This window comes from Jaculus jaculus, chromosome 1 (assembly GCF_020740685.1).
Source record: "Jaculus jaculus isolate mJacJac1 chromosome 1, mJacJac1.mat.Y.cur, whole genome shotgun sequence".
Taxonomy (NCBI): domain Eukaryota; kingdom Metazoa; phylum Chordata; class Mammalia; order Rodentia; family Dipodidae; genus Jaculus; species Jaculus jaculus.
In genome coordinates, this window is record NC_059102.1 from 296,968,815 (window position 1) to 297,257,172 (window position 288,358).

The 288,358-nt window shown below is 40.2% G+C and overlaps 1 protein-coding gene and 2 pseudogenes across 1 annotated transcript; 1 reads left to right on the plus strand and 2 right to left on the minus strand.

The window, feature by feature from the left end:
- Positions 1 to 2,097: 2,097 nt before the first annotated feature.
- Positions 2,098 to 201,196, minus strand: Xpr1 (xenotropic and polytropic retrovirus receptor 1). The gene is made up of 15 exons (XM_004658737.3): positions 201,008 to 201,196; positions 158,012 to 158,063; positions 92,690 to 92,791; positions 72,040 to 72,263; positions 69,049 to 69,198; positions 68,723 to 68,806; positions 63,710 to 63,791; positions 51,468 to 51,658; positions 51,081 to 51,260; positions 41,126 to 41,297; positions 39,270 to 39,464; positions 19,611 to 19,777; positions 14,759 to 14,898; positions 8,870 to 9,091; positions 2,098 to 7,750 (listed from the first exon to the last, which is right to left on the minus strand). Exons 1-15 carry the CDS (start codon positions 201,074 to 201,076, stop codon positions 7,690 to 7,692), a joined length of 2,091 nt encoding a protein of 696 aa, XP_004658794.1. The 5' UTR covers positions 201,077 to 201,196; the 3' UTR covers positions 2,098 to 7,689.
- On the plus strand, positions 51,759 to 56,054 carry LOC105944016 (annotated as a pseudogene).
- Positions 201,197 to 204,421: 3,225 nt separating the features above from the next.
- LOC105944035 lies at positions 204,422 to 204,931 on the minus strand (annotated as a pseudogene).
- Positions 204,932 to 288,358: the final 83,427 nt, after the last annotated feature.

Genomic DNA, 288,358 nt, shown 5'->3' on the forward strand with positions numbered 1-288,358 from the left:
GATACCCTGTTCACAACTATCCCTGTGTTCAAGCACTTTGAGATTCTGATACTCTGGGCAATTACCATGGATGAACCAACCTTAGATTCCTATGGCCACTAATGCTATCAAGTTGGGCCCACAGCCTGCCAAGGCCAATACCAATACCACGCTGGGATAGGACCAATAGCCACAGTGCTTCCAGGTGCCTTTTGCTAAGGTGAACCTGTGGCCCAAGACCCCTGCAACAAGTAATGCTAGGGGCTGCATGTAGTCCCCTGGCACTGGGGCTATTCCTGAGGCTCTGGCTACAGGAAGGCCTGGGGGATTTCTCCAGCTCAGCACTGGTTTGTTTTTACTCCTCCCATTCTGCTGGTGGTGCCTGGGGTCTCAAAGCTCACTGCTGTTCAATACTGGGTAGTGCTGGTGAAGGCAGTCGTTTGGCCACCTAGGCTGATGCAGGCTGGGTCATGACTGAACTATATAATCTCAAGGACCTGCACTGTGCACCAAAGCCCACATCAGAGCTGGTAGTGATGCTGGCCAAGAGTCTACCCTACTGGGGTGCAGGACTACAGTCTCATCTGTCAACCCCAGGCTGGTAATAACTACTGCCTGAGATTGGAGGATGGGTGTGGGGACAGTCCCTTGCTGACACAGTTTGTCCTTGGATGCCCCCATGGCAAGCACAGTACTGAGTTTCAAGTCTATAACCTAGACTTGGTAGGGCATTCACTAAGGAGGGGTCTCCTTTCCATGAGTGGGTTGCTTGGAATTGGGATGGGGCATGGTGAGAAGGACCTCTGTTTCCTTACTGCCTTCAATGTCTTTTCACATAGTTTCACTAAAAAGCATCCCCGTGGTCTTGCATATGATTTTCTTAGGCCTTGTGAAGGGAAGTTGGTGCCTAAGCAGCTGCTCCAGGGGATGCGTCTGCAAGACGGTGACCAGAGGACCTCAGGTGCCACTGTTCTGCCCTACACCTTGCAGTTTTCAAAGGATGGATAGGAAACCAGAAGAGGCTTTAACATCTGCTTAGGAGGGCTTGAAGATTCATCTCTAACATGACATACAAAATTCAATGTGTCCTGGGGTGTTTGTTCCTAGAAGAGTCTGGCTTGTCAGTATTTTCATAAAATTAGCCTATCAGTAATTTGAATATCATCTTGTCTACATAAAATTCATGAGGGCTGGGAATGTAGCTCAGTTGGTAGAGTGCTTGCCTAGCATGCAGAAAGTTCAAACCCCAGCATCACATAAAACTGGACATGATAGTACACAACTGTAATCCCATCCCTGGGGTGAGAGAGGCATAGGAATCAGAAGCTCATGGCCATCTGGGCTACAATAGAGAATTCGAAGCCAGCCTGGGCTACATGCCTTCTGTCTCACCCCCACAAAATACTAATGAAACTAATTTTAATTAAAACTAAATAATGATGAACACAACTCAATCAATAGTAAATTAACCTTTAAAAATATAAAAAGTCCACAACTCCCTTACAGAAAAAGTGAGAAATCAGAAAAAGAAGTGAATCATAAAGTCTAAGATTGACTAGTAGTCTCATAAAACTTTGAAATAGATTAAATAATATAGATCAGTTGGCAGGGTGCCTGACTAGCATGCATGAGGCCCAGGGTTTGATCCCCAGCACTACATAAAATGAAGCATGGCAGCCAGTGTCCAGCTCTCCAATGTGCACTTACAATGTTTCACCTACTAGTTGACATTCTTTGTGTAGAGGGGGAAAAAAAAAGACTTGCTACATCAATCCCAAGTAGAAAGACCATTTAAGACTTGTTTCCTGTAGGTAGAGTCTCACTCAGTAGCGCAGGCTGGCCTGGAACTCACTGTGTGGCTCAGATTTGCCTCAAATTCACAGTAGTTCTCCTGCCTCCACCTTCTTAGTCTGGTATTAGAAACATAAGCCATTGTGCCTAGCTCATTTATTCTTTTCAGTAAATAATTGTGTTTTTCAAATTCACCACTGTAGTCTGTTTGTGCTAGACTCACACATAAATTAGTACTAAGGAGAACCACGTTCAGGAATCCCAGAAGCCTGGAGAGAAAGACACCATGACACCAATCATTCACCAGTGACAAAGGAGGCAGCAAACTGTTGAAAAACAGAGAGCTTGTAATAATGAAAAAAGGACAGAATTTTGTAACCAATCACTTGTTTTCTTTTAAAAACACATAACCACATTAACTTTTTGCTTTTTACAACCACCTAGAAACTATAGAACAGTACCACATTGTGCATTTAACCTACGAATCCAGAAGGGAACTCCACATGGCTTAAGAATTCTACCCATAGAAGAAGGAAAGGAGATAGCTAGTAGCATTGTCACAGGTACAACATGGGTCCAAGCAAGCATCGATTCTTTGACATCACCTTTTCCATTTACCAGAGTGGAGAAGGAAAGAAAGCAAGGGAGAAAAAAGAGAGAGAATCACCCACAGAGGACTAATCACTTTGACAACTATAAGTCAGGGCTTCATAGAGAAGTATCATTTGATTGACAGTGTGGAGAGGGGTGTGTGTGAAGGAAACACAAGTAGAGGGAGAGGGCTTGAAAAGAAAAATAATGTCTCACCCTACTCCCCTCCTAAATACTCTTCGTCGATCCAAGCTTCAGCGCTAATCCAGGAAACAGCACGATATTAATCTTCACACTGTAATAAAGCTTAGTTTTGTTCTTTTTGCAACCAAAATATGAGTGGCTCACAATTTTACCTTAACAGTTCAAAAGAATAACAACATCACAAACAATTACTCTTTAGGGATTTTCACAATCTTTCTCCCTATCCACACACCATGCTGTGTTGCTATGGACAATTGGGGAAGTGCAGGCAGGGACTTCAGAGATAACCATCAAAAGGCAGTGAAGTGAACCGGGATCCTTGCTCTTTCTTAGAAGTCCACATTCTTCTAGAAGTTCCATGGTCTGTCCTCTTACTTGTGGTGGTGCAGATGAAAAGACTATGGTGGGAGTGCAGTTGAAAGGTATACAAGATGAGACTGTAGGAGCAGACACACTGATTCCAAGGCAAACAAGAAGCTATTTGATTGTCCTCCTGATGTAGATGGCCCCATACAAAAAGAAGGTGGCATTATTTGAATAATAAAGTAGACCAAAGGTTTGCTGTAAGGAAATGTGTATGCTTCAGTTGGAAGTTAGTATGCTGTGCCTCCTTGTCAGGGAAACTCTCATCTCTACCATCACTTCCGGGGGGTTGTTTCTAAGTGGCAACTATCAGGTCTGTCAACTATCTAAGAAAGCCATCACGAGTCAGTCCGGTCAGCCGGCTGACCTGTGCTGTTCAACTCAATCTCTCCAAGCCTAATGAGACGCTTTTACTCTCCAGGTTTGGTGAGGAGGTGTGGTAATGCTGTGGAGTTGATTTGTAACACTGAAGAGGTCAAATTCTCACTGAAATCCACTGAACTCCATCCCACATCACTATGTATTCTAATGTTGTAGAAACTTAAAATATGATAAAGTTCAGAGCTTTCAAGATTTACTACCAAGGCTGGTATGTGAAATGGAGAAATGTATGTATACATAACTTAGAAATCCTAAATTTCTCTTTGCCATTTAGCAGGTGACAAATAACCCTCCCCAAAACATTGAGACCAATCAGAAAAAAGATGAACCTTTTACAAAAGGTCAACTATAACCTCTATTGTTTAATCAGTGGTGACACTGACTTAGTAGATTTGGGAAAAACATGATTTTTGTAGTTGCAAGAACCATAAATTTAACATAATCATTTTTTAGCCTAAGAAACTATGTCGATTTTTGTCTGAAAGCTTGACAAATTTTATTAAACTGTTAAAAGAACAAAAATATGAAATAGTGTAATCACTTCAGAGAATCAAAGGGTTTTGAATGACATAGATAGCAAAGTGAGAAATGTTTGTAGTTATTGATTAGAGAATTGAATTTTGGAATGCAAAGTAATGGGGAAAAAAAGGCAGCACTTTATTAGTGCCATGATGACCCCTGGGAAAGGGACGGGAAGGCCTCACCTGCATGTCCCCAAGCTCACTCATCTGCTTCAGCTCCTGCAGCTGAGGTCTCCTCTCTGCTATCTTCAAAATTATTTTATTGTTCAACTAAATGTCTTAATCTGTTGCCTGAATGACTTAGCACCATTCTTACACCTTGTTTTAGCTCACCTGTTTAGAAATGAGGCCCAATGGTTGAAAGACACCATATATTAACAAGGTAAAATAGCACAAATCTCACATTGAGAATATTCAAGTCATGGGTCCTTGGGGCTTGGGCCTCACTCTCCTTCTCTAAAGGATCATACATGTTTCTGCTGAGCTACTAGCACGTTCACACTCCTCCTCCTGAATCTGAAATCAAGCAGTTTGCTAAGTAGTCTACTGAGGTACTAAGAAAAGCTGCAAATTTACAACTTGTTTCTAATCTTACAGTGACCACAGAACCCAACCAATGATCACTTAACCTTTGATCCTGTTATTCTCTCTGTATGACAGGAAGTCACTCCTATCCACTGTTATGGTGTAGGCAGCTTAAAGTATAGGCCATCTGTGCACAGCAAATACTCTAACAACTCTATGTATACCAATGCTTTCCATACTATTATAGGATAAAAAATGAGGGCTCTTCATTCTTTTGGGGAATTTATTAACTGATATTAAAAACTGCGGTTCTCAAATAAAAATAAAACTGGAGTTTCTAAAGCTAAAATCAAATGAAGTTTTATTTTTGGCTAGACTCTAAAAATGTTATTTATTTCTAAGAGCTCTATTGAGCATTTTCAGTGTGTAGAATTCTCTAATAAAATTTTAGGTAGGACATTTTATTCAAAATGACTGGGGCACATAACACTAAGGAGAGAAAAATGCACACTGCCTTAATTTGTATTTTGTTTCCCAAATTCTTTGGATTAAAAAAAAATCTCTTTTTAGTGCTGAAAGAAAAGAAAAACTTTACTGTTTAAATACATATTTGGGCTTCTGTCATGGTAAGCTGACAATATTTAACTCTTATTTTTGAGCAGTCATGCCCATAGAACAAACACAACTGAAAAGGAATACATTCTATCAGTGCATTATCTATTTATATATATATATATATATAGCTAATACTGATTGGGGCCTAGAATCCCATAGGTGGAGACAGACTACACTGGCCACATGATATATGGAAGTGACATCACTGGAGGCTGGCTGTACGATGTGGTGTCATCACGTAGATTTCCTAGCAGGATGAAGCTGACAATTTAAGTAGCTCTAGGTACACAGTACTACCAGGTTTATTTGTGTAAGACATGGCTGGTCACTGGACTTCTCCATATACTCAGTCATAACTATTGCTATCACTTGACAGGCCAGTGAACTTCCCCCACAGTTTGCAAAGTACAAAAGACAGAACAGCTAGGGAAAAATTCCTAAAGTAGAAATAATTCATCCTTTAATTTGCCAAGGCTCACTAGATTGTTACCACTGATTACTATAAGTGACAGAATTTATTTAAGTTTTTTTTTTTTAAGAAAATATTTTCTCTTTAGTTTTGGGACCAGGGACTTGAGGGACATGCCTGGCAAAATACAAAAAGGAACAGAAGCTACAACACTGAATGCCCATTCAGAATAATAATAATTAAAAAAAATTGATTCAGAAAGGGAAAACTGGAAACTTGTCAAAATAAAGATGAAAGAAGCTCCTTTTGGTAGAATTTTGGTAGTGACAGTAACTTTAATGAGCAAAGGTTGTGATATACTAGAAAAGATCCAGTGACAAGAGGGTAAATTAAGAGGAGAATCATATTTTTATGACAAAGTAAGTGTTAACAGCTGCCTTTTTAGCTGCTCTTTTGTCTAAAATTGAGCTAAAATGACAGAAGTGAATTTACTTTTCATGAATCTGATGGTACTGACTCTGCAGCTTCCATCAAAATTTCTTGGGGGGGGGGACTGAACAACTTTAACTCTTTTTTCTTGGTATTTACATTAATTTTGTTAGTGCTGGACACTAAACCCAGAGTCATGAGAATGCTAGGCAAACACTACTTCCACTGAGCACACCCTCGCCCTGAAATGCTTGAGTGAATGTCAGCCATATTCATAAAAGTTAAATGCTGTATGTATGGTTTTTAGGCTTGTCTAGAGAACTTAGAAGAAAAGGAATGAGACAAAGAAGTGAAATGGACATTGTCTATATACCGTAACAGCCTGGGACTTCTAAGAAAAATATTTTTGATGTATGACCAGACTTAAAGGCCTCAACCCCCACCAATTTAAAATCAGGTGTCTATTATGAGAGAGCACAAGAGACAGTGTTCATTTTCTAATACTGGTTTAGAAATGGCTGCCAAGGTCTTTGGGGCAATGTAATATGGAGGGGAAAGGATTTGTTCTACATGCCCCAAAATATGGTTCCTCATATTGGACTTTTTTTTTTTTTGAGGTAGGGTTTCACTCTCACCCAGGCTGACCTGGAATTCACCATGTAGTCTGTAGTCTCAGGGTGGCCTCAAACTCAAGGCAATCCTCCTACCTCTGCCTCCTGAGTGCTGGGATTAAAGGCATGCACCACCACGCCCGGCTTACAATGGTCTTTTAATTTGATCAAATTCTGGCTAAAAAGGAAAAACTACTAGTCTAAGTGTGAAGTATCTCTAAAATAGCTCTTTCAATTCAGAGTTAGTTAGGATTATACTACAATTTCCCGACATGTTGAAGCATAAGGCAGAGCTTTAGCTGTGAATGGAGTATGGAGAAATAAACTCCACATCTGTCCCTAAAAATGAGAAAAAGAAATATTAAACCCTCATATGTGAACTTCAATTGGTGGTTCAGGGTATGTGGGTTATGTTGTATTTTGAGAGAGATGCTGAGGTCTCTAAAGCAGCAGCAATTTCAAATTTAGCAATAAAACTTTGGCATAAAATTAAAAGAAAGAGGAGGAAAGGTCAAACTGAAATAAGTTGCCTCCTAAAACAGGTACATGGGACTGACCCTCAGAAATGCCATACAACATTGGTTTCTCCTATCTTCTTTCACTGTTACCACCTTCATTATATAGGAGTAATATTCTTTGATGGTTAAATTTCATAAATAATGAGAAAACTATATGTAACAAATACATCGTATCTCCCACCCACCCGGAAACCCTCCCCAAAATAAGAAAAGTTACATCAAATTAAAAAGCAGCTTCATGAATGAAGGTACTGCTCTAAGTTGCACTTTTCCTGCAAGTGCTGCCAGTGCCTTTGCGCTGGGCATGAAGGAAAAAAATTCTCCACATAAGCTGACAAAAAATTTAAAAAACAATGTCCGGTTTCAACCAGTCAAAACCGGGCCAAGCGGAAGCTGAGTCATATACCGTCCCATCAGAGGTCCTTTCAGCGCTTGCTTTTCATTCTGATAGGTGTCTGTGTCTTTGTGATTGTAAACAATCCTTTAGATATTATGTTTTTGTTCTTTAAAATATCCTCTGATTGGCAAAATGAAGTATTTGTTTTAAAAATAGAAAATTAAGATTAAACCAGAAGAAAAGAAAAGAAACACAGTGAGCTTGTTTGGAGTCCATAGGATCCGATCTGGAAGAGCTCGGAAATGTGTTATGTGTTTTCTCCTGTTTTCAGCTGGAAAAGGTACTGGAGGTTGCGTTGGTCGAGGAAAGAATCGCAGAGTAGGAAACCAAGGATGTTAATCTAGACTTCAGGGAATCAAGTGTTAGCTTCATCATCCGTGTCTTCTATAAGTACCTTAGTGTCACGAGCCTTGGATCTATAGCAGTCACAGGAAACAAACACATAGCTGATTAATAAAACACACACACTCTCCCAGGACTAGGCACATTTCCAATGTTAGCACCATCATTGTAAACAAGCACTACCTACTACAGAAGACAAACTTGTTCTGGAACATCACATTCAGTGTTAGGTGTCAGGAGAAGGGAGAAAGGCAAAGCAGTGGGTCATATTTGGACAGAGACAGCAGTAATACAGGATAAGAAGATCCGGGTTTCAGTGCTGATGACCCAACAATAAGATCAGGAGCCTTATGTGGTTATAAGCTTCATTATCACTACAGACTCAGCACAAAATGATCAGTAATTCAGTATGCTACAAAGGAGATTCCCACCGCATAGTCCCTTCTCTCTTCACAGCATATAACCTGATCCACCCTAAACATTTTCCTCTGGTTTCAATCAGGTTTCCTAGTGTTTTTCCACTAAATACCTGAAGTTGAACATATTCTAGTGCCAGAACTTGCTTGTTTCTTAAACACTTGTGTTTAGACTGCCCTCTGCTGGTCACTAGTGCATCCAGCATTTTCTACAGGCTCTGTGGTTCATAAAAGCACTATAGTTGGTTCTGATGTACTGACTTCTCATTCATTCCTGCCATTTTTATTTATTCTTGTCACTCTGGTTTAAGAGCTAGTTCCTTGCTCTATGCTTTTCTATTCCCCAACTTTTCATAAAACTTCCAGATCTCTATTGAACTCTTCCTGTGAAGAAACTAGGTAAGTTCTATGTGATGTCAACATCAATCCCAACTTACAGAACAGGAATATGATATACAGAAATTAAGAAATTTGGCCAAGGTTACATAGATGACAGGAATTCTGAAGTTTGTAACTTGAAGGGTATTTTTGTATACAAAACACACTTAGTAAACTTTCCTGTGTAGCTATGCATTCCCAATTAGCAGGAAATGTATTAATGACATCCACTTTATGTATTCACTAAGACATTTTAGAAGCTGGATCATATGAAGCTTATTACTACTGTTTGTAGAGGAAAAATGGTCAATTGGTAATTTCATTTGGCTCAATCCAATAGCTACTTAGCTTAAATGTCACCCAACAGAAAAGACCACAGGAAGGAGAAGCTATACATACTGAGAAGCAACACGAGGCCGGCGCAAGGATATGCTATGGTTGTACTTCCATGACCGATTCTTCTGGCGGTTTCGTACCCCATCTTCCTGGTCCATCATCTGTTCTAGGAGTGTCTGGTCATCTGCATTTAGGGGAGCCACAGAGATGTCCCGCACAGCACGGAATTCACCACAGTTATTTAGATGTTCATTCTCCAGCCGGAAGAAGTTCCACACAAATCGCCTTAGCAAAATGAGATAAATACACTTAAATTCGAATATACTATTACTACCTGTAAACCTCCCAGAACATCAAGTTTACACTCATGGAAACAAGCAATTAGGGGCTAGAATATTCAATAAAAGAAAGATGGTATAGGGAAGGGGACAGGAAACAAGAGTAGACTCTTGAAATACACTCTTTCCCTTTGCCCAGCATGTAGTTACTAAATGCTTACTATGAGGGGGAAGAGGTATTGAATACCATACACAAAGTCTCTGCTCTTCTTCTAGGGGTAAAAACAGCTAAGTAAACTATCTGTTGAAAAGTGCTCTGAAGCCTTTATTGCTGAAGACTACACATGCTTGGGCTGAAAGGTCACAAAGAAATCAGCTGGAGTTGAGCTGAAAACCTCCTCTATGTAAACCAGCTGACAGAAAGCTGGAAAAAATTATGCTGCATGCAGCTCCATGGGAGAGAGTGAATTAATCAGTGGAGATAAACAACAGTGGACCCTGCAAGTCTTAAATTTGGCCAGTCAGGCCAAATGAGTCAATGGGTGCAATAGTGGCATGTCTGTTATGGGGGAAACCGACCACTCTATAATTGGACTAGAGGCCCACTCCATGTGAGGGAATGCATGCCAGATACTGAAAACCTATGACAGGGGAAGTCATGAACTCTAGGGATGTAATGTCTGCTGGTGTCTGCCTAAATGTGCATATTATACTCACCAAACTGCCTGGTAAGCACTTCTTGTAATGTTCATTAATGCTACTCTCACTTTTGGTTAGAGAAGCTTCTCTTTTCAGATGGCAGAGATGCTGGGATGACTCAGAAGGCACCATAGTGCTGAGAAGAAGTGACAGAGGAGTGCTCAACACTGAAACAATTCTATTACACCTTCCAAGGCTCAGGGTCCATTGTAGAAGAGGTGGTAGAAAGAATGTAAGAGCCAAAAGAAGGGTAGGACTCTTTACAACATGCTCTTCCAGACACAAAATTGCCTGAATATTCATGACCTCACAATGGCTGACACTACCTACACAAGACCATTATAATTAAGGAGGAAAAGATGATGGCATCAAAGATAAAAGAGAGACTGATTGAGAGGGGAAGGAGATATGATAGAGAGTGGAGTTGTGAAGAGGAAAGTGGCTCAGTGGTTAAAATGCTTGCTGTGCAAGCTAAGGACCTAAGTTCAGATCCTCAACACCCATGTAAACGCCAGGCATAATTGTACATGCCTGTAATCCTAGCACTGGAGAGGCAGGGACAAAGATCCCAGGACCTGGTGACTAGTTTAGTAAAAGACTATCTAAAAATAATAATACTAATAAGGTAGTGAGCAACTGAGGAAGGCACTTGATATTGATCTCTCGCCTCCACAAGCACATGCACTTGTGTACACATACTTACCCAAATACATAACCTCCCCAACCCAAATATAAAGCAGTAAAAAGAAAGACTTATGCTGTCATAAGACTACAGTTAAGGAAAGCCAGTCATGTACCAAAATTCTGAATACAAGAAAGTAAGTGATATAAAAGTCCAGGAGAAAAGCCTAAGAAGACAATGTTTCTGGCATACTGAAACAGCAGTCTGTGGGGCCAGAGGACACAGTAGGTTAAAATGGCAGGAAATGAAGATGGGGAGGTAGAAGGGCCCATTCACAGAGGACCTTATAAACCATGGTAAGGAACTTACATTTAAGAGTGACGCAACATGCTGAGTTCTGAGAAGAAAGAAGTGATTTGTTCTAAAAGAACCATTCTGCTGACTGAATAGCTAAAGGCCAATTAGCAGGCTGATGCAGTAGTTCAAAAAAGATGGTGACTTTGCTAACAGGGTTACAACAGAGGTGACAGGAAGCACAAAATTCGAATCCATATAGGAGGCTGAAGCTGATAAACTTACTGACAGGGGATGGGAATGATCTTCAGGTTTCTGGTTTGAGTGAAGGGGAACATCACTGACTAAGACTGGAAGTGCAATCTTGTTCCTGATGGGCTAGAACTAGCTATCATTAGATATCCATGTGCAGAATCCAGTAAGTAGGCAGACAGGATAAGCCTGCAGTTCAGGGTAGAGGTTGGGGTTGGAGATGGCCTAAGTGCAACATTCCTACTCATGGGCTATAGGAATAAAATAACTAGAAGAGAGAAAAGGGTAGAGGATTAAACCCTGGACAGCCCAACACTTACAGGTAGACAAGAGCAGGAAAAGAGCTGAGGAGAAAAGCTGTGAGACAGAAGGATGTAGATCCTGATAAAGCCCAGTGAAGATAAAGTAAGATAAGTATAGAGAACTGACTAGTAGCAGACTGGATTCAAATCATGGCTACAACACTTACCAGCTGTAAAAATGTTGGATGAGTTATTTAGCCTATGCTTTTATGTCACCAATAAAATGGGGCAATAATGGAGTCTACCTTCTAACGTTGAAGGGCTCAGGACAGTGCCAGATAGAACGTGTACTACAGAGTGTTCAATAATCATTATTATAGCTTATGAACAAAATGGCATAGTAGTTTGAATATGGGGAATAATGAAGTACAAAGAGAATGGAGAATAATGAGAGTGAAGACAGCAAGTGTAGCCACATCTTCCGTTTTTCTTTTTTTTGGAGAGTCAAAAGGGGGCAAACAGAAAGGCAAAGCAGATTTAAAGATTTTCTAGTTTTGTTGTGAATGGATGATCTGACAACTGATTCTAACTGTGTGTGTGTGTGCACACGCACGCACATGTGGCATGGCATACACATGGAGGTCAGAGGACAACCTCAGGTGTTAGTTCTCACTTGCACCTTGTCTGAGGCAGGGTTCCTCATTGTTCACAGCTGTGCTCACTAGGCTTGCTGGCATACAAGCTTCCATGAGGTTCTACAGCCTCTACCCCCCCATCTCTTTATAGGCACACTGGGATTACAGATCCTGCTATAGCATGCAGCTTTCTATGTGAGTTCTGAGGATTCAAACTCAGGCACTTATACTTGCATGGTGTGGTAGTTTGAATGTGATAGCGTAAATGTATAGCCCCATAAATGTAGGGGTTTTATTAAAATTAAACTTGTAGCTTGGGTCTCCAGATGTCTGGCTGGAGGAAGTGTCACTGGGGGGCAGATCCTAGAGCCCAGCCCAAAGGTAGAGAGAGCAGTGTGAGCTCTGGCAGTTGCTGGTGGTGCTGGCTGTTGGTGATTTCTCTCTGCAAGGATCTATGAAAGGGAGCCAGTTTCTTCTACCATTGATGAAACATCCCCCAGATCTATAACCCTGCAACAAACCCCTTCCTCCATAAACTGTGTCTGATTGTAAGTCTATCCTAGCAGCATGGAGCTGTCTACAATGGCAAGCACATTATCCACTAAGCCATCTCCCCTGCCTGCAAATGAAAAAGGTTATCAATTATCAAGAATAAAAAAGTAATTAAACTTTTTCACAAAGTCTCTCTGTCCCTCCCTTCCTCCTCTGCCTACATTTATGAAGTGGCATGCATGAAAGAAAAAGAAGCGGGTAGGGAGGTGGTGATTACCATGGTACAGGTCCTAGACTAGATACTTGGAGAAGTGGACAGCTGACAAATGGTGTGGAGAGAGCGACAGCAGCAGCACGTGCTGTTTCCAGAGTCATTCTTTACTTCAGAGGCTTCGCTTCATGTCTCTACTTCTATCACACAAGTTAGGCGGTGCTGGCTCACCCTGCCTCATACAAACACTACACATCTATCTGAAGATACCTATATATCATCTTATTTATTGAAGATATTCTCACTGAGTAAAGTATTCTAAGTGGATCTTCTTTATTATTCCCCAGCACACTTAGGCAATCATTTTATTGAGTTCTGACAAAGACATGTGCCACTGTGTTCAATAATTTCTTTGTGATTTATAAAATCATTTTTATTTTGAGAAAGAAAGAGGCAGACAGAGAGATAGAGATAGAGAGAGAGAATGGGTATGCCAGGACCTTCAGCCTGCTGTGAATAAACTCCATACATGTGTGCCCCCTTGTGCACATGTGTGACATTGCACATTCGTGTCACTGTGCATCTGGCTATATGGGATCTGGAGATTAGAACATGAGTTCTTAGGCTTCACAGGCAAATGCCTTAGCTGCTAAATCATCTTTCTAGTCCTCTTTGTGATTGTTTTTTATTTTGGTTTTGCAAGGTAGGGTGTCAATCTAGGTCAGGCTGACTTGGAACTTACTTTGTATTCTCAGGGTGGCCTCGAACTCAGGGCAATCCTCCTACCTCTGCCTCCCAAGTGCTGGGATTAAAGGCATGCACCACCATGCCTGGCTTCTCTTTGTGATTTTTAAAAATATATTTTGTTTAATTTTATTTATTTATTTGATAGTGACAGAGAGAGAAAGAGGCAGACAGGGAGAGAAGAGAGAGAATGGGCACACCAGGGCCTCCAGCCACTGCAAACAAACTCCAGATACGTGCGCCCCCTTGTGCATCTGGCTAACGTGGGTCCTGGGGAATTGAGCCTCGAACCAGGGTTCTTAGGCTTCACAGGCAAGTGCTTAACCGCTAAGCCATCTCTCCAGCCCATCTTTGTGATTTTTTTTTTTTTTTTTTTTGGTTTTTCGAGGTAGGGTCTCACTCTGGCCCAGGCTGACCTGGAATTCACTATGGAGTCTCAGGGTGGCCTCGAACTCACGGCAATCCTCCTACCTCTGCCTCCCGAGTGCTGGGATTAAAGGTGTGCACCACCACGCCCGGCGGCTATCTTTGTGATTTTTAACCCACTGCAATTTGTTGAAGCTTCTTTTATGGCCCAATATATGGTTAATTTTGATGTGCTCTATCTGCATTTGAAAGAATGTATGTATTATAGTTTATGGATACAATATTTTATATATATGTAAATTAGGTCAAATTGGTTAACTACTGATTTATTACTAAAGGAAATATGTTAAAACCTTCTACTGAAAGTATTAAATCTGCTTTTTAGCAATGTCAACATTTGCTTTACACATTTTCAAGGTATGTCACTAGGTGTGACAAATCTGAATCAAATCAGTAACCACTATTGCATCTCAACATCTGCAAGCTTTTCTGTGGCAGAAGTGTACTGTTCACTGTGGGGAATTTGCTGTCACTTAGATTTTGTACCATTTTGTCAGGTAGCTGATACTTTTAGGAAGACCTAGAAAACACTTTTACCCCCAAGGTCAGGTCTCACTCTAGCCCAGGCTGACGTGGCACTCACTCTGTAGTCCCAGGCTGGTCTCGAACTCATGGTAATCCTCCTACCTCTGCCCCTCAGTGTTGGGATTAAAGGTGTGTACCAACATGTCTGGCATCTAAAAACCATTTTATTCAGCATTTTTATGGCTTCCAGTGAGATGGCTGAACTCTGAATACTCAGACCACCAAACTGAAAAAGTCATTTTCATAAACTTTTAATCTCGTTATGATCTTTGTACTTCCTAATTTCCATATAATTTCTCCCAACTGAGCTCAATTCTTAAAAAAAAAAAAAAACTTGCAAGTTACCATCAACAGTTGTTTTAACTTCATAAAAAACAATCTAAGTCACTTAAGTATAATTTTCTACCTCTGAAACAGATGAGAAGTTTGAGAAAAGTTGGAAGTTTTAACTTTCCAAACATAATAAATTCTAACTTTTAGGCATCTTCTAGTTGAAAAGAAACCTTTATAAAACTGTCAATGGTTTGCTTACCGGAAAACCTCAAGGGGAGCAAGGACAGTAGAAATGATGTCCCCAACATGAGGCAAGGAAGTGGTAGAGGTAACTGAGATCTGGATGGTCCAAGCAAAGCGCAGTATCACATCTTCGATGATGGCACAGTAGTAGTAGGCCTAAGGAAGACAAGCAGAAAGGGTTCTCCGTGTCATCACAAGCTGCTAAGATTCACATATGTGCCCCCCTCCAACAGATTCAAAAGGAAAAAGGTTTTATGTATTTCCTCAATTTAAGTTTTTTCATAAATGTTATAGTATTCATAATACGTTTTCCTAAGTTTCCTTTTTTTTTTAAAGTTTTTTTTTGTTTATTTTTATTTATTTATTTGAGAGTGACAGACAGAGAAAGAGGCAGAGAGAGAGAGAGAGAGAGAATGGGCGTGCCGGGGCCTCCAGCCACTGCAGACGAACTCCAGATGCATGCGCCCCCTTGTGCATCTGGCTAACGTGGGTCCTGGGGAATCAAGCCTCGAACCAGGGTCCTTAGGCCTCACAGGCAAGCGCTTAACTGCTAAACCATCTCTCCAGCCCCTAAGTTTCCTTTAATAAATATATTTCCTTTCCATATTGTATAATAACATTATTTTAGGCCCTCAAAATATAAGCTAAAAAAAGAACCTTAAAAAAACCAGAAGTAGGATGATCACCTTGATTTCAAGGCCACCCTGAGGATACATAGTGAATTCCAGGTCAGACTGGGCCAGAGTGAAACCCTTCCTCATAAAAACAAAACTGGCTGGGAATGGTGGTGCACACCTTTAATCACGGTACTTGGGAAGCAGAGATAGGAGTATCACCACGAGTTTGAGGCCACCTTGAGACCAAGACTACATGGTAAATTCCAGGCCAGCCTGAGCTAGAGCGATACCCTACCTTGAAAAACCAAAAAAAGGGCTGGAGAGATGGCTTAGCGGTTAAGCGCTTGCCTGTGAAGCCTAAGGACCCCGGTTCAAGGCTCAGTTCCCCAGGTCCCACGTTAGCCAGATGCACAAGGGGGTGCACGCGTCTGGAGTTCGTTTGCAGAGGCTGGAAGCCCTGGCGCGCCCATTCTCTCTCTCTCCCTTTATCTGTCTTTCTCTCTGTGTCTGTCGCTCTCAAATAAATAAAAAAAACTAAAAATAAAAAAAAGAGAGAGAGAAGAAAAGAAAAAACAGGGCTACAGGGCTGGAGAGATGGCTTAGTGGTTGAGGCATTTGCCTGCAAAGCCAAAGGTCCCAGCTCGACTTTCCAGGATCCATGTAAACCAGATGCACAAGGAGGCACACATTTGGAGTTCATTTGCAGTGGCTGGAGGCCCTGGCATGTCCATTCTCTCTCTCTCTCTCTCTCTCTCTCTCTCTCTCTCTCTCTCAAGTAAATAAATAAAGTAAAATATAAACCAAAACAACAACAACAAAAAACTTCATTTATTGGGCTGGAGAGATGGCTTAGTGGTTAAGCGCTTGCCTGTGAAGCCTAAGGACCCCGGTTCAAGGCTCGGTTCCCCAGGTCCCACGTTAGCCAGATGCACAAGGGGGCGCACGCGTCTGGAGTTCGTTTGCAGAGGCTGGAAGCCCTGGCGCGCCCATTCTCTCTCTCTCCCCCTCTATCTGTCTTTCTCTCTGTGTCTGTCGCTCTCAAATAAATAAATAAAAAATGAACAAAAAAATTAAAAAAATAATAAAAAAACTTCATTTATTTATTAGAGAGAAAGATAAGAGATATATGGGGGGGGGGCATGAATGGTTGAGCCAAGTCCTCTTGCTACTGCAAATAAACTCCAGAAATACGTACCACTTTGTGCATCTGGCTGTACATGGGTACTGAGGAACTGAACCCAGATTGTCAGGCTTTGTAAGCAAGTGCGTTTTTAAACCACTAAGCCATCTCTCTAGCCCTAAATGATCAACTGAGATTACAACTAGGAGAAGCATGATATGCCCATGACTAAGCAGCTAATATTAAAGAACATTAACAGATTAACTCTACTATTTGTATCTGAATCTTCAAATTTCCTTACACTGTATATGAAGAAAGTTTTCCTTTTTTAAAAGTATTATTTTATTTTTATTTATTTGAGAGAGAAAGAAAGAGGCAGAGAGAGAGATTGAGAATGGGCATGCCAGGGCCTCTAGCCATTGTAAACAAATTCCAGGTGCATGGCCACCTTGCACATATTGGTCCTGGGGAACTGAACCTGGGTCCTTTGGCTTTGCAAGCAAGTATCTTAACTGCTAAGCCATCTCTACAGCCTTGCTTTGCATACACACACACACACACACATCAATAGGTAATATTAAGCTTGAATTTCACAAATTGATTGAACATAAAAAATGTTCACTTTTATGTAAGGAAGACAATGCTCAATAACTCAGTTCAGCTACCCAAAATTCTGAAAGCACATGAACTGCCAGCAGATCCAAATATTCATGGATCATTCACTATGAATTAAATTGTCTCTTTAGCATGTGTCCAAGACTGAAATATTTCTGGAACTAGAATTGTTATATATGAAGCCATATTTTATTTTAACAAATATTAGTCATTTTTAGAAGACTATTAACAACAACAAAATCAACAATCTCTTTGTACTACCCTAGAGACATTTGAAAACTTTGCAATTATGTCTATATACCCTCCATATTTAAAAAGTATTTTATTTTTCTTTATTTGAGAGAGAGAAATAGGCAGAGGAAGAGAGAGAGAGAGAAAGAGAAAGAGAATGGGTGTGCCAGGGCCTCCAGCTACTGCTAACAAACACCAGATGCATGCGCCCCTTGTGCATCTGGCTTACATGGGTACAGGGGCATCAAACCTGGATCCTTTGGCTTTGCAGGCAAGCACCTTAACCACTAAGTCATCTAATGTATATGCATTGGCCATATACCTTAGAGCTTCCCTTCAAGATTACTGCTATACTGAAGGTTTGAAATGTCAGTGAATATCTTCCTTTTTTCCCTCACTTGTTCATCTAAAGTTACATAATAATCATTCTTTATGCTTACCCTTCTATCATTGTCCTACTGTTATCACACTTGAAAACTGTCTTTTCTACTCAACAACTGAATATTATACAATCATATAGTTTTCAAAATACAATTGAGGCACTGGTAGCATTCTGTTAATAGTATAAAAATTATGGGGCTGGAGAGGTGGCTTAGCAGTTAAGGCACCTGCCTGCAAAGCCAAATGACCCATGTTTAATTCCCCAGGACCCATGTAAGCCAGATGTACAAGGTGGAACATGTGTCTGGAGTTCATTTGCAGTGACTGGAGGCTCTGGCATGCCCATTCTCTCTTTCTGTGTCTCCTTCTTTCTCAAATAAATAAAAATTAAAAAAATTATGGACCAAATTTGATTCCCAGCTCATTTTAAAATTTCTTTCACAGTCTAATGCCTCTACTACAGCATCTGTGTAAAGAATTTTTCCTTTCTTTCTTTTTTTTTATTTTTTATTAACATTTTCCATGATTATAAAATATATCCCATGGTAATTCCCTCCCTCCCCACCCCCACACTTTCCCATTTGAAATTCCATTCTCCATCATATTACCTCCCCATTACAATCATTGTAATTACATATATACAATATCAACTTATCTTTTTTGGATTTTTGAGCTGGAACTCACTATGTAATCTCAAGGTGCCCTCGAACTCACAGTGCTCCTCCAACCTCTGCCTCCTGAGTGCTGGGATTAAAAGGTGTGTGCCACCATCCTGATTTTTAAAAAAATTTTTAAATTCAGCTTCCTTTTATTCATATGCAAATAAAATAATTCCTACAGAATCTATATTTTTCTAATTGAATTAGCACTGGATTTTAACTAAAGGGAAAAACCTCATGGATCCAAGCGGAATTCAGCACTCCTTTTCCTTTGGATGCTCATATGACAGCTCCTTCAATCACATTTGTATGTACTCAGTCATATACATTAAGTTTACCACATACCAGGAAGTAGGCTGGGCAGTAAGGAATACATACAGATATCTACACAGGCCACTATAACAATATATGTAGCAAGCTGGGCATAGCACATGCCTTTAATTCCAGCACTGGGGAGGCAGAGGTAGAAGGATTGCTGTGAGTTCAAGACCAGCCTGGGCTACAGCAAGGTCCTACCTTGACAAAACAAACAAATAAAACAAAAAAAAAGCAATACAGGTAATGACTGCAATAATATAATTGCAACAATGGAAGATCATAAAGGCTTAGATCAAACATGATGGTGCATTTCTTTAATCCTAGCACTCAGGAGGCAGAGGTAGAAGGATTGCTGTGAGTTCCAGGCCAGCCTGAGACTACATAGTGAATTCCAAGTTGTCTGGGCTAGAGCAAGACTCTACTACAAAAAACCAAAAGTAAAAAGGTTTAGATCATATTAGTAGATAGGCTTAAAAAAAAAAAAAAGACTTCTTAGAATAAGTCACTCTTCTGGTTATTACACTGCACTGCAATTTATCTCTTTAGGATACAGTATATGATCTCTTACTTATACTTCCCAGAATGTCCATCAGAAAACATATGGTACAGTTTTGCTGACTGGATTAGTAGTTTGAGTGATTCTTTTTCTGATTATAGTAGGTTGTTATAATTAGGGTCTAGATCTGTATTACAATAAGACTTAACTAAAGATACACCTAAGTTTTTTTTTTTTTTTCTTTAAAACACAAACAAACTGAGCATGGTGGCACACGCCTTTAATCCCAGCACTTGGGAGGCAGAGGTAGGAGGATCACAGTGAGTTCAAGGCCAGCCTGAGACTACATAGTAAATTCCAGGTCAGCCTGAGCTAGACTGAGACCCTACCTCGAAAAACAAAACAAAAAAACACAAACACTTTACACATACTTTTTGAGGGTATACAATTTCTTCCCGAAGGAAAGTGTTTTCTCCTGCATTCTTGTCAAAGAGACCCCAGTCCATCTTTAGGTCCCAAATGAGGGTGTAACAGGAGCTGATGACACTGAAGACAATCCACAAGTAAAAGAACACCATTGTATCAGAGTGCGCTCGTTCTGAAGAGAGAGACAGAGAAGGAAATGATAAAATTGCTAGATTTAACTAAAAGTTATCATAAATAAAACTAATTAAAAATTAGATTCTTTGTAGGGTTCCATAAATTCTTTAGTCTTTGTCTAACAAAAATTAAAAGATTCCCATGAAGGACAAAGTCATCATAAAGCTTACAGAATATACAATATTTTACATTGAATATATAAAAATCCAAGACATTTCAATCGATGCATGAGTATTCTAAGTGTAATTTCAATTTTGGCCGCAAAGTGGCAGCCTAAGGTAAAGATGAAAAAAAATACAGAAACTAACAAAGAATGGGCTGCATATGTTTCATGAAATCCTTCTTGTTGCTTGTTTGCTTAAATTTGACGATATTTCCTTCACATACTTTGTGATTGTCAGTATTTGCTGTGCAAACAGTTCCAGATAAAATGGCAAAAGCCAAGAAACTGATGAGGAATTTATCTTTAAGGGCATATATGAAAGCAAGTTTCTTTCAAGTCACAAAGCAAAGCAATATATTTTTGCTTTTCTTAGACAGCGTTTAGTGATACAAAGGCTTAATTTGACTTGTGCTGGGAACACTACTTTTGACTTATTCTGAGAACACTACAAAGTATATTACATCAGAATAAAAAATAATTTGCACATGTAGTAGTAGTAGTACAACTTAATCTTTTTTGGTCTTAAGTGTCTCATATGGTCTCTGAAATTTTTCCTTTCTAAGTTACAGAGTCACAATAATGTTTTAAATGTTCTCTAGATGGAAGAAATGGATACAGTTGCTAATTTGGTTCTAAATTATCAGGGAAAAATGGTGTACAAGATCAAACAGAAAAAGGTTTAGATTGTGATCAGTATCACATACATCCTGAAAGAAAAGGTTGAATCATTCACTACCCACAATTTGTCCTACTAAATGAATGTTTATTAAGCTCTTTAAAGCTATTAACATTTGAAATACAATATAACTCAAAGGTGTAAGAAGTCTGCAATATGAGTGACATAAACATTTATTACTAATGCTAAATCTGAACTGAAAATGAAATATAAACAAAGTACAATGAGAACATCAAGGAGAATGGGAGTTCCCAAAGTAAAAAACAAGAGGAAGTAGCATTTGAGTTATTTCTAGAAAAAGAAATAAACAGTATTGCAAAAACCAGGCAGATGAGGTGAGGTTATTCAACGCTGAAGGAAGATAATGAAAAGGCGTGGAGTAGGAAAGTATAAGGTATTTGAAAAGTAACAAGTAATCTACATCTATGCTAGGTGACAAAGAATGTAGGAGAATATGTATCATTTGAAATGAGGTTGGAAAAGACATTTTGGGGATAATTATAAAATGCCCTCTTAGGCCGTAGATCAGATGTGTATTTAAAAAAATAATGGGTTGGCAGTTTACTGGTATCAGAATCACTTAGGGGATAGGAATATAGTTCAGTGGTAGAATGCTTGCCTGGCATGCATGAAGCTCAAAGTTCAATTTCTAGCACAAGGAAAAAATGCTAAGTTGGCTTAAAAAAAATATAACTCAGAGCTCTAGTATTGTACTAAAGTTAATCTGTATCAGCTAATGAAGGCCTAGTTTTCAGAAACTTTGAAAGCTAACACAATCATTATTAAATATTACATCATAATAATGTATAATCAGCTACATTAAAGTAACAAATTCTCAAAATTCATAATTTTCTATTATACTATTTTTTATTTTCTATCCCTTTGAGGTTATATTAATCCCATTATATTATGGAAATACTATATTATACTAGGCTACTATGCATATTTTCCCAATTCTACATTTAATTTATCTTAGTAGCCTAAAACTGGATGGGATAGAAATATTTATACCATGGAAAATAAGCACTACAAATCAGTTCTTCCTATCTCCAATACCATCCAAGAGCTGGTTTATTAAATAAACATACCAACATATCATTATTAGCTTCTTTTAGAAAGTCAGTGGGAAGGAAAGGCAACTGGTATTTAAAACACAAAATCCAAAACAAAACAAATAACAACAAAAAAAGGTCCAGGGCTGGAGAAATGGCTCAGTGGTTAAGTGAGCTTCCTACACAAGCATGATGCCTGAGGGGCCTAAACTCACTGGAGTTTGAATTTCCAGATCCCACATAAACAGCTGAATGTGGCCACATATACCAGTAACCCTAGTCCCACACAGGGGAGCAGAGAACAAAGACTCCCCCAAGCTCTCTAAAAAACAGCAAGCTCCATGATGTTAGGAAACTCAAAATGAGAATGGGCAGAAGAGTGATAGAGCAGGATACCCAGTGTTCTGCTCTGGCCACCGTAGGCAAGAGCATGGGGTTCTGCAAGAGCATATATGCATGCATATACCATACACCCCCCCACACACAAACCAAACAACAACAAAACCAAGACGGTTTACAAGTGATTCTGACAAATAACCCAGTTTGTATGTAAGCATATTTTCAGGTTAAAATCATATTCACAAAACTTTTCTTCATCAAAAGCATATTAGATAGCTGAAGAGATGGCTTAGTGGTTAAAGGTGCTCACTTCACACCCAGTACTCATGTAAAGCCAGATGTACAAAAGTAAGACATGCATCTGGAGTTCATTTGCAGTGGTAACAGGCCCTGGGGAGCCCATATACACTCTTTTTCTCTCTTCCCTCAAAAATAAATACTCTTGGGCTGGAGAGATGGCTTAGCGGTTAAGCGCTTGCCTGTGAAGCCTAAGGACCCCGGTTCGAGGCTCGGTTCCCCAGGTCCCACGTTAGCCAGATGCACAAGGGGGCGCACGCGTCTGGAGTTCGTTTGCAGAGGCTGGAAGCCCTGGTGCGCCCATTCTCTCTCTCTCCCTCTATCTGTCTTTCTCTCTGTGTCTGTCTCTCTCAAATAAATAAATAAATAATTAATTAAAAAAAATAAATACTCTACAATATGTATTTTTAAGGCATATTGGAGCAGGGCATGATGGCACATGCCTTTAGTCCCAGCACTCCAGAGGCTGAGGTAGGATCACAGTAAATTAAAGGCTAGCCTGGGCTAGAGTGAGACCCTACTTCAATAATAATAATAATAATAATAATAATAATATAGTAATAAGATTAAAAATAAACAAAACAGCATATTGGGCCAAATATTTATATATTACATATATGCATTACTAATTTTAATGTCTAGCAAATATTTATTATATTGGTGTACTTTGACAGGTTCTGCAGATACAGAGACTGACTAATATGCTTTTTATTTATTTTATGTTTTTACTAGTTAAAATTTTTGCTGTATGGACAAATGATGTGTTGGTCCCATTCCCCTGGTATAATCCTATTTTATCCACTCTCCCCTGCCTCATTGCACTGAGGGCCCTCCCCAATGGGGTCACTGGTCTTCCCCATGGGGTCATGGGTTATAAATCCGCCAACACATTAAAGGAGATGCTCAGAATTCACCTAGAAAGCTTTGAAAAGAATAAAGCAAAGCTTATCAAATTCACTCCTCACATCTCCAAAAAGATGAATACAAAGAGTGAAAAACCAGCAACTCAGCGGTAAATTACATTAGCAATAACTGTTGAAAATACTTATTTTCTGTTTGCCACAGCACACATATGGAGGTCAGAGGATAACCTTGCCACAACTGCAAGTTCTGGAATGCCTCTGGCTTTCTGTGGGCACTGGGCAACTGAACACAGATCAGCAAGCTTTGCAAGCAAGTTCCCCAGTCCCACATTAACAACTTTAAAAACTGAATGCTTATGATGTGTCATGCACTTTACATATAGTACTTTAACTTTTCCCACAATAGGCTGTTAGCTAGTTTGCTAGTAAATGTAAAGACTTGTGAAGGGCATACTAGATACATTCAGTAGGAAGTAACAAAACTAGTACTTCTCCAGTAGTACAATAGTATTTGGGTTTATTACTAAAGGATGAGGCTCTTTCCTTCTTTACTAATTACTGAAGGAACAGTTTAATGTAAATAATAATCATAAGAGGATATTGTAAACATGGTTAAAAAAGAATTAATAATGAAACTAAAAACAATGGGTTTTCTAGTATTCCCAGATTTTAAGCCTTATCTTGAAGTGTAATTCTTAAGATGGTACAATGTTTCCCTCCTTTCTAAGCCTATATTAGTCTATAAAATTTCTATGAAACATACATGAAGACTTACTAACTTTTAAATGAACAAATATTCTCATAGAATATTTCAGAGTAAGTGGTACGGTATCTTATGGACTTCAATGATTAATACACATCTGCTATGTGTGCTACATTTTTGTTTCATTTAAATACTACTCTCATTTGACTTTCCCCATTACCCAAATAAAGAATTCTTCCTGAAATCATCTGCTTTCATTGATATTCAGAGATACACTGGACAGATATTTTCACTTTAGGCAAGCAATTACATCTTATTCTCTTTTGGCTAACTCTGATAGCCCACTTTAGTAATATCAGACTACAGAAAATCAAGTCATGGCTATTTCACTCTAAGCTTCTATCACATTAAAAGCATAATTCACATTAAACATATGTGTGGTAATGACATCTACTGAATTCAAAACAAAATAAATTTCTTAATGTTAGCAAAAATAAAAGGAGAGAAACCAGAAAAATGACACATAGAGCCTCCTTTACCATGCTTCTTTTGGAAAGGATATCAAAAACATGACAAATGTATACATGTGAAGGAAGAAAGTGAGCAGGTTCCTTTACACAAAAACATTCTTACAGTGGTAATTGTTTACAATTTAAAATGAATAAAATATTTATTTAAATAATTGCAGGGCAGAGGTCCAGAGGCGAGAGGAAGGTTTATGGCACTAAAATGATATAATGGAGAAGAACAACTTCAAAATAGAATGGAACACCTCTTCCAAAACATGTCGTCTACCATAAACTAACAAATATGTAGATTACAAATAGTCCCATTATTATTCAGAAAATAAAATTTGTAACTTAAGACTCCCAACAAGTTAAGCACTATAGTACATGCCTCTGATCCCTGAGCAATGCTAACAAGGTCAAAGCCAGCATTGATTACATGTAGAAAGAATTGTTTTAACTATGTCCCCCAAGAAAGGAGGCCCTGGAGTAAGCATATTCTCTTTTTCTGCTCATAAATAAATAAATATTTAAAAATTCTACCTGTGATCAAGTGGAATTTATTTCATTGATATAAAACTAATTCAATGTTTTAACTTTTTTGCCTTTTTTTTTTTTTGGTTTTTCAAGGTAGGGTCTCACTCTGGCCCAGGCTGACCTGGAATTCACTATGTAGTCTCAGGGTGGCCTCAAACTCACCGCGATCCTCCTACCTCAACCTCCCGAGTGCTGGGATTAAAGGCGTGTGTCACCACACCCGGCTTGAAAAAAATTTTTTGAAATTGGCCTCAAACTCATGGTGATCTTCCTACCTCAGTTTCCCGAGTGCTGGAATTATATGCGTGAACCATCATGGCTGGCCTCAATGTTTGAATATTAATCAATGTAATATATACCATTTTAACATGCTAAATAAGAAACATATAATTATATCAATTGATGCACAAAATCACTTGATAAATTCAACATCCATTTATAGTATAGGACACTCAAGAAGATCAATAGGAGAGAACTTTCAGATCTTAATATTATACTTAAAATAGATCAAATGCTTTTCCTAGTTCAGGAACAGAGCAAGAATATCTACCTTTACCACTCCAATCAACATAGTTCTTAAGTTCTTCGTCAGCTCAATATGAAATATGAAATATAAAATAGGAAACACACAAGGCATACGTATCAAAAGGGAGGACACAACATTTTTTTGTAGAGACATGACATGATTATATAGAAATCATAAAACATAAAAAATGCCAAACATGCAAGTTCAACTAGGTCTCAGAATGTTAATTTGTATCTCTATGAACATATTGCTAGCTGTAAAATGGAAGGATCTTTGTAAATAGAAATATTCTCTATCTCCACTATTTAATTTTCCCAAATGTGATACTGTATAAGTTTGGTAAGATATGACCACTGGAGAAAAATGGGTAAAAAAAATTATTATATATAAGGCTGGGGAGATCACTCAGTTGGTAAAGTGTTTGCCTCACAAGCATAAGGACTTGAATTTGAGTCCCAATACCCATATAAAGTGTTTAGCATGGCAGCCCACACCTGTAACCCCAGTGTTGGGGGCAGAGATTGGTGGGACCCCTGTGACTAGTCTAGCCTAATGATGAGCCCCAGGACAATGAAAGACCTTTTCTCAAAGGAGGTGGACAATGTACCTAAGGATTAACACCTGAGGTTGACTGATTGCCTCTACATACACGTGCACCCAAGATACTCACGTATACCCACATATGAACATACAAATACACAGGTGTGCACACAATACACAATAAAAATCCTACATAAATATACACTTAAAATATGAGTATATACTTAAAACTGAAATGTAAAGCTATAATTATCTCACAAAAATGTAAAGTACTTTTAAAACCTTCAAAAACCCAAAACATAGCCAGGCATGGTGGCGCATGCCTTTAATCCCAGCATTCAGGAGGCAGAGGTAGGAGGATTGCCACGAGTTCACGGCCACCCTGAGATGACAGAGTTAATTCCAGGTCAGCCTGGACCAGACTGAGACCCTACCTCGAAAAACCAACCAAACAAACAAACAAAAAAACCCAAAACATGGCATTACATTCAATTCCGACAAAAACCAAAACCAGAAATAGTTATTTAAATATATATATGTGATATTATAGAGAAAACCACAAAATACTGTTGAAAAAAATCAACAAATAGAAATTAATGTACAGTGGTAATACGTTCATGGACTGAAGATTCAATACAATGAAGATATTAGTTCTCTTTAAATATTTTATTTATTTATTTGACAGAGAAAGAGGGAGAAAGAATGAGAGAAGCACCAGGGCTTCTAGCCACTGCAAACGAACTCTAGACCCCTTGTGCATCTGGCTAATGTGGGCTCTGGGGAATCGAACCTGGGTCATTTGGCCTTGCAGGTAAATGCCTTAACCGCTAAGCCATCCCTCCACCCTATTAGTTCTCTTTAAACTGATAACCAGGTTCAACATAATTCTCAAAGGCAAAGGAATTAAAACAGTTAAAACAATCTATATAAACAATGGTAAGGTAGGAGGAACAAGTCTTCAATTTTAAGACTTACTACACAGTTATAGTAATCAAGATTGTGTGGTAGTAGCAGAAGCAGAAAACCATCGACTGATCACAACAGAGAACCTAGAAACAGACCAACAAAAATATGCCTAATGAATTTCTGACAAAGCTGCACAGGTAATTCAATACAACAAGGATGGCCCTTTTCAACAAAAAGTGCTACTAATACTGAATAACAACAGGCAAAAAATACTCTGGCCTGTTTGACACTGCAGACACAAAATTTAGGTCAAAAGGGACTATGGACTTACCGGCAAAACATAAAAATATGACAGTAATAAATAAAAACCTAAGGCTGAGCTACGAACTTCAAGATTGAGGGCAAAGGGTAGTCTTGAAACTAACAGCGTGATCCATACCAGAAACACTGACAGATGAAGCCATAAACTCTGGAACCTGTCCTGTGAAAGATGAGGAATGAAAACAAGCTGCAGATGGGGAATATTTTGCAAATACCCTCTGATGACTTCCATCCAAAATATATAAAGAATTAAACAAATTCAACAGTAATAACAAATTCATTCCAAAAAGGCAAAAGTTAAGAACTAGTACCTCATCGGAAAAAAAAGTACAGATTGCTCAGCAGTTAAAGGCACTTGCCTGTAAAGCATGGCAGCCTGGGTTCAGTTCCCAGTACCCATGCAAAGCCAGATGTACAAAGTGGTGCACCCATATGGAATTTGTTTGCAGTGACAGGGGGCCCTGATGTGCCTACTTTCTCCTTCTCTCTCTCAAATAAATAAAATATTTAAAAAATATACAGATTCCAACTGAAATAAGGTCTACCGTACTTGCAAATAGTGCCGTAAGAAAAACAGAAATGGAAAGACTGCAAGGACCTCAGATCTAGGTTAACCCCTTTTTCATTTTTAAAAAATGAAATAACTGTATTTTCCCATTTATTCTAAGTGGACAAAGAAAGTGAATATATCCAACAACTATCAAATCACCTATAAATTGTTGAGATCTAATAGTATGGTAAAATTTACATTGTAAGGTTTCTTAATATTGAGATTTCTTATTACTTGAGACAGACAGTGATAGAGAGAGAGAGAGAATAGGCACACCAGGGCCTCTAGCCACTGCAAACGAACTCAAACTCCATACACATACCCACCATGTACATCTGGCTTACATGGGACCTGGAGAATCAAATCTGGGTCCTTAGGTTTTGCAGGCATATGTCTTAAGTGCTAAGCCATCTCTCCAGCCCAGCTTCTTAATATTGAATGGTCTTTGCATTTCTAAAGTACCTCAGACAATGGCATATTAATTTTTCATGTACAGCTCCATTCTTTATATTCTTTATATATGTGTGTGTGTGTGTGTGCGCGCACACACACACACACACACACACACATATTCATACACATACATACAGTTTTTTTTTTTTTTGAGGTAGAGTCTTGCTCTAGCCCAGGCTGACCTAGAATTCACTATGTAGTCTTGGCGAGCCTTGAACTCACGGAGATCCTCCTTCCTTTGCCTCCTGAGTGCTGGGATTAAAGGCATGCACCACCATGCCCAGCTCCTTATATTTTATTGAGAAGTGTTCTGGGATAGGGAGACAGCTCAGTGAGTAATGTGCTGTGCAAGCCTAATTACCGAAATCTGGACTAACAGAACCCATATAAAATTGGGTATGTAGCAAGAGTATTTGTAACAGTAATATATAAAACAGAGAAAATGGAGGTGGAGATAAGAGAATCTCACAGCTCATAGGCCAGCTGCTTTGGCAAATGCAGTTATGAACAAGAGATTCTGTCTTAAATCAAAGTAGAAGATGAAGACTGAAACCTGAGGTTGTCCTCTGACCTCCACATGCACATTATGACATGTACACAACCATATGCACACACATGAACACATATCAAACATACACAAAATATCAAAACATAATTTTTCTTTCTTTTTTCTTTTTTTGGTTTTTCAATTTTTCGAGGTAGGGTCTCACTCTGGCTCAGGCTGACCTGGAATTCACTATGTAGTCTCAGGGTGGCCTCGAACTCTCAGCGATCCTCCTACCTCTGCCTCCCGAGTGCTGGGATTAAAGGCGTGTGCCACCACGCCTGGCTAATTTTTCTTTTTTTTTTTTTCAAACAATCTTTCACTCTAGCCCAGGCTGGCCTTGAACTTCATGGCGATCATCCTAGCTCAGCCTCTTGAGTGCCGGGATTAAAGGCATGTACCACCAAGCCTGGCAAAAAGAATTGTTCTATGAACATTAATAAGTAACATTAGAAACAGTATGACTGAATGTGACCTTTTCCAGAATTATGCTGTTGACTAGCCCTATAAAGAAATAAGATGTTTTCCTCCTGTATAGTTTTCAACAGTTTAACACAGTACTCTGAACATCTGAAAGCACTCACAAATTTTAACTTGTGAACACATTTTTAAAGATTTGTTTATATTTATTTATTTGAGACGGGGGACGGAGGGAGAATGGGCATGCCAGGGCCTCTAGCCACTGCAAACAAACTCCAGACACATGTGCATCTGGCTTACATGGGACCTGGAGAGTTGAACCTGGGTCTTTAGGCTTTGCAGTCATGCTCCTTAACCACTAAGCCATCTCTCCAGCCCTTGTGAGCATATTTTTAAAGGAAATATTTCATATCTTTTCTGTACTTGCTAGTCTATGATTCCGATTTTCTAACTTCATTTATTTCAATTTGTAATTTTCTAAAATAAACTATTTTATCTAGAAACAACTCATGATTTCCCAGTATCCACTTAAACCAGGTGCACAAAATGGCACATGCATCTGGAGTTTTTAATTTCTTTCTTTCTTTCTTTTAATTCTTGAGGGAGGATCTTGCTCTAGCCCAGGCTGACTTGGAATTCACTATGTAGTCTCAGGGTGACTTTGAATTCACAGCGATCCTCCTACCTCTGCCTCCAGAGAGCTGGGATTAAAGGCACGTTTGCAGGGTAGGAGGCTCTGGTATGCCCATACTTACCCTGTGTCTGCCTCTTTCTCTCTCTCAAATAAATAAATAACTTTTCTTAATATTTTACATGCATTTCCTTTTTTTATTTTTCTTGTATGTATGTGTTCTCATGTACATGAATATATACATGCATGTATGTGTGTATGTGTGTGTGTACATGTAAGGCCAGAGGTTGACACTCGGTGTCTACTTCAATAGCTCTCTACCTGATTTTTGAGACAGGGTCTCTCACTGAATTTGGAGCTCATCAATTTGGCTAGATTAGCTGGCTAGCAGCCCAGGAATCCTACTTTCTCTGCCTCCTCAGGACTTGGATTTCAGGAATGCATGAATGAATTTTTTTTTTTTTTTTGTTAGGGTTCCCCTCTAGCTCAGGCTGATCTGGAATTCAGTCTCAGCATGGCCTCAAACTCACAGTGATCCTTCTACCTTTGCCTTCTGAGTGCTGGAATTAAAGGCAGCGCCACTATGCCAGGCTGAAACATGGGTGCTGTGGATCTGAACTCAGGTCCTCTTGCTTGTATGTCACATACTTTAACTGAACCATCTCTTTGGGCTCATGACTCTCCTTTAAACTTTGATCCAGGGACTGGAGAGATAGCTTAGTGGTTAAACACTTACCTGTGAAGCCTAAAGGCCCTCACTGGAGGCTCGATTCTCCGAGACCCACATAAGCCAGATGCACAAGATGGCACATGCATCTGGAGTTCGTTTGCAGTGGCTGGAGGCCCTGATGTGCCCATTCTCTCTCTCTCTATCTGCCTCTTTCTCTCTCTGTCTGTAGCTCTTAAATAAATAAATAAAAATTAAAAAAAATTAAACTTTGATCAATCATAGAGAAAATATCAATAGCTAATTACCACCAGTTACCTTGCTCATGTAAGAGGTAGGAGTTGTTATTTCAACTTCATGAGCATTTAATCTAGAGAAGCCTAGTCACTTTATCACCATAACACAGTTAATAATAAGCTAACCCAGTCTTATTCTGTCCAAACTCCAAAGCCCATGTTCTTGCTCCCAACACACACACACAAAATGCCTTTCAGTGCATCCTAGACAGTGCTTTAAAAATTCTTGTTGGAAGAGGCCTTGATTAAATTGAGATGAGGGAGGTAATGAAACCTATCCATATAATATGTTAACTGGAATATTCAAAAAACTGATTACAGCGCTGGGTATCGAGATAGCTCAGTGGGTTAAGCACTTGCTACTCAAGAGTGAATATCTGAGTTTAGATCCTCTGGCCCATGTAAAAAAGCTAGACACTGTGGTGGGCTTCTGTAATCTCAGTACACTGACCTACATGGACATGTGTGTGCATGAATATACATATATAAACACACACACACACAAACTGATTACCAATACAAAACAAAATTGGGGGGAGGGGAAAATGTTTCTGAGACAGAGTCTTGCTATGTAGCCCAGGCTGGCCTCAAACTCAAAATCTTCCTAACTCAGTCTCCCAAGTACTACGATTACTGGGATATGCCAGTACAATAAGCTTTAAAGTTCTTGAGGAAGGAAATAATATGTTCATAAATGGCAAGGACAACTGTGCACAGACTCTAGACTTACTCAACTTTTTAGGGTGGTTAAGTCTCTCTAAACTATACTTTTTGATTCTAGCTATAACAAAATTCTTAGCAGAAATTTAAGGCCTTAGAATACATGTGCATGCTCATTTTTGCTTGCTTTCCTTTTTTTTTTTTTTTTTTTGGCTAAAATTATCTAGACACAATAGCATTTATTGCTTTTGACCAATAGTTTTCTAGTATAAAATTATATATAATAGACATTTAGGGCTGGAAGGATGTCTTAGTGCTTCAGGCATTTGCCTCCAAAGCCAAAGGACCCAGGTTCAATTCACTAGGACCCACATTAGCCGATACACAAGGGGTGCATATGACTGGAATTCGTTTGTAGCAGCTGGAAGCCCTGATGTGCCCATTCTCTCTCTCTCTCCCTCTTTCTCCAATCAATCAATCAATAAAATATTTAAATTTAAAAACTTAAAATTCTATTATCAAGCTATATTCCCATTTTTTTTTTCTTTTTTGGTTTTTTGAGGTAGGGTCTCACTCTAGCCCAGGCTGACCTGGAATTCACTATGTAGTCTCAGGGTGGCCTCAAACTCATGGTGATCCTCCTACCTCTGCCTCCCAAGTGCTGGGATTAAAGGCGTGTGCCACCACGCCCGGCTTATATTCCCATTTCTAATCAAAGTGTTCCATAAGTTAAATTCAAATAATTTTCAAGTTTGGTTCTTTTAAATATCATAAAGCTTTAAATTTTAAGTAATAAAATATAACAGACTTATTAAAAAGCTTAAAATTTTGTCCATCGAGTGTTACAAAAGGAGCATAATTTATATAAAAACCCTATTTGTATCAGTTGTGAGCAGCATGAAGAAAACAAAGGTGACAGAGGAAAGACAACTAATAAGGTGCCAAGGAATGAACACAGCCTTGTATAAAGGACAGAGAGGAAGTTTAATTCATTCAAAGCTACAACCAATATTTTAAAAGGAACTTCACATTAGGTACAATTATAACTACTTAAAACTGCATGATGACAAGAATATAAAGGCCACTTAAGGGCTGGAGATGGCTTAGCATTAAGGCACTTGCCTGCAAAGCCTAAGGTCCCAGGTTTGATTCGCCAGTATCCATGTAAGCCAGATGCACAAGGTAGCACATGTGTCTTGGAGTTCATTTGCAGTGGCCAGAGGCCCTGGTGTGCCTGTTCTCCCTCTATCTGCCTCTCTCTCTCTCAAATAAATAAATGCTTTTTTTTTTTTTTAATAAAAAGGGCCACACAAAAGTATTTGTTGAAGTTAAATTATTACCCAGAAGAAAGCAATATCTTATTTTTGGCTGTATGGTATTAGTAGGTCTTTGGCCAATATTGTCAAAATGATGTTTTTTTGTTTGTTTTGTTTTTTTGAGGTAGTGTTTCACTCTAACCCAGGCTGAGCTAGAATTCTCAGGGTGACCTCAAACTCACAGTGATTCTCCTGCCTCTGCCTTCTGAATGCTAGGATTAAAGGTGTGCGCCATCCTACCTGGCTTTAAAATAATCATGTTGAGCTGGGCGTGGTGGCGCACGCCTTTAATCCCAGCACTTGGGAGGCAGAGGTAGGAGGATCACATGAGTTCGAGGCCACCCTGAGACTCCAGGTGAGCCTGGGCTAGAGTGAGACCCTACCCTGAAAAAACAAAACAAAACAAAAAAAACAAAATAAATAAATAAATAAAATAATCATGTTTTTGCATTTTAATAAGGTTATGAAAAGTACAGCTGAATATGTCAAGAGCAAAAGGGTTAAAGTTTTGAGCTACTTTCAACAGTAAGACAAAAATGAGAACATTAATCCAAATGATTTTTTTAATTGAACATATGTCTTTTAAAGTTAATGGAATAAAAATTTCCTTAGAGAATTAAAAATACAAATACTATGTCTATTATAAGAAGGCTAAAATTTGGACTATAACCCTATTATTCAGGGTAGAAAGAGAGTAACAAGTTGGCCATACCCCAAAGAAGACGCACTGTAGGACTAGTTCACTGATGCTCTGGCTACTGCGAGGAGTCCTCCTTATGGCCTGCCTGGTACCCTCAGTACAATTTTCAAAAGATCTCGATGGGACCTGGGCACTACCATTAACATGGACATAAACAAGCTCCAAGTGTGCAGAGGCAATCTCTTTTTCTAAGTATTTAAAAAACTTCAATAGCAAATGCCACCCTCAAAAACAACAACAACAACAAAAAGCCTAAAGGATAATATGAAGTATTTTCTAAAGACATTCTTCCCTGGCCACACATTTGAGGGTAGTACAATGCTAAGTCCACTAAGAACTTATGAATATTTTAGAAATGACAAATGAAATATAGACAATCTAATGAAGTACTCTCCCTTAACAACTGGTTAGAAATACTAGCATACTGGGTTTTCTGTGACTGTACCCCCCCCATAGGTTTGTCCTTGTTAAGGACAAGAAAACTCAAGAAATCCAAAAACCCATATCAAATACTTTCTTGCCTCCTTCGATCTCAATTTCAATAAAACCTTTACAGGAGTTAGCTTCAAATTTAGCCATGTAATGAAATACAAATTCTTAAACACTGCTAGCTAAATTCCTTTGTTTCCAGAAATCAATGATAGAAAATAAAATATATTGAACTATTTCCAATGTGCTTCCTTTCTAATACAACAAATGAAGGCTAGTTACAATATTATCATACTTAGTTTTCCTAAATAACTGCCTAAACTCTCACCTAAAAATTGATACTAGGTGCAGAGTTAACTCTCATACCTCCATTTTTCAAACCATGTAGCATAACATGAAAAACAACCTTTGAAACAGTTGTGAAAATGCCTTAATATGCTGTTGCTATGGTAACCCTTACAGGCTTGTTCTGTGAAGACTCAGCTCTCTGAGTCTGATTAAGGTAACCTTCCAGGCTTTTACTCTTTCATAAGATTTATCCTTAGCAATAGCATAATACCACACATATTTTCAACAGAAAAGTAATTACCTAATTAATTGTTATGAATTTCTTCTGGCTTATTGATTATTTTAAAAATTTATTTATTCATTTATTTGAGAGAGAGGAGAAGAGGAAAGGAGGAAGGGAGAGAGGGAGGGAGGGAGGGAGAGAGAACAGGCCACTAGGGCTGCCAATGACTACAAATGAACTCCAAATGCATAAGCCACCTTGTGATCTGGCTTACATGGGTACTGGGGAATTGAACCTGGATCTTTAGGCTTCTCAGGCAAGTGCCTTAATCTCTAAGTCATCTCTCCAGGCCATTAATGGTTATTTTTAATGTCTATATATCTGGCTGCTTTTTCTTTTGGAATACTGTTCAAGAAAAATAACAGAAATTGTGCCATGGGCTGTCCTGGCACTCTGCTTATTCTCTGTGCTCATTTTAAAACTTACTAAAAATGTAATTAAAAAATATAAAAATTATCATTTTAACTTTTCTAAGTTCAATAATGTCAAGTACATTCATATTATCATAAAACCACTGAATATCTTTTTGCTTGTCTATTTCTCCACCAAATTACAAGTACTTAAAGACAATAACTGTGTCTTTGTTAAATATGATTACATATGTATCCCAAACTGGCCTCAAGCTCACTATGTAGCCAAGGATGGACCTTGAACTTCTGATACTCCTGTATCTATCTCCTAGTGCTAGATTTATAGGCATGAGGTACCATATAAGGTTCATATAATGCAGAAGATAGGTCCCTGGGCTTTGTGAATGCTAAGTGAGCATTCTACCAACTGAGCTACATCCCTAGTCCAAGAACGCTATTTCTGTTGATATGTATAAAGATGCCATGATAAAAACCTATTACTTCACATGATAACTTAAAAATTATTTAGCTGCCAGCATGGTGGCTCCTATCTAGCACTCAAGAGGCTGAAACAGAGGCCAGTAAGCTAGACAGGAGATATAAAGGGAATAGAAAGGGAAGGAGGGGGGATTTAATAGATGGTATTGTAAGTAAGTAGAAGAACAGATTAATGGGGGTGAAAAGGCCTAAGTGAGGGCAGGGGAAGAGATTGAGTAAAGAAAAGGTAGAGGGAGGGTTGATCAAAATCTAAGAGGATATAAATAAATCATATGGAAACCTACTTTTTTGGACAATGGGAACACTCAGGAGCCATAGATTGTGACTAAAAAATTTTCAGTGCCAGGGATGGGATATCTTCCAGTGAGTTCTTGGCCAGGAAGGTCCCTGATGCCCCCAAAACATTATAGGACATTGTAGAGGCCCTTGGTTTCCCACCAGGAATAGATGGTAAGACCCTATTGTTGAAGACGCCACATACTTGGGCTGCAAGGCCACTAAGAAATCCTGCTGAAGCTGAGCTGAAAACTTCCTTCATGTAGACCAGGTGACAGAAAGCTGGAAAAAGCCATTCTACATGCAGTTCAATGGGAGAGAGAGAAATCACCAGTGAAGATACTCAACAGTGGACACTGCAAGCCTTATATTTGGCCAGCCAAGCCCAACTGGTGTAATAGTGGCACATCTGTTATGGGGAAAACCAACTGCCCTCTAATTGGACTGGAGGTCTGCTCCATGAGACCAGATACTGAAAATCTACAACAGGGGTAGTCATGAGCCTTAGGGGTGTAATGTCTGCTGCTGTCTGGCTAAATGTATATACTATGCTCACCAAACTGCCCAGCAAGCACTTCTCTTAACTTTCATATTTATATATTAATGCTACTCTCACTTTTAGTTAGAGAAGCTTCTCTTTTCAGATGGCAGTGACCTTGGGATGACTCAGAAGGCATCATGTTGCTAAGAAGTGACAGAGGAGTGCTCAGAACTGAAATATCTCTATCACACCTTCCATGGCTCAGGGTCCATTGCAGAAGAGGTGGCAGAAAGAAATGTAAGAGCCAAAGGAAGGGTAGGACTCCTTACAATGTGCTCCTCCAGACACAAAATGGCCTGGATATTCATGACCTCACAGTGCCTGACACTACCTACACAAGACCATCACAATAGGAGAAAAAGATCATGACATCAAAACAAAAGAGTGACTGTTTGAGAGAGGGAGGGGAATATGATGGAAAGTGGAGTTTCAAGGGGGAAAGTGGGGGGAGAGAGGGAATTACCATGGGATATTGCTTGTAATTATGGAAGTTGTCAATAATTTTTTTTAAAGAGGCTGAGATAGGAGAACTGCTATGAGTTTGTGGCTACTGTGGGCTACAGAGTGAGTTCCCAATCAACTTCATCTACAGTGAGACCCTATCTCAAAAAAAAAAAAAAAAACAAAATTGTGTCTTGTTGCTGTACTTTTAGCACCTAGCTTGCTCTGTTACTTAGAATAGCCAAAATAAAAATTTTCTGAATACATGACTGTTCTGAAAGTTTGTCTCTACCTTTACCTACCTGTCTACTTAGTTCAGAATAGAGCTAATAAATATATGTAAGTATGTTACTCTGAAGTCAAAATATTTCCTGTAAACCTGGCAGGGTGGTTCATGCCTATAATCCCAGCACTCAGGAGGAGGCCAATGTGGGCCACACAGAGAGTTTGACACCAGCCTAGGCTACATGAGACTCTGCACAAAGAAACAAAGTTTCCTGTTTGGCTGACTGGTTTCCTGATTAGAGTGTGAAGAGGATCAGATTATGCCACCCCAAAATACACCATGCTGGCATGAAGGTTACTATGAGCTTAAGATAATTGAGAAATACTGGACACAAGGAATCTGCTTTCTTTTTGATTAAATGCAGGGCATAAATCCTTTTTAAAAGGTAACAACTGTCCATTTTCACTAAGAGGACTGAAATAGGAAAAGTGACATTAATTGATCTTATTAAGCAATATTTACGTGTAAGTACTATAAAAATCAACTGTAAAATTAAAAATGCCCAGTGTGTGAATGGGTCCTGAGGCCAAAAACATACTTGGCAGCCAATGGCTCTATGGTACCAACCTTTGGCATTGGCTACACTCAGGAGAGATTATAAGGTACACTCTGGGATTTCCTTGGATACAAGGGTAACAAAAAACAAACAAACAAAAACAAAAAGAAACAAAAAAACCCCTTAGAGTACCCAGATAATTTACCAGTTTTAAAGTACCAATAGACTAAGTGTTTTTCAGGGGTATGATCATTTAGTCTGCTTTTATTCCATCTGTTGGCTTAGAAGGTGTCATATGACACACAGAACCAAAAGGCTTTAAATGGCACAGCTAAGGAAATCTCCCTCCTTAGTTCTGAGGTTCAAAGAATGTCTCATCTGCTGCATAAGACATACAAGAACAGATTTTGACCATGTCAGACACTACTGTGCCAATTGGTGAATAGTTCTGGGAGTGGATCTCAGGTTTTTAATGGTGAAAAAGATTATACCTATCATGACCCTTGTAGGTATTAATTTTTGGAGCTGTATACTCAATTACTGTTTTTGCTTTATCTGTGCTCATTTACAGTCAGCTCACACTCAGATGATCCTGAGACAATCTAACTTCATCTAGCTGGTTTCTCTCGAATGCTCTTCAAGGCCTAGAAGTCTACAAGAATGGAAACTCAGAAGGCGTCCAGTTTGGTTTGTGCCCATTTCCCCTTAACTCCTTTCTTTTATCCTTTCTTCTCAACATTTTCTTCCAGGACTGTCTTCCTGCACTCCACCAATGCCCTTTTGGGGTCTGTTAGGTAGTCTCACTGGAGAATTTTCCCAACTGTCACACCCAAGGACTCCGTTCAGTCTGAAGAAGGCAGACTGGTCTCTGTCCTAATTCTGTAAAGGCAGTTAGGGCTACTTCAAATCAGTACTGGTTAATTGCATTCCTCAACAAGAACCTTAGGAATGTATTTCCTTCACTGAGGTAATTAGTTAAATTCTATCATTTAACAAAAGTGTCTTCACAGTGGCAGAATTATTGATCACATTTATCATAAACACAGACTCTGTAGCCAAAGCGAAAGCATATTAGAATGTGTTCCACAGGAGCAAATCTCAAGACTTACTAAAATAGTGTTCTGATATTTTATGACCATCTTTATATAAGTAGTAATTCTGTCCAACCGATAAAGACTCCTAAAATACAGCCTCTCAAAAAAATTCCTGAAAAAAATTTAACAAAGTATTTAAACATCACTATAATTTCAATTAGTAACATTTCTTTGCCACCTACAGATGAGAAAGTGCAGAGTCTAAGGTGTGGGCTGATATTGTCTATTAGGTAGACAAAAAAGGAATGCATTTTAGTAAAAGGAAGTAAAATCATTGATTGACAGTTCTTAGAAAAAGGTTAAAAATTCAAAAGGAGTGACTGCATGTGGCTCAGAACTTAAAAGCTTTTTTCTCTTCTCAATAGAAGAGCAGTAGCAAGTAATAACAGGTTGCCATGGATACAAGAAACTAGGGGGATCAGAGAACTCAATTTGCAGTTAAATGGGCTGGAAACAATTCTACTAGTTGGTGAAGGAAAATGATTAAAAATATACGTGGTTGCCAGAGGGAATCTTGTTCACCTAGACATTTTCCAACCTCATTAATGAACAAGTTAGTCTAAGAAAGCAAATGAAAACCCAAGACATCTATACGTTGAGACCCGTGAACATAATTCAGGGTCTCAACCATCATCACAATTCTTCCTATCTGAGTAATGGTGTTTCTTTTCAATGATATTTATTAGTAAATACAGACAGACTAAAATTCTGTTCAAAGATAAAATGACATAACCCAGTAGGGCTGGAATTTCAGTGGAAAAGGACACAACAAATGGAAAAGTAACACATTCAAGTAGTAAAAATTCAGGTACTGCAAATCTCTTCAGTCAATCATAGAATACCTTTGTGAGTGCTGTACAAGGCTGAAAATGTCACCGTGAAGAAAGTTGTGGAGTATTTGCCAGCATTTACCAAGTGAGGAAAGGCCCTTCTTGTGTCGCGGTATCGGCGCAGGCACTGGATAAAACGAAGCCAAGCAGGAATGCACTGCACAACTGCTCGGACACCGTATGAGTAACTGTGGCAAAGTTCTCCTTCTGTGCAGATTACAAAGAAGAAAAAAACATCACAATGAAGAAGAATTGCTTGTTCACACCATTTAGCCACACAGTATAACTAACCTTTAGTAAGTCCATAGAGGCAAAAGACCTGAGTTTCAGAATCATTTTTTTTTTCCTTGAAACTGTTATATTCTCAAGCTTCTTAGTGGTGGACAAGCCAAGAAGGGAAGGAAAAACCGCAGAGGGGACTCAAGGGCGAATCTGTCCTTTCACACTTCAGAATATCTGTCCTAGAATCACTTTCTATTGAATGTGATGAAACTATAAGAAATTTAGAGAATGAGTATACTAATCAAAGGAGGGAAAAAACTGGTTTGTCCCTGATTTTAGAGATCTAGACGACGTACAAATATCACAAGTGACCACACATGGACTCCAACCACTATAACAATACACCCAAGAGAACATGCTCCTGTGATCCTTTTGTCTTTTTTAAAAAAATCTATGAACAGTAGCAAGTGTATTTTTTTTTTTTTTTGGTATTTTTTGAATGGGAGGTGGGGAGAGACTGAGAGAGAATTGGTGTGCCAGGGCTTCCAGTCACTGCAAGTGAACTCCAGACACATATGCTACCTTATGCACATGTATGACTTTGTGAGCTTGTGTCATCTTGTACGTCTGGCTTACGTGGGACCTGCAGAGTCAAACATGGGTCTTTAGGCCTTATAGGCAAGCACCTTAACTGCTAAGCCATCTCTCCATCCCAGTAACAAGTGTATTTTAATGAGAAAAATGAAGATAGCAAGTTAAGTTCTCTTTTAACTCTGGTTATATAAGATAGTGTGCTCCACTGGCAAGTGCAAAAGTGTGTCAGCACAGACCTAAGCATTAACTTTTGCTATTGCCTCTTTTTTTTTGAGACAAGGTCTCAAGCTAGCCTAGACTGTCCTGGAACTCACTGCAGTCTCACAGTGATCCTCCTACCTCTGCTTCCTGAGTGCTGGGATTAAAGGCGTGTACCACCATGCCCGGCCTCATTTTTTTTTTGAGGGTCTCACTATGTAGCCCAACCCAAACTAGAACTCAACATCCTCCTTCGCCAGCTCTGGCAGTGCTGGGATTACAGTTGTACAGTACAACACCATGTCCAGCTGCTCATTACCTTTGTTGGTCAGATGTTATAGAATCTATCTAGATTAGCTCTCTATTATAGACATAAAAGTCTAACTATATGAACTCCTGGCATAAACTAAGAGTGAAGCAAAGAGCCAGAAAAAAAAGAAGATCCCAAATAGGAATTTATAATCTACCATGACTTTCTCAAATCACTTAACTAGATTCAATACATCATTATTGCTGATCACTGGCATCTACACAGTCTTCTACCGCAACACCAATATGGCAAATTGTGGGCACTGTGGCATCTGTGACATAACTACCAATATGCTGAACATTGACAAATAATTTTGAATTCTTTAAATTGTAAATCTCTTGGCAAAGGGATGACTAAAACCACAATACAATTTAAAAGCCAAAATATTTCAGATAAAGAAGTTGCTAAGACTGCCAAATACATTTAATTAAGCTTGTCATTCTACTGGATGAGTTTTCACCATGACCTTAACTTTCTTAATTATCATTCCCAATACTTCTTAGTTCTGGCAATTTAGTACTGTGAATGCGAATTCATACCCTACCTTTTGGGTCATTTGGCAACAGGCCCTTACTTTCATTCCATTTGTGCTCAAAAATGTAGAAGCAGATCATATATTCCAGGTCCATTAGTATCACTGACAGGCTGTTTAGCTGATCGGCCAGCCAGAAGTCAGCAAAGCCTACCTTATGGAAGGGAGCCGTAAATACTCGAAACTGAGAGAAAGAAAAAATAAATCAGAAAACACAGAAACAGAAAACTCATTAAATGTCTCCACTTCATGTCTGACTATTCAAATATGGAAGCCAATAGCCAATAAACTAATCATAGACAAACATAAGGGCCAGGCAACAGTGGCTGGGTGAAGAATTCACAGTAAAGGGAATGAGCTGAATACATAATCAAAAGGAAATAATATGTGGGGGGGGGCATGGAGGATGGGGCAGGAATATCTAGTTTAAAAACAGAAAGCAAAGCCAGGTGTGGTGGTGCACACCTTTAATCCCAGCACTTGGAAGGCAGAGGTAGGAGGATCGCCTTGAGTTTGAGGATACCTGGAGAATACATAGTGAATTCCAGATCAGCCTGAGCTACAGTGAAACCTCTACCTCAAAAAAGAAAGAAAACAAGCCAGGCGTGGTGGCGCACACCTTTAATCCCAGCACTCGGGAGGCAGAGGTAGGAGGATTGATGTACGAGGCTACCCTGAGACTCCATAGTGAATTCCAGGTCAGCCTGGTCTACAGTAAGACCTTACCTCGAAACCCCCCCCAAAAAAACCACCACCACCACCACCAACAAAAAATCCAGAAAGCAAAGACTAGGGAAGAGCTAAAGTCCAAAGCAGGGAGTGAGTGCTAGGTGTGGTGGCTCATGCCTATAATCTCAGCACTTGGGAGGCTGAGGAAGGAGGATTGTCACAAATTTGAAGCCAGTGTATTTCAGGTGAGACCTTTCTTTAAAATGTGTAAAAAAAAAAAAAAAAAAAAAAAGCACAGGACTGGAAAGACAGCTCAGTGGTTAATGGCACTCTTTCCAAGCCTGTTGGCTCAGTTCAGTACGCCAGCACTCACATAAAACTAGACACAAAGTGACTCATGCATATGTGATACCCATGGGAGGCAGAGTCAAGACTCCAGCTTGATACTCATACAGCATAAAAAACAAGGGAGATCTTCTCTCTCAAGCAAAGTGGAAGGAGAAGACAAACACCCTGAAGTTTTCCTTGTTTTTCCACACACCTGCAGGAGCGAGTGTGTGCCTATACACACAATATACACATACAAAATTTTAAAGCAAAAGCAGAAAGTGGTCAAAGGAAATCTAACATTAGGTTCTAAAGTAAGCTTTGCCAGACAAGGGGATGCTAATGATCATTTCTAGTTGTTTTCCCATCTTGGATGGCGCATCACTTGAGGCATGTCAATTTCTCTAACAAAAATGGCTTTCTTACAACACTTGGGGGTGGGGAGGAGTCAAACTCAGAGCCATGAGTATGTAAGAAAAGTGGTCTACCACAGCTCCATTCTCAGACAATGTGATTTTCTTTGCACTATGTCATGGTAATGATTGTACTCATCTTGAAGTTCCACCACAAAAATGTGTTCTGAAAACAATTATAAATCTTAAATATATGGAACATTGATTCATGAAATATGTTTTCTTTAGAGCTTGTATAATGTTTTAATTCAATCCTCCTAACAATTTTTTGTTTTAGGAGGTTGGGTTCAGAAAAGATCTCTCTATGTAGCTTGGACTGGCCTTGAAGTTGAGATCTTCCTGCCTCTGCCTGAGTGATGGGATTACAGGTGTGCATGACTACATCCAGCTTCCTCCTAACAACTGTGAAGCTAGGTACTATTTATACTCCCATTATACACAAACTCATTTGTACCTATTCTGATGAAGCCTGTTATCACTGCAAAGGGAAATCTTGGCACTGCAGAGGACGGAAGAATTAGAAACTAATGAAATCACCAGAATGAAGCATAATTGTACAGGTTGCCTTGATAAGCCTGTGTGAAGAAGTAAAGATGGAACAAAAGTAGCTTTTCTTTTCATTTTGCCTGACTTTGATATTATCATATAAAGGAAAATGTATGATATATTAAACTCTTAAGAGAAGAAAATTTAAGTAGCAGTTTTAAGAAATGAATTTAAATTCCTAGCTCTCTGAACATCTAGCTACATTCATTTAGTACAAAGTCAACCTGGGAGTCTATGGTAACTCTTCTCAGATTCAGCTGGTTTCTCTATAAAAATTTCTCTTTCTTATTCCAGAGAGATATAGGACTACAATATGACTTGATCCTAGGAGTCATCTATGACAGATACTACCTTAGAGTTTTGGAAGCAAGATCAGGACAAGTGTGATGGTTAAGTTTTGTTGTCAACTTGATCCGTTGAGGAATCCACAGACATTCCTTTTGAGTAGGTCTCTGAGGTTGCTTCCAGGACGGACTGACTGAAGGAGGAAGTCCTTCACCCAGGGTGAGCCCTTCCCCAAGAGTGGGCGTTACCTAATGAAACTCTAGGAAAAAAGAATCTCATTCTCCCACCAGGCTGCCAGTGCTGCTTGCTGCCTTCCAGTGTGGACTTTGAAGACCAGAGTAGACTGAAGACCAGCAGCTCTCCAGGAAGCCTCCAGGCCTTCAGTGCTGAATTGGGACTGTTGAGCCATCTAGCCTCGTGGACTGAGCAGCTACCTGGTTCCTTGAGTCTTGGGCCTGTAAACTGCCATTGTTGGACTGCTGCAAACTAATTCCATAAATTCCTCTTTAAAACAATTCACTCTATCAGTTCTGATTCTTTAGCGAACCCTGACTAATACAATATGGGTTTTGAGGGACTAGTTTCTGGTGCTGTTTTTGGTTCCATGACTCAGAGTCTTGATAACTCCCTGACTCTTCTGATAGTCCAGTAAGCCAGAGAGATAAGGCATACCATATGCAACCAGAAGTTCCAAATGCAATGAACTATTCTGGGGGGTAGGAAGTAGAACTTACAGAGTCAAGTGGGATGTTAGCTATCTAGGCATAAAGAAGTAAGTTCTAGTACCACTTCTGAAATATTTAGAGGAATTCTAGGTGGCAAAATAGACTTAAAAATTTTCAAAAAAACCCAAAACCCTATAAAAGAATAATTTTGGATAACATACCAAAGAATTAGAAATCTAACTAAATATTTAACAATGGACTCCTGTAAAACTGGCAGCCTATGGAAAATTTCTTTTTTCTGACAGAAGATATACTTCCAATACTACAATAATCTGCCAACCCTATCTTCAAAAATTGGCTAATACAGAATATTTCCATAAGAACAGCAGATGAAAGTAATGTATTAAACAATAAGTAAGGGATGGAGGGATGAGAGTAAAAAAGAAAAGAAGAAACTGGACTGGAGAGATGGTTTAGCGGTTAAGGTGCTTGCCTATAAAGCCCAAGGACCCAAGTTCTACTCTCCAGATACCACATTAGCCAGATGCACAAAGGTGAGGCAAGCACAAGGTCACACATGCCCACCAGTTGGCATAAGGGTCTGGAGTTCAGTGGCTGAGGCCTTGGCATGCCAATTCTTTTTGTTATTTTTTTTTTCTCTCTCTCTTAAAAAAAAAGAGAAGAAGAAGAAACTGATATGAAAATAAAGAAATAGGAGCAAAGTTTTTAGGAAAGAGAAAGAAGATGAAAAAATGGAGGAGGTACCAGGCGTGGTGGTGTACACCTTGAATCCTAGCACTCAAGAGGCAGAGGTAGGAGGATCGCTATGAGTTCAAGGCCACCCTGAGACTACATAGTGAATTCCAGGTCAGCCTGGGCTACAGCAAGACCCTATCTTGAAAAGCAAAAAAAAAAAAAAAAAAATCCTTAGAAAACTATAGAAGGGGATAAGTAGCTCTGTTAAAGGTAGATGATAAAATGACAAAGATTTCTAAAGCAACAGCATGATGTTTTATCAAAATACAAAACCACCACTATTAAGTTGTCACGGGCTGAATATCCTTTATGTAAAATGCTTAGGGCCTAAAAGGGCTTCAAATTTTAGAATATTTGCAAATATATGAAAAAGATATCTTAAAGATAAGACCTAAGATACACATGAAATTCATTTACATTTCACATATACCTAATATAGCCTAAAGGAAATTTAATACAGTATTTGTAGTGTGCCTGCATTCTGACTAGGATCTGCCATGGAAGAGAACTTTCTAATACTGGTGTAATATGCTGTAAATGCTCAAAAAATTTTGGATTTGAAGCATTTCAGATATTCAGATTAAAGATGGTAAACTTGTGCAAATAATATGTTAACATGATCGACTAAGTTATATAGAACATGAAGAATAATTAGTACTTTAAAATTTTTAAAAATATTTTATTTTTACTTATTTGAAAGAGGCAGAGAGAAAGGAGAGAGAGAATTGGCACACCAGGGCGTAAATGAACACTACATGCACCACCTTGCGCATCTGGCTTACATGGGTTCTGAGTAGTGGAACCAAGGTCCTTTGGATTTGTAGGCAAGTGCCTTAACCACTAAGTTATCTCTCCAGCCCTATACTACTTTTTTTCTTTTTATTTTTTCAAGGTAGGGTTCTCACTCTAGCTTAGGCTAACCTGGAATTCACTATGTATTCACTCAGAGTAGCCTTGAACTCTTGGCAATCCTCCTATCTTTGCCTCCTGAGGACTAGGATTAAAGGCGTGTGTCACCACACCTGGCTTTAATTACTAGTTTTTAAAAGAGGTTTGTGATTGAGTATATCCTTTGCAAATTTGATTTTTATGAGCTGGAGAGATGACTTAACCATTAAGGTACTTGCCAGCAAAGCCTAAGGATCCAGGTTTGATTTCCAAGTACCCACATAAGCTACATGCACAAGGTGGTATATGAATCTGGAGTATTTGCAGTGACTAGAGGCCTTGGTGTGCCCATTCTCTCCCCACTTCTCTCTCTCTTAAGTAAATAAATAAATATATTTAAAAAAAAATTTTATATTCTAGTAGTTTGATCCACTAGGATCAAAGTTAATTATTATCATTATTTTTTTTTTTCCAAGATAGAGTCTCACTCTAGCCCAGGCTGACCTGGAAGTCACTATGGAGGAGTCTCAGGGTGGCCTCAAACTCACGGTAATCCTCCTACCTCTGCCTCCTGAGTGCTGGGATTAAAGGCATGTGCCACCACGCCCAGCTCAAAGTTAATTATTTTAGATAAATGACTAATGTGTCCATCTTATATCTGCTACTGTTAAAGAACACAGTTTATGAAGCCAGACTATGCAGGTTCATATCCCATCTCCAGTACTCACTGGCTGACAGACCTTAAGCAAGTTAAATTCTCTTAACATACAAAAAATGGGAATTAATAATAGCAACTGATTCAAAGCCGGGTGTGGTGGTACACGCCTTTAATCCCAGCACTCGGGAGGCAGAGGTAGGAGGATTGCCATGAGTTCAAGGCCACCCTGAGACTCCATAGTGAATTCCAGGTCAGCCTGGACTAAAGTGAGACCCTACCTCAAAAAACAAGAAAAAAAAAAGCAACTTCAGCCCCATGTCTTATTAAAAGATTAAATATATTAATACACATAAAATGAGCTACTAATTAATATCCCTCTTCCCTTGGTGGTAGGGAGCAAACTCAAGGCCTTGAGCATGATAGGCAAGTGCTCTACCATTAATCTGCATCTCCAGCCATCTATTATTATTCTTTTGTTGTTGCTGTTTTGAAGTAAGGTCTTGCTCTGGCCCAGGCTGACCTAGGATTAAGTATGTAGTCTCAAGGCTGTTCTCTAACTCACAGTGATCCTCCTACCTCTGCCTCCCAAATACTGGAATTAAAGGTGTGTACCACCAAGCCCGATTCCAGCCATCCATTCTTATAAAAGAGACATGTAAAATTTTTCTATAGAACTAAAGAAAACAATGGTAAAAACCAATTCCCAAATTATATAATTAAGGACTCTAATTTTGAAACTTTAGTTAGCTTACTGTAAGTCTAAGTTGATGTTTTTGTTTTAAAAAGTCTAGAGAATTATTTATGCTTTTTAAATAGTACATATGGTCCCTGACTTAAAATGATTTTATTTAAAAATTTTTATTTATTTATTTGCAAGCAGAGAGAGACAAGAGGACAGGGAGAGGGAGGAAGAATGGGTACACCAGGGCTTTTAGCTGCTACAAACTCCAAATGCATGTGCCATGTTGTGCAATTGGCTTTATGTGGGTACTAGAGAACTGAACCTGGGTCCTTAGGCTTTGCAAGCAAGTACCTTACCCACTAAGCCATCTCTCCAGCCCTATTTATGCTTTCTAATTGAATTTCTAGTTGGGTCAACACAGGTTTAGTACGTAAGACCTAATGGGTATAAATAAACCAGTAAATTTGACATGTAATAGTAATAGCACAATTGGTAACAGTATTTAAAAAATTTTAAAGCCTTTTAGGGGAAGCATATATCAATTTCAAAGATTCCAAAATAAATATAAATATAAATGGCAAGCATTATATACTATTACAACAGAGTGACATGTGTTTTTCCAACTAAAAATTAAAGGAAAAAAAGGAAATAAAATTATATTTTAGAATAAGGCTTTAAAAAGCAATTTTTTCCCCCGTTTTTCAAGGTAGGGCCTCACTCTAGCCCAGGCTAACCTGGAATTCACTATGGAGTCTCAGGGTGGCCTCAAACTCATGGTGATCCTCCTACCTTTGCCTCCCAAGTGCTGGGATTAAAGGCATGTGCTACCATGCCTGGCTTTTTAAAAAGCAATTTTAAGAGAAACTACAGTGAAAACATTCTTGTTAACTTGTTAGAATTCATATGATGATGTGTTTTATCAGTGAGGGTTGAACTAAAATAAGTCAATAGGGTCAATTCACATTAAATGACCTATACATGGTAACATTTTCTTTTAAAGCAGTAACAATATTACAAATATAACAGACTACGATGTTTCTTCCTTTCGTTTACTACTTCTGAGAGAGCTTGTCATAATACTATTACCCCTTCTTCTTATTATTGCCAACCTAAAGTCTGTATTTATTAACATACACGTAGCAGACACACAGATAAATTTCTAGTTGATGGAGATCATTCTTGCTAATCAAAGTAAATGGTCATGCATGAACCATGGCTTGCTAATAAACAAAGGATGTCCTAGGGAAATGTGCACTTAGCACATAGTATATACAACTCTGTTACCCTGATACTGAAATGATATAATCATAGTAACACTATCTAGAAATAACTCTTACAAAGATTTCCCATTGATAGATAATCTAAAGCAGCATTTTGAGTATACTTGAGATAAATAATGGTGCAAATTTTTCTTCCATCTTAAAAAAAAAAAAAACTCTGAAAAGCATGCTTCTACTGAGCATGATGGTGCATACCTGTAGCCCCAGCATTCAGGAGGCTAAAACAGGAAGACTACAAGTTCAAGGCCAGTATAGGCTATAAAGTGAGTTCCAGGCAGCCATTTTCACAACCATGAGACCTTGTCTCAGGAAACATACAATAGAAAACATGTTCCTGGTGACAACAAAGCATTTCTGTTGTGGTTTGCATATAAAATCCCTCCCAACTCCCCATAGGCTCAGGTGTTTAAACACTTGGTCTCCTACTGGTGACACTATTTGGGAAGATTGTGGAACATTTGGGATATGGAGCCTTGCTGGAAGAACTGGGTCACTGGGAGGCCAGCCTTAAGATTTTGCGGCCTGGTCCTATTTCCATTCATTCTGTTTCTTGCATACTGATGTCACTAATGGTTCCCTCCACCATGGAACTACAACTGTAAGCCAAAATAACTTTCCTTCCCTAAGCTGCTTCTGGTAAGGTATTTTGTCCCAGCTATGAGAAAGTACTTGATACAGTAACAAGGTGATGGTTTCCCTATGACTATGCAACATATTCTTACATCTAAGTTTTACATTCAAGTCAGATGGTGCTAGACTTCAGCTTTTTGTTCAAATGAAATTGGAGGAAAGGAAGAATACTAATTTGTATCAAAAGTCTCTGGTGAGCTGGGTGTGGTGGCGAACACCTTTAATTCCAGCATTTGGGAGGCAGAGGTAGGAAGACTGCTGTGAGTTTGAGGCTACCCTAAGACTACAGAGTGAATTCCAGGTCAGCCTGAGCTAGAGTGAAACCTTACCTCAAAAAAACAAAAACAAAACAAAACAAAAGTCTTGGTGAAAGGTAAAAAAAATTTTTAATAAAAATAAAATTTAATCAATTTTGGAAAAGTGAAGACAATTTCGGACATGTTATTTTCCTAATAGTAACAAATGTTTTCCTTCATTAAAAAAACAACAACAGCAAACGGAGCCATAATTTAATTCTTCAGTTTTTTTTTTCTTTTTTTAGAGGGGTGGTTGAGACAGAGTCTCACTCTAACCCAAGCTGGTATGGAACACACTATATAGACCAAGCTGGCCTTGAGCTCATGGTAATCCTACTATCTCAAGCCTCCCTAGTGCTGAGATTATAGACATGAGCTACTATGTCCAGCATATCTTTAGTTTTTTAAATCATGTATTACTAAGAACAAAAAACTCTTTATTTCTGAGGAGCATACAAAAAACAAAAGTAATAAATACTACATTTTCCAAGAAGGTGTTAAAAAGGAAAGAGAAAATAATTATGGCAATCCTGAAAACTTGTACAGAGATTAGTCATTTTATAACTAACCTTCCTTCTATCATTAGTTATAATTCATAATCTAAGAAACAGTCACATGAAAACTTTCTTAACTGATTTGTAAAGTAAAGCTGGCTTGATGTAGGAGTAAGCAGAAGACCTCTCCAAAACCTGTACACACACTATCACACACACACAGGAAAGTCTATAGCCTAATGTTGAGACTGGATGATTTAGAAGTCATGGTGGCATACTGCCTGTAATCCCAATACTCAGAAAGCCGAGACAGGAGAATTAGGAGTTTGAGGCCAGCCTGGGTCATACAAGAAGACTGCCTCAAAAATAAATAAGTAAGTAAACCAGGTGTGATAGTACACATCTTTAATCCCATCACTTGGGAGGCTGAGGTAAGAGGATCACTGTGAGTTCGAGGCCACCCTCAGACTACACAGTGAATTACAAGTCAGCCTGGGCTAGAGCAAGAAACTACTTCAAAAAACCAAAAATAAATAAAATAAATAAGTAAATAAATAGAAAAAGAGGACATTATAATAAAAATCAAAGTTAGCTTTTCAAATTAAACTTAGTAGTTTGGCAAAATATTCCTAATACTTTTAGAGAGAACCAGTCCTGATTGACTACTCTTATCAATTAAACAAGAAAGTAACAACAGTCTTACTACTGTACTCTCTTTTTATGCTTTTTTTTTTTTTTTTTTTTTTTGAGACAGGCTTAGGTTGCCTCAAACTTACTATGTAGTCATGAGAGAATGACATTTAATGCCTGGTCTTCCTGCCTATATCTCCCAATTACTGGGATTATAGATATGAACCATCATGATAAGCTTTTCTTTTCTTTAGGAGGAAACATAAAGACCTACATGTTATCACAACTGGTTAAATAATTGGTCTAATAAGGGCTGGAGAGGTGGCACAGTGGCTAAGGCACTTGCCTGCAAAGCTAAAGGACCCAGGTTCAACTCTCCAGGACCTTTGTAAACCAGATGCATAAGGTGGAACATGCGTCTGGTATTCTCTCTCATACATACCACTTCCTCCTATCTCTTTCAAATAAAATATATAAAAATAATTGGTTTAATGAAATAATAAGAGATCACAATTTATAAAACCATTTTAATGTCTGGCCACCTTATTATTCCTTTTAGGAGGAAAACAACAAAAAGCAAAACCTATGAGTATTTTTCCCAGGGCTGTCACACTACACTTTCAGGAATACCCATCACCACTCAGACATAATGTGCACGGTGCTTTTGGAGCCTAGATGCTTTGTTTACCTTAAAGGAAGCCACTGACTACTATACCACTCTAAAATAAACACAAGTTTTTGAACTTACCAGAAGTTTAAGCAGCCAAAACCGTGATTTATAATAGAAAGTTTTGGTGGGATTAATAAGAAAGAAGAACATAAATCCATAAAGGGCAAGTGGATACACATATGTGGGGATGACACTAACTGGAGCAAAGAAGCATGCCAGGAGGCTTAGGCACCACAGTATCCCCAGGAATCCAGCAATCTGGTAAGGGAGAGAGGAAACAAAAATAGAAAACTGTACTTTTATTTTTATCATTACTCAGAAATAACCTCAATAAACAAAGACAAGAAAAATGATTACCAATGAAGCCAATAATGTTCAAGCACAAGATGAACTTCAGTACCCACTACAACAACTCTTCAGCTAACACAAATCATATTCATATACTTTAGGTCTTGCTTTAATTACCTCAAAGAGATGTTGATGAGACAAATTGCTTCTTGGGTTAAGTTCGAAGATGAGCACATGATTTACTCCAGCCTGTCTCCAACCATAAGTGTTGATGCCCAGGAGAAAGAGGAATTCAATCAGAAGAAAGCCGCCCCGATAGATTCTTATCAAGGGCCATATGCTTCTATCTGTTTCAAGTTTAAATACAGCTGAAAGAATATTAACTTGTCAGTCAGTTTTAACATCACGATGTCCCCTTTTCTCTTAATTCTATAAAACACAATCCTGACACAAGAATTTTTTTTAAAAAAAAATCTAAACCTGGATTATTTCAATAGGATACCCTTGCTCCAGATTCTTTCCTTCATTTTACTCTGCAGAATGCCATCAGAACAATTTCCCTAGAATTTCCTTTTATCATGCTATTCTACTGTTCCATTAGATTCTTTGGTTATAGTGAGGCAGGGTGAAATGGCTTAAATAATTAAACTAGCTCTGCTGGGCGTGGTGGTGCATGCCTTTAATCCCAAGTACTTGGGAGACAGAGGTGGGAGTTCATGAGTTCATGACTACCCTGAGGCTACAGAGTGAATTCCAGGTCAGCCTGGGCTAGAGCAAGACACAACCTCAAAAAAACCTACACACACACACACACACACACACACACACACACACACACACACTAGTTCTCTCAACTGAGGCTTTGTTTTTTCCCTTTCTTTCCCTCCCTCCCTCCCTCCCTCCCTCCCTCCCTCCCTCCCTCCCTCCCTCCCTCCCTCCCTCCCTCCCTCCCTCCCTCCCTCTTTCTTTCTTTCTTTCTTTCTTTCTTTCTTTCTTTCTTTCTTTCTTTCTTTCTTTCTTTGTTTTTCAAGGTTCAAACCCAGGCTGACCTAGAATTCTCTATGTATTCTCAAGGTGGCCTTGAACTCCCAGTCATCCTCCTACCTCTGCCTCCTGAGTGCTGGGATTAAAGGCGTGTGCCACCATGCCCAGCCAGCTTTGTTTTTTCTACCACTGAACTAGATACAGTAAATCTACTTCATATAGTGGCTATAAGAATGAAATAAAATACAAGAAGACAATATGAGAATTTAAGTATCATAAATGACAATAGTTGTTTGCTTACTATGGTACTCAGCATTTTTAATGTTTTCACATGTAACAATTAATTCACTCATAACTGCTCTGTCAGTCAAAACTGTTATATCCATTTTGATTGAGGAAATGAAGCAAAGAGAGGTTAAGTAATTTGCTCGAGGTTACTGAGTTCTCTAAAGAGCAGAGCGAGAATTTGCTCTATGTAATTTTGATAAGCAAGCACCTTTAACTGCTGAGCCACATCTCGGGCCTGATATAGTTTTCTCCAGCTTTCGCTCTTTAGTATTATTTTGCTCCTATGCCCATCATTCAGTAAGCAGCATATTCCATAGGTTTCCTATAACTATAATGTTCCAAGACCTGAGCTCTGCAAACTAAACTCCTTCAAAATCTAATCTCCAATTCACTCCCAACCTCCTTACACAAGATTCCCCAACACTGATTATCAGCTCCTGTTGAATGTTACTCTTTTAAACAAGTTTACTTTGTCCATTGCCTTATTTCCCTGCTCCTAAAATGATGATGGAGTTTTTCTTCACCAATTCATAAACTTACTTAATTTAAACAACCATTTATTATTTATGTATCCTCCAAAGTATGTAAAACTTAAAAATAACAGAAAGCTTTTGCTTTAGAATCAAGTACTGTGTAGAAGAGATATCAAATCCTAGTAAGGCAAATTATTTAATTTTTCTAGTTCTCAGCTTTGTTCTTGTCAATGAGTCTACAGTTTATCCACATAAATGGGTTTTATCCCTAGTACTTCATAAAACCAGATATGGTGCCACATGGCTATAATCTCAGCACTTGGGAAGTGGAGATAGAAGACCAAAAGTTAAAGGTCATCCTTGGCTACACAGTGAGTTTGAAGCCAATCTGGGCTAGATACATGAGACCCTGCCTCAAAAACAAACAAACAAACAAACAAACAAACAAACAAACAAACAAACAAACAGCCAGGCATGAACTTCTATATAATGTAATAGGGATAGGAAGAAAAACTGAAGTAGATTAAGGAATAAAGAATGGTGTTATATAGTGTGATCTAGTAAGAGTATCGAAAGATCACATTCATGAGACCTTAAGGAAGTGGAAGAATGAGCCACTGGACGATCTAGAAGACTCTAAGTAGACAGAAAGTACAAAGGATCCTGGGATAGAAGGCCAAGGTCATGGTGACTGGGATAAACTAGAGGTAGAGCTGGCAGTGGCAGATCAAATAGGGCTTTGTAGTACTTTGTGAAGATTTAAGCTTTTGCTCTGATGTACAAACCAGTGGCAGGTTTTTAACAGACCTGATTTATGATTTTAGTTGTTATAAGAAAAATGGGCAAGAGAACAAATATGGATGTAAGAGTATTTAGGAAGTTATCAACAGAAAACTACATTTGTAGTTTGATATCCTCAATACTAAGCAAAGACAACATATACATTACAAAGTCAGAAAACAAGTAGTACATGTGAGTTTCTAAGAACCCACTAGAAACTATTAGTCAGTAAGCTCAGCAAGACTGTGTAGAACAAGATAAACATACAAAACTAAGTTCTGTTTATATAAACCAGCAATAGGCAATCTGAAAATAAAATAAATAACTTTAACTTAAATTGCATCTAAAATAACAAAGCCAGGCATGGTGGTACACGCCTTTAATCCCAGAACTTGGAAGGCAGAGGCAGGAAGATCTGCCATGAGCTCCAGGCCAGCCCGAGACTACACAGTGAGTTCCAAGTCAGCCTGGGCTAGAGCAAGACCCTACCTCAAAAAACCAAAAGCTAAAAAAAAACAAACAAACCAAAAAACCAAAAAAAAAACACTCCTTATACAAAAGTAAATATTTATATACTATGTATTTGGAATCTAACATTTAGACCATACAAAGAATTCTTATAACTTCGAAAAGACAATCCATTTAAAACGTGGGTAAAGGATTAGGGTGGAGAGTTGGGTTTTTAGAAAATTAAATATGTACTCAAATGAAGTAGATCCATATTCATAGATCTACAGTGCCATTCACAATAGACAATAGGTAAAAACAACCCAAAATAACCTGCAAGGGACAAATTGAAACACAATTATAAGAGAGCATTATTCATTCATATAAGGAATGAGGTACTGATACACTCTACAACATGGATGACTCTGAAAAAGTCTTAAGTAAATGAAGCCACACACAAAATGTCACATGTTTTTCCAGTCATATGAACGAACCGGAATAAAGAAATCCACAGAGACAGAACTCAGATTGGTATCTACAAACAAGTGGAGAAAGAGAAATTTGGGAATGGGGTCCTTTCTAGGAAAATGAAAATGTTTAGGCAGAGATTGTACAACAAAATGAATGTCCTAAATGACACTAAACTTTCCACTTTAAAATGGTTAATTTTGGGCTCAGTAGGTAAAGTGTTTGCTTTGCAAGCATAGGGATCCAAGTTTGGTGCCCAGTATCCACATAAATTGCTGGACCTGGTAGCATGTGCTGCAATCCCAGTATTGAGTAGTACTGGGAGGATCCCTGGGGCTTGCTGGCCAACTACCTCAGCATAACTGGCGAATATCATGCCAATGAGAGACCATGTCTCAACTAGTGTACTTCAGGAACAGCACCAAAGGGTTTCTTCTGGCGTCTACATGCAAATGAAGACACACACACATGTACCTCCCCCCACACAAACATAAACATCACACATATACAAACTGATTAATTTTATATTATATATAAATTTCACACCAATTGCAGAGGGAGAAAAGTAATGAATATATCTAATAACAGCATCACTAACTCCCCTCATGTCCATTCTTTAAACTGCCTACAATGACAGATTTGCTTTAATACATTCCAAGTTTCTAATTTTGCCCAGCTAATACCTATGGTCATGGATGAGGAAAGCTAAACAGGGGCTGAGAGATAGCTTAGTGATTAAGGCTGTTGCCTGCAAAGCCAAAGGACCCAGGTTTGATTCCCCAGGACCCATATAAGACAGATGCACAAGGTGGCGCATGTACCTGGAGTTCATTGCAGTAGCTGGATGCCCTGGTGCTCCCATTCTTTCTCTCTCTTTCTACCTGTCTCTTTCTCCTTCTCTCAAATAAGTAAATAAAAATAAAATATTTTTTAAAAAAAGAAAGGTAGTTTGAGTAACAGTGACGCAAGATGGCAGCCACCATAGGCTCGGACAATTTACCAAAACCAAATACACAGCCTTAAAATAGAATGTGGACCTAAAATACCCAGAAGCACCCCCTTTGTAAGATTTATAACAAAAATTAATATGAATGTAGTTAACAGTTTGAATGGAGTGGTGGACCCAAGAGCCTTATCCATGCTAGCCAAGTAGCATAACTCCTGCAGCATCAAAATCATCCTGCAAGAGCTGCGGTGCCTCATGATGTCTAAGGAGAACATGAAACTCTCTCAGCTGCTGGAAGGACAGTGTTACAGCAACTCATCTCTCACAGCTCCAGGCCTCGCCCCATCCAATCTAAGCAGTCTGCATTTTCCACAGTAGTGCATTTTCTAGATATATCTCATAGACCCACTCAAAGGCAGTTGATCTTGAGATACTGTATGTGATACTAATTTGTTTTGTCCATTTGAAATTTCTAAGTTGTGCTATGTAACAGACCATCCTGTCAAGTGTAACCACTGTCCACGTAGCTGAACTTCGAGAAGGTATATTTGAGTCGGTTCCAATCAGGAGCAGTGGAGCACATATACCACAACTGTGAACAGACATGTCACACAATCATCTTGCTGCTAGTTACATGGCCTGGGTCTGCCTTCTCCCCTGCCCTACCCCAATGCCACAGCCCCCTGCATGGCAGCCCTTAGAGGATGCTGGAAGGCTTCAGGTAGCCTGTAGCACTACTGCTGGCTTTGGGGGATACTTGACCTGTACCCCTGATTTCTTGAGTCTTAAGTGGCACCCTCTTCCAAGCCATTATCCTGTCCCCACCCTCCTCCACTCCCATATTTGGCCAAGGCATTGATTGTAACCCACTGTTGTCTCTGAAATGGGCCTTGGGTGAGGAGTTCAGGGCTTCCTCGTCTTCTCCCCCCACCTTTACTGAGGAGTGCTACTTTCTTTCTCCTCCAGTCCCTCTTACCTATCACCACCCAACACTTTCACGACACTTCCTTGCTATGGCCAAATGCCATCAGATAAGGTTGGAAGAGCCTGGCCTCCCTAGCTTGGTTATGGAACTGTTCATTACTTGACAACAGCCTGCAGTCACCATCAGCTGATGTGCCATCAGCTCAGGTTTGATGAGGGTGACTCAGACCTGCCAGCACTGGGAGAGCCTGTGGTTACACCTGGAGAATGGCCCATGGTGATATGTATAGGAACATGGCTCCACTGAGCTCTTCCCCTGACCAGTAATCAATTTGTTTTAAACACTGTTGAAGAAGGTTTTGAGCAGGGCTCAGAGGTCACCGACTACCCGGTGGGTCTCGTGTAGAACCTGACAACTGGAACAAGAGGACCTTGACTGAAGGATTCTAGTTTCGGTGCTGCTGCTGCTCAGACTTCAGCAGGGACACAAAAGTGCTCAGGGTCAATGGTGGGCCTGGCCTCCTGCCACATTGCTATGTGACCATTAAATGCTGAAATGTGGATGTATACAGAAATAAAGGCCATTCATTGTGTTCAAAAAGAAAGAAAGAAAGGTAAATAGCCTAGTTAGGTACAAGCATTTATGAGCCTGGCAGCAGGAGTATCTTCCTCTTCATACGAACATAAGAAATTTTGATGCATATAAACCCAAATATATTATATAAATCTTAAATCCTACTTGATAACATAAAAAATGCTTTTAACAACTATGGTATTGAATAATATCCTTTAGCTCCACAATTAGAAAATGGAGTTTAAAAAAGAAAAGCAGCAGCAGCAGCAGCAATAACCCTCCCAGAACATTTGTAAATAAAAAATGTTGAATGCATGTCCTTCTGAATGAAAATATAAGACTACATATGCTAACGAACTGATTTAGTTTCAAAATGTTTCCAAAAACATATGGCGACCTTAACTATTAATAGCCAAGTTATTCATCAAAATCACTATCTTCAAATTAGATAAGAAGTTACAAGTTAAGGGCACAGGTCAGCAATAGAGTGACACTTCTTTCTGGTAGGCTCTCCTTGGGGACCTCTTTGTAGATGGACTGGAAATTAAGCCACAACAGTTCTTCCTAGAGAAGGTCTCAAAAAATTCCAAGAAGCTGGGCGTAGTGCTGCATGCCTTTAATCCCAGCACTTGGGAGGCAGAGGTAGGAGGACTGCCTTGAGTTAGAGGCAATTTGAGACTACATAGCGAATTCCAGGTCAGCCTGTGCTAGAGTGAGACCCTACCTCGAAAAACAAAAACAAAACAAACAAACAAAAAATCCAAGAAGGGCTGGGGACATGGCTCTGTGGGTAAAAGTGCTTGCAAAATCTGTGAGCCTGGGTTCAACTCCCCAATTCCCCAGCATCCAAGCAAAGGTGGACACAAAGTGGTGTAAGTGTTTAGTTTTTGTTTGCAGTTGTTGGAGACACTGGGTCATGCACTGTCTTTTTTTTTTCTTTTAATTCCAAGGAAGTAAAAAGCAAAATGAAGGCTGGAGAGATGGCTTAGCAGTTAAGGTGCTTCCTGCAAAGCCTAATGACCTAAATTCAATTCCCCAGTACCCACATAAAGCCAGATGCATAAAGTGGCACATGCATCTGGAGATTGTTTTTAAAAAAAGTGACAGAAGAGACTAATTAAGAGGGGAGGGGATATGATGGAGAGTGGAGTTCCAAAGGGGAAAGTGAGGGGAGGGAAGGAATTACCATGGGATATTATTTACAATTATGGAAGTTGTCAATTAAAAAAATGTAAACTTAAAAGGTGAATTACTGTAACTTTTTAAAAGAATAACATCTCTGTGATTAATGTGTCCACACAATAATTGACATCTACTACTCTAAACTTTCCATGGCTTTATCAATTTTTTAACTTTTTTTTTTTTTTTTTTTTTTTTTTGATGTAGGGTCTAACTCTAGCATAGGCTGACCTGGCTTTCACTATGTAGTCTTATGCTGGCCTCGAACTCACAAGAATCCTCCTACTTTGGCCTCCCGAGTGCTGGATTAAAGGCATATTTATTTCTAAAATATAGAGGGGGTTTTTGTTTGTTTGTTTTGTTTTTTGGGGTAGGGTCTCACTCTGGTTCAGGCTGACCTGGAATTTACTATGTAGTCTCATGGTGGCCTCAAACTCTTGGCGATCCTCCTACCTCTGCCTCCTGAGTGCTGGGATTAAAGGTGTGCACTACCATGCCTGGCTATAGGGGTATGTTTTTTATTTATTTGTGAATGAGCAAATGAGTGAGTGAGAAAGAATGAATGAACCAGGGCCTTTAGCCACTGCAAACAATCTTGAGATGCATGCACCACTCTGTGTATCCTGTTTTACATGAGTACTAAGGAATCAAACTTGGAACATAAGGCTTTGCAGGCAAGTACCTTAATGGTTGAGCCATCTTTCCAGCCCCTCAATTTGTAATAAAAAGAATTTATTAAGCACTTATCCTGAGCTAAGTTAATGTGATTAATAGCTGCATGCATAACTTTATTAATTCTCACAGCAACACTACAAATTGGTTATCCACAGCAGATCCATGAGGAAACTAAGACTTAGTTAAATTACAACCTGTCTAGGGTAACAAGGATTCAACCTTAGCAATCTGGCTTCAGAACCTGCCACACTTAACAATTGGGGTAGGTTGTATATAAATCAGTATGTGCCTGTTCAAAATAAAACAAAAAGTAAAAAAAAAAAAAAATAACAAAACATAGAGGACTGTCCCAAAACTTACAAAGTAGTCCATTCTGTACTGTATCAAGTTCCAAATCAGTTTTTTTAAAACAAACATTAAAAACTTTAAAGGGCTGGAGAGATGGCTTAGAGGTTAAGCGTTTGCCTGTGAAACCTAAGGACCCTGGCTCGAGGCTAGATTCCCCAGCAGCTTGCTTTTTCACTTATATAGTACAATGGTGCCCCTATATCTGCACATAAAAATTTTACTCATCTTCTAATATAAAGTTTTAATTTAAGAGTTACATAATGTAGGGAAATAGATAAATCAGGACCACAGTAGGAAACTGTATTAGCAGCGTACCAGAGGCCTGCTTTATATCTTCTTCACAGGTGTTATCCAACCCAACAGAAAGCACTCTTTTCTGCCATTAATTTCTGCCCATCCTTTTGAAATCTGCATACCAGATCCTACAATATGCACCTTGCCTGCTTGGCCTCTTTTTCTCACTTTAAAATGGTTAATTTTTCATTATGTGAACCTCTCTTTCACTTGTAAGATTCATCCACATTCTTATACATGGATGTGTTTCCTTCTTCTCTCTACAACATACTGTTCCATTTGGTACAGACATAATATAATTTATCTATCTTGCTGTTTGATGAACTTTGGGAATGATTGCAAACAGGACTGCTGCTAATGTTGTTACATGTCTTTTGGGGAACCGATCATAGGTTCATAGACGTGCACTTCTGGTAAATAGTGTGCAATAAGTCCACAAAGCCCTGTGCTAATTTTTACTTCTACCACTACCTCATTCCCCTTAACCTCTTCATGGTATTCCATCAAATAGAAGCATTATAATTTATTCAATAGATGTGAACGGTTTTTAAGATTTCCCTATTATAAGCAAAATGGCAGTGATTAGCCTTATATACAGATATGTAAGCTAAATTTGTAAAAATAAAGTTAGAGTGACAATTTCTACATACACTACCAATTATTTTCAAAATATATTGTAACAATTAATAATCTTACCAACAGTTTAGAAGTGTCTGTTTTACATCCTTAAAAATATGATTGGTAAAATAAGTGCACTATGGTACACTGCTATTATATCAAGTTAAGCCGAGGTTACTAGGCATCTGTAAGAGTAAAAAGTTTTAAGAAATCTATATAGGATTTCCATGAAACTAGAATTCCAGAATATGTGATATTCTGGAAAATTATTAAACACTAGGTCAGGGTCCCTTGAGAAATCACAGCAATTATGCACATTTTTTATATGAATGCTTGAAAAACAGGATCGTGATTGAACATGCATTACTACTGCTGTTTCTCAGACTCTCCATACTATTATCTTCTGGGTACCCACTGGGAGATAAATAAGGACAGACAGCTGGTTTTAACTATGTTGAGCCTCCCCCTCAACAACACACAAAAAGATCAAACAAAGAAGGGTTTGGAACTAAGAGAACACAGTACATGCACATTCAAAAAATCAAAGTATCATTTAAATAAGCCTATATTTACTAAAACTTCAGTTTGTCCTAAATTAAAAAAAAAAACCTTTCATTTAATCACATGAGAAGCAACTTTATTGATTTCTTAGGTCTTATTTAAAGGCAATAATTTAACACACTCATTTTGGAAATGAAAGAGACAGATTCTACTTATAAATGAGTAAAGTGTTCTCTCTTACAGAGAAAACAACTACATATAACATATACACTTTGTACAGTCTTAATCTGGTTTTATAAGCTGGTCTCAAAGCTAGCTTTTTCATCTTTTTCAGCTAATACTGGCCAAGATGAATTTATCACCTTTATCCTTAATAACTCCCTCCCATCTCCTAACCATCCCAGAGAACTTGAGTCAATGAGATCTCTTTGCTGATCTGTACGCTTCTCTGGGAATGCATTTCCTTCCATTAAAGTCTAGCTTAAATTCTATCTCTTCCATAGTCTTCCCTAGATGGGCTCATTTTAAAAGCACTCAGTTGTTCCTTTGAACAGCTTAAACATTTAACTTCTATCTCATGGCGTATTTATTATTGTTTTACTGTATGCCTTGATCTCTCTAGTATAATCAATTTCATAAGGAAAGAGTTTTTCTTTTCTATTTTTAGGGGTGTTTGTTTCGACAGGTTTCTTGTAGCCAAGGTTAGCCTGGAACTCACTGTGTGGCTGAGGAAGACACTGAATTCCTTATACTCCTATATATACTCTCAAATGCTGCGACTTCTGGCATGAGTAACGATACCTGGCTTAACGGTAATTTCATCTGTTTTTGGTTTTGTAGTACTTCTTGTTCTTAGTTAGGCAAGAACTCTACCACTGAGCTACATCCTCAGCCCCTTTCTCTTCCGTTTTAAGACTCATGGGTATCCAGCATAATCATTAAATAAAACTTAATTGTTGCTGAATAAATACATTTTAAAACAATCCTATAAATTAAAGGTATTAAACTCATTTAACAGATGAAGAAACTGTTTGGGGAAAGTTTTTTTTTTTTTTTGGTTTTTCGAGGCAGGGTCTCATTCTAGCCCAGGCTGACCTGGAATTCACTATGGAGTCTCAGGGTGGCCTCAAACTCATGGCAATCCTCCTACCTCTGCCTCCCGAGTGCTGGGATTAAAGGCGTGCGCCACCACGCCTGCCTGTGGGGAAAGTTCTGAAAACACAAAACAACTACCAATAACAGTGGGGCTGGGACTGAAACTCAGACAGGTATTTCATTTGAAAAAAAAAAAAAAAAAGGAGCTGAAGAAATGGCTTGGCAGTTGTTTGCTAGCAAAGCCTAAGGACCCAGGTTCAATTCCCCAGTACCCACGTAAAGCCAGATGCACAAGATGACGGTACATGTGTCTAGAGTTCATTTACAATGGCTGCAGGCCCTGGCATGGATCTTCCTGGTTCTGCTTGTCATTGTTGTAGGCATACTGGGATCACAGATGTATGTGCCACTTTGCGTCCAGCTTTACATGGGTGCTGGCAAAGTGAACCCAGGCCAACAGACTTTTCAAGTAAGCACCTTTAACTGCTGAGCCCTCTGTAGCCTATAACATCTGTTTCTAAACTATATTTGTTTATCCACTTTGCTGAAAATAATTTAATCTTTTGTTAAACTTTATAGTTATAACTATATAAATTCTGAAGTATATGATGATTGTATGCCCTGAGGACCTAAGATTTTATGGCCTTTCTTCCTCCTCACCCCTCTCTCCCCTGTCTAACCTCTTCCATGAATTGAACAACTTTTTTCTACCACATACTATCTATCATGATGTTCTCTAATTCCAAAATGACAGGGCCAAGTGACCACAGACTGAAAACCTTGAAACTATGAGGCAAAATAAAGCTTTCTTCCTTCTAAGCTGATAATCTCAGGAATTTTGTCAGTGATAGGAATCGTAAGTAACACAATGGTAAATAAGGACTAAAAGGCATTGGCCTGAGAAACTGAGTAACAGGTGTAACATGGAAGAGAACCTTTACTTGAGGAAAGAACTGTCTACTTAAGTATGTAGTATCTACTAGCTATCCAAGTAGCCAGTAAGACATCATTCAGATGAGAGTGGAGTCACTAGCATATAGATATTATTTATAATCATAGGCATGAATAAGATTGCCAAGATGGGAAATTAGTGTGTGTGTGTGTGTGTGTGTGTGTGTGTGTGTGTGTGTGTGTGTATAGAGTGGAGAACTGAAAAACTACTTAACATTTCAGTGTCACAAAAAACAGCACACACAGCTTGTGAAGCAGATTGGGACCAGTAGGTATGGGGTATTAAGTGTTTCCAATAGTGGTGATAAGCAATACTATTGAGTGGTTAGTCAAATTCTTGGAGGGAGGTTTTAATAAGCTCGTTGGTATATATCAATTGTTTGTATTGGGAGTACAGTAGATTCTAGCAATCCTTTCTATCTCTAATTTTTAACTTCTATAGACTAGAAAATTACATAGCCAAGCTTCTTAAAATGACATGTAAAGTGAATGTCAGTAAGTTCTGGGAAGGATATGACAGGGTCTCCAGTAACAAAGTGAACAAGCTTTGGCTTACATTTTGTAGCATTTATTTATCTTCAACCATGATAAAAGAAGTTGAAGTTATGACAAATTAACTCTAAAATAGTTGGAACTAGTTAAACTAAGAACTAGAAATGAGAGAGAGCAGTAGGTTAATGTTTTAAAGGATAATCAATCATACCCAAAGGGAAAAATAGACAAATGCACCCCTATACAATTTATAAGAGCATAAAACATATCCCTAGCAAATTTCCTCTAGTGGTTTTGGTATATACATGCTTGATTCTTTATAGACAGTGCAGAATATGCCATAGACCACCAAACATACTCATTCAATATTTAAACTACTTACCTGCAATCACAAGAGTAATATTCAGTACAATGAATATGCCACAAAACAGACCAACTCTGAAAGTTGTCCATGCTGGTGCAGGCTGTGAATATAAGATAGCAAAGACCTTTAGTATATGCTATAATAATTCAGTAGTATGAGTCTTAAACTTCTACAAGAAAAATCATATTTTATGATAAGAACTTCTAGAAACCTGAAGCAGAGAAGCAGCCATTCTTTACTAAAACAGAATTACCAGTTATTTTTAATTCTTTTATAGAAATCTGAGTTATAAAATAAATGAAACTATTATATATATACATAAGTTTTTTAGAGAGATTTAAAATGCAATTTCATTTTTACAGAATGTGCATTTTTTAAATTTTGTAAGTCAAGGGGGTTTATGTATTTGTACTATGAATAGAGACAATGATAAAAATAAGAACACTTGTGGTATAATAGTACTTGCATACCTCTATGTTGGAATAACAACTGAAATTTTCAAGTTACACTAGAATTTTTAAAAGAATATTTTTATTTGTTTATAAAAGAGAGAGAGAGGGAATGGGTATGCCAGGGCCTCTAGCTGCTCAAACTCCAGATGCATGTGCCAGCTTGTGCATGTGGCTTATGTGGGTCCTGGGGAACTGAAGCTAGGTCCTGTGGCTTTGCAGGCAAGTACCTTAACTGCTAAGCCATCTCTCCAGCCCTATAATAGAATTTTTGAACAGAAATTAAATCTGGCCAGGCGTGGTGGCACACACCTTTAATCCCAGCACTCAGGAGGCAGAGGTAGGAGGATTGCTGTGAGCTCGAGGCCATCCTGAGACTACATAGTGAATTCCAGGTCAGCTTGGGCTAGTGTGAAGCCCTACGTTGAAAAGCCAAGCGAAGGAAGGAAGGAAGGAAGGAAGGGAGGGAGGGAGGGAGGGAGGGAGGGAGGGAGGGAGGGAGGAAGGGAGGGAGGGAGGAGGAGGGAGAAAGAAGGAAAGAAAGAAAGAAAGAAAGAGAAAGAAATTAAATCTGATATAGAAAGAGATAAGAAATAGTGATAATTTTAAGGAAATTTTAGTATTGAGATTTAACTTCAGATATGCTAAATGTCTTCTAAAAACTGCCAAACCTCTTCATAGCATTAAAACCTTTGATTTATTATTTATTAGTAACAGATATCTATACTGTCAGTTTCAGAATAAAAAGAACCAAGATGGGCTTGGTGGTTCACACCTTTAATCTCAACACTGGGGAAGCTGAGGTAGGAGGGTTGCCAGGAATTCCAGGCCAGTATAGGCTACAGAGTTAGAGAGTAATTGCCAGGTCAGCCTAGGCTAGAGCGAGAACCTGCCTCAAAAAGAAACACACACACACACACACACACACACACAGTTTGAAAATGTCAGAATGAATGATACCTAAATCTCTATATGCCAACTGAAAAATTAAATATGTAGATACAAAGTAAAAACACCATCTAGACTCTAACAAGGGACTTCTACTGTGTTAGTCAGCTTACCATTACTGTAGCAAGCAAGATATTTGAGATACAGAAGAGAAGTTATACTTTGATGGCTTCGGGGACTGATGGTAGGAATGCAGGGGAGGGGAAATTGCTCACTTTATGGTGGCAAGAAAGTAAAAGGGACAGGCAGGGGGGAGCAGCACACTCCACTAGATTATTCCCACTAGACCCAACCTTTTAAAGGTCCCACTGTGTCCCAAAGTGCCATGAGCTAAGCACTAAGCTTTCAACAAATATTCCCCCAGAACACACTTAAAACTAAATGCAAAAAAAGCAATGCATGCAAATAAATAAATAAAATAAAGCCTGGCGTGGTGGCACATACCTTTAATCCTAGCATTTAGGAGGAAGAGGTAGGAGGATCGCCATGAGTTGGAGGCCACTCTGAGAATAGAGTGAATTCCAGGTCAACCTGGGCTAGAATAAGACACTACCTCAAAAAAACAAAAAGAAAAAAAACAGAGGGGGGCAGCTGGAGGAATGGCTTGCCTGCAAAGCCAAAGAACCCAGGCTTGACTCCCCAGGACCCTTGTAAGCCAGATGCACAAGGGGGCACACACATCTGGAGTTCAGTTACAGTGGCTAGAGGCCCTGGCACGCCCTTTCCCTCTTGCTCAAATAAATAAATAAAAATAAATCCAGTTGTTTCTTCATGAAGTTAGAATTCTTCATATATTCTGGATATAAGTTCTTTACCAGATACTTTTATATAAATATTTCCACCTGGTTTAATACTTTTCATTTTGTTAATAGAGTCTTCAGAAGAGCACACACTAACTTTGATGAAGTACCTCTGGTGTTATTTCTAAGAAATCTTTTGTGTAGCCTAATGGCAAAAGGACCTTCTTACGTATTTTCTTGTGGAAAAAATAATAATAAAGGTTTAAGTTAGGCCTATAGTATATTTAGAGATCTATAATGTAAAATATGAATGAAAGCACATGATTTCCTTTTGCACATATAAGGCAATTATTTCAAAACCATTTGTTGATAATAGTACTGACTTGCATTGCATCTATTATAGTTTATTTTCAGATGCTCTATTTTGTCCCACTGAGTATACGCAGGTCTTGATTCTTTCTTGACTACTGTAGCTTTAAAATTAAGTTTTTATACTAGGTTGAGTTAATCTTTTAACATAGTTGCTTCAAAGCTGTTCAACCTGTTTTAGATCCTTAGCATTTCCACATAAATTTTAAAATTAGCTTAACAATTTTACACACACACCAAAAAAATGATTATCTTTAAAATTTTTAAAAATATTTCATTTATTTATTGGAGGGGAGCAGATAAGAGAAAAAGAATGGGTGTGCCAGGGCCTCTAGCCACTGCAAATGAACTCTAGACACATATGCCACCTGGTGTATCTGCTTTATGTGGGTACTGGGGAATTGAACCTGGATCATTAGGCTTTGCAGGCAAGTACCTTACCTGCTGAACCATCTCTTCAGCCCCAAACTGAAATCTTAGCAACAGAGCTTACCCAATATACCTATGAACATGACATATTTCTCATGTAAGTGCTTTTATGTTTTAGTTTTCAATGTGAAGGTCTTTTATATCTTTTATCAGAATGATTCCCAAACATTTCATATTCTGATTATCATAAATAGCATTACTTAAAAAGGTTTTATATCCAATTATTCTTGATGACATACATAGAACTGTTTTCTATAAGTTGGCACTGTGTTCTGCAACCCTATCAAACTCCCTAGTTCATTGTAGTAGCTACATAGATTCACTGTATTTCTACATAACTCATCAAGTCATTGGCAAAATAGTTCACCAGTTTTATTTCTTCCTTTCTAATCTAAATGTTTTTATGTCTTTTTTCTGACCTTACCATATTGGCTATATTCATTCGGTGATGGTGATAATTGTGAATATACATTTTATTCTAGGTACAGTGGAAAAAAATGATGTATGACATTAAGTATAGTTTTTTTAAAATAAAATTTGTAGAAGTTTTTTCTGTTACTAATTTTAACTCCATGAGGCCACTGAAAATATTCTGTAAGATTTAAATCCTTTTAAATTGATTAAGTTATGTTTTATGACACAGAAAACACATTTTTTGAAATATTTATTTGACAGAGAAAGAGGGAGAGAGAGAGAGAGAGAGAGAGAGAGAGAGAGAGAAAGAATGGGTGCACCAGGGCCTCCAGCCACTGCAAACAAACTCCAGATGCGTGCGCCCCCTTGTGCATGCGTCTGGAGTTCGTTTGCAGTGGCTGGAGGCCCTGGCATGCCCATTGTCTCTCATTCTCTCTCTCTCTCTCTCTCTCTCTCTCATTCATAAATAAATAAATAAATAGACAAATGTATTTCAAATGTAGCAGTTACACCAGAAAACTATTATCAAATGGTATCAATTTAGAAATGATGTTTTTATTTTTATTTTTATTTGAAAGTGACAGAAAAAAAAGCAGATAGAGAGAGAGAGAATGGGTGTGCCAGGGCCTCCAACCACTGCAAATGAACTCCAGACGCATGTGGCACCTTGTGCATCTGGCTTCCATGAGTGCTGGGGAATCGAACCTAGGTTCTTTATCTTTGCAGGCAAATGCCTTAACCGCTAAGCCATCTCCCCAGCCCAAATGATACATTTTAGAAAAACCTATGTAGTATTCTAGTGTATCTGAACCTCCCATTATCATAAACAACAATAACAACTCATCTTAATCATTTGATAAGAACAAAGAGTCATCAGCACATGTAAGAATCAATGTGAGGGATGGATAGATGGCTAAACAGTTAAGGCACTTGCTTGCAAACCCTAAGGACCCAGGTTTGATTCTCCAGTATCCATGGAAGCCAGATGCACAGGTGCCACATGTGTCTGGAGTTCATTTCCAATGGCTGGAGGCCCTGGAATACCCATATTCTCTCTCTCCCTCTCTTTCTATCCAATAATAAATAAAACATTTTTTTAAAATAATGAATATGATAGGAGTTATAAGAGAATAATAGGTGGAAAGACACTCCAATTCTGGAATCTAAGTTTTTTTCTCTTTTCTTTTTTGTTTTCTTTCTTTTCTCTTTCTTTCTCTCCTTTTTTCTTTATCTTTCTCTCTTTCTTTCTCCCTCCCTCCCTCCCTCCCTCCCTCCCTCCCTCCCTCCCTCCCTCCCTCCCTCCCTCCCTCCCTCCCTCCCTCCCTCCCTCCTTCTTTCTTTCTTTCTTTCTTTCTTTCTTTCTTTCTTTCTTTCTTTCTTTCTTTCTTTCTTTCTTTCTTTCTTTCTTTCTTTTTGACACAGTGTCTTAATATTTAACCCAGGCTATCCCAGGATTAGTGATCTTTCTGCCTCAGCTACCCAGTGCTGGGATTATAGGCATGTACCACTATGTCTGGTTGCTGACATCTATTTATTTTTTTAAAAAAGCAGACTAACAAGAGTAGCAATTACTTTCAAACTTTGGTTTAAAAAATTTTAAGGCAATGGAGCCAGCCAGCAACCAGAATGTGCTGAGTATTAAATGTGGAAAAACAAACCATCCAGTGGAAGCAATTACTAACCTGAGCAGCTCCCAAAGGGGGGACACGCAAACGCTTCATGGCCTTTTGTCTGTCACCATCTTCAAGTTCATTGGTTACTACCGCCTACAATGACAAGTTACTAAGTTTTGGCATAAGTTATTCAAACAAAGTGAGGTATAAGTAATATATATTGCATTATGATTACTTCTTGATAAATGTGTACTGATAAAGGAAAAGAAAAAAATCCCAAGACTAAATATTCAAAGCCAGCAACTACTTACAAAAGAGATCAGAAATACTAAATTCCTTCTTTAAATAAGACATGACTGTTCTTAAAAACATATGCTAAATAAGTAATACTGTACCTCGGTTTCAGAGATAAGCTGGTTGATTTTCTTGCATGTATAAAATGGGGCCACTTCCACATGAGCCACTCGCCAATCTGCTCCACGAGATGTTTCCAGTATCTTGTCATGCTTTTTAAGGATTTTCCGAAACCCTGTAAAATTCAGATTCTACAGAAAAAAGAGAAATGCAACTATAATTTCTATCATCATTCAAGAACCCAGAGATGAACAGGCTGCTGCACCTGCCTTTTGTTAGGTCTTAGGGATCTGAACTAGAGTCCTCCTGCTTGCTTGGCAAGCCTTTAACTGAGTGATCTCCCCAGGCCTAGTTCTCTTAACTTTCACTTGCCATTCATGCACCTCAGTTTAGGGATAGAAATATAAAGTAGAGTCAATGGAAGGGAAGAAATGTCTACACAACATGGTAAACAGATAAGCATTAGGAGCCCCACTTTTCTTCAATTTATTATTAAAATAATATACTCTTTTCTACATTATCACATTTATTTAACCATCACCAGAAAATGTACAATTTGCAAGATGAGATCTATGCAACAGTGGTTTCTTTTCTTTCTTTCTTTTTTTTTTTTGGTTTTTCGAGGTAGGGTCTCACTCTGGTCCAGGCTGACCTGGAATTCACTCTGTCATCTCAGGGTGGCCTTGAACTCACAGTGATCCTCCTACCTCTGCCTCCCGAGTGCTGGGATTAAAGGCGTGCACCACCACGCCCGGCTAACAGTGGTTTCTTATATTTGCTAATTGCACACCTCCATTAGTAAAAAGCTAAATACTCATTCCAAAATAAATTTTAAAAAACTTTATTTTTCTTTATTTACTTGAGAGAGAGAAAGAGACAGCAAGAGAGAGAGAGAGAGAATTGGCATGCCAGGGCCTCCAGCCACTGCAAACAAACTCCAGATGCATGTGGGCCCTTGTGCAGCTGGCTTACATGGGTCCTGGGAATCAAACCGAGGTCCTTTGGCTTTGCAGGCAAATGCCTTAAGTACTAAGCCATCTCACCAGCTTCCAAAATAAATTCTTCTTGCTTCTTTGCTCAGAATTTATTTTCATAATGTATGATCTTAAACTATTCTTGGGGTACAGTACACATCATGACTTAGATGCAGCTTTTAATTTTCACTTCTCATTTTCAAAGTAAATGTATTCTTATAAAATAGAGAAGAGAGCTTTTATAGTTATCAGTTATCTTTGCTTTTCAAAGTTTCTTTTTTCAAAATAATAACCTAAAACAAAAGTTGTTGGGAAAGTTGACAAAAAAATTTAACAAAGGTATTTCCTTGTAATATATAACCATATTTAATTAGTTATGAAAGGTTAATGATTTTAAACCTTATAGGAAAGCATTTTGCTTATTTTAAAACTTAAGTTACAGGTGAGGGAGTCACTAAAAATAAACATAGTAGAAATTAAAATTATAGCTGGGTATGGTGGCTCATACCTTTAATCCCAGCTTTAATATCTGGCTGAGGTAGGACAACTGCTGTGACTTCAAGGCCAGCATGAGGCACCAAATAGGCACATTTAACATACCACAATACAATACACATGCCAAGAAAAGAAAGAATTATGAAAGATAAATACAGAAGTACATATACTAGCAACTTAGAATCTGTAGATATGAAACTTCAATTACTTTGTATTTAAAAACTGTAACAGGGCTGGAGAGATGGCTTAGTGGTTAAAGCATTTGCCTGCAAAGACCAAGGACCCATGTTCAACTCTAGAACACCCATGTAAATGAGACACACAAAAGGCGAGGCAAATGCAAGGTCAATGCCCAGTAGGTGGCGCAAGCATCTGGAGCTCAACAGCAGTGGCAAAGGCCCTGACTTGCCAATTCTAAATTCTCGCTCTCTCCCTCCCCTCTCTCTCAAATAAAAATTAAAAAAAAAAAAAAAAAACTATAACATCACAGGTAAAACTTTTATTGTATAACCTTTACTTTTACATGTTTTATTGTCTTATGATAGTCTTACTTATTATAAGTAATAATAACAAGAGTAAAATAAAAACAGAACATAATGTCTCTGTGAAGATTAGAGATGCATTTGCCTAAGGAAATGTTTATTATTGAACTCAAAACCTGTTTTTCAATGATCTCTTGTGGCATTTAACTATGTAAGCAAGCATAAACTATAAATTAGCAAATGTCCTAATACAAGGCCTAATTTAGCATACTCATTCACATATTTCATGTAAGGTTTAAAAAATACTGAGTGACATAATTTCTGAGAATTTTAATCTCAATACATATTTGGCATGGATCTAATTTATCAAGGTTTTTTTTTATATGGTTTACTACAGCCTGTGGACAATAAAACTGGAATAATTATTTTAGTAGCAAGTTAAGATCTTTTGCCTTATTAGAACTAGCTTTGAGAATTTTAACTGTCCAGTTGCTTTTCTCTTATCAATGCCAGTTGCAGAAAATCCAGTGCCTTTATGGAAATTCTGTTATTGGTAAGGGGGAATATAAAGCTCTTACAGAGCGAACAACAGTTTAGTAGACACATTATTTATTTTTACTCACCACTAACAGAGCTACCTTTAAAAACAGGAAGCAAACTACTAGGCTCTGAGTCAAAGGACAACTAGCCTTGAATGTTGTATAAAGTTGTTTTATATAAACTCATTTTTAAACATTGCAGTTTAGTTAACAGTTTAATTTATTATATCTGATACATGGTTTTGGTACAATTATGATATCTAAAATCCCAATAAGAAACTCAAGAATAAGATACAATTTCTCTTTTTGTATTACTAATTCTACTTATGAGAATTTATCATTACTTAAAATTGCCATTCTTAGCCGGGTGTGGTGGCACATGCCTTTAATCTCAGGACTCAGGAGGTAGAGATAGGATGATCACTATGAGTTCAAGGCCACCCTGAGACAACACAGTGAATTCCAGGCTAGAGTGAGACACTACCTAGAAAAACAACAACAAAAATTGCCATTCTCTAGATAAGATATCTCTAGATAAGTACCTGATAGTTCTGCAGCAGGATAAGACTGAGGTAGAACTCACTGAAGGCCAGTTTTAGGTCTTTAATATTCCTATGCTGAACACGTTCCTCATGGGATAGGTGGAAGACTGGCTTTCTGCGTTGTCGCAACGTAGTAACACCAGTAGTTTCTTTCTGTGCATCCAGTGATGACTGAAGCTCATTCTGAAGGGTAGCAAACCTGCGCTGAGCCTCTGCCAGCTTCTCTATATGAAATAAAATAACGTTGACAAATCAGATTTTTTAAAATAGCTTTTAATTTTTATTTATTTGAGAGTGACAGAGAGAGAAAGAGGCAGATATAGAGAGAATGGGTGCACCAGGACGTCCAGCCACTGCAAATGAACTACAGATGCATGTGCCCCCTTGTGCATCTGGCTTGCATGGGTCCTGGGAAGTCAAACCTCAAACCGGGGTCCTTAGGCTTCACAGGCAAGCGCTTAACCACTAAGCCATTTCTCAAGCTCGACAAGTCAGGTTTTTAAGAATACTAACTAGAGTTCTCCTCAATTTCTGAATTTTCATTGATTATCCTAACTAGTTTCCCTAAAATTTCTAGGGGAAAATGTTGTATATGATACTTAGAACTGGTTAGAAAAAAAACACTTTGACATAACATAACCTCCTTTCATTCTATCTCATAACTTTCCTCTCTGTAAAACTGTTAGAGCACCCTTTCTTTTTACAGATATTAAACATTTAAAAAAATCACTAAAATAAAAATGTTAAATGGTATGGTCATTATATAATTTTAAAAATAGTTTGGTAATTCTCAAAAGGTGAAATACAAAGTTTACTATAGGGTCAGGAATTCCAGTCCTAGGTCTATATGCAAGAGAACTGAAAATACATGTTCACAAAATAAACTTTTGTACATAGCTAAACTCATCCTCATACCAGCCAAAAAGTGGAAAAAAACTGAAATGCCCATCAAATGATAAATGAATAAAGAGAGTGTGCAACATGCAACTACACACGAACAAAACAAAATGTCAGCCACACAAGAGAATAAGTATTAATTCATGGCATGGCATAAATGAACCCTAAAGATAAGTTAAGTGAAAAAAGAAGATACAAGATACTCCATACTATATGATTTCATTTATATGAAATGTCTAGAATACAGAAATCTATAGAGATAGAAAGTAGATACTGTCTGGGGAAGTGGAATGTGGAGTGGTTACTCTTAGGTATGGGGTGCTTGGAAACATTCTGGAATTAGACAGTGAGAACAATTATAAAATATTGTGACTACACTTAAAATTATATACTTTAAAAGGAAATTCTGAGTCCAGGAATATAGCTCAGTTGGTAAGTGATTGCCTTGCATGCCTAAGGCCCTGGGTTTGATCCCTAGTATTGTAATCAATAAAATCTATGGCAGGTGAGTATTTTCACTATTATAAAAGAGTAATTAAGGGGCTAAGAATATACTTTAGTGGCAGAGCATCTGCCTAGCATGTATAAGGTCCTGAGTTCAATCCACAGTACCAGAGGGGATGATAATAAAAATTTAAAAAGTAGGGACAGCAGAAATAGCTCAGTAATTAAGGCACTTGCATGCAAAGATTGACAGCCTCGATTTGATTCCCCAGCACCTATATAAAACCAGATGCACAAAGTGGTACATGTATCTGGAGTTCATGTGGAAGTGGCAGAAGGCTCTGGTGTGCCCATACCCAGCCCCCATCTGTCTCTTCTCTCAAATAAATATATAAATAAATTCATTTTCTAAAAGTTAAACAGGAGCTGGAGAGGTATATGGCTCAGTGGTTAAGGTGCTTGCCAGCAAAGCCTAACAAACAGGATTCAAGTCCCCAGTGCCCACATAAAGCCAGTGGTGCACGCCTCTGGAGTTCGTTTGCAGCAGTGGGAAGCCTTGGTGCTCTCTCAGGCGATCTCTCTGCCTGTCTTCTCAGTTTGCAAATAAATGTTTTTAAAAATATTTTATTTTTATTTATTTATTAGAGACAGGGAGAAGTGGGGGCAATGGCATGCCAGGGCCTCTAGCCATTGCAAATGAACTCCAGAAGCATGCACCACCATGTGGATCTGTCTTACTTGGGACCTGAAGAATCAAACCGAGGTCCTTAGGCTTCACAGGCATGTGCCTTAACCGCTAAGCCATCTCTCCAGCCCACAAATGAATATTTTTAAATGATAAATAGAATAGGGTAGATAATGCTTTGAGGTTTTTTGCCTGTATAAATAGATGTGTAATATGTATATGTCTATGCATGTGTGGGTGCAAGTGTGTGTGTGTATGTGTGTGTGTACACCAGAGGTCAACATCATGGGTCTTCCTCAGTAGAAGGGTCTCTCAATGAACCTATAGCTCACCAATTCAGCTAGACTAGCTGGCCAGTAAGCTGGAGGGATTCCATCTCTGCTTCCCCCACTGGGATTACAGGCACACATCACCACACTTGACATTCTATATGGGTACTGGGTATCCAACATCAGCTTCTCATGCTTGTACAGTATGTATTTTATCCCCTGAATTATTTGCTCTGCATGGAAAATGGTTCTTTAAAAATGTTTACAGCTACAGATAATTTTATAACTGAAAATAACCTTTCCTAAGATATAATTGTTTGCTCTTTTGGTGTATATGTGTGTGTGGCAGGGGGTCATGTGTATGAGTGTGGAGGTGTATGTGCCACGACATGCATGTGGAGAATAGAGGACAATTTCTGGATGTTCATCTTCACCTTTCACCTTCTTTGAGGGAGGGTCTCTAGTTGTTCACAATTCTATTCAACAAACTAGCTGATTATGAGCTTCCAACAGTTTCCTGTCTCTGCCTCCCTTCTTTTGGCAAGATGGGGTTACAGAGGCCCAATAAAGCCTTTATCTTTTACTAGGGATTCAAACTCAAGTACTCATGCTTGAGCAGCAATCAATTTATTTATCCACTGAGCTATCTCCCCAGACATATGTTAAGAGCTATAATGGACCACCTCAAGTACCTAGAGATAGTTTCAAAATGACTTTCATTTAAATTTTACATCTAAAAAAGTATGTAGGGTCTAAAAAACCACACTCAAAATTTAAAAACAAAGTCAGTTATGGGCCACTGAAAGTTCAACCTTTTTGTTGTTTTTGTTTTGAGGCACAAGGGGATTGCACATAGGTCCTTGTGACAAAGCTTCATTCCTAGCACACTGAAAGTTCAAAAAGAATTTGCCAAGTTATCAAGAGGCACAGTTTTTTAAAAAATATTTTATTTTTATTTATTTATTTGACAGAGAAAGAGGGAGAGAGAGAGAATGGGTGTGCCAGGGCCTCCAGCCACTGCAAAGGGACTCCAGACGTGTGCAGCCCCTGTGCATCTGGCTAACGTGGGTTCTAGGAAATCGAACTGAGGTCCTTTGGCTTTGCAAACAAATACCTTAACAACTAAGCCATCCCTCCAGCCCAAGTGGCACAGTTTTAAAACCCAATTCTCATTTAAAAAATCATTAAGTGAAAATACAAAAAAAAAAAAATGAGGTAAACTCTTGTGTTCTTCAAACTGCAGCAGAATAAAATTAGAAATAGTAACAGCAAGATACTGATGGTTACAAAATGCAAACATTGACCACTCTGAAAGAATAAAGATGCTATACATACTGAAGTATCAAACAGCCAAAACTTATAAGTAAAAGTGAACAAGCATCCATATCTGTCTTCCTCTTTAGCAATGGGAAAATTACATGTAAACCAAAGAAGTCTTTAAACAAATTTATGATTATTGTCAGTAAATGTTTGATGTTATATGTATTTTATATGCCTATACATTCAAGCTATATAAACATTCCTTGGGTGAAAGGCTGAGAATAGAAAAAGTTTAAAACCTGACTCATAATATTTAAAACAATGTAATCAGCTGTTATACTATATATTTAAGGAAAATTTTTGTGGGCTATTCTGGACAGAGAGTGTCTGTATGTCTCTCTCTTGCCATGCTAAGAATCAAACCCAGAGTCTTACACTTGGTAATCAAACAGCCTACTCTTGCTCTTCTGAACATTTTTGATATGCTGCTGATTAAATTCACATATGCAGATTCCATTAGTATGGAAGATCAAGCAGGTTTAAAAAAAAGAATATTTTGTAACTTTCTTACAGAGGTCAATATTTAGTATATGGGAATTATGCCTTATTAACTAGCATCATTTTAGTTTTTAACTCTTCTAAACCTTTCACAGGACAAATTAAGAAAATTAGCAGTTCTTTCATAAAGTACTTGTAAAGATTAAATGCAGCACAATAATGCCAACAGGAATAGCAGCACTCAGTAAATAACGATAATTGTGCAATAATAATGAAGCATTATCTATGACTCATCCTCTCAAAGTTCTCTTCCTTGCTCTGCTCATGGTTACAGTGTGCTGTCTTCCTTCATCGTATTCTTTCTGTCTTATCTGGCACTGCATCTTCATAATTAACACCTCTCTCTTTTAAAGTAGTTATTTCTAGAGTGCTTCCACATCTCATCTTTATCCTTAATCTTATACTTTCATTTTTTTCTTTGATGATCTATTTATGTCATGGCTTCAAACTGTATTCTCCAGTCCCCACATAAAACCACATGCACAGGGTGGCACATGCATTTGGAGTTCTTTTGCAGTGGCTGAAGGTCCTGGTATGCCCATTCTGTCTCTCTTCTCTCTATCTTTCTATGTTTATAAATAAACAAATAAATAAAAATATTTTTTTTAAGTTCCTTTAAAAGTCTCCAAAAAAACAAAAGTAGGGCTGGAGAGATGGCTTAGTGGTTAAGGGATTTACCTACAAAGCCAAAGGATCCCAGTTCAATTTTCCAGGACCCAGGTAAGCCAGATGCACAAGGGAGCATGCATCTGGAGTTCGTTTGCAGTGGATGGAGGGCCTTCATGCCCATTCTCTCCCTCCCTCCCCCTCCCTCTCTGCCTCTTTCTCTCACTCAAATAAATAAATTACACACACACACACACACACACACACACACACACACACACACACCTGGGTATAGTGGCATATGCCTTTAATCCCAAAACTCAGAAGGTAGAGGTAGAGGTAGGAGGATCACTGTGAGTTCAAGGCCACCCTGAGACTACATAGTAAAATTCCAGGTAAGCCTGAGCTAGAGCGAGACCCTATCTCAAAAAACTAAAGAAAAAAAAATTCTTATTGTAGGGACTAGGTGTTTGATTGAATAACCTTAAGAAAATATATGCACACTATGGAATCCTGAAGGGTATCTTAAAACTATGCCTGTCATAACTCTGAAGTGATGAAGATTTCTGTAGTCTCCTAAAGTTACTATGGCCCAGCAGCCAAACTGAAACATTGACATTCAAGTGATAGAGTACTAGTCTAGGTTTGAGTCACAGAGGACAACTGGTCCACTGACTCACCCTATAACTTTCTCAGTTCCAAAATGGTTAGCTGGGATAAGCACTGAGTCACAAGGAGAGTTTCCATACTGAATTTCCTTACTTCTAGATTAGATTCAATATGTTAGGGAGGGCTAAGTGGAAGCTCCCGTAACTTTCCATTATCGAACAAAACTGGTATCACCACCAAACACGTGAAAGAGATGACGATATCTATATCATATTGCCGTTTAATCATCTCTTTATTTTTTGTACACAAAGTGTAGAATGTACATTTTGTTATTACTGTGTTCTCTCTGATGGGAGCGGTTCTTCTGGATACAGTATCTTCATTGGACAGACAAATCAATATAGTTTCTGACTGACTGATATCTACCTGGTATCCAGATACACATCTGATAAAGCAGGTACTCAATCATACTCATGCAACAGAGACAAGCCCTGATCCCCCAAGACATGGCACCACTACCTTCTGGGACTGCCCAGACATGTAGGAGCAGGCTGATGGCACTGGATGCCATCTAGTACACACTGGATGCCGTCTAGTACACAGGCTGCAGACACTTCCTCTCTGGAGTGAATGTATTCTTGATACTGATGTGCGTTTCCTTCCCATAACGATTCTTTTTGTACTACCATCTCCTGCAATCCCTTATCTATTATCATAAAAACTGCAGTTTTGTTTCTGATCAAGAATTCATTACCCAGTAAAAACAACAGGGAAAATGAACTCATATCTGTGGAATAAAATGTTCTTATCACCTACCCAGATACAAATGGCCTAATAGAAAGGCTTAGGAAGTTGAGAGACAAAATACTAACAGGATGGGATCTGTCTCAGAGGACACACAAATGTGACCACAACATGGCATTGTCTCCATCACAACAAAAAAGACATCCAAGGAATTAAGAGGTGACAAGAGGAGTGGTTTCTCTCTTCAGTGACTAATAATCACTGACATAATAATGTAACCATGTTGTTAGTTCTCAAAGGGAAAAACATTTCTATCCAAGAAACACTACAATAGAGCCAGTGACCTGGAACATGAACTTACCATCTGGCCATTTGGTGCTCTTCACACCACAAAACCAAAAGGTAACAGAGGAGTTTCCTAGTTAAGTGACTAATTCCGGTTACTAAGGGGAAAGTGGAGTGCTGAAGCATAGGAGGAATAAGGAGGTCTGTGTCTGACAAGCAGAAGACTCAGGTGTATTGACTTTTACTTGGTATTACAGTATGTTACCTTGAGGTTTATTACCTCAGCCCACTGGACGTTTAGCTTTCAGCTCACTCTAGCTGTCCCCTCCTAACTGCTATGACAAGATACCACACCCTGCTTCCTACTCTGCCATGCTTTCCCTACCATGATGAAACTTCCCCTCAAAGCTATAGAATGGAGTAAACCCTTTCATTCCATAAGCTACTTCTGGTTGGGTGCTTTGTCCCAGCTATCAGAAGGTAACTGCAACAGGACCCCTCTTTTTCAAAATTCCCCTCCCCTCTTACAGTTTTGTTTCTGATCAAGGTAGAAAGTAGAAATAATATAAGCACAGGGGAGTGGGGAGAAGAGCTGTGAATTACTGTCTTCAACATAGCCATTACATCCATGGGCTCACAGCAGCTGTGGTATCTAGTACAACACAGCTGACCAATATTTCACCATGGATGGGGGAAGAATATATAACCTTCCACCCATGATCATGCAAGCAATGTTAATTTACCTTAACAGGTTAAAAAAAGACATGAAAGAAAGAAGAGACTTAGTGGAGATGTAGAAGGGTGTTAATAGAAGGGGTCAAGAGAGGGTAATTTGTGGGGAGTAAGATCAAAATATGTCCATACATGAAAATGTCAAAATGGACAAACTGAGTATTTTTTAAATAATTAAAAAGGATTGAAAATATAATCAGTTAAAGGGGAAAGTGGGGAGAGGGAGGGAATTACCATGGGATATTTTTTTTATAACCGTGGAAAATGTTAATAAAAATTTAAAAATTAAAAAAAATAAATAAATAAAACATGAAAAAAAAAAAGAAAAAAAAATCCCATAGAAATACCCTCCCTCCCCCCTGACACTTTCCCCTTTGAAATTCCAGGGATATTTTTTATAATCACAGAAGTTGTTAATAAAAATTTTAAAAAATAAAATAAGATAAAATCTTAAAAATATATATATATATATATATATATATATATATATATAATCAGTTGATGATGGTATTAGCACTTGCATTGTGTTTTGATTAGAAACATATGTCACTTAAAAGCTAACCATTTTTAGGGCTGGAGAGATGGCTTAGAGATTAAGGCGTTTGCTTGCAAAACCAAAGGATCCTGGCTTGATTTTCCAGGACCCACATAAGCCAGATGCACAAGGGGAAACATGCATCTGGAGTTCATATGCAGTGGCTGGAGGTCCTGGTATGCCCATCTTCTCTTTTCTCTCCCTCCCTCCCGTCCCTCCCTCTTTCTCTCTCTCAAATATATAAAATATATTTTTTAAAAGCTAACCATTTTTAGCTAACTATTAATTAATTTGTGGGATCCAAGTAGATGGAGGAGGCTTGGTAAGATAAACTCAAGTAGGTATGGTAATGTTTAATCCTAACTCCATCACTGCAAAGCATGAGGCAAAAGGATGGAGAGCATGAAGCTAGTCTGAGCTACACAGTGAGACCTGCCTTAACCTTTCCCAGAATACTTATGCCTTATTATTTATGGCTCTTCTTATGCCTGAATGTTTGAGGACTGAAGACTACAAGACAATGTGCTATGGAGAAGGAAGCTAAGTAAGCAGAAAAACAATACTATTCAGAGCAAGTGCCAAATTCTATTTCTGTCAATCATGCCTTCCTCTGACGTATCATTTCCTGATCTGGCAAAAACTTCAGTCTGCAGACTATCAACTTGTACCTATTCTGCAATGCAATCAAGAAGCATGCTCCTTGGCCTTCTAATACACACACATAGGTCCTATGTTACAGCATCCAAAATGTTAATAACAGCCAGCCTAAAATTATTTTTCGGAACTAACCTTGTCAAAGATACTAGTTTTCAAAGTGAATGCTACAATCCAAAATGGGGTCACAAAACGAGTTAATGGATCATAATCAGCATCTAAAAATCTGAGAGGGGGGACTTCCGGTTAAGATGGCGGCAGAGGTACCGTGCCAAAGCAGCCTAGGGGGGGAAAAAAGACCAAACAAACTCAGCAAAATACACACTTTTACTAAAAAGTGAGGTGTATAGGAAATTGAAGCAGCAGTGGAGAAGTAGAAGAAATCCAGAGACCGCACAGGCCCGCAAAAGCAGCCCCGGCAGCTCTGGCAACAGCGGCGGCAGCGGCGGCCCACCAGAAAGCCGCCAGACTCGGTTCCAGCCACAGGAAAAGCCAGGTGCGGGGATTTTCCACTCACACCGGTGCTCTCCACAACTCAGGAAACGTGAAGGGAGAGCGGAAGTGAACAATGGAGGAGCAGACCACGAGGTAGAAGAACACGGAACAGGAATAGAAACAGCGCAGCTGCGGCTCCCTCCCCTCCCCCACCGCCTGAGCCCAGCAACAGCGAACAGAGCAGCGGTCCAGGAACGACCATGCCAACTTGGGCTGACAGCAGGACCCAAGCAGGAGCAGAGTTAGGCAGCAATATCAGAGGCTCTGGCACCGGTAACAGTGGCCCCAGCAGCAGCAGAACCAGTAGCTGCAGCAGCGGCAGACCCAGCAGCAGCAGCTTCAGAGGCAGCAGCAGCAGATCGAGCAGCAGCAGTAGCCTCAGTGGCAGCAGCAGCAGCAGCAGCGACAGACCCAGCAGAGGCAGCTTTAGCAGAAGCAGTTCAAGCAGCGGGTGTGCTGATCTGCAGGGCCACAGTTGCCAGGCTCGGTTTGCCCCGCAGGAAAAGCCAGTGCCCAGCTCCAGAAATCAGAACAGCAGCCCGATGACCAGGCAACAACTTCACTGAGACCAAAATCATCCAAGCTAACTGGGATTGTACCAGGGAGGGGTCTCACTTGGTCACAAACTGACGGATTCCTCAACAGACCAGAAATCTTTTTTTTTTTTTTAATTTTTATTTATTTATTTGAGAGCGACAGACACAGACAGAAAGACAGATAGAGGGAGAGAGAGAGAATGGGCGCGCCAGGGCTTCCAGCCTCTGCAAACGAACTCCAGACGCGTGCGCCCCCTTGTGCATCTGGCTAACATGGGATCTGGGGAACCGAGCCTCGAACCAGGGTCCTTAGGCTTCACAGGCAAGCGCTTAACCGCTAAGCCATCTCTCCAGCCCAGAAATCTTAACCTCTTTGTTGATAGAGGATCTGGTTGTTATAATAACTACTGTGGCATACATACTTGGGGCTGTTTTTCATTGAATGGGTACAGTGTTAACTTTTAGAATCTACTTGTATTTTATTCCACTCAGCCTGCTTGAATACTCCTATAGCAGGGAAACTCAACCCCTAAGAACATCTTTGTAGATACTCTGAGAGTCTTAAGAGCCACACCTAACAACATAAGCTCCTACCCTGAAAATATATAACATCAGATCAATTGATACAGCTAAGAATATCCAGCTAGCTAGAAAATCCAAGCATTAACTTAATCCAAGATGCAAAAATACATAATTATAACACAAGAAACACTAAAGAGCAAGACGATATAAATCCACCTAAAAGTATTAATGCATCAGCAATGACATCCAGTGAGAACGAGTTAGAGGAAATGACTGAGAAAGATTTCAAAAGAATGATTGTAAATATGTTCAAAGAAGTCAGAGAACAAATCAAAGGAATCAAAGAGGAACTCAAAAAGGAAATCAAAGGAATCAAAGAAGATGCAGGACACCAATTTCATGAAATAAAGAAGGCAATACAAGACATAAATAAGGAAATAGAAATAATAAAGAAAAACCAGTAAGAATTACTAGCAATGAAGAACACAGTTAATGAAATAAAAAACTCTGTAGAAAATCTCACCAGTAGAATGGATGAAGGAGATGACAGAGTATCTAAGCTGAAGACCAGGTGGCAGATCTAATACAGGCCAACAAAGAGAAAGACAAACTTATAGAAAAGTATGAGTGGGAATTTCAAGATATTCGGGACACTATGAAAAGATCCAATATAAGAATTCCACTCCAAAGGCATAGTAGGCGTCTTCAACAAAATCATAGAAGAAAATTTCCCCGAAATTGGGAAAGAGGTACCAATGCAGATACAGGAAGCCTTTAGAACCCCAGCCAGACAAAACCTGGAAAGAACCTCTCCTCACCACATTATAATCAAACTTCCAAACACACACACCAAAGAAAAAATATTGAAAGCAATTAGAGAGAAAAATCAAGTTACCTACAAAAGCAAGCCCATCAGGATTACAGCAGATTATTCAACACAAACTTTTAAAGCCAGAAGGGCTTGGAGTGATATATTCCAAGTTCTGAAAGATAACAACTGTCAACCAAGGTTACATTATCCTGCAAAGCTATCTATTCAAACAGACGGAGAAATAAGGGCATTCCACGACAAAAGCAGGTTAAAGGAGTATTTGAAGACAAAACCAGCTCTACAGAAAATACTTGATAGAATCCTCCAGGCTGAAGAAAAGGAAAAGCACACATATAAGGAACCTAGAAAAAACAAGCAATACTCAAATACTAGATAACACAAAAAAGCACAGGTAGAACCGGAACCACAAAAAAAAAAAAAAAAAGGCAAACATAAATACACACCTTTCAATAATATCTCTTACTATCATCGGCCTCAATGCCTCAACCAAAAGACATAGGTTTGCAGACTGGGAAAAAAAGCAGGATCCTACAATTTGTTGTCTCCAAGAAACTCACCTTTCTACAAAGGATAGACATTATCTTAGGGTAAAAGGTTGGAAGATGGTGTTTCAAGCAAACGGACCTAGAAAACGAGCAGGGGTTGCTATTCTAATATCTGACAAGGTAGACTTTAGTCCAACATTAGTCAAGAAAGACAAAGAAGGTCACTTTATATTGATTAAGGGCACACTCCAACAGGAGGACATTACAATCCTAAACATATATGTAACTAACATGGGGGCTCCCAAATTCATCAAACAAACACGATTAGAACTAAGGTCACAGATAATACCAAACACAGTGGTGGTGTGTGACTTTAACACCCAAATCTCATCAATTGACAGGTCATCCCAGGAAAAAATAAACAGAGAGGCATCTGGACTAAATGAGGTCATAGAAGGAATGGACCTAACAGATATACACAGGACATTTCATCCAAAGGCTGCAGAATATACATCCTTTTCAGCAGCACATGGAACATTCTCTAAAATAGACCATATTTTAGGACACAAAGCAAATCTTAAAAAATTCAGGAAAATTGAAATAATTTCTTGCATTTCATCTGACCACAATGGAATTAAACTACAAATCAGTAGCAAGAACGGCTATAGAACATACACAAAATCATGGAAACTAAACAATACACTATTAAATGATGAATGGGTCAATGAAGAAATCAAGAAGGAGGGCTGGAGAGATGGCTTAGCGGTTAAGCGCTTGCCTGTGAAGCCTAAGGACCCCGGTTCGAGGCTCGGTTCCCCAGGTCCCACATTAGCCAGATGCACAAGGGGGCGCACACGTCTGGAGTTCGTTTGCAGAGGCTGGAAGCCCTGGTGCGCCCATTCTCTCTCTCTCCCTCTATCTGTCTTTCTCTCTGTCTGTCGCTCTCAAATAAATAAATAAATAATTAAAAAAAAATCAAGAAGGAAATCAAAAAATTTATAGAGTCAAACGATAATGAGAACACAACATATCAAAACCTCTGGGACACAATGAAGGCAGTTCTAAGAGGTAAATTTATAGCCTTAAGTGCCTATATTAAGAAATTAGAAAGGTCACAAGTAAACGACCTAATGCTTCGCCTTAAAGCCTTGGAAAAAGAAGAACAAAGCAAACCAAAAATCAGTAGGCGGGAAGAAATAATAAAGATTAGGGCAGAAATTAATGAAATAGAAACAAACAAAAACAACAATCCAAAGAATTAATGAAACAAAGAGTTGGTTCTTTGAAAGGATAAACAAGATTGATAAACCCTTAGCAAATCTGACCAAAAGAAAGAGAAGAGACACAAATTAATAAAATCAGAGATAGACATCTGGGTTGATTACAGCTTTTAGCTATTACAAATTGAGCTGCTACAAACATGGTTGAGCAAATCTCTCTGGCTTTTGGTTTGAAGGTTTTAGGGAAATGACCAAGATCTGTCCAAGCAACACATTGTTTAACCTAATTAGCAACAAACATCCGGATGTGATGCCCACACAAATGCAATAGTGGTACACAACCATGGTGAGGAATCAACTGCTCTTGATTTGGCTAACTGATCCACTCAGTGATACTAGACCCATAGCTGGAACTGGGAAACAAGTCAGAACCATACCCAAACACAAGCCCACTCTACAATATCAAGCTACCATCAATCACGGGTTATAAGAGGGCCTAAACCTGCCATACTGTCTATAAAAAAAGTAAGTGTTATCTCAATTTTCTGGGTGCTAACTTACTCTCCGTTGGAGAATCTGCTCCTCTTTTCCATACAGATGCAGATCCTAAGAAGAGAGCTGCCCCAACATACCTCAAAAGGGGCCCAAATGAAACTAAGGACAACTGGCGAAATAAGCAAGGGTGATGTTTTCCTGTGAACCGGATACCAGCACAAAGGGGAAGGAGATCAACGCAGAGAAAAATCAACTCCTACAAAATCAGAGAGCCAGAGCCTCAGAGGCCCCCAACACCTCAGCACTGAAGCAGACCAAAAATGAACCCAACATGGCTCAGGGAAATTTTGCAGAAGAGGGGGCGGAAAGAATGTCAGAGTCACATGTTGGGTCATGATATGCAGAGACATTTATCATCCCAATAACTGGGGGCTAACTCCACAATGCACGACCCATTTTCATTAACAAGGAGGGTCTAATGTGAGGGGGTAGATCACAGGTGAGCCTAAATAATGGTACCAAACTGCCTGTATTTACTGAAAAGAAAACTAATAAATTAAATTTAAAATAAAATAAAATAAAATCAGAGATGAACAAGGTAACATCACAACAGATTCCAGAGAAATTCAAAAAATCATAGGGACATACTATAAAAGCATATACTCCACAAAGTATGAAAATCTGAAAGAAATGGATGATTTCCTTGATCTATATGACCTACCTAAATTAAATCAAAATGAGATTAATCACTTAAATAGACCTATAACAAACATGGAGATCCGAACAGTTATCAATAATCTCCCAACTAAAAAAAGCCCAGGCCCGGATGGATTCACTGCTGAATTTTACCAGACTTTTAAGGAAGAGCTAACACCATTGCTTCTTAAGCTTTTCCAGGAAATAGAAAAAGAAGGAATTCTACCAAACTCCTTCTATGAGGCCAGCATCACCCTGATACCAAAACCAGGCAAAGATAGAACAAAAAAAGAAAATTACAGACCAATCTCCCTCATGAACATAGATGCAAAAATTCTCAACAAAATATTTGCAAACAGAATACAAGACTATATCAAAAAGATCATTCACCCTGACCAAGTAGGCTTTATCCCAGAGATGCAGGGATGGTTCAACATACGCAAATCTATAAATGTAATACATTACATAAACGGGTAGAAGGACAAAAATCACATGATCATCTCCTTGGACGCAGAGAAAGCATTTGACAAAATCCAACATCCCTTCATGATAGAAGTCTTACAGAGACTGGGAATAGAAGGAACATATCTCAATATAATAAAAGCTATTTATGACAAGCCTACAGCCAACACATTACTAAATGGGGAAAAACTGGAAGCTTTTCCACTAAAATCAGGAACAAGACAAGGGTGTCCACTGTCCCCACTTCTATTTAATATAGTTCTGGAAGTCCTAGCCATAGCAATAAGGCAAGAGACACACAAAACAGGGAAACAAATTGGAAAGGCAGAGATCAAGTTATCATTATTTGCAGATGACATGACTCTATACATAAAGGACCCTAAAAACTCTACTAGCAAACTGTTAGAGCTGATCAAAACCTACAGCCATATAGCAGGATACAAAATAAATACACAGAAATCAGTAGCCTTCATATATGCTAACAACAAACACACAAAGGATGAAATCAGAGAATCACTCCCATCTACAATTGCATCAAAATAAATAAAGTACCTTGGAATAAACCTAACCAAGGAAGTAAAAAATCTCTACAACGAGAACTTTAAAACACTCAAGCAAGAAATTGCAGAAGATACTAGAAAGTGGAGAAACATCCCCTGTTCCTGGATTGGAAGAATCAATATTGTGAAAATGGCAATCTTACCAAAAGCAATCTACACATTTAATGCAATCCCTATCAAAATTCCAAAAGCATTCTTCATGGAAATAGAAAAAACAATCCAAAAATTCATTTGGAATCACAAAAAAACTCAAATATCTAAAATAATACTAAGCAACAAAAGTAAGGCTGGTGGTATCACCATACCTGATTTTAACCTGCACTACAGAGCAATAGTAACAAAAACAGCATGGTACTGGCACAAAAACAGACATGTAGATCAGTGGAACAGAATAGAGGACCCAGATGTAAGTCCAGGTAGCTCTTGCCACCTGATATTCAATAAAAGTGCCAAAAATACTCATTGGAGAAAAGACAGCCTTTTCAGCAAATGGTGTTGGGAAAACTGGATATATATCCGTAAAAGGATGAAAATAGATTCTCTCTCTCCATGCATAAGAATTAAGTCCAAATGGATTAAAGACCTTAACATCAGACCTGAAACTCTGAAACTGATAGAGGAAAAAGTAGGGGAAACCCTTCAACATTTGGTCTTGGCAAAGACTTTCTGAATACAACCCCAATTGCTCAGGCAATAAAACCACAGATTAATCACTGGGACCTCATGAAATTACAAAGATTTTGCACTGCAAAGGACACAGTGAAAAAAGCAAAGAGGCAACCTACAGAATGGGAAAAAATCTTCACCAGCTATATAACTGATAGAGGATTAATATCTAGGATATACAAAGAACTCAAAAAGTTAAATAATAAGGAATCAAACAAGCCAATCAAAAAATGGGCTATGGAGCTAAATAGAGCATTCTCAAAGGAAGAAATACGAATGGCATATAAGCATCTAAAAAAATGTTGTACATCACTAGCCATCAGGGAAATGCAGATCAAAACTACATTGAGATTCCATCTCACTCCTGTCAGATTGGCCACCATCATGAAAACAAATGATCATGAATGCTGGTGGGGATGTGGGAAAAGAGGAACCCTTCTACACTGCTGGTGGGAATGCAATCTGGTCCAGCCATTGGGGAAATCAGTGTTGAGGTTCCTAAAACAGCTAAAGATTGATCTACCATATGACCCAGCTATAGCACTCCTAGGCATATATCCTAAGGACTCATCTCATTTCCTTAGAAGTACGTGCTCAACCATGTTTATTGCTGCTCAATTTATAATAGCTGGGAAATGGAATCAGCCTAGATGTCCCTCAATTGATGAGTGGATAATGAAGATGTGGCACATTTATACAATGGAGTTCTACTCAGCGGTAAAGAAAAATGAAGTTATGAAATTTGCATAAAAATGGATGGACCTGGAAAGGATTATATTAAGTGAGGTAACCCAGGCCCAGAAAGCCAAGCACCACATGTCCTCTCTCATATGTGGATCCTAGCTACAGATGATTGGGCTTCTGCGTAAGAATGAAAATACTTAGTAGCAGAGGCCAGTAAGTTAAAAAGGAGACATAAAGGGAAGAGAAAGGAAGGGCGGAGGGTACTTAATAGGTTGATATTGTATATATGTAAGTACAATGATTGTGATGGGGAGGTAATATGATGGAGAATGGAATTTCAAAGGGGAAAGTGTGGGGAGGGGGAGGGAATTACCATGGGATATATATTTTTTTATAACATGGAAAATGCTAATAAAAATTTAAAAATAAATAAATAAAAATCAGAGAGGGGAGGACTCTAGGGGATGTTATTGTATATATGTAAGTAGAAAAACTGGAACGGCCTACGTGAGGTCACAGGAAGGGACAGAAAAGGAAAGGTGGGTGAGGATTAACCAAAATCTAAGAGGGTGTGAATAAGTCATACAGAAACCTACATTTTTGGACAATGGCACATCCAGAAGCCATGGATTGTTACTAGAAAATTTTCAGTGCTAGGAATGAGATACCTTCCAGTGAGTTGTTGGCCAGGGATGTCCCAGATGCCCCCAAAACATTACATTGCTGAGGCTCTTGGTTTCCCACCAGGAATATATGTTAAGACCCTACTGCTGAAGACTCCGCATGCTTGGGCTACAAGATCACTGAGAAATCTTGTTGCAGTTGAGATGAAAACCTCTACCCTATAGAACAGCTGAGAGAAAGCTGGAAAAAGCTATGTTGCATGTAGCTCCATGGGGGAGAGAGAAGTCATCAGAGGAGATAACCAGCAGTGGACTTTGCAAGCCTTAAGTTGAGCCAGCCAGGCCAAATGCATCAATGGGTGCAATAGTGGCATGTCTGTTATGGGGAAAACCAACCACTCTCTACTTGGACTGGAGGCCTGCTCTGCAGGAGGTTACACATGCCTGATACTGAAAACCTATGACAGAGGAAGTCATGAGCACTAGAGGTGTAACACCTGCCAGTGTCTGGCTAAATTCATATATTATACTCACCAAACTGCCTGGTAAGCCCTTTTACTCAATGTTCATACCCATATATTAATGCTACTCTCACTTTTGGTTAGAGAAACTTCTCTTTTAAAATAGTGATGACCTCTGGGATGACTCAAAAGGCACCATAGTGCTGAGAAGTGATAGAGGAGTGCTCAGCACTGAAACATCTCTACCGTACCTTCCAAGGCTCAGGATCCATTTTGGAAGAGGTGGTGGGAAGAATGTTAAGAACCAAAGGAAGGACAAGATTCCTTACAACACACTCTTCCAGGCACAAAATGGCCTGGATACCCATGACCTCACAGTGCCTGGTGCTACCTACATAAGACCATTATAATAGGAGGAAAAGATGATAACATCAAAATAAAAGAGAGACTGATTGAGAGGGAAAGGGGTTATGGTGGAGAGTGGGTTGTGAAGGGGAAAGTGAGGGGGGAGAGAATTATCATGCTTTGTTGTCAATCATTATGGAAGTTTTCAATAATTTTTTTTTTTAATCAGAGACGGCTGGAGAGATGGCTTAACAGTTTCTTGCCTACGAAGCCAAAGGACCCAGGTTGATTCCCTATAATCCACAAAAGCCAGATGCAAATGGTGACACATGCATCTGGATTTCATCTGCAGTAGCTAGAGGCCCTGGCACATCTATTCTCTCCCTCCCTCTCTCTTTCAAATAAATATATAAAATACTTAAAAAAAGAAAAAGTATAAAAACAGAATATATAACAAGTAGAGAGAATAAGTATAGTTTCATGAAAATTATTTAAATACATCATGCATTCACAAACAAATATATACATAAGCACACATAAAATATGTAGGTCTGGGACTAGAGAGATGGTTTAGCAGTTAAGGAATTTGCCTGCAAAGTCTAAGGACCTAGGTTTGACTCCCCAAAACCCACCTAAGCCTGATGCACATGGTAGAGTTATATGTGTTTGGAATTCATCTGCAGTGGCTAGAGGCCCTGGCATGCCCATTCTCTCTCTTTCTCTAATAAATAAATAAAGAAAATTAAATTTTTTTTTTTTTTTTTTTTTTTTTTTTTGGTTTTTCGAGGTAGGGTCTCACTCTGGCTCAGGCTTACCTGGAATTCACTATGTAGTCTCAGGGTGGCCTCGAACTCACGGTGATCCTCCTACCTCTGCCTCCCGAGTGCTGGGATTAAAGGCGTGCACCACCACACCCGACAAATTAAAATATTTTTAAAATGTAAGTCTAAATATGTATGTGCCGAGTCATAATGTAGATGTATTTTTAGTTGCACTCAAATTTAAAAAATTTCTATTGCTCGGGCTGGAGAGATGGCTTAGCGGTTAAGCGCTTGCCTGTGCCTGTGAAGCCTGAGAACCCCAGTTCGAGGCTCGGTTCCCCAGGTCCCACGTTAGCCAGATGCGCAAGGGGGCGCACGCGTCTGGAGTTCATTTGCAGAGACTGGAAGCCCTGGCGCGCCCATTCTCTCTCTCTCCCTCTGTCTTTCTCTCTGTGTCTGTCACTCTCAAATAAATAAATAAAAAATTTTAAAAAAAATTTCTATTGCTAAGAGCAGATATTTATTTTTCTTTGTACACCAAAAAGGATTATATATTTGATGTAATATAAATCACCTAATTTCACCTGAGAAGATTCTCCTCATATAAAAAAAACACAGAAGGAAAAATGCTAATAAACTTTATCTTATATATTTCTCATTTGTATCCTTAGATCATAGACTATCAATAATCTTCTATTAATATAGGTACTTTCCAATATAAATATCCTCGTCTTTTACTCTCTTCCTCCTATATATTAGTTCTTTTTATTTCACTGTGACCAAAATACCCAACACAAACAAGAAAGGAAAGACTTATTTTCACTGAAGATTTCAGGAGACTTCAGTCCATCAGTGGGATGAAGTGGCAGAACAGTGTTAAGCAGAGGTTGTTTACATCACCATGGACCAGGAAGGAGAGTAGTAAACTCCATCTTCCAATGTTCCTCCAACCCTAACTCACCAGAAGCTGGATATAACCTTCAAAGGTCTATTCATAGAGACCTACCTCTGACATCTCTGAAATTCCACAGCCTCTCAAAATAGCACCACCAGCTCAGGAACAAATAATCAAAATGAGCCCACGACAGACAGTTCAGACTCAAACCATAACAACCTCCTGCAATGGTTTCCCTCTTTCTCCATCTACATTGCAGCACCCTCCCCTAACTTTCTGTCTGATTTCCTGGGTTAAATTCCACAGGACCCACATAAAGTCAGATACAAAAAATGATGCATGTGTCTGGAGTTCATTTTTAGCAGCAAGAGGCTCTGGCACGCTCATACTCTCCTTCCTTATCTTTTCTTCTTCTCTTAAATCCACACATACATTCATTTATAAAGAGGGTAGGAACTTTATCCAACAATGATGCTTAGCAGTGGGGCCTTTTAGAGGTGAATAGGATTAGATGAAGTCATCAAGGTGGAGCTCCTATGACCAAATACCAATGACTTTCTAGGAAGGAAAGACCAAAGAGCATGTACATGTTCCCCATCTCTTGTCAATGATGCCCTGTACTGCCTCAGAGCTATTCCAGTAAGAAGTCCATCAATAAATGTGGCTGCTTGACCTTGGACATCCAGAACTGTAAGTCAGAACAAACCTCTGTCCTTGAAAACCTACCTAGTCTCTGGTCATATACTATTAGCCACAGAAAACAGACTAAGAAATTCATTACATCCAGTGGGTTATTCCAATTATATATAAGCATAGGGATTACATGTAAGTTTTTTCCAAAGTCTGGAAGGAATATTCATCTAACTCTAACTCACTGTTTTAATTTAGCTCTGCTGAAACAATTTAGGTATCAAATGGGTTTCACAGGAATTATTATTCCCAAGGCAGTGCTCTAGAGCAGAGTTTTAATTTTTTTCCCACTTTACAGACATTGTTCTACTAATCCCTATTATGGCACATTAGAACACATACATTAAAAATTGTAAAGGTGCTGGGCATGGTGGCACATGCCTTTAATCCCAGGAGGCAGAGGTTGATGGATTGCTGTTGAGTTTGAGACCACCCTGAAACTAGTGAATCCCAGGTCAGTCTGTGCCACAGTGAGACCCTACCTCAAAAAACTACAAAAAAATTACAAAGGGTTAGACACAAGCAAATATTTAATATTTTCTTCTCACACTATGCTCTGGCATACTACAATTGACACATATTACAGTTGAGAGTTTTAGACTAGTTATCTAGAGAAATACAGATATGCATGCTATAGCCAGAAAAAAGGCATAAAATTAAGTGATAATTTGGAAGTATATAATTAAATTTTATAAAACTGATAGGGCCAAATTTCTAACTCTTGAGATCTTAAACTTCTCATAATTACAAGAGAACATAGAGAAGCTAGGCAATGACCACTTAAACTTAAACACTGAGGCACCAGATATGCTCTCATTTCAGCAAAACAAAACATCCCTTCAATGTGGTATAGCAAGGAACACATGTTGATCAGAAGTATAAACAATGACATTATAGAATTTTCCCTTACCAGTGAGCAGAAATAGTCTTTTGTGACTACTCACCTGAATAAAATGTGTTGATTTTGGCAAGTTCTTTTTCACAGGTTTGGAAAAATTTTTCTTCAAACTTGGCAAAATACCTCTTTACTGTGTCCTCATCTGTAACTGAAAGGCAAAAAAAAAAAAAAAAAAATTAAAACAAAAGGCTAAAAGGGAAGAGTATGGAAATAAAAATAAAGACTCCTTTCTTAATCCTCAAATTGGCAAGTATACTCTTATTTTTCTAGATAAAAAGAGAACTGTGTCCATATTAAAAGACTAATCAAAGGCCTCTTCAAGGGACATAACCTTTTTTTGTTGTTGTTTTTGTTTTTTTCAAAGTAGGGTTTCACTCTAGTCCAGGCTGACATGGAATTCACTATGTAGTCTCAGGGTGGCCTCAAACTCACGGTGATCCTCCTACCTCTGCCTCCTGAGTGCTGGGACTAAACGTGTGTCTTTTGTTAAATACCTATCTACTCACGTGTACAAACTCAAGGGAAAGAAGTATGGACTTAAATGGTGTCAATGTTCCAAAGCTTCAGAAACTTGATTGGTAACATAAATGAGTTGGGCAATGAATAAATATACAGGTGGTGATAGACAACTGATATCCCCAGGGTGAGGAATGGCATGGGTTCTGGCAAACTAGGCAGCATATTTCTGTCCAGTTATACTGTCATGTGGTAATATTGTTTGTTGAACCTTTCAATTTTCCATAAGGTATAGTAAATTCAGATATATTTAAAACACTCTATGAACCAATGAATATGCATTTCTATAAGCTAGATTCAACTGATGAGTTTTTTGTTTTTTTGAGGTAGGGTCTCACTCTAGCCCAGGCTGACCTGGAATTCACTACATAGTCTCAGGGTGTCCTGGAACTCATAGCAATCCTCCTACCTCTGCCTCCCAAGTGTGGAGATTAAAGTCATGTGCTACCATGCCCCTGCTCACCTGATGAGTTTTGTTACATTGCATACCAATCTACTGAATCTACTAGAAATGCAGAATAACTAGCTTCAGGAACTCTGGGGGTATGTTTCTTCCCCAAGTGGGACCTGACCAGACTTCCAACATGCTAACAATAACACAAAAATATCACATTTCTAAATCTCTGGGCTATTTTAAGCTTGAGATGAGTACAAAAAAGATAAATTTGTTTGTTTTGCCCAGACTCCTTAGATCTTAGTGCAACCCTAGAAACCCTTAAATAATTGGCCTGGGTAAGAATCAGAGAAATGGCATTTCATTAGGAAATAGGCAATATATACACACACACACAGAAATGTATAACACTAAAAATACTTCAAATATAAATATAATCTTTTAAAATAGTTTTTAAAATAAACTTTAAATTTATTTTATTTACTTGAGGAAAAAAGAGAGAGAGAGAGAAAATGAATGAATTACAACTCCAAGGCCTTCAGCCACTGCAAATGAACTCCAGATGCATGCATGTGCCACCTTGTGCATCTGGCTTACGTAGGTCCTGGGGAATTGAACCTGGGTCCTTTGGCTTTGCAGGCAACCTTTTAAAAGGTTGTCAAATCTATTCATTTGATCTAAATAGCATAAATGTAAACCACATTAACATTGTACAAAATTTTACTTATATATCTACTTCGTATTTCATATCTAGGTTTAGGAATATAATACAGGATGTTATACTAATTTTGCAGAAGTATAGGGGTTGACTACTTTAAAATATTCATGTAAATATAGCAAATTAGTTATAATAAAAGCTACAGTGAGCCAGGGTTGGTGGCCTTTAATCTCAGTACTCAGAAAGCAGAGGCAGGAGGATTGCTGTGAGTTCAAGGACACCCTGAGGCTGCATAGTGAGTTCCAGGTCAGCCTGGGCCAGAGTGAGACCCTACACCTTGAAAAAACAAACAAACAACAAAAAAAAAAACCAAACAAACAAACAAACAAAAAAACTATAGCGGGCCTAGGGAGATAGCTCAGTAAGTAAAAGGCTTTCCTTGGAAGCATACAGACCTGAGTTCAAACCCCAGTATCCATGTTAAATGCTGGGCATGGTAGTGTGCTCCTATAATCCCAGCTCTGAAGAAGCAGAGACAAGAAGATCCGGAGGGCCAACCAATCTAGCCTAATTGGTAAGCTTCAGGCCAATCAGAGACCTTGTTTAAAAACAAAAGGTAGATAGTATTCCAGAAAACAATACCTAAGGTTGTCCTTTGTCCTACATATACACACATACAACCCCTGCAAACATAAATGCATCTACATATACATAAACATGTGTGTACATTCACACACACAACACAAACATAGACATATTAAATAAAAATAAAGCCTACAGCGGCTCAGGGTCACTTAGAAATAATTTTTCAAAGGATCAAGCAAGCTCAGCTTTTAAAGGAAGCTGACCTTGAGTTAAGGAAGCTCCATGGTAACAGAAGCTACACTTATAACAGTACCTAGCTAAAAGCAATGTAAATTTTTTTTAAAATTTATTTATTTGAGAGCGACAGACACAGAGAGAAAGACAGATAGAGGGAGAGAGAGAGAATGGGCGCGCCAGGGCTTCCAGCCTCTGCAAACAAACTCCAGACGCGTGCGCCCCCCTTGTGCATCTGGCTAACGTGGGACCTGGGGAACCGAGCCTTGAACCAGGGTCCTTAGGCTTCACAGGCAAGCGCTTAACCGCTAAGCCATCTCTCTAGCCCCTAAAATCTATTTTACATCAGCAGGTAGAATAAGATCATGTATTATTCTTCTTTTAAATTGCTTTTAGCAGTAAAGGCATTTGCCTGCGAAGCCAAAGGACCCAGATTCGATTCCCCAGGACCCACGTAAGCCAGATGCACAAGGGGGCACACGTGTCTGGAATTCATTTGCAGTGGCTAGAGACCCTGGCATGCCCATTCTTTCTGTCTCCCTTCTCTCTCTGCTTGCAAATAAGTAAATAAAATTTAATAAAATAGATTTTAGTTCTATTCCCTATTAAAAAAAGAAACCCTAAACCAGGTGTTGTGGTGCACACCTTTAATCCCAGTATGTGGGAGGCAGAAGTAGTAGTTTTGTGAGTTTGAGGCCACCCTGAAACTACATAGTGAATTTCAGGTTAGCCTAGGCTAGAGTGAGACCCTCTAGCTCGAAAAACCAAAAGAAAAGGAAAAGAAAACCTAAAAGGAAAATTGGGGCTTGGTCATATTTTCTTGGCTTCCCTATTGATAACTTTTATTAATATAAGTTGACAGGTTATATGACAGCAAAGTAATTTAAACATAGCTTCTAGGTTTAAAATAATATACACTAAGGTTTACAGAGGTTGTGTATTCAGGAACACTAACTATGTAAAATATTACCAAGAACTTGGGAACAAAAATATCCTCTGAGAAACTAAACATGTAATAAACTTTATGTATTAAAGCATGAACCGGGGCTGAGAGATGGCTTAGCGGTTAAGCGCTTGCCTGTGAAGCCTAAGGACCCCTGGTTCGAGGCTCGGTTCCCCAGGTCCCACATTAGCCAGATGCACAAGGGGGCGCACGCATCTGGAGTTCGTTTGCAGAGGCTGGAAGCCCTGGCACGCCCACTCTCTCTCTCCCTCTATCTGTCTTTCTCTCTGTGTCTGTCGCTCTCAAATAAATAAATAAATAAATAAATAAATAAATAATAGTTTAAAGCATGAACCTTCTACCCATGAACCAGCCTCTTATGAATTCTTCACTTTCTCATGTCAAAGACTGTTTTATCTAAAATACCAGCAGTCTGCTATCTCAATTCACATGCAACTAAATAGCCACAAATTAGAAGAGGGTATAGAAAGGTTATACCTTCACTGAGAAATAACAGCTGAGAGAAAAATAAGGAGGACCATAAATAAAGCCAGCAATAATAGCTGTGTAAGAGAAATTAAATAAATGACAATGTTTTTGCCCTCTTAGATTTCTAAAGACCTGAAACACTACTGGGACTGAAAGCACACTACTCATAAAGGATGAGAAAGGAGACAGCAGAAAAGAACAGAAGGACCAGAAAGAGATCTACACATAAACGGAAATTTATATTCAGATAAAAGGGGCTTTAGGTCAGTAAGAAAAGAAGGGATGATACAACAAGAAGTCCTTCTTAAACACTACATGAAATACAGAAAACACAAATAAATGCTTACCACTTCTACAAAATGAAAAATTTCCATTCTACAAGACACTTTAAGCAAAGTTAAGACAAGCAGGAGACAGAAAAAAATTACATATGCAATATTTAAAATAAAAGATTCATATACAAAATATATTTTTAAGTTACTATATATCAATATTAAAGTTATTCAACTTCATAAGATTGGCCAATCAGAGCAATTCATAGAAAAGAAATAACAAGTAGTCAACGAAGAAACTGAAAGGAGGCTCAATACCCGGACGTCATATAAATACAAGTTTCAAAAATGGGATATAATTTTAAACCATCACACTAGAAGCAATTTTAAAAGCATGTTATCTTTTTGGCAAAGACAAGGGTGAAAAATACTCCCTGTCGATATCTATGTGAATTTGTAAAACCTTTTTAGGAAGACAACTTGGCAGTAGCTTTCAAATTTTTCAGTCTGTTCAATCCCACACGTAGAAAATATACTCTAAAGGAATCTCTGTAGAAACGAATATATTTACAAGGTTTTCATCTAGCATTTTTAATAATGTGTCCAATGAAAGGAGAATGGCTAAATAGATCATATTATTGTTAGTCTCAGAATTCCTTACTCATCTCACCTCATCCCTACCACCCAGTGACAATTCCAGAGGAGCCAACCTGGCTCCTTCCCTGAGCACCAGTTCACACTTCCACAAGGTCCTCCCCTCAATGGGCAGCTGCCTCTCCCCAAGGGCATGAAAGTCTCCCCAGCCACTATTTTCTTTCTTTCTGGTCCTCTTCCTTGAAGGTGTGCCTGTTTGCTCGCTCTCGCTCTCTCTCTCTCTCTCTCTCTCTCTCTCTCTCTCTCTGGTTGTGCCTTCTCTCTCCCTCCCTCTCCCTTTCTCTGTGATTCCAATCTTCTTTTCTCCCTACATAAACACCTCTTCATCTCACTGCCTCCCTTCTACTCATTCTCTCTTTTCTCTCTCCCTCTCTTTGGGCTTCAGAGCCCCCACCTACCCATGTCCACTGTGCACACAAACCAAAACTTGCTCTCTCCCTAATCCACCACTCTGTCACTTTTGTACCATGATCCACTTCCAACTCTCCCATTATAAAAAATATGTATATAAACTAATGTCCACCTATACATTTAGAGAAAGAAGACTGAAAAGTGAGAAACCAGGATGTATACTGTTGTTTGAAAGAGTAATGATGAAAGGGATTTTCACAGTTTGTTATCTACACTTATTTTATTGCTTGATCCACTACAATGAAGAGGTATTCATCAAATATAAATTATGTTATATAATTAAATTAACTGAGAGAAAAGAAAAACCAGTCACACCTAAAACTTCCCAAGAGATATAATAAAAACTAACTAGCACAGCTAGTTGAAAAGACTTCATAAGGCAGGGCGTGGTGGCACAGGGCTTTAATCCCAGCACTCAGGAGGCAGAGGTAGGAGGACCTCTGTGAGTTTGAGGCAACCCTGAAATTACGTAGTTAATTATGTAGTTAATTACGTAGTTCCAGGTTACCCTTGGCACCTTACCTCAAAAAACCAGAAATAAAAATAAAAAAATTAAAAATAAAAAAGACTTAATCAGAATCTAGGTATATATAGAATGATTAAACTTTTCATTTCTGATAATGAAGGAGATTAAGAGAAAGCTAGCGTCTTCCAGACAGTTAAATCAAGGGCAGCAGCCTAACAAGAGAACCAGAAGCTGTTATCCTGCTAGCTTTGACAGAGCCTGGTAGAAATGGAGGAAGCACTTTTCTCAACCTGGGTATGTTTCTGCTTGCCTTCTATCTGTGTTTTGCTTTGGAAAAAAAAATCATTATTTAGTAATATTGATTACATACTTTTGAGAAATATGGATGTTTTTGACAGTTTGAATTTATCAACTGGGACTAACTAACTTGTAAGTCTATTATTTTTTCTAAATACTACTAAATTTCCAAATGCTACTACTTTTTTTTTCTAAACACTACTGCATTAACAGATGGGTGGATAATTTATATTATATTTGGCATATTGCAAAGAAGATTTAAAAGACAAAAATGGTATTCTGAAAACACTGGTGTAGTAGAAATTGTTGGGAATCATTCATTCAACAATATATACTCCCTCCTATGTCCCAAGCAATGTGGCAGGTATAAAGATATAATGGTGAGCACAATATATAAACTGCACTCAGAGATCATGGTCTACTGAGGGAGGGGGGGAAACTTCAATCAAACAGTGATGCAAATAATATAAACAATAGAATTAAGAAACCAGTAGTTGCATGTGATCCAGACTGGGAGAGGGGAAGTATGGGAGTCTTTGAAGAAGTGTCTTTGAGATAAAATCTGAAAAATAAACTGGCATTCACTTGAGTAACAGAAGTGTTACAAGCAGCAGAAACCATATATAACAAGATGCTATAGAAAGAAAGGGAAATGGTACATTCAGGAGCTGGAGAGGAGTCCTGTGTAAAGGCAACAAGAGACGGCTACTAAGGCAAACAAGGTAATAAGCCTGATCATTTAGGGAATGCACAATAAAAGACTACACTTCTACCTGAGACCGATGAGCCATCTTTGAAGGATATTAAGGAAAGAGGATAATTATGATTAGACATGCTTTATAAATGAAAGCTATGGGGCACAGTATCTAGCATAGTACCATAGATATCAAGAGAGGTCAATACAGCATGCACTACAGTAAGGAAACTAGAGATAAGTAAAAAATTTGGAAGATGGACTTAAGTGCATGTAGTAAGGGATGGTGGTATCAGTGCCTCTTCCCCAACTGGCCATACTGAGTAATCTCCTTTCTCTGCTTTTTAAGGGAGGGGAGGAAGCGGGGGGGGGGGTACGGGGGGGAGAAGAGAAGAGAAAAGAAAAGAAAAAGAAACAAAGGTAAATTTAAGAGATGTTATAGAGGTAAAATTACTTGATTTTAGTGAGAGCTGGATATGGTTTTATTGTCAGTTACCTGTGTTTTTGCTTTAAAAGTGAGGGTATTTGAATAGTCAATTTCTAAATTCTCTTCTAATGGCAAAATTCAGATTCCATAATTAAAGCCGCTAATTTGTGCAAAATAATTCTAAATCCAGCTTGGCTCAAGTGGTCCTAAACAAGAGTCTTTAATCTGAATCTGTCTTGAGGTTTTATCATATGAAGTTTTAAGCAAATGTGCTTTTAAAATATTCTTGGTGGCAGCCATAGAAAATGTTTGAATTCACATTAGTGACATGTAATTGAAGTGAAATTAATCTCTGAGACTAGCTGACATAATCTAAAATATTTATTACCTCAATGAATATTTATCTATTATGTGCTAGACAAAGAATACCAATATGTGAAAACACTAATAAGTAGTTCAAACAAAGAGAAAATTCAATACTAAAATGAGTGATATATCTTGATGATTTTTAATTCTTTTGGCTCTTTTATATATTTCTATTTATTTGCAAGCAGAGAGAGAGAGAGAAAGGAGACAGACTGGGCACATAGGGCCTCCAGCCACTGCAAATGAATTCCTTGCATGTGCCACTTTATGCATCTATCTGACTTTACATAGGTATTAGGGAATTGAACCTGGGTCATTAGGCTTTGTAGGCAAGTACCTTACCCAATGAGCAATCTCTCCAGCCCTCTTTTCTGGCTTTTTGTTTGTTTGTTTATTTTTTGAGGTAGGATCTCACTGTAGCTCAGACTAACCTGGAATTCACTATATAGTCTCAGAGTTGCCCTGAACTCACAGTGGTCCTCCTACCTCTGCCTCCCAAGTGCTGGGATTAAAGGTGTGTGCCACCATGCCCAGCTCTGTTTTTGACATTTTTTGGGGGCAGGTTGAGGTAGGGTCTCACTTTAGCCCAGGCTGACCTGGAATTCACTATAGAGTCTCAGGATGGTCTCAAACTCAGGATGGTCCTCCTACCTCTGCCTCCTGAGGGATTAAAGGGGTGTGCCAACCATGCCCGGCTTTTTTTTTTTTTTTTTTTTTTTGGCTATTTTAAACTCTAAAAGAATTCTTAAGAACTATCTTACATACTTACATATTCTGAAGTTATGAAAAAGGCTTCTTAATACATTTAAGTAGTTATAAACAATGCAGGCCCTGGTACATGGGCATTAAAATGACATTTAAAAAATCATTTTTAGCTAGGTATGGTGGCACAGAACTTCTGATTCTCCTGGCTCTACCTCCCACAATCAGGCAAGTTGGGAACACTTTTGTATAGGCCACTTTGCATCTGGCTTTATGTAAATGCTGAGAAGTTGAACTCTGGTTGGCAGACTTTGTAAGCAAACACCTTTAACTGATGAGCCATTTCTCCAGCTCCAAAATGGCACTGCTGTAAATGTACAAAGGAATTCAAATGCCATGATAATTTGGTCACTATACCATCATACAATATCAAATACATAAAAGGGCTGGGGACATAACTTAGTGACAGAGCACTTGGCCAAGTAAACCCAAGACTGGGTTTAATCCTCAGCACTATAAGAAAACAAAGTAGCTTCTTGTTAAAAGCTACAAGCAAGAGTTAGAAAGTTACATCACTACATTTTCTTTTTGAACTTATACTATTTTATTTAGATTATTGAATTTATGCTAATATATCTTTATATTTAAAAGTCAGTAAAACCATATAGAATTTATGCTAACATATATTTATATTTAAAAGTCACTGGACAGATGGCTTGGCAGTTGAGGCACTTGACTGAAAAGCCAAAGAACTCAGGTTCAAATCCCCAGTACCCACATAAAGCCAGATGAACAAGGTGGTACATGCATCTGGAGTTTCTTTGCAGTGGCTAGATGCCCTGGAGTGCCCATTCTCTCTCTTTCCTCTCACTTAAATAAATAAATACAACGTTAAAAAGTCATAGTAATCAAACTACTATATTCCTTAAGCACAGAATATGCATACATGTTAAAATTTAAATATAGGGCTGGGAAGAGCTTAGTGGTTAAAGGTATTTGCTTTCAAAGCCTGATGACCCAGGTTCAATTCCCCAGCACCCATGTAAAGCCAGATACAAACAAAACTGGTACGTGCATCTGCACTGATTTGCAATAGCAAGAGACCGTGATGCACACAGATATACATACATGTACAAATAAATAAAATTTTGAAGTTAAATATAAAAGTTTTTCTAACAATATTGCTTTAAATATTAAAAATTTCTGACTTCCGGTTAAGATGGTGGCGTAGGTACCACACCAAAGCAGCCTAGGGGGGAAAAAGACCCAAAAAACTCAGCAAAATACACACTTTTACTAAAAAGTGAGGTGTATAGGAAATTGAAGCGGCAGCGGAGAAGTAGAAGAGTTCTAGAGCATCCAGAGCCCACACAGGCGGGAAAAGCGGCTCCGGCAGCTTGGCCAACCGCCACAACCGCGGCGCAGCAGAAAACCACCAGACTCGGCTCGAGCCGCAGGAAAAGCCAGGTGCGGGCGCTTCCCCTCACACCGCGCTCTCCGCAACTCAGAAACGTGAGGGGAGAGCAGCAGCGAGCAGTGGAGGAGCAGACCGCGAGGTAGAAGAACACGTGGAGCAGCGAGACAACCAGAGCAGCCGCGGCTCCCTCCCCTCCCCCACCGCCTGAGCCCAGCTCCAGCGAACAGAGCAGCGGCCCGGGACCCAGCCACGCCAACTTGGGCTGACAACGGGACCCAAGCAGGAGCAGAGTTCGGGAGCAACATCAGCGGTTCCAGGACCGGTACCAGCGGCCCCAGCAGCAGCAGCAGCGGCAGATCCCGCAGCAGCAGCTTCAGGGGGAGCAGTGGCAGTGGACACAGCAGCAGCAGCTTCAGCAGCAGTGGTGGCTTCAGCAGTGGCAGCTACAGCAGCAGCAGAGGCAGCAGCAGCGGCTCAGTTTGCCCCATAGGAAAAGCAAGTGCCCAGCTCCAGAAATCAGAACAGCAGCCCGACGACCCAGGCAGCAACTTGACTGAGACCAAAATCACCCAAGGTAACTGGGATTGCACCAGGGAAGGGTCTCACTTGGTCACAAGCTGACTTGGATCCCTCAACAGACCAGAAATCTAAACCTCTTTGTTGATAGAGGATCTGGTCATTATAATAACTACTCTTGCATACATACTCGGGGCTGTTTTTGATTGAATGTGTACAGTGTTTAGTTAAATTTTAGAATCTACCTGTATTTTATTCCACTCAGCCTGCTTGAATACTCCTAGAACAGGGAAACTCAACCCCTAAGAACATCTTTGTAGATACTCTGAGAGTCTTAAGAGCCACACCTAATACCTTAAGGTCCTACCCTGAAAATATATTACATCAAATCAATTGATACAGCTAAGAATACACAGCTAGCTAGAAAATCCAAGCATTAACTTAATCCAAGATGCAAAAATATATACATTATAACACAAGAAACACTAAAAAGCAAGACGATATAAATCCACCTAAAAGTATTAATGCATCAGAAATGTCCTCCAGTGAGAAAGAGTTAGAGGAAATGCCTGAGAAAGAGTTCAAAAGAATAATTATAAATATGTTCAAAGAGGTCAAAGAACACATGAAAACAATCAAAAAAGAAATCAAAGAGGAAATCAAAGGAATCAAAGAAGAGGCAGGACACCAATTTAATGAAATAAAGAAGGCAATACAAGACATAAATAGGGAAATAGAAATAATAAAGAAAAACCAGTCAGAATTACTAGCAATGAAGAACACAGTTAATGAAATAAAAAACTGTAGAAAATCTCACCAGTAGGATGGATAAGGGAGAGGACAGAATATCTAAGCTAGAAGACCAGGTGGCAGACCTAATGCAGTCCAACAAAGAGAAAGACAAACTTATAGAAAAATATGAGTGGGAATTTCAAGATATTCGGGACACTATGAAAAGATCCAATATAAGAATTCAGGGCATAGTAGAAGGAGAAAAACTCCACTCCAGAGGCATAGTAGGCATCTTCAACAAAATCATAGAGGAAAATTTCCCCCAAATTGGGAAAGAGGTGCCAATACAGATACAGGAAGCCTTTAGAACCCCAGCCAGACAAAACCCAGAAAGAACCTCTCCTCGCCATATTATAATCAAACTTCCAAACACACACACCAAAGAAAAAATATTGAAAGCAGTTAGAGAGAAAAATCAAGTTACCTACAAAAGCAAGCCCATCAGGATTACAGCAGATTATTCAACACAAACTTTTAAAGCCAGAAGGGCTTGGAGTGATATATTCCAAGTTCTGAAAGATAACAACTGTCAACCAAGGTTACTTTATCCTGCAAAGTTATCCATTCAAATAGATGGAGAAATAAAGACATTCCATGACAAAAGCAGGTTAAAGGAGTATTCGAAGACAAAACCAGCTCTACAGAAAATACTTGATAGAATCCTCCATGCTGAACAAAAGGAAAAGCACACATATAAAGAACCTAGAAAAAACAAGCTATACTCAAATACCAGTTAACAGAAGAGAGCACAGGTAGAACCAGAAACACACACACACACAAAAATGGCAAACATAAATACACATCTTTCAACAATATCTCTTAATATCAACGGTCTCAATGCCCCAACGAAAAGACATAGATTTGCAGACTGGGTTAAAAAGCAGGATCCTACAAGTTGTTGTCTCCAAGAAACTCACCTTTCTACAAAGGATAGACATTATCTTAGGGTGAAAGGTTGGAAGACGGTGTTTCAAGCAAATGGGCCTAGAAAACAAGCAGGGGTTGCTATCCTAATATCAGACAGGGTAGACTTTAGTCCGACGTTAGTCAAGAAAGATAAGGAAGGTCACTTTATATTGATTAAGGGCACACTCCAACAGGAGGACATTACAATCCTAAACATATATGCACCTAACATGGGGGCTCCCAAATTCGTCAAACAAACACTATTAGAACTAAGGTCACAGATAACACCAAACACAGTGGTGGTGGGTGACTTTAACACCCCACTCTCATCAATTGACAGGTCATCCAGGGAAAGAATAAACAGAGAGGCATCTGGACTAAATGAGGTCATAGAAGGAATGGACCTAACAGATATATACCGGACATTTCATCCAAGGGCTGCAGAATATACAATCTTTTCAGCAGCACATGGAACATTCTCTAAAATAGACCATATATTAGGACACAAAGCAAATCTTAACAAATTCAGGAAAATTGAAATAATTCCTTGCATTCTATCTGACCACAATGGAATTAAACTACAAATCAGTAGCAAGAAAGGCTATAGAGCAAACACAAAATCATGGAAACTAAACAATACACTACTAAATGATGAGTGGGTCAATGAAGAAATCAAAAAGGAAATCAAAAAATATATAGAGTCAAATGATAATGAGAACACAACATACCAAAATCTCTGGGACACAATGAAGGCAGTTCTAAGAGGTAAATTTATAGCCTTAAGTGCCTATTTTAAGAAATTAGAAAGGTCGCAAGTAAACGACCTAATGCTTCGCCTTAAAGCCTTGGAAAAAGAAGAACAAGGCAAACCAAAAATCAGTAGACGGGAAGAAATAATAAAGATTAGGGCAGAAATTAATGAAATAGAAACAAAAAGAACAATCCAAAGAATTAATGAAACAAAGAGTTGGTTCTTTGAAAGGATAAACAAGATTGATACACCCTTAGCAAATCTGACCAAAAGAAAGAGAGAAGAGACACAAATTAATAAAATCAGAGATGAACAAGGTAACATCACAACAGATTCCAGAAAAATTCAAAAAATCATAGGGACATACTATAAAAGCATATACTCCACAAAGTATGAAAATCTGAAAGAAATGGATGATTTCCTTGATCTATATGACCTACCTAAATTAAATCAAAATGAGATTAATCACTTAAATAGACGTATAACAAACATGGAGATCCGAACAGTTATCAATAATCTCCCAACTAAAAAAAGCCCAGGCCCGGATGGATTCACTGCTGAATTTTACCAGACTTTTAAGGAAGAGCTAACACCATTGCTTCTTAAGCTTTTCCAGGAAATAGAAAAAGAAGGAATTCTACCAAACTCCTTCTATGAGGCCAGCATCACCCTGATACCAAAACCAGGCAAAGATAGAACAAAAAAAGAAAATTACAGACCAATCTCCCTCATGAACATAGATGCAAAAATTCTCAACAAAATATTTGCAAACAGAATACAAGACTATATCAAAAAGATCATTCACCCTGACCAAGTAGGCTTTATCCCAGAGATGCAGGGATGGTTCAACATACGCAAATCTATAAATGTAATACATTACATAAACGGGTAGAAGGACAAAAATCACATGATCATCTCCTTGGACGCAGAGAAAGCATTTGACAAAATCCAACATCCCTTCATGATAAAAGTCCTACAGAGACTGGGAATAGAAGGAACATATCTCAATATAATAAAGGCTATTTATGATAAGCCTACAGCCAACATATTACTAAATGGGGAAAAACTGGAAGCTTTTCCACTAAAATCAGGAACAAGACAAGGGTGTCCACTGTCCCCACTTCTATTTAATATAGTTTTGGAAGTCTTAGCCATAGCAATAAGGCAAAAGACACACATAAAAGGGATACAAATTGGAAAGGAAGAAATCAAGTTATCATTATTTGCAGATGACATGATTCTATACATAAAGGACCCTAAAGACTCTACTAGCAAGCTGTTAGAGCTGATCAAAACCTACAGCCATGTAGCAGGATACAAAATAAATACACAGAAATCAGTAGCCTTCATATATGCTAACAACAAACACACAGAGGATGAAATCAGAGAATCACTCCCATTCACAATTGCATCAAAATAAATAAAATACCTTGGAATAAACCTACCCAAGGAAGTAAAGAATCTATACAATGAGAACTTTAAAACACTCAAGCGAGAAATTGCAGAAGACACTAGAAAGTGGAACAACATCCTTTGTTCCTGGATTGGAAGAATCAATATCGTGAAAATGGCAATCTTACCTAAAGCAATCTACACATTTAATGAAATCCCTATCAAAATTCCAAAGGCTTTCTTCATGGAAATAGAAAAAACAATCCAAAAATTCATTTGGAATCACAAAAAACCTCGAATATCTAAAATAATACTGAGCAACAAAAAAGAGGCTGGTGGTATCACCATACCTGATTTTACCTATACTACAGAGCCATAGTAACAAAAACAGCATGGTACTGGCACAAAAACAGACATGTAGATCAGTGGAACAGAATAGAGGACCCAGATGTAAGCCCAAGTAGCTATAGCCACCTGATACTCGATAAAAATGCCAAAAATGCTCATTGGAGAAGAGACAGCCTCTTCAGCAAATGGTGTTTTGAAAACTGGATAAATATCTGCAGAAGGATGAAAATAGATTCTTCTCTCTCGCCATGCACAAGAATTAAGTCCAAATGTATTAAAGACCTTAACATCAGACCGGAAACTTTGAAACTGCTAGAGGAAAAAGTAGGGGAAACCCTTCAACATATTGGTCTTGGCAAAGACTTTCTGAATACAACCCCAATTGCTCAGGCATTAAAACCACAGATTAACCACTGGAACCTAATGAAATTACAAAGATTTTGCACCGCAAAGGACACAGTGAAAAAAGCAAAGAGGCAACCTACAGAATGGGAAAAAGTCTTCGCCAGCTATATATCTGATAGAGGATTAATATCTAGGATATACAAAGAACTCAAAAAGTTAAATAATAAGGAATCAAACAAGCCAATCAAAAAATGGGCTATGGAGCTAAATAGAGAGTTCTCAAAGGAAGAAATACGAATGGCATATAAGCATCTAAAAAAATGTTCTATGTCACTAGTCATCAGGGAAATGCAGATTAAAACTACATTGAGATTCCATCTCACTCCTGTCAGATTGGCCACCATCATGAAAACAAATGATCATAAATGTTGGTGGGGATGTGGAAAAAAAGGAACCCTTCTGCACTGCTGGTGGGAATGTAATCTGGTCCAGCCATTGTGGAAAACAGTGTGGAGGTTCCTAAAACAGCTAGAGATTGATCTACCATATGACCCAGCTATAGCACTCCTAGGCATATATCCAAAGGACTCATCTCATTTCCTTACAAGTACATGCTCAACCATGTTTATTGCTGCTCAATTTATAATAGCTGGGAAATGGAACCAGCCTAGATGTCCCTCAACAGATGAGTGGATAATGAAGATGTGGTACATTTATACAATGGAGTTCTACTCAGCGGTAAAGAAAAATGAAGTTATGAAATTTGCAGAAAAATGGATGGACCTGGAAAGTATTATACTAAGTCAGGTAACCCAGGCCCAGAAAGCCAAGTGCCATATGTTCTCTCTCATATGTGGATCCTAGCTACAGATGACTGGGCTTCTGTGTGAGAATGAAAATACTTAGTAGCAGAGGCCAGTAAGTTGAAAAGGAGACATAAAGGGTGGAGAAAGGAAGGGAGGAGGATACTTAATAGGTTGATATTGTATATATGTAATTACAATGATTGTAATGGGGAGGTAATATGATGGAGAATGGAATTTCAAATGGGAAAGTGTGGGGGTGGGGAGGGAGGGAATTACCATGGGATATATTTTATAATCATGGAAAATGTTAATAAAAATTAAAAAAAAAATTTCTTCTAGTTGGGCATAGTGGAGCATGCCTTTAATTCCAGCACTCCTGAGTCTGAGATGGTACAGGGATCTCTGTAAGTTCAAGGCTAGCATGGGGCTACACAAGGTGAATTCCAGGTCAGCTTGGGCAAGAGTGAGATCCTACCACAAATAAAATTTCTTCTGTACTGGAATACCACTACAATTATTAGAATTCAGTACATCAAAACAAATATTTACAAATATTAAACAAAAGTATTGCTTACATCTGAAAATAAACTTCACATATAGTTTCTTCTCACAAGTAGCTCATATATCCACTGATGTTACATTATTGTTAAAATGATAAATTTATATTATTTGTTAGAATGAATATTTCATTCTTGCCAGAACATTTTGAATACTGTAGAATGAGGTAATATATCACTACTTTTCGCTGTATCCACGGGAGAAGCTTTATGCATATAAATAATTACTATGTATACATAAATATATAGAACAAGCATTTTTTCAAATGCCCATTATGTGCTAGACATGGTGATAAAGAAAACAAATTCAGCCCCTGTACAGTGAGAGAGAAGTCTCTAAATAAGTGATCAGAAGAGCAATGTAGTACTGAAAAGAAAAGCACAGGTTGGGTATGAGAGCATGCCAACAGGCACTCCCAGTCAACTCTTCTGAAGGAAGTGACACTTCAGTACAAAGAAGGAACTGAGGGGTGTGAAGCAACAGTAACAGAGCTGACACCATGGCTGACTAGGAAAAAAAAAAAGAAATCCAACATTCCTCAACAATGGTAAGTAAAAATGAATGATTAAAAAAACAAAAAAAAATTTAAAAAAATGCCGGGTGTGGTGGCACACACCTTTAATCCCAGCACTGGGAGTATACACTTCATCTTGCCAGTCTGGAAAAAGAGCCAAGTTCAAGTTTCAAATTAAGGTTTCTACTGAATTTGAATAGCTTTGAAACCTACCATAAGCCAAAAAGGGACAGGAGTGTCTGAATGCTACTTTCAAGATTAGCACTGCATTGAAGAATACCTGTCTACCGCACAGATAAATCTGCACACTTCGTAGCAACCACTTAAGGTAAGGTAATATTCACTTAAGACTTGACAGAATCTTAAAAAGCAGGAGAAATATCTGGAAGCTGCTCCCGTGGTTTCTTCAGAGTAACAAAGCCACACAACAAAAAGGAAACTGGTTCCTTCGGCCATGGAAAGAAAAATGTTAAAACAATGAACAGAAACAATGAAAACAAAACCACTTATTTTTCATTAATTATCATTAGAAAACACATAAAAACACTGCCAAAAGCCAGGTGTAGTGGCACACGCCTTTAATCTCAGCACTCGGGAAGCAGAGGTAGGAGGATCGTCGTGAGTTCGAGGCCACCCTGAGACTACATAGTGAGTTCCAGGTTAGCCTGGGCTAGAGTGAGACCCTACCTCAAAAAAAAAAACAAAAAAAAAAACTGCCAAAAGCTAAATGAAAAAAAATTATACAATGTTTGCTATTTAGACAAAACAGCTTTCCTAATATGTCTCAAGTATATGAAATTTTATTGTAATAGTGAAATACAAGAATAATTTTTGTTTTGTTTGTATTTCATTTTTCATTTCTCATATATTTTTGTTTATTTTCCATGTAATATTTGTTCCATATTAGGAAAGGATTATGAAAAAAGTGTATCATTAATAGGAACATCTTATTTTTATTTTTATTTTTATTTCTATTCTATTTTATTTTTTTGGTTTTCAAGGTAAGGTTCTCACTCTAGCCCAGGCTGACCTGGAATTAATTGTATAGTCTCAGGGTGGCCTCGAACTCATGTCAATCCTCCTACCTCAGCCTCCCGAGTGCTGGGATTAAAGGCGTGCGCCACCATGCCCATCAGGAATGCTTTTAATAATAGTAGTGAAATGAGAAAAAAATAACATGTAGATGAAGCAACAGTTTGACTAGAATTTTTAAAAATTATAGGTTCAAGATGAGCAATAGAATGCAGAAGAGATGGCTCATTGTTAAGGCTCTAGAACCTAATGACATGAGTTTGATTCCCCAGTACCCATGTAAAGCCAGATGCACAGCATGGCAAATGCATTTGGAGTCTGTTTCCAGTGGCCAGAAGCCCTGGAGAGCCTCTTATCTGTCTGTCTGTCTCTCCCTCTCTCTCTCTCTCTCTCTGCTTGTAAATAAATAAATAACTTTTTTTAAAAAAATAGAGGAGGAAGCATTTCTTTAAAAGAAATGAAGGTGGTACCAGGCATGGTGGCACATGCCTTTAATCCCAGCACTCGGGAGGCCGAGGTAGGAGGATTGCCATGAGTTTGAGGCCACCCTGAGACTACATAGTGAATTCCAGGTCAGCCTGGGCTAGAGTGAGACTCTACCTTGAAAAACCAAAAAAAAGAAAAAGAAAAGAAATGAAGCTGGGCGTGGTGGCGTACGCCTTTCATCCCAGCACACAGGAGGCAGAGGTAGGAGGATGGCCATGAGTTTGAGTCCACCCTGAGACTACATAGTGAATTCCAGGTCAGCCTGAGCTAGAGCGAGACCCTACCTCGACAAGACAAAACAAAACAAAACAAACAACAACAAAAAAAGAAATGAACAGGAGAACTTGTAAAAATATCCCATTCCATCACACATGAACACAGTACTTCAATAAAGAAACTGAAGTCAGGAAAGTGAAGGGATGTAAAATAATATTCAAACAAATGAATCCTAAAACAAGCAGGAACAGAATTTTATAAATCCAATTATTTAACAATTTACCTCCTTTTTTTTCATTTTCCTTTTAAAAAATATTTTTATTTACTTGAGAGAGGGAAAGAGGCAGAGAGAGAGAGAGAGATGGGGGGCATGCCAGGACTTCCAGCCACTGCAAATAAACTCCAGATGCATGCGCCACCTTGTACATCTGACTTACATGGGTCCTGGGGAATCAAACTGGGGTCCTTTGGCTTTGCAGGCAAGCGCCTTAACCACTAAGCCATCTCTTCAGCCCTTATTTTCCTTTTTTGTTAGGAAATGGTCTCTTGAAATAATCCTTATATAAATTATAGTGGACTTTGATTGCTTGGCTTTTAATATGTTACGTTTTTAAGCAACATACAGTAAAACAGATACTTTATTTAGTGTAGTTTTGTGAATTTGCACATGTACATATATACCACAACAATTAAGATCCAGAATAACTATCTCCCCAGAACATTCCTTGAATTATTCCTTTTAGTCACATATCTTGCATATAATCCCATTTAACTATATATACACTTCAACTTTTCCTCATCCTCATCAGTTTATTGGTATATTAATGACTGTAATCTTTACTGCTTATTGCATTTTAGTGATATGTCCTAATGTCTCCTTTTGCTCTCTACCTCTAGCCCCAGTTACTTATAGGAGGCTATATATGTCTCAAAGGCCTTTTTAAGGTTCTCACATCCTGCCTGTATTATGTTGCTGTCTGGTTCACATAGTTATTTAAAATAATGCTTTCCCATTACTAATGGAGATCTTCCAAAGCTTTAAATCCTGAAATAAATTTCATGCTAGGTTCTTGCAGAAATGAAGAGAATGACTTCTCACTGTAATTGTTTCAGGTATCTTGAGGATGTCATGCCAACTCCAGACTTTGGTACATGGTTTTTCCTCAGCTTGAAAAACTTTCCCACCCTATCCCTAGCTAAATTATCTTCCAAGTGTCAATTAAAATATAAATACTTCAAATCAGAGAGCCAGAGCCCCAGAGGCTCCCAACACATCATCACTGAAGCAGACCAAAAATGAACCCAACATGGCTCAGGCAAATTTTGTGGAAGAGGGGGCGGAAAGAATGTCACAGCCACATGTTGGGTCATGATATGCAGAGACATTTATCATACCAATAACTGTGGGATAACTCCTCAATGCACAACCCATGTACCTCAACAAGGAAGGGCCAATGAAGAGAGGGTAGGCCACGGATGAGCCTAATAATGGTACCAAACTGTTTGTACTTGGCAGAATAGAAAACTAATAAAAATAAATAAATTAAATAAAAAAGGATGAACCTCCCCCCAAAAAATAGTGATGTGAAAATATTAGAGGGAAAATTCCACGAATACTTCATAAGTTTTAAATGATATGACATTCTGATCTGCCCAAAGAACCCTCATACATTCTACCATGAGCATGAATTGTCTCTTTGTTAGATGGATGCACCATCTGCCCCTAGTAACTTAGTATCCATGGTGCTCATCAAATCAACTGTTGCTGAATCACAGTACTTGTGCTCAAGTCACTGTGATTTTACTTAATCATGGCCACAAACTCAAACCAAGTGAAGCAGATAATTCAGATATGCCAAAGAGAAGCTGTAAACTATTTCTTTTACGTGTAAAGGTAAGAACACAAAATGATAGACTATATCCAATACTTTTACTACATTATGCTATTATAGCTGATCTATTTTATTATTAGTTGTTACCTTCATACTATGCTTAATTTATTAAACTTTACTCATAGGTTAAAAAATAAAATAAAATATAAATACTTCAAAGTAACATTCTATCCCATCATATTGTTGTAGCACTCCATTTCTTCTTCACAGAATTATTCATTTAAAAATTACTTTTAGGTTAAGCCGGACGTGGTGGCACATGCCTTTAATCCCAGCACTCGGGAGGCAGAGGTAGGAGAATCGCCGTGAGTTCGAGGGCACCCTGAGACTCCATAGTGAATTCCAGGTCAGCCTGGGCTAGAGAGAGACCCTACCTTGAAAAACCAAAATATATATATATTCTTAGGTTATATACTCCATGATGATCAGGCAAACATCAATCTTGTTCATTTCCATAACCTTTATATCTAGTACATCATAACTACCCATGACTGGTTGCTGTCTATATGGAAAAGTATTGAATTGTGGAAATGCAAAAAGAGTTTCATTAGAGAATGAGAATTGAAACTAGACACTCTTCAAAGCTTTTGGAAATACTTGTCATAATATAAATTTCAACTTTTCAGATTATTAGAATTCTAAATAATATATAATGAAGTTATTATGGACAAAGTGTCATCTCTCTTATTTAGAAATTTATATTTATTTTTATTTTTCCCCTCTTTTAAAAATTATTTTTATTTTTTAAATTAATTTATTTGACAGAGAAAAAGGGGAGAAAGAGGAGGGGAGACAGAGAGAGAGAATGGGTGTTCCAGGGCTCCAGCCATTGCAAATTAACTCCAGACACATGTGCCCCCTTGTATATCTGGCTTACATGGGTCCTGGGGAATTGAACCTGGGTCTTTTAACTTTGCAGACAAACTCCTTAACTCCTAAGCCATCCCTCCAGCCCTAGAAACTTCTTTTTAAAACAAGAAATCTTGGGGGCTTAGCAGTTAAGGCATTTGACTGTGCAGCCTAAGGACCTATGTGTGATTCCCCACAACCGACATAAGACAGATTGCACAAAGTGGCATACGTGTCTGTTGGTTTTTTTTTTCACAGTTCAATTATCATTCTTTATTTTCCTTCTTAACTTTAAAATGTACATAACGTAAATTTACCTTAACATATATTTTTTAAAATTTTTATTTTTATTTATTTTTTTTAATTTTTATTAACATTTTCCATGATTATAAAAAAAAATCCCATGGTAATTCCCTCGCTTCCCCCCCCCTTTCCCCTTTGAAATTCCATTCTCCATCATATTACCTCCCCATCTCAATCATTATACTTACATATATACAATATCAACCTATTAAGTACCCTCCTCCTTCCTTTCTCTTCCCTTTATATCTCCTTTTTAACTTACTGGCCTCTGCTACTAAGTATTGTTATTTGTTTTTAAACACTGTGGTGAAACATGGTTGTTAAGAGCATTAATTATATTATAAATGAAGGGATGGAGGGTCAAAGTTGACAAAATGCTAGATTGTACTGATTTCTTACTGGTTAAATGTGCTCATTCACTACATATCCCAGGCTTCAGTCAATGATGAATGGCACACACCACGGAGCTGAAGAGCTGCTACCACCTGGTGACACTGAAGCCAATATAACATCCTGACTTTATTCATGTATATGTAGTGTTGATATAAACAGATGACAACTGCCAGTCACAGGAAAGAATAGCCATACAATTATGAATACACAATAACTAATACTGACAATCTATAAATATTTTATTGGTCTATGATTTATGCATTTTTCTACATTGTGGTGGTTTCATTCAGGTGTCCCCCATAAACTTAGGTGTTCTGAATGCTAGGTTCCCAGCTGATGGATATTTGGGAATTAACACCTCCAGGAGGGAGTGTATTATTGGGGCAGGCTTATGAGTATTATAGCCAGTTTCCCCATGCCAGTGTTCAGCACACTCTCTTATTGCTATGGTCCTTCTTATGTTGATCAGGGGGTGATGTCCACCTTCTGCTCATGTTGTCATTTTCCCCACCATCATGGAGCTTCTCCCTCGAGGCTGTAAGCCAAAATAAACCTCTTTTTTCCTACAAGCTGCTCTTGGTTGGGCCATTTCTACCATCAATGAGAACCTAACTGCAACACAGATTATATCATTTAATCATTGTTTTAGAGTGCACTCCAAATACTTACAAAAAAGAAAATTTCAGTGTAACATAATAAGCCATGATATGACACCAGCAGCCTTTAAACCTCTTGTTCACCACATTTTTTATTGTATCAAAAGGCCAAACTGAGTCACTGACCTATATTATCTGGGTTTGTATAAATATGCTAGATAGATAATGCTCACAGAACAATGAGACCACCTAAAGACCCATTTCTCAGAAGTATATCTGCTGTTTGCTGTTAAAAGACACATGACTGGCCAGGTGTAGTGATGCTCACCTTTATTCCCAGCACTCCAGAGGCCGAGGTAGGAGGACTGCTATGAATTTGAGAACAGACTGAGATTATATAGTGAATTCCAGGGCAGCCTGGGCTGCTGGAATTAAACCCCACCTCAAAAAAAAAAGATGGGATTTGAAGAGATGATTCAGTGGTTAAAGGTACTTGGTTGCAAAGCCTGATGGCCATGTAAAGCCAGATGCACAAAGTGGTACATGTGTCTGGAGTTCGTTTGCACTGGCAAGAGGCCTGGTACACTCATTCCCATTCTCATCTTCTCTCCCTACACCCCTCACTGCAAATAAATAATTATTTTTCAAAAAAGGTACATGAAGCCAGACAAGGTGGCACACGCCTTAATCCCAACACTTGGGAGGCAGAGGTAGGAGGATCACCATAAGCTGGAGGCCACCCTGAGACTACATAGTGAATTAGTGAATTCCCAGTCAGCCTGAGCTAAAGTAAGACCCTACCTTGAAAAACCAAAAAAAAAAAAAAAAAAAAAAAAAAAAGGTACACGAGTATACTTTAAGTTCTGGTGTAACAGTATTACTTAGTAAAGATACTTAAAACATACTTGAAATAAAATTCTGAATAACAGCCAGACATGGTGACACACACCTTTAATCCCAGCACTCGGGAGGCAGAGGTAGGAGGATCGCCGTGTGTTTGAGGGCCCCCTGAGACTACATAGTAAATTCCAGGTCAGCCTGGGCTAGAGTGAGACCCTACCTCAAAAAAACAACAAAATTCTGAATAACAAGGCTGGAGAGATGGCTTAGCAGTTAAGGCACATGCCTGCGAAGCCAAAGGACCCCTGTTCCATTCTCCAGGTCCCAAGTTGGCCAGATGTACAAGGGGGTGCATGTGTCTGTTCCTTTGCAGTGGCTAGAGGCCCTGGTGTGCCCATTCTCTCTCTCTCTCTTTCTGTCTCAAATAAATAAATAAAAATAAAATCTTTTTTAAAAATTCTGAGTAACAATTAGAAACTTAAAAACCGTTTCTCCTTATACTACAACTAGTACATAAACTTAGAATTATTCTAATAAAAAGAAGTAAAAGAAACAAGCTTAATCTTGTCCTCCCAACTGAATTAACAGATGTTGTCTGTTTTTGTTTGGAATACATGTCACTTGATGGAATTAATTGTTTAGTTAATATTTTCTTTCCTATAAAATCTGGTGTTAATTGGAAATCGATTTTTCTTGAGTTTTATACAAGTTAGAAATATCTAGAGAGCACCATTATGCAATATTAAAATCTGTTTAAACCCATTTAAAACAATTTTTGATCCATTTTCAAAGACTTGGACTGTTAAATACAGAACAGATACAGTCTGTCTGACAATATGTATTTCTGAGCCAAAGTGTGTATCGTATCCACACTTCAGAAAGCATCACTGGCTGAAATCACACGATTTCTGTGAGTAGTCTAGGTAACTAATTTGTGTTTCTGTGATTCCTTAATAGTTCATTCTGTTTCCAAGTAGGGTTCCTGGATCCCAAAACACCAACACTGTTGCTACTAAGATGGGTTGGAATCCATGTTTCTTTCACAATTCTGACACTAATAGCTCTTGACTGTTTCTTCCTGCCATGTTGATTTCCAAGATACTAATCTTCACTGGTAGAATTTTCAAAATCTTTCTCTCTAGTCCACCACTTACTAGGACACAAAGTGATAAACCATACTGATCCTTACCACAAACTATCCCATCTGAGCCTTAAGCTCAACATGTCCAAAACTCTACTCAGCAACTTCAAAGTGTATTGGTTAGAAGCAGAGGTTCTAGAATGAAGACTTTGTGGACTGAAGTCCTGGCCCTACTTCTCCCTATAAATACCTGACCCTGAAGAAGACATGCCAAACTTTGACTGTGTTACTCATCTGTAAAACAAAAGTAATAATCACTCTTAAAGTACACCTATGAAAATTCAATGAAATAGTTTATGTAGAGCAGTTAGCACAAATGCCCAGTGCATAGGAAATGATCAGAATATCAACTATGATTATCACTATTTTCCTTCTTAGTCACAACTTTTCCTGATTTCTCTAGTTCACTTGTCTAAACGAGCTACCAAATGCGTAAACAAGAATGTAAAATATCTGATTATTTGTCATTTTTTTATGTCAATCCTCACCTTCCACATTCCATAAGCAGGGTCTCTTGTTCACAGCTGCATTTGCCATACTAGCTGTCCCACAAGCTTCCAGGAGATTCTCTTGTTTTTGTCTCCCTTCTAGCTGGGATTATAGACATCTATCACAGTGTCCAGCTTTTACATGGACTATGGGGATCTGAACTCAAGTGTGAGCACTTGAGTTCAGATCAGCAAGTGTTTTATCCAATAACCTATCTCCCCAATCCCTGATGAATAATTTTATGTGAATTATAAATTAAGATGACTTATACTTTGGATATGAGTTACTTACTTAAACTAATTTCACTGTTTCATTTTTACTTTTAAAAATGTCTACCTAAAGCCAGGTGTGGTGGCACATGCCTTTAATCCCAGCACTCGGGAGGCAGAGGTAGGTGGATCCCCATGAGTTCAAGGCCACCCTGAGACTACATAGTGAGTTCCAGGTCAGCCTGGACTACAGTGAGACCCTACCTTGAAAAAACAACAACAAAAAAAGTCTACCTATAGAAAACTTATATTTGCTTATATATATCACATTGTATTTCTGTTGGACATTACAAATTAATGCTAATAATTCTATGCCATGCATGAGTTGAAGAGTGAGAAGCATAAGGAATCATCTGGATGGCCCTAAATATTAATAGAATGTAATAAATTACAGAGCAATGAATGGAGTGTTTTGGAAGCAAAGAACCATCTGAGAAACTGGCAAATGATTCCCCAAAGGAAGGGGAGCCCATTGGCTCTTGACAAGAAAGATCTTATCAAAGGAGAAGAGGGCCTAATGAACAAAGGCAAGGGGTAGTGTGAGGTGTAGTGCATTCAGGGAGTCACCAGTGAGAAGTCTCTCTACCTGCCTCAAGCATGGCATGCAGCAAACAAAACAAATATTTATATAAATCTTAAGTTTTATAATTTTATTTATTTGAGATGAGAGGGGGGAATATGAACATCAGGGTCTCCTGTCACTGCAAACAAATTCTAGATGCATGTGCCAATTTGTGCATCTGACTTTATGTGGGTGTTGGGGAATTGAACCCAGACCATCAACCTTCACAAGCAGCATTTTGGGGTGAGGTAGGGTCTCACTATAGCCCAGGCTGACCTGGAATTCACTATGGAGTTTCAGGGTGGCCTCGAAATCACGGAAATCCTACTACCTCTGCCTCCCGAGTGCTGGGATTAAAGGCGTGTGCCACCACGCCCGGCACAAGCAGCATTTTTAACCACTGAGCTATCTCTCCATGCCCTCCCAGCCCCCAACAGCCATGTAAATCTTAATAATTCTTCCAAATACTACGCTTTTCAGAGCAGAATCTCACTTATGCTCTCTTTATTTAACTATTTATTGGATTTTTTGTTGTTATTATTTAGGTCATTTATTTTTAGGCTGGCCTAAAACTCATGGTCCATCTGCTATATCCTCTAAAGTTCTGGTTATAGGCTCATGCTCATTTTATAATGTCCTGTAGGATTTTTATTTAGGTCCAATAAATATCTGCTAACACACTGACTTGGTAAAAAGGCTTTCCTTAGTTAGAGGGATGTTTAGTGGTTAAGGCTCCTGTCTGCAAAGCCAAAGGACCTAGGTTCAATTCCCCAGGACCCATGTAAGCCAGATGCACAAGGGGGCACATGTATTTGGAGTTTGTTTGCAGTGGCTGGAGGTCCTTGTATGCCCATTCTGTCTCTGTCTCTCTCTTTCTCTCTCAAATAAATAAATAAATACATAAAAATAAAAACTTTTTTAAAAAAGGCTTTTCTATAAGTCTCTTCTTTTGGAAAATAAAAATCAATTATTTTCATTATTACTATAATTTCTAATTTTGACATTCCATCTTTTTGTGACATCAAACAACTAAGCCCCAGACTTTTGTGAAGACATCTCTTAGTCTAGGTTTTCTTCTAACCAGCTATGAAACCCTGAGCCAGTCAACTATGCCCTTGGAACTCCCCATATTTCATTTGAAAAACAATGACTCAGAACAGTGTTTTTCCAACTATGGTGTGCATATGTGACTTATCAAGTGATTCCTAAGGTTTCTATAACCTCTAGGATATTACTAGACATGCAACACTACATGTATCGGATATGGTGCAGAAGCCTATAATCCCAGTGCTTGGGAGGTAGAGGCAGGTAGATAAGAAGATACAGGCCAGACTCAGATACATAAAGAGTTCAAGGACAGCCTGACCAACTTGAGACCAAGATTAAAATAATAAAATAAAATGCTTTTAAAAAACCACTAATTATGCTGGTTGTAGTGGCACACGCCTTTGATCCCAGCTCTGACCCTACCTCAAAAAAACCAACCAACCAAAAAAAAAAAAACCACCCACAAATTAGTGGGAGAGAGATGGTACTTTCTTACAAAGTCTGCCAGTCTGGGTTCAATTCTTCAGTGGTACATGTGCCTGGACTTTGTATACAGTGGCAGAATGCTCTGGTGCACCCATATTGTCTGTCGCAAATAAAAAAAATTAAAAGATGGACACTGCAAGCCTTATATTTGGCCAGCCAGGTCCAATGAACCAATGGGTACAACAGTGGCATGTCTATCATGGTGGAAACCAGCTGCCCTCTAATTGGACTGGAAGCCTGCTCCATTGGAGGGCATACATCCCTGATACTGAAAACTTAAAACAGGGGTAGTCAAGAGCTCTAGGGTGTAACGTCTGCTGATGTCTAAATGTCTATACCACGCTTATCAAACTGCCCAGTAAGCACTTCTCTTAACATTTACACTCTTATATTAACGCTGCTCTCACTTTGGGTAGAGAATCTTCTCTTTTCAGATGGCAGTGACCTTGATATACTCAGAAGGTATCATGGTGCTAGAAAGAAGTGACTGTAGTACTGAGTAATATCTTTCTTTTTTTTTAAACATTTTTTTAAATTTTTTTTGGTTTATTTTTATTTATTTATCTGAAAGCAACAGACAGAGAAAGAGGCAGAGAGAGAGAATGGGCGTGCCAGGGCTTCCAGCCACTGCAAACGAATTCCAGACGTGTGCGCCCCCTTGTGCATCTGGCTAACGTGGGTCCTGGGGAATGGAGCCTCGAACCGGAGTCCTTAGGCTTCACGGGCAAGCGCTTAACTGCTAAGCCATCTCTCCAGCCCCTGAGTAATATCTTGATCACACCTTCCAAGGCTCGGGGTCTAATGAGGAAGAGGTGGCAGAAAGAATGTAAGAGCCAAAGGAAGGGTAGGACTCCTTACAATGTGTTCCTTTCAGACATAAAAAGGCCTCGATATCCATGACCTCACAGTGCCTGACAGTACCTACACAAGACCATCATAAGAGGAGGAAAGATCATGACATCAAAATAAGAGAGACTGAGATGGGGAGGAGATATGATGGAGAATGGAATTTCAAAGGGGAAAGTGGGGGGAAGGAGGGTATTTCCATGGGATATTTTCTATAATCATGGAAGACGTTAATAAAAATTGAGAAAAATAGCCAGGCGTGGTGGCGTATGCCTTTAATCCCAGCACTCAGGAGGCAGAGGTAGGAGGGTTGCCATGAGTTCGAGGCCACCCTGAGACTCCATAGTGAATTCCAGGTTAGCCTGGGGTAGAGTGAGACCCTATGTTGAAAAAAAAAATTGAGAAAAGAAATTAAAAGAAAAACCTCGCATTATTAAATTATGGTAACTAGGGAAATACAGCAGGTAGTACCTTTCAATAATGTAACTACTTCATTGAGGCATCATATAGGTGTAGCATACTAATTATTTTTGGCTAAGTACTGCCCATTTCTCTTTTTTGGGGGGGGGTAGGGTTTCAAGGTAGGGTCTTGCTCTAGCTCAGGCTGACTTGGAATTTACTATGTAGTCTCAGGGTGACCTCGAACTCGCAGCAATTCTCCTACCTCTGCCTCCTGAGTGCTGGGATTAAAGGTGTGTGCCACCACACCGGCTTCCCATTTTTCTTTTTTAAAATATTTATTTACTTGAGAAAGAGGAAAATAGAGACAGAAATGGGGGTACGGTGGGGAGAATGGGTATACCTAGGCCTGTAGCCACTGTAAATGAACTCCAGACATATGTGCCACCTTGTGCATCTGGCTTTACTTTGTTGCTGGGGAATCGAACCTGGGTTCTTATATTTTGCAAACAAGCACCTTAACCACTAAGCCATTTCTCCAGCCCCCTATTTCTCTATTATTCTCATGCTTGAACTAGTAGTAGCATGTGGAAATGAAGCGATATACAGTTAAGTCCTCAAAATAGATTTATGATTTAATTATTAATTTCTTACATGAAATTTTGACAATTTTATCCTCTCACATTCATAACCTCTTCCTCTTTCTTACCCTTCTGGGCATGCTAATTAAAAGTCCTAGGCACCTTTTGCTTTTGTTAGCTACTTCCTCTACCCTTAAATAGCTTAAAATCATTTTTATAGCATTATTAATATAAAGATCACTATAATTCAGATATATATTATTACTCATCACATTTACACTCATTTTTCTTCTTTTAATAATAAATTTGAGGCTGGGCATAGTGGCACATGCCATTTATCTCAGCACTCAGGAGGCAGAGGTAGAAGGATCGCTGTGAGTTCAAGGCCACCCTGAGATTACACAGTGAATTCACAGTTAGCCTGTGCTAGAGTGAGACCCTACCTCCAAAAAACAAAAATTAAAAAATAAATTTTGGGACCAGAGATATGGCTCAGAGGTTAAGGTGCTTGCCTGCAAAGCTTAACAACCCAGGTTCAATTCCCCTGTACCCATGTAAAGCCAGACACACAAGGCAGCATATGCAGCTGTCTATCATTGCAGTGGCTAGAGGTCCTGAGGCCCTAGAGCACTCATTCATATTCTCATTCTCACATTTTTATTCTCCCTCCATCCCCCTACCAGGCAAAATGCACATGCCTTTAATCCTAGCACTCAGGAAGCAGTAATAAGAGGATCTCTGTGAGTTCAAAACTACCCTGAGACTACATAGTGAATTACAGGTCACCCCAGACTAGAGTGAGACCCTACCTCAAAAAAAAAAAAAAACCCACAAAAATAAAAGAACAAGGTTGGAGATATGGCTCAAGAATTAAAATTAAAGCATTTAAAATTGAAGCATATTTGATGGGCCTAACATACTGTGCTCCATGTGTCTACTAGGTAGCCCTGCTCCAAGGAAAAGTCAACTCCTCGAGTTATTCTTTGTTCTCCCTCAAGACAGAATTTTAACCTTCTTATTCCAAAAGCACTTGGCTCTCTTTCATTTAAACACACACACACACACACACACACACACACACACACACACACACATACATATGGTTATTTATTTGCAAGAAGAGAGGGGAGAGGGGTAGGAGAGGTAGTAACAGGCACGTGGGGCCTCTTGCCTTTGCAAACAAACTCCAGATGTATATGCCACTTCATGCATCTGGCTTTAGGTGGGTACTGGGGAATCAAACCCAGGCTATCAGGCTTTGCAAACAAGTGTCTTTAACCACTGAGTAATCTCCCCGATCCTTGATTTTCTTTTCTCTTATAACATTGTCTCTAAGAAAACCAGACTGTCAGATTTTAGTGTTTTAGATAAATTCATCACTTCATTTTTCCTTTCTGTTGTTTGTTTGCATGAACCAACGAGTCTTAAACTGCTGGATCTGACAGACTGTCTCAGAGAAAACTTGTTATTTTCTCCTTTGTAGAAAGAAGAATTACAAGTACACAAGAGGCTTATGAGTACTAATGAGCCACACAACATCCACTGAGAAGGTGGTTTTCCTTTTTATGCATGTGTATGAGCACACATGTATGTGCATGTGTGTGAAGCCAGAGAACAACTTCAGATGTCATCTCAGGAACACTATCCACCTTATTTTGAAATGGAGTCTCTCAGTGTCCTGAAGTTCAAACAAGCCCCAGTCTCCACCTCCTAAGCACTGGTATTATAGATGCATACCATCACATCTGGGATTCATGTACGTACCAGGGCTCAAACTCAGATCATCCTTTTTACTGACTGAGGTATTTCCCCAACCCTTTGAAAGAGGTTTTCTTTCCTTCTTTCTTTTGTTTGGCACGTGTGTGTGTGTGTGTGTGTGTGTGTGTGTGTGTGTGTGTGTGTAAACAGTATGTCTGGTGTGTGTGCAGATGTACACTCACTATGACCATGCCTGCAGGGGCTGGAGAACATCAGGTACTTTCCTCTTGCTTTTCTGAGTTTATCCTTGAGATAGAACCTCTAGCTAAACCTTAAGTTGCCACTTTAGGTCAGTGGCTTACCAGCAATCTCTAGTCTCTACTTCCTTAGGACTACGGTGGTCATACCCAACTTTTTTTTTCTTTTTTTGAACGTGGATGCTGAGGAATCAAACATCAAACATAGGCCCACTCAGGCCTTCTTGGGCCCTCAGGCTTGCATAATAACTGCTTTTAAATATGTCAAACAGTCTTAAAGGTGAAGCCACCTCCCAGCCTGAGAAAGAGGTTTTCATTTATGTAAAATCATAAGATAGCCAATGTCACAAGAGTGAAGTTAACTACTTCTCCTAGTACTGCTAGTAAATATGACATAAAAAGGTACATAATGAAGAATTTAAAAATGAAGATGGTTTTCAATTGTATGGCTTAACCAAAGAAGATAGAAAGGAAGTTCCATGAGATAAAGATAAGGCAAAGAGAAAAGGATTGTTTTAGTGCCACTATTGTTCTGAATGGGATTATATTTTGACATGTAACTAAATGATAAGATTCTCAAAAAAAAAAAAAAAAGATTCTCAAGCACAGACTCTCAATATTTAAAAAAAAAAAAAAAAGGAAAAAAGTGAGAGGTGTTTTATACATGGACTTTTATTATATAAGACACCTGCTAGGTTGACTAGAATTTCACTTGGTATTACTTATTCGATGTCTTTTATGCAAGAACAGCCCTAGTATAATAACTGGAGTAGTTCTAACATTAAAATTACTTAACTAATTAATATATCAGAAATTGGTACAAATTCTAAATTTCAGGAGTTTTGTAATTTTTAAGATTTTAGCATACAGTTTTAAATTAGTTCAGTACTAGTTTTTGTATATTACATTTAATTTATAATTTTAGAATTATTCAATATAACATAGTTTCAATAATGCATAAATACTCTGTTTCTGTACGGATAGAATCCCTAAAATAATTCCTATCATTTTGCTAGGCATGGTGGCACATTACTTTAATCCTAGCACTCAGGAGGCCAAGGGAGCAGGACCACCATGAGTTTGAGGCCAGCCTGAGAATTAATTCCAGGTCAGCCTGGGCTAGAGCAAAAATCTACCTTGAAAAACCAAAAATAATAGTAATTTTTTAATAAAAAGAATTTTATTTCCAAAATAGAAATTCGTATCATAAGAAGCCAAAACTGGGAGAGAGGAAGAGGATGCTTATAATTTGAATCCTCTACAAAGGCACAGAAAGTCTTTTAAAACCTTTCAAGACAAAGTTATAAAGTTTATTAGTAATCCCAGAACTCTAAGAATTTCTTAATATACAGAGGACACCTATAATGTGCTGAAATATAAAATTAAAGAAGACAGTCTGCATCTACTCACATAGAAATTTTGTTCTTTTAATTGCAAAGTGTGATCATAAATTGAAATGCTTTCACATTAAAGGTCTTGGGGACATCTGATAATCCTACTGATCTATGGAAACACATCACCTGTCCAAAACATATGAGTCTATAAATAATCACAGCTCTTCCAGTCTCCAGAATGGAAACATTTCAGAAGGAAAGCAAAGCAAGAAAGACAACTATATCAAGTTGGAAAACAGTTTGAACTCTACTTTGGGAATAGTATTCTAGTGGTCAAGCAGTTCGATTTTATTGTCTAGCAAAAAAATTTTAAAAAAAATTAACTTGTCAGTCAAAAACAAAATGGAGAGAGCCAGGTGTGGTGGCACAGGCCTTTAATGAAAGCACGTGGGAGGCAGAGGTAGGAGGATCTCCATGAGTTTGAGGCCACCTGAGACTACATAGTGAGTTCCAGGTCAACCTGGACTAGAGTGAGACCCTACCTCGAAAAACAAAAGGATAAAATGATATTTGTGTTCACTTTAGTAACTTTATATATCAGACCATTTTATATTATAGGCCACTATGAAATGCACAGACTTATTTCTCAACTTCTATAGTTTCATTTCATAAGGTCCTAAGTAAAATAAAAACATAAATGTATAAGCTACAATAATATTTTAAATATGCTAGTTTAATTCTCTTCCCTGAGCATTTTGCTCATGACAAAATACAAACTCTAACACAGTGCCTCTGACAGATATATTTTAGATATATTGGAACAATGACATTCAAATGTGACCCACATGCCAGAGGCAAAATGATGACTCCAATCCCTGCTCAGTTTCTTTCCTCAACTCTACCAAAGCTTACTTTGACAACATCCCAAGTGACATTCCAGACTGATTAAAATCAGCCTCTGAGTCTATACTCTGTCAAATTCATCAATTTCAGACTTAAGGCTAATGACAACAAATGAAACAAAATATGAAAATACACATTTATCTCTTTTTTGGGGGAAGGGTTTTTGAAGTAGGGTCTCACTCTAGCCTAAGGGTAGCCTTGAACTCATGATCCTCCTACCTCTGCCTCCCAAGTGCTGGGATTAAAGGCATACTCCACCAAGCCTGGCAAATTTATCTTTGTAAAGTATTCTACTTATTTATTTGCCAGGAGAGAGAGAAAGGGCGCACTAGGGTCTCCAGCTGCTGCAAATAAATTACAGATGCATGCACACTGTATATTCAGCTTTATATGGCCACTGGAGAAATTGAACCCAGGTCTTTAGGCTTTTCAGGCAAGCACCTGAAAACTAAGCAATCTCTTTAGCCCCCTTCTTGCACACTGGAATTACAAAAGCCCACTAGTTTCTGACAGCCTGGTGATTTTAACTTATGTGAATGGTGGGGCAAGTGTATTATAAACTGCTCAATCTCCTCAACCCAAGTCCCAGGTTTCAAACTTGTACATATATCAGATTCCTCAAAGAACTTGTTAAAAGATTCAGACCCATTCCTAGGGTGTCTGACTCAGATCTGGGTAAATTCCCAGAATTTACCTTTCAAACAAGTGCTCAAGAAATACTAATACTATTGTTCCAAATGAACATGGGAATGTGTGATATTGTTTCTCTGCAGTTCATCTATGGAGACTGTAGGTAACCTAAATAACAAAAAGCATAATTAAGTCACATTAGTAAGGCAGGAAAAAAATTAGTCCTGGTATGGCACTTAATGCACTACACACCAAAAGCAAAGTCACTGAGCTTAAAAACACCATATAGAATTCTTTGCTCTATTGATTCTAAGAAAGAACATATTGCAGAAATTATCCCAACACAAAGGACTTGACATGAAAGAGTAAAATTCTAAGAAATCACCCATTCTCTCTATTGTTATGAATAATGTTCCTTCAGTTTCTTTGCTGTATAAAAAAGGATGTGATTAGCTAGGTGTGGTGGCGCATGCCATTAACCCCAGCACTTGGGAGGCAGAGGGAGGAGGATCGCAGTGAGTTTGAGGCCACCTTGAGACTCCATAGTGAATTCCAGGTCAGCCTGGGTTAGAAAGAGACCCTACCTTGAAAAAAAAGAGGATGTGATTATGAACAAATATTCTCAAAGGGCATGTCTTCCTTGATTGCACTGTTTCATATCAACACATTAACTTCTATAGCATATTTTATAAATACCTCAGAAAATAAATATAACAATAAAATATTTATATTATTTATTTGCCATACTTTCCTTTTATTTATTTATTTATTTGACAGAGAAAGAGGGAGGGGGAGAGAAAGAGAGAATGGGCGTGCCAGGGCCTCCAGCCACTGCAAATGAACTCCAGACTCATGCGCCCCCTGTGCATCTAGCTAACATGGGTCCTGGGGAATCAAACCTGGGTCCTTTGGCTTTGCAGGCAAACACCTTAACCACTAAGCCATCCCTCTAGCCCTATTTGTCATAATTTCTTTTGTCTTGTTATAGCAAAAAGCACAAAATAGGCTAAAACTATTAAAAATTCCTGGAACATGTTTGGTTTGAAAGAAAAACCCACCAAAATGAAATCATCATGAGCTAGCTATATATTTTTCTATTGCACATTAAAATCACATAAGGGCTAAAGTATCTTTATTAAGTATACTACTTAAAACAGTCCTTTTATGTTGCATGCCTATCACATTTCAGTAAACTCTTCATTAAAATATGTAAATTAGTCTATGTAACAGGATGAAACTCAAAGTCACTAACTTATACATATAAATTCATAATCGATTAAAAAGGTTAAGAGGGGGCTGGAGAGATGGTTTAGTGGTTAAGTACTTGCCTGTGAAGCCTAAGGACCCCGGTTTGAGGCTCAATTCCCCAGGACCCACGTTAGCCAGATGCACAAGGGGGCGCACGCATCTGGAGTTCGTTTGCAGTGGCTGGAAGCCCTGGCGCGCCCATTCTCTGCCCCCCCCCCCCGTCTTTCTCTCTGTCTGTCAGTCTCAAATAAACAAAAAATAGGTTAAGAGGGGCTGGAGAGAGAGGTCAGCAGTAAAGGCACTTGCCTGGAAAGCATAAAGACCCATGTTTGACTTTCCAAATCTCATATAAGCCAGACTCACAAAGGTGAGGCAAGCACAAAGTCGCAAATGTCCATTAGGTGATGGAAGCATCTGGCATTCGATTGTACTAGCCAAGTCCTCCCTCCTTCCACTCTCTCCCCCTCCCTCCCTTCCACCCTCTTTCTCTCTCACACAATTAAATAATTTAAAATTTTTAAAAAAGAAAAAGTGACTTTCAGATTTTCAAATTTTCAAACTTCTATCATGAGCACTGGTAAGCCATTTCTCCTTGAGTTGGGGATGAGGACAATGCAGAAGCTGAATGGATAGTAATGTTTTCAGCAATTAAGACTTTAACCAATCGGATTTTTTTTATTAGTTATGTATATAGTGTGTATACAGCCATCATTAACCATCGTCAGCCTTCACCCTGTCATCCCCCATGAGGATTGTGGGTGTTGCATTATGGGGGTGGCCATCAGTTATGGGGGACAGGCATTGTCTCTGTGCTTAATGACCAACTTACAGCTCTAACAATCTTTCTGCCCCCTCTTTTGCAAATTTCCCTAAGCCATGTTGGGCTCACTTTAGGTCTACTTCAGTGACCAGGCCTTGGGAGTCTCCATGTCTCTGGATATCTGATTTGTTAGGAGTTGAGTGTTCTCTGAGTCTATCTCCTTCACCCTTGTGCTGATACCACGTTCATGGAGAAAGCAGCTCTTGCTCATTACCCCACTACCTCTATGATTCAGCTGTTGCCCTCATGGGACACAATGGGCTGATTCTCTCCTGAGGTTCTGCATCCATGATTGGATTTTTGGAACAAAGTAAAATGCAGGCTGCTTTCACTCCACTTATGTGGGATCTGGGGAGTTGAAACTGGGTCCTTCGGCTTCACAGGCAAGCGCCTTAACCGCTAAGCCACCCCTCCAGCCAAATGACCCATGTTTGATTCCCCAGGACCCATGTAAGCCAGATGCACAAGGGGGTACATGCATCTGGAGTTCATTTGCAGTGGCTGGAGGCCCTGGTGTACCCATTCTCTCACTCTCTCTCCCTCTTTCTGTCACATAAATAAAAATAAAAAATATTTTTAAAATAAGTTCTTTTAAAAGCCATACCTACCAGGCATGGTGACAAATGCCTTTAATCCCAGCACTCGGGAGGCAGAGGTAGGAGGATCGTCATGAGTTCAAGGCCTCCCTGAGACTGCATAGTGAATTCCCTGTCAGCCAGAGCTAGAGTGAGACCCTACCTCAAAAAACAAACAAACAAACAAAATCCTTGGGTCCACATTCACACAGGCAATAGAGTGGCCCCAAATAAAGCTGAATATAGTTGGCCCAAAGTTTGCAATGTAAGGGCATTTCTTGTATAAAAGTGGCTTTAAGCCGCCATATATATATATATATATATATATATATCGTGTAATAAACTTCACATAAAGCTGGGTGTGGTGGTACACGCCTTTAATCCCAACACTTGGGAGGCAGATATAGGAAGGAGGATAGCTATGAGTTTGAGGCCACCCTGAGGCTAATTAATTCCAGGTCAGCCTGGACCAGAGTGAGAACCTACCTCAAAAAAACAAAACAAAACAAAACAAAAAAGCACCTACAATGTATTCTAAGAAGGGAAAGTAGGCGGTGATAAAATTACTGAAGTTCTAATCAACATGAAAATTCAGCAACTATTCTATCTCTACTTGAAGTCCTATACACAAGGAATTTGTGTTTCTTGTTCTTTTTCCTTTTGGGGGGAGGGGTTTATTCAAGGTAGGGTCTCCCTCTAGCCTGGGCTGACCTGGAATTTACTATGAAGTCTCAGGGTGGCCTTAGGAATTTGTGTTTCTATCTCATTACCCATTATTATAATTCATTTACACTAGTCACATATACACAACAGTCTATATTCACACTGAGGACAGTTTTAACATCTATCCAAATCACACTAGTGTGACCTCCTAATTTCTTTATATTGACTCTAGGCCCCCAAAATGTCACTTACTTAAAGCAGTTGTTTTACAAGTTGCTTAATGCCCCATTAGTTATGCCCTATACAACTAACTTCTCATACTTGAGCATCACTGAACACCACTAACAGCAATTCCTGATGATTTTCCCAATACTCCCATTTAATCCCCCCCAAATCACTAGAAATACATGATCTTCACAAATACATGAAAACATCCCAAAGAATATGGTGAAATCTAATGCAAAAACTATACAACTATTTTGTACTAGCACCTGGTTGTTTCTGACAGATGCAAAGTAATATACAATGTCCCATAAACAGTCCTTTGATACCCCAAGAAATCTCTGGGCAGTTTGAGCCCCTGAGGTAAAATGACTCAACATTGTGACAGAATATATGAAAGGTGTGACAGGTGCCACAAGTAACAAATAGTAAGAGAGCAAAGGGAATAAGGAATATTCAAGGAGAACAAAAGCAAAGCAAAAACAGACAAGGAATGGGTAGTGGGTAGTTATAATCTCAAAGGGATCTTGTAGCAGAACACAGAAGAAAAAAATAATAAAGAAAAAACAAGGAAAACAAAGAAAAAGACAGGTGGCCAGGGAGAAACAAAGACAGGGGGTACAAAAAGACACAAGAGAGGGCTTAGCAGTTAAGTGCTTACTTGTGAAGCCTAAGGACCCTGAGGCTCAATTCCCTAGTACCTATATAAGCCAGTTGCACAAGGCAATACATGCTCCTGCAGTTTGTTTACAGTGGCTGGAAGCCCCGGTGCACCCATTCTCTCTCTATTTTTGTCTCCTTCTCTCTCTCTGTGCTGCTCTCAAGTAAATAAATAAATTAATTAAGTTAAATTAAAATTATTTTTCAAAGAGACACAATGACGAATACTGAGGCAATGGAAAGATTGAGAAAGGGACAAAAACATCAAAGGCAAGGACTGAAACACTGATCAATAGTTAAAGAAGCAGACAGAGATCAGAATACAAGGACAAACAGGGAAGACATGGAAGATCAGATAACTGTGTGACAGAATTAGAAAAACAAAGAGAGATAAAAGGAGAAGAAAGAAAAACAAACAGGGATAATGCAGACATCAGAACTGAGAAGGAGCAGGTAAAAGGAAGAATGATAGAAAGGCTGTGGGCACACTTGCAGAAGGTGGGGAAAAAGGAAGCAGGAAGAAAGTAATTCAGGGAGTTTAAGGCCACACTACCCTGAAGGCATTCTACAAAGCTAGCAGAGAGGGATCTGGTTAGTACTTGGAAGAGAGAAAGGAACTCAGGGAGGGTAGAAGGGATAAATAAGCTTCCCTTCATACCACCTCTACCCAGGGGAACAGGGATAGCATTCATCATCAATTCATTACTTAGAGGCATGGTCCCTATAGTCTACTAGTGCATGAAAAGAGCTATGAATTATCAAAACCATTATTAATGACAATGAGCTCTGTACACCAGGGGTTTTGCTGGCCAGAAGGGAGCACATCTCTCTCCTTCCCTCCCTCCCTCCTTCTTTCTCTCTACATATTATTAGCAAGTATAATCTATAATTTCTTACTTCAGCTATTAATATTCTCGGAGGGAATTTCAGAGTTCTGAGAGCTTCCAAGGGTTTCTGCTCTAAGCTTTCAATACAATGTATCGACATTTTATTTCTTTGTTTTCTAGGAAGATTATAAGCACATAAAATTATATAGAAACCAATTTTTAAAATACAAAAAAATTCTAATGCATATCTCCAGGATATAGTAGCTACATATTCCCTTTTACTGGGTTGTAAGATGAGCACTAGTTTAGCTTAAAAAAAAAAACAAAAAAACTTTCTATCAAATTTTCAAAATTAATACTGAGAAAGTAGACTAGAATAATATGGTAAGCTCTAACATGCCCAATGCCAAGCTTCAGCAATTAATACTTTGGCCAATACCATCACATTTTATCCATAGGAAACAAATCTCTAAATATAATGAAAACTGTTTTCTTTATTATTTCATAAATTATTAATGCATTTTATTTAGACACATTGGGCTTTAACTTATTATTATTAATTATTAAGAAATTGTCACATGAATATTTATATAGTATACCAGAATTAAAATTCTGATAGTTAGCTTCTGTGGTATCCAGTGTGGTCACACTCATCTTGAGAAAGTCCCCATACCACCTAGAGTAGAGCACAGCTGCTATGTTGATGTGCTCGAGAAAGGCTTAGTGGGGCTGGAGAGATGGTTTAGCAGTTAAGGCACCTGCCTGCGAAGCCTAAGGACCCAGGTTCAATTCTCCAGGTCCCATGTTAGCCAGATGCACATTGTGGCACATGCATCTGGAGTTCATTTGCTAGAGGCCCCGGCATGCCCATTCTCTTTCTCTCTCTGTCCCTCTGTATCTAATAAATAAATAAATAAAATGATAACAAAAATTAAAAGAGAAAAAAAGAGGCTTAGATCCCTTGTGTTTCACCTTTGCCAGATCTTAGGAGATGGGCCCAGGGCCTGCAAAACCACCTCATAGAATAAGTCTGATGCATCTGGAAGGTCATGGTTTGTTGACCAAAAGGAGTTAATCACACACACAGGAAAGAGATATTGTTTTGTTTTGTTTTATTTTTTGAGGTGGGGTCACTCTAGTCCAGGCTGACCTGGAATTCACTATGGAGTCTCAGGGTGGCCTCAAACTCATGGTAATCCTACCACTAAAGCCAACATGGCCCTGGAGGACCTGAACCAAGCACTTTGGATCTTCATGTCCTAGGTTCTGTCTCCTTCAACCCCAATCTCTGCAACTTCCTGGAGACCACTTCCCAAGGTAAAGAGGTCAGATGGGGAACCACATGACTCACTTGTAATAGCTGACAGGTCCCCAGGCTACACTAAGTGAATATCTATTGAAAATGCTCACCTTAAAGAAAGACTTGCAATCTCCAGAGCCCAATGGCCTTTCGGGGCTCCTCAGCTTCTCCTGACATCAGAACTTCCCTTGTGAGCTTCTCTCAGCAGCACCTAGACAGCATTTATTTTTCTCTTTTTAATTTTGTTGAGACAGGGTCTCACTACATAGCACAAGTCGCCCTAAAGTCTCTGCCTCCCGCGCCAGCCTCTGAAATTGGCCTGCACCATCACACTCAAAAGCTTTTTAATCACTTTGGAGCCCTACCCAAAATCTGTAAGTCTTTTGACAGAAAAACAAACAACAAAAAATGTAAGTAAATGTTAATTCACCAAATTAACAAAATAAGAAGCATATATTCATGACTGCCCCAGTTAAGTGCAAGAAAAACATCTGACCAAAAAGAACAGAAGGCAACATTCTCTATGTAACCATGTCAGCAATCACCTACCATAACTTATTCCATGAGTATCTCCTTACTCACTTCTAGGATCTTTTAATATTTTTAGTTTTGGGGATGGGTTTCTGTATATGGTGTGTGCATGTATATATATGTGTGGAAATCAGAGGCTGAGATTGGGCTTCTATCACTCTCCACCTTATTTTATTGAGAGGGGCCTCTCACTGAACCCAAAGCTCAGATGTGGCTAGGCAAGCTAGCCAGCAAACCCTAGGGTTTCTCCTGGCTTTGTCCAGCTTTTTATTTAGGACCTCATTCTTACATAGCAAGCACTTTAGCCACTGAGCCATCTCCTCAGCCCTCACTTCTAAGGTATATGTAACAAAAGTATTTCTAAAAGTATCTCTAAAGTGACATTCAGAAGATACAAAACATGTGATCATCAGTGCCACAACCATAATAACAACTGACAGTAAATCACAATCATGCTGTTGCACATTGCAAGTTATGCTGTCACCTTATTGCAGAACAAGCTCAGTGTCATGACAATAAGCCCATTCAGAAAGTTCTCATTTTGGAAGCTGGGTATGATGACACAGACCTTTAATCCAAGCACTCAGGAGGCAGAGGTAGGAGGGTTGTTGTGAGTTCGAGGCCACCCTGAGTTTATATAGTGAATTCCAGGTCAGCCTGGGCTAAAGTGAGACCTTACCTCAAATAACAACAACAACAAAAAGTTCTCATTTTACTTCTTTTTGTCTCTTACCTCTTTTTAAAAATGTTCTGATTCTCTTAAGACTAAAACAGGGCACAATTCTACTCTTAGCTCCAACAGCAAAAGATATTAGAGGTAAAGGATAATTAGTTTGAGTGAAAGGTCTCCCAGATTCTATTGGATGCTTTGCTGACCAACAAAATTAATTAATTGACATTTATTAAGACCGCAACATAAACCAGAGAAGACAGTTGCCACAGTCAAAATTTTGCACTCTACTTGAGAAAAGAAATAAGCATTTAAATAAATATAAGTTATAAGTGCCAAAAATTCAACTTAATCCATTACACAGCTCCTGCAAAAGGCCAAACAATATTTGACATTGTTCAATATTGGCGTACTCTTGGAAAACTTTGCATATGCTAATTATGTCACTAAGTGCCTCCTATCACTTATTCATCAGTCTATAAATTCTCTCTATAAAATAGTGTAGAGAAAGATTATTTTGTCCTTTTTCTACATTTTGATAGCTTATGTTTACTTGTATCTACCCAAGTCTCCCTGTATTTTCCTAATGTTTGTCTCCCCATGTCTGGCCACCCTTGCCCTATGTGTTTAAGGACATACAAATAGGTATACCCTTTAAAATTTTTCTCTTAGATAAGCTAATCTGAAAGTTCATAGTTTGCAGTTGTTCAACCTTTGTCTGTCACTTTATTTAAAGATTAACGTGCCCCAGTGAATGAGATGAGATCATTTCACCTATGAAACAATGCCCGTAAGAATACTTGGAAGTGGGGTGGGGTGGGGTGGGGGAGTAGACTGGGAACAGGGTCTTACAACGTAGCTTCAGGCTAGCCTTGAATTCACTACAGCCTGGTAAAGCCTAAAACTCAGGATCATCCTGTATCTATCTCCCAAATGCTAAGATTATAGGTGGGGCCACCATACCCTGCTGTATACAGTGATTTGGTTTACTTTCTCTATGGGTCTCTCTATACTACATAACAGAGGCTGTATTCAGAAGCAATACAAAGATGAATAAAATGAAGCTCTACCTTCAATGAATTCTTGAATGAATTTCTTCAATGAAAATGCCAACTTAAAATTATAATGGTTTGAAATGTTTAATGCTGGACAAGAAAGACCTTTTCTGAGTGGAACTTGGGTCAGAAGGTTAAAAGTATGCATAAAAGAAGGTGTTTATATGCTAAACAAAAATATTATAAGAGAAAACTAAAAAGACCAAATTTTGCCTAAAATCAATTTCCTCTTATAAGGAACAAGAGGATAGTTTTCAGGCTAAAACAAAGATGAACATCATGCCTAAACTTAAGGGTTTTCAACCATTTATAGGCTCTTAAAGATGCTCTAAAATTTTTATGTAGAGACCCAGACTTAATCTAAATTCAGCTTAAATTAGACCCAGGTACAATCCTGTTCTGTGTGTCACAAGGTCAAAACACAGGTGTAATTCACATTCACTGGAGAAAAGCCTAATCAGGTTAGACAGACAAAACCCTGTCACCTTATGTACTACAAATGAGTAAAATTCTCATTTGTTTTAAATTTCCTAGGTACAAATAGACAATTTCAAAATTTCAAAATAGGACAAAAAAATGTCAGGATAAGCCAGGCGTGATGGTGCACACCTTTAATCCCAGCACTGGGGAGGCAAAGGTAGGAGGATCACCATGAGTTCAAGGCCACCCGAAGACTACATAGTAAATTTCATGTCAGCCTGGGCTCGAAAAACAAAACAAAACAAAAAAAAGTCAGGATGTTTAGCTCTTTGCTATGTCCTTTCCTCTTGCTTACTGTTATATGCAATTTAAATTCATGGTAAACTGGACTCTGGGAAAAGGGTTGATGCCCTCTTCATTTTAGACGCCAAGCAAGTTTAAGCCATGTCTCCTCCAGACCTTGTCCAGAAACAAAATGACCCATTGTCTCTCACAAGGAAAAGAGAGTGACAAACAGCTTATATCTTTGGTTCTCCATACAATTCATCTCTCCTGGTCACCTATAGTCACCTCTGTCAGATAGAATTTAGACAGAGAGATTAAATGGATAAACAGGGTCAAGATATATGATCAGGTTACAAACTCCTTAAGTAAGACAACCATCAGGCTTGCCTAAAGAGTATATTAGAGTTAAACCAGGTATCGCCATAAAGCCCCCCCTTAAAAATGCGATTATTAAGTTCTAAAAACTCCTGTAACATAGGAGAAATCCAATCAGAGGCAAAAACCCATCCTGAAATATTCACAAACCAGGGTTGACCTAAACCTCAGGCTTCCCATGGAGGGCAGGTGAAAAGGAGGTCTCAGGATAACTTCCCCAGAAGAGCACTTAGGCCATCAAGACAGGAGTAAGAGCAGAAACTCTGTACTTGGGCCTATGTTGCTTTTGATGCATATCATATGCTATGATGTAAGATGTATGAGTTGGAGGGAGGTTGGCTGGGGGGACTCAAGCTTGGGAGCTGGCCAAATAGGATGAGCACAGATACCCTATCTCAGATTTTCCTCCAGCAGCCACAAAGACTGCAATATGTATACCCTTTGGCTGGAAAGAAAAATGGAAAATCTGGTCCTGAGCTCCTGAGGACAAGAGATGGCAAAACATAATTTCTTCTGCCCAAAATGGCTTGGGAGGGATGCTCCACCCCCCAAACTAAAAGGTGAAGCACAGCATGGGAGATAGCATGCCTCTACACTCTCATTATTCATCCCCCCACTTTTTTAGATGGGATAATTTGACTACAAGATCAAAACTGTTCTAGTTAAAAAACTGCATAAACTAAAATGGTTCTTTTATCCAAAATTTAATTCTAACAAAGACTTTAAAATTGCCCAAAAAAGAGTGGGGGTAGAGAGATAGCTTAGCAGTTAAGACTCTTACCTGTGAAGACTAAAGACCCAATTCAATCCTCTAGTATGACATAAACCTAGATGCACAAGATGGCACATATGTCTGGAGTTTGTTTGCAGTGGCCAGAGACACTGGTAAGCCCATATTTTCTGTCTCTCACTCTTTCTCATCTCTCTCTCTCTCAAATAAATAAATAAAATATTGAAACTTTTTTAAAAATGACCAAAAAAATTGGGTAAAATATTAAATAGATGAGTCTATGGGCTAGAGACATGGCTTAGAAGTTAAGACCTTTGCGTGCAAAGCCAAAGGACCCAAGTTCGGTTCCCCAGTACCCACATAAAGCCAGATACACAAAGTGACTTATGCATCTGGAGTTCGTATGCAGTGGGCTAGAAGCCCTGGCATGCCCATTCTCTTTCTCTCTCTATCTGCATCTTTCTCTCTCTCTCAAATAAACAAACAAAATCTATTTTTTTAAAGGAGGGGCTAGAGAGACGGCTTACAGGTTAAGGTGCTTGCATGCAAAGCCAAAGAACCCAGGTTTGATTCCTCAGGACCCACATAAGCCAGACGTACAAGGCGATACATGTATCTGGAGTTCATTTGCAGTGGCCAGAGGCCCTGGCACACCAATTCTCTATCTTTCTCAAATAATACAAACTAAGGTATTTTCTAAAAATAGTCTTAAAAATATGTCTGCTTCATGTCAAGATTTTTAATTAGTGGAGAAACAGTCTAGCAGCTCATTAATGTTAATTTGTTTATGGTTTAAGGGATATAAAAACTAGCTTTAGGATCAGGCATGGTAGTGCACGCCTTTAATCCCAGTACTCAGGAGGCAGGGGTTGGAGGATCACCACGTGTTCGAGGCCACCCTGAGACTTCATAGTTAATTCAATGTCAGCCTAAGCTAGAGTGAAACCCTACCTCAAAAAAACAAAACAAAACAAAACAAAACAACAACAAAAAAGAGAGCTTTCAGGCTGAAGAGACAGCTTGGCAGTTAAGGTACTTGTCTGCAAAGCCTAAGGCCTCCTGTTTGACTCTCCAGGTTCCATGTACGCCAGACACATACAGTGGCACACACACCTGTTTAATTGCACTGGCTAGAGGCCTTGGCATGCCAATATATTCTCTCTCTCTCTCTCTCTCTCTCTCTCTCTCTCTCATAAAAATATTTTTTAAAAGAAAAACTACCTCTGGGCTAGAGAGATGGCTTAGTGGTTAAGATGATTGCCTGCAAAGCCTAACGACCCAGGTTTGATTCCCCAGGACCCATGTAAGCCAGACACCCAAGGTGGCGCATGCATCTGGAGTTTGTTTGCAACTGCTAGAGGCTGTGGCATGCCCATTCTCTCCCTACCCCTCTCTCTCTGTGTCTCTCTCTCAAATAAATAAATTAAGTTTAAAAAAGAACTACCTTTAAGATACTCAGCCAAGTTAACTAAGTTCCTCTATTTGTCAATTAGGCAAACTAAGTCTTAAGATAAAGGTTAAACAATTTGTACTTAATTTCCTAAAATAAGGTTCTCATACCTAAGAATACTGGGGTTTTAAAAATAGCATCTAGGCCAAGCATGGTGGTGCATACCTTTAATCCCAGCTTTCGGGAGACAGAGGTAGGAGGATCATCGTGAGTTTGAGGCCACCCTGACACTCCATAGTGAATCCCAGATCAGCCTGGGCTAGAGTGAGACCCTATCTCAAAAAACCAAAAAAAAAAAAAAAGCATCTATTTTGTTTATCCTAATTTTATCAAATGCCCCTCTCTAGTAGTTCCAATTCTATAATAAGGGGAAACAACCATAGACATCAGGAGGATGATTATTTTCATATCTAAAGTATATGCATATGCATGCATGCATACATACTATTGCAGTCAGGTTTGCATTGCTGGCAGAAAGCACCAGACCAAGAGCAGCTTGTGGGAAAAAAAGAATTTATTTTGGCTTACAGACTCGAAGGGAAGCTCCACGATGGCAGGGGAAAACAATGGCATGAGCAGAGGGTGGACATCACCCCCTGGCCAACATCAAGTGGACAACAAGAACAGGAGAGTGTGCCCAACAATGACATGGGGAAACTGGCTATAACACACATAAGCCCACCCCCAACAATGTACTACCTCCAGGAGGCTTTAATTTCCAATTGCCATCAGCTGTGTAGACTAGCATTGAGACCATATAAGTTTATGGGGGACACCTGAATCAAACCACCACATTCCACCCCTGGTCCCTATAAACTGATAACCATCCATGATGTAAAATGCAGTGCAATCATCCAACTTTAAAAGTCACCATAAGTTTTATCTATCCTAAAGATGTTCAAAAACCTTCACATAGTCCAATATCTTTTAACTGAGCCATAATACCAAAAAAAATCCCCAAGAAACCCATAATGGCACAGAATAAACACACTGCAAAAGATGGCATTGGGCATAGCAAAGAAATATTCAATCAATACAAGATTTAAAACAATTAGGGTGTAGCAGACAGCTTCAGGTTCGCTGAGATGAACTTCCAGACCAGGCACAGTTATGGAAGAAGGAATTTATTGAAGCTTACAGATCCAGCGGAAGTTCCATAATGGCAGAAGAAGCTGGCTTGCTTTCACAGGACCAAGCAGCAAGAGAAGCACAAGCCAAAGGCCAGAAGTTACAGAGCACAGCACACTTCAGGAACTCCAGCTAGGCACACTTTGCATATCTGTAGATTGAAATCTTAAACCCACCATCACACCTTAAGTTACACCTGCAGATACAAACTACAAACTAATAAAAATCTGATATATTGGGGGCCATCTATTCAAACTATCACATAGGGCAAACAATAAACTCTGTATTTCCAAGTCCAGCAACTCTGATCTAGATAAGTCTCCAAGTCCGATAATTCTAACCAGCAACAAGTCTCTGGAATTCCAATTCCACCCCTCCAGGTAGGGTACTCACAGTCCTGGAAAACTTCATTGGGACCAGCAGCTATCCTTAGCAGCTACCTTGTAGTCCCAGCATCTCCACTGGGACCCCACTGCAACCCACAGTCCATCCTCTCGGATCCATAGGTCTCCATGCAGGCATCCATCAAACCTGCTTCACACTGCCCATGGCCATTTCCAAAACATAAGACCGAGTTGCAAATTCAATGACTATCTCTTTCCTGCATTTCGTATACTCCACAATACCAGGTAAGGTACCAATTTCTTAAACCGGGGTGGGGGGGGGGGAGGATATAGCAGACTCTGAAGAACAGAACACTCCTTGAGCACTCAGGCCCCTTTAAAAGAGTACATTCTTCCTGTTGCCCCAATGCAGGTCAGCTGGCCCAATCTCAATGCTTATAATCTCTCAATTACAACTGAACAGGCAGCAGTTTTGGCCTAAAGATTTCTTTCTATGACATATCCCTCTGCTCACACCAGTACATTTCTACACAATGCAACCCTGCACAAATTCACAGGACATGTCATAACAGCAAGCCTCTCACACAAACTGCCTCTAGCCCAGTCCAGGCAAAGTTCTTTTTTGCCCTCACAAGCCAAACCTCATAGTCCATAGCTCTTACTGCATTCAGGTCTTTCAACTCTGACCAGAATAGTCCATCAAGCTGTAATTACAGTACTGCAAGACATCTCTTAGGCTGAGGTTTCAAATCCTTCCACTTTCCTCTTAAAAATCAACTCCAAAAGGCAAAAACCACACAGTCAGGTGTCTAGCAGCAACCCCACTCTGGGTACCAACATTACTGTTGCAGTCAGGTTCACATTGCTGGTAGAAATCACCCAACCAAGAACAGCTTTGGGTGAACAAAAAAAAGGGGGGGGGGTTATTTTGGCAAACTTGAGGGGAAGCTCCATCATGGCAAGGGAAAACGATGGCATGAGCAGAGGGTGGACATCACCCTCTGGCCAACACAAGGTGGACAATAGCAACAGGAGAGTGTGCCAAACATTGGCAAGGGGAAACTGGCTATAATACCTATAAGCCTGCCCCCAACAATACACTGCCTCCAGGAGGCATTAATTCCCAAATCTCCATCAGCTGGGAACCTAGCATTCAGAACACCTAAATCAAATCATCACACACACACACCTACACAAACATATGTATATGTACACACACACACACACACACACACACATCTGCAATCAAATGTCACTTAAGTCAAAAGCCTTCCTTATATTGGGTACTATGGTGAATCCTTTCTAACTTCTCCCAAAACATCATTATGCTCCAACTATCACAATGGCTTGCTACTGAAAGAGTAGTGAGGCCAGAAGTATACGAGGTAGCTCCTAATGGCACTCAATGGCTCTGTGGTACCAATCTTTGGCCCTGGCTACCCCCAGGATGAATCAGAAAGTACCCTCTGGGATTTCTTTGGATACAAGGGTGACAAATAAAAAACCTCAGTGTGCTGGGCATGGTGGTGCATGCCTTTAATCCTAGCACTTGGGAGGCACAGGTAGGAGAGTTGCTGTGAGTTCAAGGCCACCCTGAGACTACATAGTGAATTCCAGGTCAGCCTAGGCTACAGAAAGACCCTACCTTTAAAAAAAAAAACAAAAAAAAACAATCCTTAGCATGCTCAGCCAATTACCAGTTTTAAAACACAAATGGACTAGGAGTGTTTTTCAATGGCATGATTACTTAGTCTCAGTTTGTACTCCGTCTATTGACTTAGAAGATACCATCTGGCATATAAAATCTCACAAAATATAACCAAAAGGCTTTAAGTAGCACAGCCAAGGAGTATTCCTTCTTAATTTTGAGGTACAAATGACAAAAAAGACAATTACACAAAGTCACATGGGTTTGAACATCCTAATGACAGCCAGGGTAACATATTTACCATTATCAAGGTCAGATGTTGCACATATACGTATATACTTATAGTAACTGTGCTAATATTGCATACATACGGAACAGATTTGGATCATGTCAAACACTAGTATGCTATATGCTATTTGGTTAAACAGCCTGGGAGTGGATCTCAATTAGCTCACGCTCAGATGGTCTTGAGACAATCTTAACTCCATCTACCTGGGCTCCCTCAAATAGTCTCCAAAGCCTAGAAATCTACAAGAATGGAAACTAAAAGTATCCAGTTTCCTGTATGCCCACTTCTCCTTAACACCTTGCTTTTTATTCTTTCTTCCCAACATTTTCTGCCAGGACTATCTTACTGCACTCCACCAATACAATGTTGGGGTCCTTTAGATAGTACTCTCACCCTCTTGGAGAGACTCTAAAGGCAATTACTCTATGACCCTGTTTGGCTGGAAGTAGTTAAAAACTGAATGTCATCGTTCTCTTTCCTCTAACAATTAAGAGTGCCTTGTCAAGACAGTGGGGAATGAGAGGAAGTCAGGTAGTTTTGTTGGGTAGTTTAGGATAACTGGGCTCCAAAAAGCAAAGGCTGGAATGTCTGCCCTCACAATCTCCACTTTGCTAGGAATAGAAAGATAATCTGACTCTTCTCTCTTTACTAAAGGAGTTCCATAGATGTGTTTTTCCACAAACTACCTGAGCCCCTCCTGGGAGGAAGGTCCTCTTTCCTAAAATTTTAATCAATCCTGACATTGTGGTTGATCAAGTTCAACCCCCAGAAGTCAGCCTCTAGCCCAGACCAATCAGTTGTCTCTAAGGCTCATGTGAGCCTGAAGGTGAAGCCCACAATAAGGTTATAAATAGATGTGTACTAGGAGTCACACTCTCATGGCTGGCTCCTGGACTTGGGGGTCCTGGTAAGCTTCCCCGTAGGGCTGAGAAGAAAGGAGACCACTTATTTTAATCCCTACCGCCCCCTAATGTCCACCTGGCAGAGGAGCTCTCTGTACTTTCTTCTCTTTCCTTCTCTTAATCTAATAAAGTCTCTCTCAACCTTACCCTCTGGTCTATGGATTTTAATTCCTTAAATTCATAGGACAAAAACCAGGGGTACCCTAAATTTGTTGGTGTTTTGGTGTATTGGCCAGGAACCTCAAAAATCCCCCTTTTATATAGTTAATAATAAAATTTATAGAATTTACCACATTGAGATGGTGGAAAAACTAAATGAGAATAGTGAACCTGAACTGATTAATGTACACCTTGGTCCACAAAAGGTGTTTCATGAATTCTAGCCATTATAACTATATTGTGAGCAATAAAGTTTAGTTATTAAAAAAATTATACTGGTTTGAATATGAAATGTTCCTCATAGGCTCACATTTTTGAACACTTGGTTCCTAGCTGAAGGTGTTGTTTTGGAGAGGTTCTGGAACTTTTGGGAGGTGGAGTCTTCCTGAAGGAAGTAGATCATTGGGAGTAGGCCTTGAGGCTTTATAACCTAGTCCCAGTTCATGTTTGCCTCTGCTTCCTGACTATGGATGCAATGTGACCAGCCAACCCTCTCCTGCTGCCATGCCCTCCTTGATGGCAACTAAAAAAAAAAAAAAAAAAAAAAGCTGGATCCATGGTGGCAGGAGATTGCAGTGACTTGTCACATCTAAGCAGATCAGAAAGCAAAGGGAGGGTAGCAAACAGGACTGGAAGGTAGTTCTCAAGGAACTCCCTTAATGACCTAACTCCACCATCCATGCCACCCAGCCCAATGTTTCCACAGCCTCTCAAAACAGTACCGCCAGCTGGGGGACCAAGTATTCAAATGTATGGGCCTATGGGTGACATTTCACATTCAAGGACATCTAGATTAGGAAAGAATAAAGTATCTTTATTTGCAAATAACATAATGGTCTATATAGAAAGCTTAATAAAATCAATCCCAAAAGTGAGGTTAGCAAATCTGCAGGATATAAAAACAAGAGGCAGTAGTAGGAGGATCACTGTGAGTTCAAGGCCAGCCTGAGACTACATAGTCAATTCCAGGTCAGTGTGGACTAGAAGGAGACCCTATCTCAAAAAATATACAAGGTGGTGGGGGGGGGGCTGTAGAGATTAGTGGTTAAAGGTACTTGCTTGCAAAAAGTCTGCTTTCTGGGGTTCACTTCCCCAGTATCCTTGTAAAGCCAGATGCATAATGTAATGCATACATCTGGAGTTTATTTTCAGAGGCAAATGTAGAGGCCCTAGCATGCCCACACTCTGTCAAATAAATAAACAAATATTAATTTTAATTTCAAAATTAATTTTAAAAAGTTTAGAGGGCTGGAGAGATGGCTTAGCAGTTAAGCACTTGCCTGTGAAGCCTAAGGACCCCGGTTCAAGGCTCCATTCCCCAGGACTCATGTTAGCCAGATGCGCAAGGGCACACATGTGTCTAAAGTTTGTCTGCAGTGGCTGGAGACCCTGGTGCACCCATTCTCTCTCTCTCTCTCTGCCTCTCTCTCTGTCTGTCGCTCTTAAATAAATAAACAACAAAAACAAAAGTTTAGAGTGTCTGACAAAGATAAAATTCTAGCATCCATATGTGCCCCCACACAAACACACACCAAACATATAAACGCATGCAAAACAAATCTAAATGGGAGGGATAAGCCTAGCTTAAGAGAAAAAAAAATGTACAATATAAACTAAATAACACTGAAGGGCAATAGAGTTGGGGTGATTGGACCCCTGAAGGTAAAAGGGGCAGAACCTGTTTTTCCACAGTCAGGACCCCTCTTGGGAGGAAAGTCTTTCAGAGAATTTAAACACTGTGGTTGGTCAAGTTAAGCTAATCTCTTCCTGAGACAGCCCCTAGTCCTAACCAACCAGCTGGCCCTCTGGTTTACCTGGGCCCAAGGACAGCCCACCACCCTAAGGTTATAAATACCTTTACAAGGGGAGGGCAAGCTCTCTTGCTCTCTGATCACTTGGGAGCTTCCAGCTTAAGGTGAGGTTTTCCCTGGGCTGGCTCTGGAGGGGGTTGGCCTAGGCCTTAACAGGCCCAGCCAGGAGGGGCCCCTAATCCTTACTTTCTGCATGGGCTCTTTATCTCCTCCAGCTCCCCACATGGTAGGAGCTTCTTGAACTTTCTTTTCTCTTTTCATTCCATGCTTTTATTCCCCAGATCCCTATCTGGTCACATGGACTCCTGAGCTACACATGGCCCACATGGGCTTTTGGGCTCCAAATGGTGTACTTCTCTTCTCCCCACTTTATTTCCTCTTACCTCTCAGCCTTCCTCTTTCCACACTCCTTTGTAAAATCTGAAAAAATGTGGTATTTTAAAAATCATTCTCTTAAATCTGAAATTGCCAATTCTTTGGTTTACAGATATGAACTCAGGGCTTGGGGTTCCAGGAAGTACCCCAGAACCCCAATTTTCCATTACAACACTACAAAAGATACCAAGACAGAGACAGATATAGTAAAGGCCAGTCTATACCACTAGCTACTAACTAGGGAAGCTAAGACCTTGAAGATCACTTGAACTCACAAGTTTGAGACCAGCCTGAGCAACATAAGAAATGCCTCTACACTTACTGGCAGGAAAAAAAGAAGAGAAGAAAAAGAGAGATAAATCTGGAATATGATTATTGAAGATATCCAAAATTATGATCAGAATGCCATTCAGCCTCTTAACTAAGAAACAAACAAACAAAAACATAGCTCCAACAAGTGGCTTCCAAAAAACTTGCCTACCATGCCTGATGACCTGGGTTCAATTGCCCAGTATCTATATAAAGACAGATTCACAAAGTGGTGCGTGCATCTGGAGTTTGTTTGCAGTGGCTAAAAGCCTTGGCACAGCCATTCATGTATGCATTCATTCATTTATATTCTCTCTGATTACAAATAAATATTTTAAATTTTTTAATATTTTACTTTTATTTATTTGAGAGAGAGAATGGGCATGCCAGGGCCTCCAGCCATTGCAAACAAACTCCAGATGCATGCGCCCCCTTGTGCATCTGGCTTACATGGGTCCTGGGGAGTCGAACCTGGGTCCTTTGGCTTTGCAGGCAAGCAACCTTAACTACTAAGCCATCTCCCCAGCCCTTTAAATTTTTTTTGTTTATTTGTATTTATTTGAGAGTGACAGGCATAGAGAGAAAGAGGCAGACAGAGAGAGAGAGAGAGAGAGAGAGAGAGAATGGGTGCACCAGGGCCTCTAGGCACTGCAAACGAACTCCAGATGCATGCTCCCCCTTGTGCATCTGGCTAAAGTGGGTCCTGGGGAATTTAGCCTCAAACCAGGGTCCTTAGGCTTCACAGGCAAGCACTTAACCACTAAGCCATCGCTCCAGTCCCTTTAATTTTTTTTTTTAATTAAAAAACCAAGGAGGTGAGAAAAGTAAAATCTTGCAATAAAGCATTTGCCTACCATGAGCAAAGAAAAAAAAAAAAGGAAGGAAGGAAAGGAGGGAGGGAGGGAGGAACAAACTCACAAAAAAATTAAAAAGACCTGTGTTCAATCTCCAGCAATACACACACACACATTTTATAGTCAGGTTATATGCATACACATACACATATAACTAAAAATTAAGAGTCTACTTTTCCCCACACTCTTGAGAAAGGAAACATCTGGCTGTAGTTTTTATAAGCCATCAGATGGAAGATTTTAACATGGAAGAAGATACAACTGTGAGAATTATTTTTAAAAATCAGAGTAGGAGCCTAGCATGGTGGCACATGCCTTTAATCTCAGGACCCAGGAGGCAGAGGTAGGAGGATCACCATGAGTTTGAGGCCACCCTGAAACTACATAGTGAATTACAGGTCACCCTGGACTAGAGTAAAACCCTACCTCAAAAAAAAAAAAAAAAAAAAAAAAATCAGAGTAGGAAACACCATAATAATAGCATACTTGAAGCCTGCATGCTTCTAGACTTAAGTGTGAAATCAGTTCACAATGCTAAGCCTATAGGTACTTAGGAACCAGCTGAACTGGAACAAAGAACTCATAAAGGTCTCTAAATTCAATCTGCATTAAACTAACAATCCCAAGTATTCCAGTATACTGATCTATGTAATCAAAGCCAACTTTTTAATTATTTAAGCCACTCACAAATATGGTCTCATCCTTCCAGCTCATGAGTCTTCCATAATGACCTCTGCTCAATTAAAGTACTGTACTTAACTCTCCCCTAAATGTCTTATGCACTTCTACCCATTTGATTTTTTCTGTTGTTTCTGTCAACAAAGACCTCTCCTATAGTGATGTAAACATTAAGTTGTATGTAATATTAAATATTAAGATCCTGTTCAAGTCCCATTTCCTCTATTAAACATTCTACTACTACTTAATTTATAAAGATTATTTTGCGGTCTATTGTGAATATCTGAGGACATCTTCCTAATATAAAATAATAGAGGGCTGGAGAAGATGGCTTAGTGGTTACAGCACTTGCCTACAAAGCCAAAGGAACCAAGTTCAATTCCCCCGGACCCATGTAAGCTAGATGCACAAGGTGGTGCATGCATCTGGAGTTCATTTGCAGTAGACCCATTCTCTTGCTCATTCGCACACGCTCCCGCTCTCTCAAATAAATAACTATATATTTTAAAAAATATATATATATAATATTATTTTTAACATTCTTTTTGTTGTTGTTGTTGTTTCCACGTAGGGTCTCACTCTAGGCCCGGCTAACCTGGAATTCACTATGGAATCTAAGGATGGCCTCGAACTCATGGCAATCCTCATACCTCTGCCTCCTGAGTGCTGGGATTAAAGGCGTGTACCACCACGCCTGGCTATTTTTTCTGTTGTAAATTTATTTTCCTAATTTATTTATGTCAGCAGCAAACCACATCACATTTTTCCTCAAGTGAAAATTAGTAGTAGTCTTAGCAAGATGGCAATATACTTTAATAACATGCAAAAATCTATATCCTTTTTATTTTTTATAAAAAAGAAATATGAGAATAATCTTACCATATAAAATTATCTGGCCGGGTGTGGTGGCACACACACCTTTAATCCCAGCACTTGGGAGGCAGAGGTGGGAGGATCACCATGAGTTCAAGGCCACCCTGAGACTACAGAGTAAATTCCAGGTTAGCCTGGGCTCGAATAAAACCTTACCTCTATTCCCCCGCCCCCCAAAAATTTTAAATTATCTTGAACTTAGCTATTTAATTTTCTAATTATAATGACCAAGAGATTCCTCTATGATCAGCCTAATCAGAATTTCATATTTTGGAAGTGCAAAGCAACTGTGAAATTACAGAAAAGCCAACATATATCTGATTACACTATGTCACAGTACAGACATTTTCAGCCTCAACTAAGATTCATGTACCTCAGGTGTATATGCAAAATTAATTGCATACGATAGCACACCAATATAAATTCAATTTCCTTTTCCAATCTCACTAACTGCACTTCTTGTAACAAGCATATAGCAGGTCAATTTTTCATCAGGAGCCACAAATTGGCACTCAGTCTCCCATGTGATAAACATGTCTTATCTTTCAACCTTCAAGGAAGAAAATGAAATCTTAATCAATATAAATAGATCCCTTATCCTCAATATTCTAACCCTAAAGAGCTGTATTTGTGGTTGTCATGCCTGAGATTATTGTTTAGTCCTAAGAATCACATTTCAGCTAATGTACACTTTTCAAGCACAGAATGTGCCTACTAAGAACCAGGTTTTAAAGAACGAAGTATTTTATCTTTAAACAAACCTACATCTGTACACGCATTTATCTTTATAGGTGTGGGTATATATGCATATACTTCTTTCCAGTGAGAAAACCTAAGCTGATGAACATGCCAATAGTAAGTAACAACACTTCCAAAGGAATGACTAATATGCAGTTTCTAAGAGAAGCAAAAAGTCTGGAAATCACTAAAAGAACCAAGACCACATGGCTAGTTCTAGGCCCCAGATTAGAGACACAGAGGATCATACTTGTATTAGACAGAAAAATTACCAAAGACTACTAGAATCATGCCCAAAGGATTGAAGGAAAGACCTAAAAGGCTTCCATTGGCCAAAGTGGAAAACTTTACTATGAACATGGATAAAACTGCACTATACCCAAACATGCTCTGATATTTTAATTCATTACAATGTATTTTTTAATTACATTGGTAGCCGGGCAGAGTGGTGCATGCCTTTAATCCCAGCACTCAAGAGGCAGAGGTAGGAAGATCACCATGAGTTCAAGGCCACCCTGAGACTACATAGTAAACCCCAGGTCAGCCTGGGCTAGAGTGTGACCCTACCTCAAAACAACAAAAAACAAAACAAAAAATAAATAATAATAAAATAACATTGTTCATTTATAGAAAGTGACAAAAATAAAATTGTTTTGAAAACTATAAATGAAAGGAAAGGTGTAAACATTTATTCTACCTTTCTAGGTAACCTGTATCTAATAATAATCAGTTATCAAAAATAAGTTTCTCTTTATAAAAGAATTCTGACTAATAAACATAAAACATTAGAATATAATCAATTTAACTCCACATTAATGGATCTAATGTGAGACAGTGGTTATGGATACCTAGTAACATTACCTCTGATTCCATGTATGTGTGACTTCCAGAATAGAAAGAGACTAAATTCTTATTGTTTTACACCACTGAGTTTGCGTTACAGCAGCCATAGCAAACAAATTTTTTTTTTTTTTTTTTTTTTTTTTTTTTTGGTTTTTCAAGGTAGTCTCTTACTCTGGTCCACTGGTCCAGGCTGACCTGAAATTCACTCTGTAGTCTCAGGGTAGCCTTGAGCTCATGGCAGTCCTCCTACCTCTGCCTCCCGAGTGCTAGGATTAAAGGCATGAACCACCATCCTTGGCTTACTTTTTTCAATTATCACCTTTTTAAATAATTTTTATTTGAGAGAGAGGGGACGGGAAGAGAGAGAACATGCCAGGGCCTCTAGCCACTGCAAACTAACTCCAGATGCATGTACTACCTTGTGGTTTAAGTGGGTCCTGGGGAATCAAACCTGGATCCTTTGGCTTTGCAGGCAAACACCTTAATCACTAAGCCATCCCTCCAGACTTTTTTTTTAAGTTTGAAAGAAGTTTATGAAATAAAGAAAGGAAAAGTCCAAAACATTTAACCATGAAAAAATACTTGGGGAATTATTGGTGTGGACTGTATTGTAAGAAAAAATGAATCTGTATATAGAACTTCCGGCACTAGCTGTTAGAAAGCTATAATTGTTAAAGCTTAAAGTTGGCAGAGATTAAAGTGAGCAAAGTTGTGCTTGCTTCAGCAGCATGTATACTAAAGGGAGGAAAGTTAGTTGTTCTTAGGACTTTTAAGGTAAAGCTACTGTGCACCTTTAATGAAGAATAAACAATGAATGATAGAAAAAAGTATAAGTTTTAATCAGGAAGATTTTCAGTGCTAGGTATACCGCACTGAGTAAATCAAAAAAATTTTCCCTCAAATTAGTTGGTTATCTAACTCTAAAAATGATTTAGTAGTACTGCTATTTTTAAAAGGTAATCAATAATTGGGCTGGAGAGATGGCTTAGTGATTAAGATGTCTGCCTGCAAAACCAAAGGTTCAATTCGCCAGAACCTACAGATGCACAAGAGGGCCCATGTGTCTGGAGTTCGTTTCTGGCTAGAGGCTCTGGCATGTCCATTCTCTCTCTCTCTCTTTCTCTCTATCTCCCCCTCTTTCTCTATCAAATAAATAAAATAAAATATTTAAAAAAAAACAGAGCCAACACTGTAATAATTAACAGTGGCTTTTTAATAGTTACAGATTTTTAGTACGGGACAATTAAAATGCTAAAGTTATTTTACTAAGCAGTATCACAAAAATTTAAAAACTGTTACTCAAAGCCAGGCATGGTGGTGCACACCTTTAATTCCAGCACTCGGGAGGCAGAGGTAGGAGGATCGTAAGTTCAAGGCCACTACACAGTGAGTTACAGGTCAGCCTGGGCTAGAGTGAGACCCTACCTCGAAAAAACAAACAAAAAAAAAATAACTTTATTACCTATTTATGTGATTACTAATGTCTAATAGTAAGTATTAAATTAACCTCTAGCTGTCTTTCTGTGAAAACACAGATATTTCTTCTATTTAAATAATAATGCCATTTGTTCTTCAGAAGCACAGCCTTTCTATTTACTCTGAGGTTGATGGCATCTTCAAAGAATACACAAGTCTACTTATTTATTCTGGGAATAACTTATCTATAAGTTGTCACTTCCACAATGCAAATAAGTATGCAATCTTTTTCCAATGTAAACATGAAATAAGGCACACCCTTCACTTCATTACATGACTGAATATTATCAAGAGTTAACTTTCTTTTTTTCCAGGCTGCCCTGGAATTCACTATGTAGTCTCAGGGTGGCTTTGAACTCACAGCAATCCTCCTGCCTCTGCCTCCCAAGTGCTGGGATTAAAGGCTTCCACCATCACGCCTGGCTGAAGACTTAACTAAAGTTAGTAAAATGTGCCTTATTTATCCTCATTTCATGGCTTGGTTCTTATCTCAACTTCCAATTCTTAGTCATATTTTGATTTTAGTGTTCTTGAAACAAGATTGCAGTGGTTACAAATAAACTTAACATTTCACTTTAGGGATTATGCTCATTACTAGTCCCTACTTTAGTCTTCTCTTATTAATTCATCTCATATCAAAATGATTTTTGAAACTAGACAGTATTGCCTAAGACCCTATACTAATAAAATAACACTGGCAAGACACTCTTTTCAGCTGCTCAGCTAAGGAGGTAGCAAATGCAAAAGTTCTTCCTGGTATAAATAGTAAAGATTTCATTTATAGGTCACAAACACCATGAAAAATAACTTAAGATATAAGGAGGCAGCCTAACAAAATGGAAAAAATAGGGATAGAGGAAGGATTAAAAATGACACCAAAATATGAATATATGTTTTTGACAATAATCTTATATATGAAAACAATACTCCAAAAAAATTGTAAATGAAATCTAATCTTCCATTCCCCAGGAAAAAATAAAACAACAAGCTCATATCTGTTAAAACAACAAAGACCTAGGAACAGAAGGAAGGTAAAAGAAAATGCTTGAAGTAGACTGTCCATTCAAGCATATATCACAATGAAATATTTACAAGCATACTTTCATCTTTAATGCCATTGAAAGCTAAATCCTAAAAAATTTAGGAAAAATGTAACACATTTGCTAATCAAGAATAAACACAGATATCACCAGTGAAGATACTCAATAGTGGACACTGCAAGCCTTATATTTGGCCAGCCAGGCCAAATGAGCCAACGGGTGCAATTGTGGCACATCCTGTCATGGTGGAAACCAACTGCCCTCCAATTGGACATGAGGCACACTCCATGGGGTGGGGGGGGGCCACCCCTGATACTGAAAACTTAAAACAGGGGTAGTCATGAGTCCTAGGGGTGTCTGGATAAATGTATATGCTATGCTTATCAAACTGCCCAGTAAGCACTTCTCTTAATATTTATACCCTTATATTAATGCTACTCTCATTTTTGGTAGAGAATCTTCTCTTTTCAGATGGCAGTGACCTTGGGATGACTCAGAAGGTATCATAATGCTGGAAAGAAGTGACTGTAGTATTGAGTAATATCTCAATCACACCTTCCAAGGCACAGAATCTAATTTGGAAGAGGTGGCGGAAAGAATATAAGAGCCGAAGGAAAGGTAGGGCTCCTTACAATGTGCTCCCTCCAGATATAAAATGGCCTGGATATCCATGACCTCATAGTACCTGACACTACCTACACAAGACCATCATAAGAGGGGGAAAAGATCATGACATCAAACGTAAAAGAGATACTGATTGAGATGGGGAGGGGGTATGATGGAGAGTGGAATTTCAAAGGGGAAGGTGGGGGGGAGGGAGGGTATTACCATGGGTTATTTTTTATAATCATGGAAGTTGTTAATAAAAAAATTTTTTTAAAGAATAAACAGACAGACCTACACCAAAATGTTCCAACAAAACCTGTATAGAAGATGAGTGAGGATGAGGTGATTGAAGAATGACAGAAAACAAAGTATGGTAGGCAGAGACTTACATCCTTAATGGTATCCATTCAGGAAGTCAGATGGATAGCTGCATTAAGCTAACTGAAGCATAGTTGTAATAAGCTAAGACTGACTTGTACTTCAAAGAGAAGGATATTACAAAACAGTGGGAAGCAAAACATAACAGGAAAACAACCAGTCTTTCTATTTTAATTCAAATACTGTTAAAATTATTACACTAATAAATGGATCTGAAAAAATCCTCAAACAAGTCATAAAGATTTCTCAAGTCTATACCTATATCATGTACCTTTGAAAGGGGGCATATCAAACATCTAAAAACACAAAACAATTTGCTTAGTGTCTTGCAAAAAATATACTCTCAATAATTCATAAAATATGGCTTCTCGGCATGGCTTGTCATCAAAATAACAATGCTATAAAACAAAAAATTCTTAAGACTAGGATTTCAAATCATCTTTTTCTCTACTCATTTTAAAGAAGTATACATGTATCATGACAGATAATACTTTATGAAACTACAAGGTCACCATTGTAAGACAAATGTAACAAAGAGAATGCCCAGTCATCTAAGCAGTCCATAAAATGCCATATTGTTTTTCTTTTATTTATTTGTACATGTACATTAGGGAGGATGCATGACAGAGCCTCTTGCCCCTGCAAGTGAACACCAGACACTTGACGACTTTTGTGTCCAGCATACATGGCCAGTTTGGAAACTGAACCAAGGGTTAACACACTTTGCAAATAAGCGCCTTTAATGACTGGGCCAGCTCCTTAGCCCTAAAATGCCATATTCTAAAGGTAATAGATTAAGAGAACTTTCAAATAAAGTAAAAATAATAAAATAAAAAGCCACATATAGAAGCAAACTAGATTTTTTTTTCTTTTTCATATATATATATATATATATATATATACATACACACACACATATGTATAGATATATGTATAGATATATATGTATGGGTATATATATATATATGCACACATACATACATACATATATTTTGTACTTTGGCCTCATGTGAGACTGAAGGCAACATGTCCAGTAATCATATATATTTTAGATACTCAATATAAAACAGTTAAAAAATGTGAGAGTCTCAAAAGATACAGTCCAAAGAATTAAGTCAACTTAAGAAATTAACTGTGCAAGTTGGCCCATATCTGAAATCATAGCAGAGGTGCAGGACTATGAGTTCAGGCCCACCTGGTCAATATATTGAAATCCTGTCTTACAACACACACAAACACACACAATACCAGACGATGTGATGCAAAGAAAGAAAAAAAATAGAATGAAGTAATATGAATGAGTGCTACATTAAGTTGGGTATCCAGAAGTTTTCTTGAAGGTCATGGCTATGGGATGATCTAACAATTCTCAAGACAGAGAAAGCAAAGTTCTAACGTGAGAGCAAGCCTGGCTGGATGTCAACAAAGAAAGGAAAGGAATATGACTAGAGCCCAGCAAACAAGGTGCCTATACAGAAGGTAAAATCAGCCTGATAAAACATATTGTCCTGCCTTTGGGGGAACTGATTGTTGGAGATGCTATCCACCACACAAACCAAATACTCCTCAAGTCCACAGGAAGAATGGGTCTTGGATCTCTGTTTAGTGGAAGGTGACCTTCCCTGAGGTGCTGGCATAAATCCACCTCATGTACACTTTGAAATCATGCGCTCCTTCTCTATCCTCTGAACTCTAGGAAACTCAGAGCTAGACTTACATTTAGCTTTTGGCAACTGTATAAAGCCTTATGGTATCTATTTTTTTAAGTAGACTCAGAATAGTTTTAAATTTACTGAAGTGACAAAGATAGTACAAAGTTCTCATATAACCTCCACCCTGGCTTCCCCTTTCATAAACATATTACATAAGTAAAACACACTTATCACAACTAATAATCCAAAATTCAATGGTGATGTTATTAATCCAAATCCATAATTTAGATTTCCTCAATTTTTGCCTGCTTTTTCATCTTCCAGAACCTTATCATATCTATTCTATATATTAAATTTACTTGAGCTCTATCTCATCTCATTTTTTCTTTTTCTAAACTACTACTTAGTGTTACTTAACATGTTACATCTAATTCTATAAGCCTTTCCCAGCATTTCTGGGAATGAACTACATGGAATAACAATTAAAAAAAAAACACTTAGTATAAAGAAACTTATTGAAAGTACAATTACTAGCTTTTCCCCCACAAGCAGTTAAAAATAGTCTAGTAGTCAAAGTAATACTTTTAAAAACTCTTAAACCTTTCAAAAATACAGACAAAAGGAAATGCCCAGTTGAAAATTTTATTCATGTATCACTTGCAGGGAAAGGTAAAAACCAATTTTTAAAAATTTCTTTTGGGGACTGAAGAGTTGGCTTACTGGTTTGCCTGCAAAGCCAAATGATCCCAGTTCAACTCTCCAGGACCCACATAAGCCAGATGCACAAGGGGGTGCATGCATCTGGAGTTCATTTGCAGTGGCTGGAGGCCCTGGCTTTCCCATTCTTTCTCTCTCTTTCTCTCTCTCTCTCTGCCTCTTTCTCTCTCAAATAAATAAATGTTTGTTTAAATTTTTTAATTTTTTTCTTTTGGGGGGGGCTGGAGTGATGACTTAGCAGTCAAAGCACTTACCTGCAAAGCCAAAGGACCCAGGCTCAATTTCCCAGTACCCATGAAAGCCAGATACACAAGGTGGCACATGCATTTGAAGTTCATTTTCAGTGGCTAGAGGCCCTGACACACCTATTCTCTCTCTCAAATAAATAAAGTGAGTGAGACCCTACCTAGAAAAAAAATAAGATTAAAAAGTCTTTTTATGGGCTGGAGAGAGTGCTTAGCAGTTAAGGCACTTGCCTATGAAGCCTAAGTACCCAGGTTCAATTCCCTAATATCCATGTAAGCTAGATGCACAAGGTGGCATGCCCATTTTCCCTCTCTCCATCTGCCTTTCTCCCCTTTTCTACTAATATAAATAAATACAATACAATAAAATAAAAAATAACAGAGCTGTGCATGGTGACACATACCTTTAATCCTAGCACTTGGGAGGCAAAGGTAAGAGGATCACTGTGAGTTTGAGGCCATCCTGAGATTACATGGTGAATTCCAGGTCAGCCTGGGCTAAAGTGAGACCCTACCTCAAAAAACCCAAAATAATAATAATGATAATAACATTTACGACAGTAATGTATTTTTGAAGTTTTTTTTAGTCAGAAAGATCATAATTTCAAGCACAGATTGAGTTCAAAGCCAGCCTAAACAACTAATTTAGTATGATCTTGTCCTATAGTTTTTTTTTTTAAGGTGGTGGTGAGGGTTGGGATATAGTTCAGTGATAGAGCACTTACCTGCCATTCATCCTTATTTCAGTCCTTAGTACTGAACAAAAACAGTCTTTTCATGTTTAGTGTAAACTTAACCTTTTTTGTTGACACACAGTAATCCTGACTGTCACTGCTAAGCCATGAAAATTTAACTTGACCTCAGATCATACAAATCCAAAACAAAAGTTATGCAAAATGATCTTTGAAGTTCCTTTCAATTAGAACTGCCAATAAATTTTTAACAATGAGGTTAAAAGTATTTTCAACCACAAAGAAAAATAAAGCATATTACATTTTTTTAAAGATGGCAAAATAAAGTTGAAATCTACAGTAATCCTAAAATAGATTATAATATAATATATAAAATTTATGTACCTAAGTTAACAGTTTCCCCAGCAATGAATGGATGGATGGATGGATGAATGAATGAATGAATGAATGTATGTATGTATATATGTGAGTAAGTAAGTATATATATGAATGAATGAATGAGTGAATGTATGTATGTATGTATATATGTGAGTAAGTAAGTATATATATATTGAGGTAGGGTCTCACTCTAGCCCAGGCTGACCTGGAATTCACTATGTCGTCTCAGGGTGGCCTTGAACTCAAGGCGATCCTCCTACCTCTGCCTCCCAAGTGCTGGGATTAAAGCCATGCACCACCACGCCTGGCTAAAATAAAGTATTTTTTAAAATATTTTTAAAAGGTAGTTCTGCTTTCATACCAATAAAAAATCTTAGAGCTAGGTGTGGTGGCATGCACCACCACGCCTGGCTAAAATAAAGTATTTTTTAAAATATTTTTTAAAAGGTAGTTCTGCTTTCATACCAATAAAAAAATCTTAGAGCTAGATATGGTGGCACATTTCTTTAATCCCACCACTTGGGAAGCAGAGGTAGAAGGATCGCCTTGAGTTTGAGGCCATCCTGAGATGACATAGTGAATTCCAGGTCAGCCTGGGCTAGATTGAGACCCTATCTAGAAAAACAAAAAACAAAAAAAACCAAAAAAAAAAAAAAAAAAGATATTTAGCATTATTTTCCAAAATTTCCTCAAACCCAGAATATCCCTCCATAAAAGTTTGACTCCAGCCAGGCATGGTAGCGTGTACCTTTAGTCCCAGTATTCAGAAGGCAGAGGTAGGAGGATCAATGTGTGTTTCAGGCCATGCTGGGGCTACATAGTAAATTCCAGGTTAGCTTAGGCTAGAGAGAGACCCTACCTCAGAAAACCAAAAAAACAGATAAAAATTTTGGCTCCAAGGGCTCAACATGTATGTTTCCCCTCTACATTTAAAAGATTAATTCTATTCTACTGTCTTGTATTCAGTATTTACAATTCTTCTTCTGGAAATAGTTATACAAATTTTATCATTTATTCTATTATTTAAAAATCAACATAGTGTATCATCATTAAAGTGAAACTGTCATACTTTCTCAGTCATACTTTTCCAATGTAAATTACACAAAAATAATAGATTATATAGAGGAGTAGGTAATGACAAAGGAATTAGGTAAAAATAAGGAATACCTGGTAAGCACTTAAGCATTCTAATATATATATTGCTTTGGGATATAAGCACATATATGAGTATCCAAGGAAAAAGAACTTTGTCTAAAACACAATTCACAACCTAAAATGTGGTGTTAATCAGTTCTTCATCACTGTGACAAACATCCAAAAGAAGCCATTTTAAAAAAGGAAAGACGTATTTTGACTGTTTCCGAGGTTTAAGACCATGATCAGCTGGCTCTGTTGTTTCTGGACCACGGTAAAGCACATGGCACCATGTATGTGTGTGGCAGGGCATAGCTTACCTCATAGCCAAGAGACAGCTGAGAGAGAGACCAGAAGGAGCCAAGGACAAGGTGTATCATTGCTGGGCATGGTGGCAGATGTCTTTAGTACCAGCACTGAGGTAGGAGGATCACCATGAGTTCGAGGCCACCTTGAGACTACATAGTGAATTCCAGGTCAGCCTGGGCTAGAACAAAACCCTACCTCAAAAAACCAAAATCAAAAGAGGTTTACTGTGGCTAAGCCTAGCAGCTAAGTCATCTTACCTTCCACAGAGGGTGCCTGGTCCTGAGCTGAATATAGCATATCCTTGAAAGCCTATCAGAAAGAAAAAAAAAGCATTATGTGAGATCATAAATCCATATTGAAGAATCTGATCTGACAACTCTTTTTCAATATCCAATGATGACTAATTCCCTACATGAAGAATACAGTATAATGCTTTAGTTAGCTTTAATAATCCATCTAATATTGTCTAATCTTTAAGGTGAGTGCTAATTTATAGACTTTAAAATTAAAAGGCACTTACAAAAGAATGAAAGATCATAAACCCTCTGGACTATGAAAATGAGAATAAAAGTGCTAGAGATAAATACTAGAACACTAAAGGAAATGTGGAAAAGTAGGCACAAACAGTTTTTACTATGCAGACATATACATACATATACATACCCATACACACCTGTATATCTTTTCCAATTTCTTAACCTTTAAACATTTTTTTTATTTGCATGTGGGGGCGTGCACATTTGCCATGCATGCACCACTTTGCATTCAACTTTACATGGATGCAAGGGAACTGAACCCAGGCCAACAGGTTTTGCAAGCAAGTACCTTGAACCACTGAACCATCTGCCCACAAACCCAATATCTTAACTTTTCTGGAGACAGGTTCTCACCCACCATGTGATCTTGGCTGTCACCTGTCATTCTCCACTCTGTTCTCAAGATTCCTTGTAATGGAAACTCAGAAGAGTAAGTTCACAGACTTTGTGACTCTCTAGGTTTTTTTTTGGGGGGGGGGGGCGGCAGGGAGGAGTAGGGTCTCACTCTAGCCCAGGCTGACCTGGAATTCACTATGTAGTCTCAGGTTGGCCTCGAACTCACAGAGATCCTTCTACCTCAGTCTCACCAGTGCTGGGATTAAAGTGTGTGCCACCATGCTGGGCTCCTTGGTTTTTGTTTGTTTATTTGTTTTTGCAACAGGGTCTCACTCTAGCTCAGGCAGAGCTACAATTTATTCTGTAGCCCAGGCTGGCCTTGAGCTCATAGTGATCATCCTACCTCAGGCTCCCAAGTGCTGGGATTAAAGGTTTGTACCATCATACCTGGCCAGAGAAATCTTTTAAAAGATCACAAACTAGAACTCTTCTTCCTGTTTGTGCCACATATACTTAAAATCCTTTCACCACCATCAATAATTTGTGTGGTTCTTATTCAACTCAATATTCAAAGTCAACAGAGCACAAAAAGAAAAAGACATGTGAAGAAAGACAGGAAATATTTGTTCTCAAAAACCATTTAGAAATAAAAATATTTTTTTAAAGGGGGCTGGAGGGATGGCTTAGCAGTTAAGGTGTTTGCCTGCAAAGCCAAAGGACCCAGTTTCAATTCCCCAGTACCCACATAAGCCAGATGCACAGGAAGGCACATACATCTGGAGTTAATGTGCAGTGGCTGAAGGCCCTGGCATGCCTATTCTCCCTCTCTCAAATAAATAAATAAAATATTTTTTTTTTAATGGGGGCTGGAGAGATGGCTTAGCAGTTAAGGTGTTTGCCTGCAAAGCCAAAGGACCCAGTTTCAATTCCCCAGGACCCACATAAACCAGATATACAAGGGAGGGCATGCATCTGGAGTTCGTTTGCAGTGGCTGGAGACCCGGGCATGCCCATTCTCTCTTTTTCTCTCTCACTCTCTCCCCCACACCACCTTTCTGTGTCAAATAAATACATAAAAATTAAAAAAAAAAAAAAACTTTTAGGTCAGACCTGGTGACTCGTGCCTATAATGACAACACTCAGGAGGCTTTAGTTGGAAGATCACCATGAGTTTAAGGCCAGCTTGCAGCTACAGAGTGAGTTCTACATCAGCCTAGGCTACAGTGAGACCCTGCCTCAAAAACACCAAGGGGGGGGGGGAGAAATCCTTTAGAATAAATCCTATTAGTAATCCACCTACTTACCTTCCTTTCTTTCTCATTGTTGCATTTTTATGGGGGTGGGAGTGCTGGGAATCAACCTTAGGTCTCTACTCAGCACATGCTCAACAAGTGCTTTACCACTGAGCTAGATCCCATCCCACATTTAACCCTCTTCTTAAAAGTACTTATACCGGGCTGGAGAGACGGCTTAGTGGTTAGGTGCTTGCCTGTGAAACCTAAGGATCCCAGTTTGAGGCTTGATTCCCCAGGTCCAATGTTAGCCAGATGCACAAGGGGGCGCACGCATCTGGAGTTCGTTTGCAGTGGCTGGAGGCCCTGGCGCGCCCATTCTCTCTCTCTATCTGCCTCTTTCTCTCTCTGTCTGTTGCTCTCAAATAAATAAATAAAAATAAACAAAAAAAATGTTTTTAAAAGTACATATACCATATACTATTATAAGGAACCCAAGAAATGTTCTTCAACTAACCTTCAGTTTCAAATTCCTTTTAAATATATTTCACCAGAAATAATATGTATTCTGTGAATAATACACCAGTTTGTTACATTCAGTCTTTGTCTCATAATCTAGACATCAGTGATGTATTCTTGATTCTAAAATGGGAAGACAGTTCTGTAACTCAAATTATAAACCTCAAAAGGAGCATTTTCACATGTCCTATACAAAGAATCTATGTTGTAAATAAATTTCACTTCTCCAAAAACAGAAATAAACTAACTTAGCTTTGTTTTGAGTGATAGAAATAATCTGTAAAGCCAATAAAAACTTACACAAATTCTTATAATCTATTTAAAGTTAAGGCCCTTTGGCCAGCCAGGCAAAATGAGCCAACAGGTACAATAGTGGCACATCTGTCATGATGGAAACCAACTGCCCTCTATTTGGACCAGAGGCCTGCTCCATGGGAGAGAATACATCCCTGATTCTGAAAACTTAAAACAGGTAGTCATGAGCCCTAGGGGTGTAATGTCTGCAGATGTCTGGATAAATGTATATACTATGCTTACCAAACTGCCCAGTAAGCAGTTCTCTTAATATTCATAGCCTTAATATTAACGCTACTCTCATTTTTTGTAGAGAATCTTCTCTTTTCAGATGGCAGTGACCTTGAGATGACTCAGAAGGCATCATGGTGCTGGAAAAAAGTGACAGGAGTGCTCAGTACTACAATATCTCTATTACACCTTCCAAGGCTCAGACTCTAATGCAGAAGAGGTGGCGGAAAGAATGTAAGAGTCAAAGGAAGGGTAGGACTCCTTACAACATGCTCCTCCAGACACAAAACTGGATATCTATGACCTCACAGTACCTGACACTACCTACACAAGACCATCAGAAAAGGAAAAGATCATGACATCAAAATAAAAGAAAGACTGATTGAGGTGGGGAGGGGATATGATGGAGAATGGAGTTTCAAAGGGGAAAGTAGGGGGAAGGAGGGTATTACCATGGGATATTTTTTATAATCATGGAAGTTGTTAATAAAAATTTTAAAAAAATAAGAAAAAGAAAAAAAATAAAATAAAGTTAAGGCCCTTCTCTACATACTTCATCTAAAGTCTAGTGGGGTACAGCTCAGTACCAGAATGCTTGCTCGGAATTCATAAGGCTCTGGTGCAGTCCCCAGCTCCACAGAAAATTAAAGTTCAAAATAAAAATAAGATCTATAAAAAATAAAACCTATAGTATTTTAAAAACATCTCTCATGACTCAAAAATTTCAATTCAAAAGAAAAAAATTCAACATGCAGAAATTTTTACATTAAATTTTATTGAATTTATTAAATGTATAAGTACATAATTTGTAATAGGAAGAAGTAATTTGGAATGTTATTTAATATTCATACTTATAAATTTCTGCACTAATATACCATGACACTGCCTGATGTAGCTATTCCTATCTGCACGCAGACATCTCCTGAATCTATATCCTTGGCCACATGACTGGTAGCACAAATTCAGAATGCTCAAAATTCAATTCACTTTCTTCCCAAAGCCTACTTTCATCATGTCTTATATTCCTGTTAATGTCATTACCAGTATCCAATCATACAGATTCATAATTGCACTCATTCTAACAAGCATTTAGTAATTATCTATCATATACCAGGAACTGTTCATTGGCAGAGAGATTTAATGAAGGTAATAAGCATTTACTGATTTGGTTCAGTCAAGTCCATATCTGTGTTTTTATTTTTATTTTGAAAGGGAGGGGGTGTGTTCAGGTAGGGTCTTTCTCTAGCTCACGTTGACCTGGAATTCACTAAGTAGCCTCAGAGTAGCCTTTGAACTTTTGGTGATCCTCCTACCTTTGCCTCACAAGTGCTGGGATTAAAGCCATCACAACCAGCTTGAAAGCCTCTTTTACATTCATTATCTCCTCTCCTTTTACCTGTACTACTTCAGCAAACTCTCCATTGGCTTACCCAGTACAGTTATCCCTCTGGCATATCCTACACAGTACTGCCAAAGTATCTCCCCAAAACACCAAAGTCTGACTCTTCTGCTCAAAAACTTTCATGAATTACCCCTCACAGCCTCAAAGTCCATACTCCTCTAACGGCCTTTCAGACACCAAGAATGGTCCACTCTGTATCTTAGAAATTCCTGGCTTATCCTCTAAACTGGAGGTTATGCCTTTCATTTTTAAACGTGATTCTGCAAACTAAGTGAATTTATTACTCATTTTATGGACCTCAGAATGTCTTCCATTTTTTTCTTTCTTCTTGTATCTCCACTTTGAATCCCTCTCCTCACTCCCATCTTTTATTACTTGGAGTGTTTGGGGGGTGGGAGCTTCATGTGTATGTGTGTCCATGTGGGAGACAGAAACAACCACAGATTTAAATTCCCTTCAAGAACTGACTACCTTCTTCTGAGACAGGGACTTTGACCTAGAGCTCACCAATTAGGATAGACTAGCATACTAGTAAGCCTCAGAGATCTGCCTGTGTATGCTTCCCCCACCTTGGAATTATAAGCACACCCACCATGTCCTGCAGCTTTATGTGAGTTTTAGAAATCAAACTCAGGCTTTCATACTTGCAAAACAAATACTTTATCAACTGAATTATCTCCTCAGTTCTGTGATTTCCAAATCTTATCATCTTTCAACACTCAGGGCAAATTAAACCGCTCATGCTTTGTCCTGATTCCTCCAGCTTGAAAAATTTCAGTAAAAATGTGCCGGGTGTGGTGGCTCATGCCTTTAATCCCAGCACTTGGGAGGCAGAGGTGGGAGGATCACTGTGAGTTTGAGGCCACCCTGAGACTACATAGTGAATTCCAGGTCAGCCTGGGCTAGAGTGAGACCCTACCTCGGGGAAAAAAAAAAAAAAGTTATTGGTACATACTCTATGCATTTTGGAGACTTTAAGCAACAAAGTAGACCAAGCATGGTGGTGCACACCTTTAATCCAATCACATAGGAGCCCAAGGTAGGAGGATGGCTGTAATAAGTTCAAGGCTACCATGAGACTAGGTCCAACTTGGCTAGAGCAAGACCCTATCTCAAAAAATGAAAAAGAAAGTAAAAGAAAGAAACAAAGAAGGAAGAAGGGAGGGAGGGAGATTCACCAAGGCCAAGACAAGACTATGACACAATGTGCTAAATGCTAAACTAAAAGGATAAACAAAACATATTGAAGATTCTCACCAAGGTACCAGTACTGGTAGTAAAAAAAAAAAAAAAAAAAAAGTGTGGAGTAGGTAAAATATTGGAGAGAGAGACAGATCAAGAAGCAAAAAGGAATGATTAGACAAATAACTAAACATGACCTAAGGAAACTAAAGGTTTCTAAGACTTTGAGTCCAGATATATCAGTCCTTTGAGCTGCTTCTGATCAAACTTGACTATAGATTCCCATACATGACGGTAAGAAATAAACTTCTCTTGTTTATGAATGACAGTCATTTACCAGGTAAGAAGTATGGTTAGTATAACATACAGATCCAGAAAAACATCAAAGAAAATACTGGAAAAGAAAAGAGAGGAATCCAAATTGACAAATCATTTCAATTATTCATAGGACAACTAAAATGGTTAGAAGAGAAAACAAAACAACAACAACAAAAAAAACAGAGAACTGTAATTTAGAAGGTACATCCCTGCTGGCTAGCACACATACCCATAGAAAAATGGTTTGAAAATACATCAGTGAATGAAATTTCTCAGAAGGATATTGTGAAGGTAACCAACTGCTCTCTGAATTGACATGAGGCCTGCTCCACAAGTGTCATCTTAGGTACTGAAAAACAAGTCAAAAACCTCCGGCTGGGGAAGTGATAGGCCTAGGAGGGAAGTTACTACTGCTTTTTGGCTAAATAGATATGTTGGGCTCATCAAACTGCCCTCTAAATATTTATGTTTAAGCCTATTGTAGCAGTTAAATTCTTGATAGTAGTAGGATAAAATCCCCCAGTCAGAAAAAGCTTATGGAAAGAAAGGGTTTATTTTTGGCGAGGAAAACATGGTGAGAGTAGGAAGCTGTCTCACATCATCAAATAACATCAAGGAAGAAGCATTAAGAGTGATCTCACCAGCACTGGTAAGTGGAGCTTGATTATAAAATCCCAAGATCCACCCCCCAATGACACACCTCCTCCAGCAAGGCTCCATCTCCCAAAGGCTCCCATCAGCTGGGGATCAAGTATGAGATTAATCACAAACATGCGGAATGGGGGCACATTTTATATTCAAACTATCACACATCTTTGGTGAGAGTAGCCTCTTTTTTTATTTATTTCTTTGAAAGCAACAGAGACGAGGGAAAAAGAGAGAGAGAGATAGAATGGGCACTCCAGGGCTTCCAGCCACTGCTAACGAGCTCCAGATGCACGTGCACCCTTGTGCATCTGGCTAACGTGGGTCCTGGGGAATCGAGCCTTGAACCAGGGTCCTTAGGCTTCACAGGCAAGCGCTTAACCGCTAAGCCATCTCTCCAGCCTGAGAGTAGCTTCTTTTTGCAGTTGGTAATAACTACTGGGAAATTTCAAAACACTGCTGTGAAAATGTGACTACTTAGTGCTCAGCACTACATGAGACATCTGTATCATCCCCTCCAAGGCTAAGGGAACATTGGAGGAGGATTGGAAAGAATTCAAGAGGTGGAGGATGGGAAGGAGTGCTGTGGAACTCTGTAGTGTGGGCATGACATGGCCATTGCACTTGCAATAGCTGTGGTTATTGTATAAAATGTGCACACGATAGGGTCAGTCAATACTCTTCCATGGAAATTTTAATATAAGTTTTATTGACATATATTCATTGTACATGGTGATAAGATTTTTAAAACATAATTTCGTAAAAATTTATCAGGTACTTGACCATATTCACCCTATGCCTTTTTGTATAATTCCAATTAGTGGATCTTGTTTCATTATACATATCTTGCATCTTGCTTCTACTTTCATATGCACATTTGCAATTATGTTTATTTATATATAATCTAGGATCCATGAATGAGGGAAATCATACCATATTTATTTTTTAACATGACTTATTTTGCTAATATGATGTCTCTAGTTCCATCCATTTCCCTGAAAAGTATAAAATTTTATTCATATTAAATTTTCTTTATCCACTCATTGGTTTAAAAAGGGGCAAGAGGTGATTCTGCACAGATGATGGGGCAAGAAAGCCTAGGAATCTGTCTGCCTACCTAGATAACACCTTCACTGGCAGAATATGTCTGCTGTAGCTATTTTGGAACTCTGTAATCTACTGAAGGCTTTGACAGTAACTTGGAGTTAATCTCAATCAATTTTGATTCTTAGCACAACATAGGGGCAACTGCTTATCCCTCACCTCCAGCCCTTGTAGCAGGCAACTGTGTACATGTCTTTGGATGAGCCTGTCTAAGGTTTGCAGGAGCAAACATGGACAAAAGAAATCCTGTCCTCAAAATATCAGGGATCTGTACTCTTAGCACTCACTCCTTCCTGCTTTTAATCACAGAGGTAGAGACAAAGAGGTCTGCCACCATTACTACAGGTCCTTCAGGCTGAAGTGACTGCCAAGGGATTTACAGGGCCAGCATCCCGTTCCCCACATATATACGTATAATTCAAAAGCAAAGGCAAATATAGGAAAAATTTAAAAATGACTGTGCATGCCCAGGGGAAGGCACAATCTCAAAAATGTCCTAAGAACTCAAGTTTTACATGGGCTCCTTGGCACAGAAAGCCTACAGTAATCAAAACTAAAATAATAACAAAAAAATTACAAATCTTGAGCTGAGCATGATGGCACACACCTTTTTTTTTTTAATTTTTATTAACATTTTCCATGATTGTAAAAAAAATCCCATGATAATTCCCTCCCTCCCCACCCCCACACTTTCCCCTTTGAAATTCCATTCTCCATCATATTACCTCCCCATTACAATCATTGTACTTACATATATACAATATCAAACCTGTTTGTTTGTTTTTTGAAGTAGGGTCTCACTTCTGGCCCAGGCTGACCTGGAATTCACTATGTAGTTAATCCCAGCACTCAGCAGGCAGAGGTAGGAGGATCGCCGCAAGTTCAAGGCCACCCTAAGACTACACTACAGTGATTTTCAGGTCAGCCTAGGCTAGGATGAGACCCAACCTCGAAAAACAAAACATTACAGCAATAATGGACAGACAACCAAAGTTAAAAACAAGGAAAATAGCCGGGCGTGGTGGCGCACGCCATAAATTTAAGACTGGCCTTTGAGGGGGGTGGCACATGCCTTTAATTCTAGCACTCGAGAGGCAGACGTAGGTGGGTCGCTGTGAGTTCAAGGCCACCCTGAGACTGCATAGTGAGTTACAGGTCAGCCTGGACTAAAGTAAGACCCTACCTCGAAAAATAAAAAAAATAAAACAGATAAAGGAGGACAAAAAAAAAAACATAGATCTAACTAACAGGCATAACAAAACACTTCCCAATGACAAAAGCATACACATTCCTGTTACAAGCTCAGGGAAGATAGCTTATGCTATGCCTCAGTCTCAATACATTTTAAAATATAAATAGTATACAAAACATCTTTGGGGGCTGGAGGGATGGCTTAGAGGTTAAGGCTCTTGCCTACAAAGCCAAAAGACCCAGGTTCAATTCCCCAGGACCCATGTTAGGCAGATGCACAAAGGGGCACATGCATCTGGAACTCGTTTGCAGTGGCTAGAAGCCCTGGCATACCCATTCTTACTCTCTCTCTGATTCTAATAAATAAATAAAAATTAAAAATATATATTTAAAAAAATCTTTGGGCTGGTCATGTTGATGCATGCCTTTAATCTCAGCACTTGGGAGGCAGAGGTAAGAGGATTGCTGTGAGTTAGAGGCCACCCTGATACTCCATAGTGAATTCCACATCAGCCTGGGCTAGAGTGAGACCCTACCTCAAAAAAACAAAACAAAAAAATCTTTGGGCTGGAGAGGTGGCAAAGTGGTTAAGGTGCTTGCTTGTGAAGCCTAAGGACTCCAGTTCAATTCCCCAGTACCCACATAAGTACAAAGGGGTGTATGCATCTGGAGTTTCTTTGCAGTAGCTACAGGCTCTGGCGTGCCCATTCTCCCTCCCTCTCTCATAAATAAAGAAAATATTTTTTAAAACATCTCTGATTCTGCCAGGCATGGTGCTGCACACCTTTAATCCCAGCACTCAGGAGGCAGAGGTAGAAGGACCACTGTGATTTCGAGGCCACCCTGAGACTACATAGTGAATTCCAGGTCAGCGTGGACTAAAGTGAAAACCTAACTTGAAGGAAAAAAAGCTTCTGATTAGAGCTAGAGAGATGGCTTAGCAGTTAAGGCGCTTGCCTGCAAAGCCAAAGGACCTTGGCTCAATTAACCAGGACCCACGTAAGCCAGATACACAAGTGCCTCATGTGTCAGGAGTTTGTTTGCAGTGGCTGGAGGCCCTGGCATACCCATTTTCTCTATCCATCTATCTATCTATCAATCAATCAATCAATCAATCATCTATCTATCTTTCTTTCCCTCTTTCTCACTCAAATAAATAAATATTTTTTTAATCTCTGATTACAATATAATGAAGTAAAAAATAAGTAACAAAAATAGAACTACAATATCCAGGCATGGTGGCACAAGCCTTTAAATCGCACTCTGGGAGGCGAAGGTAGGAGGACTGCTGTGAGTTCGAGGCCACCCTGAGAATACAGAATGAATTCCAGGTTAGCTTGGGCTAGAATGAGATACTACCTCAAAAAAAAAAAAAAAAAAAGAAAGAAAGAAAGAAAGAACAAACGAACTGCAGGGCTGGAGAGATTGCCTAGTGGTTAAGGCACTTGCCTGCAAAGCCAAAGGACCTTGGTTCAATTCCCCAGTATCCACATAAGCCAGATGCACAAGGTGGCACATGCATCTGGAGTTTATTTGCAGTGGCTGGATGCCCTGGTATGACCATTCTCTTTTTCTTTGCCTCTTACCCTCTCAAATAAATAATAACAATAAATTATTGAAAAAAAATAGAACTGTGGGGCTAGAGAGATAGCTTAGCGGTTAAGCTCTTGCCTGTGAAGCCTAAAGACCCTGGTTCAAGGCTCAATTCCCCAGGACCCACGTTAGCCAGATGCACAAGGGGGTGCACATGTCTGGAGTTCGTTTGCAGGGACTGGGAGCCCTGGTACGCCCATTCTCTCTATCTGCCTCTTTCTTTCTCTGTCTGTCACTCTCAAATAAATAAATAAAAGTAATTTAAATAATAGAACTGAAAACTTCAGAAAATTGTTGAAATTAAACAACCCATGGGTCAAACAAGAAACCCCACAGGAAACGAGAGAACGCACTCAAACTGAAGAACACAGTGAAAGCAATGGGGCATCTGTAACTATGAACATTAAGAAGGTTCTCACATCAGCCAGGCATGGTGGCACACACCTTTAATCCCAGCACTTGGGAGGTGGAAGTAGGAGGATTGCCATGAGTTCAAGGTCACCCTGCGACTACATAGTAAATTCCAGGTCAGCCTGGGCTACAGCGAGACCCTACCTCAAAAAAAAAAAAAAAAAGGTCCTCACACCAATAACCTCACATTACAACTTGAGAAACTAGAACAAGGAAAACCATGAATCCAATGGAAATAAGATAGAATAGTTATAGTAATTAAGTGAAATGGAATAGAAAAACAGAAAAAAAAAAATCAATGAAAACAAATGCTGCCTGTTTGACTTGATCAATAAAATTAACAAATCTTTAGCTAAGTGGATTTCTTAAAAAGACTCAATTCAGCAAAATCATAAGTGAAAGTGGGAACATTACTATTGGTCCTACAATAAAAGGATTATAGACAGCAGTACCAACAAATTGGATAACTAGATGAAGTCAACTGATAGAAGCATAAAACCTACCAAAATCAAATCATGAAGAAACAGAAAATCTGAATAGATCAATAATAAATAAGAAGACTAAGCCAATAATCACAGAAGTCCTGGACCTGATTAGCTTACTAATAAATTCCACCACTAAGAACACTATCCTCAATTAAAAAAAAAAAATGAAGATGAAAGAACAATTCCCAGATCATTCTATAAGGCCAGTATTATTTTGACCAAAGCACCTCCCCCAGAAAAAAACTTCAAGAAAAGAACATCACAGATTAGTATCTCTAATGCAAACTCATGCAAAAATCCTCACAATGAGCTGGATGTGTAGGGTGTTTGCCTAGCATGTATGAAGACCTCCTAGCTTGATCCCTAGCAGGGCCCCACAGAACAACAAAGCATTCTCACCCAAATGAAATATGTAGCCTAGTGAATGAGAGAAAAAATATTCATAAATTATATAGCTACTAAGGGAGTCATATCTAAAACAGAGAATAAAGGACTCCTCAAACTCTCTGCCTGCCTTCCTTTCTGCCTTTCTTCCTGCCTGCCTGCCTTCCTCTTCTACTCTCTTCACACTTAATTTTACTCCCACATACACAGAAAGAAAGAAAAACATAACCTGATTCAAATAGAAGTGAAGGATATAAGAAGATATTTCTCCCAAGATAAATAACTAATAATCATATGAAAAAAGTTCAACATCATTTATCATGAGGGAATTTCAAAACAAAACCACAATAAGATACCACCTCACAGCCATTAGGATGGCTGCTATCAAATGACAAACCAGGGACTGGAGAGACGGCTTAGCAGTTAAGGTGCTTACCTGCAAAGCCAAAGGACCCAAGTTTGACTCCCCAGGACCCACATAACCCAGATGCACATGATGCCACACACATCTGGAGTTTGCTTGCAGTGGCTAGAGGCCCTGGCACGCCCATTTTCTCTCTCAACTTGCCTATTTCTGTCTCTCTCTCTCTCTCAAATAAATAAATAAAAATAAAATATTTTTTAAAAAGATAAACCAAAAGCCAGGCATGGTGGTGCAAGCCTTTATTTAATTCCAGTACTTGGGAGGCAGAGGTAGGAGGATCACTGTAAGTTCGAATGCTGCCCTGAGACTACATAGCGAATTCTAGGACAGCCTGAACTACGAGATCCGACCTCAAAAAAAAGGAGGGCTTGTTTCCCAGCTCCAGCTATGGGTCTCGTACCACTGAGGGGATCAGTTAGCCGAACCATATCCAAACATAAGCCCACTCTCCAATATCAAGCTACCATTAATCATGGGGTACAAGAGGGCCTACACTTATTAAACTCTCTATCAAAAAAGTAAGTGTTATCTCAATTTTACAGGTGCTAACTTACTCTCAGTTGGAGAATCTGCTTCTCTTTTTCAAATAGATGCAGATCCTAAGGACAGAGCTGCCCCAACATACCTCAAAAGGGGCCCAAATGAAACTAAAGAAAATTGGCAAAATAAGCAAGGGTGCTGTTTTCCTGATGAACCAGATACCAGCACAAAGGGGAAGGAGACCAACACAGAGAAAAATCAACTCCTCCCAAATCAGAGAGCCAGAGCCTCAGAGGCCCCCAACACCTCAGCACTGAAGCATACCAAAAATGAACCCAACATGGCTCAGGGAAATTTTGCAGAAGAGGGGGCAGAAAGAATGTCAGAGTCACATGTTGGGTCATGATATGCAGAGACATTTATCGCACCAATAACTGTGGACTAACTCCACAATGCACGACCCATTTACATCAACAAGGAGGGTCCACTGGGAGGGGGTAGATCATGGATGAACCTAAACAAAGGTACCAAACTGCCTGTATTTGCTGAAAAGAAAACTAATAAATTAAATTTTTAAAAATATTAAGAACATTAATGAATAAATGAATTAAATAAATAAAATATTAAGACCTGAAAATAAAAAGGAGGGCTGGAGAGATGGCTTAGCAGTTAAGCGCTTGCCTGTGAAGCCTTAGGCCACCGGCTCAAGGCTCGATTCCCTAGTACCCACGTAAGCCAGATGCACAAGGTGACACATGCATCTGGAGTTCATTGCAGTGGTTGGAGGCCATGGCATGCCCATTCTCTCTCTTTCTCTCAAATAAATAAATATAAATAATAAAATATTTTTTAAAACTGAATATGATGCAGCAATTGTACTTCTGGGTATATACCAAAAGAAATGAAAACAAAGTCTAAAAAAGACATTTGTAAGGGGGGGAGATGGCTCAGCAGTTAAAGGTGTGTGCTTACAAAGCCTGCCAGTCCAGGTTCAATTCCCCAGTACCTACATAAAGCCAGAAGCACAAGGTAGCACATAAGTCTGAAGTGCTTTTGTAGCAGCAAGAAGCCATGGTTCACCCATTCTCATTCATTCTCGTTCTTGCTCCCTCTTTCTCTCTTATACTCTCCCTCTTTCTTCTTACAAATAAAAATCTAAAAATTTAAGATACTTGTACACTCATGTTCACAATACCCTTACCACAATAGCTATAATCCAGAAACAACCCAAACATCTAACAACAATCAAACAAAATGTGCTATGTAAATATAATGGAATGTCATCCATCCATTAAAAAATGGAAATTCCAATTCCCCAGGACCCACATAATCAGATGCACAAAGTGGTGCATGTGTCTGGAGTTTGTATGCAGTGGCTGAAGGCCCTGGTGCACCCATTCTATCTTTCTCTTTCTCTCTCTCTCTCTCAAATAAATAAATAAAAATTTTAAAACCTTGAAAGAAAAACAAATAAATAAATAATGGAAATTCTGAGCCAAGTGTAGTAGTGGTGCATGCCTTTAATCCCAGCACTTGGGAGGCAGAGGTAGGATGATCACCATGAGTTCGAGGCCACCCTGAGCTAGAATGAGACTCTACCTCAAACTTCTAGGCTGAAGAAATGGCTCAGTGGTTAAAAGCACTTGCTTGCAAAGCCTGTAGGCCTTGGATTCAATGTCCCATGCCCATGTAAAGCCAGAAGCACAAAGTGGCACATGCATCTGAAGTTCATTTGCAGTAGATGGAAGCCCTGACTCACTCATTCTCATGTTCATATCCCTCTACTCTGTCTGTCTCCTTGCAAGTAAATAAAAATATATAAAAATAATCAAAATGAAAATTCTGCATTTTGCTACAACATGAATAAAACTTGAGGACATTCTAGTAACTAAAATAAGTCAGTCACAAAAAGATCAATATTGTTTAACTTCACTTACATGAGGTACTTAAGAGTAGTCTATATCATAAAGTCAGAAAACAGAGTAATGGTTGCCAGGAGCTGAAGGGAAATGAAAATGGGAAGTTGTTTAATTGGGACAGAATTTCTGTTTGACAATATGAAGAGAGTTATGCATATGGACAGCAGTGGCAGTTCCAGGACAAGATGAATGTACTTACTACCACTATACCACCAAAAATGGTTAAGATGATAATTTTATGTTGTGGGTATTCTGCCATAATTTAAGGAAAAACATCTTTGAGGGAAAGCATTTCAAGAAGAAAGAAATATTAAAAGCTATCAAGAGCTATTTAGAGGACTGGAGAGATGGCTCAGCAGTTAAAGCCACTTGCTTGTAAAGCCTGATACCATGGGTTTGATTTCCTAGTACCAAAATAAAGGCAAATGCACAAAGTGATACCTGCGAAGCCAAAGGACCCAGGTTCGATTCCCCAGTACCCAAGTGCTGAGAATGAGTGACTAACACATCCACAGCTCTAAATGAGACATCTCTACCATACCCTCCAGACTCAGTGAACACTGGACAACGGTACAGAAAGAATGCATGAGCCAGATAATGGGGAAAAGTGCTTTGCAATGTCTCATGACATGAAGTAGCTGTTGCATTTATGCCTAATCTCAGTGTCATTACCTGCACTATACTGGGCCCATCAGCAGCTCATCACAGATGATGGAGGAGAGCAAAAATATAAAATAAAAACCAGGTGTGGTGGCGCACACCTTTAATCCCAGCACTCAGAAGGCAGAGATAGGAGGATTATTGTGAGTTCGAGGCCAGCCTGAGACTACATAGTGAATTCCAGGTCAGCCTGGGCTAGAGTGAGACCCTAACTCAAAATAATAAAGACATCAAGGGACTGGAGTGATGGCTCAGTGATTAAGGTGCTCCCCTGCAAAGCCTAACGATCCAGGTTCAATTTCCCAGTACTCATATAAAGCCAGATGCACAGAGTGCAGGTGTCCAGAGTTCATTTGCAGTGGCTAGAGGCCCTGGCATGTTAAAAAAAAAAAAACATCAGAGTAGACCGGGCATAGTGGCTCATGCCTTTAATCCCAGCACTTGGGAGGCAGAGCTAGGAGGACCGCTGTGAGTTGGAGGCCAGCCTAAGACTATGTAGTGAATTCCAGGTCAGCCTGGGCTGGTGAGACTAGAGTGAGACCCTATCTGGGAAAACAAAAGTAGCTCCAGCAGCTCCATTGTCAACATGTATCAGTGAAAGACACAGTAACCACAAATACTAGTCAATAATTCTATGAACTTCATCTCACTGTTGTGGTAAAATACCTGCCCAAAGCAACCAAAGAGAGAATTTATTTGGCTTACAGTTTGAGGGTACAGTCCATATAGCAGAAAGGCATTGTGGGTGAAGTATGTGGTAGCAGTTCACATTGTACCCATAGTCAAGAAGCAGAAAGTGGTGATGAAAAAAAGAAAAAAGAAAGAAATTGGTGATGAATGCTGTTGCTCAGCTAGCTTCCTCTTTTATCTCTTTTGATGTGCTCTAAGACCTCAATCCATCAGATGGTACCTCCAATATACAGGGTGGACCTACCTTTGTGGGAACACCCTTACTAACAGGTCCAGAAGTTTATCTCCTTGGTGAATCCAAATCCAGTCAACTTGACAGTGAAGATTAAGCATCACAATAATAAAAATGACAGTTATTATTTACTAAATGCCTACTATTAAATATTATGAATATTTTAAGCTCACTACTTTAACAGAAGCATATAACTCTTTGAGGCATTTGATTCCCATTTTACCAACTGAGACCTGCAACTCAGAAAGGTCTATGAAAACAATTTGCCCAAAATTGCCAGGTATCATTCATTTTACAATCCATGTTTCTCTGAGAAAGATAACAAATAGCCTGATATTTGAAGTGAGATCTTATTTCTCTAAATTGATTTGATAAATCTAAATTTTTTTATACCACTGGACTTGTATGAGGCCTGGTAACTAGCCTCTGAAATACTACAGAGAGCTAACCTGTATAATCAGTTGAAGATTGCAGAAATGACAGTATAAGCTCCAAGGCTAGATCATAAAACATATTGTGGTTTTCATCTTGTTCTCTCTTTTATCACCCACTCTGGAGAAAGCCAGCTATAAAAGGAAGAAAAAAAAAACCTACACAGCACTGTAAATGGTAAAGAAATGAAGCCTCTTGAAAGTGCTAGCACAAATTTGCAAGCCATCTGAGCAAGCTGGATTCTCCAACCTGACAAGCCTTCAGACAACCAAGCCCCAGTTAGCATCTTGACTACAACTTCACAAAATACCATAAGCCAAAACTACCTAGGTTAAACTGTTCCCAAATGCTTGCCAGAAAGAAACTATATGAGGGCTGGAGAGATGGCTCAGCAATTAAAAGCACTTGGTTCCAAAGCCTGATGGCTGGTTTGATTCCCCACTACCCACATAAAGTCATGTGGCATAAAGTGGCACATGTATCTGGAGATTGTGGTGGCAGGAGGCCCTGGTGTGCCCATACTCTCTGCCTCTTTCTGTCTCTCCCTCTTAAATAAATATTAAGGAAAACAACTATGAGACAAGAAATGGTTATTTCTCACTAAGTTTTGCAGCAACTTGTCACATAGCAAAAATTAATACATCAAAGCTAGATTTTTAAAATATTTTACATCACAGAATTTAATAAGTTATTAGACCATAAGGAAGAGCTCTGGCTTGTCTAGATCAATGTTAGCTTAAAATTTTATTCCTAAGAACATTTAAAACTATGGAAAGGAAAACTCTGGTAACTTCAAGTTATTTATTTAGTAACAATAGACAAAACTACATTTTTATACATCAAAGCCTATTACAACTGTAATTTAACTTACACTAAGGGCCTTGAAAAGTCCTGTAGGCATATCAGACTGAAGACTGTATCAACATCTTTGTCTAAGGATCTTATTCCAATAAAATAAAACTGGTAAGATGTTCTCTTCTACTTATGACATCTATAGGACTCAACCATACATTACCAATAACAGTTATAAGTCTCTGAAGACACAAAGCAATAACACTTTGATTTTTTTTCTTTTTTTGTTTGTCTGTTTGTTTTCCAAGGTATGGTTTCACTCTGGTCCAGGCTGACCTGGAATTCACTATGTAGTCTCAGGGTGGCCTCAAACTCACAGAAGTACTCCTACCATTGCCTCCCGAGTGCTGAGTTTAAAGGCGTGCGCCACCACACCCAGCCTACCTCAATTTTTTTTAAAATTTTATTTATTTGTGTATGTAAGTGTGCATGCATGCACTACTTGCTTCTTGCCACTGCAAATGAACTTCAGGGCATTGGCCACCTTGCATCTGGCTTTATGTGGATGCTGGGGAATCAAATCTAGGCCAGTAGGCTTTGTAAAGAACCACCTTTAACTACTGAAACATCTTCTTTGCCCCCCACTTCAACTTTTATGATTCATAGCATTAAACACAGCAGGAGTTCAAAATGTTTATAAACTGCAGAATTATCAGTGTTACAGTTAACTATATAACATATAAAATATATATAATATATAATATGATATTAAAACATTTTACAGCATCTCCAATTTTATGAAATATCAAATTGCAAAATCCTTTCTCATTTATCTCAATTTTCATTATCTTTTTCTATAAAAGTCAAACCTTTTCATTATCTAAATACAAGAAAATTTCTCAAAGCTGGGCATGGTAGCACACGCCTTTAATCCCAGCACTTAGGAAGGAGAGGTAGGAGAATCACCATGAGTCAGAGGCCAGCCTGAGACTACATAGTGAATTCCAAGTCAACCTGTGCTAGAGTGAGACCCTACCTCAAAAAAAAAGAGAGAGAGAGAGAGAGAAAAGAGGAGAGGGGTGGGGAGGGGAGGAGAGGAGAGGAAGAAATTTCTTTATATCTTTGGCTTCTAGGCCACCAAAACATATAAAGCTGTAGCAGGGTGTGGTAGTGCATGTCTTTAATCCCAGCACTCAGGAGGCAGAAGTAGGAGGATCACCATGAGTTCAAGACTACATAGTGTATTGCAGGTCAGCCTGGGCTAGAGCGAAACCCTACCTTGAAAAACCAAAATAAAATAAATAAACAAATAAATAAAGCTGTCCAGCTTGGTGAAATATGCTATATTTTGCTCAACTATAATATTTATCACATAACATATCCAACTGCTGTTCTTAGAAAAAGTCTGTCATTTCAGATAAAATGAAAGAATACAAAAAGGGACTTGATTCTAAAATGTCATTTCCTTTATGCCTATGAAACACTGTCTAAGGGCTGGAGGGATGGCTTAGCGGTTAAGGCATTTGCTTACAAAGCCGAAGGACCCAGGTTCAATTCCCCAGGACATATGTTAGCCAATTGCAAAAGGGGGGCACGCGTCTGGAGTTCATCTGCAGTAGCTGAAGGCTCTAGTGCAGCCATTCTCTCTTTCTCTGTCAAATAAATAAATAAAAATGAAATATTTTTTAAAAAATTTTCTTAGCCTTGGGTCAGACCCACTGATAATGGTGGCATGCGCCTTTAATCCTTCAATCCTAGCACTCCAGAGGCAGTGGTGGGAGAATAACTGTGATTTAGAGGCCAGCCTGAGACTACACAGTGAATTCCAGGCCAGCATGGGCTAGAGTGAGACCCTACCTCAAAAAACCAAAATAAGTAAATAAATCAATAAATGTTACAAATCTTCAATAAGTAGGTACTGTCTTAAGATAAATGTCTCCTATAAACATTTCAAATTATTGATATTTGTATTAATAGTGTACTATTTATTTTCTCAAATCTAAAACACTATTGTTAAGATGCACCATTATTTTATGTACCATTCAGAAACTAAAACATTAGCAACTGGTATGGCATCCCAATGTTAAAGGTGTTTGACTATAGAAGAGGGAAAAAGGATCTATAAAACAGCAATCCATTCTGCCACAGTGTAGTTTCTCAGGCAGCACTATATTTTTTGTTTCTATTACAAAGTACCTGAGGCTAAGAACTAAGAATATATTTAACTCACAGTTCTGGAAATGCAAGGGCATGGCATTGGCATCTGCTCAACTCTGATGAAGACCATATGCCTACAGTGAAGCATGGCAGCTGCTATCATGTAGGAGCACATGTGAATTGAGAAGATCACATGGTGAGATAGGAAGCTAGAGACCAAGGAGACCAAGCCTTGGTCTCTGTATAACAACGCACTCATAAGAACTAGCCTACATCCCATGAACCCGTGGCCTAATCAATCATCTTCTAGTAGGCCATACTCTTAAAGGTTCCAACACCTCAACAAATTCTGCATATTCATTTTTGGTTTGGGTAACAGGGTCAAGCCAGGGCCTTACATTCTTCTACTGAGCTACATCTCCAGCCCACAAATCCTTTTGGACTGAGGATTGAACCAGTAGAGTCTTGCATATGCTAGACACATGCTCTACAAGATATCACTTCCAGTGCCTCAACTATGTCTTTTTAATATTATTTATTTATTTTAAAAAATTTTGTTTTTCTAGGTAGGGTCTCCCTCTAGCCCATGCTGACCATATTATTTGTTTCTTTATTTGAAACAGAGAAAGAGGATAACAGAGAGTAAGTATGGGTGTGCCAGGACCTCCTACAACTGTAAACAAATTCCAGATGCATGCATCTGGCTTTATGTGGGTACCAGGGTATCAAACCTCAGCCATCAGGCTTGGTAGGTAAGTGCCTTTAACCACTGAGTCATCTCTCTAGCCCTTTCAAACATGTTTTAAAGTGTCTCCTACCCATCTAAGTAATACCAATATCAGTGCTCAACTCTGTTTTAAGTTAGCCAGAGATTGAAGGAACACGAGCATGGTGGCCTACCCCTTTAATCCCAGTACTCTGGAAGCAGAGGAAGGACTGCTGTAAGTTTGAGGCAAGTCTGGCACAACAGGGTAAGTTCCAGGTCAGCCTGGGCTACAGTGAGACCCTACCATGTAAAACAAAACAAAATATATGTAACAAATTGACCAGACATATTTATCTCCTTTCCCTCTCAAAGCCCCACTAAAATGATAATGCAGGAATTTTTAAAAGTACAGAGCTGCAAGAATAAAATGAAGGAAAAGGAGAAAGCAGAAGGCAATAGGTTTCAATACATTTTTAAAAACAGCAGAGTAATAAACAGACTTAGTGGTCAAAAGAGAAAATTTCAAAAACCTTCAGAGTACTACACCAACAAGAAGCAAGACAATCCTAACCTATACACCCCAGAACAGCTCAGGAAGTGGAAGTTCCATATAGTTGAGAAGGTAGAGTTAAGGAACAGAGCTAAATATAGGACTGGATGGGCTGGAGAGAGAAATGGCGTAGCGAATAAAGCCTTGCCTATGAAGCCTACAGATCAAGGTTCAATTCCCCAGTACCCATGTAAGCCAGATGTACAAGGTGGTGCATGTGTCTGGAGTTTGTTTGCAGTGGATAGAGGCCCTGGTGTGTCTATTCTCTCTCTTTCCTTCTCTCTCCCTCTCAAATAAATAAATACTTTTTTTTTTTTTTTTTTTTTTTTTTTGGTTTTGGTTTTGGTTTTTCAAGGTAGGGTCTCACTCTAGCTCAGTCTGTCCTGGAATTCACTATGTAGTCTCAGGGTGACCTCAAACTCAGAGTGATGCTCTTACCCCTGACTCCCAAGTACTGGGATTAAAGGCATGTGCCACCACATCTGGCTAATAAATAAATAAATGTTAAGAAATATATATAGAACTGGCTGAATAAGGCAGTTATCAGGTCCACTCTTGGCCTACCAACCGTACTCTCCAAACAACCTACCAGACATGGATACCACATATCCTGTACTTTGTTTCTAGGGGATGTGACTCTGGACCCAGTAAAGGACAGAAGCGACAAGCACAGGCTGAAAACTAAATCTATACTCTGAACAATAGAATACAAGCCCTGTTTCCTTATTTCTTAATCCCTCACTCCCATAACATCCACAACTAAGAGTATGCCTACTAAAAAAAAGGTAACTGAGCTGGATGTGGTGGCACACACCTTTAATCCCAGCACTTGGGAGGCAGAGGTAGGAAGATCGCTGTGAGTTGGAGGCCAGCCTGAGACTACAAAGTGAATTCCAGCTTGAGACTACAAAGTGAATTAATTCCAGGACAGCCTGGGCTTGGGCAACTTAATGGTCAAGGCATTTGCCTACAAAGACTAAGGACCTAGTTCAATTCCCCAGTACCCATGTAAATCAGATGCATAATGTGGTGTGTGCATCTGTAGTTCGTTTGCAGTGGCTAGAGGCCTTGGAGAACCCATTCTCTCTATTTGCCTTTCTCAAATAAATAAACAAACAAATAAATATTTTTAAATGTTACTGGAGGAAATCCAGGATAATTACAAGATGTTCCACTATCTATTATCTAAACAAATGTGAAAAGCTGGTAATAACATAATACTACCAACAGAAACCATAAATCATCCAAGAGTAATCTCCTTTGAGGGTTGGGGAGATGGCTCAGTGAATAAAGCACTTGCTGTGCAAGCCTTAATACCTGGATTCAGATGCCCAGACCCCTCATTAAAAAAGAAAAGTCCTCTTTTAGAGTTTGTACTAAGGAAGTTATCCACCTTCAATTCTTTAATAAAAGTATAAACAGCCATTGGCATTGAAATGTTGTAGGTTAGATTCACAATCATATTCTTCCCATAAACATGGGAATCATGAGGAAATACAACATAATTTCCAAGAACCCAGTACACAAGCAATATTAGTAATTAAATAAGCTTCCTGATAAGGATGCTAACTATAAAAGAACATATATATGCATGCAACACATGCACATCGAAACAAGTTACAACTCTCACTATATTAAATTATCATGCAAAAAGAACAGATATACTTAGTCTAGTAATCAGAATCATCTCATGAGTTTATAGAAAAAAAAAATCAAAAGCTTGTGTCTACTTGGGATGACTCAGAAGCTATCATGGTGCTAGAAAGAAGCGACCAGAGTGCTCAGTACTGCAATATCTATGTCACACCTTCCAAGGCTCAGGGTCTATTGTAGAAAAGATGGCAGAAAGAATGTAAGAGCCAAAGGAAGGGTAGGACTTCTTACAATGTGCTCCCCCAGACACAAAATGGCCTGGATATCCATGACCTCACAGTGCCTGATACTACCTACACAAGACCATCATAACAGGAGGAAAAGATCATGACATCAAAATAAGAAACAGACTGATTGAGATGGGGAGGGGAATGGAGTTTCAAAGGGGGAAGTGGGGGGAGGGAAGGTATTACCATGGGATATTCTTTATAATCATAGAAGTCAATAAAAACAAATAAATAAATATATTTAATTTAAAAAAGCTTGTGTCTAAATGCCAGAAATTTTATTTTCCATAGATTTAGTGGGGTCCAGATATTTGCCTTTCTACTTTTATAAGGAGCCTCGGTAATTCTAATGTAAATGGTCATTGAGTCAATCTTGAGGGCTTTGGAGTGTGTGTGTACAGACAATCTTTAAACAGTATTATCTGGGCTGGAGAGATGGCTGAGCGGTTAAGCGCTTGCCTATGAAGCCTAAGGACCCAGGTTCAAGGCTCGATTCCCCAGAACCCATGTTAGCCAGATGCACAAGAGGGCACATACGTCTGGAGTTCGTTTGCAGTGGCTGGAGGCCCTGGCGTGCCCATTCTCTCTCCCTCTATCTCTATTTGCGTCTTTCTCTCTCTGTCACTCTCAAATAAATAAATAAAATAAACAAAAGAAAATTTTTTAAAGCATTATCCAAAGCCGGGCATGGTGGAGCATGCCTTTAATCCCAGCACCTGGGAGGCAGAGGTAGGTGGGTCACTGTGAGTTTGAGGCTACCCTGAGACTACATAGTGAATTCTATGTTGGCCTGTGCTACAGTGAGACCCTACCTCAAAAAAAAAGCATTATTCAGCCAGGCGTGGTGGCACAACCTTTAATCCCAGCACAGAGTTAGAGTCACTCTGTGAGTTCAAGGCTACCCTAAGACTACATAGTGAATTCCAGGTCAGCCTGGGCTAGAGCCAGACTTTACCTCAAAAAAAAAAAAAAAAAAAAACCCTCAAAAAAAAAAAAAAAAGCAAAGCATTTTCCAACATTTTAGAAACAAGATTGTGATTCAAGGCCAGTGAACAGACACTGGCACAAACAAGTCTAGAATGCTGGCTTCTGCTGCCACAAATGCTAGGAGAGCCACAATGAGGGACAGAAAAGACTTACATCTGCATGAAAGGAAACTAAATTGAAATAAATTGTCTCTATCATGGATATAAACAGTAAAAGATTTAGAGTTGGGCAATATCCATTAGCCACATGTTACTATTAAAATTTTAATCAGCTAAAATGAAATATCTGTTCCTCAGTCTCATGAACCACATTCCAAGCAGTCAACATGTGACTAATGACCATGTTCTGGACAATGAAGATACAAAACATTTCCTTTATCACTGAGCACTTTACAGGATACTGCTGAATTTGAGAATTTGTCGATTGAGACAATTCTCAGTGTTGGCTTCACAGAACTCAATAATGACTGCCAGTGACAAAACCTACCTACAGCAGTCAAGTACCTGGCATATTCTGATAAGGAAATAATACACTGTTATTGCCTACAACATATGGACTAAATATTTCACACACAATACCACAATTACTGAGAAAGTCATTTACACTGTTCTACAGATAAAAATCCAAGAACTGGGCTGGAGAGATGACTTAGTGGTTAAGGCACTTGCCTGCAAAGCCAAAGGACCCAGGTTCCATTCCCTAGTACCCATGGAAGCCAGATGTGGGGCCAGGAGCATCCCCTCTCAACCGCAGCCCTGTGGATCACGACGGGGATGAGCAAGGTGGGCGGACAGGGCAAAGAAGAGGCCCCCAGGTAGGGAAGTCCCTATCTTCTAAGCCTGAGCCCCTCCCCTCCTCGTGAAGAACAGGTTGGGAAGGGGGTTTAGGAAGTGCCTTCTGTGAGACAGTAGTTGGTCTAGGGATGCCCAGGCCTGTCTTTGTGGTACTCAACACCCACCCACCCCCACCTGGCAATCCCCTCCCCCTGCAGGTGGAGCACCCAACCCATCCTTTTTGGTGCTAACAGCTCTCTCCTGGTAGTGAAGTGGGGTAGTCGGAAGAGGAGGTCTGGGTTCAGGGTTGAGCACAAGGTCACAGCTGGGAAGAGTAGCTCCTCTCCAGACCTCTCACATTGTGCCTTTAGTTAACACTGTGCTTTGTGTAAAAAAAAAAAAAAAAATCCAAGAATCATAAAGGTCTTACTACAAATAAATAATAAAACTAGAATTCAAATTATGTGAATTTCAGCACTTATTTGATTTTCAGCACTGAAAATAATAAACTAAGCTACAAAACAACCCACATGGGGGCTGGGAAGATGGCTTAGCAGCTAAAAGTGCTTGCTTTCTAGCAAAGCTTGCTGGCCCAAGTTCAATTCCTCAGCACCCAAGTAAAGCTGGATGCAAAAAAATGGCTTATGCGTCTGGCATTACTTTGGAGTGGCAGGAGACCTGGTGTGTACACACACACACACAGATGAAAGTTTTTTAAAGGAACACACACCAGCCATGGTGATGCACACTTTTCATCTAGGGTACTCAGGAAGCTGAGGTAGGAGGACTATTGTGAGTTCCAGGCCAGCCTGAGACTACATAATGATTTCCAGGTCAGCCTGGGCTAGAGCAAGACTCTAGAAGAAACACATAATAAACCAAAAGATATTTGTGCCACGCATGATGGCTCATGCCTTTAATCCCAGCACTCGGGAGGCAGAGGTAGGAGGATCGCCTTGAGTTCGAGCCCACCCTGAGACTACATAGTGAATTCCAGGTCAGCCTGGGCTAGAGCGAAGCCCTACCTTGAGGAACAAAAACAAAAAGACAGTTGCAATGCAACAAAACAAAAACAGTCATGTGCCTATATAGATTGTATTAACATTAGCTTTAAAAAGAAAAAAGAAGGGCTAGTGTTGCTGTCAGGTTCACAGTGCTGGTAGAAATCACCCAACCAAGAGCAGTTTGTGGGAAAAAGAGGTTTATTTTGACTTACAGGCTAAAGGGGGAAAAGCTCTATGATGGCCTGGAAAACAATGGCATGAGAAGAGGGTGGACATCACTGCCTGGGCAATATAAGATGGACAACAGCAACAGGAGAGTGTGCCAAACACTGGCATGGGGAAACTGTCTATAATATCCATAAGCCCGCCACCAACAATACACTGTCTCCAGGAAGCGTTAATTCCCAAACCTCCATCAGCTGGGAACCTAGCATTCAGAACACCTAAGTTTATGGGGGACACCTGAATCAAACCACCACAACTAGAAAGATGGCTTAGCGGTTAAAGCACTTGCCTGCAGAGCCAAAGGATCTGGGTTTGACCCTTCAGGATCCATATAAGCCAGATGTACAAGGGGGCACATGCATCTGGAGTTCGTTTGCAGTGGCTAAAGGCCCTGGCACATCCATTTTCTCTCTCTCTTTCTGCCTTTTTCAAATAAATAAAATATATTTATAAAAAGGAGGAGGAATGGGCCGGGCGTGGTGGCGCATGCATTTAATCCCAGCACTCGGGAGGCAGAGGTAGGAGGATTGCCATGAGTTCAAGGCCACCCTGAGATGACAGAGTTAATTCCAGGCCAACCTGGGCTAGAGTGAGACCCTACCTTGAAAAATCAAAAGTCCAAAAAATAAAAAAAAAAAAAGGAGGAGGAATGGAATATGTGGTCAGCATTAAAAGTACCAGGAAGGGCTGGAGAGATGGCTTAGTGGTTAAGCGCTTGCCTGTGAAGCCTAAGGAACCCGGTTCAAGGCTCGGTTCCCCAGGTCCCATGCTAGCTAGATGCACAAGGGGGCATATGCGTCTGGAGTTCGTTGGCTGGAAGCCCTGGTACGCCCATTCTCTCCCTCTCCCTCTATCTGTCTTTCACTCTGTATCTGTCGCTCTCAAATAAATAAATAAATAATGGACAAAAACATATTTTAAAAAAGCACCAGGAAAGGGCTAGAGAGATGGTTCAGAAGTTAGGCATGCTTCCTGGACAAGTGTGAGAGCCTAAGGGGGTCTGAATTCAAATCTCCAGATTCCACATAAAGCAGTTCCACATGGCCACACATATCTGCAACCCAATCTCACAGGGGAGCAGACACCCAAGCTCTGCAAGCTCTGGAAACAATAAAGAGACTCAAGCTCAAAAATCACCACCACCACCATGATCAGGCAGAAGAGCAATGGAGCAGGACACCCAAGGTTATAATCCAGCAACTGAAACCAAGTTACCTTACAGGCAACAAGCATATGGGGCTCCACAGAGCACAGACATGAATACACCAAGCATGTGCAAAAAATAAAATATATTAAAATTAAAAACTAAAAGCATAGTGAAAGGGTAGTTTCAAAACAACAATGGCAGCATATCCAAGCATAATCCAGTAGGGGAAAAAAATACTACACCAAGAATATGACCCTGTACTTGGTCTTGTGAATCATTAACTCTGACATCCTAATCACATGTTTAGTCAATCCCCTTCTCATAATTTATTGTTCCTCAATAGCATGGAAGAGAGAACAGGGAAACAACATGTTTACAAGGAAAAACTATTTTAATCTAGAATGTGAGGTATATTTCCCATTGTACATGAGTAATTTGGCACATAGGTATTTATACATCACTCCCCTATGAGCTTAACAACATTCAGCCAATCACTTAAATATGCTATTGGTCAAGTCCCATCAGTCTATGGTCACTGAAAAGACCGAATTCAAATCAGAACTTGAGCCACAGTGAATTCACAAAAGCACACATCCTGTCTTTTGGCAACCACTGAAATGGTGTTCCTAAGCAACGCGCTGACCTCAAATGGCACCTTTTATCCAAATTTAATTCACATTTATTAGTCCTGTAGTAAATGCCCTGAGAGTCCTAGCTATCAAATTTCTTACAAATCTATCCTTCTTCAACCCTTTTCCTACCTTAGTGGAACTACTGTATCAAAAACCTGCAAAGTGAGGAAAGGATAGAATCTGGACTAAGCTGGCTTCATGATCATAACTCCACCACAAACTAGTTGTGTGACAATTACTAAAGTATGAGGTTATTTTTCTTGGAAAATGAAATATAAAACTACATCAACAGGCCTGCTGTAAGAATCCCATGAAATACTTCATGAAGAAACACAGGAGCTGCTAAACGTGAGACACTGTGCTAGATGAGAAGCACCCAGCGCTTGCTTGCCGCACAGTATCATCTAATAAACTTATTAACACCAAACCTAAAATGCCACTAAATGAAGACTGAAACACTGGGTACTAACTAAACAATGATATAACATCAATTTTATTTTATTTTTTTGTTTTGTTTTGAGGTAGGGTCTCACATTAGCCCAGGCTGACCTGGAATTCACTCTGTAGTCTCAGAGTGGCCTCAAACTGATAGTGATCCTCCTCCCTCTGCCTCCCAAGTACTGGGATTAAAGGCGTGCACCACCACACCCGGCTCCATAACATCAATTGTAAGACATACTGACTTCAGATGTTAAAATGTGAAAAGGGACAAACAAAAATTAATTATCTTAAAACTGGGCATGTTGGTGCACGCCTTTAATCCCAGCACTCGGGAGGCAGAGGTAGGAGGACTATCATGAGTTCAAGGCCACCCTGAGTCTACATAGTAAATTCCAGGTCAGCCTGGCCTAGTGCGAGACCCTACCTCAAAAAATTAAAAAAAAATTAGCTTTAATTCAGGCATGGTGGCACATGCCTTTAATCCCAGCACTTGGGAGGTAGGAGGACTGCCGTGAGTTCAAGGGCACCCTGAGACTACATAGTGAATTCCAGGTCAGCCTGGGCTAGAGCAAAACCTTACCTTGGGGAAAAAAAAAAAAAAAAAAAAATTATCTTTAGCTATACATTCTGGTTTTCCTATCTTTGGTCTTGATTTGTGCAATGCATCTTCTAAGATCTAAAATAAACACACACACACCACTTTGCACTGCTGTCTCTCTCCATGAGGGGTTGGTAGGATTGCTCAGTGGTAAAGGCACCTGCTTGAAAAGCCTGCCAGCCAAGGTTTAATCCCCCAGTATTCACGTCAAACCAGACACAGACACACAAAAAGTGGTGCATGCGTCTGGTATTTATTGGCAGCAGCAAGAAACCCTGGCACATTCACATGCATTCAAATAAATAAATAAATAATTTTTAAGTCCTTTATGAGCCAGGAGTAGTAGTACATACCCATAATCCTTTGGCAGGAGGATGGCAAGTTTGAAGCTGGCCTGGGTTACGTGGTAAATCTGAGGCTAGCATGAGCTATGTTGTGAGACCTTATCTCAAATAATAAGTAAATAAATAAATAAATAAAAATAAAATTTACAGGCTGAAGGGATGGCTTAGCAGTTAAGGCATTTGCCTGTAAGGCCAAAGGACCCAGGTTCTACTCCCCAGGACCCATGTTAGCTATATGTACAGGGAGGCACACGCGTCTGGAATTCGTTTGCAGTGGCTGGAGACCCTGGTGTGCCCATTCTCTCTCCTTCTCTCTCTCTCTCTCCCTCCTTCCCTCCCTCCTTCTTTCTCTGCCAAATAAATAAAAATAATTTAAAAATAAAATAAAATTTACACCCAGGAAAATGTTTAAATTTTTTGATATGGTATTTCAGGTCCTTTACCCTTTAATCCCTCCCAGTTCCTTAACAAGCCCACTCTATAGACTGTTCAACATACCTACTAAAATCAGATTCCATTATGCCTTAATATTTCGACCTAGACATTGTTCAACTTTACTCTTTCAGCCTAGATTGCTCCCAGTGCCCTTTCCCCTTTCATACATGTGATAAAACTATATACTCAACTAAGCCATGGGTGTTGGCTTATGCCTTTAATCCAGAGACTAAAGTAGGAAGATTGCTCCTTTTTTTTTCTTCTTTAGGCCAGCCTGTGCTATGAAATGAATTCCAGGTCAGCCAGGACTAGAATAAGACCCTGCCCCAAAAAGCATACCAGGTAGGGGAAATGGCTGAGCTAAAAGCATTTACCTGCAAAGCTGACAGCCTAGGTACAATTCTCAAGGCACATATGTAAGCTACATCCAAAATGTGGTAAAAGTGTTCATTTGCAGGGAGGCCCTGGCACACCCATAAACACACACATGCATGCACATACAGAAAATAAATAAAGTTTTAAAAATTAAAAACAAAACAAATGCTAAGTATGTTCAATCTCTAGCACCCTATTCAAATAATGGCACTACAGATCCTTCCAATATAAATGCCTTCGTTCTCTAGGGAAAAAATCAGCTGGCCATTCTTCTTTAAAATAATCAGAGCATAAATACTAGGACCAATATTTTAGCTTCTCTGGAACACACTGGACAAAGAATTGTCTTGGATGACACACTAAATAAAGCCAGGATTAGCTCTCACTGACTGACTATATCTCCAGCAACCTGTATGGTCCCAGCTAATACGATGTTAAGGTCTCAGTCTCTGAAATAATACACAACTGTGTTTGCTTTCTGGTTCTACCACTTTCTAGATATGCAACCAGGGACAAACTCCTTAGTCTAAAATTCAGCATCTTTTCAAAACAGGCCTAACAAAATCTACCTTTAATGGTAAGGACTAAATGTAAAGTGCCAAGCAAACCAAAGCACCCAATAAACACTAGCTGTGGTTATTAGTATCATTATTGTTTTATTATTGCTTAAAAAGAAGGGCATTCATGAAGAATAAATGAGCTTACCTCACATTCTAATTTTCTCTCCCCCCGCCCCCCTGAGGTACGGTTTCACTCTAGCTCAGGCTGACCTGGAATTCACTACAGTCTCAGGGTGACCTTGAACTCACGGCAATCCTCCTACCTCTGCCTCCAAGTGCTGGAATTAAACGTGTATGCCACCACGCCAGGCTTGCTTTCTAATTTTCTCTAGACATATTTGCTCTGACTCTGGCTTAGCAACTTCAATTATAAGAGTTGAAAGATGTATTCATGTAATACATGTAACCTGTGCTATGATTCAATCATAGGTATGTTCCAGAAGAATGGACAATTTTATGCTTTTTTAAAATTTTATGATTTTTAAAGTCTTTGTATATATGCATACGTGTGTTTGCTATGTACATTTGTGTGTGTGTGTGTGTGTGTGTGTGTCTCCAAGTATTTGAGTACATTTCATGACACATGTGTGGAAGTCAGAGGACAACCTCAGGTGGAGGTCCTCACCTCCCACCTTGTTTGAGACAGGGTCTCTTGTTTCACCTCTGCGTACACCGGGCAAGCCAGCCTACAAGCTTCGAGAGACTCCCCTGTCTCAGACTCCCATCTTACTGGAGGAACACTGGAATTACAGACATGGGCTATCTTGTTTAGCTTTATGTAAGTGGTAAGAATCCAAATTCAGGTCCTCACACTTGCACACCAAGTACCTTACCCAAGGTACCTCCCCAACCAAACAATTCATTTCTCAACCATTCTGGTCTTCATTTCATTGCTAACTGACCCATCAAGCACTATCATAATTCCTCAGTCGTGTCTCCTCATTCAAAATGGCTTCCTACTTGTGACCATACCTAAATGGGGCAATGGTTAATTTTATGAGTAAACACTAACAGCATTAATGTCTGAGTCTCATCATTTATTCAGTCTTTTAATTAGCATATAGAAAAAATATTTTAGGGCTAGAGAGATGGCTCAGTGGCTAAGGCACTTGCCTCCAATGCCACTATTTTAGGGTTAGAGAGATGGCTTTAGTGGCTAAGGCACTTGCCTCCAAAGCCAAAGGACCCAGGTTTGACTCCTCAGGACCCACATGAGCCAGATGCACAAGATGACACATGCATATGGAGTTCATTTGCAGCAGCTGGAGGCCCTGACACGCCCATTCTCTATATGTCTCTTTCTCTCTCCCTTCCCCTCTCTCTCAAATAAATAAAATAAAATATTCAAAATAAGTAAAAATATTTTAGGTTGGTAATATGATCTAATAGAGTACATCCAGATAAATGTATTAGTGCAGAACATGGGTTCTGGGGAATTGAATCTGGGCCCTTGGGCTTCTCAGGCAAGCACCTTTACTACTAAGCCATCTCTCCAGCCCCATCCTTGAAATTTAAGGCAAAAAATAAAAAAGCAACATTTCTGGGCTAGAGAAATAGCTTAGCAGTTAAAGTACTTGCCTGCAAAGTCTAAGAACCCATGTTCGACTCCCCAGGTCCCGCATAAGCCAGACACACAGTAATGCAAGCATATACATGTGCACAAGGTAACACATGTCTGGAGCTCAATTGCAGTGGCTGGAGGCCCTGGCACACCAATTCTCCCCCCACCCCTTCTCTCTCGCTCATAAATTAAAAAAAAAAAGAAGAAGAAGGTTTATCATGGCAGTGATAAACCTCAGCAAGGTGTAGCAGTATGCAGAAAGCCAATACTCCTATAGTGGGTTCGGCTGGAAAACAGCTCTAAGACTTTCATCACATGTCTCCACCTGTATGCCCTTAATTCACTTAGCTGTGAAACAAAGGGGTTGAAAAGGTCTTTTAAAACTCTAACTTGGCCAGGCATGGTGGTGCACACCTTTAATCTCAGCACTTGGTGAGGCAGAGGTAGAAGGATAAGGATCGCCATGAGTTTGAAGCCACTCTGAGACTCACAGTAAATCCTGGGTCAGCCTGAGCTAGAGTGAGGCCCCACCTCCAAAAACAAAACAAACAAACAACAACAAAAAAAAAAAACTCTAACTTTTCATTTTGTTTTGGAGATAGGGTCTTGCTCTTCCCAGGCTGACCTGGAATTCATTGTGTAATCTCAGGCTAGCCTCAAACTCACAGTGATCCTCCTACTTTTGCCTCCCTCCCAAGAGCTGATAATAAAGGTATGCACCACCACACCCAGCTTTCAAACTAATTTTAAGAATAAATACTAAGTTTTCACTAGAAAACTGAAAAGAACTAAAATTAACTATCCGCTAAAAACTCAAACAAATGCCATGCATGGTGGCACATGCCTTTAATCCCAGCACTTGAGAGGGAGAGGCAGGAGGACTATCATGAGTTCAAAGCCACCCTGAGACTACATAGTGAATTTCTGGCCAGCCTGGGCTAGAGTGAAACCCTACCTTGAAAAGCCAATAAATAAATAATAAAAAGGGGCTGGAGAGATGGCTTAGCATTTAAGGCATTTGCCTATGAAGCCTAAGGACCCAAGTTTGATTCCCCAGTACCATGTAAACGAGATGTACAAGGTGGTGCATGCATCTGGAATTCATTTGCAGTGGCAGGAAGCCCTGGTATGCTCATATTCTTTCTTTCTTTCTATTTCTCTTTCTCTCTCTCCCTCTGCCTCTTTCTTTCCCTCTCTCAAATACACACTCAAACAAATAAATAAATAAAAGGAGCGTTGGAGAGATGGATTAGAGGTTAAGGTGCTTTGCAAGCAAAGTCTAACACCCTGGGTTTGATTCCCCAGTACACACATAAATTGGGCAGATGCACAAACAGACACATGTATCTGGAGTTAGTCTGCAACAGCAAGAGGCCCTGGTGTGCCCACTCACTTTCTCCTTGCAAATAAGTAAATATTTGCAAGCAGAAGAGAAACAAAGAGAAAGAGAAAATGGGCAGACCAGGGCCTCTAACAGCTACAAATGAACTCCAGATGCATGCACCACTTTGTGCATCTGGCTTTACATGGGTACTAGAGAAATCAAATTCAGGTTGTTAAGCTTGGCAGGCAAGTGCCTTAACTGCTGAGCCATCTCTCCAGCCCTAAATAAATACTTAAAAATATAAAATAAAGGAAATCAAGCAAGCCGGGCGTGGTGGCTCATGCCTTTAATCCCAGCACTCGGGAGGCAGAGGTAGGAGGGTCACCATGAATTTGAGGCCACCCTGAGACTCCATAGTGAATCCCAGGTCAGCCTGGGCTAGAGTAAGACCCTACCTCGAAAAACCGCAAAAAAAAAAAAAAAAAAAAAAAAAAGGAAGAAATCAAGCATGGTGGCACACTGGAAACAGAGGTAGGAGTATTACTGTGAGTTCTAGGCCAGCCTGGGACAGTAGAGTGAATTCCAGGTCAGATTGGGGGTAGAGTGAGACCTCACTTTGAAAAAAACAAGCAATAAATAAATCAGGGTGGCTGTTGTTAGCTCAGTCACTAACCAAGTCAAGTGATCTTCATCACTTAACCTCTCTGACCCCCATTTCCAACTTAAACAAAAGGGAATTGGCTAAATAAACAAAAAGTTCCTTACAGATCTAACATCTCATGACAGTGGTTCTAGAAGCCAAATGTCACAAATGAGGTATCAGCAGCTAGGGCTTAGGGAGGTGGCTCAGTTAAAGTATTAGATGAACAAACATGAGGTCCTGACTTCAAACTCTAGAACATGTATAAGAGCCAGGCATGGCCCCACATGTCTAAAATCTCAGTGCTGGGATTCCTAAAGCTTGCTGCCTAGCTAGTCTGGCTAAATTGGTGAACTCCAGGTCCAGTGAGGTTATCAACAGCTATGACAACTTCCTCTTTTTATGCTTACTACTATACCTCATTACCTTTTCTTTATACTTAGCTTCATAACATCTTCTCTTAATTCACAATTAATACAATGATAATCTTGAGGGAAATACAAATTAACAGAGATGAATCCTATGCCTGAAAAGACCAGCCATTACTTCACCATGTATAGAACAGGTGCTACAGAACAGGTCAGTAGTACTCAAGAAAAGTCGGAACAGGCCTAAAATATGTACACATAGATTTCTTCATCATAAAACTGTATGATACAGGAATTAAAGAGCATGAGTTCTGAGCTAGGGAGATGGCTCAGTAGTTAAAAATGTTTGCCTGCAAAATCTGACAGTCCAGGTTGGATTCCTGAGTACCCATGTAAAGCCAGATGCACAAAGTGGTGTATGTGCATCTGCAATTCATTTGCAGTGTCAGAAAGCCCTAGTGCACCTATGCTTTCTCAATATCTGCCTCTTTTCTCTCCTTCTCTCTCTCTCAAATAAATAAGTAAACATTAAAAAAAAAAAAAAAAAACAGAGCTTGGGGCTGGAGAGATGGCTTAGTGGTTAAGGCACATGCCTGTGAAACCTAAGGACCCAGGTTCAAGTCTCCAAGTTCCACATAAACCAGAAGCACATAGTGGCACATGCATCTGGAGTTTGTGTGCAGTGGCTAGAGGCCCTGGGGTGCCCTTCTCTCCTATCTTTTTCGCTCTCTTCCCCTCTCACTGTCTCTAATAAATAAATAAAAATAAAATATTTTTTTAAAAGAGCATGGGTTCTTACAGTCTTACTTCTGCTTCCTACAATTAGAAGAAACATGTAACTAATTAATGGCTCTACAATTCAGTTTCCTCAAATGAAGTAGTGATGACAAACTATTTAAACAGGCTGCTATAAGGAGAAATGTTTTTAAAGTATTTACCACAGTATGTGACATGGTAAGCTCTCAAAAATAATAAGCTGCTAATGTATTACCACTACTGTTGCTACTTATAATTCCTGTACAAAAGCCAAAGTGCCACAGCATTACAGATTTGATTTCAAATTCTAGCTGTACTTTTTCTTAGGTGGATAGCTTTGAACAAACTAATTTCTTTAACCTAGGTTACCTCCTCAAGTAAAATGAAGATAATATCTACCTTGCAAAACTGTTGTGAAGACTGAATGAGATAGCATAATATAAAGCAGTTAATCCCTGGTTCTAAAGTGCCCAGTGACTGATTATTCCCTTCCTACGACAAGTTGACCACACTTCTGATATCAAAGGACAGTGGAAGGATCAGAAGAAATTCAGGGGCCAACTTTCTTTCCTCATTGTCCTTCACTGTGTAGGGGCACCAGAAAACTCTCACCCTACAAATTCCTTTATCTTCCATGTGGTTCAAAAGACTAGAGAGTTTTTTGTTCTGTTCTTTTATCATCTCCAAACTTTCTGTGCTCAAAGGAAGCAACTATAGCCTGGCATGGTAGCAAATGCCTTTAATCCCAGCACTTGAGAAGCAGAGGTAGAAGGGCTGCCATAAGTTCGAGTCCACCCTGTAACTACATAGTGAATTCCAGGTCAGCTTGAGCTAGAGTAAGACACCTGGGAGGGCGGCAGAGGGAAGGAAGGAAGTAACAGTGGAAGTAGGATCCAGGACCCCTTTGGGATCACCAAAACCCTTTCAGGGAACCCTAGAGATCAAAACTATTTTCATAACGATGCAATTCATTTGCTGTTTTCTTGCTTCTTTTCCAAGTATACAATGCATTTTTCCAGATACTGCACAGAATGTAAGGCTATGTCTCTCTAATGGCTAGTTAAAGTATGTTTGTATATTCTTGTGTTTTAAATATTCTTCAATTTTAATTTCTAGTAAACATTGGAATCCTCAATAATTTTTCTTTCTTTTCGAAGTAGGACCTCACTTCTAGCCCAGCCTGACCTGGAACTCACTCTGTAGTCACACAGGCTGGCCTTGAACTCATGGTAATCCTCCTACCTCTGGCTCCCAAATTCTGGGATTAAAGGTGTATACCACCATGCCCAGCCAATCCACAATAATTTTAAATTTTAAGTGTCTGAAATGAAAAGGCTTAAGAACCACTGCTCTAAGGTATAAAAATTCCTCATAAAGCACACAGGTGACTCTGAAGATTACCACTTTACCAATTTTACCCAGATAAGTAACTCACACAATAATCTTAAAAATGTCCCACTGTCTGAGGCTAGGAATGTGGATAAATTGGTAGACAGCTTGCCCAGCATGCACAAAGCCTTGGATTAAATCCCCAACACTGTGCAAACGTGATGGCACATGCCTACAATCCCAGCATTCAGGAGGTAGAGGTTTAGGGTCAGAAGTCCAAAGTTATCCTCTGCTATAAGCTGAAGCCAGCCTGGGATACATGTTTAACAAAGAAAAAGAAATACTTTCCACTTCCTTATGTGAATGTATTCTAATCCTTCAATCTTCCAAAAAATAAAATAAAATAAAATAGCCAGGTGTGGTGGTGCACGCCTTTAGTCCCAGCACTCGGGAGGCAGAGGTAGGAGGTTCGCCATGAGTGAATTCTAGGCCAGCCTGGGCTACAGTGAGACCCTACCTCAAAAAAACAAAGAATTAAAAATAAAATAAAAATGTGTTCACTGATTCTTGTGAAGACTCAGTAACAGACTGTATTTTAGGACTTACATCTCCTTATTTCTGACCTAAAGTCTTTATAATACTACAAGTCCTCTTCAATAAGTAAGAGATAACTGTATGCTGCTACCTTTCATTTATGAATACTTGACCTAATAATTTATCATAGTATTCCAAAGGTCTGGCTCAAAGTTCAGGACTCAGTTAATTTTGAACTTAGTTATAATGAATATAAACTGAAAAACAGACCTTAAAAAGGCATATATCAATCATACTGTGGATGGTATTAGATGAGAAACTTTACTTCAGACAATTATCTTAACGATCTTGAAAAATTTCAGTGAACGTTTTGTAAGAACAGTGTTACTGTTCTATCTGTAACTGAGCTAAAACTACTTCTAGAAGTAGTCTTGCCAGCTCCATCATTGTGCTGTTCACTTGTGCTGGTACTGTTAGCATTACCGCATGTCCACAGGAACCTTTTTAAGTTATATCCACTTTATAAGCATTATTTAATTAAAGCTATGTAATACTTATGCAGAGTATATTTACCTAGGCACCATTACATTAACTATCATCTACTCAAAGTGAATAAGCAGGTGAAGAAACCATCATAATCCTGTTTCCCTCAGAAAGCTTGTGAATGGGACTGGAGAGATGGCTTAGGAGTTAAGGTGCATGCCTGTTAAGCTTAAGGACCCGGGTTCAATTCTCCAGGTCCCATGTAAGCCACATGCTCATGGTGGCACATGTGTCTGGAGTTCGTCTGCATTGACTAGAGGCCCTGCAATGCCCATTCACACTCTCTGTCTCTAATGAATAAAAATAAATATTAAAAAGAAAAAGAAAACCTGTGCATGGCCTCCTTAGTAAGTGTTATAACAATCCATTTATCAAATATCACTAATTTTATTTCTCCCATTTCATATACATAAAAATTAATGGAATTAACAACTTCAATACTATCTTCCTTAAGGGCCTGGGAGGGGGGAGAAATTGGTGTGGAGCCTATTATTGAAATATACCTGGAACCTCTAGCTAGCATAACTCAATCAGTCTCAAATGTTTTCCAGGTTAGGAATGAATCTGAAGCCAGGACTAATTTTCCATGGTCACCCCAGGTCAAATTAGACTCTTAGGTACTTATGATCTGGGCCTTCACCCAAAAGCTGATCCAAAACCAACCTCAGGGACAGATAGACAAGTATAATCTTACAAGATGTTCACCATAACAAACTTTACAAAGATAATGAAGAACAATTAGAGCTTCCTGCCTCTATCTGTATTCACTTACTTAAGTCACATTTATAAAAGGCAAAAGATTCATGCAATCTGAAGAGAAACCAGAGTATTTAAGTCACATTTATAAATGTACATCTCACTAGCAATCATTTACAAGTAGTATCTTAAATATACCACAGTGCTTTCATTTGCACATGTTCAGTAAAGAAAAAGTGTGGTTTGTGCCCCATCGGGTGGCCAAACTGGAAATTTCAAACAAGTTCCAGCAAGGCAAGTTAACCACAACTAATCAACACAAAATCTTTGAGGAATTGAAGCCTGCAACCCAAGCGTTCTCCGGGGAGATTTTGTTCTATAAATGAAAATAATATCAACGTTATGGCAATGTTTCTATATACTTGAAAATAAGGGAAGGGCAGGATATATAGCACCTCTCCTTCCCAGACCCTGCAACAAAAATTAATCCATGATCATTACTTCTTATTTATTTAAGTTAAATAAACAAGTCTCATGGCTGGTGATACAGTTCAATGGTGGAATACTTGCCAAAGCATGCCCAAGGTCCTGTGTTCAATCCCCAGCACTGAAAAGGCTTCACTGGGCTACCTTCCCATTTACAGATTAAAATCTCTTCAAAAAAATTTGAAAATAAACCAGGCATGGAAGCTCACACCTTTACTCCCAGCGCTCAGGAAGCTGAGGTAGAGGGACTGCTGAGACCAACGCCAGCATGGGCTACAGAGTAGAGTTCCAGGTCAGCCTGGGTAAGAGAGACCCTACTTCAAAAAATTTCTTTTGAAAATATGTTAAGATGATTTCAAAAGAATACTTTAAAGCCCACCCTCTTCATAAAATAAAATGAAATGAACTGCCAGGCATCGTGGTGCATGTCTTTAATCTCAGCAATCAGGAGACAGAGGAGGAAGATCATCGTGAGTTCAAGGCTAGCCTGAGATCTCAGTTAATTCCAGGTCAGCCTGGACCAGACTGAGACCCTAGCTCAAAAAACAAACAAAATAAATAAAATAAACTATAACAAGGCACAGAAATTTACAGTTGGACGAGTCTTTAGTGTCTATAAGGTTATGAGCTTGGAAATGATGATCAAGTTGGTTCTCTACCCTACATAAAGATTAACAACCTTAAACCCCAGAATGAGGAAGTGTGTGACCTGATTCCCCATGCTTAATACAGTGCTCAAGACTAGCCTCATGTGTGTGGGCATGTGTATGTGTGTGTGGGCACATGTATGCATGTACACACGTGCCTGCCAACACGTTTGTGGCTTAACATCTCTGGGTCTTAGTTTCCTTACCTACCAAAATACCTACCAAAAACAAAATAATCTTTTTTAAAAATTTTTTTATTTTTTATTTTTATTTTTTTTTAATTTTTATTAACATTTTCCATGATTATAAAATATATCCCATGGTAATTCCCTCCCTCCCCACCCCCACCCTTTCCCATTTGAAATTCCATTCTCCATCATACTACCTCCCCATTACAATCATTGTAATTACATATATACAATATCAACCTATTAAGTATCCTCCTCCCTTCCTTTCTCTACCCTTTATGTCTCCTTTTTACCTTACTGGCCTCTGCTACTAAGTATTTTCATTCTCACGCAGAAGCCCAATCATCTGTAGCTAGGATCCACATATGAGAGAACATGTGGCGCTTGGCTTTCTGGGCCTGGGTCAAAATAATCTTTAAATTCCCTTTCAATTCTTAAAGTCCTATAATTTGGAGACTGCAATTTTTTAGTATTTTATACAACTACACTATACTCTGGAAAGTCATTCTTGGCCCCTGAGAAACCAAGCAAACAAGACCCAGGGGGTGGGGTGAGGAAGGGGGACACAAGTCAGCAATCAACAGCACCAAATATTTTTGCTTCTTTTGATAATATTCTGTAAAATATTAACATGATCATACTAGTCCATTTAGATGAAACTGGTCTAAATACTTTTGAATATCTTTCTGTAAAGCACTAAAAATATAACCACTGATTCTAAATCAAGTATCCTTATAAACACTTCTTAATGTTCTATTTTCTTATGCTGAGATTTATAGTCAGATTATTGGAAACAAGAATAGTCTCTGCTCCTTTGTGATTACTCTTGGTAAAAACTATTCACAAAAATAGGTTTCCTTTATACGGTTTCTCCATGTTACTCTCCTCTCTCGTTTTTATGCTTACTCTACCTGTGAATACTGAATCCATGAACCCCATAATTTCTTTGTAAATTAAAAATCAATCATTTTAAGGATAGTGATATGCTACTTTCAATAATTCTGACAATATAAGAAATAAAAGCCAGTAAAACTAATCCAAGAACATTAACCAGACTGAACCTTGAAGAGCTCTGGTCCTATTTTCATTTTCTTTATGAAAGAGAAAAGCATGCTAGAAGAGCAAAAACATTGTCCCCGGGTCTCACAGCTAACATATAGAAGAACTAGATGATGCCACCACATATAGATAATATTACATATAATTAACTGTTACATGAAAACTATATCTAAATCTGCCTAATTCAAATGATAATTAATATAGGAAAGTGATATAAAAACCAGATTGGTTCACAGCACTAGAAGGCACCTTAAGCTAGAAACCAAGGGTAAACACATCAAAATGTCACCCCAGTACTTGAATGCCAAACCCAAGTGTCTATGCTGCTACCTGTTTTTAGATGCATCATCTTCATATAGGTAAAAGTACTTACTACAAAATCATGTGAAGGCTGTTTTCTGTAGCAAAGGCTAACATCCCATAAAGATCCTTTTTCCTTGAAGTTTTAAATGGTTAGCATTTCTGAACCTTAAATACTCATACTTCTGCATTGTTTTTAAAGGAATAGCACTAACTCTTTAGAAATAATACACAACCAGATGGGGAGGTAATATGATGAAGAATGGAATTTCAAAGGGGAAAGTGCAGGGGGGGTACTACCATGGGATATTTTTTATAATTATGGAAAATGTTAATAAAAATTGTGAAAATAAATAAATAAATAAATAAATAAATAAATAAATAAAAAGAAATAATACACAACCCTATACAAAATTCTTTAATGCTTCCAACCTTCATTTTGCCTATCAAACAATGAGTGCATCCACTAACGAGAGCTGCACAGTAGGAATCTGTAGAATCACATTGTAATTGTCCACAATGAGTGGATTTTTCCAAAACCAGTGCATAATTGGACTGAGAAAGATAACACAGTCACTTAGAAGCACAGGAATTTTGTCCCTCTGTGACCAAACTAGAGTAACCATTTAGAAATCATTACCAAATGGACTATGTAAATTGAAGAGTCCCAGACACTGTGGTTATTCCAGCCACAAAGCTGACATTACAAATCAAGAGTTAATTGCATTTTCAAACTAAATCTTAAGCTTCCCCTTCCAGCCCTACATATTCCTAAATCGAGGAAATGGTCAAATGTTGAAATACTTAACATGAATCAGAGCATAACTCCAGCCACTGTGACTTCTACCAAAGCTAACAGTCCACACAGTATACGTGCTCCAGTCCTATCCTCTAGGAAGAACTGGCAGTGGTGCTGAAAACTGCTACTAGACATGAAAAACCAAGAGCCTTCTCTCAATAAAACCCATCACCTGGACTCTTGCCAAGGTTTTAAAACTGACTGAATGTTATTAGAAACAATAAATCAACAGCGCTACAGGCTGCAATGTTAAAACCTTTTCTGACAAAATGTTGCCCACAAAACACTACAAGAAAATCAAGTGACAAGAAAGTACTAATAATGACAGGTCATTCGTTTCTGACACTTCACACTGTATGCTGCAAGTAAATTTATCTTAAAATCTTCACTATTCTGTTTAACCTACCCATATCCTTTCCCAATCTTTAATTATTACAATTGAATTATTACTATTTATTTACATAAATAAATGAACACATTGCTGGTTCCTCTAAACATCTAATCACTAAATCTGTATAAAAGTTAGAGGCCTAAAACAGTGTAATTCATAAAATCTAGCTAGTGAGTGTGGGTTCATATTGATTTTATACTCTTTGTTTCTGTACATACCATAGATATGAATTCCTATCCGTTACAGATAAGTCCCTATCCAGGAGCTGAACTGTGAGCTACTGAGCTACCCATTATGATACTTAAAGAGGGCTAGGTATCCTACCCTGTAAATACATAAGTGGCTTCATTATCTTTACTTTTCCCTATACTGGTGTGAGTTTCCTTATCACTATCTATTAAATACCCTCCAGGAACTGTTATCACAGAAATTAGAAGGAAAGAGGGATCATGACTTCTGTGATACATAGGTATAAGATACTGTGTTTGCAATACAGTCATTTTCTCCTTAACAGAAACTTAGCAGAAAACCTAAAAATTTTAAATAATTTTCTTCTCTCCATTCCAAAACAACCGAAGAGCCAAAACACCAGAGATGTGTGATCACTCTGTACAGTTCACGCAAACGCCGTACAAAAGACAAGTGGCCGTCTCAGCGACCCAGAATTGTCAGTTCAATGCATTTGCAAAGTATAACCACTGCATTACATGATTACCCATTTCACCAAGTTTCAATCTTGCTACAAAGCCTTTGTCAACAGTGGGCAAGTGGAGGAAGCCGAGTGGCTCCGGTGGCATGAAAGGAAATCACCGGAGGGGCTAGATCTTGCAAAGAGCGATATGGCTTGGTGAGAGGTGAGAGCAGAGAGAAAAGGAGAGCTAACCTTGGCGAGGGGGTGAGCTCTCCCAGGGTGGGGACGAGAGGTCAGGGTTGAGAGCGGGGGAAGGATCAGCTCTGCCGAAGCGCCGCCACCCCGGGAGATCCTCGCACCCCGCGACTCCCCCATCTGCGGGCTTCGGCTTCCCCACCACCCCTCTTCCCCAAGCCCCCCGGCCCGGGTTCATGCCCTTCCTCCCGCCGCCGCCGCCGCATATCCGTTACCCCGGCGGCAGAGGACTGCGGGGGAGGGGAGGGCAGCCGGGCCGGTGGGAGCCGGCCGCCCCGGGGCCGAGGGGGGTGATGCCGCAGTGGCTCCCCGCGACCGCGGTTCAAAGTCCGCTCGGGCGCGGGGACGGGCAGGAGCGGCGGCGGAGGACAGGACGAGCGTGAGCCGGGAACCCCTCCGATACCTCCCCAAGCAAACCCCGGCCGGCCGCCTCCAGTTACCTCATACTGGATGTATTGCTTCCTCCACTCGGGAGTGATGTGCGCGGAGAGGTGCTCGGCGAACTTCATCCTGCCGTTTCCCCCTCACTCCCACCCGGCTCCAGCAGCTACAGGCGGCGGCGGCGGCGGCGGCAACAGCGACTCCGACTCCTCCCCACATGGGCCCCGGCGCGGCGCTGCGCTTCTCTCCTCCTCCGCCGCCGCCGAGGTCTCCTCAGAGCCGCCCTCCCGCCATCTTCCTCCTCCTCTCCGTAGCCCCGCCCCTCCCCGCCCTCCAGACGTCATCCCCATGGTAACCGCCTACGCCGCTACGACGGACGGAGGGAGGGCGGAGGGCGGGGCGGGGCTTAGGTGCTTTTTCCTTTATGCCCCGCCCCTTCTGGGCCGGACGTGGTGGAGGCGCCTCCCCTGACCTCTTCCGTCTGGCTCCCGTTGGCCCTACAGCTCCTCTGGGCCGCCTGCCTGGGGAAGGCAGCGGTGTTGTAATTAATATTAGTAACTGCAACAAGAATCCACACAAGACTCTTGTATTTGCAGAAAACTGTGCAACTATTTTTTTTTTACCATCTTAACATTGATTCTTCATAAAACCCTTCGGGATGGATCAGCACTCATCCAAATTGAGTCGTTAAAACAGTGAAGAGCCTAATGTACTTAAAGGACCCGCATTTTGCACGCTCTAGGTGCTCCATAAATGCTTATTGAATTTAATTTAAAACGTCAGTGCCAAAAAAAAGTTCATGCCATTTCTGAATTGCACTGTAATTGTCTAGTCCCTGGGCTTCCAGAAAGGCCAATCACACCTGAATCCAAACCAGGACTGGGGATACTTGTCACTTGAGCTTTCTGGAGACTGGGGACCACTGTCGCACTGGAAACCAACGCGGACGCATGTGTGCCGAGCTCACTTCTAGTGAGACAAGAAATAAGCCCGGTCACCCGGCTGACCTGCGGGGTGCACACGCGGCTTAGCAGTATAGAGGTGAGAGCGACTGTTCCTGAGGACCTATTTGAGGCAAAAACTCAGGTCCCGCCCTGGGTGGAGGAGCCATGGATAATATAATAGCTGACATTTTCGTGAGCACTCATTGTCCCAGGACCAAGCACTGTTCTAAACCTCTTACATGTACTTTGTCCTTTCGGTCTCACAATTCTGATGAGTCTCAAAGATTTGCTAGGGGAGTATTGTGCCTGGGACAATATTCTGAGATATAAATCTCTGTTGTCGGCTTCCCCCACCCACCCCACACATACACACAGGCAATGCTTTTTTTTTTTCTCCTTCCCTTCCACTTAATTCATGCCAGTAGGGTTCTACAATTGTTTCCTCAGAGAGAGATGAGGCATGATGGAAAATAAACACATCTTTCTGGCTTTCTGTAAAAAGCTTCTACCTCCAGTGAAAGGGTAATCAAGGTCAAAAGAAGAACAGGAGAAAAGAGGAAAAGGAAGACCTCTCTCACTTCAGCGTGGTACTCCTCTGGACATCATAGAAATTCTCCTCTTCTGAAGTGTATACTGCTGGAAGACAGGCACAGGCAAAAGAGAGAGCTATTTTTTTAGAGATTTTTAGAAATTTATTATTTATTTGAGAGAAAGAGGCAGAGAGAGAGAAAGAGAATGGTTGCTCCAGGGCCTCCAGCCACATGTGCCACCTTGTGCATCTGGCTTATGTGATAGTGGAGAATGGAACCTGGGTTCTTTGGCTTTGCAGGCAAGTGTCTTAACAGCTAAGCCATTTCTCCAGCCTGTGAAAGCTCTGCTTGACATCAAGTCTTGAAGGCCATGGCACACCACTCTCACAGCTCCTTCTCTCCCTGCCTTACTCTTGTACAAGATTCGGGAATTGGGACCCAGTTCAGGGAAAAGGAAATCCTCAATACTTGCTCTACAACCAATAATTCTTCGTTTTTCTCAGGCCTGATCCAGAGCTCAGCCATCCAAGCAGACATTTTAAAAAATTAGCTTATTCACACAAATAGAGTGAATAAAAAATTTCCTATTCCTAGCAACATTTCAAATGTTTCACTGACCAAACCATTAACTGCCTGGATGGCATTTATTGAATACTCACACTTTGCAGAGAATCAGGCTGGGTACTTTGAAGGATTATCTGAATACTTTTACTCTAATTCAGAAGGGCCTCTTCCTCAAGACTTCCTTTTATGAATAAGCAAATAATTCTAATTCATTTGAAAAAAAAAAACTCTGCTGAACACAATTGTACCCTAGTCACACCACTTTGGAAATGAGAGGCAGTTCAAAAATCCATAAAATTGCTTTTTTCTTGAAGAAAATCACAATGTAGTCAAAACGATGGGCAGACCAATAGCGACACAACTGTGTGATACATGCTGTAAATGAGGTTTGTGTAAGGAAACAAGCATCCAACTGACCAGAAAGTAAAGGACAATTGACATCCACTCTTAGACAACAATCTGACAGGAAAAAGGATGTCTCAAAGATCTCATAGGCAAATAGCAAGATGTCAGGATTGCCAAAGAATGACAAGATGTTATTTGACCAGAATCTTCTTTAAAAGGCAGCAAAATGTAGACGTCCCCTGCTCAATGAAACTCTTCCAACTTAGTCCACTTTCCTCTTCAATCTGACTCCCACATCACCCAGTGCACTCCCTTCACAGTAATTGCATTAATCATTTTATCACACCATGAGCTCCTTGAGGATAATTTGCTCAGTTCTCTCATTTTCTGAGACTTGGCACCCTGCTTTGTACTCAGGCATTCAAGTATTGAAAGAAACAAGGGAAAGAAGGAAAGAAACAAGGGAGAGGGGAAGGAAACAAGGAAGTAGAAAAGGCCCAGACACCTGAAGGGAAATTGCAGAAAATGAAGTTGGAAAAAAGATTTTTGGAAAAAAAAAAATTGATCGTGACAACATAGACTATGGAATCTTTGAAGAATGTCTAGTGGCAAGTGACTAACCTGGGTATGGGAAAGCAGTGCATATAACATAGTTTTCTGGTTTTGAACCTTGATTCTGGGAATAGACAGGCCTGAAATAAATCCCTAACTTAGGTATTTACAAGCTATGTGACCTTGAGCAAAGTACATTAGTTTTCAAAACCCCAGTTTCCTTATCTCTCCAATGGGGATAGAATACCTCCCTCACAGATTATTTTGAGGATTGAATGAGATTCTGCCTATAAAGCTTTTTTGTCTTGGTTTTGTTTTTCGAAGTAGGGTCCCTAGCCCAGGCTGACCTGGATTTCACTATATAGTCTCAGGGTGGCCTCGAACTCACAGCTTCCTTTCACCTCTGCCTCCCAAGTGCTAAGATTAAAGGCATGTGCCACCGTGTCTGGCTTAAAGCTTCTTTTCTTTTTCTTTCTTTTTTTTTTTTTTTAGTTTTTATTTTTACAAGGGCAAATACACTTTTATTTATTTACTTTTCTTAAATCCTTGAAGGGTACAGCATCACATGGTTTCTGTGTCCAATAGCCGTGGCAGGAAGGTTGCTTTGGAATTTGGGTCAAACCATGACACTATTTCCCTAGGCCTGAGTTACCTTTCCCTAGATTACTCTGGTTTTATTAGGTTTGCCACCAGGAGTCACCGTGTTGTTTTTTGCTTTGTACACATAAGCACATCTCTTGCCCAAGTATAATTTAGTTTCATGTTGGGCATAAACGCCTTCAATTTTTTTTTTTTTTTTTTTTTTTTTTTTTTTTTTTTGTTGTTGCTGTTTCTAGGTAAGGTCTTACTGATCTGGAATTCAGTATGTAGTTTCAGGGTGGCCTCGAACTCTTGGTGATCCTCTGCCTCCCGAGTGCTGGGATTAAAGGCTTATGCTACCATGCCCGGCTATACCTTCAATTTTAAGAAGAGTCATGTTCTCCCTTTGGTCCCAGAGACCCCATTTAGAGGCAGTAATAATGGCTTTGCACCAAAGCCTTCCGGACATATTTGTCTGGACCTCTAGTCATGCAAATAAACTCCAGATGCATGTATGACCATGTACATCTGGCTTACATGGGTACTGGGGGATCGAACCTGAGTCCTTAGGCTTTGCAGGCAAGCACCTTAACTACTAAGCCATCTCTCCAGCCCTATAAAGCTTTTAGTGTGAAGATTCAATCCTAGTTGAGCATTGCATAGCTGGTAGTCCCCAAAAACCTGTCAGCAATGTGAAGGATGGGCTACAGTGGGAACAAACTCAAGTCTAATTTACCAACAGGCACTTACTATGCACCACGACCAGCGTAACTACCTTGCAAATGAAAATTTATCTAATCCTCAGAAGACCCATAGGAGGGAGTTACTATCATTATTCTTATTATTCTCTTTGGTTGGTTGTTTTTTGGTTTTTGGGTTTTTTTCTGTTTTTCGAGGTAGGGTCACACTCTAACCCAGGGTGACCTGAAATTCACTATGTAGTCTCAGAGTGGCCTTGAACTCACAGTGATCATCCCACCTCTGTTTCCCAAGGGCTAGGATTAAAGGTGTGTGCCACCACACTGGGCTCATTTTTATTTTTATTTTTATTTATTTATTTTTATTTTTTGTTTTTTGAGGTAGGGTCTCACTCTAGCTCAGGCTGACCTGGAATTCACTATGTAGTCTCAGGGTGGCCTCTAACTCACAGTGTTCCTCCTACCTCTGCCTCACAAGTGCTGGGATTAAAGCCATGTGTCACCATGCCTAGCTAGGGCTCATTATGATTATTACTTTTAATATTTAAAAATCTAAAGGACTTGCAGTACTCCAATCGGACATATGGATCTAGAGCTCTAGAAGAGAGGTTAACACTAAAGACAAAGGAGTTATTCACATTGAATTCATAATTAAGTCTGGTGAGTTGGCCTGGGGAGAAGCATAGAGCGGAATGGAAAAGAGGCCAAGGGACCTGCTGCTGTGAGCTTAATGAAGAAGGAAGGAGGCTGAGATGTGGCCAGAGTGGGCAGCATGACAATTAGGTGAGAGTAGGGTCAAGAAAGCCATAAAAAGATGAGAGTTGGCCTGGCACTTGGCACTTGGGAGGCAGAGGTAGGAGGATGACAGTGAGTTGGAGACCACCTGAGATTACATAGTAAATTTCACATCAGCCTGGGTTAGAGCAAGACTCTACCTCAAAACAAACAAACAAAAAAAAGTTCATAGAGGAGGCAGCAATCAATAAGTCAAACGTCACAGAGAAGTTGAATAATGTGACTTCTAAACTATTGGGCTTAGTGAATAGTCACTCCTCATTGCCTCAGAAAAAGTAACTTTAATAGCTCGAAGGTTTATATGAGGCTAAATAGTGAATAGCACTTTGCTTTTGTAGGTGTTAAATTGGATTTAATTTTGTAGTGTGACCAGGAGTGAGACGTTAATAGTACACTCAGCCATTTATCTAGAAATTCGTAAGTGCCAAGTCTGAATACTTTATATTTATCACACATAATTCTAAGCTTGGGAATAATTATGATTACCACAAAGTAACTGCTTGAAAAGTTAGAATTATATGTGATGAATACAAAGCCCGACTGTTGCTTAAAAACAAGACTAGTGATCATGCTGAAAGGTGAGGAACTGACCTGCACAGAAATCAAATCTTAAAGTTATACTTCCCATTGAAGCAAATGAGCCTCCATATCACAGGAGTAAAGATCATGTTCAAAGTACAGTCCAGATTCACACTTATGTGGGTTCCTATGCCGCTTTAAATTATGATAAATTGGGCTGGGGAGATGGTTTAGGGGTTAAGGCACTTGCCTTCAAAGCCTAATGAACCAAGTTCAATTCCCCAGTACCTACTTAAAGCCAGATGCACAAAGGTGCATATGTCTGGAGTTCATTTTCAGCAGCTGGAGGCCCCTGCATGCCCATTCTCTCTGTCTCTCTTCTCTGTATCTCTCTTTTCTTGCAAATAAATAAATAAATAAGGCCTGGAGAGATGGCTTAGCGGTTAAGCGCTTGCCTGTGAAGCCTAAGGACCCTGGTTCAAGGCTCAGTTCCCCAGGTCCCACGTTAGCCAGATGCACAAGGGGCCGCAAGCGTCTGGAGTTCGTTTGCAGAGGCTGGAAGCCCTGGCGCGCCCATTCTCTCTCTCTCCCTCTACCTGTCTTTCTCTCTGTGTCTGTTGCCCTCAAATAAATAAATTAAAAAAATTTTAAATAAATAAATAATTTAAAAATTATGATAGATTTATAGACCCAGTTCAATAGATGGTCTTCCAGCTGAGCATGGTGGCACACACATGCTTTTAATCCCAGCATTTAGGAGGCAGAGTTAGGAGGATTCTGCTGAGTTTGAGGCCAGCCTGGAACTACAGAGTTCCAGGTCAGCCTGGGCTAAAGTGAGACCCTACCTTGAAAAACCAAAAATAATAAAAATAATAGAAGTAGTTGGGTGTGATGGCACATATCTTTAATCCCAGCACTTGGGAGGCAGAGGTAGGAGGACTGCTATGAGTTCAAGGCCACCCTGAGACTACATAGTGAATTCCGGGTCAGCCTGGACTAGAGGGAAACTCTACCTTGAAAACACAAAAACAAACAAAAAAATTCTGGGTTTCTTTGGGCTGGAGACATGGCCTGGCAGTTAGAGCACTTGCCTGCAAAGCCAAAGGACCCAGGTTCCATTCCCCAGGACCCATGTAAGCCAGATACACAACGGGGCACATGCATCTGGAGTTCATTTGCAGTGGCTATAATATAAAAATAAAAATAAAAAATAATAGATGGGCTTTAGCTGGTCCATGACTCCCTTAAAATTCCATGCTTGTGCCAGGCGTGGTGGCACACACCTTTAATCCCAGTACTCGGGAGCCAGAGGTAGGAGGATCACCATGAGTTCAAGGCCACCCTGAGACTACATAGTGAATTCCAGGTCAGCCTGGGCTAGAGTGACACCCAACCAAATAATAATAATAAAATTACAGGCTTGTTATATGCATGTTATTTGAATATCTTTCTGGGAAAGCAGCACACCTCAAAAATTAACACAATTCAAAAATATTTACATCAGGGCATTAAATTCCCCCCTTCTTCTACAACTTGGGGGCTGGAGAGATGGCTTAGCGGTTAAGCGCTTGCCTGTGAAGCCTAAGGACCCCAGTTCAAGGCTCAACTCCCCAGGACCCAAGTCAGCCAGATGCACAAGGGGCGCATGCGTCTGGAGTTCATTTGCAGTGGCTGGAGGCCCTGGCGTGCCCATTCTCTATCTATCTCTATCTGCCTCTTTCTCTCTCTGTCACTATCAAGTAAATAAATAATTTAAAAATAATTACAACTTGGGCTGGAGAGATGGCTTAGTGGTTAAGACATTTGCCTGCAAAGCCAAAAGACCCCGGTTTGATTCCCCAGGACCCACATAAGCCAGATGCACAAGGGGGCACATACATCTGGAGTTTGTTTGCAGTGGCTGGAGACCCTGGCATGCCCATTCTCTCTCTCTCCCCCTCTCTCTCTTTCAAATAAATAAATAAAAATAAATTTTAAGAAATTACAATTTAAGGCCTGGCCTGGTGGCACATGTCTTTAATCCCAGCACTTGGGAGGCAGAGGTAGGAGGATCACTGTGAGTTCTAGGCCACCCTGAGACTACATGATAAATTCCAGGTCAGCCTGTGCTAGAGCGGGACCCTACCTCACACACACACACACACACACACACACACAAAAAAAAATTACAACTGAAATTTCAAGCTACTCAACTATGTGATTCCTAAGTATACTTACATTTACACAATTTCAACTAAGTATGCCTTAAGAACTTTGTTGTTGCTTGTGTTTTTTAAATAGTGGGGGTATTTTGCAAGTTACAAAAGAGCATTTATGGACTGGGGAAGTAGCACAGTGATAAGAGTCCCTGTTTATATGCACGAGACTCTAAATTCAATCATACCAAGAGAAAAAATCATTTGTTCAACATTTATTCAGCACATTCTTATTAAGTAACTGCTTGTCACCAAGCACTGTTTAGGGCATTGTGGATAGAACAGTGACTAAAAGTCTCTGACTTAGGCAGCTTGCTGTCAAATGAGAGTATACAGATGGTAAACAAACTAGTGTGTAACAGGTTACTGGGGATAGCTGTTTAGAGGAAAATAAAACAGGGTGGGGAAAGAAAGAATGCTACAAAATTTTATATAGGGTAGTAAGGAAAGGACTTACTGATAAGGTGAGTTTTAATCAGAGACCTGAGGGAAGGGAGGGAAAGAACTATAAACAGGGGTTGGAAGTGGGGGTTGGATTCAAAGCAGAGGAATTAGCAAAAAGGTAGGGCCTTGAAACTACAATGTTCTGAAAGGGTTCAAGGAATAGCAAGAATATCACTATGGCTAACAGTGTTCCAAAGAGATAGGCAAGGCCAGACAGCTAGTTGGGAACTATATTGCTTAGGTCAAAAGCAGGACTTGGGCTGTAACCAAACTGAGGTCTTAGGAGGCATTAAATTTTGATTTTGATTTACATGTGGTAATAATCTTTTTTTTTTTTTCGAGGTAGGGTCTCACTCTAGCCCAGGCTGATCTAGAATTCACTATGTATTCTCAGGGTGGCCTCGAACTCCTCCTACCTCTGCCTCTGGAGTGCTGGGATTAAAGGCATGTACCACCATGCCCGACTATAACCATCTTTTTTTTCTAGCCATTTAAAAGTTGTGGCAGGGGACTTCCGGTTAAGATGGCGGCGTAGGTACCACGCCAAAGCAGCCTAGGGGGCAAAAAAGACCAAAAAAACTCAGCAAAATACACACTTTTACTAAAAAGTGAGGTGTATAGGAAATTGAAGCGGCAGCGGAGAAGTAGAAGAGTTATAGAGCATCCAGAGCCTGCACAGGCGGGAAAAGCGGCTCCGGCAGCTCAGCCAACCGCCGCGAGTGCGGCGCACCAGAAAGCCGCCAGACTCTCGGCTCGAGCCGCAGGACAAGCCAGGTGCGGGATTTTCCCCTCACACCGCGCTCTCCGCAACTTGGGAAACGTGAGGGGAGAGCGGCAGCGAGCAGCGGAGGAGAAGACCGCAAGGTAGAACACGTGGAGCAGCGAGACAACCAGAGCAGCCGCGGCTCCCTCCCCTCCCCCACCGCCTGAGCCCAGCTCCAGCGAACAGAGCAGCGGCCCGGGACCCGGCCATGCCAACTTGGGCTGACAGCAGGACCCAAGCAGGAGCAGAGTTCGGCAGCAACATCAGCAGCTCCAGCACCAGTAACAGCGGCCCCAGCAGCAGCAGACCCAGGAGTGGCAGCAGCAGCAGACTCGGCAGCAGCAGCTTCAGGGGGAGCAGCGGCAGTGGACACAGCAGCAGCAGCTTCAGCAGCAGTGGTGGCTTCAGCAGTGGCAGCTACAGCAGCAGCGGTGGGTCCAGCAGCAACACCTTCAGCAGCAGTGGCTACAGTCCCAGCAGGGGCAGCTTGAGCAGCAGCAGTTCCAGCAGCAGGGGAGCTGATCTGCAGGGCCACACTTGCCAGGCTCGGTTGGCCCCACAGGAAAAGCAAGTGCCCAGCTCCAGAAATCAGAACAGCAGCCCGACGACCCAGGCAGCAACTTGACTGAGACCAAAATCACCCAAGGTAACTGGGATTGCACCAGGGAAGGGTGTCACTTGGTCACAAGCTGACTTGGATCCTTCAACAGACCAGAAATCTTAACCTTTTTGTTGATAGAGGATCTGGTTGTTATAATAACTACTCTTGCATACATACTCGGGGCTGTTTTTGATTGAATGTGTACAGTGTTTAGTTAAATTTTAGAATCTACCTGTATTTTATTCCACTTAGCCTGCTTGAATACTCCTATAGCAGGGAAACTCAACCCCTAAGAACATCTTTGTAGATACTCTGAGAGTCTTAAGAGCCACACCTTACACCTTAAGGTCCTACCCTGAAAATATATTACATCAAATCAATTGATACAGCTAAGAATACACAGCTAGCTAGAAAATACAAGCATTAACTTAATCCAAGATGCAAAAATATATACATTATAACACAAGAAACACTAAAAAGCAAGACAATATAAATCCACCTAAAAGTATTAATGCATCAGAAATGTCCTCCAGTGAGAAAGAGTTAGAGGAAATGCCTGAGAAAGAGTTCAAAAGAATGATTATAAATATGTTCAAAGAGGTCAAAGAACACATGAAAACAATCAAAGAGGAAATCAAAGGAATCAAAGAAGATGCAGGACACCAATTTAATGAAATAAAGAAGGCAATACAAGACATAAATAGGGAAATAGAAATAATAAAGAAAAACCAGTCAGAATTACTAGCAATGAAGAACACAGTTAATGAAATAAAAAACTCTGTAGAAAATCTCACCAGTAGGATGGATGAGGGAGAGGACAGAATATCTAAGCTAGAAGACCAGGTGGCAGACCTAATGCAGTCCAACAAAGAGAAAGACAAACTTATAGAAAAGTATGAGTGGGAATTTCAAGATATTCGGGACACTATGAAAAGATCCAATATAAGAATTCAGGGCATAGTAGAAGGAGAAGAACTCCAATCCAAAGGCATAGTAGGCGTCTTCAACAAAATCATAGAAGAAAATTTCCCCCAAATTGGGAAAGAGGTGCCAATGCAGATACAGGAAGCCTTTAGAACCCCAGCCAGACAACACCCAGAAAGAACCTCTCCTCGCCATATTATAATCAAACTTCCAAACACACACACCAAAGAAAAAATATTGAAAGCAGTTAGAGAGAAAAATCAAGTTACCTACAAAAGTAAGCCCATCAGGATTACAGCAGATTATTCAACACAAACTTTTAAAGCCAGAAGGGCTTGGAGTGATATATTCCAAGTTCTGAAAGATAACAACTGTTAACCAAGGTTACTTTATCCTGCAAAGTTATCCATTCTAATAGATGGAGAAATAAAGACATTCCATGACAAAAGCAGGTTAAAAGAGTATTTGAAGACAAAACCAGCTCTACAGAAAATACTTGATAGAATCCTCCATGCTGAAGAAAAGGAAAAGCACACATATAAGGAACCTAGAAAAAACAGGCAATACTCAAATACTAGTTAACAGAAGAGAGTACAGGTAGAACCAGAAACACACACACACACAAAAATGGCAAACATAAATACACACCTTTCAATAATATCTCTTAATATCAACGGCCTCAATGCCCCAACAAAAAGACATAGATTTGCAGACTGGGTTAAAAAGCAGGATCCTACAATTTGTTGTCTCCAAGAAACTCACCTTTCTACAAAGGATAGACATTATCTTAGGGTGAAAGGTTAGAAAACAGTGTTTCAAGCAAATGGGCCTAGAAAACAAGCAGGGGTTGCTATCCTAATATCAGACAGGGTAGACTTTAGTCTGACGTTAGTCAAGAAAGATAAGGAAGGTCACTTTATATTGATTAAGGACACACTCCAACAGGAGGACATTACAATCCTAAACATATATGCACCTAACATGGGGGCTCCCAAATTCGTCAAATAAAAGTTGTGGCAAATTTACATAAATTTTGCCATTTTGTCATATATTAATGGCATTGAGTATGTTTACCATATTGTATAACCATTACTACCACCCATTTCCAGAATATTTTTCTTAATCCCAAACTGGAACTCGATATTAAACAATAATTTTCCTTCTTCCTCTCACTCCTGGTAACCTCTAGTCTACATTCAGTCTCTATGAATTCGCTTATTCCAGGTACTTTATATATGTGACATCATACAATATTTGCTTTCTTGTTGTTGTTGAGGTAGGGTCTCATTATAGCCCAAGCTGACCTGGAACTCACTCTATAGTTCCAGGTTGGCCTCAAACTCACAGCGATCCTCCTACCTTTGCCTCCTAAGAGCTGGAATTATAGGCATACACCACCATGGCCAGCTCAATATTTGTCTTTTTTGTTTGTTTGGTTTATTTGGCTTAACACATTCTTACACAGGTTTATCTATGTTGTAGTATATAGCACAATTTCATTCTGGCCTAACACTCAAGAATGAATCTATTTTTTTGGTTTTGTTTCTTGTTTTTGTTTTTCGAGGTAGGGTCTTGCTCTGGCCCAAGCTGACCTAGAATCCATTATGTAGTCTTGTATTCTCAAACTGGCCTCGAACTCATGGCAATCCTCCTGCCCCTCCTCCTGAGTGCTGGGATTCAAGCCATGTGCCACCCAGCTGAATGAATCATATTCTATTCTGTACATGTATACACTGTTTACCTCATCATCTGTTGATGCATATCTGAACTGCTTCTATCTTCAAATTATTTGTTTATTTAGCTATTTATTATAAGCTGAGAGAGAGAGTAAAGGAAAGAGAGAATATGGGTGCATCAGGGCTTCTTGTCGCCACAAACGAAGTCCAGACACATGTACCACTTTGTGCATGTAGTTTTATGCTTTATGCGGGTACTGTAGAATTGAACCCCAGCTACCAAGCTTTGCAAGAAACCCCCCCCCCTTTTTTGAGGTAGGGTCTCTCTCTAGTCCAGGCTAACCTGGAATTCATTCTGTAGTCTCAGGGTGGCCTCAAACTCTCAGTGATCCTCCTCCTTTTGCCTCCCAAGGGCTGGGATTAAAAGCTTGTGCCACCATGCCCAGCTAGAAAACCCCTTTTTAACTACTGAGCCATCTCTCCAACCCCACTATACCTTTTTATTTTTTTCTTTTTTGGGGGGTATTTTCCAGGTAGGGTCTCCCTCTAGCCCAGGCTGACCTGAAATCTCAGGTTGACCATGACCTCATAGTGATCCTCCTACCTCTGCCTCCCAAGTGCTGGGATTAAAGGCACCATGCCTGGCTTTGCTACATCTGTTGACTATTTTTTTTTTTCATTCTTTATTTTTTGACAATTTCATACATGAATATTATGTATTTTGATTATATTCACCTCCATTTTTTTCTATTGTTTCTCTCCCTCCCCTATTGAACCCCTTTATCTTCCCAATTAGTCCTCCTTCCAATTTGTTGTCTTCTGAGTTTAATTAAGGTTGCTTGTATGCCCATGGGTGAAGAGTTATCTACTGATGCATGGGCAACTTACCACTGGCTACACCAGTAAAGAAATGTCTTCCATCAACCATTTTACTGCCAATAGATTTTCAGGAAGGCAGGGCATGGTGGCACACACCTTCAAACAGACAAAAAAAATGCATATCTTCAGGAAGAGGTGGGGCCTCAAGGGGGTCTCTTCCCCCAGCAACTCTTTTAAATTTATTTCTTTATTATATGTTTTTGGTTTTTCAAAGTAGGCTCTCACTCTAGTCCAGGCTGACCTGGAATTCACTAGCCAGACTGAGGCTCATGATCCTTCTACCTCTGCTTCCCCAATGCTGAGATTAAAGGTGTGCACCACCATGTGTGGCTTATTTTTTATTTTTATTATTTTTTTAATTTATTGATTTTTTTAACAAAAAGGTTGCACAGATAGATGCACCCCTCACCTGCCCCAATTCTGTAGAGGGTCTCTGGTGGGGTTATTGATATTCATTGTGGGGATCAAGAGGTCCCCTAGCAACTCTTAACTGCCTATAATGCCTCAGACAGAAGTGGGGTCCCATGAGCCTTTCCTCACTCTGATAGAATGTGACAAGCCCAATTTTCCTCAGTTCTTATGTTAGTAACCACAGCTTCTATGGGGCCATGATTGTCACAGCCATATCACATCCAAAAGACAGTATTCCACAGCACTTTCTTCCATCTTCCAGCACTTAAGTTCCTTCTGCTTCATCTTCCCCAATGTTCCCTGAACTGTGGAGGAGGTAATATAGATGTCCCATTTAGGGTTGAGCACTCAACAGTCACTTATTCTCCACACTTTGACCAGTTATGAGTTTGTAGTAACTGACACCTTCAGAAAAAAACAAAAAAAAAACTTACTCTGGAGCTGGAGAGATGCTCAGCAGTTAAGGCACTTGACTACAAAGCTTGACAACCCAGGTTTGATTCCCCAGGACCTGAATAAAGCCAGATGCACAAAGTGGTGCATGCATCTGGAGTCTGTTTGCAGCAGCTGGAGGTCCTGAGGTGCCTATTCTGTCTGTCTCTCTTCTATCTCTCTGCTTGCAAATAAATAAAAAAAAATTTTTATAAAAAGATATCTTAAAAAGAGAAGTTTCTCTGATCAAGGCTGAGAGCAGCATTAATATATGGGCATAAACAACAATAGTAGCTTTCCCCACAGGGCTTCTTATCTCCTCAGCCAAAGGCTGTTGACCAGGTTTACAGTACCAGACATGAATTACCTCCTGTGAAGTGGGCCTCAAGTCCAACCAGGAAGTGGTTGGTTACCCACCACCAACAATCATGCCACTATTGAACAAATGGGCTCATCTTTGGGCAAGTAAATACTGTAGTATGCAGGTCCATGATGACTTTTCTCCCCCAGTAGTCTGGATAGCACCTTTAGGCAATGTAAAAGCTAACCATAGGGAGGAAGCTTCTAGCACAATTCCAGCTTGATTTCTGTATGCTTTTTGACTTTATGAATGCTACTATTATGAACATATATGAGTTCCTGCTTTAAACTCACTTAGGACTCCAGCAGTAGGATTGTTGAATGATCTGTGTTTAATTTTTTTGAACAAATGAAGATTTTTGCTTGTTTTTGAGGTAAGGTCTCCCTCCTGCCCAGGTTGATCTGAAATTTACTATGTAGTTTCAGGGTGGCATTGAACACAAGGCCATCATCCTCTTACCTCTGCCTCTGGAGTGCTGGGATTAAAAGCATGTGCCAACATGCCCAGTGAAAAAATTTTTTTAATATCATCAATCAGATAAATCATATATGTTCCTGCTATGTAAAAAAGTCATCACAGGAGAAATGGAAGAAGAGGAATGGATGCTCAGCAGAAATTTATCTCTCACAATTCTGGAAGCTAGAAGTCAAAACTCTCTCATAGGCACTGGAGAAAAATCTTTTCCATGCCTTCTCTGAGCTCCTATTACTACTGGAAATAATGGGTGTTTCATGGCTTGCTGCTGCATTTATTCCTTCTCTGTCTCCTTCATCACATGATATTCTTCCTACATAAGGCTCTGTGTCTTCACATGGCATTCTCCCTCCTTTCTCTTTTTTCTTCTTACAGAAACAACAATCTGATCAGGTTAGAAAACACTAACCCAGAATGAGCTCATCATAACTTGATTACATTAACAAAGACCCTAACTCCACATAAGATCACATTTTCAGGTACCAGGGATACAATCTCAACATATCTTTTTGATGGGATACAAATCAACCCACAACACAGAAAGAGTATAAAGACACTATGGAAATACCCCAAGGGAGAGGTGAAGATAGTTTGGGAGAGAGTGCTGAATTCTAGACCACCAGGGGAGACTTGAAGGCAGATTGGATCAGGAAGCAAATAGTGAAGGGGGTGAACAGTGATAAGAAACTGAAATAGAATTTGAGGATAGAGTGAATAGGACTTGTAGGTAGATTAGATGTGGGCTGTAATAGAAAGACAGCAGGGATCACCTGGTATCAGTTGAGTCTTGGGGCAAATAGAGCTAATCCATATGGTTGGGAAGGAGGCTAAGGAAGATTTCTTCTCTGAAGGAGACATGCTAGTCCGTTTGCTCAGGGCAATGGGAGGAGAGTGGGACAGGAGTTTCATGAGAACCCCAGAGAGTCCCTGAAGATGGGAACTATTCATTTCTAATAGAATCACCTGAACAATCCAAAGCAGAATTTGAGGGAAAGGACAACTGGGCTGATCTGAGGTTCAGAATTTCATTAATTTCTTCAATACAAAGAGATGAGACATTGAGATAACAGAATGATATCAACTAAGATTTATTGTTTTCTTTTTTTTTTTCATTGTTGTTTGTTTGTTTTCCAGATAGGGTTTTGGTCTGGCCCAAGCTGACATGGAATTCACTATGTAGTCTCAGGCTGACCTCGAACTCAGTGATCCTCCCACTTCTACCCTCCTGAGCACTGGGATTAAAGGTATGTGCCACCATGCATGGCAGATTTATTATATTTTATTCTTAGTTTAATCCTTAAAGCAATGAAGGATAAAAATATTAGCCAAAAGGCAGAAAAACAAACTTTTTTAAGGCTGGGCATGGTGGCACATGCCTTTAATCCCAGCACTCGGGAGGCAGAGGTAGGAGGATCACTATGAGTTGGAGGCCACCCTGAGACTATATAGTGAATTCCAGGTCAGCCTGAGCTAGAGTGAAACCCTACCTTGAAAAACCGGGAAAAAAAGAAAAGAAAAGAGAGAGAGAGAAAGCAAGAGAGAGAATAATGTAAATAATGTTAGGATAAAATTTCAAAGGACAAGAATCTCTAAAGGATATTATCTCCATTGTACAAATGTGAAAACTGAGGCTTGGAGGATACAGTAGACATTTCCCAGGCTTTGGTTGTTTGCACTAGAGCTGTCTTGAACATAGTAGGGACCTCTATCTCTTACACGTCTGTGGCAGGTAAGACCAGCTCTTCCTAGGCTCATGTCCCTATCATAACTCCTTGCCAAGAAGCATGGGGGCTCAGATTCCGCCATACAGATGCTCCTGCCAGGATTTTGCCTAGTGAGGAAGTACCCAAAGTCATGACAATAACTCCAGCATATCCTTACAGGCTTCAGTAGATTTAGAAGCCTGACAGTGAAAATGACAGTGTTCAAAGTTGACTGAAAAGGGAGCGCACTACCCTGATGGTTCTTCTGCCATCACCTCTGCTCTGTTCTTGGCTGTGAGCGATTTTTGGCTTCTGCCTTTTTCTTGGATTTGTTTACTTGCTTTCACATTGATACTGTGAGCTACCCAAAGCCATCCAATAAAATCTATTTCTGCTTAAGGTAACCAGAGTCAGACATTCTGTGTGTAGCCAAGATCCTTGAATCGTCATGGGGATTAAGAAATTTGTCCCTGTCTGCTGCTGAGGAATTCAGTTACTCAATAATCAGATATACGGAATGATATTTATTTATTTAAGACACAGAGAGAAATAGGTAGAGAGAGAGAGAGAATATGGGTGCACCAGGGCCTCTGGCCACTGCAAATGAATTCCAGATACATGCACCACCTTGTGCATCTGGCTTACGTGGGTCCTGGGGAACCGAGCCTCAAACCTGGGTCCTTAGCTTCACAAGCAAGTGCTTAAGTGCTAAGCCATCTCTCCAGCCCAATATGGAATGATTTTTATGGATGTCAGTTAACCCCTTTCATCAGCCACTCTGGGGTTTGGTCAGAGGGTTCATGAATGAAGTAGCCAATGTAGGAAGGATGGAGGCTCTGTAGACAGATGGCTCCTCTCATCAAAGTCAAACTGACAGCAATGGGGACTTATGATGAGTCTTTAATATGCAATTATATTCCAGTGTGGTGAGACCAGTCACATACATACTAGCAGGTTAATCACGTTCTCTTTCCATTGTGGGGGTGGGAGAGAGAGGCAGTAACATCCTCACTGCAACAGGTATTTATTCTGGAGGTGGAGTTGCTTTTCCTGCTGGTGATGTCTCTGCCAGTATGTACCTGTGGACACCTGTAATCATCATTCAATATCACCTCTACCAAAAGAAACGAAGGAGAAGTTGACTCTATTGGTCTCCCCGTGTTTCACATCACCTACAAGTACAGGCCTTTTAGAATGGCGTAATAGCTGTTGATGACTTAGTTGCAGTTGGGTGCTGTGGGAGCAAATGAGATGGTGCCCAGCAGGCATGTCCAACCTTTTGACATTGCAACATGATGTCATTTCTCCCTTTCTGCTATGTTAATGTTCAAGAACTGTACAATCAAGTTACCTGAACAATAAGATAAAACCTCATGATACTCATAATGACTTCTTTTTCTGAGGTAGGGTCTCACTCTGGCCCAGGCTCACCTGGAATTCACTGTGTAGTCTCAGGCTGGCCTCAGACTCACAACAATCCTCCTACCTCTGCCTTCCAAGTGCTGGGATTAAAGGTATGCACCACTACACCCAGGAATAATGTTTTAAGTGAGATTTTGTGTTGGGTTGCATTAATACCAGTCCTGGGCTGCATGCAGCCCAGCACTCTTAAACCAATAGCTAATACAAGGTGCTGCTTCTCTCAGCAAGGCAGCAGATGTCCACAGACCAAGGAGTGGCCTGGTAAAAGGATCCAGTCACACAGTTTGTCTAGTTCTTATGGCTTTTGGCCTTCTTCTGGTATAGAAGGCTTGATTACCTGAGAAAGATACTTCTATCTAGGGATTCAACAATGGGGTGTGTGCGTGTGTGTGTGTGGGTGGGAGGTGATGGTGCCCTGTGAACGTGTTTGAAGAGGAAAATGTAAGCCAGGTGTCCTTCTTTATTGTTTCACTTTTTTTTTTTTTTTTTTTTTTGAAGTAGGGTTTAACTCTAGTTCATGCTGACCTGGAATTCACTATGTAGTCTCACGGTGGCCTTGAACTCATGGTGATCCTCTTACCTCTGCCTCCCGAGTTCTGGGATTAAAGGTGTGTGCCACCAAGCCCGGCTCACTTTTTTTCTCTTGAGATGGAGTCTCTCACTCAATTTAGAGCTACTATGTTTTGTCAGACTGGCTGATTAGTGAGCGCCAGCAATTCTCCTGTCTTTGCCCCCTTAGCACTGGTGTTACAGACGTGCTTTTTTGTTTTTGAGGTAGGGTCTTTCTCAGACTGGTCTTGAACTCACAGCCATCCTCCATGTCCAGCCACATCCATTCTTTTTTTTTTTTTTAAGAATATTTTCATTTATTTATGTCCAAGCTGAGAGGGACAGACATAAAAAAAGACAGAGAGAATATGGGTACACTAGGGCCTCTAGCTGATGCAAATGAACTCCAGATGCATGCGCCACTTTGCGCAGCTGGCTTTATGTGGGTACTGGGGAATCGAACTCAGGTTGTTAGGTTTTATAGGCAAGCACCCTAACTGCTGAGCCATCACTCCAGCCCCTATATTCAGCTTTTTACCTGGGTTCTGGGGATGGAACTCAGGTCGTTATGCTTGCACAGGAAGCATTGTCGCCTGCTTAGTCATCTCCCCAGCCTCAGCTTTTTCTGAACCAGGATGGCACTCTATAGAGTAGGTTGGACTCAGACTCCCCACGTAGTCCAATCTAGCCTCAAACCCTGATGACAATCCTCCCACCTCAGCCTTTCGAATGCTGATGTCACAGGCCCAATCTGGCATTTCATGATGCTGGATCAGTAAGGGAAAGGGGCTTGCTGTGTTGTGTGGTTGAAGGGATTGACCCTGACTTTCTAGGGGCAGTATGATAAAATGGACCTAATAGACTAAAATAAATAAATAAATAAATAAATAAATAAATAATAAAAAATAAGCCAGGCGTGGTGGCACACACCTTTAATCCCAGCACTCGGGGGGCAGAGGTAGGAGGATTGCTGTGAGTTCGAGGCCACCCTGAGACTACATAGTGAATTCCAGGTCAGCCTGAGCTAGAGTGAGACCCTCCCTTGAAAAACAAAGAACAAAAACAAAAGGGACATCTTCAGAGCAGCCTGTGATGCTTTGTGTAGGGGTCAAAGCTAACTCTGCACCAGCAAGATCATTGCATTCAAACCCATTCAGATGAAGGTTTGGGTTATCAGTAAAGAAGCTTCAAGGCTGAGTGTGGTGGTGCATGCTTTTATTTATTATTTATTTTTAATTGTTTTGTTTATTTTTATTTATTTATTTGAGAGCAAGAGACAGAGAGAGAGAGAGAGAGAGAGAGAGAGAGAGAGAGAGGATGGGCGCACCAGGGCCTCCAGCCACTGTAAACAAACTCCAGATGCATGTGCCACCTTGTGCATCTGGTTTACGTGGGTTCTGGGGAATTGAGCATCCAACCGGGGTCCTTAGGCTTCACAGGCAAGCACTTAACCACTAAGCTATCTCTCCAGACTGGTGCATGCTTTTAATCCCAGCCCTAGGGAGGCAGAGGTTGGAGGATTCTGTGAGTTTGGGGCCAGCCTGGGACTGCATCGTGAATTCCAGGTCAGCCTGGGCAAGAGTGAGACCCTACTTCAAAAAAACAACAACTAAAAAAAAGAAAGCCTGACCAGTCAAAGTAGCTGGCTGAGGGTGAAAAGAGAATGTCAGCTCAGAGAAAGACAGTTATAAATATCAACTCTGGATTTGGGGACTAGATGCAAAAATAAGATTTGTCAGATCTACTCCAGTGTTTTTCCTTGTTTTGTTATGTTGCAGTCCGGTCGCATTGCTGGTAGAAATCACCCAACCAAGAGCAGCTTCTGGGAAAAAGAGTTTTATTTTGGCTTACAGGCTCGAAGGGAAGCTCCACGATGGCAGGGGAAAACGATGACATGAGCAGAGGGTGGACATCACCCCCTGGCCAACATAAGGTGGACAATAGCAACAGGAGAGTGTGCCAAACACCGGCAAGGGGAAACTGGTTTTAATTCCCATAAGCCTGCCCCCAACAATACATTCCCTCCAGGAGGCATTAATTCCCAAATATCCATCAGCTGGGAACCTAGCATTCAGAACACCTAAGTTTATGGGGGACACCTGACTCAAACCACCACATTCTGCCCCTGGCCCCCATAAACTGATATCCATACATGATGTAAAATACAATGTATTCACTCTGACTTTAAAAGTCCCCATAGTTTTTATCAATTCCAATGATGTTCATACATCCCCATAGTCCAAGATCTTTTAACTGAGCCATAAAACCAAAAAATAACCTCAAAAAACCCATAATGACACAGAATAAATATTCACACTGCAAAAGATGGCATTGGGCATAGCAAAGAAACATTCAACCAATGCAAGATTTAAAACAACCAGGGCAAATATCAAACTGTAGCTTCAAGGCCAACAACTCTAGCCAGTGACAAATCTCCAAGTCCAATAATTCTAACCAGCAACAAGTCTCTGGCATTTCAATTCCACTCCTCCAGCTAAGCTACTCACAGTCCTGGAAAACTGCATTGGGACCGGCAGCTCTCCTCGGCAGCCATCTCATGGTCCCGGCATCTCCACCGGGTCTCCACTGCAAGCCACGGTTCATCCTCACGGCCCCATGGGGTCTCTATGCAGGCAACCAGCAAACCTGCTTCACACTGCCCATGGCCATTTCCAAAACACAAGACCGTGTTGCAAACTCAATGACCCTCTTTCCAGCATTTCTTATACTCCACGATACCAGGTAGGGTGCCAATTTGTTAATCCAGGGGGGAATAAAGCAGACTGAAGAACAGGACACTCCTTCAGCACTCAGGCCCTTTCAAAAGAATCAACATTCTTCTTGTTGCCCCAGCACAGGTCAGCTAGCCCCGTCTCAAAGGTTGTAATCTTTCAGTTGCAGCTGAACGGGCAACAGTTCACCCAAAGATTTTTCTTTCTGTGCCATATCCTTCTACTCACACCAGTTCATTTCTACGCAAAGCAACCCTGCACAACTTCTCAGGACACGGGCATAAGAGCAATCTTCTCACACAAACTGCTAGCCCAGACCAAGCACAGCTCTTTCTCACCCTCATGAGCCAAACCTCACAGTCCATAGTTCTTACTGGCCTTCAGGTCTTGCAGCTCAGACCAGAACAGTCCATCAAGCTGTACTTACAGCACTGCAAGGCATCTCTTAGGCCAAGGTTTCAACTCCTTCCACATTCCTCTTGAAAACCAGCTTCAAAAGGCCAAAGCCACAGTCAGGTATCTAGCAGCAACCCCACTCCTCGGTACCACTTTACTGTTGCAGTCCGGTCGCATTGCTGGTAGAAATCACCCAATCAAGAGCAGCTTCTGGGAAAAAGAGTTTTATTTTGGCTTACAGGCTCGAGGGAAAGCTCCACGATGGCAAGGGAAAACGATGACATGAGCAGAGGGTGGACATCACCCCCTGGCCAACATAAGGTGGACAATAGTAACAGGAGAGTGTGCCAAACACCGGCAAGGGGAAATTGGCTTTAATTCCCATAAGCCCGCCCCCAACAATACACTCCCTCCAGGAGGCACTAATTCCCAAATATCCATCAGCTGGGAACCTAGCATTCAGAACACCTAAGTTTATGGGGGACACCTGACTCAAACCACCACATGTTACATATAACATAACTTTTCTTTGCTTGATCTCTCTATTTTCTGGAGCTTTTCTGATGACTGACTGACTGGCTGGTTGATTCTGTGGTGCTAGGTGTCTAACTAGAGCTTTTAGCTTTTAGTAGGCAAACCCTCTACCACTCAACTACATCATTGACCTTCTAGTATTTTATATTATTATGCTGGCGGTGGGAGCTTTGTGTTAGACCTTGGGTTACAGGCATTGTGACTAAACTCCAAACCCCAGGAAGTCTTAAGATTTTTTTCTTGGGAGGCAGAGGTAGGAGAATTGCCAGTGTAACAGGGTGCTAAGGGTCCAGGAAAGTCCTTGCACCCAAACCCTAGGTTCGTTTCTAATTTTAGTCAAAGGCTTGAATAAAAACTAAAACTGAGAAGGATAATTATTAAATTATTATATTTATTGAGGGAAATAGAGCCAAGGAAAAGGCACCCACGTGACTAGAGATCCCATATGGAGGGCCTGGGGGGGAAAAATGTGGAAAGATAAAAGAAAGTTCAAGGAGCTCCTGCCATGTGGGGCGCTGGGGCCCCTCCCGGCTGGGCCCAGCTGAGGAAAAACTCACAGCTGGAAGTTCCCAAGTGACCAGAGAGCCTGCCTTCCCCTTGCAAAGGTACTTATGGCCTTATGGGAGTGGGCTGCCTTTCTGCTCAGGTGAATCAGAGGAACAGCTGGTTGGTTAGGGCTAGGGTCTTTCTCAGGAAGAGGTTAGTCCTGGCACCAAGTTTGAGGGACTAAACTTGACCAACCACAATGTCTAAATCCTATGAAAGAACTCCCTCCCAGGAGGGGGCCTGGGTGTTTGTGGAAAAACATTTCTACAGAACTAGGCAAGAGAGATAAGAAATGAGATCATCTTTGATGTCTAGCAAGTGCAAACTTTCCTGCCCTTTTTACCTTCAGGGGTCCAGTCACCCTAACTCTACCCCCCTCTCACGGTGAGTTTGAGGCCACTCTGAGACTACATAGTAAATTCCAGGTTAGCCTAGGCTACAGCAAAATCCTACCTTGGGGGAAAATACATATATATATTTCTGATTTCTCAGGCAGTAACCCATCTTTCTATCTCTTTGAATGAAGGTATAAGCACCTAATTCCCTGAGTTTAGCTTTTCTTGCTTAAAATTACCTAGGTGGGTTCCTCCAGTTTTGCCGTGCGTGGTGGCACACACCTTTAATCCTAGCACTCAGGAAGCAAGGTAGGAGGATTGCCATAAATTGGAGGCCACCCCTGAGACTTCCAGGTCAGCCTGGGCCAGAGTGAGACCCTACCTCAAAAAACCAAACCAAATAAATAAATACTTATGTGGAAGGAAAAGCTACAAGACAGCATTATTTTGCTAATGACTCAAAACAATTAGGGAACAATGGCTTAGATTCTTTGTTTTGGGTTACTTAGAAAAGCCTTTTGCTTTTTAGCCAGGCAATAAAAAAATGGCTGCAGGCCATTATGTAGTTCACTTTAACAAGCTTTGTCTTTTATTAGTCTCACAGATGTCCTGATCAAAGAAGAGGAATCACTGTTTTCTGCCAAGGCTTTAAAAGTTAGAGAAATAACCTTTCCCCAGTAGCAGTTAGCTCCTTAGGGACAGGAAAGGTACCTGTCTCACTCACTCCTAATAGCACTTAACACAGTAGATGACATACAGTGATGCGGGGTGGTTCTTTAATGATGAGCTCTTTCAGCTTTTTTATTTTCTCCAGGAGAGAAAAGCACAACCACTTTTGAGTCTGTGAAGATCCATTCTTGTCACAACAAGTGTGTCAACAGAATCTGGATTTCCCCTCCCACACCTAGGATGGCTGAGCTCAAGTTGGAGTGGAAGACTAGATGTGAATGGGGTTTCCCCCCATCTAGAGAAGTAGACTCTCTAGTAAACAAAGAGTCTGAGGCATTCAGAGAGGAGATCTTGGGCCAAGTTTGTCTGTGAGATCCAAAAACCCTATGGAGTTATGTGAGTTTAGTTGTAAAATATCCAATCAAAAAATTCTCAGCATGAGGCTGGGGAAGACTCAATGGTTAAAAGTGTTTGTTTGTAAGCTGGCTGGCCCAGGTTCAATTCCCCAATATTATTTTTATTTTTTAAAACTTTATTTATTTATGTTTGCAAGCAGAGAGAGAGAGAAAGGAAGGAAGGAGGGAAGGAAGGAAAGGCCTCTTGCAATTCCAGATGCACGTGCCACTTTGTGCATCTGGCTTTACATGGGTACTGGGGAATTGAACCCCAGATCCTCAGACTTTATAAGCAAGTGTCTTTAATGGCTAAGCCATATCTCCCGCTCGCTCGCTCGCCTGCCTGCCTGCCTGCCTGCCTTCCTTTCCTCTCTCCCTCCCTCCCTTCCTGCCTCCCTCCCTCCCTTCCTGCCTCCCTCCCTCCCTTCCTGCCTCCCTCCCTCCCTTCCTGTCTCCCTCCCTCCCTTCCTGCCTCCCTCCCTCCCTTCCTCTTCTTCCTCCTCCTCCTCCTTCTTTAATTATTTACTTGCCTGTGTGGGTGGGGGAAGCAAGGACCTCTTGCCGCTGCAAACTAACACCAGGTGCTTGCCACTTAAAAAAAAAAAAAAAAAAAAAGATTTGTTTTCATTTATTAGAGACAGAGGGAGAGTGGTGGGGAAGAGAGTGAGAATGGGCACGCTAGGGGCTGTAGCCAGTGCGAAAGAACTCCAGGCGCATGGACCACCATGTGCATCTGGTTTACATGGGACCTGGAGAATAGAACCTGGGTCCTTAGGCTTTGCAGGCTTGTGCCTTAACCGCTAAGCCATCTCTCCAGACTACACTTGCCACTTTTTGCATCTAGCTTATGTGAGCAGCTTAGGAATTGAATCTTGATCAGCAGACTTTGCAAGCAAACCCCTTAAACCACTGAGCAATCTTCCCAGTCCATTTTTTTTTTCTTTTTCTTTTTCATTTTTCTTGGTAGGGTCTTGCTCTAGCCCAGATTGACCTGGAATTCATTATGTAGTCTCAGACTGGCCTCAAAATCACAGCTATCCTCTGTGCTGGGATTAAAGGCATGCACCACCAAGCCAGCTTTTTTTTCTTAATTATCAAATCAATACACCCCATTATAGAAAATTTAGAGTGTACGTAAAAATGTCAAGAAACACACACACACACACTCCTCTGTCATCATCTATGAGGAAATGCTATCAGCATTTGAGCGTATTAGTTTTGTCTTTTAAAAAGTGAGATGTTTGGAGCAGATGTGTATTCCTTTTTTTGTAAGGTTTTAGTGAATTTCCCTGCTTATTCTACCTTTCCTGGTGGGGAGGAAGGGGAATTGCTAGGAATCAAATCCAAAGCCTTTCATATGGTAGGAAATCACTCTACCACTGAGCTACATCCCAACTTTTCAGTGCTTCATCCTATTTGCATTGGAGGTGGTGAATGTCATGCTAGACTTTATTTTATATTTTTATAACGATTTTAGTTTTATTTATTTATTTATTAGAGACAGAGAGAGGGGGAGAGACAGTGAGAATGGGCACACCAGGCCCTCTAGCCACTGCACACAAACTCCAGATGCATGTGCCACCAGGTGTATCTGGCTTATGTGGGATCTGGAGAACCCAACCTGAGTCCTTAGGCTTCACAGACATGTGCCTTAACAACTAAGTCATATCTCCAGCCCTTCTGGTAGACTTTAGATCACAGGTGTTGTGACTAAACTCCTCTTGGTGTCAGGAGTTCCTCTTGAGGCTTTAGGTACAGATCTCAGAGGCAAGACTCCTCCCTCTTCACAGACATCTCCACCAGCTACCTCAAGCCTGGGACTTGGAAACTAAGCAGTATCATTTTTGCCTGGAGCTCCTTTGTTTGCATGACGGACATTAAGAAATAGCACTTGGGGAAGTCCAGCATGTCCTCCCACCAGCTGTAGCTCATGTGTTTTCAGCTGTAACATCAGAGCCAAGATCCAGGAGGAGTGGGGGAGAGGAGAGCCGAGAAGGAGGACCAGTTACGGCTGAGGAGACAGGAGAAGGATGTGCCTGTATGAAGGGCCGTATGTCTGTCATCATGATTGGCAATGTATAAGGAGTCTGTTGTGTTTGACGATAACTCCTACAGGCTCCAGGAAACATCAATCAGGAAACCACCAACTTCCATTAAGAAAAATATTCTTAGCCAGACATGGTGGCGAATGCCTTTAATCCCAGCATCTGGTAGGCAGAGGTAGGAGGACTGCCATGAGTTCGAGGCCACCCTGAGACTACATAGTGAATTCAGGTCAGCGTGAGGTAAAGTGAGACCCTACCTTGAAAAAAAAATTCTTTTGGGCTGAAGGGATGGCTTAGTGGTTAAGGCATTTGCTTGCAAAGCCAAAAGACACAGGTTTGAATCTCCAGGACCCATGTTAGCCAAATGCACAAGGAGGCACATGTGTCTGGAATTCGTTTACAGTGGCTGGAGGCTCTGGCACGTCCATTCTCTTTCTCTCTCTGTCAAATAAATAAATAAAAAGAAAAAAGAAAGATATTCTTCATTTTGCTATCTGAATACATCTAAAAGATGGATTCTGATGACAGCATTTAGAAACAAAACAAAACAAAAACTCTTTTCTCTCTGAAATTCTGAAATGGACCCTAAAGCCCCAGGAAAGACTTGCACTAAAAATAAAACCAATTTTTCTACTTGGAGGTAAGCTAGGGGCTTGGGTTTGGCTCAGTGGTTTATCCTTGAGAAACCTTAGAACAGACTCTGTGGTGACTCCAGTACTGAGCAAGTGATTAATTTCCAGATTGTTTGGATTAAGTAATTCTGTGATTTTTTTTTTCTTACGTGTTAATACTTTCTTTTCAAACTTCTCTAGAAAGAAACTTGTTGGCTCTACCTCTAAAATGTCTCTTGAATCTGTTTACTTCTTTCTGTCACCACAGCACCAGCCACCATCTTTCACCTGAACTCCTTCCTAGCTGGTTGACCTTCTTGCCCTACTCCATCGTCCAGCAAGCAGTCAGAATGCTCTTTGCTTTTTTAAAAAATTATATTTTATTTTTATTTATTTGTTTGACAGAGAGAGAGAGAGAGAGAATGAGCATGCCAGGGCCTCCAACCACTGCAAATGAACTCCAGATGCATGTGCCACCTTGTCCATCTGGTTTACATGAGTCTGAGGAATCAAACCTGGGTCCTTTGGCTTTGCAGGCAAACCCCTTAATGGCTAAGCCATCCCTGTAGTCGATGCTTATCTGTTTTTTGAGATAGGGTCTCATGTAGCCCAGGCTGAGTTTGAACTCATTATGTACCTTAGGACCTTGAACTTCTTATCCTCCTACCTGTACACTACTAATACTCGGGTGACAGGCGTGTACCACCACAATCAATTTTATGTAGTCTTGGGGATCAAACCCAGGGATCCATGCACAATAGGAAAGCACTCTACATGCTTCAGGGCTGGGCAGATGGCTCAGTGAAACACACATGTGAAGACCTGAGTGCGGATCCCCAGCACCCACATAGATGCTAGGCGGGCACAGTAGCCTACCTGTAATCCCAGAACTTGGAAAGCAGAGATGGGGGAATGTCCATCCAGGAGCAGTCTGCCTAGCTACGCTAGCTGAATCAGTGAACTCTGGGTTCAAGTGAGAAAACTTTCCTTAAAAATAGAGAGAGCTGGAGAGATGGCTTAGTGATTAAGCACTTGCCTGTGAAGCCTAAGGACCCCGGTTGGAAAGTTGATTCCCCAGGATCCATGTAAGGTAGATGCACAAGGGGGCACATGCATCTGGAGTTTGTTTGCAGTGGCTGAAGGTCTTGGCATGCCCATTCTCTCTCACACACATTCTAACACACATATATGTGTGCGTGTACATTCATGTGCACACACACACGTCATTGTAACTTTTTCTTCTGCTTAGGATCCTTTGATGCTTCCTGTGACATGTGTGGTAGGTTCCAGACTCCTCTCTATTACCACACAGGTTCTGCTTTGTGTCCTTCCTAATTCACAGTGCTACAGTTTCCATGGTCTGTCTTCTAGTTCCTTGAAGTCATCAAGCTATTCTTCTGCATATGCTACTCTTCTTTCTCCCACTAATCTTTTTTCTTTGTTTGCTTTTTCAAGGTAGGGTCTCACTCTAGCCTAGACTGACCTATAATTCATTATGTAGTTCCAGACTGGCCTCAAGCTCATAGAAATCCTCCTACTTCTGCCTCCTGAGTGCTGGGATTAAAGGTATGTGCCACCAAGCCTAGCTTTTTTCTTTTAAAAAAATATTTTTTTATTTAGTTATTTAGTTGAGATAAAGAGGCAGCAAGAAAGAGAAAGAGAATGGGTGCATCAGGGCCTATAGCCATTGTAAACAAACTCCAGATGCATGTACCCTGTGCATCTGGCTTTATGTAGGTATTGGGAATCAAACTCAGGTCCTTAGTCTTCACAGGCAAGCACCTTAACCACTGAGCAATCTCTCCAGCCTTCTTCCCACTAAGATTCAGATTAAACATCACAGACCATTTATGACGAATCTCACTTAGGTTTTCCCCATTGTACATAGCACCCCATATATTTATTTCATATTTATTATTAATGTTGGTGAATATATATTTATTTGAAGGATTATTAAGATTTGTGCTCACTGCCAGATGATGGGTTCATAAAGAGCACAGGTTTTTTTTCTCAATTTTTGTTAACATCTTTCATGATTATAAAAAATATCCCATGGTAATACCCTCCCTCCCCCACTTTCCCCTTTGAAATTCCATTCTCCATCATGTCCCCTCCCCATCTCAATCAGTCTCTCTTTTATTTTGATGTCATCATCTTTTCCTCCTCTTATGATGGTCTTGTGTAGGTAGTGTCAGGCACTATGAGGTCATGGATATCCAGGCCATTTGTGTCTGAAGGGAGCATGTTATAAGGAGTCCTACCCTTCCTTCAGCTCTTACATTCTTTCTGCCACCTCTTCCACATTACACCCTGAGCCTTGGAAGGTGTGATCAAGATGTTACTCAGTACCCCAGTCACTTCTTTCCAGCCCTATGATACCTTCTGAGTCATCCCAAGGTCACTGCCATCTAAAAAGAGAAGATTCTCTATCCAAAGTGAGAGTAGTGTTAATATAAGGGTATAAATATTAAGAGAAGTGCTTACTGGGCAGTTTGATAAGCATAGTATATACATTTATCCAGACATCAGCAGATGTTATACCCCTAGGGCTCATGATTACCCCTGTTTTAAGTTTTCAGTATCAGGGATGTGTTCCCCCCATGGAGCAGGTCTCCAGTCCAATTGGAGGGCAGTTGGTTTCCACCATGACAGACCTGCCACTATTGCACCCGTTGGCTCATTTGGCCTGGCTGGCCAATTATAAGGCTTTCAGTGTCCACTGTTGAGTATCTTCACTGCTGGTATCTCTTTCTCCCATTGAACTACATGTAGAATGGCTTCTTCCAGCCTTCTGTCAGCTGGTCTACATGGAGGAGGTTATCAGCTCAGCTCCAGCAGGATTTCTCAGTAGCCTTGCAGCCCAAGTATGTGGAGTCTTCAGCAATAGGGTCTTACCATCTATTCCTGGTGGGAAACCAAGGGCCTCAGCAATGGCCTATAATTATTTGGGGGCATCAGGGACCTGAGGGCACAGGTTTTTGCTTACACTCTATGCCCTAGTATCTGGCACAGTACCAATACCAAGTAGCTGCTCAGTGTTTCTTGAATGGAGGATTTAAGGCATCTAGGCTTGAAGAGTTTAAAACAACAATTTTACAAAAAAAAATACCGAAAACCATAATTTCCTGGTGTTTTCTGCTAATATAGGAGCCACACAGAAGCATCAGTAAATATTTGCTGGTAGATTGAATAACCAGATTGATATACGAAAGTCATAATACTTTAGGGGCAGGTAGGATCAAAGACACACAGGATAATTATGGCCAAACCTTTTCTTATTGTATGTGGTAAAAGTGAAAATTACAGTAGTGAGGATTAGGTATCAACATTTATAATTACTTTAATAATATGGATACTCATAAAAAGTAGAAATCAAAACATATGACAGCTGAATATTACTGGGCACAGTTGTGTTATCCATAGAAAAGGTGGTGGGCTGTGGAATAAACACATTTGGAAGGAAGAGTATCAAAACTGAATATGGGAGCTGTGTGGTGGCACACACCTTTAAACCCAGCACTTGGGGAAGGCAGAGGTAGGAGGATCTCCGTGAGTTTGAGGCCACCCTGAGCAAAAAAACCAAAAAACAAAAATCTTGAATGTGGGGCTGCAGAGATGGCTTAGTGGTTAAGGCACATGCCTGCAAAGCCTAAAGACCCAGGTTTGATTTCCTGGCACCAATATAAGCCAGATGCACATGGTGGCACATGCATCTGGAGTTCATTTGTAGTGACTGGAGGCCTTGGTGTGCCCATTCTCTCTCTCTCTCTCTCTCTCTCTCAAATAAATAAATTAAAAATTTTAGCCAGGTGTGATAGCACACACCTTTAATCCCAGCACTGGGGAGGCAGAGGTAGGAGGATCACTGTGAGTTTGAGGCAACCCTGAGACTACATAGTGAATTCCAGGTCAGCCTGGGCTAGAGTGAAACTCTACCTCGAAAAAAAAAATTAAATTAAGAAAGCTGAATGTGAGGGGGAGATGATTTTTCATATCTTCAGTAGCCAATCCAATAAATAGCACAACTTAGTTATTAATGGGAAGCCCTATGCCCTTATGCTATGGTCACAGTTTATTGAAATTAATTGAACTACATATCATAGGAAGCCATAATCTTGGCTTGAGAAGATAAGCTGCATTCACCCTAGGATTTCTGTTGATATTTATGGATACATTTGAGTATAGCAGAAATTTTATTTATGCCAGGAAGCACAATAACAGCCATCAGACCAGGGTTGAGGCTCATATATTTGTTTCAAGGATTCTGGTTCAAGGTCAATGTCAGCAGGAAGGATGATTAAACCTCAAACAGTATTTCTCATTCTGATAGTCTTCTAGCCCAGCTGAGCTTTGGGAGCACAAAGTATGGAGAAGAGGGACTGAAGTGATGGCTCAGTGGTTAATGGTGTTTGCTTGCAAAGCCTAATGCCTTGGGATTTGACTCCACAGTACCCACATAAGGGCAGATGCACAAAGTGGCATGTATGTTTGGACTTTATTTGTAGCAACAAGAGGCCCTGATATGCGATAGATAGATAGATAGATAGATAGATAGATAGATAGATAGATAGATAGATAGATAGACAGACAGACAGACAGACAGACAGACAGAAAGAAATGTGGCCAGACATACAACATAAGGTAGAACATGACTTTGCAATCTACAAAGGGAGTGTGGATGCCCAGGTGGTGGTTGGAGGATGGGGGATGACTATGTGGGAGTTGGGAGAGCTCAGAGAGGACACAGCAGGATCAGAGATGGCTCAGGACAGCACAGGAGGCGGCACTGGCAACAGAGAAATTACAACACATTGGCAGGTGGGCAGCACCCTTCTGGGGCTTTTCTGCATGTCTGTGAACATTCCCAGAGTATATTGACCTTGGCAGCAACATGGAAGACATTACTGCAACAAATCTAAACAGAAAGAGAAATGCATGTGGGGGAAAAAGTGTACCAGTTTATTACCTTTCAGAAGCTGTCCTGGGCTAATTGGAAGAATTTGTTGTGGGTTAAATTGTATGCCATAAAAAAAAAAAAAAACAACTATGTTGTAAGCCTAACCCCTAGGACCTCCAAATATGATCTTGTTTGGAAATAGGGTCATTGTAGATGTAATTAAGTTAAGGTGAGGCTGTTATGATGGGCGCTGGTCCAATATTTCTTATGTCCTTATAAGAGCTGGAAAATGCCATGAGGCAACAGAAATACAGGGAGAATGCATGTGATAACAGAGGCACAGGCTGGAGTGATTCATTAGCCCACACTGAAGTTGGGAAGAGGCAAGGAGGGAGGCTCCTTTGCTGCTCTCAGAGAGACAATGGCTGCAGGCACCTTGATTTCTGACTTCTAGCCTCCAGAACTAAGACATAGTGACTTTCTGTTGTCTTAAGCCACTCAGGCCCTGGCACATTGTTACAGCAACTAGAACTTAAAAAGCAGAGTTTTGCCAGGTGTGGTGGCACACACCTTTAATCCCAGCACTCGGGAGGCGGAGGTAGGAGGATCACCATGAGTTCAAGGCCACCCTGAGACTACATCATGAATTCCAGGTCAGCCTAAAACAAAAACAAAAACAACAACAAAAAAAAAAAAGCAGAGTTTTTCAGTTAAATGGGATGAAGCCAAAGATGTATTTTTAAATTTTGTTAAGTAGAAACTTGGTATGGACACATCATGTGTTGGAACCATTTCCTTCCTCTCTGCCTCCATTCTGCTGAGGGCCCTCCTCAGTGGGATTGCTGGTATTCACCATGGGGTTGGGGTTGTGGGTTACGAGTTGTGAGAATAGCAGTCAGTTATTGTTGGTGGGGTGAGAGCAATGCCTCTGGATATTCCCTCCCACCCTGTGGCTCTTATGATCTTTCTGCTTCCTGTTCAGCAAAATTCCCTGAGCCATGGTGGGTGTGTATTAAGTCTGCTTTAGTGTTGAGCTCTCAGCAACTTCTTGATTTCTGTTTTGGTATTTTTTGAGTATTCTTAGTTTCTGACTCCATTAACCTGCTGCAGACACTGTTTTGTCATCATATGTTTTACCTTAATTTTCCCATGGATTTTTGAGACCTGAGAAACACAACTCACATATAAAATCATATAAATGTTACAAGGTGATGGTTTCTCTTTCTTTCTTTCTTTCCTTTTTTTTTTTAATTTTTTTTTTTTACTAGAGAGACAGTGGGAGGCAGATAGAAAGAGAATGGACAGGACATCTAACCACTGCAAACAAACTCTGGGCACATGCACCAAATTGTGCACCTGGCTTACATGGGTACTGGGGAATCGAACCTGGGTCCTTTGGTTTTGCAGGCAAGTACCTTAACCACTAAGTCATCTCTTTAGCCCTCTCTTCCATTCTTATCTTCTCAAAGGAAATAATTAGCTGAGAGACACAGACAGGTTAAATAGAAGTTTATTTAACAAAGCAGAGTACACACTCCAGAGAGAGATTCTAGGAGGATGGTCCAAAGAGGTACCAGCACATTTAATTTCACATTGTGATTTTTTTTCTCGGTTTTTCGAGGTACACTCTTGCTCTAGCCCAGGCTGACCTGAAATTCACTACGTAGTCTCAGGGTGGCCTTGAACTCATGGCAACCCTCTTACCTCTGTCTCCAGAGTGCTAGCATTAAAGGCATGTGCCACCACACCTGGTCCACATTGTAAATTTTTAAGATGAGTGATAGTTTGAATGAAATGCTCCCTATAGCTCATGTGTTTTAGATACTTAGACCCCAGCTGGTGGCAATTTGGGATAATTTGGGGGGCTTTTGGGAGATGAAGCCTTGCTGAAAGTAGTCTGTCATTGGCCACAGGGCTTGGGATTTAATAAACCAGCCCCACCCCCTTGCCAGTGTCAGCTCAGCTCACTTGCTGCTTCCTTCCAGCTGATGCGACAAGCTGCGATGCTTTGCTGTCTGTTCTTACCATGCTTTTCCCACCACGGTGGAACTTCCCCTCAAAACTACAAGCTGAAATATACTCTTTCCGCTGAGTGTGGCGGTACATACCTTTAATCCCAGCACTTGGGAGACAGAGGTTGGAGGACCACTGTGTTCAAGGCCAGTTTGAGACTAACTAGATAGTGAACTACAGGTTATCCTGGGGTACAGCAAGACCCTAGCTTGAAAAAAAAAATAACAACAACAATAATAAAAAAAAACCCTTTCCTTCCATAAGCTGCTTCTGGTTAAGTGTTTAGTCCCAGCAACAAGCAGATAACTGCTACAAGACATTTTATGAATATTTATTAGGTGGTTTGCAGATTCACAAAGCTAAGGTGACTCTTTTTTCTCTCTTATGTCAAACCAGATCTCCCTTTTAGTTTAATTCTTCCTATGTTTCTCTTGAAAAGCTCACAGGAGACAACAAAACTACATTAGCAATGACATTATAATGAAGTCATGACCATTTGAATATATAGAACCTCTATTAGTGCATATGCTTGTCAACTGGGAAAGTGCCTAGTACCTTAGTGTATAGGGACAAGAACCTAACTATAACATCATCATGGATGTTTAACCAGAAAGGGGAACTCTGACCATCACAAAATCCCATGAAGAAACATATCCAAGAGCTAAGCTTTTATTTGATCACTTAACTTTGGTCAATCTGTCACTAGTATATTTCATGTAACTTCAAGAAATACTTATATCTAGGGCTGGAGAGATGGCTTAGTGGTTAAGCACTTGCCTGTGAAGCCTAAGGACCCCGGTTCGAGGCTCGGTTCCCCAGGTCCCACGTTAGCCAGATGCACAAGGGGGCGCACGCGTCTGGAGTTCGTTTGCAGAGGCTGGAAGCCCTGGCGCGCCCATTCTCTCTCTCTCCCTCTATCTGTCTTTCTCTCTATGTCTGTCACTCTCAAATAAATAAATAAAAAATGAACCAAAAGAATTTAAAAAGAAATACTTATATCTAATTAACTGTGATCATGTGTATGAGACTCTTAAAATAGTACCTTGTACCTAGTATACCTTCAGTAAAGGTTAGACACTACCATGTTGTCATTAGATTATTCTGACTCTAGAATGCTCCATTGCTCTTTTATTTTCCACATCCAAGGGCTGCTGAGAATTGGTGGGAAAGTCTCATATCTAGCCACAAATTGCCACTAAAGATTAAACATTACACCCTGAGACTACATAGTGAATTCCAGGTCAGCCTGGGCTAGAGTGAGACCCTACCTTGAAAAAACAAAAAATAAAAAGATTAAACATTAACAGCCTCACTAGTCTTGTACCCTGCCTTGATTTCCCCAGCAAATGCTCTCTCCTACTATATATAACTGTATTTCAAGTCATAGTGCCTCATACCTCCAGTATCAACAGTTCTCAGCTCACCCCAGGTGAGCTGGGAATCCCAAGCACTGAGAAAGATAAGTCTTTAGGAAAAAAAAATAGGTCCCTGAATCTGTCAACACCCATGTATCCAGTTATCCTGCATTTTCTCTGTTATTTGGACAAAAGAAATTGGCTGGCTCTTTCTTTATTCTCCCCCCTTCATTATTCACAATTTCAATTCATACCAAATGCATTTAGCTCTATGTCCTAGACACGGGCCAATCCAAGCATATTGGTATATCTCTATGGTCTATACAAATCTGATTGTGTCATTGTCCCACTTAAACCTTGTCAGTGATTTCCCACTGTTCTATAGGTCAATAACATCCTCTATATGTTTGCATGACTGCCCTCTGGGCTGGGTCCTCCATAATCTAAGCTCTATCAGCTTTTCAAGCCTCTTCCTCTGAGCCTTCTATATTCTACACCCTAGGCTAGAGGGTGACTCAATATGCTTTCACTCTGTTGTTGAAAGAACTAACATTTATATAATGCGTCTTGTGTCCTGGGCACATAGCAACTCATTTACCAGGACAACAGCTAGATTAGTACTATGGCTCTCCTGGTTTAAAGATAAGGCAATAGAGACTCAAAGTTAAAGGACTTTCCCAGAATTATAAAGACAAGTAGTGACTAACCAGGATTTGAACTAGCAATGTTGGTTGTAGAGAATATATCACTGCCATTCCCCAACCTTATCTCTCTACCCAAGACTTTTCCCTGAACCCCACCATTATCACTACCCTCTTTATTTGCCCTCTCGCCGCAAGTCTTTTCGGCATATCTTTAAAAAAAATTATTGATTTATTTGCAAGGAGAGAGAGAGAAAGAGAGAGAGAATGGGTGCACCAGGGCCTCTAGCCACTGTAAATGAACCCCAGATCTATGCACCACTTTGTGCATCTGGCTTTATGTTGGTGCTGGAGAATCCACTCCAGGTTGTTAGGCATTACAGGCAAGCACCACAAGTGCTGAGCCAGCGGTCCAGCCAAAGTCCTTCATATTTTAGCACAAGCATTCATGCTTCCGAGTCAGACCTATTTTGCTCTGCATCTCGTTTCTTCCTATGTTGTATATAACATCAATATTGTCTGGCCAATGGTAAGTGCTAGGAAACAAGGGTACATCTGCTGTATTCACAACCGCACCCTTGCTTCCTGCTATATACTTGACATGTAGTAGGTACTCATTAACTATTTTTTTGATCAGATAAAAGAATGGATAATTGCTAATCACCTTGAAGAATTTCTATGTATTTAAGACACATAACACATAATGCTGGCAGATAACATGACTTGATAAGCATTTATCTGATATTGTGCACAGGAAATGACAAAGAGCCCAGTTTGTCAAGGGTTTGAAGAGAGATTTTGGCAAATGATTCCAGTTTGTATAGCAAGCAAAGTGAGAGAGAGAGAGAGAGAGAGAGAGAGAGAGAGAGAGAGTTTCATGGTGAAAGGGATTATCAGCAGTATACAATCTTGCAAAGGCAAAAATTAGCATTTCAAAAATCCTTCCTTCCCAGTCCAAGATGGTTTTGGGTCTTCCCTTAACCACACCAGCTGTGTTATTGCAGACTTAGCAAAGTGTAATTGGTATACTCAGGGGACCTGGGCATAACCAGAGCCATGCACTAATGACCCAGGTGAAAACAAAGATCAATTGTGGTGTACTTTGTGTAACACAAACAGCTATGTCCTCCGTACTCAAAAAAGGTCTGGCTATCTAAAAATCTAATCTCTATGAGCACAATTGAAGATTTCCTATTTCTATCTGCTTGGAAAAAGTAAATTATTTATTATCCTCAAAAGGCTTCCTGAACACTGACTTAATCCCTTTAAAAGGATACATCTGGACACCCTAACTTCGTTACAATTCTAGACTTGAATGCTACCTGGTTTATTATTATTATTTTTTTTCTTCTCCAAACCAAGTGGTGCCAGGGAGTCTAGAGGCAGCAGTCAGCAAGCCAGGTTCAAATCATTGTTTCTTTGAGGCTATGTTTTGGCAGCCGCAACAAAGGCAGGCTCAGCCTTCAAGGAGCATAAACTTCATGTCACCCTTGAGTGACCCTTGACGGGAAAATTGGAAAGAAAAGAGGATGAAAATTGGAAAGAAAAGAGGGTAACTTCCAGGGAAAAGAGCTGAGCCACCACCTGCACAGACATGCACCTAACTGGTCTGCTGTAGGGGTTCTCTGGGAAGGGATTTGGTAAAACCAAGAAACTATCCACATGCAGAGTCAAGCTGATCGTACACGGAGCTTGCCAGAACCACAGAGGTTAGTGTTATCTGTCAGAACCCAGTAGTGGTACAAAGCTGCTGGATTCTAAACCTTTTTGTAAAAATCTCATTCCCTTCAACTAAAGGGTAGTAATTGCCTGGGATTCCTGTCATAGGATCAGCATCTTTGGTCCTATTTTCACACCACAGGAGACATCTATCCTATCTCTGGCTAGCTCTTAATTATATTTGCTGCCAAGAACCAGTTAATGAGGGGATATTTCATGGCCTTCAGCAGAAACCTCAGCCTCAGCAACCAAGGACCTGAAAGCCCTGACCTCAAGGCAATCTCCACACTAGCCTCCTGCCTGATGTATATTTCAAAGGTTTCCAGGTTTTAAAGCATGGATTACCTTCGCAAATGAAAAATTCAACAAGCCAGAGCATTTAGCTCATGTTATTACTTGCTAGAGATTTTCAAGAGCTTCTTGGCTTAACCAGAAGCAGACCTTAAAATGAAAATAGAAATAATTATCTACTACATTTTCATCATTTCTGTTAATTCTGCCACAATTTAAAAGTAAGCATTGATTTCTACCTCAGGTTTCTCTGCATTATGACAAGCATCTATCAATCTACTGAAAAAAATTAAGCATATTGATAAAATATTTACTAGCTTCAGGGATGTTCAATATTCAGCCATTCCCAAAATAGGATGTTTGTTTTTATCTAACTAGGATCTTGCATGGCAAAAGAATTTTACTTGAGTCAAACACAGTCTTATTCTTCCAAACCTTTCATCTATGAGAAAAATAATTACAATAGATAACTAAAAGAAATTAGTAAAGTACCTTTAGGCTGGATAAATGGCTTAACAGTTAAGGTGCTCACCTGTGATGCCTAAGGATCTAGGTTCAATTCCCCAGGACCCACACAAGCCAGCTGCACAAGGTAGCACATGCATCTGGAGTTTGTTTGCAATGACTAGAGGCCCTGATATATCCATTCTCTCTGTCTATCTGCCTCTTTCTCTCTCTCTCTCAAATAAATAAATTAAATATTTTTAAAAAGAAACTAGTAGTATCTTTACTAGTAAACAGTATTTAGTCATTCCCTGCCAAGCACATGGTGTTTTGCTAGTTGTCATTCATCAAAACCAATTCATTGTACACTTAGGGTATACCAAATACATTTCCAGGTGAAAGATTATAGATACATAGCCTGTACCTTCAGACAGTTCTTATCTAAGAGGAGAAACTAATAATTACAATGGCTAATATTTTGGGAGCACAATACATGTTAGCTATAGTAAATGTGCAGATGTATAAGTGAGGGCATTGATGAGTGAATAAACTAGCACAGTCATTTATAGAGCATGAAAATATCAACATAAACCTAAGGCTTCAGACTTAGGGTGGCTTCAAACTCATGGCGATCCTCCTACTCTGCCTCCCGAGTGCTGGGATTAAAAGCATATGCCACCACACCAGGTGAGAGGTTTTTTTAAAAAAACATTTTATTTATTTATTTATTTGAAAGAGAGGCACAGAGACAGACAGAGAAAGAGAGAGAGGCAATGAGCATGCCAGGGCCTCCAGCCTCTGCAAACGAGCTCCAGACACATGCACCACTTTGTGCATCTGACTTATGTGGGTTCTGGGGAATCAAACCAAGGTTCTTTGGCTTTGCTGGCAAGTGCCTTAAATACTAAACCATCTCTCCAGCTAGAGAGATTTTTTTTTTTGAGATAGGGTTTCACTCTAGCACAGGCTGACCTGGAATTCACTCTGTATTCTTAGGGTGGCCTCGAACTCACAGCAATCCTATTACCTCTGTATCCCAAGCGCTAGGATTAAAGGCATGTGCCACCACACCTGGATTAGACTTTTTTAAGTTAATTATTTACTTATTTGAGAGAGAAAGAGGCAGGCATATATATATATATATATATATATATATATATATATATATACATACACATATACATATACATATACATATATACATATATATACATACATACATACGTATGTATATGTATATAGATATAGATAGATAGGTAGAGAGACAGAAAGATAGAGAGAACAAGCAGGAGAGAATGGGCACGCAAAGGCCTCTAGGCACTGCAAACAAACTCCAGATGCATGTGCCACTTTGTACATCTTGCTTACGTGGGCACTGAGGAATCAAACCTGAAGCCTTAGGTTTATGTTGATATTTTCATGCTCTATAAATGACTGTGCTAGTTTATTCACTCATCAATGGAGGTCAGGAAATAAGTAGTTATTAACAGAAACTGAGCATGGAATTCATTTAAGTGGAGAAAGCTCCAAGAGGACTCTAAAGAGGAAAATAGTTTATATTACAAAAGTAATGAAAGTCTTACATTTGATTTATTCACCATGTTTTGGTACAACTAGGCAAACATAAAACATGGCTGGAAAGAGCTAAATTGCATAATACAGGAAAATAGCAGGGATGGGGACCAGATTGATACATAACTATATTACTCAAATGCTGATATTGGATTTATGAGCATTGTATTTAATTATTATGACATTCTCATGCTAACTTCTCAATTTTTTTTTACTAAAATTCACCACAGTGTAAAGAAGATGAAAGTACCAGGAAGTGGTATAAAGCAAAATTGACCCAATTTGTCTCCTTTGGGCCTTGAAATTCAATATATCTATTTTAATCATAATAGGAACAAAACCCTTATCTATTTCTTCCTTAGGAAAAAGAAAAAAAATTATACATGATATGAAACTTGTCAAGATCTTCTGTGGCCTAAATCCCAGTGCCAAGGAAAAGAAAGAAAATAAAGGCAGGTTTGTACCTAAGAATATGTTTTTTAGTCAAAAGTGGCCATATGTTATAATGAATTAGATGTTCTAAGAATTGTCTAATCTTGTAATTTTTCTGTGTGACTTTGGCCTCTATTGCTTACCTGTGTGACAAAATGCATGCCTTTCAAATAGTAACAATAAATGTCTAAACATGTGAAAATATAGACTATTAATTTTTTTACACATTTGAATAATAAAGTTCCAGTCATGCAACTTTAAAAGATGGAATTTCTTTACTACAGGGAAATAAAAGCACATTACAGTACATGTAATCCCTTTAACAGTCAAAGCAATAATAGAAGTGAAGTAATAAAAATACAGGTGCATCTATTCCTGATTCCAGGGCACAGTTTGTTTCCTCATCACTCCTTTCCCCCTTGCTAGCCCCATCATCATATTTTCATATACACTTCTTTTTCTTGGCCTTTAAAATGTTATTTTGCTTGTCAAATTGTAACTGAAACCCTGAATGGGGAAAAATACAAACCTGTTCTTTCATCTAACAGTCTGGCCTGGGTTCTACCATGAACATCTAGAAGTTGTTAAAAATAACAGTTCTTTATTTGGAATCAATTGGCTTGTACTTCTTTGGACCTGTCAAAATGTTAAATAATAAATTGTTATCTCTGAATAGATTCTTCCTTGCCCAAGACACAGTTAGAAATGTACTTTAGATGAGTCATTTAACTGGAATAATTTTCCTTTGGATTACTAGAGTCATTAGAGACAAAAACTACTAAAGGAAAAAAAAAGCCATGTGAGTAATTTTCCATGTGTCTAGGGTTCAGTATCTCCAATGTTTCACTGGCCTTCCATATCACAAGGAATTTTATTTAAAGACACAAGCACATCCCCCCTCTCTGCTGCTGTATGTCCCTTCCTCTTTAACAGCCCAAGGCAGGCTCATCAACGGTGACCAGAGTGTCCGCCAGTGCCCCTTGTGCTTGTGCGTCATCGTTGTGAGTGAGGAAGGAGCATGTCTGAAAGAGCCACGCAGAGAGCCGTCCTCCAGCGTTCCCTCCTCGTTCTGACCTTTTAACAACATTCACAACACAAGTGGTGGCAATAGTCAGAATCACCGTGCACAGAATAGGAAGGTACAACCTCTGTAGCTGTTCGTCGCTGCAGGCAGATGGCCACCCACGCATTTGCTGCTGTTAGCAGGGGAAATAAAGGAGAGAGGAAAAGGGGGGAGGGCAAAGGGAGGAGAGGCAGCACCCTGTGTTTGACAAGAATGTTCCAATTGAGAAAATCATTTCTCACCCTCAGTAAGAAGCAGATAGGAAAGTGTTTGTTCGTGACTTGTCAGAAATTGCAAAGATATCAGGTCACTCATCAGAAGGGACAATACTCAAGCCTGTTTTTTTTTTTTTTTTAAATAGAAGACATTTATACATGCATATATATATATATATATATCTTTCTTACCATTGCTTGTCTTTCTGTTGTATATTGCTCTGCCAGGGAAATTTGATCAATATATTAGGTTGCTGGCAGGAAGACGCTATCAGACAATGCATGTATGCCTTGACACAGCTCAATTTCCATCCATCCAAGAAAGTATTGATTTTTTTTCTCTCATGGAAGTGCACACACACATACCAAGAGCGTTTATCGAGAATGGGGGTTGGGCAGCCACTTATTCAAGAACAGATAACTCTGCCTTCCCCCAAATGCATTCAGAATACCCTCTGGCTTGGCAACTTAATATTTGATCTATACACATTCCTGACATCAGGACTAAATCACTGGCTGATGAAGAAAACCAGTATCCCTATGTCAGAAGATGAGGTCTTCATTTAATTTCCATTCCAGAATTTCAGACATCCTATTAACAGTTTAAAAATATTTATTATTTATTTGAGAAAGAGGCACATAGAGAGAGAATGGGCACTCCAGGACCTCCAGCCATTGCAAACGAACTCCAGACACATGCACCACCTTGTTCATCTGGCTTCAGATGGATACTGGGAAATCAAACCCAGGTCCTTAGGCTTTGCAGGCAAGTGTCTTAACTGCTGAGCCATCTCCCTAGCCCCCCCATTACTAACATTGTATGGACTTAATTCTCTATTACTGTATCACAGCCATTTTATCCGTCTTACCTAGTATCCCCAGGCATGTAAACATTTCCTTTACAGTCAATTGTTTCTTCCCTTGTTTCTACCTGTCTTTATCCGTCCCTCCCCCACCTCCGTAGGATCTCACTCTAGTCCAAGCAGACCAGGAATTCCCTATGTAGTCTCAGGCTGGCCTCAGACTCACTGTGATCCTCTTACCACTGCCTCCCAGTGCTGGGCTTAAAGGCATGTGCCACCACCACACCCAGCGCTCCACCTCTCTTTCAAACAGACTATTGTAGCAGTCACTTATCACAAAATATTCCTATTTCTTCACTTGTTGGATTCAAGATAGGATTTTATTTCCCCATCCCTCTATGAATGAGTTTCAAGCAGAAGAAATCTGCCATTTCCGGGTTAATTTTCAGTGGCCAATGAGAGACCTTCTAGAGATCTCTTCCCATCCCACTGGCTGGGCAGCCACCAAATTTCAACATGGTGTTCATTCCAGAAGCTTGAGAACTTGAATGGTAAGAACAGAATCTCTGCCTCACAGTAATGGACTCTTTGAGGGAAAACACTAGGCACTAAACAAGCAGGTTAATACATGGGCATCGGAAAAGAAAAGAAGGGGTCAGGGTATGAGGGAAATGAGGGAAGACAAAGATGAGTCTCTCATGACCCAATCCATAAAAGGACCATGCTAGAAGTTGCATAAATTTGTATTCATCACCTCCTTCCCTCTTACTCTAAAAATAAAGAGCCACCCTACTTCTTCCCATGAGCCTTATCTCCATGTAGATTCTACCTTAAGTTTCCTCCAAGATTTTCTTTGGCTCTGGTTGTTGCTACACTCTATATAATTCTCTATTAGAGGTGGTTATAAAGTACTTTATAAAACATTATATACATATTTTAACCAAATGATGTTTCTTTCAATCAAAATAGTCACACACCCATGTATTCAAATATAGTTCTATGTGTCTGGAAAAATTCTGGCTTTGTACATCTTAAATTATTTTTTTGAGTCAAAGTCTCACTCTTGCCTAGGCTGACCTCAGACTCATGCCTATCTTCCTACCTTAGCTTCCCTAGTGCTGGGATTAAACATGTGCACCAACATACCTTGCTGATTTTGTACATTTTATTGTTAGGATAAATAATGTGAATAGAATAAGTTAAGAGAGTATGATCTGAATAGACTATAAATAGTTGACACATGTCGTAATTCTCTGTGTGTTTGTGCATATTAAACTGTGAGGCTGGAGAGGTGGCTCAGTGGTTAGGCTTGCCTGGAAAGCCTAACAACTGGAATTCGATTCTCTAGAACCCACTGAGTATGAAGTACAGTCACAAACACACAAGGCTATAGGGGACACTAGACAGTCCAATGACCACATGAATTCGAGGGCAGAACTCTATGATACAAGAGGTTGTCATCCTTGATGGAATGGAACTTTGCAGTGATGTACCTGTTGGGGAGTCACCTCTTACCCATGCTCTGTAAGTAAGTCCATAAACTCATTGGCTCCCCAAGTTGGACTCTGATGGACTACTTACTTTGGTCTGTCATCTGTGCCATATCTAGGGTGAATAGATAGTTGAATGTGGGACACTACAGAACCAAAAATGAGCTTGAGAGGAGCAACTGCATGGGCCTTGCCATGAACCGTGAGGCATGTGACTGAGGCTGAGCCTGGAGCAACCACGTAGTACCATCCAACATGACCTTCCGTCCCTCCCCATGGAGCGCGTGGTAGTGCACCTGCTTGCCGTGGCTACTATGACATGCATCAAGACTAAGCTATCTGGAGGTGAGTGGCCATGGGGGAATTCCAGGGTAGCCATCTTCTATGTGGGATGACACACCTCCTTGATGAATGGGAACTGCTTTGTAAGGACAAAGAACAGTTAAGGGACCAGACCGACATCAGTTCAAGGACTAGAGAATGTATTGTTGTCCCTGAGAAAGTAGCGCACATGGGACTAGATTGCCAGCAAGTAGCTGCAGTGCTGAGTGGCCCTGTGAGAAGCAGTAAGCCATGCACTGAGGCTGAGATGACCGCCCAGTGGGAACTTGTTGGGGTAAGGGAAGAATTATAAAAGAAAGGAGACTTGTGACTTGCATCATCCTTGTTAGCCTCCAATTTGGAGGGTAAATTGGATAATAGAAGCTGAGATAGAGACTCTGGTTTGTCTCTTATAGCTGGGGGCTGAACAGGAAGACAGCACAAGTTAGGTCGGTGTTAAAAAGGCCCTTCTGGGCTGGAGAGATGGCTTGGGGTTAAGGCGCTTGCCTGCAAAGCCAAAGGAACCAAATTTGACTTCCCAGGACCCATGTAAGCATGATGCACAAGGTGGTGCAAGCATCTGGAGTTCGCTTGCAATGGCATGCCCATTCTCTCTCAATCTGCTTCTCTCTCACTCTGTCTCCTCAAATAAATAAATATATTTTTAAACATTTTATTTATTTGAGAGAGAGAGCGAGAGAGGAAGAGGCAGAGAGACAGAGAGAATGGGCATCCTAGGGCCTCCAGCCACTGCAAACGAACTCCAGATGCCTGTGCCCCCTTGTGCATCTATCTGCCTTTCATGGGTCCTGGAGAGTCAAACCAGGGTCCTTAGGCTTCACAGACAAACACCCTAACCACTAAGCCATTTTCCCAGCCCCCCATTTTTTTTAAAAGAGGCCCTTCTGGTATTCCAAACCTTGGAACCCATGGAGAGAGTCAAATACTGATGCGGAAAAGAGCTAGGCAGCAGTTGAGGCAGGATAGAAAGTCAGGGAATTGTGAGAGCTGGGGAAGAGAAAGGAGCCTCTCACCCTGGAAGGTGGCTGAAGCCTCGTCCCAGCTGAAAAGGAAGAATTACAGCACCGTTAGTCACTTCTGCTGTGAAGGCTGCCAACTTAGACATACCATGTAGATATTTTATGTTAAAATAGCAATACCCCAGGCCTAAGGTCTGAATGTGTAAGATCCTTTTCCTTTTCTCAGACATATTCTAGGAATTTCAAATAAGACTATCATCTGTATTCAGTAAAAATAGCCTACCTTTTGCTTCCTAATGACCTGGAATTTTACCTGCTCAGTTGTAATCCTGTCAGGTGCTCCTCAAAAACCACCCTGTGCTAACTTAGGCTCCTTAGCAGCTCTTTGAAGACCCCAGCTTTGAAGCCCACCAAGGTCTCTGTGCAACTACTGTAGAAAAAGAAGCACAGCTCCCTGGGAGAAGCCCACACCCATGCACGTGCATCTTCCTTCCTTCCCGAGTACCTCTCTCAACCTACATGTTTAAATCTGGATTTAAATGTCTGCGGTGGGGGGCGGGGGGCTGGAGAGCTGGCTTAGTGGTTAAGGTGCTTGCCTGCAAAGCCAAAGGACCCAGGTTCAACTCCCCAGGAGCCATGTAAGCCAGATGCACAAGTTGGCACATGCGTCTGAAGTTTGGTTGCGGTGGATGGAGGCCCTGACTGCTTATTCTCTCTGTCCCTCCCTCCCTCCCTCTCTTTCTCAACTAACTAACTAAATAAATAAAAATGAAATATTAAAAATGATTGAGATGGGGAGGTAATATGATGGAGAATGGAATTTCAAAGGGGAAAGTGGGGGGGTAGGGAGGAAATTACCATGGGATTTTTTTTTATAATCATGGAAAATGTTAATAAAAATTAAAAATAAATAAATAAATAAATTTAAAATAAAATAAAATAATACTGAGACATAAAAAATAAAATAAAATATTAAAAATGTCTTGGATGGGGTGCGCTGGAAGGGTGGTTTAGAGAGTGAGTACTTGCAGCGCAAGCCTGAGGACCTGAGTTTGACCCCCAGTAGCCACATAAAAAAATCCAGGTATTGCCACACATGCCTATCACCCCAATACTGGCAGGGACAGACAGCGGGATGGCTGGTCAGCCAGTATAACTGAAAAATGGGGAGCTTGAGGTTCAGTGAGAGATTGTCCGATGGAGGACAGCTGAGGTCTTCCTCCAGCTTCCACATGCGTGTGTGTGGGGTACCCGTATCTGCACGCACCAGAAGTGTGCCACGCTACACACAGACACTGCGCGTAGTACGTATATAACAAAAATAGAAAACTTGTCTTTGGGGGCCATGGCTCAGTGCAGAAGCACAAGACCCTGGGTTTGGATCCTCAGCACGCGCTTGACTGCTGGACGCTGTGGGGCACCCCGTAACCCCAGCGCGGGCGGGGCCGAGCTAGGGAATCCCTGGAGCACACTCATGAATCTGTCAGCTCTAGATTCACCGAAAAACCCCCTCAAAGAACGAAAGCGGGCCTGGAGAGATCACTCAGCGGTTAAAGTTGATTGCTTACAAAGCCTAATTAATAGCCTTGGTTCAATTTCCTAGTACCCAGCCAGACACACAAGGTGGCACATGTGTCTGGAATTTCTTTGCAGTGACAAGAGGCCCTCATGCATTTATTCTCTCTCTTTCTCTTGCAAATAAATAGCTAAATTTTTTTCAAAAAAGAATAAAAATGGAGTAATTGACGAAGACACCTGGTGTCTACCTCTGGCCTTCACACACATTCATTCACACACACACACACACACACACACACACACGCGCATACACATGTGACCATACACACACACCACGCATGCCAACACACACATACATGTGCAAAAGTATCCTTTTAGCCAGGCGTGGTGGTGCACGCCTTTAATCTCAGCACTTGGGAGGCAGAGGTAGGAGGATCGCAGTGAGTTCACAGTCAGCCTGAGACTACACAGTGAATTCCAGGTCAGCCTGGGCTAAAGTGAAACCCTGCCTCGAAAAACAAAACAAAACAACAACAACAACAACAACAAAATATCCTTTTAAAGTCCTCAACTCTGCTTCATACTTGCTGGCCCTGAAATTCCTTTCTGTGTTGAAGCCAAGGATCATCTTTCCCTGAGCGAAGGCCCTAAAGATAAAGGGAGCTGCTCAGGTTGCTGTGTGTACCCAGCCCTTTTATTGCTGGCAGCAGTGGTAGAAATTACCCCTCAGGTCTGACCTTTAATACAAAGGAGGAGAAAATCCATGTCAGCATGTAGATGGGCCCTTAATAATGGCTCAGTTCGGGAAACTGATAGTTAGGGAGTACGCTGCCTTTGAACTGCTCAAGTTAAAGAATCTCTCACAGCCTGGCTTATGAGGCTGTGGGAACATGGGGCAGATGGACTCAGAGTGCTGTGGAAGCAGAGAAGCTGAGTAATAAAACTACCCATCACTCCCAGAGACAAAAGCTACAAACTCTGACAGTATGAGGAAATCAGTCCCCAGTAGACTGGCTCATAGGAACCACTGGGGACAATTGTTATCGCCCATTAAGGTTCCCCTGAATTTCAGGGACTAGAATATAATACAGATACCTCAGGTATTACTGAGGGAACTGGGAGAGAATTGTCAGCAAAAGTCTTACTGGGCTATGAAACCTTCATGTTACACTATCAAAATGCCAGGCAAGATATACCCACTGGTGGAACAGTGACATGACTGTTATGGGTGCAACTACTTTTTAATTGTATTCAAAATCCACTCCAAAGGAGGGAATTCATTTCTAGTACTGCAAGCCAGTACAAAAACCTGTGGCTGGGGAAGTCATAGGCCTCAGTACAGAAGCAACTGCTATTCTTTTGTTGAATGAATATCATATGCTTGTCAAATTGCCTTCTAAACATTCCTGTTTATATCTACAGATTACTTCCATTGTCTGCCTTGGTTGTGGAGGAAAACTTTTTTTGTTTTATTCTTGTTTATTTATTTGAGAATAACAGACAGAGAGAGAAAGAGGCAGGTAGATAGAGAGAGAATAGGCACACCAGGGCCTCTAGCCATTGCAAATGAACTCCATGCATGCGCCACCTGTGCATCTGGCTTATGTTGATCCTGGGGAATCAAGCCTTGAACCAAGGTCATTAGGCTTCACAGGCAAGTGTTTAACTGCTAAGCCATCTCTCCAGCCCAATATTTCTTTTTTGTTTGTTTGTTTTTTTCAAGGTAGGGTCTCACTCTAGCCCAGGCTGACCTGGAATTCACTGTGGAGTCTCAGGGTAGCCTCGAGCTCATGGCAATCCTCCTACCTCTGCCTCCCGAGTGCTGGGATTAAAGGCGTGCGCCACCACGCCCAGCTCCAATATTTCTTTTTAAAACTTATTTATTTATTCAAGAGAGAGAGAAGCAGATATATAAAAAGAATGAGCATGCCAGGGCCTGCAGCCTCGGCAAATGAACTGCAGACACATGGCTTACATGGGTACTGGGAAATCAGTCCTGGGTCCTTAGGCTTTGCAGGCAAGTGCATTAACTACTAATCCGTCTCTTCAGCCCAGAGGAAAATGTTTTGAGTGGATGGTAGTTACTGATGGAGAGATTCATAATGGGTTACATTTCCAAGAATAAGTGACTGCTACAGTGGCACGGTGCCCCAATGCTCAGAAAAGGATCATGCTCATATCACCCCTTCCAAGGCTCAGGGAACATTATGGAAGAGGGGGCCGAAAGCCAAAGGAAAGGGAAAAAGTGTTGTAGTATGGCTCTTACTCTGAGCATACATAGCCATCCCATCACCATCTCAGCAAACAGGATACTGTCATACCTAGGTATACTCCCTGAGTGTCGTAGGAGGGAGAGGGTCATAGGACCCTCACCTGGGAGGCATCTTTTACTCCTTCCTGCCACCTCCCAATGACCAGCTGTAAATGATCTTGGGAGATGGTAGCATATATGAAAGTAGAGAGTTAATTGAAGGTGCAACTTCAGGATGCAGTGTCCATGAAGTCATCGTCCATGATGGGATGGGTTTTGCAGTGATGTGGCTGTGTGGGAGTTACCAATGCTCCTATAAGTAACCCTTTGCTTGTGCTCTGTGAGTAAACCCAATAAACTCATTGGTTCACCAAATTGTACTTCGTTGGAAGCTTTGCTTTGGTATATTACCAGTGCCATATCTGGGGTAAGTAGACATTTGTTCACGTCTACCCAGGAAAAGTTAAAAGCAGGGGAAAGTGGGGGGGGGGGGAGGAAGTGAATTAACATGGGATTTTTTTATAATCATGGAAAATGCTAATAAAAATTTTTTAAAAAAGTTAAAAGCACCAGTGGGTTAAATGATGTCCACTGGCCTTCCCAGGTCTCCAGTCTACAGATGGCATACTGCAGCTTCTCTTGGGCTTTAGGATTTTTTCTTTTCTTTTGCTTTTGAGGTAGGGTTTCACTCTAGCCCAGGCTCACCTGGAATTCACTATGTACTCTCAGGGTGGCCTTGAACTCATGGCAATCCTTCTACCTCTACCTTCAAAGTGCTGGGATTAAAGGCGTGCACCACTATGTCTGGCTTGGTCTTTAGGATTTGTGAGCTGGTTCTCACAATCTCTTTTTATCTATATCCATCCGCAGCCATATCTCTATCGGTCTCATTGGTTGTTTCTTTGGGAAAAACTAACATGCTTCTGCTCCTACCCCTTCTTCTCTTTCTCTGCTTCTCTTAGTGAGAGAAATGTTCTGGTTTTAAATAGTGCTGCTGGTTACACAGCATAGTGAATGTATTCAAAGCCATTGAATTATATACTTTAAAAGGGTGAGTTTGGGGCTGGAGAGATAGCTCAGCAGTTAAGGCATTTGTCTGCAAAGCCTAAGGACTCAGGCTTGATTACCTAGTACTCACCTAAAGCCAGAGTCACAAGATGGCACATGCATCTACAGTTTATTTGCAGTGGTAAGAGGCCCTGGCACACCCATTCATCCTCCCTCTCTCCCACAAATAAATAAAATAGTTTTAAAATAGCTTAATTAATTAATTAATTTTTTTTTCAAGGTAGGTTCTCGCTGTAGCCAAGGCTGACCAGGAATTTACTATGTAGTCTCAAGGTGCCCTCAAACTCATGGTGATCCTCCTGCCTCTGCCTTCTTTGCGAGTACTGGAATTAAAGGCATGTGCTGCCACACTAGGCAGTTTTAAAATATTTTATTATTTATTTATTTATTTATTTATTTATTTGAGAGAGAGAAAGAGGCAGGGAGAGAGAGATGGAGAATGGGCACATCAGGGCCGCTGCAAATGAACTCTAGCCACTGCATACCGCTTTGTGCATCTGGTTCACATGGATCCTGGGAAACAGAACCTGGGTCCTTTGGATTTGCAGGCAAATGAATTAACTGTTAAGCCATCTCTCCAGCCCTAAAATATTTTTTAAATGATGAATAATATCTCAGGTTTAAAAAGAATAGGAGAGGAAATTATTTTTACATAGAAAAATTTTAAATGAAATAAGCCCCAAAACAATATGGATAGCATGTTTCGACTTATGAAAGAGAAAAAGGGCTGGAGAGATGGCTTAGCTGTGAAGGTGCTTATCTGCAAAGACAAAGGACACAGGTTAAATTCCCCAGGACCCATGTAAGCCAGATGCACAAGATGACTGACATATGCATCTGGAGTTTGTTCGCACAGGCTAGAGGCCCCAGCACACCCATTCTCTCTCTCTCTCTCTCTCTCTCTCTCTCTCAGTTCCCCCTCTCTCAAATAAATAAATACAAATTTAAAAGGAGAAGGAGAAAAGACAAACATGCTTGTAAATGCATAAGGAAAAGTGAAGACGGACACGCCAATCTATTGACACAGGATTCTACCAAAGAGAAAATGTGTCTGGAGGAAGAAATGAAAGGGAGACTTGCATTTTACTCTCTACAACATACTTATTATGAATGTCTTTATGTAAAGAACATCTACATTAAAAAGTAATAAGTTACATTTATAATTTTTAAATAAACAAAAATGAGAACAAATTAATTTGAACATAAGTAAGCAAGTGCCCAAACAAATATACTGAAAATAAACTAAACAAGTGCAAAGGATGGAGTGGGAAAGCCCTGGAGTTGAGCTGGGACGTAGGGGTCCTGGCCCAACTCTGCTTTAATGACCTATGTATCTTCAGAAAATCCAGCTGGCATCTCTCATCCTCAGTTTCTTTGACTTCCAGATGAGGGTCCTGGACTGACTGAACTCATGATGATATTAATATACTGATGTTTTTAGTGGTAGGATCTTTTGGTTTTGTTTTGTTTGGTTGGTTGTATTTTTTTTCAAGGTAGGGTCTCACTGTAGCCCAGGCTGACCTGGAATCATCTATGTAGTCTCAGGGTGGCCTCAAACTCATAGGGATTCTCCTACCTCTGCCTCCCAAGTGCTGGGATTAAAGGCGTGCACCACCACATTCAACTCAGTGGTAGGATCTTTGAATTCCACAGCTAGACATTCTCCTTCCTTATTTTGTTGCCAAGGTTACTGACAGTTTCAGCCTTTCAGACCATATTTTAGACAAGTAAACAAATATGGTCATGAATTTACACACATTCCAAGATCATAACCTTAAGGGAAAAGGATTGTCAGCCTCATTGCCCAGCTTCTGCCTAATTGTGACCCTTTCTTGTTTTATCCATTAGCGGTTACTTACATTGACCTTATGGCTGAATGGAATGACAAAATAATGCTTGCACAAAGAAGATAATTGGCCAGACAGCTCAATTTTTTTTTTGTTTATTACACTGAAATCTCATTTCAGAAAACATGCCATCCTGAAATAATTTATTTTCCTTTCATCATGTACATAATGTCTAAGTTGTCTTTTCATTAAATTCTGCTGGCCCTGGACAAAGAAGAGGATTTGAAAAAAAGAAAGAAAGGAGGGCCAGTTGCCCTGGAGATTCAGGGGTGTGAATGAAGAGGGCTGAGACACTACACATAAATGAACAAGCATGAACAAGAGAATGAAGGATACTTCTAGCCCCATCTCCACCAGTTTTCCAGCAGCTCTAATGGTCAGTCCACTGAGTACACAGCCCACTGAGGTATGTAGTCTACTGAATACACAGCCCACTGAGATATGCAGTTGATTGAATACACAGCCCACTGAGGTACACAATCCACTGAGGTATGCAGCCTACTGAATACACAGCCCACTGAGTACACAGCCCACTGAGATATGCAGTCGACTGAATACACAGCCCACTGAAGTATGCAGCCTACTGAATACACAGCCCACTGAGGTACACAGTCCACTGAGGTATGCAGCCTACTGAATATTCAGCCCACTGAGTACACAGCCCACTGAGATATGCAGTCAACTGAATACACAGCCCACTGAGGTATGCAGCCTACTGAATACACAGCCCACTGAGGTACACTGTCCACTGAGTACACAGCCCACTGAGGTACACAGTGGAGATAATGGGCAGATTTGAAGAACCAGAAAAGAATCAATCTTTCAGAAGTAGAAATGCCTTCTCCAAAAGCTGGATCAAGATCCCTAAGCACACTATCTGTGTTCAGTAAGTGTCAGTATTCTGTCCTGTCCTGCCTTTCATGGGAAATAATTGAAATGCAGGTGAAAGGACCAAGATATTACAGTCTGTAATATCCGTGTCTATATCCTATCTCTATAACTCACTAGCTGTGTGATCTTGTAAAACCCATCCTAAAAACCCAGCTAGGGCCCGGCATGGTGGTGCATGCCTTTAATCTCCGCACTTGGAAGCAGAGGTAGGAGGATTGCCATGAGTTTGAGGCCAGCCTGAAACTACATAGTGAATTCCAGGTCAGCCTGGGCAAAAGCGAGACCCTACCTCCAAATACCAAAAAAAAAAAAAAAAAACCCAGCTAGGATAATACTAAACAAAACAACATAAACTAAATGCCTTTGTGCCTGGCCCACAATAGACAATGAATGAGAAATATGCTTGTTTCTCAGCTCTGCATGCTTGAGGAACACAGGCCTTGGGTTTTACCCAAAGTGAACCTCAAGGCTTACTTCACCAGGATTTGTGTTTGACTGACTCAGTGCTTTTAATGCCATTTCTCTCTGCTTTAAATTTATTTTCAGAGGGGACACGATAGGGATAGATAGATGAGATAGAAATAAGGGAAGGGGGGAGAATGAGCACACCAAGGCATATAGCTGCTGCAAATGAGCTCCAGATACATATGTCACTTTGTGCATCTGGCTTTACGGGGGAATCAAACTCAGGTCATCCGGTCATTAGATTTACAGGCAAGTGCCTTAATCACTGAGCCATCTCTCCAGCACTCTCTCCCTGCATTTTGTTTGTTTTGTGTTTCGAGGTAGGTTCTTGCTCTAGCCCAGGCTGACCTGAAATTCACTATGTAGTCTCAGCATGGCCTTGAACTCCTGGCGTTCCTCCTACCTCTACCTCCCGAGTACTGGGATTAGAGGTGTGCGCCACCATGCCTGGCCCTCTCCCTGCCTTTTAAATGAGGGTTCCCACATTGATTTTTGCACTGGGCCCCACAAATTAGCCAGCCATGAGGATGTGCCAAAGTAGCTGTGTTCCTTTGATGCCTCTTTCCCTGGGCCCGAGGTAAGGAAGAAGTTGACTCGCATCCCTCAGGGATGGGGCAACATGCACAACACATCACCCACCCTCTCATAGTCAGCTCTTCCCACTGCAACCCCTGCCTTCCTGTCTGGGCACAGGTGGCTGATAGCCGGGCTGGCAGGTTCCACAGGTAACTGTAGCACTTTGTGTTGGAATGAGGAGATCCTTGATGCTGTTTCTTTCTTTCTTTCTTTTTTTAATAACATTTTCATTTGGAATCTTGAAAGGAATCCCATTTATTTTTTATTAATTAGTTAATTAATTAATTAATTTGAGGTAGGGTCTTGTTCTAGCCCAGGCTGACCTGGAATTCACTATGGAGTCTCAGGGTGGCCTCGAACTCATGGCAGTCCTCCTACCTCTGCCTCCTGAGTGCTGGGATTAAAGGCATGCGCCACCACGCCCAGCTTCCATTTAATTTTTTTTTTTTAACTGTTTTAGGCTATTGATCTATGGTCTATATGTAATTTATCCTTTAGCAAATGTCATGAATTGGTTGATCCAGAGAAAGTTTTGTGAAATAAAATATACAGTCCAGAAACTAAAATAATTATATGTTGATTGCTATAGTGTCATATCAAGATTTAAATGTACATAATTTAAGAATTTTTTTCTTTTTCTTTTTTAATTTTTATTAGCATTTTCCATGATTATAAAAAAATATCCCATGGTAATTCCCTCCCTCCCCCCACACACACTTTCCCCTTTGAAATTCCATTCTCCATCATATTACCTCCCCATCACAATCATTGTACTTACATATATACAATATCAACATTTAACTTTTTATAAACCAAAGTTGCTTTCTTTTTTATTTGGATGTAGTCTTGGCTTTTGTATTTATTATTATTATTATTCAGTGTACGTGTGAAAGTGCAGGTGTGCACAGGCCACTGCACGTGTATGGAGTTAGGAACAATTTTCAGGTCAGTCCTTGTCTTCTACTTCATTGTGAGGCAGGGTCTCTCACTGCTCCTTGGCTGAGCTTCCAGGAATTTCTTTCACTTCTACCTCTCTTTTCACCATAGGCACAGTGGGATTACACAAGTCTGCCACAGCTTCTGGCTCTTTAAAGTGGGATCTGGGGAAGAAAGATAGAATGAATGAATGAAAGAAAGAAAGGGAAGGAGGGATGGAGGGAGGCTGGGGAGGTTGCTCAGTGGGTGAAGTGCTTGTCATGGAAGCATGAAGACTTGAATTCCAATCCTGCCACTCAGATGAAGAGCTGAGTATGGCAGCATGTGCCTGACGTCCTAGTAACGGCGAGGGGGAAACCGCATGATCCCCACGGCTTACTAGCTAGCTGGTCTAGTCAAATCAGTCAGCTCGAGGTTCAGTGACTCTATCTCAAAAACGAAGTGGAGAGCAACTGAGGAAGAGTCTCAATGTTAACTTCTGGGTCTCCGTATACACACATATATCAGTGCACTTACATGTGTGCCCATGCATACATAAACACACATATATGCCCACACCCACCACACAAATATACACATGTAAAAAAAAGCAAAAAAGGAAGGAAGGTGCTGGCTGGGGTGGCACGTGCCAGCATTTGGTTGGCAAAAGGCCAGGTGGCAGAAGGCACAGAGCATGGGCTGTGGGGGGTCGCCAGCTCACACAGGTGTCGCTCTCAGAAAGATAAATGAATAAGCAAGAAAAGGAGGTCCCTTTAGTCCTGGCTGGCTCCCTTTCCTGCTGAAAATACATGGTGATTTCTTGGTGGTGGAGGTGGGGTTTCCTATACAGGGCACCCTTATATAGAATTGTACTTCCTTTGAGAAAATGACAACAACTATGCCTTTGGATGGGGAGCATTCTCAGACGGCGCCTCAAAAGGGTCCAGCCAGACTGCTGGAGATAACACTCAGAGCAGCGCTGTTGCAGGTGGGTCACAGGCCAGGATCCAGAGCCCTGTTGCAGAATAGCTGACCTGAGCTTACTTAACCTGCCAGAGCTTGTGAATGACCTAACTAGCGCTCTCCAGGGGAATCAGACTTCAGCACTTGAAACATGCCTGTCCAAGAATGCATTACGTAAGCTGGGCGTGGAGGCACACGCCTTTAATCCCAGCACTCAGGAGGCAGAAGTAGGAGGATCACTGTGAGTTCGAGGCCACCTTGAGACTACATAGTGAATTCCAGGTCAGCCTGGACTAGAGTGAAACCCTGCCTTAAAAAAAAAAAAAAAAAAAGCATCATGTTCTGTGTATCAGAGAGGCCAGAAAAAGCCACAAGCTCAGTCTCCATTAGAAAATGGGTAGCAGCATGCCTCTAATGCCAGGACTCAAGAGGCAGAGGTAGGAGGATGCCATGAACCTTGAGTTTGAGACCAGCTTGAGACTATAAATTCCAGGCCAGCTTGGGTTAAAGCAAGACACTACTTCGCAGAACAGAATTTCCAGTTGTAGCAGGTAGCAGGCTGGGTCTTGGTCAGGGCTCAACTGGGACAGAATTGATATGTAACAAGTGAGAAGTCTGACCTTGATCATTTAAAACAGTAATTGCTTTACATCATCTACTGTTGCCTCCTCAAAATCATGTGTAACCGCCAGGACATTCACTTCCCTTCACCGAGCAAAGACATGAGTTGTAGGAACATTAATACACTCAGTGTTCTAGGGATGGCGCGTCTGGCTCTTGGGCAGGAACTCAAAGCAGGTTCCGAGCACTCTGGCTAGTGTGAACCACCAGAATGATGGTCAGTCAGGATCATAAAGGATCATGGGCCAGAGTAGTGCAAGAAAGCCACACCGATGCCTGCTGGGGAGACCAGAAACTCATCAAAATGCTGAGAGTAAAAGTGACTGTGGAGTACTCAGCACTATATGAGACACCTGCATCTTCCTCTCCAAGACTCAGCAAACACTGTGGAAGAGGTGGCAGAGGATGGGGAGGAGTGCTTTGTAGCGCTGCCTTCCTGACATGAAGTGGCTCATAGCGACTGTTACTTACATCAGCATAATGAAAAACAAAACAACAACAACATTAAAATAGAAGACGGTCTAGTTGGAAAGAAGAAGAATTTCAGGGGAAAGGGTACAAGAGAAGCTAATGGAAGGGAGTTATGACCAAAATACATTGTATTCATGTATAAAAAATTATCAATAAAAGTCTTAAAAATAAAATGGAGAGCCGAACATGGTGACACACACCCTTAATCCCAGCATGCAGGAGGCAGAGGTAGGAGGATCGCCATGAGTTCAAGGCCACCCTGAGACTGCATAGTGAATTCCAGGTCAGCCTGGACTAGAGTGAAACCCTACCTCAAAAACAAAAAAATAAAAATAAAAATAAAATAGAGAAGAAAGAGAGCGAGAAAGCGCCACACATTGTTACCAGTACTACCGCAAATGTGAGTCTCCAATTCTCACAAGCCTCACACTGTCACCCGATGACCCTACTTCTTGCCTAGGTCATTTTGTTTTCTCCAAGTGACCATTCAAACCTTCACATGCCTTTAAACATCTCTTTGAACCTCTAGACCGCTCACTCTCAGTGAAAGCCTCGCCTCCTACAAATGGGCCTTCACCTGCCTTCATTATCATCTCCCTCCCTCTCGTCCTAGAGGGCAATGCATCCCTTCCTCTCATGCAAGCCTCCACCTACGTCCTTACACCCCTTCCACTCTCTCAGGGTAGTTTCCCATCAGGGCTTGATTCTCTCTTACACACATCCCATCATCCAGTGTTCCTGTCCCTTTAACTAGTCTCTCGCAGCCTGAACCTCCTTTCTTAGCCCTGTCCTCTGTACCATGTGCATCTCCTTAGGAACCAAATATGATTCGAACTTGGCCGAGGTGAGAGGCTCAGGAGTCCATTTCCTCCCTTCTTGTCCTTGAGAGTGATACTGCACCTCTAAGGATAGTCAAAACATTATATCCCATCAATATGTCTAATTACTACGTATCAGTCAAAAACTTTAAAGTTATAACAATAAAAAAATAAAAGAACAGAGCATCCAACTTCTATCTGAGATGCTTACCTGCCCTACAAATCCCTGTGTTAGATAACAAGGCTAAGATACCCCTGCATGCACATCTGACTCTACTTCCTTCATAACTGGGAGACCGAGCACAGCCTTGGGGCACAGACTGGTTGCTCTGGGACACTACCATTAAGGGACTTCACTCTGCAAGTGGGCTTCTCTCTTAAACTGGCAAATTCTTTAATTCAGTTAGTTTAATTGCTTCTGAAATAGAATCTGATTGGTCCACTAGCCTTCACATGCCAGGCCTTACCACACAGGTCACCTTGCATCATTTTACGGGTCACAACAACCCTATGAATTAGTGTCTATCACAATACATTGATTTCAAAAACTGAGACTGAAGAGGGTTAAGTACTTTATTGAAATCAACTTCTAAGAATAGTAGGGGAGAGATATAGGTTCACACATCTAAAACTTATGTACTTTTTACTATATCACAGTGGGATAACTCACAACCCATAGAAAAAATAGAATGCTAGATCTAATATAATTAATTAAACTATTTATAAATTAGTCAACATTAGATAATACTAACTGACATTTGACATTTTCCTAGACTGAGGATTCAGATTACTAACCAAAATAAATGTTTTTCCAAAATAATTCTTTTTAAAAAATCTTTTATGTATGAGCATTTATGTCTGTGTGTGTGTGTGTGTGTGTGCAAGTCTGTACAATGCAGGGTAGGCACATGTGAGCCTCAGTGCACATATGGAGACCAGAAGCCAATCTCAGGGGCCAGTCCTTGCCTTCCACCTTGCTTGAGGAAGGGTCTCTTGTTTACCTCTGCCCGGCCAGCTGGCCCCTGAGCTTCCAGGGCCTCCCTGTCTCTGTCTCCTATCGCACCACATGAGCCCCATATGGGATTACAGAGGCTTGTACTGCTGGGTCCAACTCTATGAGGGTCCTGAGACTTGAACTCAGGTCCTCCTGCTTGTGTCCAAATGTTTCATTCAGTGAGTCATTTCTGCAGCCTCAAGATAAATCTTGAGTTTAAAATGCTCTCTTAGCATATTAAAGAAAAACACAAGTTCATTTTTGTGTGTATGTTTTCAAGGTAGGATCTCACTCTAGCCCAGGCTGATCTGGAATTCACTATGTTGTCTCAGGGTGGCCTTGAACTCATGGAGATTCTCCTACCTCTGCCATCCAAGTGCTGGGTGTGCACCACCACGCCCAGCCCCTACCTCTTACTTTTTAAGCAAGCCTATTATCCATGAGAGATACCTAAAGAAACTTCTTTCTCTGGCATTTGTTCTTTTCCTTTGTCATAAGCCTAAATACAATGTTCATTAACGTATAACAGCGCTGTCTTAAATATCATGCACTGCTCATGATCTACTGGTAAACTAGTTTTGATTGCATTTGGTTAGCTCAGCCAGTTTGATTATAGGGCTAAGAAATCTATGTAATTCTTCTGACCAACTGTTTTTTTGTTTTGCTTTGGCATCCCTATTCCCTTTTGAATTAGAAAAGTAACAGATGCTTCTTGTAGAAAAGGCAAACCCTACAGCTGTCTTAGGAAGTAAAAATCCTGACAATCCCACCCCCAGAAGAACAGCTACTAATCGTGTGATACATAGCCTCAGATTTTTTTTTATTCATATACCAACACATATTATATTTATGCATATTTCATTTCAACAGGCTCTGCCATGCCATGCATGCTATTTGGGAATCTTTGTTTGTTTTTCACTTAATAGTTTAGCTATCTTTGTCAGTGCCTATTAGATTGATTTCAACTTCCCGAGAGCTTTTGACAAGGGAAAACATCCGTTTCACAGAAACAAAATACAATTCCAATATTTTGCCAATACATGCCTTAATTAAAGCAAGGTCTAGGTGAGGTGAAAATACCGCTGTGAATTATACCTACCACCATTTGGAGGAGCATGTGGGTTGGAACTCAAAGCAGATTAATAGTTGCTACTACAAAATAGTAAATTGTCGTAACAAAGCCTTTGAAAAACAATTTGGCAAGCACATCCACTTATGAATTAACAGACAATGGACAAGCACGAAGATGAGAAATGTCTGGGAAATACCCTCCCTTGGAGTTGCCTTCAGGTGGTGGAACGTCTGACTCCCAGGCATTTTCAACAGCTTGCCATCAGCTAGAAACACACTTCCCAACACCTCTGCACGATCTGTTAAAGCAAGCACAAGACGGATGATTCAGTACGCTGGGCAATTCATTAACCCGTCACAGGCTTCCCCATCCTGAGCCTGGGATAACCAATAGACAAAGGAATGTATTCCTCAATGGGCAACAAAGGCACTGCTGGAGGGATGGGAACACCCACAGACAAGGTAAGGGAGATAGGCTCTCCTTTTCCATCTGGAATAACCAGTTGTCCCCTGAGCTCACACAGATTTTCAACAATTGATTATTCTGCCTGGCAGCAAACTAAGTCCCCTCCCCCATCTGCTTGGACATGGGAAGCCATAGATTTGCTAGACCACACTCACAGAGGGCAATACATCCAACACCCCAGGGCTTTGGACTGTCCACAGACAACCAAAGAAACAAGCAAAGCTTTGTCAGGAGTTTACAGTTGAGCCATAAGATCAACATTAGTCCAGCAAGCACCTGAAATTTGTCCACTGGCACCCCAAGCCTCAGAAAACTGAACACACTGTTTTGCTTTCACTGCTTTGACATAACTTCTGGGCTTATCAGGGAATGCTGAAGTTAGAGCTGTAGAAAACAAGTGTCTTGTGAAAAAGTAGTCTATTACTACTTTCCAAAATATATTTTCCTCTCTGCATATTATTTGATTCCATGAGACATTTCAATATCCTACCACAATTATTTTTCAACTGAAAACTTTAATTATACAAAGTATTTAGAAGTTAATTGTCCCTGCTCATCACTGACTCTTTTATTTGTTGTCATTATCACAAGTTCCAATAAGCAAATTGCTAGAAGATTCACATATACTCTCAATGTAACACTATGAAAGTAACAGAGAAGGTTTGGAAGGATAGAAGGGGAACACTTGAATTTTCTTTCCTTTTTTCTTTTCTTTCTTCCTTTTTTTTTTCTTTTGGCTTTTTGAGGTAGGGTCTTACTCTGGCTCAGGCTGACCTGGAATTCACTATGTAGTCTCAAGGTGGCCTCGAACTCACAGTGATCCTCCTACCATTACGCTTGGCTGAATTTTCTTCTTCTTTTTAAAAAATATTTCATTTTTATTTATTTATTTGACAGAGAAAGAGGGAAAGTGAGAGAATGGGCACACCAGGCCTCCAGCCACTGCAAACGAATTCCAGTCACATGCTCCTCTTTGTCCATCTGGCTAATGTAGGTCCTGGGGAATTGAACTTGGGTCTTTTGGCTTTGCAAGCAAATGCCTTAACCACTGAGCAATCCCTCCAACCCAGTTTTCTTAAGCTATTTGCAGAGCTGTCTTAAACTTTTCAGAGACTACGAGGAGTGATAGCATTATACCTTTAATGGGGGCTGAGGTAGGAGGATCATTGTGAGTTCCAGGTCACCCTGGGTTAAAGTGAGACCCTACCTCAAACAAACAAACACCTGGGAGTGGTGGCACATGCTATTAATCCCAGCACTCAAGATGTAGAGGTAGGAGGATCACTGTGAGTTCAAAGCCACCCTGAGACTACACAGTGAATTCCAGGTCAGTCTGTGCCAGACAGAGACCCTACCTCAAAAAACCAAAAATTAAAAAAAAAAAAATCAGAGACTATATTCTCATCTAATGCTGGTTAATAATTATTAGGGTGAACAACTGTTCTGCTTTGCTCAGGCTGGTCTTGTCTGTGGTCCCTGGATAATGATTAATGGCATTTACTTCCCATCTCAATAGTATCCTAGTTTAGGGGCTAGGGAGATAGCTCAGTTCATAAAGTGCTTGCCTGAATTCAATCCTGGGAATCCATATTGTAAAAAGCCAGACACCCATCATAGTGGTTTGTTTGTAATCCTGAGGCTGAGAAGGTAGAGTTAGTTAGACCCATGGGGCTCACTGGAGAGCCTGACTAGCCTGCTTCATGAGCTCTAGGCCAGTGGGAGAACTTAAAAAAAAAAAAAAAGGTGAATGGCATGGTGGCATGCGCCTTTAGTCCCAGCACGTGGGAGGCAAAGGTAGGATGTTCGCTGTGAGTTCAAGGCCACTTCGAGACTACCAAGTGGATTTCAGGTCAGCCTGAGCTAGAGTGAGACCCTACCTCAAAAAAGCAAACAAACATAAAAAAAAATTTAAAAAAAAAAAAAAAAAGCAAACAAACAAAAAAAGGCGAATGGGACTGGAGAGATGGTTTAGTGGTTAAAGTGCATGCCTGCAAAATCCAAGGACCCAGGTTTGATTCTCCAGGTCCCATGTAAGCCAGATGCACATGATGGCACATGTGTCTGGAGTTCGTTTGCAGTGGCTGGAAGCCCTGGTGTGCCCATTCTCTCTCTCTCTCTCCCCGTCTGTGTGTGTGTCTCTAATAAATAAATAAATAAAAATAGATCTTTAAAAAAAGGTGAATGGTGCCTGAGCAATGACATCCAAGGTTGTTGTAACACACACACACACACACACACACACACACACACACACACACACGTATTCTAGTTTGACTGCTATATGACTACGGCACAGATAAGATTTTCAGGATGAGTCATATAAAGTGCAGTTGGAGCTTCTTAAAAAAGAGATTTTTTAATAGAGTCACTTACAGAAAGGATAGTGTAGACCCAAGTGTAAGAGTGGGCTTCTCACAATAGGCTCCCACTTAAGTGTCTCAACGATAGCCGTGTACTTTGGTTACATTGCTCAAGGTTTTCTCATAAGGGGAGGCTGGAGGTACATTAGCTAAGAGTAGAGGCTGATAAGTTAAAACCCTCAGTCCCAAAGGTTGCACAAGGGAGTTAAGATATGTCTTTACTATAAACAAAGTTAGTCTTGTTTGTGAGATTCCCAGAAAAGTACAGGTTTATATCAGGAAGGGGGAAAGATCACATGCACTTAGACCTTAAGCATGGTCCATTATTGTCATAACAGTCTTTTAAAAACATTTTTATTTATTTATTTGAGAGAGAGAGAGAAAGAAAGAAAGAGAGAATGGGCTCACCAGGGCCTCGAGCCACTCCAGATGCATGTGCCACCTTCTGTGTCTGGCTTACGTGGATCCTGGAGAGTCAAACCTGAGTCCTTTGGCTTTTCAGGCAAGCACCTTAACCACTAAGCTATCTCTCCAGCCCTCTGTTATAACATTGTTATTTGAAATAGCTTTATGTAAAAGGAATATTGCCTCTATGCAGACAATCTTCACAGCAAATTTTTTAGTTGTGCTAGAATTCTTGACTCTCAACAGGAGAGTTCAACTAGACCCCTTTCCCTTCCCATTTTTTTAAAATTTTCCTTGTTTTTCTATTTTGCCTCAGATGCTAAATTATATGATCAATCTACTGATCATATAAGAACAGTATTTTGTCTTCACAATAGCATCAGAATCATTTAGATTGACTATGTATAAAATGACAGTTTTCCGCCAAAAATTCAAGAGGACATATTGTTTATTCTAGAAATTTCCCTCTGTGAGTATATCCTGAAGATATTCTTTTGTTATAAGCAGAACACATACACACACACACATATCTAGTGGAAATTAGAAAAAAAAATCCTAAGTGTTTATCAATAGCTTAGTTACATGCAGTAGAATCCTATGCAATTATTATCAAAGGAGGTGGTAGATCTGTATGTGGTGAGGATGCACTGAAATATTCAAGATATTTTTAAATTAAAAAAGAGAGTTGTGAAAATATACATATATGGCAGTCTATGTGACAGTGCTTGCCATGGCTAGCTTCCATAATTTCCTCCAGCTTTCAGGCCCAAATCATGCCAAATCAAGATCAATCTAAATACTTAACTGCTTTCGACAAAGATGCAGCTTCACCCCTAGTCTTTCCACATTGCCAGATTGACTCCCCTAAGCCTCCTGGATACAAAATTTCTGGAGATGCCATGATTTCCAATATATCCTGCTGTATAACATCTCTATTGGAAGAAGACTCACAAAGCTGTTGACTGTGATTAGTCCTAAGTGTCATTGCCTTCTGTACTTTGATTTTAGTCCATAGTATATATCATTTATAATTTCAAAAATTGCTTTAAAGCAATATATGGGGCTGGAGAGATGGCTTAGCAGTTAAGGCACTTGCCTGTAAAGTCAAAGGACCAGGTTCGATTCCCCAAGACCCATGTAAGCCAGATGTACAAGGTGGCACAGGTGTCTGGAGTTCATTTGCTAAAGGCCCTGGTGTGCTCATTCTTTCTCTCTGCCTCTTTCTCCCTCAAATAAATACAAATAAAATAAAAAATATAAAAGGAATATATGTATAATCAATTCATTATGTACAAATAGTATTTTCAGTGTTTCTAGGACATTTGGGAACTCTTTATTTAGAAAGACTAGAGAGCCAGATCTCTAGAATTTTTCCTATAAATATGCTTTGCAGTGGGTGTGGCATGATCTACAGTTACTTCCCAATTACCAGGCTAATTGAAGGAAGGATAGCTTGAGGAAATAGTAGAAATGCAGCTTTTAGTTTCTAACAGTTTCATGACCACTTTAGCCAAATCAGTGAAACAGATACATTAATTGTCACCTCTGAATGTCTCTGGAAGTAGATTATAAAATGTAAGCCAACTACTTCAAAGGATTGCCTTTCACTTTTTTCCCCTTTCCTTTCTCTGATCTAGCTCCTAGGATAAGGGCAAATCCAAAAGGTTAGTAAGAAGGGATATTTGAGGAGTCAGATGTACATTTCCATTTCCAAGAGCTATAAAATGTTGCTTCCACTTAGCTCTGATTTTAGAGACAAACAAACAAACAAACAAACAAACAAACAACAAAAATAAGTCGGTCATGGGGGCGCACGTCTTTAATCCCAGCACTTGGCATGCAGAGGTAGGAGGATCACTGTACATTCGAGGCCACCTTGAGACTAGACAGTGAATTCCAGGTCAGTCTGGGCTAGAATGAGACCCTACCTCGAAAAAACAAACAAAATAAATAAATAAATAAAAACAAGCATAAAAATGTAAAAGCTAGAATTGGCACTCCCCTTTGTGGATGCGCAAGCCATAGTTTCTGCCCCTCCCCCACCACTGTGCCTCACTTGTGCTGTGATTCGCTGTCCTTGAACGCTGCCCTTCCAGTGCTGCTGTTTCTGCTCACAGCTGCCTTCCTCTCCATCCTCTGCCCACCATGAGGACTGAAGCATCTTAATTTATTTAGTTTGTACCAATCCCTTTTACCACCCCCAAGCTAAAGCTAGATTATAACTTCCTTCAGGGTACGGACAGTGCATATAGTCAGTATACATAAAGGTTTGTTTAATGAATAAATGTCTCCGTATCCCTGGATATACATAATCTTATTTTAACCTCCTGGTAGGTGGAGTTACAGAACCCCCCCCCCCCCAAACTATTGTGACCGTCCCTCAGGGAATATGCTCCTCGGAACAGGTGCAGCCCTGCCATGGCCTGGCTCACTGGCTAGAGGTTGGAAGCTGGGCTACATTTCTGCTCTATTGAGCATTGGTTTCGGGTGCTTTTTGTAAACACTTCACTTTGCAGTCCCTCCCCCTTTTGAGAAATTACAGATCTTTGGAAATGTGTATTTCACATCCATCTGTTGGCTTACCTATACACAACATTCTGAGCTGGTCTAGGAGACACAGTGACTCATGTTCCCTATAACCAGGGTGACCTGGAGCACTCCAGGCTGGGAGGAAATTACTTTGTCACACTCTGGCTCTGTAGCTTCAAGTGCAGAAGAGTCTGGGCTGCATCTCGACATCCATCAACATGACTGAATTAGTTGCTGCTCCATCTGATATTAATAGCGATGGTGTCTGGCTACGGGCAACCTTCTTTGCTTGGCTGAAAGAGGTTGTGACCTACTTGCACATGAATTTAATGGGAGCGTGAATATCTGCATTTTACTACAGCTTTAACATCACCAATTAGAGGCATGGTAATGTGAACCGGGCAACCTTTTTTTAAACCCAGTGAGTATGAACCTATTAAGTATTCAAATGTTGTGGGCAAGTTTAATACGCAGCGGCTCCATTTCTAACATCTGAGATCTGCCATGGAAGTCAGCACTGGAATGGAGAGGGGGGAAATGGAAGAAAACCAGAAGTGCAAGGGAGAAAGCAATTTGGAAGAGCAGGAATTGGTTACTGAAGACCACAGACCTGACGCTGCTGGGGCGGGGGAGAGGCCCCGGATGGGCTGAGCACTTCAACAGTGGGGAGAGGGGTAGAGGAGGGTTTAGAAAAGAATCCTGAAAGAATCCAAAGGGCTCTCAGCTGTGTGTAAAGTGGGCCCTTGTGTGTGAGATCTCCTAACCTAGTAAAATAGAGACTAGTGAAGCAATCTGAGGAAGAGGCCACTGGAAGTACCAGCACTGATAAGTATGGGCAGGATGGACAAAATGAGATGAAGGTGGGCCTAAGGATTTCCAGAGTTGTTTTTGCTTTTTAATTTTTTTTAATACTTTTATTTTTATTTATGAGAGAGGGAAAGAGAGAGAGAGAGAATGGGCATGCGGGGACTCAAGCCACTGCAAACAAACTCCAGATGCATGTGCCACCTTGTGCATGTGGTTTATATGGGTCCTGGGGAATTGAGCCCAGGTCCTTTGGCTTTGCAGGCAAGTGCCTTAACTGCTAATCCATCTCTCCAGCCCGTTTTTTTTTTTTTTTTTAATTTTTGAAGTAATATGTATGTGGAAAACTTGGTAAACATAAAAGACCCAACAAACCAGCAGAAGCAGAAGTAATCACCCCACCACAACATGAACACAGATAATAGTCTTTATCATTTGGGGGCACATGAGCTTCTAGTTATTTGTGTCTCTGCGCATTCACATGTATGCATGTGTTACTGTATACCCTGTCATACAGCTTGGCACACAGGGTATCTTGACACATGCTGGCTCAGTTGCTCCATCTCTCCTTGGTCTGTACGCTCCTCCCTTCGCACTGCACCTGCCTGCCTGGCTGCGGGAGCTTGGTCTCATGGCGAAGGATTGTTGTGGACTGACCCAAGGGCCTCTTGTTCATCGACAGGGTAAACGGCTCAGCTTAAAATAATGACAAGGCTCTGCTGAGTGCCTTAGTTTGCATATATTTTCTTTCTCAGAATAAGAGGCTTTTAAAGTAAGCATGTAAGATAAAACGAAATAGATTGATTAATGTAATCTACAGCCTAACATTCAGAGCATCCCATTTGTGAAACTAAACCATGTAATCATAGCCTGGGGAAAGAAAGTCAACTCTGCCCATGGAGGGAATAAAGCCGAGACATGTGGAAGGAGACAGACATACACAATTTACACAGAGGTGCCTGGCCTAGATTTTATCCTCCAATCTTTTATGTTTCATATTTGTGAATGCAGTGTGCTTGGGTGTACGCATGTGGATATACATGTCTGGGGGTGTGCATGCTCATGGGTGTATGTGGCCAGAGGTTGACATCAGGTAGCTTCCTCAATCACTCCCCTCTGTGGCATCCAGACCTCACTAATTCCGCTAATCTAGTAAACCAGCTTTCCTTAGGAATTTCTCATTTCCTATTCCCAACACCCACCCAGCCTTTATACGGGTGCTGGGATCAGACTTTGGGCCCTCATGCATGCACAACAAGCATTTTACCTCCTCAGACATCTCTCTAGTTCCTCCCTTTGTTTTGAGACAGGGTCTTCCTATATAGCTCAGGTGGCCTCAAACTATTCATACTCCTCCTGTTGAGTTATAAGTTACAAATGGGCACCACCACACCCAGCATGTTTCATACATTTAAAAAAAAATTTTATGTATTTTATCTGAGACAGAGACTGATAGAGAGAATGGCACACCAGGGCCTACAGCCACTACAAATGAACTCCAGATGCATGCACCACCTTGTGCATCTGTCTTGCATGGGTCCTGGGGAGTCAAACCTGGGTCATTTGGCTTTGCAGGCAAACACCTTAACTGCTAAGCCATCCCTCCAGCCCCATGCTTTTTTTTTTGAGACAAGGTCTCAGATAGCCCAGACTAGCCTTGAATTCCTGATTCTCCTACTTCCACCTCCCAGTGGCAGAGTTACAATTGCCTGCCACCACACCCAGCATGTTTTGATGCAGGTGGTTGGGCCAGAAGCATTAGGCTTGAATATTTCACAATAGGGCCTGTCTCCCTTATTGCCTAAAATGTGTCCATTGTAAAAGCCTCAAGCCTTGTCATCTTGCCTCTAGGTTTTCTCCTTGCTACTTCCTCCTTCTATCTACAGTTAAATGAACTTTCTACTATGAATAGATACTATCTCTATGTAACAAGCCACCCCTAAACCTAGTGGCCTGACTGATGCAACCATCCTTTTACTGTGCTTGTAGATTTTGTGGATCAAGAATTTCAATGGGAAGTCCAGGCCCATATGGATTCACTGGTGAAGCTTACCAGGCCTTCATGGAATAACTAATACCAATCCTTCTCAAACTTTTCCATAAAATAGAAAAGGAAGGAATTCTACTGAACTCCTTCTACAAAGCCAGCAACACCTTGATACCAAAACCAGACAAAGACAGAACAAAAAAAGAAAATTACAGACCAATCTCCCTCATGAACCATGAACATAGATGCAACAATTCTCAACAAAATATTGACAAAAAGAATACAAGACTATATCAGAAAGATCATTTACCCTGACCAAGTAGGCTTTATCCCAGAGATTCAGGGATGGATCAACATGAAAATAGATAAATGTAATATTTTATATAAATGGACTGAAGGATAAAAATCCCATGATCATCTTATTAGATGCAGAGAAAGCATTTGACAAAATCCAACATCCCTTCATGATAAAAGTCCTACAGAGACTGTGAATAAAAGGAACATATCTCAACATAATAAAGGCTATTATGACAAGCCTACAGCCAACATATTACTAAATGGGGAAAAACTGGAAGCTTTTCCCCTAAAATCAGGAACAAGACAAGGGTATCCACTGTCCCCACTTTTATTTAAAATAGTACTGAAAGTCTTAGCCATAGCAATAAGGCAAGAGACACACATAAAAGGGATACAAATTGGAAAGGAAGAGGTCAAGTTATCATTATTTGAAGATGACATGATTCTGTACATAAAGTACCCTAAAGACTCTACCAACAAACTGTTAGAGCTGATAAACACCTATAGCCATGTAGCAGGATACAAAATATCCACTCAGAAATCAGTAGCCTTCCTATATGCTAACAACAAACATGAAAAGGATGAAATCAGAGAACCACTCTCAATCAAAAATAAATAAATAAGTAAATAAATAAAGTATCTTGGAATAAACCTAACAAAAGAAGTGAAGGATCTCTACAATGAAAACTTTAACACTCTCAAGCAAGAAATTGCAGAAGACACTAGGAAATGGAAAGACATCCCTTGTTCTTGGATTGGAAGAATCAATATTGTGAAAATAGCAATCTTACCAAAAGCAATCTACACGTTTAATGCAATTCCCATAAAAATTTTAATGGCATTCTTCACAGAAATAGAAAACACAATCCAAAAATTCATTTGGAAGCACAAAAAAAACCTCAAATATCTAAAACAATTTTGAGCAACAAAAATAAGGCTGTTGGTATCACCATACCTTATTTGAACCTATATTACAGAGCCATAGTAACAAAAACAGCATGGTTCTGGGACAAAAACAGACATGTAAAACAATGGAACAGAATAGAGGACCCAGGTGTAAGTCTGGGTAGCTATAGCCAGCTGATATTCGACAAAAATGCCAAAAATACTCATTGGAGAAAAGACAGCCTTTTCAGCAAATGGTACTGGGAAAACTGGATATGTATCTGTAGAAGGATGAAATTAGATCCTTATCTCTCTCCATGCACAAGAATTAAGTCCAAACGGATCAAAGATGTTAATACCAGACCTGAAACTCTAAAACTGCTGGAGGAAAAAGTAGGGGAAACACTTCAACATATTGGTCTTGGCAAAGACTTTCTGAATATAACCCAGTTGCTCAGGAAATAAAACCATGGATCAATTACTGGGACCTCATGAAATTACAAAGCTTTTGTACAGCAAGGACACTTTGAATAGAACAAAGAGGTAACCTACAGAATGGGAGACAATCTTTGCCAGCTATACATCTGACAGAGGATTAGTAACCAAAATATACAAAGAACTTAAAAAAACTAAATAATAAGAAATCAAACAACCCATCTAAAAATAGACTATAGAACTAAATAGAGAGTTCTCAAAAGAAGAAATACAGATGGCATATAAGCACCTAAAAATGTTCTACATCCCTAGCCATCAGGAAAATGCAGATTAAAACTATGTTGAGATTCCATCTCACTCCTGTCAGAATGGCTACCATCATGAAAACAAATGACCATAAATGCTGGTGAGGATGCAGAAAAAGAGGAACCCTTCTACTCTGTTGGTGGAAATGAAACCTGGTCCAGCCATTGTGGAAATCATGGAAATTCCTTAAACAGCTGAGAATGATTTACCACATGACCCAGCTATGCCACTCCTAGACATATATCCTAAGGACTTGTCTTACTACCTTAGAAACACCATGTTTATTGCCACTCTATTCACAATAGCTATGAAATGGAACCAGCCTAGATGTCCTTCAACTGATGAGTGGATAATGAAGTTGTGGCATATTTATACAATGGAGTTGCACTCAGTGATGAAAAAGAAAAAAGAAAGAAAAAGAAAGAAAGAAAGAAAGAAAGAAAGAAAGAAAGAAAGAAAGAAAGAAAGAAAGAAAGAAATTTGCAGGAAAATAGATGGATCTGGAAAGGATTATACTAAGTGATGTAACCCAGGCCCAGAAAGCCAAATGTTGCATGTTCTCTCTCATATGTGGATCCTAGCTACAAATGATTAGACTTCTGTGTGAGTAGGAAGAAAACTCAGAAGCAGGGGCAGTGAACTAGAAAGGAGATATAAAGGGAATAGGAAGGGAGGGAAGGGGGAGTTAATAGGATGGTATTGTATGTATTTAAGTAGAAGAACAGATTAATGGGGGTGAAAAGGCCTAAGTGAGGTCAGAGGAAGAGATTCAGTAAAGGAAAGGTAGAGGGATCAAAATCTAAGAAGATATAAATAAGTCATAAAATCCTACTTTTTTGGACAATGGAACACCCAGAAGCCATAGATTGTTACTAGAAATTTTTTAGTGCCAGGGAAGGGATACCTTCCAGTGAGTTGTTAACTAGGGAGGTCACTGATGCCCCCAAAACATTACAGTCCATTGCCAAGGCTTTTGGTTTCCCACCAGAAATACATGGTAAGACCCTATTGCTGAAGACTCCACATACTTGGGCAGCAAGGTCACTGAGAAATCCTGCTGGAGCTGAGCTGAAAATTTCCTTATAGACCAGCTGACAGAAAGCTGGAAAAAGCCATACTGCATGCAGTTCAATGGGAGAAAGAGAAATCACCAGTAGAGATATTTAACAGTGGATACTGCAAGCCTTAAATTTGGTCAGCCAGGCCAAATGAGCCAATGGGTGCAATAGTGGCATGTCTGTTATGAAGGAAACCAACTGCTCTCTAATTGGACTAGAGGCCTGCTCCATGGGAAGGAATATATCCCTGATACTGAAAACCCACAACAGGGGTAGTCATGAGCCCTAGGGGTATAACATCTGCTGGTGTCTGGCTAAATGTATATACTATGCTCATCAAGCTGACCAGTAAGCATTTCGCTTAATGTTCATACCCTTATATTAATGCTACTCTCACTTTTGGTTAGAGAACCTTCCCTTTGCAGATGGCAGTGACCTTGGGATGATTCAGAAGGCATCATGGTGCTGAGAAAAAGTAACAGAGGAGTGCTCAGCCCTGAAATATCTCTATCACACCTACCAAGACTCAGGGTCCATTGTGGAAGAGGTGGGGGAAAGAATGTAAGAGCCAAAGGAAGGGTAGGACTCCTTACAATGTGCTCCTCCAGACACAAAATGGCCTGGATATCCATGACCTCACAGTGCTGACACTATCTACACAAGACCATCATAAGAGGAGGAAAAGATGGTGAAATAAAAATAAAAGAGAGACTGATTGAGAAGGGGTGGGGATATGATGGAGAGTGGAGTTTCAAAGGGGAAAGTGTGGGGGGGGGAGGGCGAAAGGGAATTATCATAGGTTGTTGTCTACAATTATGGAAGTTGTCAATAAAATTTTTTAAAACAGATTTGAAAAAAAAAGAATTACAACTGGGCAATACCAGACTTGCCCTCAGTTTACTTGAGTGACAGAGTGCTGAGCAGCTGGAGTTGGAAAGTGCTTGGGTGTGTGGTCTGCCTATATTCTGAAATGGTAAAGGACTGGCCAGGCTGACAGAGCTACATGCAGCTCTGTCATTCTGGCTTCAGGGAAGTCGTATTTATTGTATGGTGGCTCTGTGTTTTCAAATGCAATGTCTCCCGAGGGAGCAAGGTAAAATCTTGATGACCTTTTTGACCATGCCTGAAAACTCACAAGACTCCTTTCTACTTTATTCCATTGGTCAAAGCAGTCATAAATCTGTCCTCTATCCTTGATGGGGGCAAAATGCAAAAGTGTAGCTATGTTTTAGAATGGCCCATTTATCAGCCCACTTAATAAATAGCTGTCATCTAGATTTGTATAAACATAAAAGGCAACTTAAAGGACCCACACCAAACTGTTCAAGTTGAGAGGAGATGTTCACTATCCTCTACACTTCATAAGGAGGAAGGAAAAGAAAAACTAGTGGGATTAGGAGTGATCTTTTTTGTTGTTGTTCTTTTTCTTGCTTTTGTTGCTGTTGTTTTGAGGCAGTTTCACTCCAGCCCAGGCTAGCCTGGAATTCAGTTTGTAGCCCAAGGTGGCCTCAAATTCTTGGCTATCCGCCTACCTCAGCTTCTCCAATGCTGGGATTATAGGTATGAGCTACCATGCCTGGCTCTAATTTTCATTTTCTAAGGAAAATTTTCTCTCTGATTTTCTAAAGTCATTATAATCAAGAATATAGGTCTGGGCTGGAGAGATGGCTTAGCGGTTAAGCGCTTGCCTGTGAAGCCTAAGGACCCCGGTTCGAGGCTCGGTTCCCCGGGTCCCACGTTAGCCAGATGCACAAGGGGGCGCACATGTCTGGAGTTTGTTTGCAGAGGCTGGAAGCCCTGGCACGCCCATTCTCTCTCTCTCCCCCTATCTGTCTTTCTCTCTGTGTCTGTCGCTCTCAAATAAATAAATAAAAATTAAAAAAAAAAAAAGAATATAGGTCTCACACACACACACACACACACACACACGTGGGTAGCATGTGTAAAATGGTGCATGCACATGCATGTGCTGATAGGACAGCACCTCATGTATGCCCTGCAGAGGTCAGAGGGTGCTCCTGTGATACTCTTCTACCTGCTTTTCCTTGAGATGGAGTCTCTTATTGATTCCAGAGCCTGCCAGGTCTCAAGCCTCAGTGATTCACTGGTCTCTGCTCCCCACAGAACTGGTGTGATTGACATATGTGGCCAAGCCCAGCTGTTTACATGGATACTGGAGCAATCCATTTCTGACCATCTCAGGCCCTCACGCTTGCGTAGTGCACTTACCAACATGACATATCCTAAACCAGTAGCACTAGCTTGTCTGAGATGAGTTCATCAATCCAAGCCTATCCTCCACCTGAGTAGGTTCTGGGAAAAAAGCCAGAAAAATCCTTTGAAAGGTTTAGGAGGCCAAAGCAAGAATGTTTTTATAATTAGTGGTTCTGGTGCTGTATTCATAGCCCATCAGTACACTCAGTGCGAACTACTTCCACAACTTAAACCAAGTAAGGACACTTAGGAGAATCATTTGGAAGTCTGGACCTGTGTCTCCTGGAGTTTGGGGACACAGTGCTGGTGACTGATTCTCACTAACAAAGCCTAAGGGACGGGGCAGAGTACACAGAGTTCCATAGGCAGGAACAAGAGCCCAGAGAACAACCTTCAGGGAGCAGTAACCTTGGAAGAAGGTTCTGCAAGGATAAATGCCCTGCCACTCAGCCACGTCAGTCGCCTAAAGGGTGGACCACTTACCCCTAATCCTTCCCCAAGAGCCTTGACTAGGGAAGGAGCAACCAGTAGGTAGAAGAGAGGAAAAGCTGCCTATATGGCCTTTCCTTCCTCCCCACTTCTTTTTGTTTGTTTGTTTTTTGGTTTTTCCAGGTCTAGGCTGACCTGGAATTCACTATGTAGCCTCAGGGTGGCCTTGAACTCACAGTGATCCTCCTACCTCTGCCTCCTCAGTGTTGGGAATTAAAGGCGTGCACCGCCACACCTGTCTGTTCCTCTCCACTTCTAAGACTGAAGTGAAAAGGGCTGAGAAGCTTTTAAACGAATGAAATATTGAAGATGTGATATGAGGGAACTCTTATGACTGAAAGGAATCCAAGCCCAAGGATCTCAGCCACAGTCAGTTTCCTAGAGCAGCGGGAGAAAGTAGGTTTGCAGATTGCTTCCTCCTAGAACTGACATGTGTTCATTATTCAATAGCCTATTGTACCTGTTTGTGTCTTTCCGATCTCCCAAGTTTTATTTGAAACATACATTGCTCGTTATTTAAATGTACATCTAAAGCTGGGTGTGGTGATCCACATCTGTAACCTCAGCTGAAGAGAGAGGATTGTTTTAAATTCAAGGCTAATCTGGGCTATATATAGTGAGTTCCAAGGCAACCTGGGCTATAGAATGAGACTCTGACTCCAACAACAAAATACACACATAGATAAAAAGCACCTGTAAAGTCTTTTGAGACCTTTCTATTTTCTTAAGGACTAAAGCAATGCTTTTGTTTCTTCTTCTTTTTTTTTTTTTTTTTTTAGATAGTCTCACTCTTTATCCCAGTCTGGCTTAGAACTTGTCATCCTTCTGCCTTATCCTCCCAACTGTGGGGATTTACAAAGATATGACATCACACTCAATCTTCAAAACTAGTTGTTTTGTTGTTGTTATTATTATTATTATTATTTATTTATTTGGTATTTTCAAGACAGGGTCTCACTCCAGACCAGACTGACCTGTAACTCACTCTGTAGTTCTAGGCTGGCCTCAAACTCATGGAGATCCTTCGGCCTCTGCCTCCTGAGTGCTGGGGTTGGAGGCATGCCCCACCATGCCTGGCTTCCAAGCTAGTTCTTTTAATTTTTGTTTATTTTTATTTATTTATTTGAGAGTGACAGACAGAAAGAGAGAGAATGGGCACACCAGGGCCTCCAGCCACTGCAAATGAACTCCAGATGCATGCACCACCTTGTGCATCTGGCTTATGTGGGTCCTGGGGAATTAAGCCTCGAACCAGAGTCCTTAGGTTTCACAGGCAAGTGCTTAACTGCTAAGCCCCACAAGATAGTCTTAAAGCATGATTTACCAGGCTCATCATAAGTTCTTGATGACCTCCCTCACCTCCTCTCCTCACCTCCCCTAGCCATATACATGCCTTAGTACAGCCATATGGACATGAACATTCCAAGTGTAGCTCCACCTCCTACGTCTATCCTCAGCTTGGGTTATTCCCTGGGCTTGGAATAGCTAAATATTCCTCACTCTAACCATCTGAAGAACTGACTCCAATTCAGCCTTAAGTTCAAGCACTACCTTTGCGAGACAACCCCCTCACTCCGGGAGATCCTGTAGGAAAGAGATTGGGTTTTTCAGACAACAATCTCCAATCTTGCCAATCTGAGAATTTGAGAACCCGGAACTAGGTGACATCATTGACACTGCTTTCATCAACAAGCAAACATGGAAGTGATGGCCAGTGTCCAGTCAGTGCTAAATAAGCAGGGAGCGTAAGGGTAGGCCAAGAAAAGCTATCTTTGATCATGGGGCTAGAGACGACCAACAGCGGCAATCGCTTGTGTCTTGCTGAAGCCAGGAAGATAATGCCAGGGAAGGCTTTGGAAGGAAGGTGAGTGGCTAGTACTGTGCAAGTTCATTCTTTTTCCAGCTGCAGACCTGACCATTCGGCTGCCCAAGCAGTGACCACTTTTACTTAAGTAGATCTTGAAATCTGAAAGTCCCTGGCATATGTGCAGATTGCTTTTTAGTACAACTGCTCTTTAAGTTTGGGTCTTTCTTCCTAACCCTGCTCCCAGCTGAGAGAATTTTATCATGCTAGAGATGATAGACCAGAGGTGCTGGCAACCCATGGGGTATCTTGTGTGAGAAAAAAACATCCAGAAGCTATAGTTATTGGGAAAATAGTACCATAGAGTATTTCGGTAACTGACAGTTTTACTTAGAAGCTCATGTCACACCTGCATTTTGCACTTTTTAAAAACTATTTTTCAATTTTTTACTCATTTGAGAAGCAGGTAGAGAGAGAGAGAGAGAGAGAGAGAGAATGGGTGCACCAAGGGCTCCAGCCACTGCAAATGAACTCCAGATACATCTGGCTTATGTGGGTCCTGGGGAATTGAACCTAGGTCCTTTGGCTTTGCAGGCAAAAGCCTTAACCACCAAGCCATCTCTCCAGCCCTTTCTTCCCCCCATTTTAATCAATAAAATGCATTAGTGTTTCTTTGCTGTGCTTTATTTATTTGGCAACAAGCCATTATGTACTTATTAAATAAAAGGTGGTTACCTAGTCAGGATCAGCCACTGACACTATCATCTTGGGTTCTAACTTGATTTAGACTGGCTCTCTGTTAAAATAGCCAGTCAGGGACTTCTCAGATTGGGATTATAATTCTTCATACTGTATAATACTTTTATTTTGTGTATTTCATAATAACCTATAAAGAAAGTGTCATCAGGCTGAGGAGATAGCTTAGTCAGTAAAGTGCTTGCCTTGCAAGCATGAGGAATAATCTTATTAAATGACTAGGTGTCGTAGCTTGTGCTTGTAATCTCAGAGCTGAGGAGGCAGAAACAGGAGGATCCATGAGGCCCACTGGCCAGTGTAGCCTGGATGGTGAGCTCTAGGTCAATGAAAGAACAAGAGAGAAAGGGAATGGGAGAAGAGAAGTGAGGAGAGAAGAGAGAAGAGGAGGGGAGGGGAGGAGTGACAGATTCTTTCTCAGAAAAGGTAGATGGTATTCCTCAAGCACACCCAAGACTGTCCTGTCCTCTGGTCTCCACATGCACATGGCCCCACACACGTACACATGCATGCACAGTTGTATTTTTTTAAAGTGTCATTTTAAGGAACCATTAAAGTTAGGTGGTTTGTCTAAAATTACAAAGTGAATTAATACCAGGTGCTATCTCTGCTACACCATAGCTTTCTCTGCCTTGCTCAGTGAGTGTCAATATGCCAGCTGACTTGATGCTTAGAGCTCAACACAAAATCAGCAGTGACTGTAGCTCCTGAATGACTGTTTCAAAACCATTCAAGAGGGCTGGAGAGATGACTTAGCGGTTAAGCGCTTGCCTGTGAAGCCTAAGGACCCCGGTTCAAGGCTCGGTTCCCCAGGTCCCACGTTAGCCAGATGCACAAGGGGGCGCACGCGTCTGGAGTTCGTTTGCAGAGGCTGGAAGCCCTGGCGCGCCCATTCTCTCTCTCTCCCTCTACCTGTCTTTCTCTCTGTGTCTGTCGCTCTCAAATAAAAAAAAAAAAAATTTAAAAAATAAATAAATAAACCATTCAAGAGGCAGTTGGACACATGGGAAGAATATAGGAAAGTAAAAGTAGCCGGGTGTGGTGGCACACATCTTTAATTTCAGCACTCGGGAGGCAGACCTGGCTAGGAGGATTGCCATGAGTTCGAGGCCACCCTGAGACTACACAGTGAATCCCAGGTCAGCCTGAGCTAGATTGAAACCCTACCTCAAAAAAAAAAACAAAAAAGAAAAAAAAAAAGAAGAAGAAAGTAAAAGTAGTATTGAGGACTGGAGAGATGGCTTAGTGGTTAAGGTGCTTGCCTGCAAAGCCTAAGGACCCATGCTTGATATCCCCCAGGGCCCATGTGAGCCAGATGAACAGGGTGGCCGCATGTGTCTAGAGTTCATTTGCAGTCGCTAGAGGGTCTGACACACCCATTCTCTCTCTCTCTCTCTCAAATAAATAAATAAAAATATTTTTAAATTGTATTGAGAATTTACCTAATGTGTTATTTTTCTTGAAGCCTGAAGAGTTTTTATTTCTCATCATTTTAAAGGTGAATTTAAAAGCTTTTCCTAAGCTTTTTAAGGCACTTGTCTGCAAAGCCTAAGGTTTGATTCCCTAGGACCCAGGTAAGCCAGATGCATGTGTCTGGAATTTGTTAGCATGGCTAGAGTCCCTGATGAACCCATTCTCTCTCTCCTTACCTCTCTCTCTTTCTCATAAATAAACAAATAAAAATAAAATATTTTTTAAAAAGATCTTCCTGTGTCACTAGTGAACAGTCATATTCCCTCCCCTCCATTTTTCCCTTGGTAGCATAACATGGCCAGTGACTTATTGGAAAGGGAGTTATAACTCCTTAGAGGGCTTCTTTTAGCCTGTCTCCTGGGATAAATTTGCAGGACATGTTAGGGAGGATTTTATTATGGAAAACTCAACATTGATTCATTTATTCTAATTATGCATTCTTGTTTTTAGTTAAAGATAAAACATATTTCCTCTAAATAAATGATACAACAAATATGGCTTGATAAATTTAATGAATAGGATTCAAATTCTTTCTGGCAATTTCTAGTAATGATATTGGGCAAGTTACTTCAGCTTCCTGAGCCATCGTTCCTTCATCTATCAAACTGGTTCTAACAATCAGGGGATTGTGCAAAGTTCTTCTTTCCTATTCCCCCAGTTTCCATTTGGGGATCCTCCTCCCCTTGTCTCTGTCTTCTGGCATTGGCTGTGGCCTTATTGCCTAATCTAGAAATGTAGAACATGACCCGCAGGCTGGTGAGAGCCCCTGGAAGGAACAGCTTCGAGCTGAGCCTGTGACCATGGTTAATTCGAGGGCATCTGAGCACTCAGGAGGAAGCCCAGGCCTGCTCCCGCGTGCCGCTCTCTATTTCCTACTGAAATGGACACTCTGGAAGGCCGTCTGGCTGGAGAAGCTCCAGCCTCCTGCCCCACAGGGAACCCGAGGACAGAGCCAACACACAAAGGGCAGTGGATCTCAGCCAGGAGATGCAGGGAGGCAACCTTCTGATGACAGAGTCCCATCATATCTGAAGCCAAGCCCTATGCCTGAGCTTTCCAGAGTATTATGAGTCAATAAATGCCCTCTTCAATTATACCTGTTTGGTTCAGATTAAACCAGAGACTCTTAAATGATACTGTACCTAGATGTGAGAATGAAAGAAAGTAATGTATTGTGAAGTGGTTGGCAAAATGCCTGGTTAAATTATAACTGCTCAATTAAAGGTTAGCTTCACTGGGCTTCTGCTAATTCAGTTCAGAATTCTGAATATCAGTGGACCTTTTCCAGGCAGGGTAAAGAACCAGTCTTAGTAGTAGGTTGCATACTTTGAAATATAATATCATAAATTCTAAGACACTCTCTCTCTCTCTCTTTCTCTCTAGCACTGATAGTCCTAGAGAGCAACCCTTAATCCTTTTAAGACCTTTAAAGACAAGTTTCAGGCTGGGGCGATGGTTTAGTGGATAACGTCCTTGTCATACAAGTTGAGCACCAGACTTCAGATGTCCCATACTTTTTTTCCTCCCCACAGTATGGTTAAAGTCAGAATCTATGGTGGGCATTTGTAATCTCAGCCACACCCACAGGAGTGTGGAGGAGCAGAGAAGGGGGGTAGAGACTGGAGAACCCCCTGAATGCAGCAGAGAACACTATGCCGAGACCCTGCCTCAAAGGAAGTGGGAGGCAAGGACAGACACTCCCACCCCACCTCACACATAGACGAATTTCTTCTACTTCTTCCTCTTCATCTTCCTCCTCCTCTTTTTCTCTTCTTCCTCCTTCTTCTTTTTAAATTTTTGTTGTTGTTGTTTATTTATTTGAGAATGACAGACTGAGAAGAAAGAGCCAGATAGAGAGAGAGAGAATGGGCGCGCCAGGGCTTCCAGCCACTGCAAACGAACTCCAGACGCGTGCGCCCCCTTGTGCATCTGGCTAACGTGGGACCTGGGGAACTGAGCCTCGAAACGGGGTCCTTAGGCTTCACAGGCAAGTGCTTAACCGCTAAGCCACCTCTCCAGCCCTTTCTTTTTCCTCTTTTGACATAGTACCTATATAACAAGTTCATTGGTTCTATTCCTAAAGGTACATTGTGTGTGTGTGTGTGTGTGTGTGTGTGTGTGTGTGTGTGTGTGTAGTTTTTCGAGGTAGGATCCACAATGTGTAAATGTCATGCCACACAGCCATGTCAGTCACCTAAGTGTGGACCATTTATCCCTAATCTGAGCCTTGACTAGGGAAAGAGCAACCAGTAAGTAGAAGAGAGAAAATGCAGTCTATGCACCCTTTTCTTCCTCCCTCCTGTTTTTTTTTTTTTTTTTTTTTTTTGTTTTGTTTGTTTGGTTGGTTGGTTGGTTTTGGTTTTTTGACGTAGGGTCTCGCTCAGCCCAGGCTGACCTGGAATTCACTATGTAGTCTCAGGGTGGCCTAGGACTCAAACTGATCCTCCTACCTCTGCCTCCTGAGTGCTGGAATAAAGGTGTGCACCACCATACCCAGCTTCTGAAGGTCCATTTCTATAGCAGCCTATAGAAATAGCAAAGTCCACTGGACGCCCTGAGAGTCAAAGAGGGCACAATTGTGCCCAGCAGTGACCACGGGGCTGAAAATCCAGCAATCTCAGTGCAAGCCTCAGATGACATAGTGAATTCTGAGTCAGCCAGGACTAGAGCAAAACCCTAGCTTGTGTTAGACACCCTCAGGAAGTTCCAAGTTGATATTATAAAGATTTATAATATTTTGGGGTTTAGAGAAGGATCCTTGGCTAAAAGAGCCTATTTAGCCTTTGTTAAATACACACAGCCTGTAACCTAGCTCTCCAGGCAGCCCCACTGAAGATCTAAGGGAACCAAAGATGCCAAGGGCGGTAGCTGCCCATAGACAGTGGAAGCAGCCCAGGGCGTGAAGTGAGGGAAAGGCTGTTGTGCCCTGTACTCTGACAAGTCTTTGTTCTGTGCAGCCTGGGTGGCAGTTACCTTGGTCTCCTGCGATTCTTGCCCTAAAAAAGCAGATGGACAATGGCCCGAGAGAAAGAATGGAGAAACTCTCTGAACTGAGTACAGAGTAAATATTTTAAAGTTCTGTCAGAGCAGGGACACACTTGCCCCTGGGTAAGGACTTGAGTCATATTTCAAAGAAATGAGGCGGAGCTTCCTGGAAGCCAAAGAGTAAACAACTCCTGAGGCTGGAGTTAACTCCACAGGTTTCAATTTCTTCCTCCTTTCTACTTTCCTTCCTTCTGCCTTTCCTCTTTTGTCCTCACTTAGAAGCCTTCCTTTTCTTTGTAAGCACACAGTTTGCACTCTGCCAGAGTCTCATTCTGTCGATATGAGTAATTTACATCCAAGTCCCATTCTGCGACCACACTCCTGATTCTGTTCATCTGCCAGCCAACACCTGTCAGGGAACAGAATGTGGGAGATTGTAAAACCCGTCTCACTGTGGCTGCATGAGAGCTTGGCACTCCAGAGAACGTCAGATGCCACCTCCTGAACTTGATGAATTGTGGGCATAGACCTTTTACAAGAATTTAGAAAGAGTCAAAAAGGGGGTTGGAGAGATGGCTCAGTGGTTAAAGGTGCAAAGCCCAATGGCCCAGGGTTCGATTCCCCAGTACCCATAAAGCCAGGTTCATAAACTGGCAAGTACTTCTGGATTTCATTTGCAGAGAGAGGAGGCCTTGGCATGCCTATTCTCTCTCTCTCTCCCTCTCTCTCTTTTTTGCTCTCATCCCTTCCCCCTCTCTCAAATAAACAACTTTTTATTTATTTGGTTCTTTTCAAGGTAGGGTCTCACTCTGTCTCAGGCTGACCTGGAATTCACTATGTAGTCTCAGGCTGGCCTAGAACTCACAGTGATCCTCCTACCTGTGCTTCTTGAGTTCTGGAAATAAAGGCATGTGCCACCATGACTGGCTTATTATCTTTTTTAACATTTATTTTTATTTATTTATTTACCAGAGAAAGAGAGAGAGAGAATGGGCACACTAGGGCCTCCAGCCACTGCAAACAAACTCCAGATGCATGTGCCATCATGTGCATCTGGCTTACATGGGCACTGAGGAATTGAGCTTGGGTCCTTCGGCTTTGTAGGCAAGATCCTTAACTACTAAGCCATCTCTCTAGCTCTAAATAACCTTTTAAATGAAAGAGTAAAAAAAGGGATTTTTGTATAATTCTGCTGCTTAAACCTAAGTACCTAAAAATATTTTGTATTTGTTTCTCATGTTCTGGGATAAATTCCATTGTACATTTTATCTTCTTCTATCTTATATTCTCTCATCTTTTCCCTCTTCCACACTGCTTGCATTTAAATAATTCCTCTGTACACATCCTCCAACTAGCATTGACCCAATACAAATTAGCATTTCTAAGTATTCCTATCACTATCTCATATGCATAAAACAATTTGTATGACAGCAAGAAAATATATGCAAGATGCCCAGGAGTGAAAGAGAATTATTTATCTTGGACACCATGGGAAAGAATATTATGAGATTAAACATCAAATGACAGCATTTCAGCTTCTCCAAAATCACATTCCATACAAGACAGCTTCTTGCTAAAACTCATTAGCAGTCCCACTCCACTATTTAGATTTTTTTTTTTTAATTTTTTTAAGGTAGGGTCTCAGGCTGGGATTAAAGGTGTACACCACCACACCTGGCCTTACAAATATTTTTACATATTAATCTTTTAGAGGGCTGGAGAGATGGCTCAGTGGTTAAGGCGCTTGCCTGCAATGCTTAATGACCTGGGTTCAAGTTCCCAGTGCCCACATAAAGCCAGATGCACAGTGAGTGGTACATGCATGTGGAGTTCATTTGCAGTGGCTGGAGACCCTGGCTCACCCATTCATTTTGTATGTCTCTTCTCTCTCTCCTTGCAAATAATTAAAAATTAAAAGTTCTTTCTTCAAAAGAATCTTTTGTCGGGTGTGTGGTGCATGCCTCTAATCCCAGCACTTGGGAAGCAGAGGTAGAAGGATCACCATGAGTTTAAGGCCACCCTGAGACTATATAGTGAATTCCAGGTTAACCTGGGCTAGAGTGAGACCCTACCTTGAAAAATCAGAAAAAAAAAAAAATCTTAAATAGATCTATGATAAAAGTTGTGATTTTAAAGTGTAAGCAGTGATAATTATCTGAGGGCTCAAAGTAGCAGCACACCTGAATGTTAAACAGATTCATTCAATAAATGTTTACTAAACAGCTACAAGGTACGCACTGCCTGGGCCTACAAAGATCAAGGGTGACTGACGTTGATTGAGAAGATTAGGAGAGGCTTTATAAAGTTGGGTATCCCCGGAGGATGGGAGCTATAGGGCTAGCATAGGTAGGATAGTCTAGGTAGAGGCAACAGCAAGTGTCAATTCATGAGCTATTCTAGGAAGTGTGACTGGGCTCTGTCAGGCTGTAGGAAAAGGCTGATGTAAAGAAAAGTGTAAGATGGGCTGGAGGGATGGCTTAGTGGTTAAGATGTTTGCTTGCAAAGGCTGGATACCCAGGTTCAATTCCTCAGTACCCGTATAAGCCAGATGCACAAGATGGCACATGTGTCTGGAGTTGGTCTGCAGTGGTAAGAGACCCTGATGTGCCCATTCTTTCCCCACCCCCTTTCTCTCTCTCAAATAAATAAAATAAAATATTTTTTTTAAAAGAAAAGTGGAAGAAAACTAAACAAAAGGAAGCCATCAAGGCCAGATTCCAAAAGCCCCTATATGTTGAGGCATATACTGTAGATTGCTACCCCTTAGCCGTTTCTCTTTCTTCCTAACAAAACTTCTGGTCATGATAGTGGTTCCCCCTTTGACCCAAATTCCACTCATGACACCTCACCTTCCAAAACTTCTGTATTGAGAATCAAGTTTCTAGAACTTGAACTTTTTTGCACGCATTCAAATTACAGGGCCAGACACGGCAATCCACTTTACCTTTGTTGATAATTCTTGGTGTCTGATGCTCAGTTATGATCAACGAAACAGAAAACAAAAATATGGTGGAGGACCTCAAGAAGGATTTTTTCCCCTAACTTGAAAAGTACATGTTTCGGCTTTCTCTCTTTTCCTTCTTTGTGACTTTGATGCTATCTCAGGAGAATGTGTATCTAAGATGAACGACCATACCTTGGCCATAGTGAGAAGCCTGGAGATGAAAAGCAAGGGCAGAAATGATCTCAACAAGGCCAGAGTCATCAAACCAAGTGTATGACTGTCACTTTAGGACTTCTAAGAAACCTGCGACTGTCCTATGGACAAAGCCACTGCTAGATGTGCTTATAAATTTGTCATGAGCACTGTTGAGCCTATGTATGTATGTCTGGGAGTTTGGGCCTTATGAAGAGGCTTATAAATTATGGGAAAGTTGAGGGAAATGGGTTGTCAGATTTGTGCTTAAAAATCATTTCAAGCTGGGCATGGTGATGCACACCTTCAATCCCAGCACTAGGGAGGCAGAGGTAAGAGGATTGCTATGAGTTCAAGGCCAACTTGAGGCTATAGTGAAATCCAGGTCAGCCTGGGATAGAGTGCGACCTTACCTTGAAAAACAAACAAACAAACAAAAAAATGATTTCAAGTCAGCTGTTGTGGTTCCTGCCTGTAATCCTAGCACTCAGGAGGCTAGGGTAAACAGATTGCTATGAGTTCAGGGCCAATCTGGGCTATAGAGTGAGTTCTAGCCAGATCATCTTGAGCGAGGGTGAGACTCCGACTAAAAAAACCCACAACAGATCTGGAGAGATGACTCAGTGGATAAGTGTGCTTCCTGTGCAAGCATGAGGGCCTGAGGCCACTGGAGTTCAAATCTCCAGATCCCCCATAAACAGCTGGGCCAGGCCACATGCATCATTTACCCTCATCCTGCAAAGGGGAGCAGAAACCAGGGAATTGCCTGAGAACACGAAAAATAGCAAGCTCTAGGATCAAAGAGACTATAGCTCAAATAAGAATGAGTGGAAGAGCCAGGCATGGTGGTGCACACTTTTAATCCCAGCACTTGGGAGGCAGAGGTAGGGGGATAGCCATAAGTTCAAGTCCACTCTGAGACTACATAGTGAATTCCAGGCCAGCCTGGGATAGAGTGAAACCCTACCTGGAAAAACCAAAAAAAAAAAAAAGGTGGAGGAGCAATGGGGCACATGATAGCCACCACAGGCAAGTATCCTGTCATAGGCTAGTGCACAGGGCATCGCAAGGGCACATGCCCATGTTTATACCACACACACACACCACATTCCCCGCCCTCCCCACACAAACTTGTTTCACTGACTGTTGTGCACCATAGAAAGGCAATGAGAAACCAAAGCACAGGGAACAGCTAGGCAATTCCTAACATCTCTCCAAGAAATCTGGTAAAATCTAACCAAAGGCAATGGTAATGATGACTGAGGAGGTAGAGACAATTGTGACTTTTAATTTCATATGTGTATATGTGTGTTCGTTCATGTGTGTGACATATGCAGGCACATGTATGCCCCAGTACACATGAGGAAGCTGGACTATAAGGGGAGAGATGGCTTAAGAGTTAAAGGCAGGCACTTTCTTACTAAGCCTGATGGCCCGGGTTCAATTCCAGATGCACAACATACATGCATCTGGAGTTCATTTGCAGTGGCAAGAGGCCCCTGTACACCCATATTCTCTCTCAAATAATTAAATTAAAATGTATGTTTTTAAGGAGTATAGGGTTAGAGAGATGGCTTAGTGGTTAAGGTGTTTGCAAAGCCAAAGGGCCTTGGTTCAATTCCCCAGGACCCATGTAAGCCAGATGCACAAGGTGGTGCATGTGTCTGGAGTTCGTTTGCAGTGGCGGAAGATAGCCTGGCATGCATGCCCATTCTCTCTCTCTCTATCTCTCTCTCTCTCTGCCTCTTTCCCACATATATATGTGTGATCTGATTAGACAGATGACAGCAGTTAGTCAGTAATTCTTCTGAGATCCAATTCCCAGGAGCACTTCTTTTCTTTTTTTAGTGAGAGAACTAAAAGGAGCCAGGACAACCACATTGGGCAAGGAGAAGGCCCTCTTCCTCGGCTGGAGTCTTTAATCATCCCTCCAGAGCTGGGTGGTGGGACGCTTTGAACATTGGTCTGCTTTTTCAGCTTAAGCTGACAGCAGTGTGAGAAGGCTGGGATGGTGAGCAAGTATGTGGATCAAGACCTGCAAAACCTCATTTCTTACATATTGTCAAGAGTTTTTATTTTATTTTTTAAATTTATTTATTTGCAAGCAGAGACACAGAGAGAGAATGGGTATATCACCACAAACAAACTCGCAATGCATGTACCACTTTGTGCATCTGGCTTTATTTGGGTACTGGAGAATTGAACCTGAATCGTTAGGTTTTGCAGGCAAATGCCTTAACCACTGAACCACTTCTCCAGCCCAAGAGTTGTTTTATTTTATGTGTGTATGTGTGTGTGTGAGAGAGAGATGAGGTGTGTTACATGCATGTGTATGTGCCCATGCAATGCCCCATGGGCTACACTGCAGCAAGCTGTGCTCCCGTATGGTGGCCAGAGTGAAATTTCATGTGTCTCACCCTCATGGATCTTCCATTCATTTGGCCCAGAGTCTCTTACTAACCTTGGAGCTCACCTTTTTATTTATTTATTTATTTATTTGTAAGCTGCAGGGATTCTTGGGTCTCTGCTCCCCTACATGACTACAGGCCCATGTAGCTATGCCCAGTTGTTTATGTGGGTCTTGGGGTCTTTTGAGCCTCTTCAAGCTTGCATGTTGCATAGGAAGCACTCTGAACTGCTGAGCCATCGCTCCAGCCCAAGAGTTGTTTTTTTTATTTTTTTATTTTTTTTTAAATAAAAGTTATGGGCTGGAGCATGACTCAGCCATTAAGGTGCTTGCCTGTAAAGCCTAACGACCCTGGTTTGGCTCCACAGTACCCACGTGAAGCTAGATACACAAGGTGGTGCATGTGTCTGGAGTTCATTTGCAGCAACTGGAAGCCCTGATGTGCCCATTCTGTTTGTCTGTCTCTTCTCTCTCTCTCTCTTTCTCTCTCTCTCCTTACAAATAAATAAGTTAAAATAAAAATTATGCCTGTGGGCTGGAGAGATGGCTTAGCAGTTAAGCGCTTGCCTGTGAAGCCTAAGGACACCTGTTTGAGCCTGGATTCCCCAGGACCCAAGTTAGCCAGATGCACAAGGGGGCGCACGCATCTGGAGTTCATTTGCAGTGGCTGGAGGCCCTGGCGCGGGTCTCTCTCTCTCTTTCCCTCTTTCTCTCTCTGTCTGTCACTCTCAAATAAATAAAAATAAACAAATATATATATATATATAATATTTTAAATAAACAAAAATATTTTAATTCTTAAAAAAAATTATGCCTGTAATCCCAGTATTTTGAAGGTAGAGGCAGGCAGATCAGGTGTTAAAGGTTAGCCTAGGCTACATGAGACCCTGTCTCAAAAAAAAGAGTTTTCATACACAGTCTTGTCCATATTCCCTTGAACATGCACTACTGGACCTGGAGGGCTTTATTCCTCAGATGCTAGCTGAGAAGAGCCTTTGCATTCATAAAAAGCCTGTTCCTCTTTCATGAGGGAAAGAAACAATAGGACAGGTTAAAAGGGATGCTCTTACCCTGGGGGGAATGATGCAAACCAAGCATAAAGCCTTGAGACTGTTGCCAGGATACATGGCTGCTGGGTGGCAGAGGTCACAGAACCATGGAAAGGGTTTCACAAATGACTAATTAGTTTGTTTTATTTGCTGTTATATAAGGATTGCCTCAGGTTCTCCAAGATTTGCTACAGTTCAAATATCTAATCTCTCCCATTCCTATGGCACATTTTATATTGG

Excerpts from the sequence above, each read along its gene's own strand:
- Xpr1 (XM_004658737.3), bottom strand. The coding sequence starts at position 201,076 with ATGAAGTTCGCCGAGCACCTCTCCGCGCACATCACTCCCGAGTGGAGG. Across the intron at positions 158,064-201,007 it reads AGCAATACATCCAGTATGAG|GCTTTCAAGGATATGCTATA; the intron begins GTAACTGGAGGC and ends TCTTTCTGATAG. Across the intron at positions 9,092-14,758 it reads GCTCCCCTTGAGGTTTTCCG|GCGATTTGTGTGGAACTTCT; the intron begins GTAAGCAAACCA and ends CATTTTGCTAAG.